A 288,358-nucleotide genomic window follows, 5' to 3' on the forward strand; every position below is an offset into this window, starting at 1 on the left:
TTTTTTAAAAATGGGAGAAATGTGTGCCCAGGGTACTGACTGACCTCTCAGCAATGCCCAGAGCCTAGTGCTGTGAAGGACCTGGCAGCACTGATACATGCAACTTCTTATGTTAATGAGCTACTGGCATTGGTCAGAGAGGCCAGCAATGCCTTACCTCTTTCTCTCTTTCTTGTGTCATTTTAGGAGAAAAGGGAGAGGCCTTGCAATGGTGGGGAAGTGCCCCAGCTCACTATCATGTCTACCATAGAGGATGTAGTGATGGAAATCAGCAGGATTGTCCAACAGGTCCAAATGGGGGGATGGAGAGATGGGCATACCTGGATGAGAGGGTGAAGAAATTATGCTATCTTTAAATGAAGGTGGTGGAGTGTTCTCCTCCTTGTCTGGCAGCATGCCAAAAATCCAGCTGCACTGGAAAGCCTCAGCATTGCAGCGGCTTCTGCTGTCAAAGGATAGTTAATGTGATCTCTTTCTTGTGTCTCCCACAGGGTCAGTTGTGGAGGGCGAGCTCCAAAGCACTGTTGCTTCGCTGGGAGCATCTCAGGCATCCGAGACAGCAAAGCCAGCATGGTCACATCATACAAGCACACCTTCCACCAGCAAAGATGCACTCATATCGTTGGATCCTCAGATGTGCTTAGAAAGGCTCACACTGGGTGAAGTGCATGGCACTAGTGTGCAGGAGGAGGTGAGAGAGCTAGCCGTGGGTAGTCCCCCTTGCAGGATGGAAGACAGACACAGTCATGCTCAGCTGGGCACAGATGCAGAGCTCAGGAGTCACAAGAAAGGCGGCTGTACCTTGACAAGTAGCAACAGGTGTGCACGCACATGTCAGAGTTCTCTGAGGCAGTGTGGGATCATAGGCTGAGAATGCAGGACTCAATGTGGTGGATTATAATTCGAGCCCCTTTGGGACTATCCCAGATCAGGAATGCTTCTCAGATGTTCACTCTCAAATGAAGATTAAGGTAGCCAATTCCTAACGACACTTGAATGGGCCTAAAGGTCTGGTGTAACTCTCCCCAAAGGAAAGGAACAAACCAAGAATATTACTCCAGATAAGTGTTTTTTATCAAGTTCCAATCAGATTATAATGTCCTGGATATTGTAAGGGTCTGGGGGTCTCTCCTCAGTAATGTACCTCTTCACCAAAGAGCCCTTTCCTATCCTGAGTAGCGTGAAACAGGGCTGTGTTCTCGCACCCAGACTTTTTGGGATTTTCTTCTCCCTGCTGCTTTCACATGCGTTCAAGTCCTCTGAAGAAGGAATTTTCCTCCACACAAGATCAGGGGGCAGGTTGTTCAACCTTGCCCGTCTAAGAGCGAAGTCCAAAGTATGGAAAGTCCTCATCAGGGAACTCCTCTTTGCTGACGATGCTGCTTTAACATCTCACACTGAAGAGTGCCTGCAGAGTCTCATCGACAGGTTTGCAGCTGCCTGCAATGAATTTGGCCTAACCATCAGCCTCAAGAAAACGAACATCATGGGGCAGGACGTCAGAAATGCTCCATCCATCAATATTGGTGACCACGCTCTGGAAGTGGTTCAAGAGTTCACCTACCTAGGCTCAACTATCATCAGTAACCTGTCTCTAGATGCAGAAATCAACAAGCGCATGGGAAAGGCTTCCACTGCTATGTCCAGACTGGCCAAGAGAGTGTGGGAAAATGGCGCACTGACACGGAACACAAAGGTCTGAGTGTATCATGCCTGTGTCCTCAGTACCTTGCTCTATGGCAGCGAGGCCTGGACAACGTATGTCAGCCAAGAGCGACGTCTCAATTCATTCCATCTTCACTGCCTCCAGAGAATACTTGGCATCAGGTGGCAGGACCGTATCTCCAACGCAGAAGTCCTCGAGGCAGCCAACATCCCCAGCTTATACACGCTACTGAGTCAGTGGCGCTTGAGATGGCTTGGCCATGTGAGCCGCATGGAAGATGGCAGGATCCCCAAAGACACATTGTACAGCGAGCTCGCCACTGGTATCAGACCCACCGGCCGTCCATGTCTCCACTATAAAGACGTCTGCAAACGCGACATGAAATCGTGTGACATTGATCACAAGTCGTGGGAGTCTGTTGCCAGCGTTCGCCAGAGCTGGCGGGCAGCCATAAAGACAGGGTTAAACTGTGGCGAGTCGAAGAGACTTCGTAGTTGGCAGGAAAAAAGACAGAGGCGCAAGGGGAGAGCCAACTGTGTAACAGCCCCGACAAACAAATTTCTCTGCAGCACCTGTGGAAGAGCCTGTCACTCTAGAATTGGCCTTTATAGCCACTCCAGGCGCTGCTTCACAAACCACTGACCACCTCCAGGCACTTCCCCATTATCTCTCGAGATAAGGAGGCCAAAGAAGAAGTATGGAGATGTGGTTCACTAGTTAGTGATAGAGAAGACTATGTGAGACAATGTAAGTTTGAAACTATGTACAGATTTATTAATGAAATTATGTGAAACTTACAGCTGGTGAAACAATTAATCGGAACATTAACAGTTCTTAGGAAAAGGTAATAAACATAATTTTATTTCTAACAGAGAATCCAACTTTTAAATCTAAATATTGTTATAGTTGAATATTCTTAGAACTAGTTAAGCAGGTTATCCATCAATTATTAAAGTAACATTTACCTTAAATCCTTGAGTAGTAGGAGACTATGCAGCTGGAGAGTATCATGCTCTGATAGCCAACGAGATTTGCTCCAGTGAACCTACGCAAATCTGAAAACCTAATCTAAGCTTCCAGTTTTATATCATTTTTTTCAGGTTGCTCTACTGGCTGCTTCACCTTGACTGTCAGCAAGCACTCTTGTTGATCAATTGGTCATGACTCAGCTGACTGTGGTTTCAACATGTATCTAGAATAGATCAGATATTATTGGACATTCAGCAAATAAAAACACCTTATCATTTGGTTATCATGTGATGGGCACCCTTTTTTAGGAGGTATGGTTATCATGCTGTTGGTACCCTTCAGCATGTGTCCAGAATGGATTAGATATTGTTGGGCTTTCAGCAAAAACTCGTCTCATCAGACTGTTATCATGCACTCAGCACCCTTTGTTTAGGAGGTATAGTTAGCATGTGGTTGGTACCCTTTACGTAGGAAGATGAGCTCTTTAACCCTTTGAGTCCTCAGGACTAAATTCCTTCACATCCATTCAGCTCCTGCACACCACTATGGCTCAGGGCTTTGAATGCATCATTGAGAAAGTGGCTAAACTCGTGGAGAGCCATATGTGGCAGCACTTTGCATGGATGCAAGTGCAGCACACTGACATGCTCCGAATGCATGTTATTGGCTGTAGCATTGACCAGTCAGTGGGGCTGGTGGTGCATAGATGCATGGAGTGGATGCAAATTGTGCCAAAGCTGGTCGTTCCCTTTAGCACCATCCAAGGGCTGAGGCAGTCACTGATAGAGGGACCATCTGTGCAGCAGGGTCCTGTGATGGAGGCGGCCCCTGCATTGACACTAACTGGCACCTCCACAACGAGGACAATGGGCTTCTCAGCCTCAAGCAAGCTGCCTCCACCTCATTTTTTTTTAAATTCAGTCATGAGATGTAGGCGTCACTGGCCAGGCCAGCATTTATTACCCATCGCTAATTGCCCTTGAGAAGGTGGTGGTGAGCTGCCTTCTTGAACTGCTGCAGTCCATTTGGGGTAGATAAACTCACAGTGTCGTTAGGAAGGGAGTTCCAGGATTTTGACTCAGCGACAGTGAAGGAATGGCGATATAGTTCCAAGTCAGGATGGTGTGTAACTTGGAGGGGAACATGCAGGTGGTGGTATTCCCATGTATTTGCTGCCCTTGCCCTTCTAGTTGGTAGAGGTCGCGGGTTTGGAAGGTGCTGTCTAAGGAGCCTTGGTGCATTGCTGCGGTGCATTGCTGCATTGCATCTTGTAGATGGTACACACTGCTGCCACTGTGCGTCGGTGATGGAGGGAGTGAATGTTTGTGGATGGGGTGCAAATCAAGCGGGCTGCCTTGTCCTGGATGGTGTCAAGCTTCTTGAGTGTTGTTGGAACTGCACCCATCCAGGCAAGTGGAGAGTATTCCATCACACTCCTGACTTGTGCCTTGTAGATGGTGGACAGGCTTTGGGGAGTCAGGAGGTGAGTTATTCGCCACAGGATTCCTAGCCTCTGACCTGCTCTTGTAGCCACGGTATTTATATGGCTACTCCAGTTCAGTTTCTGGTCAATGCTAGCCCCTAAGATGTTGTTAGTGGGGGATTCAGCGATGGTAATGCCGTTGAATGTCAAGGGGAGATGGTTAGATTCTCTCTTGTTGGAGATGGTCATTGCCTGGCACTTGTGCAGCGCGAATGTTATTTGCCACTTATCAGCCCAAGCCTGGATATTGTCCAGGTCTTGCTGTATTTCTACACGGATTGCTTCAGTATCTGAGTCACGAATGGTGCTGAACATTGTGCAATCATCAGTGAACATCCCCACTTCTAACCTTATCATTGAAGGAAGGTCATTGATGAAGCAGCTGAAGATGGTTGGGCCGAGGACACTATCCTGAGGAACTCCTGCAGTGATGTCCTGGAGCTCAGATGATTGACCTCCAACAACCACAACCATCTTCCTTTGCGCTAGGTATGACTCCAGCCAGTGGAGGGTTTTCCCCCTGATTCCCATTGACCTCAGTTTTTCTAGGGCTCCTTGATGCCATAATCGGTCAAATGCTGCCTTGATGTCAAGGGCCGTCACTCTCACTTCACCTCTTGAGTTCAGCTCTTTCGTCCATGTTTGAACCAAGGCTGTAATGAGGTCAAGAGCAAGTGGCCCTGGCGGAACCCAAACTGAGCATCACTGAGCAGGTTATTGCTAAGCAAGTGCCGCTTGATGGCACTGTTGATGACACCTTCCATCACTTTACTGATGATTGAGAGTAGACTGATGGGGCGGTAATTGGCTGGGTTGGACTTGTCCTGCTTTTTGTGTACAGGACATACCTGGGCAATTTTGCACGTTGCAGGGTAGATGCCAGTGTTGTAGCTGTACTGGAACAGCTTGGCGAGGGGCGCGGCAAGTTCTGGAGCACAGTTCTTCAGTACTATTGCCGGAATATTGTCAGGGCCCATAGCTTTTGCAGTATCCAATGTCTTCTGTCATTTCTTGATATCATGCAGCGTGAATCGAATTGGCTGAAGTCTGGTATCTGTGATGCTGGGGACTTCAGGAGGAGGCCGAGATGAATCATCAACTCGGCACTTCTGGCTGAAGATTGTTGCAAATGCTTCAGCCTTATCCTTCGCACTGATGTGCTGGGCTCCCCCATCATTGAGGATGGGGATATTTGTGGAGCCACCTCCTCCAATTAGTTGTTTAATTGTCCACCACCATTCGCGGCTGGATGTGGCAGGTCTGCAGAGCTATGGTCACAAGGGGAGCACTGCTTAGAAGTGACTGAAAGTGGAGGCCACTGCAACATTCAGAACACTGAGGGACCCATTATTAATGTGACTTGTTAATGTTACTTATGGCTAACACATATGGACACATGATTCCAGATGTGTGAGCCTCCATTCTTTAATGACAAAACTGAAAAAGAGGGATGAAGTGGTGAAAAGAAGCAAAGATCTTTGAAGGGGGACAGTGGGACCGCTGCACAGATGTGCCTCATGCATTGGTGGTAAGAGTGGATCTAATGAAGGCTGCATCTTCAGTGGAAGTGTTCTCACAGGCAGCTCAAAGTGAGTACCAGAGCATGCAGTCGTGTGTTAGAAGTGCTCGAGTGAAATGTGCTTGGGTCTGACCTTCCCTGGTGTTGATGCCCTCCTGATGAGACCTTCGAGTCCTGCGTCAGCCCCAGCTGCCTCTCGGTTCAGCATCTTCCTCTTCATCCTTTTCCTTTTCCTCCTCCTCTTTATCCGATGGGCTGTGTCATTTCAAGGCCTCGCCTTCTTCAAGATCTACACCTTCCTTGATGGCCATGTTATGGAGAGCACAGCAGATCACCACACTGTGCAGGACCTTTGCGGGTGTGTACTCCAGGGCACCACCCAACCAGCCAGTTACAAGATCCGCATCTTCAGAAGCCTGATGGCCTGCTCGATGGTGGTCCTTTTGAACAGATAGCTTTGGTTGTAGCGCCTCTGTGGCTCTGGTGATGCAAAGGAGTGAGCAGCCTTGTCAAGGATATCCCTTGTACCCCTAGTAAACATCCACAAACTTTGTGTCGTGGCATGAGGAGCTGCAGCACCCTGGACCGCTGGAGGATTAAGGCATCATGGCAGCTGCCAGGATAGTGAGTGTACACATGCATAAAGGTCTTGATGTAGTCACACACAAGCTTGAAAGTTGAGGAAGTGGAAGCCCTTCCTGTTGATGAATCTCACTGGCCGCACACTCGGCACCCTGATGGCCACATGGGTGCAATCAATGATGCCCTGCAGCTGTGCAAATACAGCAATGGAGGCAAATCCTACTGCCCTTTGTGCCTGTCAGGACACATCTGTTTGAAACTGGATATACTGCCCAGCTTTCGCAAATAGTGTGCTGCTGTTTGAGAGACACCAGCAAGAACAGCAGCTGATCCTTGGAATGAACCAGAAGGGAAGAATTTTAAGATCACCGTGACTTTGATGGCTACTGGCAGAGCATGGTGAGCAGTGCTGTGAGGTGTGATGTCTTCCGCTACCAGGGCACTGATCTCAGTGACCATCTGTTTAGATAGGTGCAGTCTTCTGTAGCACTGGTTCTTTGACATTTACAGATAGTTTCTTCTTTAGCAGTACACACGATGCTGTGGATATGGCCTCTGTTGCCTTCCTTCTCATCATTTCTCTCCTCTGTCCTCCTCATGCTCAGGGCTCTGCCTCTGCTGGTGAGGATGTTGATCCTTATTGCTATGCAATCCAACATCTGAAAACCTTAATCTCATGTCCAGCTGTTGCCTTGCTTGCACTCAGCTTCCTCAAAATGATCTCTGGAGTCTTCCCCTCTTTATGGCCTCATGATTCCTGGAAGGTCATGACCCCCTCCACTGCCCAAGCATGCACAGACCACTTGCTCCGCTACCTCTGATCACCCAATGAGACCTGTGCGTCAATCACTGAGTGCCCCTCTCAGCTGTGCTCCCTTTTATAGGCCCACCTAATTTCATGATGCAGCTATGACTGGCTTCATGCTGTGTTGCCACCACCTTGCACCTGAACTGTGCCCGATCCATCGTGTAACCCATGTACCCCCACAAAAAATTCCAAACTGGGCCCTTGACAGCAAACTCATTAACAAGATCAATTAACCATTTATCTGAATCCAGCAGGCTGCCATGTTTCACCTTCCTCCATCCTGAGCATAATCGTCAGCAGCAGGAAAGGCAGGCTAATATTCACGTCCGCCCGCTCACCTCTGCACTTGCCTCTGTCAGGGCCTAAAAATCCTGCCCTGTGTTGTTGGCACTTGTGTGGCAGAATGTTTCAAGCCTGGATGCTGTCCAGGTCTTGCTATCTGCAGGCATGGCCTGCTTCAAAGTCTGAGAAATTGCAAGGACATTTTGGCGTCACTAAGAAAAAACTGAAAGAGCCAAACATTAATCAAACCAATGATATCCATTGTAGCCAGCCAGACGAGTGTACAGCAATAGTCAAATTTTTCTGTTTACAAACACCCACCTGGCTGGAGTTGAAAACTATGAAACAATCAGTGAGAGCCCCACTTCTGATCTTATAGTGGAGGGAAGGTTGTTGATGAAGGAGCTGAAGTTAGTTATGTCTAAGACACTGTCTTGAAGGAACTCCAGCAGTGATATCCTGGAGCTGAGCTGATTGCCCTCCAACGATCAGAACCATTTTCTTTTGTGCTAAGTATGACTCCAGCCACTGGAGTTTTATCATTGAGCCCACTAACTTCAGTTTTGCTCAGATTTCTTGCCGCTGTACTCAGATGAATCTTGCTTTAATGTGAAGGGCAGTCACTCTCATCACACCCCTGGAATTCAGCTCTTTTGTCCATGTTTGGATCAAGGCTATAATGAGGTCTGGAGGCGAGAGGTCCTGGCAGAATCCAAACTGAGCATTGATGAGCATGTTAGTGATGAGTAAATGCTGCTAAATAGCACTTGTTGATGTCTTCTTCCAAACCTTTGCTGATGATCGAGAATAGCCTGAAAGGACAGTAATTTTCTAGGCTGGATTTGACCTACCTTTTGTGGACAATACACATCTGGGCAATTTTTCATCTTGTTGGGCAGATGCCAGTGTTGTAGCTTGGCCAGAATAAGTACACTTACTATGGGTTAGGCTGTGACCAGCAGGTCTGGATGAGTAGTGATTACATTTAGGGTGGAGCTTAGTGAGCATACAGTATACATCAGAATGATGCCAGGGATAAGTAACTATAGGAGAGACTTGAGATTTTGAAGCTATATCCTCTGGGGCAAAAAATGCTAAATGCAGATTTGATGGGTGCTTTTAAATTTATGAAAGATTTTGATAGAGCAAGTAGGGAAGGATTATTTCCTATGGTTAAGGAGTCTGTGATGATGGCTCATCAATTTACTTGCTAAGAGTTTGAGGAAAGAGGTTAGGAGATATTTCTTCACATGGGTGACTTTGGAGCACGGATTCCTTCACCAAATGGAAAGGTCGAGACAGAGATCATTGCATTTAGAAAAAAATTGATAAATATTCAAAGCAGACAAAGATGCAAAGCTATGAGAGAGGATAGAGTAGTGGGATTAGTTTTGGATTCTTTGAGTAAAGATCAAGCTAAATACAATGGGCGAAATAATCTCCTTTTATATTTAGTACTTCTATGGTTCCATCGTACTTGGGAGGCCAGCTCAGAGCATGCTGGAAAAGTGAAGCTGAAGTGTATCAAAACCTGAAAACTGTAGACATCCTGCCAAGGGATCTTTTTAGAGATGTTGTGTTCTACATTCCCCTGATTAACAAATGTATTACTGTCTATCAATTCCTGGGGGAGATATGAAACAGTAAAATAGGAGAGTCTGCTTTTGCAATTCAGCAAAATGAACTGAACTGTATAATACTTCTGAGAATTCCATCCAAGATGTATTAAATGACTAGAAAAATATTGAATATTTCAGAGATTTCTTTCACTTAGCTTAATTTATTATTAATTGAAAAAAAATTACTGGATCAGTAACTTTATAGGCATATGTGAAATTGCTTTTGCAGCAGTCAAAAAGATGTTTTAAAAAAGAGAAAAGCTGTAGTGAAACATTTTGAGATTTTGTTTTTAGAAATGTAGGTTATAAGAGGTGAGCCACAGAGTGATAGGGTATGGATGTGGTGCGAGGAAGCTCTTCAATGTTACGGTCATGTGGTGAGGGGTCTGAGTGGTCTCCACTGTTCAACTCCTACCTGACCGAAGGAAGTGTTTAATGTTATTAGGTTTTAATCCCTTTGTGTTTTATTTGTCAGATAAATAGACAGTGACAGGTTTTCTTGCAGCTTTAAAACAGAAGATTAATTATTTATTGAGCAATATGCCTTATCCTGAAATTATCACAACCGCACCCTTTCACGCATTCACCCACGCGCGCGTGCACACACGCACGCACACACATACACACACACACGAGAAGAGACAGATCGAAGGGGAAAAGGATAAGTGGTTTGAAGTGAGCTAGGCTTTTGGGATTCACAGTAAACCTGTTGAATCTTCTTGGAGGTCAATTTCTCTTTAGTTGGAGGCTTGGAGTGTTTGTCGATTTCTCTGTTGGATGAAATATCAGTTTGAAGATAGGGGATCATTTCCAGTTCTCTGCTGCACAAGTTGAAATGTAGAATTCACAGCAGGGCACCTTCCTTTTGGCTTGCTGGACTTTCTCCCAGCTCTCAACTGGACAGACTTTGGTGATGCTTTGTCCCGGGTCTCTCTCTCTCCACCTTTTAAGTTAAAAGTCTCTCACATCTCACCTTTGTTGGGAGATACAGATCTTCTTCCCTGTTGAGACTGACAATGGCCCAGGATGTGGCTACTTCACACCTTCTTTGTTTTGGAAGAACCCATTCAATTCAAAAATGTATCTTGATGGGTGTAATTGACACCTCTTAGTTTTGAAATGTCTCACTCTGTCCTTGCCAGACAGTAGACAGCTTGAATATGCAAGGCCAGTTCTTTTGACCTTCGGTGGCTATTTTGAAGCACATTGTCAACTTCTTAAAAAGAAAAGTCCATTTTAAAACTCTTCAGGCTGAGTTCTTGTATTTTCAATTGCTGCACTTTACGTGAGCGTAACATCACAATAAATTATCAGACTTAACTTTATTGGCCAATGCACAGTTTAGGTTCCCCCAGGGTTACTTGGTTCCTGATCTCATTATAGCTTTGGTCCAATCATGGGGAAAAAGGCTGAATTCCAGAGGTGAAGTGAGAGTGACTACCCATGTGACATCAAGGTAACATTTGACTGAGTGTGGATCAAGGAGTCCTAGAAAAATTGAAGTTAATGGGAATCGGGGGAAAACTCTCCAATGGTTGATATCATACCTACCATAAAAGAAGATGGTTCTGGGCATATAGCCATAGAACCATAGAAAAATTATGGCACAGAAGGAGGCCATTCATCCCATTGTGTCAGTGCTGGCCGAAAAAACTAGCCACCTAATCTAATCCCACCTTCCAGCACTAGGTCCATAGCCTTGCAGGTTACATCACTTTAGAGTCATAGAGTTATACAGCACAGAAACAGGCCCTTCGTCCCATCATTGTGGTGCATGTCCAGGTACCTGTTAAAAGAATTGAGGGTTTCTGCCTCCACTGCCATTCCTGGCAGTGAACTCCAAACATCCACCACCTCTGGGTGAAAAAGTTTTTCCTCATGTCCCTTCTAATCCTTCTACCAATCACCTTAAATCTGTGCCCCCTGGTAATAGACCTCTCCGCTAGCGGAAACAGTTCCTTCCTGTCTACCCCATTTTAGCCTCTCATAATTTTGTACACCTCAAGTAAGTCACCCCTCAGCCACCTCTGTCCTAAGGAAAGCAACCCTAGCCTATCCAATCTTTCCTCATGACTGCAACTTTCAAGCCCTGGCAACATTCTTGTAAATCTCCACTGTACTCTCTCCAGAGCAATTATGTCCTTCCTGTAATGTAGTGACCAGAACTGTATGCAATACTCCAGCTGTGGCCTAACCAGCGTTTTATACAGTTTCAGCATTACATCCCTGCTTTTGCATTCTATACCTCGGCAAATAAAGGAAAGCATTCCATATGCCTTCTTCACCACTCTATCTACCTGTCCTGCTACCTTCAGGGACCTGTGGACATGCACTCCAAGGTCTCTCACTTCTTCTATCTCTCTCAATATCCTCCTGTTTATGGTGTAGTCCTTTGCTTTGTTTGCCCTCCCCAAATGCATTACTTCACACTTCTCTGGATTGAATTCCAATTGCCACTTTTCTGCCCACTCAATCAAACCATTGATATCATCCTGGGGTCTACAGCTATCCTCTTCACTATCAACTACACGGCCAATTTATGTGTCATCAGCAAACTTCCCAATCATGCCTCCCACATTTACGTCCAAATCATTAATATATACCACAAACAGCAAGGGACCCAACACTGAGACCTGTGGAACGCCACTGGAAACCGCTTTCCATTCGCAAAAACATCTGTCGACTACTACACTTTGTTTCCTGTCACTGAACCAATTTTGGATCCAACCTGCCATATTCCCCTGCATCCCATGGGCTTTCATTTTACTGACCAATCTGCCATGTGGGACCTTGTCAGGTGCCTTACAGTGGACCACATCCACTGCACTACCCTCATCAATCCTCCTTGTTACTTACTCAAAAAACTCAATCAAGCTAGTAAGACATGACCTTCTCTTAACAAATCCATGCAGACTATCTCTGATTAACCCATGCCTTTCTAAGTGGCAGTTTATCCTGTCCCTCAGAATTGATTTTAATAATTTACCCACCAAGGAGGTCAGACCGACCACCCTATAATTATTTGGCCTATCCCTCACACCCTTTTTAAACAATGGTACAATGTTCACAGACCTCCAATCCTCTGGTACCTCTCCTGTATCTAGTGAGGATTTGAAGATGATCCTTAGAGCATCCGTTATTTCCTCCCTTGCTTCCTTTAACAACCTGGGATGCAATCCATCCGGCCCTGGTGATTTCTCCACTTTCAAGGATGTCAGACCCTCTGGTACTTCCTCTCTCATTATGCTTATCGTATCCAATATTTCACACTCCTCCTGTTCAACTACAATGTCTGCATCAACCCTCTCCTTTGTGAAGACAGAGACTAAAATACCATTAGGAACCCTGCCCACATCTTCTGCATCCACGCGTAAGTTCCCTTGTATATCTCTGATAGGTCCTACCCTTTCCTTAGTTATTCTCTTGCTCTTAATGTACTGATAAAACATCTACGGATTTTCCTTGATTTTACTTGCCAATAATTTTTCATGTTCTCTTTCGCTTTTCTATTTTTCTTTTTTACTTCACCCCTGCACTTTCTATACTCCTCTAGGCTTTCTAAAGTAGTAAGTTTTTTGTGATTGTCATAAGCTTTCTTTTTCTGCTTTAACTTACCCTGTAAGCTTCTAGATAACCATGGAGCTCTAGATTTGGCAGTGCCACCCTTTATCTTTGTGGCGACATGCCCACAATGTACCTGTAGTATCTCGCTTTTGAATGTCTCCCACTGGTTTGCCATTGATTTTCCTGCAAGTAGCTGTATCCAACTTTCGCCAGGTCGCCTCTGGTTTCGTAAAATTTGCCTTTCCCCAATTTAGAACTTTTACTCCTTTTTATCCTTGTCCTTTTCCATGATTATGATATAGCTGTCTAAGGCCAATTATCTCAGCCTCAGGACATTGATTTTTTGATTTGATTTAGAGATACAGCACTGAAACAGACCCTTCGGCCCACCGAGTCTGTGCTGACCATTTAACCACCCATTTATACTAATCCTATACTAATCCCATATTTCTTCCACATCCTCACCTGTCCCTATATTCCCCTACCACCTACCTATACTAGGGGCAATTTATTATGGCCAATTTACCTATCAACCTGCAATTCTTTTGGCTGTGGGAGGAAACTGGAGCACCCGAAGGAAACCCACGCAGACACAGGGAGAACTTGCAAACTCCACACAAGGCAGTACCCAGAATTGAACCCGGGTCGCTGGAACTGTGAGGCTGTGGTGCTAACCACTGCGCCACTGTGCCGCCCCATAAGTCTTCCTCAGGGTAGTGTTCTAGGCCCAACCATTTTCAGTTGCTCCATCATGAGGCTAGAATTGGGGATGTTCACTGATTATTGCACCACAACTATCTTCCTTTGTGCTAGGTATCACTCCAGTCAATGGACAGTTTTTGCTCTGATTCTCAACTAATATTTTTTATATTCATTCTTGGGATGCGAGTGTCGCTGGCTAGGCCAGCATTTATTGCCCATTCCTAGTTGCCCTTGAGAAGGTGGTGGTGAGCTGCCTTCTTGAACCACTGCAATCCATGTGCTGTGAGGGAGGGAGTTTCAGGATTTTGACCCAGTGACAGTGATGGAATAGCGATGTAGTTTCAAGTCAGGATGGTATGGAGGGGTACTTGCCGGTGGTGGTGTTCCCATGTGCCTGCTTCCCTTGTCCTTCTAAGTGGTAGAGGTCACGGGATTGGAAAGTGCTGTTGAAGGAGGCTTGTCGAGTTGCTGCAATACATCTTGTAGATGGTACATACTGCTGCCACTGCGTGCCACTGGTGGAGGGAGTGAATGTTTAAGGTGGTGGGTGGGTGCTGATCAATCAGACTGCTATGTTCTGTATAATGTTGAGCTGCATTCATCAGGCAAGTGGAGAGAATTTGATCACACTCCTGACTGTGCCTGGAGATGGTGGACAGGCTTTGGGGAGTCAGGAGGTGGGTTACTTGCTGCAGAATTCCCAGCCTATGACCTTTTTTTGTAGCCACAGTATTTATATAGCTGGTCCAGTTAGGTTTCTGGTCAATGGTAACCCCTGGTATGTTGATGATGGGAGATTCAGTGATGGTAATTCTGTTGAATGTCAAGGGGAGAGATGACACTTGTGAGGAGCGAATGTTGCTGGGGTGTGTTGATGCCACACTCAGTCAAATGCTGCCTTGATGCTTAGGGAAGTCACTATTACCCCTGAATTCAGCTCCTCTGCCCATCTTTAGACTAAGGCTGTAATGAGTCAAAAACAGAAAGTGCTGGAAATGCTCAGCCCATCTGGCAGTATCTGTGGAGAGAGAAACTGAGTTAATGTTTCAGGTCTGTGACCTTTCATCAGAACTGCGGAAACTTAGAAATATAACAGGTTTTAAACAAGTGAAAGGGGGTGGGTGGCAAAAAGTATAAAAAGGGATGGTCTCTGATAGGGTGGAGATCAGGAGAGATTAAATGACAAAAGAGTTCATAATGCAAGGCCAAAGAGAGTTGTAATGGGACAAGTAAAGAAACAAAAGATGTCTCGAGAGGAGGTGTGAATGGCAGGATCATTCGTCGCTGCCATCTCAAAGCAAAAAAAGGGAAAAGGAGAGAAACAAGAGAGGAAAAAAAACAAAGAGAAAGGTGCCAAAATGGGATGATGTTCTGAAATTGTTGAAACCAATGTTGAGACTGGAAGGGACAAGGGAAACCCTATACTGGTTCTGGGAGGGTGGGAAAGGTATAGGAGCAGAAGTGCATTAAATGGAATAGACATGTTGGGAGGGCCCTGTTAACCACGGTGGGATGGAATCCTTGGTTGAGGAGAAAAAAGACAACATATCTGAAGTGCTGGTATGGAAGGTTGGATCATCAGAACAGATGTGGCGGAGACAGAGAAACTTGGAGAATGGAATTGAGACTTAGAGGAAGTCAGGTGTGAGTAAGTGTAGTCAAGGTACCTGTGGAAGTCTGAAATAAAAACAAGAAATGCTGGAAATACTCAGCAGGTCTGGCAGCATCTGTGGAGAGCGAAGCAGAGTTAACGATTTAGGTCAGTGACCTTTCATCAGAACTGGCAGAGACAGTGGGAGTGGAGAGAGAGAGAGGAGCACAGCGGGAGCAGAGAGAGAGAGAGGAGCACAGCGGGAGTGGAGCAGGGGAAAAAAAAATCGAAAAGTGACATTAGAGTGCCGTCACAATAAACAGAGAGAGCAAGGAAACAGAGAGTCACTGGGGTGAGTATACAGGAAAGCTTTTAATTTAATTTAATTTAAATCAAACATAGCATAACACTTGATAGATTTATTTGTATATAAACTAAAAATTAAAGCTGATTTTATAATTTATAATACAGAGTGAGAGAGAGACCAGAAGTGAGTGTATTAGTTCAAATTAGGACAACTTAATACATAAGCTGTATTAAGTATTATTAGGGTTTATCAGTATTTGTAAGATTTACTAATAGTAGGGCGGCACAGTGGCGCAGTGGTTAGCACCGCAGCCTCACAGCTCCAGGGACCCGGGTTCGATTCTGGGTACTGCCTGTGTGGAGTTTGCAAGTTCTCCCTGTGTCTGCGTGGGTTTTCTCCGGGTGCTCTGGTTTCCTCCCACAAGCCAAAAGACTCGCAGGTTGATAGGTAAATTGTCCATTATAAATTGTCACTAGTACAGGTAGGTGGTAGGGAAATATAGGGACAGGTGGGGATGTTTGGTAGGAATATGGGATTAGTGTAGGATTAGTATAAAGGGGTGGTTGATGTTCGGCACAGACTCGGTGGGCCGAAGGGCCTGTTTCAGTGCTGTATATCTAATCTAGTAAGGTTTATTAGTATTGGCAAACCTTTATTATCATTGGTAACATCTATTAGACTCACAGAGAGCAGATTAAAAGCTGAGTGTGGAGATTTGAGTTTGGTGAGTGGCGAGTTCAGTGAAGGGGGCGGAGGTGCTCCATTTTTACAGTTTCCTTTTTTTTGTACTCTTTTAACCCTCCAGTATTTGCTCTTACTTCGGTGCAGTGGAAGGAGCTGTTTGGTGAGTACCTGGTAAGCTGTGACACCCCAGGCAAGCAGGTATTTGATTGGTTTGATTGGGAAGAAGCTACCTGTTTGGTGAGTATCTGGTACGTGATTAAGGTCCATTCTAATCCTAATGTTTAAAATAGTAAAGGAACTAGTGGTAAGCCGAATAAAATATATTAAAAAAAAGGAAAATAAAATAAATAATTGAATAAAATAATTAAGTAGTTAATTAAAACACATTAAGGATGGCAGGACAGATGATGTGTTATGGCTGCAGAATGTGGGAGCTCATGGATGTCAGTGTGATCCAGGATAAATACGTCTGCAGTAAGTGTCTGCAGCTCGAAGCGCTTCAGCTCAGAGTCATTGAATTGGAGTCCGAGCTGCAGATATTGCCTTGACACATCAGGAAGGGGGAAAGTTACCTAGGAATTTTGCACCAGGAGGTGGTCACACTCCTTAGGATAGGGTCTTCTGATTTGGTCAGTGGTCAGGGACAGGAGGGTGTGGTTGCAGCTAAGGCAGGTAAGGGGATTCAGAGGGCAGAAGTGTAGGAGCCTCAGCCTTTGCAATTGTTCATCAGGTTCTTTCAGCTTATGTGGATGAGAGTGGGGGCTGCAGGATGGATGAGCAATCTGACCATGGTACCATGGTACAGGAAGCCATTCAAGTGGAGGGAGATAAAAGGAATGTAGTGGTAGTAGGGGACAGAAGAGTTAGGGGGACTGACACTGTTCTCTGCAGCAAAGAGCAAGAGTCCAGATGGCTGTGTTGCTTGCCCGGTGCAAGGGTTTGGGACATCTGCTCAGGGCTGGAGAGGAACTTACAGTGGGAGGGGGATGATCCAGTCATCATGGTCCATGTAGGTATCAACGACATAGGCAGGACTAGGAAAGAGGTTCTGCATAGACAGTATGAGGAACTAGGCACCAAATTAATAAGCAGAACTTCAAAGGTAATAATCTCTGGATTATTACCTGAGCCACGTGCAAATTGGCATAGGGAAAATAAAATTACAGAAATTAATGTGTGGCTCAAAGACTGGTGTGGTAGAAGTGGGTTCTGGTTCGTGGGGTACTAGCACCAATACTGGGGAAAGTGGTAGCTGTACTGTTGGGACGGTCTATACCTGAACTGTGCTGAGGCTGGTGTTCTAGCGAGCTGCATAACGAGGGAAGTGGAGAAGGTTTTAAACTGAATAGTGGGGGCAAGGAATCAAATTTGGGAAGATATGGTAAATCAAGGAGTAGAGACAAGGCAAGAGAGAAAGGTATTAATATGGGAAATGATAAACAGACTGTGACAGGAAGGGACAGAGCATACAAATCTTAGAGTTCTTCTTTGGCCTCCTTATCTCGAGAAACAATGGATAAGCGCCTGGAGGTGGTCAGTGGTTTGTGAAGCAGCACCTGGAGTGGCTATAAAGGCCAATTCCAGAGTGACAGGCTCTTCCACAGGTGCTGCAGGGAAATTTGTTTGTCGGGGCTGTTACACAGTTGGCTCTCCCCTTGCGCCTCTGTCTTTTTCCTGCCAACTACGAAGTCTCTTCAACTCGCCACACTTTAACCCCGTCTTTATGGCTGCCCGCCAGCTCTGGCGAACGCTGGCAACAGACTCCCACGACTTGTGATCAATGTCGCAGGATTTCATGTCGCATTTGCAGCCGTCTTTAAAGCGGAGACATGGACGGCCGGTGGGTCTGATACCAGTGGCGAGCTCGCTGTACAATGTGTCTTTGGGGATCCTGCCATCTTCCATGCGGCTCACCTGGCCAAGCCATCTCAAGCGCCGCTGACGCAGTAGTGTGTATAAGCTGGGGATGTTGGCCGCCTCGAGGACTTCTGCGTTGGAGATACGGTCCTGCCACCTGATGCCAAGTATTCTCCGGAGGTAGCGAAGATGGAATTAATTGAGACGTCGCTCTTGGCTGACATACGTTGTCCAGGCCTCGCAGCCATAGAGCAAGGTACTGAGGACACAGGCCTGATACACTCGGACTTTTGTGTTCCGTGTCAGTGCGCCATTTTCCCACACTCTTTTGGCCAGTCTGGACCTAGCAGTGGAAGCCTTTCCCATGCGCTTGTTGATTTCTGCATCTAGAGACAGGTTACTGATGATAGTTGAGCCTAGGTAGGTGAACTCTTGAACCACTTCCAGAGCGTGGTCACCAATATTGATGGATGGAGCATTTCTGACATCCTGCCCCATGATGTTCGTTTTCTTGAGGCTGATGGTTAGGCCAAATTCATTGCAGGCAGCCGCAAACCTGTCGATGAGACTCTGCAGGCACTCTTCAGTGTGAGATGTTAAAGCAGCATCGTCAGCAAAGAGGAGTTCCCTGATGAGGACTTTCCATACTTTGGACTTCACTCTTAGATGGGCAAGGTTGAACAACCTGCCCCCTGATCTTGTGTGGAGGAAAATTCCTTCTTCAGAGGACTTGAACGCATGTGAAAGCAGCAGGGAGAAGAAAATCCCAAAAAGTGTGGGTGTGAGAACACAGCCCTGTTTCACGCCACTCAGGATAGGAAAGGGGTCTGGTGAGGAGCCACCATGTTGAATTGTGCCTTTCATATTGTCATGGAATGAGGTGATGATACTTAGTAGCTTTGGTGGGCATCCAATCTTTTCTAGCAGTCTGAAGAGACCACATCTGCTGACGAGGTCAAAGGCTTTGGTGAGATCAATGAAAGCAGTGTAGTGGGGCATCTGTTGTTCACGGCATTTCTCCTGCATCTGATGAAGGGAGTACAGCATGTCAACGGTCGATCTCTCTGCACGAAAGCCACACTGTGCCTCAGGGTAGATGCGCTCGGCCAGCTTCTGGAGCCTGTTTAGAGTGACTCGAGCAAAGACTTTCCCCACTATGCTGAGCAGGGAGATTCCACGGTAGTTGTTGCAGTCACCGCGGTCACCTTTGTTTTTATAGAAGGTGATGATATTGGCATCGCGCATGTCCTAGGGTACTGCTCCCTCGTCCCAGCACAGGCAAAGCAGTTCATGTAGTGCTGAGAGTATAGCAGGCTTGGCACTCTTGATTATTTCAGGGGTAATGCTGTTCTTCCCAGGGGCTTTTCCGCTGGCTAGAGAATCAATGGCATCACTGGGTTCCGATTTTGTTGGCTGTACGTCCAGCTCATCCATGACTGGTAGAGGCTGGGCTGCATTGAGGGCAGTCTCAGTGACAACATTCTCCCTGGAGTACAGTTCTGGGTAGTGCTCAACCCAGCGGTCCATTTGTTTGCGTTGGTCAGCGATTAGGTCCCCTGATTTAGATTTGAGGGTGGGCGATCTTCTTGATGGTTGGCCCAAGAGCTCTCTTCATGCTCTGATGTTTCCGCTGTCTGAGGCCAGCTGAATATGACTGCATAGGTGTTGCCAGTAGTCGTTTGCGCAGTGCCTGGCTGTTCTTTGTGCAGTGCTTCTGGCTGCTTTAAGTGCTGCGGATGTTAAATTGCTGGGGACTTTCTTGAAGTTCAACAGTGCAATGCGCTTAGCGGCTATGACAGGTTCCAGCTCTTCATTATGAGATTGAAACCAGTCTGCATTTCTCTTCGCACTTTTGCCGTAGGTGGTCAAAGCTGACTCATAGATGGCGTCTCTGATGTGGGCCCACTTGGTCTCAGCATCCCCTGTGGGAGTGTTTTGAAGGGCTGTTACAAGTGAATTTAGAAATTTTTGTAACAGCTGTGGGTGAGAAATTCTGCTCATGTTGATGCGCGGGTGGCCCTTCTGCTTGGAATGATGCAACTTCTTTGGTCTGAGTCGAACCTTGCTGCACACTCGGGAGTGGTCGGTGTCGCAGTCCGCACTGTGGAAGCTGCGTGTGATTTGAACACTGTTTAAGGCGGCTCGCCTTGTGACAATGAGGTCTAGCTGGTGCCAACGAAGCGATCTTGGGTGCCTCCATGAAACCTGATGACAGGGTTTAGTGTGAAAGAACGAGTTGGTGATGCAGAGGTTATGATAGGTACACAACTCAAGCAGTCTCTGCCCGTTTTCATTCATCCTTCCAACGCCATAGCGCCCAAGGCAGGTTGGCCATGAGTCATGGTCGGCCCCAACCCTGGCATTAAAGTCCCCCAGCAGGAATAGGTGTTCAGTGTTGGGGATGCTGCTAATGATGTTATGGAGTTCCTCGTAGAACTGATCTTTAGCTTCATGTGGGGAGCAGAGTTTGGGCAGATATGGTAAATCAAGGAGTAGAGACAAGGCAAGAGAGAAAGGTACTAATATGGGAAATGATAAACAGACTGTGACAGGAAGGGACAGAGCATACAAATTTAAGAGTAAATCAACAGATAAGGCTGGAGGTTACAAAAATAACAAAAGGACCAAACTAAAGGCTCTGTATCTGAATGCACAAAGCACCCAAAACAAAACAGATGAATTGAGAGTGCCAGGGTTCGTGATGTCTCGGATCGTGTTTTTGGGATCCTTAAGGGGGAGGGGGAGCAGCCCCAAGTCATGGTCCACATAGGCACCAACGACATAGGTAGGAAGAGAGATTGGGATTTAAGGCAGAAATTCAGGGAGCTAGGGTGGAAGCTTAGAGCTTAGAGCGAGAACAAACAGAGTTGTTATCTCTGGGTTGTTGCCCGTGCCACGTGCTGGCGAAGCGAGGAATAGGGAGAGAGAAGAGTTGAACACGTGGCTGCAGGGATGGTGTCGGAGGGAGGGTTTTGGTTTCCTGGATAATTGGGGCTCTTTCTGGGGTAGGTAGGACCTCTACAAACAGGATGGTCTTCACCTGAACCAGAGGGGTACCAATATCCTGGGGGGGAGATTTGCGAATGCTCTTCGGGGGGGGTTAAACTAATTCAGCAGGGGGATGGGAACCTAAATTGTAGTTCCAGTGTCCAGGATGTTGAGAGTAGTGAGGTCAGGGATAAGGTTACAAGGACGCAAGAGGGCACTGGCAAGCAAGAACTTGGTTTAAAGTGTGTCTACTTCAACACCAGGAGCATCCAGAATAAGGTGGGTGAGCTTGCAGCATGGGTTGGTACCTGGGATCTCGATGCTGTGGCCATTTCGGAGACATGGGTAGAGCAGGGACAGGAATGGATGTTGCAGGTTCCGGGATTTAGATGTTTCAGTAAGAACAGAGAAGATTGTAAAAGAGGGGGGGGGTGTGGCATTGTTAATCAAGGAGAGTATTACAGCGGCAGAAAGGACGTTTGAGGACTCATCTACTGAGGTAGTATGGGCCGAGGTTAGAAACAGGAGAGGAGAGGTCACCCTGTTGGGAGTTTTCTATAGACCTCCGAATAGTTCCAGAGATGTAGAGGAAAGGATAGCGAAGATGATTCTCGACAGGAGCGAGAGTAACAGGGTAGTTGTTATGGGGGACTTTAACTTTCCAAATATTGACTGGAAATACTATAGTTTGAGTACTTTAGATGGGTCAGTTTTTGTCCAGTGTGTGCAGGAGGGTTTTCTGACACAGTATGTAGACAGGCCAACCAGGGGCAATGCCACATTGGATTTGGTACTGGGTAATGAACCCGGCCAGGTGTTAGATTTAGATGTAGGTGAGCACTTTGGTGATAGTGATCACAATTCGGTTAGGTTTACCTTAGTGATGGGCAGGGACAGGTATATACTGCAGGGCAAGAATTATAGCTGGGGGAAAGGAAATTATGATGCGATTAGGCAAGATTTAGGATACGTAGAATGGGGAAGGAAACTGCAGGGGATGGGCACAATCGAAATGTGGAGCTTATTCAAGGAGCAGCTACTGCGTGTCCTTGATAAGTATGTACCTGTGAGGCAGGGAGGAAGTTGTCGAGCGAGGGAGTCGTGGTTTACTAAAGAAGTTGAAGCGCTTGTCAAGAGGAAGAAGAAGGCTTATGTTAGGATGAGACGTGAAGGCTCAGTTAGGGCGCTTGAGAGTTACAATTTAGCCAGGAAGGATCTAAAGGGAGAGATAAGAAGAGTGAGGAGAGGACACGAGAAGTCATTGGCGGATAGGATCAAGGAAAACCCTAAGGCTTTCTATAGGTATATCAGGAATAAAAGAATGACTAGAGTTAGATTAGGGCCAATCAAGGATAGTAGTGGGAAGTTGCGTGTGGAATCAGAGGAGATAGGGGAAGCGTTAAATGAATATTTTTCGTCAGTGTTTACAGTAGAGAAAGAAAATGTTGTCGAGGAGAATACTGAGATACAGAATACTAGGCTAGATGGGATTGAGGTTCACAAGGAGGAGGTGTTATCAATTTTGGAAAGTGTGAAAATAGATAAGTCCCCTGGGCCAGATGGGATTTATCCTAGGATTCTCTGGGAAGCCAGGGAGGAGATTGCAGAGCCTTTGTCCTTGATTTTTATGTCGTCATTGTCGACAGGAATAGTGCCGGAAGACTGGAGGATAGCAAATGTTGTCCCCTTGTTCAAGAAGGGGAGTAGAGACAGCCCTGGTAATTATAGACCTGTGAGCCTTACTTCGGTTGTGGGTAAAATGTTGGAAAAGGTTATAAGAGATAGGATTTATAATCATCTTGAAAAGAATAAGTTCATTAGCGATAGTCAGCACGGTTTTGTGAGGGGTAGGTCGTGCCTCACAAACCTTATTGAGTTTTTTGAGAATGTGACCAAACAGGTGGATGAGGGTAAAGCCGTGGATGTGGTGTATATGGATTTCAGTAAGGCGTTTGATAAGGTTCCCCACGGTAGGCTATTGCAGAAAATACGGAAGTATGGGATTGGAGGTGATTTAGTGCTTTGGATCAGAAATTGGCTAGCTGAAAGAAGACAGAGGGTGGTGGTTGATGGCAAATGTTCATCCTGGAGTTTAGTTACTAGTGGTGTACCGCAAGGATCTGTTTTGGGGCCACTGCTGTTTGTCATTTTTATAAATGTCCTGGATGAGGGTGTAGAAGGGTGGGTTAGTAAATTTGCGGATGACACGAAGGTCGGTGGAGTTGTGGATAGTGCCGAAGGATGTTGTAGGTTACAGAGGGACATAGATAGGCTGCAGAGCTGAGCTGAGAGATGGCAAATGGAGTTTAATGCGGAAAAGTGCGAGGTGATTCACTTTGGAAGGAGTAACAGGAATGCAGAGTATTGGGCTAATGGGAAGATTCTTGGTAGTGTAGATGAGCAGAGAGATCTTGGTGTCCAGGTACATAAATCCCTGAAAGTTGCCACCCAGGTTAATAGGGCTGTTAAGAAGGCATATGGTGTGTTAGCTTTTATTAGTAGGGGGATCGAGTTTCGGAGCCACGAGGTCATGCTGCAGCTGTACAAAACTCTGGTGCGGCCGCACCTGGAGTATTGAGTGCAGTTCTGGTCACCGCATTATAGGAAGGATGTGGATGCTTTGGAAAGGGCGCAGAGGAGATTTACTAGGATGTTGCCTGGTATGGAGGGAAGGCCTTACGAGGAAAGGCTGAGGGACTTGAGGTTGTTTTCGTTAGAGAGAAGGAGGAGGAGAGGTGACTTAATAGAGACATATCAGATAATCAGAGGGTTAGATAGGGTGGATAGTGAGAGTCTTTTTCCTCGGATGGTGATGGCAAGCACGAGGGGACATAGCTTTAAGTTGAGGGGTGATAGATATAGGACAGATGTCAGAGGTAGTTTCTTTACTTAGAGAGTAGTTGGGGTGTGGAACGCCCTGCCTGCAACAGTAGTAGACTCGCCAACTTTAAGGGCATTTAAGTGGTCATTGGATAGACATATGGATGAAAATGGAATAGTGTAGGTCAGATGGTTTCACAGGTTGGCGCAACATCGAGGGCCGAAGGGCCTGTACTGCGCTGTAATGTTCTATGTTCTATGTTCTATAGAAATAAATAAGTACAATCTGATACCCATTACAGATCCATGGCTGTCGGATGACATCGATTGGGACCTGAATATTGAAGGGTACATGGCATTTAGGAAGAACAGGAAGCTAGGAAAAGGTAGAGGGGTAGCTCTATTAATTAATGATGGTATTCGCGCAATAGAGAGGGATGACCTAAGTTCAGGAATCCAGAATGTAGAAGCAGTTTGAGTAGAGATGAGAAATCATAAAGGCAAGAAGTCATTTGTGGGCATGGTGTACAGGCCATCTAACATTAACCACACTGTAGGATGGGGTATAAAGGAATAAATAATGGAAGCTTGTCAGAAAGGTACAGCGATAATTATGGGGGATTTTAACCTACATATAGACTGGAAAAATCAGATGGGCACAGGTAGCCTAGATGAGAAGTACATAGAATGTTTTTGGGATAATATCTTGGAGCAGTATGTTCTGAAGTCAACCAGAGAGCAGGCTATACTAGACCTGGCATTGTGCAACAAGATAGTTTTAGTTAATGACCTCATAGTTAAGGCATCCCTAGGTAGCAACGATCATAATATGATTGAATTTTACATTCAGATTGAGGGAGAGAAGAGGGGGTCCAAGATTAGTATTTTAAACTTAAATAAGGGCAATTATGAGGGCATGAAAACAGAGCTAGCTAAAGTGAACTGGCAAATTAGCTTAACGGATAGATCAATAGAGATGCAGTGGCAGACATTTAAGGGGACATTTCAGAATACACAGAATAGATACATTTCAACGGGAAAGAAAAATTCCAAGGCTGGGTTCCACCATCCATGGTTTACTAAAAGAGTTAGAGATAGTATCAAACTTAAAGAAAATGCCTATAATTATGCAAAGATGGGAGGCAGGCCAGACAATTGGACAGAATATTTTAAAAAAGCAAAGAATGACTAAAAAATTGATAAGGAAGGTAAAATTAGAGTGAGAGAAAGATGGATCGAAATATAGAGACAGTAAGAGTTTCTATTTATATTTAAAAAAGAAAAAAGCTAATAAAATGAGCATTGGTCTTATAGAAAGTGAGTCTGGGGAATCAATAATGGATAATAAGCAGATGGAAGATGAATTGAACAGGTATTTTACATCGGTTTTCACTGGTGAGGATGCAAGTATTAGCTGTAAGTCAGGAAATGGAAGGGAGGGAGGAACTCAAGAAAATTACAATCACCAGGGAAATGGTGCTGAACAAATTGGTATAGCTGCGGACTGACAAGTCCCCGGGTCCTGGGGTGTAAAAAGGAGTGCTGGTGAGGCAGTTTAAATTTTCCAAACTTCCCTTGGTTTGGGGATGGTTCTGTTAGATTGGAAAATAGTGAATGTAACTCCTTTATTGAAAAAGGGAGGGAGACAGAAAGCAGTAAACTACAGGCCAGTTCGCTTAACATCTGTCTTAGGGAAAATGTTAGAGGCTATTATTAAAGAGGTTATAGTAGGGCATTTAGAAAAATTCAAGGTAATCAGGCAGAGTTAACATGGTTTTTGTGAAAGGGAAATCTTGTTTAACTGATTTCTTGGAGTTCTTTGAGGGAGTTACATGTGCTGTGGATAAAAGGGAACTGGTGGATGTATTGTACTTAGATTTTCAGAAGACATTTGTTAAGGTGCCACATCAAATGTTAAAGGGTAACATATTGGCATGGATAGAAGATTGGTTAGCAAACAGGAAACAGAGAGTAGGCATAAATGGGTCATTTTCCGGTTGGCAAGGTGTAACGAGTGGTGTGCCACAGGGATCTGTGCTGGGGCCTCAACTTTTTACAATTTATATAAATGGCTTAGATGAAGGCACCGAAGGTATGGTTGCTAAATTTGCTGATGACACAAAGATAGGTAGGAAAGTAACGTGTGAAGAGGATGTAAGGAGGCTACAAAGGGATGTAGATAGGTTAAGTGAGTGAGCAAAGGCCTGGCATTGAGAGATTGCAGAGCTCTGAGGTGCAGAGGGATCTGGGTGTCCTAGTGCATGAATCGCAAAAGCGTAGTATGCCGGTACAGCACGTAATTCGGAAAGCTAGTAGAATGTTATTATTTATCACGAGGGGAATTGAATACAAAAGTAGGGAGGTTTTGTTTCAGCTATACAGGGCATTGGTTAGACCACATCTGGAGTACTGTTTACAGTACTGGTCTCCTTATTTAAGGAAGGATGTAAATACGTTGGAGGCAATACAGAGAAGGTTTACTAGACTAATACCTGGAACGGGCAGGCTGTCTTACAAGGAAAGATTGGACAGGCTAGGCTTGTAGCCACTGGAATTTAGAAGAGTAAGAGGCGACTTGATTGAAACATATAAGATCCTGAGGGGTCTTGACAGGGTGGATGTGGACAGGATGTTTCCCCTTTTGGGAAAATCTAGAACTCGGGGTCACTGTTTAAAAATAAAGAGTCGCCCATTTAAGACACAGAGGAGGAGAAGTTTTTTCTCTCAGAGGGGCGTGAGTCTTTGGAATTCTCTTCCTCAAAAGGCGGTGGAAGCAGAGTCTTTGAATATTTTTAAGGTAGAGGTAGATAGATTCTTGATAAGCAAGGGGGTGGAAGGTTAGAAACATAGACAGAGAAACATAGAAAATCAGAGCAGGAGTAGACCACTAAGCCTTTCGAGCCTGATCCGCCATTCATTAAGATCATGGCTAATCATCCAACTCAGTAACCTGTTCCATCTTTCGCCCCATACCCTTTGATCCCTGTAGATCCAAGAGCTATATCTAACTCCTTCTTGAAAACATACAATGTTTTGGCCTCAACTACTTTCTGTGGTAGTGAATTCCACAGGCTCACCACTCTCTGGGTGAAGAAATTTCTCATCATCTCAGTCCTGAATGGTTTACCCCGTATCCTTAGACTATGACTCCTGGTTCTGGATTCCCCCACCATCGGGAACATCTTTCCTGCATCTACCCCTGTCAAGTTCTGTTAGAATTTTATAGGTTTCTATGATATCCCACCTCACTCTTCTGAACTCCAGCAAATATAATCCTAACTGACTCAATCTCTCCTCATACGCCAGTCCCACCATCCCAGGAACCAGTCTGGTAAACCTTCACTGCACTCCCTCAATAGCAAGAACATCCTTCCTCAGATAAGGAGACCAAAACTGCACACAATATTCCAGGTGTGGCCTCACCAGGGCCCTGTATAATTGCAGCAAGACATCCCTGCTCCTGTACTCGAATCCTCTCGCTATGAAAGCCAACATACCATTTGCCTTTTTTACCACCCGTTGCACTTGCATGCTTACCTTCAGCGACTGGTGTACGAGAACATACAGGTCTCGCTGCATATTCCCCTCTCTCAGTTTATAGCCATTCAGATAATAATCTGCCTTGCTGTTTTTGCTACCAAAGTGGATAACCTCACATTTATCCATATTATACTACATCTGCCATGCATTAGCCCACTCACTCAACTTGTCCAAATCACCCTGAAGCCTCTCTGCATCCTCCTCACAACTCATCCTCTCACCCAGTTTTGTGTCATCTGCAAATTTGGAGATATTACATTTAGTTCCCTCATCTAAATCATTAATGTATATTGTGAATAGCTGGGGTCCTAGCACAGATCCCTGCAGTACCCCACTAGTCACTGCCTGCCATTCAGAAAAAGACCCATTTATCCCTATTCTTTGTTTCCTGTCCGCCAACCAATTTTTTTTCCATCGCAATACACTACCCCCAATCCCATGCTCTTTAATTTTACACGTTATTCTCTTATGTGGGACTTTGTCGAAAGCCTTCTGAAAGTCCGAATAAACCACATTCACTGGCTCCCCCTCATCAACTCTACTAGTTACATGCTCGAAGAATTCTAGTAGATTTGTAAATCCATGCTGACTCTGCCCAATTCTACCACTGTTCTCTTAAGTGCTTTGCTCTAAAATCTTTGATAATGGACTCTCGAATTTTCCCCACTACTGACGTCAGGCTGACTGGTCTATAATTCCCTGCTTTCTCTCTACCTCCCTTTTTAAATAGTGGGGTTACATTAGCTATCCTCCAATCTGTAGGAACTGTTCCAGAGTCTATAGAATCTTGGAAGATGAACATCCACTATTTCTGGGGCCAATTTCTTAAGTACTCTGGGATGCATACCATCAGGCCCTGTGGATTAATCGGCCTTCAATCCCATCAATTTCCCCAACACCATTTCTCTACTATTACTGATTTCTTTCAGTTCCTCTCTCTCACTAAGCCCTGTGTTCCCCAACATTTCTGGTATGATATTTGTGTCCTCCTTTGTGAAGACAGAACCAAAGTATGTATTTAGTTGGTCAGCCATTTCTTTATTCCCCAAAATAAATTCCCCTGTTGCTTGCTGTGAGGGACCTACATTTCACAGGTTATCAGGTGTAGGTGGAAATGTGGAGTAATCAGTTCAGCCATGAACTTATTGAATGGCGGAGCAGTCTCGAAGGGACGAGTAGCCTACTCCTGCTCCTAATTTGTGTGTTCGTATGAATATTGTTTGATAGACTATTCCTGGAAATGGAGACAGAGAAGTCAAACAAAGGAAATGAGTTTGGAGATAGACCATGGAAAGGTAAGAGAAGGGTGGAAATTGGAATCAAGGTTGATGAAATTTTCCACTTCAGGGTGAGAGCAGGAATCAGCATTGATACAGTCATCAATGTATTCGAAAAAAAGGTGAGGGTGTGAGAGGGAGGATCCAGACTCAGTGACATGCACTGCCACATGAGACACAAAGCTATCCTGGTCCACAGCTTTATTTCATCCTTTGTCTCATTTGGCACTTTAATAAAAAAACTATTCTTCTTTCTTTCACGTGTGAAGGTTTGCAAGTTTCAAAAACCCATGGGTATCAACATCCCTCCTGATCCTTCTTCTCCCTTAGTTCCCTCTGACCCTATCCCTTCTTCCAATCTCACCCATTTTCAGAATTTTCAGATTTCCAGCATCTACAGTATTTTGCTTTTGTAAGGCTGTGATGAGCTATCTGGTGCTGATGGAAGCCAGACTGAACATTGCTGAACAGAGTATTAAGTGAGTAAGTGTTACTTGAGAGCACTGTTGATGATATCTTCCATCACATTGCTGATGTTTTGAGAGTAGACTGATGCGACGGTAATTAGCTGGATTGGATTTGTCCTACTTCTGTGGACAGGACATACTTGGGCAATTTTCCACTTTATTGGTGTTATAGCTGTATTGGAACAGCTTGGTTAAAGGCAGGATTAGTTCTGAAACATTTCTTCAGCACTATAGCCAAGCTGTTGTCGGGACCCATAGCCTTTTCTGTATTCCGTCAGCTGTTTCTTGATTATATGTGGTGTGAATTGAATTGGCTGAAGAGTGGCTTCTATAATGCTCAGGCCGTCAGGAAGAGGCCAAGATGGATCATGCACTTGGATCTTCTCGCTGAATAAACAAATGCTTCAACCTTGGCTTTGCACACAAGTGCTGGGCTCCGCCATCATTCAAGACGGGGATGTTAGCTTCCTCCTGCCATTAGTTGTTTTAATTGTTCACCACCATTCACGTCTGGATGTGGCAGGCTTGTAGAGTTTTCATCTCATCAGTTGTTTGTCCAATTGCTTAGCTCTGTCTATAGGATCTGCTGTTTAGCATGCATATAGTCCTTTGTGTAGCTTCCCCAGGTTGGCACCTCATTTTTAGGTTCGCTTGATGCTGTTGCTAGCATGGTCTTCTGAACTCCTCATTGAGCCAGGGTTGGTACCCTGGCTTGGCAGTAGTGGTAGAGTGAGGGATATGACAGGCCATGAGATTATAGATTATGATCAAATACAATTTTCCTGCTTTTGATGGCCCACAGTGCCTCAAAGATGCCCAGTTTTGATCTGTTATGAATCTATTTCCTCTGGTGGGGAATCAAGAATGAGAAGACATGATCTTAAAATTAGAGATAGACCATTCAGGAGTGAAATCAGGAAGCACATTTTCACACAAAAGGTATTTGAAATTTGGAGCCGTCCCCCAAAATGCTGAGGATACTGAGGCAATTGAAGCTTTCATGATTGTGATAAATGGATGTTTAATAGTTAATATTGAGGGTTCTGGAGCAAAGGCAGCAAAATGGAGTTGGGATGCAGATCAGCCATGATCTAATTGAATGGTGGAGCAGGCTTAAGAGTTTGAATGGCCTATACCTTTTCCTAATGTTCCCATGTTCCAGATTGTCTCACAGGCTGGCTGAACCCTTCAACCCACAATACAATAAAGAGAGTCACTCTGAAATTCAGGCAGCTTCTCCTCATTAGTGACATGACAGGAGAGGAAAAGGGACAACATGACAAGTCTCTGTTTTAAAAAGTAAAATAATATCAATCTATCTATCTATCTATCTATCTATCTATCTATCTATCTATCGATCTATCTATGTTGAGATTTCCTGTCATTCTGATGACCTTCAGCTCTATCCCACCATCACCTCCTTGGACTCCTCCACTATCTCTGATTTGTCCCATTGCTTGTCCCATTGTTTGACCACCATCCACCATTGGAGAGCTGAATTTTCCTTCAACTAGATATTAGGAAGAGCCATTGTCTTTGTCCCCCTCCACCACAAACTCCATTCCCTGTCCACCATTTCCATTGCTGGTAATTTTTTTAAGCTGAGCAAGACCATTTGCAACCTTGGTGTTGTGTTTGACCCCGAGATGAGTTTCCGACCACATATCTGCACCATCGCCAATATTACCTACTTCCACCTTGATTACATCATTTGTCTCTAACCCTGCCTCAGCTTATCTGTTGCTGAAATCCGTGACCATGGCTTTGTTACCTCTAGACTTGGCTATTTTCCTGGTCGTCCTCCCTTCTTCCACACTACATAAATATGCTCACCCAAAACTCTGCTGCTTGTTTCTGAACTCACTCCAAATCTCATTCTCTTATCACCCCTGTGCTTGCTGACCTTTACTGGCTCCCTGTCCAACAAAACCGCAATTTGAAAATCTCATCCTTGTTTTCAAGTCCATCCATGGCCTTGTACCTCCTTATCTCTGCAGCTTTTTCCAGCTCTACAAGCCTTTGGGCTTTCTGCACTCCTCCAATTCTGGCCTCTCGTGCATCCCTGATTTTAATTGCTCCACCATTGGCATCTGTACTTTCAGCTGTCCTGGCCCTAAGCTTTGGAATTTTCTCCTTAAACCTCTCTGCCTCTCTACACTCTCTCCTCTTTTAAGATACTCCTTAAAACCTATCTCTTTGATCAAGATTTTGGTCATCTGTCCTGATTGTAGTCTGTGGCTCTGTGTCAAAAATCTCAAAAATGTTTTTATTGATATCGCTCTAGTTGAGTCCCCTTGGAAGTTTTACTATGTTAATTGCGCTATGTAAAGCTAAGTTGTTGTTGTCGCCATTGTCATGTTTCAGAATTTATGGTTGATGGAGACAGCAAATTTATAAGCACTTTCAAAACTGTTAAATTTCCCTCAGCAAATAACAATTAAGCTTTGATTCACCTCAGGCTACTTTTATTTACAGGAATCAGACCTTGTTGCCTCAAAATGACAAGCCACTTTAAAAGCATTTCTGTCTTTGAAGCAGAACAATATCATAGAATCCTAGCTATCTCTTTCATAGAACTGGCATAAGTACGATGGGCCAAATGGCCTCCTTCTATGCTGTATGATTCTGAAAACACTTCATACAGGATTACAGTTCAGTCAGTTCCAGATGTCCATTTGACAGCTCTTGAAGTTGGCATTCTTCCTGAGTTATATTTTCCAAACAGTGGAATAACTCCCAAACCTCCTGTACAGATTGGTCAAGCCCGAGTCAGAAAAATGATTGAAGATCCATTTCCCTGTGTCCCCACTCAAATTGTATTGTGCAGGATCTCCCAGTCAACCTTGTAGACTGGTTTAAACTGCTCTTCTACACTTCTGTACAAATCCAGCACTAAAGAAAGTACTTCCATTGATAACAGCACTTTTCACAATTTCAGGATGTCCCAAAATTTCACAGCCAATAAAGTACTTGTGAAGAGTCGTTGTTGTAATGTAAGGAAGTTACTTTGTGTACAGCATGGTCCCACAAAGAACAATGTGGTTTTTAGCACTGTTGAATGAGGGATAAATATTGACCTAGACACTGAGAAACTGCCCTGTTCTTCTTTGAAAAGTGCCATGGGATCATTTGCATCCATTTAATTTAGTTTAACATAAAAATTGCCAAACTGACCCCAAGGGGCCTCCAACCGGCCTACTTCTGGTTTTAATGGAGGCAGGTGGCCATCCCACACTCAGTAAGTGGATCAATCCTTCGAATATTTTGCTTCCATTTTAATGTAACTTTTAATTTTAGCACCTGTAAACCAGGTTTCCTTGGCCTCAGGAAGCTGAAGGGAGGATATGAAGAGCTGGATCCATCATCTAAGTGCTTTTACAGCACTGCTTGTGGGCGAGGAGGAGCAAGAGTGTTCTACCTGAACACTCCATGATCTGACAAACCATCCCCCTTCAGACTGACCCACTCAACCTTCTGAGATGAACTACCCACAGATGACCAGCACCCCTGCCCCACAATGACAGAACCCCTCCTGCTGATCAACCTGCTCTCGATCACATATCGCCTCCTGATGACAGATCCCTGGCTGTGGCCTGGAGCTGCGGGCCTACCCACCTGATAGCCAGCCAGCCTTTAATCTCCTTTCCCAAAACAGGTCCTGTTGCTAAATTTCTAGCCACTAAACCTGCCCCCGCACTCTCCCTGCCTCCCTGTTATAATTGGGGTCAAAGTATCAGTCTAGATTATATACTCAAATGCATAGCATCCTCTCAGAGATGAGATTTTGGTGCATTTGTTGATATATTTGGGTGTGTGCCTTTGACGTGGTCGGCCACACCATCTTCCTCAAATGTCTTTCCTTTGTTGTCTCACTGAGTGGGACTGCATGGGACAGACAGAAAACCTCCAGTGGCTTCTCCTCCTGCTCCCACACCTGTACATTTAGAGCCCCCAAGGGTCTATCCTTGGCTCCCTCCTCTTCCTTATTTGCTTGTTACCCCCATGGTGACATCATCCAAAGACTGAGGGCTGGATTTTACCCAATGAATCGACATCCTGACGCCATGGGCAGTGGCCACACAGGTGAGTATTGGGGCTTCCTCTGTGATTTTCTGCTATGGAACCAATTAGATTTTCACCGGTGGGGGACTCTGCCAATAATGGATGACGGGCAGGTGATAGTGCCGGCAGGTGGTTCGATGGCCCCATGTTTAAAGGCCTGTCTGCAGCTTTTATACAGGCTACACACATAGCGGGCAGAGAAAAGGGTGCCTCAGAAGTGACCTTGTGGAGGAATGGATGCTGTTAGAGGCAGGGTGTCTCCACATTGTAGTGACACCTCCATGAAAGTGGTCCTACGGAGAGAGATTCTGTCCCCAGTGAACGGAAGGATGCCAGAAAGCCTGACGAAGAAGGGATAGCTGGAGGTGGCCGAGGAAGTCAGTAGGGTGATTGCACGAACATGGGCGCAGTACCAGCAGAGATTTAATGACCTTGTGAGGTTTGGCAAGGTGAATGGTATGCATGATGCCAAGGTGGCAGCCCTGCACGTCTTATATGGAACCCATGAAATGTGAGGCGACGTGGCTGACCCATGCATAGGGAATTACCAAGGATTGCTGCGTATAGCGAGCTGCAGAGTTGCCTCACATGAGAGGACCATGGTCAGTCAGAGATGCTTGCTGAAGTGAATAGCCGCTTGCAGTTGGCCACCGAGTGGTGCAATGATGGGCATTTAAAGTGAGAAATCTGACAATCACAGCTGGGGCGTGAGGGAGGTGTGACACTGTGTATTTTTGTCATTGCGGGAGAAGAGAGCTCATAATGCTAAGGAGCGGAGATGCACGGGAGGTGGTCTGCACCATTGCTGTAGTCATGCAGATGGAAGAAGAAGCAATGGTGATTGGATGGATTGCAGCAGGCCAGCTTGTCGCAGAGGGCGAGGCGGATGTGCAGCCCAAACAGAATGAGTAAAGCTATGGTCACAGGCACAAAACCTTCTGATGAGTATTGGCACTAGTGGCTCTGTGGCCCTTGATGACCACAGATGAAGTACAGGCAGGAGGATGTGGATGGATGCGGAAGTTGTTAACAGCACACTTTCTCGCTGACAGGGCTTGTAGCGGATGAGACGTTACTGATGTCATCTGAACCAGATGAGACATCAGAGCAAGAGCTGCCATCTGAGAAGACAGCGTCACATCAATCCAGCGCACCCTCCACCAGCACAGATACTCTCACGTCGGTGGGCGTATTTAGGATGGGTGGCACCAGCTGGTGAGAATGGCACAGATGCGCAGGAGCAGATACTGTAGGCAGTAACAGCTCCGGCCACTCCCCATTGGAGGATTGAGGACAGGCCCAGCAATGCTCAGCTTCTTGCAGATGTTGATCCTCAGGAGTCATCATTGATGTGGTAGATACTGGAGCAGTAGTGTGAGATGCGTGGATATCTGTCAGAGTTTACGGAGGGTGTTCACTCCCATGTACCTATGATGGAGAAATCCATCAATGCCATGAGAGGTACCATATCACTGGTGGGTGAGCACACGTTCTCCTCTATTGACAGATTAGTGACCCTCATGGAGAGTCACATGTGGTAGACCATCGAGTGGATGCAGGAGTTGGAAACAGGCCTCATCCTTGAGCAATGTTGAGCATTAGGTTGAGGCGAGATGGCTGAGACATGCATGGACTCATTGCCAGATGTTGTTCCACTCCTGGTTAACAGCAGAGTGAGGTAGACCTTGAAAGGGTCAAGGAACGGATGCCTGAAAGCTCCTTGCATTGACGGTGGAGCCTTGGCCCCTTTGAGGGTGGCACAAATGCTGCATGCAGCCCTGAGGACAGAGGATGCCTCTGCACAGATGCTGGTGGCACAATGTCATGCAGGTCCCCACCTGCCAAGAATGAAACACCACATGAACGTTGATTTTTAAACAGTTACTGGAGTAAAGAAAGAACTTGTTTAAAAAAAAAACCATACCCTTGACTGGAAAGACATTTGTATCCGAACAGACAATACTTGGAAAGGACAAAGGGGCCACTCCCTGCTCCAATTTAATCCACAATGGACTTTTGATTACAAGACATTGAAGATAGAGAGGCTAACATTCCAGGCTAACTGTTAAGATGACCAAATACCCAAACAGCCGTGGTCAGACCAGTTTAGTCAAATGACTAACTGGCTGTTGGAGTTTTTTTAATTTGATCTTGCCACAGAGTTTTAAAACTCAGAAAGCTGTTTGCTCCTGGACTGGAAAAGACCTCTCTCCTGTCTGCTCATTTCTTTCTCACCAGCTTTGAAATCCACTGAAGACACAGGAAACCCAAGAGAGAATAGTCTCCTACAGTGAACAAGGTTTAAGAAGAATACTGGGCCCCAACGAAAAGCAAGAATTACCTACAAGCAAGAACTACCTACAAAAGGACTACAGTGAGCTCGAAGCACAGTATCAAGAAACTCTTCTGATATTGCCTCAAACCTCTCCACTTTATTTTTCTTCTGCTCTTTTGTCTCTATTTGCATGCTAGCGTGGGGCGCAGTGTGTATCTGTAGGCGTTAATCAAATTAGAGTTTAAGTTTTAATAAATTTCACTTTTCTTCTTTAAACCTAAGAAAGGTTGTGCTCATTTATTTGCCTTATATACCTAAATAAAATAATAAAATAATTGGAAAGCAGCGAACAAGAATTCACCAAGGGGGAGCTCAAAACACAGTGCATTTTAAAAATTAAATCCTTTTCCTGGGGCATCAAGGCCAGCTGTTAGCCTCCACATCAGCTACCGCTGCTGGGAGAGCACAATGTAGGAGTACCCGGAAGCTTTCCTGTAAAGGCACCCAGTAGCACTTGGATTGTCACTGGGTGATATGCATTTGTTTAATGCCACAATGTTATTGATTTGTGTATCTTAAAATTTGGTGAAATGCATACTTAAATGGCTTGTCTATTTATTTCTACCTCAGTGGGCTGTGTCCAAATGTTGAGGTATTGAGATGGAGGGCATAAAATGGTGGCTAAATGTAGGCTGATGGTGAGAGTAGGACTTGCAATGGTCTCATGATGGGGCCATTGTCTTAGTTAGAGCATTTCATGACAAGGCACCATGGCTACCACAGGGAGACTTCTGTCTCGTGTCCACTGGCATTACAAGGAATTTCTGAGACTCGCATACAGATGAGGGATTTGCATGTCTTCCTTGCAAGCGTGTCAATGTCAATGTGGTTGTTCATCACCAATGCAACTCCGCACTGGATGCCAGACTGTGCAGCGCACAGCAGACCACCAAGATATGGGAGACACTTGATGGGGCATATTGCAGGTCTCCCTCAGAGATGTCTAAGCATTGGAACATCATCTTCAGAAGCCCAATTGCCTCATTGATGGTTGCCCTCGTAGTTATATGGCAGCATTTTTAGATTTCCTCTGCCTCTGTGTTGGAGTTCCGCAAAGGTATAAGAATCCTTGTCTTTAGTGAATGCCCATTGTCACCCAGGATCCATCCACAAAGGCGTACGGATGGATTGAAGAATTGAGGCACCAGGGGTCGTCTCACGATGTATGAGTCATGACAGCTTCCTGGGCATCTTACACACACATGGAAGATCCTTTTATGGTGGTCACAGATAATTTGAACAATGAGTGTGTAGAACCCTTTCCTGATAATGCATGTGCCTGGCTGCTCTGAGTGAGCCTTGATGGGCACATGCATGCAGTTTATAACACCCTGGACCTAAGGGAATCCTGCCATGACCCCGAATCTGATCACTCTTGGCTTGACTGGGCTGATCAGTGCAAAACTTAATGCATTCTCCTGCCCTCTGGAACAAAGTATCCATCACCTTCTTGATGCAGTGATGGACAGCTGACAGAGAGCTCCCACAAATATCTCCAGACGATCCCTGAAATGAGCCTGATGCAAAACCGTTGAGTCCCACAATCACCATCACCTTCACAGGCAATGGGTGGCCATCACATCTCAGTAGACTCAAATCCTCCTCCAGCACTCCGCACAGGTCAGCGACCATCTGTATTGAAAGACGCAGGGTGGAATTTTATGTTGGCGGTGGGGGGGTGGTGGGGGGGCGGGGGCGTCATGGGAAACCAGCGCCGAGATCCCTGTGTTGGCTCTTGCACAGGTACAGTGAGCTTGAAGCACAGTAACAATAAACTCTTCTGATATTGCCTCAACCCTCACTACTTATTTTTCTCCTGCTCTTTTCTGTCTCTATTTGCAGGTGTGTATCACGTATAGAGTCATAGAGTTATACAGCCCTTATACAGAAACAGGCCCTTTGGCCTACCGTGTCTGTGCCAGCCATCAAGCACCTATCTATTCTAATCCCATTTTCCAGCACTTGGCCCGTAGCCTTGTATGCAATGGTGTTTCAAGTGCACATCTAATACTTCTTAAATGTTGTGAGGGTTCCTGCTCTACCACCTCTTCAGACAGTGTGTTCCAGATTCCAACCACCCTCTGGGTGAAAATTTTTTCCTCAAATCCTCTCTAAACCTCCTGCCCCTAACCTTAAATCTATGCCCCTGGTTATTGATCCCTCTGCTAAGGGAAAAAGTTTCATCCTATCTATCCTTTCAATGCCCTTCATAGATTTGTATACCTCAATCATGTCCCCCCTCAGCCTTCTCTGCTTTAAGGAAAACAACCTAAGCCTATCCAGAATCTCTTCATAGCTGAAATGCTCCAGCCCAGGCAACATCCTGGTGAATCTCCTCTGCATCATCTCCAGTGCAATCACATCCTTCCTATATTGTGGTGCCCAGTACTCCAGCTGTGGCCTAACTAGCGTTTTATACAGCTCCATCATAACCTCCCTGCTCTTACATTCTATGCCTTGGTTAATAAAGGAAAGAATCCCATATGCCAAGCTAACCACCTTATCTACCTGTGCTGCTGCCTTCAGTGATCTATGGACAAGTACACCAAGGTCCCTCTGACCCCCTGTACTTCCTAGGGTCCTACCATCCATTGTATGTTCCCTTGCCTTGTTAGTCCTTCCAAAAGGCATCACCTCACACTTCTGAGGATTAAATTCCATTTGCCACTGCTCCGCCAATCTTACCAGCCCATCTATATTGTCCTGTAATCTAAGGCTTTCCTCCTTGCTATTTACGACAGCATCAATTTTCGTGTCATTTGCAAACTTACTGATCATAGCTCCTATATTCACGTCTAAATCATCAATGTACACTACAAACAGCACGGGTCCCAGCACCGATCCCTGCGGTACACGACTGGTCACAGGCTTCCACTCGCAGATCAACCCTCGACCATCACCCTCTGCTTCCTGCCACTAAGCCAATTTTGGACCCAATTTGCCAAATTACCCTGGATCCCATGGGTTCTTACCTTCTTAACCAATCTCCCATGCGGGACCCTATCAAAAACCTTACTGAAGTCCATGTAGAGTACATCAACTGCTTTACCCTCATCTACACACCTAGTCACCTCCTCGAAAAATTCAATCAAGTTAGTTAGACACGATCACCCCTGACAAAGCCATGCTGACTATCACTGATTAATTCCTGCCTCTCCAAGTGAAGATTAATCCTGTCGCTCAGAATTGTTTCCAATAGTTTCCCTATTACTTTTAAGCTTGCTAAAACAGCTAATATGTCCTCCCATTCAATGCTAATGTGTTCGAGTATATCACAATCCCCCTCCCTGATCTCTACACCTACATCGTCCTTCTCCATAGTGAACACAGATGAAAAATAATCATTTAAAACCTCACCTATGTCCTCCGGCTCCACACACAGATTGCCATTCTGCTCCCTAATGGGCCCTAATCTTTCCCTGGTTATCCTCTTGCCCTTATTAGACTTATAAAACACCTTGGGATTTTCCTTTGTCTTGCCTGCCAGTAATTTTTCATGTCCCCTCTTTGATCTCCTAATTACTTGTTTAAGTACCTCCCCTACACTTTCTATACTCCTCCAGGGCCTCCGCTGTTTTCAGCGCTTTGAATCTGCGATAAGCCTCCTTTTTTTTCCTGAACCAATCCTCTATATCCCTTGACATCCAGGGTTCCCTGGACTTGATGGTCCTACCCCTCACCTTTACAGTAACATGTTGGCTCTGAACTCTCATTATTTCCTTTCCCACTGGTCTGATGTAGACTTTCCTACAAGTAGCTGTTCCCAGTCCACTCTGGCCAGATCCTGTTTTATCATATTGAAATCAGCCTTCCCCCAATTCAGTACTTTTATTTTCGGTCCCTCTTTGTCCTTTTCCATAACTACCTTAAATCTTATAGATTTATGGTCACTATCCCCGAAATGCTCCCCCACTGACACTTCTACCACTTGTCCGGCTTCATTCCCCAGGATTAGGTCCAGTACTTCCCCTTCTCTTGTAGTTCTTTCTACGTACTGGCTCAAAAAGCTCTCCTGTTTGCATTTTAAGAATTCCGCCCCCTTTAAGCCTTTTACACTAAGACTAACCCAGTTGATATTAGGTAAGTTGAAAACCCCTACTATTATTACCCATTTATTTTTACACCTCTCTGAGATTTGCCTACATATCTGCTCCTCTATCTCTCCCTGACTGTTTGGAGGCCTGTAGTACACACCCAGCCAAGTGATTGCCCCTTTTTGTTTTTAGGTTCTATCCATATGGCCTCATTTGAGGGACCTCCTAAGATGTCATCCCTCCTTACTGCAGTAATTGACTCCTTGATCAACAGTGCAATGCCACCTCCTCTTTTACACCCTCCCCTGTAATGCCTGAAGATTCTATACCCTGGAATATTGAGCTGCCAGTCCTGCCCTTCACTCAGCCATGTCTGTGTGTTCGCAATAATATCATATTCCCATGTGTTAATCAAAGCTCTCAATTCATCTGCCTCACTAGTAAGACTCCTTGCATTAAAATAGATGCAATCCAGCCTTGCATTATTTGCTTGTGCCTTAACAGGTCTATATTTTCTCTGCCTTCCATAATGACTCAATTTCTCTTCTATATTTGACTGTGCATCACCCCCTACTGTAACTCCACTCTGTGTCCCATCCCCCTGCCGAATTCGTTTAAACCACCCACCAACAGCACTAGCAAACCTCCCAGCAAGGATGTTGGTCCCATTCCAGTGCAGGTGCAACCCGTTCGACTTGTACAGGTCCCGCCTTCGCTAGAATTGGACCCAGTGATCCAGGAGACTAAAGCACTCCCTCCTGCACCATCCCTTCAGCTATGCATTCATCTGCTCGATCCTCTTATTCCTTTACTCACTAGCACGTGGCACCGGGAGTAATCCAGAGATTACAACCTTTGAAGTCCTGCTTTTTAATCTGCTACCTAGCTCTAAAATTCTTGTTGCAGGCCCTCATCCCTCTTTCTACCTATGTCGTTGGTGCCTCTGACCTCTGACTGTTCACCCTCCCCCTTCAGAATGTCCTGCAGCCACTCCGTGTGCATGCTAGCGTGGGGCACAGCGTGTATCCATAGGCGTTAACCAAATTAGAGTTAAGTTTAAGTTTTAATAAATTTCACTTTCATTCTTTAAACCTAAGGAAGCCTTTTTGTGCTCATTTCTTTGCCTTATAATTGGAAAGTAGTGAACAAGGATTCACCAAGGGGGAGCTCAAAACACAGTGGGCTGAATTTTACCTTAAGCGGACGGTAATTCGCCACCGACGTAAAAGTCGCTGGTGAACCCGTTTCTGCCTAGCCTAGGAATCCGTCCCTTGTTTTACAGGTCCCCGGGCTTTAATTGTCCCGAGACAGGACTTCCACCCACTTGAGGGGGGAGGTCCCGCTTCAGTGAGCTGCTGGCTAATCAGCGGGCCAGCAGCTCTTAGTCCCAACACTGCCACCAGGAGCGGTGGCCACTGCTAGGACTGCAGCCCAGCCGATGACAGGGATCCAGGAACGAAGGTAAGTTGGGCTTGCCTTACCAGGGAGATCGATCCTTCCTTGGTGAGGCTGGAGTTGTCGTTTGGGGGGAGGGAGGGTGTCTTGGGTCCCAGGGTGGGTTGGGAGGTGGGTGTAGCCCTCAATCAGGCACTCTGTGCCAGACTGCCATGGCGCCCCCTGCCGGGGTGCGGAAAGGCTGTCAGCTTTTGCTGGGCGGCCTTTCACTTCCCCAGCAAGCCTGCTTGCCATGGGTAAAATACCCGTGGAGGTGGGTGCGGGCCCTTAAGTGGCCGTTAAGCGGCCACTTAAGGGCCTTGATTGGCCTCGGGCGGGTAGGCCATTCCCACCACCACCCCCCCCTCCCCCCCGCCTGACTGCCGTAAAGTTGACTGGAGGCAGAAGCGGGGGGGGGGTGGTAGACCTCCCGGAGCCCCCGCTCAATTTTACGCCGTCGCCATGCCACCATCCGACCCGCTGGCGTAGCGTAAAATTCAGCCCAGTGTCTTTAAAAATTAAACCCTGTTAAAATAAGACCAGCTGAAGACAGTAAAAGACCCCGAGACAGCTTTCTCACTCGGTGGTAACAAACTACATTTGCTTGGTGTCAAGCTTTGGCTAATTATGCTTCTATGAGGTGCCTTGGGATCTTCTCCTAAGGTAAAGGTGCTATATAAAAGAAAGTTGTTGTTATTGGTGCATTTGGTTGGTTGATTGATGGGCTTATTCAGATATTTGGGCAATATTTATTGTGTTTATTCTTTTATTTAGTTTTTTTGTGTATTTATTAGGGTTTTAATGCATTTCAATGTTTCTTTGAGTTTATTTGGGTATGTTTATTACTATATTCAGATTTTCTTATTGCTCTTTTGTATCTGTTTGACATATTTAGAAGGTTTGTTAATGGATCGTTGGTGAACTCTATGGTATATTTTGTCAAGTTTGCTGGAGAACCTGCAATGTCCCTGGTAATAGAATTCTGCAAAACATCATTCTTGGATTAGTATTCAGTGCTGAGATATTCCAACAGTTTTGTCTTGTCCTGAGTAGGTTGTCAGATATACTGTAACTTACATGCAGTACTTTGGGGGCTAGTCAATGACAAATGGGATAATGAATGAATGAGGTGCACAGCAGATGTTTTACCAAGTATAGCATTTGTTTCAATATCATGTTCTTTCTGGATTCAGAAGACACATTTCTGAATATTATTAATGTTTTTTTGTCAGGTTGTGTTCTATGCTTCTCAAACAATAATGCTATTTATCTTCAGTCCTATAATGTCCAATATTTCCATTGTAATGATTTTTTTTTCTCAGTTTAGATACCATTCCCCTTAACATCAATGCAAGATAAAAAGAAAAAATAGCACGTCAAATGGTTTATTCCCAGGGCAATATTTCAAAGATTTGGCCTGAGTAAAATCTATTCTCCTTCTCAGCTCGATAAAGAGTAGCCACTCTTCGACAGCAATCGAGATGCTAATCTTTGCATGAAGCTGACAGCATAAAAGGCCGATCATTCCATAACCAGTGCTGAAAGGTGATAGTGGAACTGAAGCTGCATGCTGGCCTGTACCGCACTTGAAAGCACCAGAGACTGAGTGCCTTTTTCATCTGAACTTTTCATCATCTGATATAAATGCATGCTGTCAGTTGGATTAAGGCTGCCTGACTCTGACAGAATGGTTTTTTCAGATGGCCATTATCAAGATAAATAATGGAACAGAATGAGTGGGGTGGGGGCAGGGGAAAGACCTGGTATTCAATATAAAGTAAATATTGGAGCATCTTGCATTTAATTTTGATTCCAGTTTTGAACAATCTTATAGGACAAATATACCTGGAGGACTGAAAGAAGTACTATTCTGATTCGTCATAGACAAGGATATATACCTAGAGAGATGGAATATTTTGCAAAGCACTGTTACAAAGGTTTCAGCTGTTGTGTGAAGGCTAGAGAAAGAACCTTTGAATGTCATTTGAACCCAGAGTATGATCAGAAATAGATTCCTGTATATCTAGCAATGAGAAGACATTCACAAATGTGGGAAAACTGAAACAAAAGTGTAGAAATACACAGCAGCTCAGTTGCTAACTGAAAAAGAAAGGCCGGAGACAAGAACTAAAGTATTTATCTATTTGCCTTTTTTATTTTTAGGTGATATTTTGTGGTTAAAATGAAGGACATCAGGAATTCTAATTTTTATCATCAAACATTCACAGGTCAGATTCAGCACAGCTTGGATGGAGAGTAAAGTTCCCATTATTCTGCTTCAAGAATGTATTTTAAATAGAGTTTATCAGTAAGGTTTCTCTGTGATTAAAAATTCCATGTCAGCTACTGAATCTCAGTGTTATTGTTTCTTCTAGGACGGTTTAGACAGATTAGAAAAGTTAATAATGTAAAATATGTCAGGCTGAATTTTGTGAACTCAATTTAATGTTTGGCTGCTATGAAACAAAATATGTTCCTCATCTGTTAAAAATGGGTCAAATGTCCACTTTTTATTGTGGTTCTGATTCTTTAACAAGTTTTAGAGCATGTGCAATTCTGAGACACGTTTCCTCAGAATGTGATTAGTCAAATATTATGCACTGGGGTGGAAATTGATATGCCTATAATGGGCATAACACTGACAAATTTAGCGATGGTACAGTCCGCGCCCAATCTATTCATGCAAATCTTTCATTGCCAAGTTCATCAGGTCCATTCTTTAGGAGTTGAGGCGGCTGCATTAAACAGGTGTTAGGTCCTTGCCTAATTAGGGGCATAAAGCCTGTCGTAGGATCCCTCTGTAAAATTATTTTATGACAAGTGGAGCAGGTGTCAGGCTTGCCTGACTTCAGTGGCCTATAAGGCCTATCATGATTAAAAAATAAATAAATAAATGAGAAAAAAACTATCGGTGGGGCCAGCAGGAGCAGCTTGTTCTCCCAATTCCACAGTCATTGTGATCTTCTCCCCACCCCGTAATCCAGCCTTACCTCTGCAGCTGCCAACGGGCCAACCTACTTGACATTTGGCATTTTGCAATGTGCGAGAACCCATGATAGAGCAACAGCTGCTGGTGGCTTGGGTATAAAATCTTCATGAAATTCAATTTCAGGCTGGCTTGTTAGTCTCTCAGTTGAGGCCCTCAGCACCACGTTTGGCCTTGAAAATGGATCCAGATGAATTTCTACCTCATGATGTTTTATTTCTTCCCAAGCAACTAGAAAGGCCTTTAACTGGTATAAATGGTATAATGACTCCTGGTTGTCTTCTCGTTACCATTTGTTAGAAATAATCACACATTAGACTTGGAAAGGCTGGAGTTCTTTGTTTATTCATTCAGCTTCCATGTTGCCTGGTATACGACTGCCCCAGGCCAGTGTCCTGTTACACGTCACATGACTCTCGAGTGTAGCTGTGAGTGTGGCCCCCTGGAACACTTACACATAACAATTATTTCCCAGTACTTTACAGATAATATAACAATATATAACAAAACACAAGCTTTATTAATGTGGTTGTGGAATATGCATTTTATTTTTGACAATGGCTCATTGATCCGAGGGAAAAGCTAGATGTAGTGAGCAGAGCCTTGACGATATGTTGCATATGATGTGAACTCCAAGACAGCATCTCTGAGGATCTGGCAGGAGATCTAGATGAAGAAAAAGTAAGAAACAAAGCAAACATATTGTACAGGAGTAGCATTATATATGGAGCAAACCTGTCTTCAAAGATATACATACAAAATGGTGCATTGACAGTTAAATGTTAGAAAAACAGAACAGCGAAAATGAGTTTATGCAGATTATATGTGGCGTGATAACAAAAAGGATGTACTGCTGCAAAAAATTTACTTGCATCAAATCACACTGTCCCATGCCACATTGCTCTTATGTTTAAAGGCAAAACTAATATCTAATAGCAGGGACACAGTGCAGAAAGAATGGGAGATCTCATGTGCTCAAGAAACTATGCACATTAGGACAGAAGAAGATTTCTTTTTCTAGAGGGAGACTTTGGAAATTATTGGGACTGCAAATGTTACAAGGGTCCACACCGAGGCCTGAATTTTATTAGCGTGCCACACTCTGAACAAAGGAGCTCCCGCAATATACGCACAGGGGCTCATTTAAATGGAACGGTGGAGTGGCCGCCCCTGATAACATCATCGGGGGCGGCCGCCCATCCCCGGCAACGGCATCTGGCGGCACCACATAGGCACCGGTGCCATTTTTAAAGGGCTTTAAGCCCTTAGAGGTCATTTAACATTTTAAAGGTACAGTATTAAGGATTTTTTTATTAACGCATAATAAAGATGTGAAGGCTCTTCCCCAACACCCTCCCCCCTCCCCGCCTCCCATGGTCATTTAATTGGTCTTTATTGACAAAACTGACTTTATTCCCTATTGGAACTTTCCCCCCTTCCAGTCTGCTCTGCTATTCATTATGATCATGGCTGATCATCCAACACAATAGCCTGTTCCCGCTCTCACCCAATACCCTTTGATCCCTTTGGACCCAAGAGCTATATCCAACTCCTTCTTGAAAACATACAATGTTTTGGCCTCAACTGCTTTTTGTGGTAGCGAATTCCATAGGCTCACCACTCCCTGGGTGAAGAAATTTCTCATCATCTCAGTCCTGAAAGGATTACCCCGTGTCCTTAGACAATGACCCCAGGTTCTTGACTCCCCCACCATCGGAAACATCCTTCCTGCATCTACCCCTGTCAAGCCCTGTTAGAATTTTATAGGTTACTATGAGATTCCCCCGTCACTCTTCTGAACTCCAGTGAATATAATCCTAACCGACTCAACCTCTCTTCATAAGTCAGTCCCATCATTCCAGGAATCAGTCTGGTAAACCTTCGCTGGACTCTCTCTATAGCAAGAACATCTTTCCTCAGATAAGGAGACCAAAACTGCACACAATATTCCAGGTGTGGCCTCACCAAGGCTCTGTATAATTGCAGCAAGACATCCCTGCTCCTGTACTCGAATCCTCTCGCTATGCAGGCCAACATACCATTTGCCTTTTTTAGCGCCTGTTGCACCCACATGCTTACCTTCAGCAACTGGTGTAAGAGAATACCCAGGTCTCGCTGCATATTCCCCTCTCTCAGTTTATAGCAGTTCAGATAATAATCTTCCTTCCTGTTTTTGCTCCCAAAGTGGATAACCTCACATTTATCCACATTATATTGCATCTGCCATGCATTAGCCCACTCACTCAACTTGTCCAAATCACCCTGAAGCCTCTCTGCATCCTCCTCACAACTCACCTTCCCACCCAGTTTTGTGTCATCTGCAAATTTGGAGATATTACATTTAGTTCCCTCATCTAAGTCATTAATATATGTTGTGACTAGCTGGGGTCCTAGCACCGATCCCTGCGGTGCCCCACTAGTCACTGCCTGCCATTTGGAAAAAGACCCATTTATCCCTACTCTTTGTTTCCTGTCTGCCAACCAATTTTCTATCCATCGCAATACACTACCCCTAATCCCATGAGCTTTAATTTTACATGCTAATCTCTTATGTGGGACTTTGTCAAAAGCCTTCTGAAAGTCCAAATAAACCACATCCACTGGCTCCCCCTCATCAACTCTACTAGTTACATTCTCGAAGAATTCTAGTAGATTTGTCAAGCATGATTTCCCTTTCATAAATCCATGCTGAACTACCACTGTTCTGTAAGTGCTCTGCTATAAAATCTTTGATAATGGACTCTAGAATTTTCCCCACTACTGACGTCAGGCTGGCTGGTCTATAATTCCCTGTTTTCTGTCTACCTCCCTTTTTAAATAGTGGGGTTACATTAGCTACCCTCCAATCTGTAGGAACTGTTCCAGAGTCTATAGAATCTTGGAAGATGACCACCAATGCATCCGCTATTTCTAGCGCAACTTCCTTAAGTACTCTGGGATGCATACCATCAGGCCCTGGGGATTTATCGGCCTTCAGTCCCATCAATTTCCCCAACACCATTTCTCTACTACTACTGATTTCTTTCAGTTCCTCTCGCTCACTAAGCCCTGTGTTCCCCAACATTTCTAGTATGATATTTGTGTCCTCCTTTGTGAAGACAGAACCAAAGTATGCATTTATTTGGTCAGCCATTTCTTTATTCCCCATAATAAATTCCCCTGTTTCTGACTGTAAGGGACCTACATTTGTCTTCACCTATCTTTTTCTCTTCACGTACCTATAGAAACTTTTAGTCAGTTTTTTTGTTCCCCGCAAGCTTGCTCTCGTAATATATTTTCCCATCCTTAATCAATCCCTTGGTCCTCCTTTGCTGAATTCTAAACTGCTCCCAATCCTTAGGTCTGTTGTTTTTCCTGGCAAATTTATATGCCTCTTCCTTGGATCTAATGCTATCTCTGATTTCCCTTGTAAGCCATGGTTTGGCTACCTTCCTCATTTTACTTTTGCGCCGGACAGGGATAAACAATTGTTGCAGTTCATCCATGCACTCTTTAAATGTTTGCTATTGCCTATCCACTGTCATCCCTTTAAGTAACGTTTCCCAATTTGTCATGGCCAACTCGCGCCTCTTACCTTCGTTGTTTCCTTTACTAAGATTCAGGACCCTAGTCTCAGAATCAAGTACGTCACCCTCCATCTTGATGAAGAATTCTATCAATTCTAACATTTGGCCTCTACCTCCTTCCCACCATCCCCACAGCCAATTAAAATTGTCATCCATGCTCTCCCACTCCTCCTGCCCTGAAAATTTTATTCCTCCCCCCTCCCCACCAGGTTCTCACCTCAGAACTCCGTACTGAGTTCCGAAGGCGCGCTTAGTACGAACGGCGGCCATAAAATTGGCGTGGGACGGCCGCCACCTACAGGTAAGTACATTTATATTTTATTGTTTTGAATTTAAATATTTAGATGAAGGGCCCACCGCCATGTGGCAGGGGGGGCTGCACTGAGATCCCCCCATTGCCAGTAATATGCGACGGGCCCTTGTCAACGATGGGGTTCAAGGAGGGCCTCTCCCTGCAGAATTTTACCGGCCCCCCAGCTGTAACCTGCAGCGCGAGGGACTGGTAAAATTCAGCCCCTAATATGTGCCATATTGATGATATATTGTATGATTTTCAAATGCATACTCATTAATAGTGCATAACCACCGAATAGTAAAGGGGTGAGGGACTTCAGTTCTGTGGAGAGGAAAGAAAAGCAGGGATTTCTATTGCTTCTTAAAATCAAGTTACTCTAAAATACTATAAGTGCAATCCCACGATAAAGTTTTCTCCCTATTAGATTAGAGTAGCTGGGATTGTTCTCCTTAGAGCAGAGAAGATTAAGGTGTGATTTGAAAGAGGTGCTCAAAATTATGAAGTGCTTTGATCGAGTAGATTGAGAAGGAACTGTTTCCACTGGTAGGAGGGTCAGTAACCAGAATATTTAAGTTCATTGGAAAAAAATCAATTGGGGAAATGAAGATTTATTTTTACATGAGTTATAACGATTTGAAATGCATTGTCTGAAAGAAGTTGTGGAAGCCAATTCAACAATAATTTTCAAAACAGAATTAGATATATTCTTTAAAAGGAGAGATTTACAGATCTGTGAGGGAAGAGCACAGGAGTACGACTAATTGGATCGCTCTTTCAAAGAGCCAGCACAGACACAATGGGTCAAATAGCCTTCTTCTGTGCTGTTTGATTCTATAGTCTGGATATACACAGAGGGGGAGAAGATGAGTGTACTCAGTGCTCAAAAATAGGTTATCTGCTCTCTTCACAGAGGAAGGGAAACCCGGTTGCCTGTAAGGTGCAACCCAAAGAGAGCAAATTGAGATGTAGGAGGAAGCTTATGGTGAGGTGCTGAGCACTGGTAATGAAGGGATGGCTGTGGTAGGTTTGATGAAATGTTAGCACATGTTCAACAAGCTGAATGTCCTACCTGAATTCTCTTCAGGTAGATCTAATTGGATCTCCTATCCAGGAGTGACTTTTAGAATAAGGTCTCGAAATTTGATGATGCTGCATACATTTTAGAGGTGTAAAATAAGCAGAAAAGCATTTAATATTATAGGCGATGTTTCTGAGCCAGAAGTATCCATCCCTATATGTATAGGCATCAAAAGAAGGGTCCAGGGCCCAGGACTGAAACATATGTTGGCCCTTTTACATTTGCAAATATCAAGGTCTAACACGTGTTTGATGCCAGATTTGTAAAACCAGTTGATCTACATGCAACCAAACCAGTGGTCCTTAAAGGGACTGCTTCAAACCCCCAACAGAATGGAATAAAAACAAGAAATGCTGGAATCACTCAGCAGATCTGGCAGCATCTGTGGAAAGAGAAGCAGAGTTAACGTTTCGGGTCAGTGACCCGAAACGTTAACTCTGGTTCTCTTTCCACAGATGCTGCCAGACCTGCTGAGTGATTCCAGCATTTCTTGTTTTTATTTCAGATTTCCAGCATCCGCAGTATTTTGCTTTTACCCCAACAGAATGGGATGTTTTGCCAAAAATGCTCACCTGAATGCATCAGATAGCTCTTAAATACCAGATCTCATCTCTGTGCAGTAAGTCTCACATTCTGAATGGAAGACAACCATAAAACCTACCTTCTGGTAGGTGATTCTTCTCTTACCTCTAATGTCTATCTGCATCTCCAATGCAAGCTTCTTCATTTTTCTATAATAAAAGCAAAATACTGCAGATGTTGGAAATCCGAAATAAAAACAGAGAGTGCTGGAAATGATGAAAGGTCACTGACCTGAAACGTTAACTCTGTTTCTGTCTCCACAGATGCTGCCAGACCTGCGGTGTATTTCCAGCACATTTTGTTTTCATCTTCATTTTTCAGTATTTTAGCAATTTTGTTGTGGTCTTTTCTCCTCAGAACTTCCTCCATTGTTATTCTTAAGTTCCAAATATACAGTCCCATCATCCCTTCATCTCCACTACATTGATTATACGAACATACAAACATATGAATTTGGAGCAGGAGTAGGCCACTCGGCCCTCAAGCCTGCCTTTTTTATCATATTCGTTCATGGGATGTTGGCTTTGCTGGCTAGGCCAGCATTTATTGCCCATCCCTAATTGCCCTTGAGAAGGTGGTGGTGAGCTGCCTTCTTGAACCTCTGCAGTCCTTGGGGTGTTGATACACCAACAGTGCTGATAGGAAGAGAGTTCCAGCATTTTAACCAAGTGAAAGAACTGTGATATAGTTCCAAGGCAGGATGGTGTGTAACTTGGAGGGGAGCTTGCAGGTGGTGGTGATTCCATGCATCTGCTACCCTTGTCCTTTTAGGTGGTAGAAGTCGTGGGTTTGGAAGGTGCTGTCTAAGGAGCCTTTGTGCATTACTCCAGTGCATCTTGTAGATGGTACACACTACTGCCACTGTGCGCTGGTGGTGGAGGGAGTGAATGTTTGTGGGTGGGGTGCCAATCATGTGGGCTGCTTTGTCCTGGATGGTGTCGAGCTTCTTGAGTGCTGTTGGAGCTGCACCCATCCAGGCGAATGGAGAGTATTCCATCACACTCCTGACTTGTGCCTTGTAGATGTTGGACAGGCTTTGGGGAGTCAGGAGGTGAGTTACTCGCCTCAGGATTCCTAGCCTCTGACCTGCTCTTGTAGCCACAGCATTTATGTGGCTGCTCGAGTTCAGTTTCTGGTCAATTGTAACCACCAGGATGTTGATAGTGGGAGATTCAGTGATGGTAATTCCATTGAACATCAAGGGGAGATGGTTAGATTCTCTCTTGTTTGAGATGGTTATTTCTTGGCACCTGTGTTTTGCGACTGTTACTTGCCTATTATCATCCCAGGCTCAGATGATGTCCAGGCCTTTCTGCATCTGGATATGGGCTGCTTCATTATCTGAGGAGTCATGAATGGTGCTGAACATTGTACAATCATCAGTGAAAACCCCATTTCTGACCTTATGACGGAGGGTAGGTCATTGATGAAGCAGCTGAAGGTGGTTGGGCCCAGGACACTGCCCTGAGGAACTCCTGCAGTGATGTCCTGGAGCTGAGATGATTGGTTTCCAACAACCACAATCATCTTCCTTTGCGCTAGGTATGACTCCAACCAGCAGAGAGTTTTCCCCCTGAATCCCATTGATTCCAGTTTTGCTAGGGCTCTTTGATGCCATAGTCAGTCAATTGCTGCCTTGATGTCAAGGGCAGTCACTCTCACCTCACCTCTTGAGTTCAGCTCTTTTGTCCATGTTTGGGAGGTCAGGAGCTGAGTGGCCCTAGCGGAAGCCAAACTGAGCATCAGTGAGCAAGTTATTGCTGAACAAGTGCCACTTGATCGCACTGTCAACAACCCCTTCCATCACTTTGCTGATGTTTGAGAGTAAACTGATGGGTGGATAATTGGCTTGGTTGGATTTGTCCTGCCTTTTCTGTACAGGACATACTTGGGCAATTTTCCACATTGTCGACTAGATGCCAGAGTTGTAGTTGTAATGGAACAGCTTGGCTAGGGGCATGGTTAGTTCTGGAGCACAAGTCTTCAGTACCACTGCCGGAATGTTGTCAGGGCCCATAGCCTTTGCAGCATCCAGTGCCTTCAGCGTTTCTTGATATCATGTTGAGCGAATCGGATTGCTGAAGACTGGCATCTGTGATGCTGGGGACCTCAGGAGGAAACAGAGATGGATGATCCACTCAGCACTTCTGGCTGAAGATGGATGAAAATCCTTCAGCCTTCTCTTTTGCATCCATGTGCTGGGCTGCTCCATCATTGAGGATAGGGATCTTTGTGGAGCCTCGTCCTCCTGTTAGTTGTTTAATTATCCACCAATATTCACGACTGGATGTGGCAGGACTGCAGAGCTTCGATCTGATTCAAATATAAAATAAAAACAGTAGGTGCTGGAAATACTCATCAGGTCAGGCAGCATCTGTGGAAAGAGAAGCAGAGTTAACAGTTCAGGTCTGTGACCTTTCAGCAGAATTGTATTCAACCACAATCTGTAATCTCATGGCCCAGCATAACCCTACTCTACCATTACCATCAAGCTGGGGGACCAACCCAAGGTCACCGACCTTAAACGTTAACTCTGCTTCCCTCTTCACAGATGCTGCCTGACCTGCTGAGTATTTCCAGCATTTTCTGTTTTTATTGCAGATTTCTAGCATCTGCAATATTTTGCTTTTATTTTAGTTCGATTTCTTGGTTGTGAGATCACTTAGAACTGTCTATCGCATGCTGCTTCCGCTGTTTAGCTTGCAAGTAGTCCTGTGTTGTAGCTTCACCAGGTTGGCACCTCAATTTTAGGTATGCCTGGTGCTGCTCCTGGCATGCCCTCTTGCACTCTTCATTGAACCAGGGTTGGTCCCCCAGCTTGATGGTAATGGTAGAGTGGGGGATATGCTGGGCCATGAGGTTACAGATTGTGATTGAATACAATTCTGCTGCTGATGATGGCCCACAGTGCCTCATGGATGCCCCGTTTTGAGTTGCTAGATCTGTTTGAAATCTATCCCATTTATCACACTGGTAGTGCCACACAATGCGATGGTGGGTGCCGTCAGTGTGAAGACGGGACTTCATCTCCACAAGGATTGTACGATAGCCACTCCTGCCAATACTGTCATGAGCAGATGCATTTGCGACAGGTAGATTGGTGAGGACAAGCCTTCTCCGTCATTCAGTAAGATCATGGCTGATCTGATTGGAATCTCGACTCCACATTCTCATTTCTAAATGATTCTTCCCTAGGACCTCAAAGATGAGGAGCTCCTTCTTTCCCTTGGTCATCCTTTCCTTCTATAAACTGCAGTCTTTTAAAATCGTGTGACCAAGCCACTACAAATTGATTTATCTAATTTCTTCTTCAATCTTGGAAATATCCAGACTTTTGCCTATATCTCTCAATAAGAATATTAAAAATATCCTTAGTTTTGTAATTGTTACTAAGTGAGCAGAACTCTCAAGAGGTTATTTTAGATTTTGTCTTCATTACACTAATGAAAAGGAAACATCTATTGGAGTTTTATCCATCTCAGGAATGAAAGCAATGTGATGGAAATTATTCATGCTGGGTGTTATTCAAGGGCTGAGCAATGCAGCCCGTGGTAAAAGGTCTTGTGATTCACTAGCCATCTGTATCCTATATCTCCATTTTATGTAAATATTCAATGAGTAAGACATCTGTAGCCATAGCTGCGAGTTCCTTAACCATTCCATTATTATCCTGCTAAGATATGATAGCAATAAATGCTTGAAAAATCAAAACGGCTTACCTGTTACATCAGAAATGCCAAATGTACCTCCCTCAGTGGCTCAGTTGTTAAGTAGACAGTCCCTTGTCGAACTAATTGGTCCAGACCAGGAATGTCCGAGGATCAATTTCTGGTCTGTGTTGAATTAGTTGCCATAGTAAGTAACACGACACAGACTTGAGAAAGGAGGGGAGAAAAATCAGCAGGGTTCCTGCTTCTTGACATCATCTAGTGTTGGCTATGGCTCAGTGGTAGTATTCTCACCTCAGTATCAGAATGCTTGCATGTTCAAGACCCATTCTAGTGATCTGAGAGTAAAACTTGCACTGATATTCCAGTAGAGTACTGAAGGAATGCAGCACCATTGGAGGTGCTGTCTTGCGGATAGGATGTTAAACTAAGATCCCCTCTTCCCACTCAAGTGGATCTAATTGATTCCATAGTACTCATTTGGAGGGAGGGCAGGGGAATTCTCTGGCTAATATTTATCTCTACTCCAAAAACATCAAAAATAAAGATTATTCAGCTTTGGCCAGAATTTTACAGTGGATGGGCGGGAGCCAGACTCCGATGTGAAAGTTGGTGACTAACCCACTTCCGCCTAGCCCGGGGACCCGTCCCGTATTTTACAGGTCCCCGGGCTTTAATTGTCCCGAGGCGGAACTTCCACCCACTTGAGGGAGGAGGTCCCGCCTCAGTGAGCTGCTGGCCAATCAGTGAGCCGGCAGCTCTTAGTCCCAGCAGCGCAACCCGGAGTGGTGGCCACTGCTGGGATTGCAGCCCAGCCAACACCATGGATCGAGGAGGAAAGGTCAGTAGGGGCATGCCTCACCAGGGGGATCAGTCCTTCCCTGGTGAGGCTGGAGTGGTCGTTTGGGGGGAGGGGGGTGTCTTGGGTCCGGGGGGTGGGTTGGGAGAAGGGGGCAGCCCTCAATCGGGCATCCTGTGCCCGACTACCATGCCCTCCCGCCGGGGTGCGGAAAGGCCGGCAGCTATTGCTGGGCAGCCTTTCATGTCCCCAGCACACCCACTTGCCATGGGTAAAATGCCCGTGGAGGCAGGCGAGGGCCCTTAAGTGGCAGTTAAGGGCCTTGATTGGCCTCAGGCGGGCGGGCCGTGTCCCACCCCCCGACCGCCCCCGCCTGACCACTGTAAACTTGTCTGGAGGCAGAAGCGGGGCGGGTACGCTGCCCCCATGCCACCATCCGACCCGCTGGGGCGGCGTAAAATTCCGGTCAATATCTCAGTGCTGTATATGGGACCTTGCTGTGTGCAAATTGGCTGCTATGTTTCCTCTTTTACAACAGTACTTCATTGGCTGGGAAGCACTTTGGCACATCCAGTGGTCATTGAAGGCACTATATAAATGCAAGTTTCTTTTTTTTCCTTTTCAGTGATTCCTGTTGGAAGGAGTACTTGCATGTCCGTAAAGTGAGGGACAGTCTCAGGTGATGGTTCCCTGGAGCTGATGCCTATGCAGTTATCTCCCAGCAAAATTACATGCTTTTAGGGTAGCAAGGAAGAAAACTGAGGGGGAGGAAAGAATATTCAAAAATTAACAGGTTTTTTATTTCATGAGTGCAATATTATTAATGTACTGTCATGTATTTTTGGGTGAAAGAGAGACTAATTTTACATTAAATATGGATTATATAGGAAGGAACAAGTGCATTAATCACTGAGTTCATTAAAGAAGAAAGTAAGCCTAATATTCATCATTTAAATGTGTTTGTATTGTCTATTATTTAAAATAAATGTATTTAGGAACTTAATGAGCCACTGCACAGTATGGTAGAACACACACAGTGGGAATGGAAAAAAGCAATACAATGGATTCATCGAGAAAGGGGACCTGAAGGGGGTATCCTCTTGTTTTCCATGAGCTGAATTAGATTTCAGTGTCAACAATGTTCTAACCAACAAGTTATAGAAATACATGCATAAAAATCAACGTACCACCAGTGTTGCAATAAGAAGTGCATCTGACTTTAACTGGTCTTGAGTGCAGTATCTATAGTTCACTTCACTTACTAATTCCTTCATTTCTTTACCTACTCGCTCCCTACATTTTCACACATCTTGTCCAATTTTAACCTTTGGCGCAAAATAGATGGTCAGCAAATGGTGCGTCCACTGGTTGTTTTTTGCCTCAAGGTTCGTTTGGCCTCATTTGAGTGAATCTCGCAAGCTGTATATCCCAGGCTAATGGTCTGATGGAGCTCACTGACTGGGGAGGGTGAAAAATTGGCCAATATCTATACAGAGTCAGCTAACTGTCCTGGCTGGGTGAGGGACAGGATTGGAAGAGGAAGGGTGTTGCAGGAAAAGGTGTTTCCAGTGGGGGTGGTGGAAATGTGATTGGAAAATGTGCAGGGGTTGACAGCGGACCAGAGTATTTTTGTGGGGCCATGAGTAGCAATATGAAAATGGTATTGGGCTGAGCATAATCACATCCTGTGTCCTTTAGTCACTATACATGCCTTCTCACTCTGTCCAAATTCTCCCTATATAGGCAAGATGTGGAGACTCAAGATGTAGAGGGAGAGGCTGATAAAGGAGCTGAAACACAGGAGTATATTGTTTAAACTAATAAGTGGAAAATGGTGTCAGTATGCTCCACAGATGATTCTGACTGGTGAGGTACAGAGCTATACAGATGAGAAGGATCTCAAGGTCAATCATTGACTTTTTGAAGTTATTAGTTTTCAGCGGGGACAGCAGTTGACCTCACCGAGAGAAAGAAACTGACTAGGAATGAACTCTCGAGCAAAAAGCAATATACTGCAGATGATGAAAATCTGAAACAAAAATAGAAAATGCTGAAACGCTTAACAGGCCACATAGCATTTGTGGAGAGAGATCAGAGAAGCTACCACTTTAGATGTGCCAGTTTCAATGAAGGGTCTACACATTCAAAATGTTAACTTTCCTGCTATTTTTATAGATACTTTCTGACCTGCTGAGTGTTTTCGGAAATGAACTCTTGATAGGAACATAGGAACATAGGAGCAGGAGTAAGCAATTCAGCAGAATCTATAGTTCACTTCACTTACTAATTCCATCATTTCTTTACCTACTCGCTCCCTACATTTTCACATTTCCACCATTCAATACAATCATGGGTGATCAGCCACTTCAATGCCTTTTCCACGCACTAACCTCATATTCCCTTATGTCATCTGTATTAGTATGTCATTGATCATCATCTAATGATCCCTGCTGGAAGGTATGTGCGTGCATGAATCTGTGTTATCACTACAGCCCCCTCAATACACTCTGTCAATCGCTGTTGAAACTCACACTGTAGACTGACCACTTTAGTAATGTACCAGCACTCATGAAGCAATATGGCAAAGATTCTGCTTCAGCATTCCCAACATACACTGAGGGTTCATGTTGTGAGATTGTAAACTCACAGGCTATGATTTTCCACCATTTCATTTACTGCAAGAGGCAGTATGCACTGCAGGATTGTAGACGTGGGAAATCACTCCTTATCTTGAGTAAGCATTCAGGAAAGTAGGGAAGAAACAGAAAATGTAAAAATAACAATTGTGCCGCACAAGTGCCAGGCAATGACCATCTCCAACAAGAGAGGATCTAACCATCTCCCCATGACATTCAATGGCATTATGATCCCTGAATCCCCCATTATCATTATCCTGGGGGGTTATTATTGACCAGAAACTGAACTGGAGTAGCCATATAAATACCGGTCATATAAAGAGCAGGTCAGAGGCTAGGAATCCTGCGACAAGTAACTCATCTCCTGACTCCCCAAAGCCTGTCCACCACCGACAAGGCACAAGTCAGGAGTGTGATGGAATACTCACCATTTGCCTGGTTGGGTGCAGCACCAACTACACGCAAGAAGCCCGACACCATCCAGGACAAAGCAGCCCACTTGATTGGCACCCCATCCACAAACATTCACTCCCTCCACCACTGACGCACAGTGGCAGCAGTGTGTACCATCTACAAGATGCACTGCAGCAATGCTGCTTAGACAGCATCTTCCAAACCCAAGACCTCTACCACCTAGAAGGACAAGGGCAGTAAATGCATGGGAGCACAATCACCTGCAAGTTCCCCTCCAAGCCACACACCATCCTGACTTGGAACTATATCGCCGTTCCTTCACTGTCGCTGGGTCAAAATCCTGGAACTTCCTTCCTCACAGCACTGTGGGTGTACCTACCTCACTTGGACTCCAGTGGTTCAAGAAGTCAGCTCACCAACACCTTCTCAAGGGCAATTAGGGATGGGCAATAAATGCTGGCCGAGCCAGCGATGGCCACATCCCATGAACCAATAAAAAAAAGTGGGCAAAACGTTACTGTCTAGTCCTCCTGCCATTCTTGAGAAAGCCACATGAAGCATCATACTGTGGTGAGATACTTTAATTGTAGAGAAAATGAATAAGGTCATCATTGCTCTCCCAGACCATCTGCCCTCTTGATGTCCCTGACTCCTTCACGTGCAGGAAGTGTGTCCAGCTGCAACTCTTGTTAGACCGCATGATGGCTCTGGAGCTGCGGATGGACTCACTTTGGAGCATCCGCGATGCTGAGGAGGTAGTGGATAGCACGTTTAGCGAATTGGTCACACCGCAGATTAGGATTGCTGAGGGAGAAAGGGAATGGGTGACCAAAAGGCAGAGAAAGAGCAGGAAGGCAGCGCAGGTGTCCCCTGCGGTCATCTCCCTCCACAACAGATATACCGTTTTGGATACTGTTGAGGGAGATGGCTCACCAGGGGAAGGCAGCAGCAGCCAGGTTCATGGCACCGTGGCTGGCTCTGCTATTCAGAAGGGCGGGAAAAAGAGTGGAAGGGCTATAGTCATCGGGGATTCGATTGTAAGGGGAGTAGATAGGCAGTTCTGTGGTCGAAAACGAGATTCCCGAATGGTATGTTGCCTCCCAGGTGCACGGGTCAGGGGTGTCTCAGATCAGCTGCAGAACATTCTGAAGGGGGAGGGTGAACAGCCAGTTGTCGTTGTGCACATAGGCACCAATGATATAGGTAAAAAACAGGATGAGGCCCCACAAGCAGAATTTAGGGAGTTAGGAGCCAAGTTAAAAAGTAGGATTGCTACCAGTGCCACGTGCTAGTCAGAGTAGAAATGAAAGAATAGTCAGGATGAATGCGTGGCTTGAGAGATGGTGCAGGAGGGAGGGGTACAGATTTTTGGGACATTGGGACCAGTTCTGGGGGAGGTGGGACTATTACAAATTGGACGGTCTACACCTGGGCCGGACTGGAACCAATGTCCTTGGGGGTGCTTTTGCTAATGCTGTTGGGGAAGGTTTAAACTAATGTGGCAGGGGGATGGGAACCAAATGAGGTCAGTGGACAGTAAGGAGGTAGTAACTAGAGCCTGTAAGGAACTAGATAATGAAGTCAGCGTGACTAAGGGAAAGAGTAGGCAGGGAGCAGATGATGAAAACAAAGGGACTAGTGATCTGAGGTGCATTTGTTTTAATGCAAGAAGTGTAGTAGGTAAGGCAGATGAACTTAGGGCTTGGATTAGTACCTGGGAGTATGATGTTATTGCTATTACTGAGACTTGGTTGAGGGATGGGCATGACTGGCAACTAAATATCCCAGGATACCGATGCTTCAGGCGGGATAGAGAGGGAGGTAAAAGGGGTGGAGGAGTTGCATTACTGGTCAAAGAGGATATCACAGCTGTGCTGAAGGAGGGCACTATGGAGGACTCGAGCAGTGAGGCGATATGGACAGAACTCAGAAATAGGAAGGGTGCGGTAACAATGTTGGGGCTGTACTACAGGCCTCCCTACAGCGAGCGTGAGATAGAGGTACAAATATGTAAACAGATTATGGAAAGATGTAGGAGCAACAGGGTGGTGGTGATAGGTGATTTTAATTTTCCCAACATTGACTGGGATTCACTTAGTGTTAGAGGTCTAGATGGAGCAGAATTTGTAAGGAGCATCCAGGAGGGTTTTCTAGAGCAGTATGTAAATAGTCCAACTCGGGAAGGGGCCATACTGGACCTGGTGTTGGGGAATGAGCCTGGCCAGGTGGTTGAAGTTTCAGTAGGGGACAACTTTGGGAATAGTGATCACAATTCCGTAAGTTTTAGAATACTCATGGACAAAGACGAGAGTGGTCCTAAAGGAAGAGTGCTAAATTGGGGGAAGGCCAACGATGCCAAAATTTGGTAGGAGCTGGGGAATGTAGATTGGGAGCAGCTGTTTGAAGGTAAATTCACATTTGATATGTGGGAGGCTTTTAAAGAGAGGTTGATTAGCGTGCAGGAGAGACATGTTCCTGTGAAATTGAGGGATAGAAATGGCAAGATTAGGGAACCATGGATGACAGGTGAAATTGTGAGACTAGCTAAGAGGAAAAAGGAAGCATACGTAAGGCCTAGGCGTCTGAAGAAAGATGAAGCTTTGAAAGAATATCGGGATTGTAGGCGCAATCTGCAACAAGGAATTAAGAGCGCTAAAAGGGGTCATGAAATATCTTTAGCAAAAAGGGTTAAGGAAAATCCCAAAGCCTTTTATTCATATATAAGGAGCAACTAGAGAGAGGATTGGCCCACTCAAGGACAAAGGAGGAAAGTTATGCATGGAGTCAGAGAAAATGGGTGAGATTTTAAACGAGTACTTTGCATCGGTATTCACCAAGGAGAGGAACATGACGGACGTTGAGGTTAGGGACAGATGTTTGATTACTCTAGGTCAAGTCGGCATAAGGAGGGAGGAAGTGTTGGGTATTCTAAAAGGCATTAAGGTGGACAAGTCCCCAGGTCCGGATGGGATCTATCCCAGGTCACTGAGGGAAGCGAGAGAGGAAATAGCTGGGGCCTTAACAGATATCTTTGCAACATCCTTAAACATGGGTGAGGTCCCGGAGGACTGGAGCATTGCTAATGTTGTCCCCTTGTTTAAGAAGGGTAGCAGGGATAATCCAGGTAATTATAGACCGGTGAGCCTGACGTCAGTGGTAGGGAAGCTGCTGGAGAAGATACTGAGGGATAGGATCTATTCCCATTTGGAAGAAAATGGGCTTATCAGTGATAGGCAACATGGTTTTGTGCAGGGAAGGTCATGTCTTACCAGCTTAATAGAATTCTTTGAGGAAGTGACAAAGTTGATTGATGAGGGAAGGGCTGTAGATGTCATATACATGGACTTCAGTAAGGCGTTTGATAAGGTTCCCCATGGTAGGCTGATGGAGAAAGTGAAGGCGCATGGGGTCCAAGGTGTACTAGCTAGATGGATAAAGAACTGGCTGGGCAACAGGAGACAGAGAGTAGCAGTGGAAGGGAGTCTCTCAAAATGGAGACGTGTAACCAGTGATGTTCCACAGGGATCCGTGCTGGGACCACTGTTGTTTGTGATATACATAAATGATTTGGAGGAAAGTATAGGTGGTCTGATTAGCAAGTTTGCAGACGACACTAAGATTGGTGGAGTAGCAGATAGTGAAGGGGACTGTCAGAGAATATAGCAGAATATAGATAGATTGGAGAGTTGGGCAGAGAAATGGCAGATGGAGTTCAATCAGGGCAAATGCGAGGTGATGCATTTTGGAAGATCCAATTCAAGAGTGATCTACACAGTAAATGGAAAAGTCCTGGGGAAAATTGATGTACAGAGAGATTTGGGTGTTCAGGTCCATTGTTCCCTGAAGGTGGCAACGCAGGTAAATAGAGTGGTCAAGAAGGCATACGGCATGCTTTCCTTCATCGGACGGGGTATTGAGTACAAGAGTTGGCAGGTCATGTTACAGTTGTACAGGACTTTGGTTCGGCCACATTTGGAATACTGCGTGCAGTTCTGGTCGCCACATTACCAAAAGGATGTGGATGCTTTGGAGAGGGTGCAGAGGAGGTTCACCAGGATGTTGCCTGGTATGGAGGGCACTAGCTATGAAGAGAGGTTGAGTAGATTAGGATTATTTTCATTAGAAAGACGGAGGTTGAGGGGGGACCTGATTGAGGTGTACAAAATCATGAGAGGTATAGACAGGTTGGATAGCAAGAAGCTTTTTCCCAGAGTGGGGGATTCAATTACCGGGGGACACGAGTTCAAAGTGAAAGGGGAAAAGTTTAGGGGGGATATGCGTGGAAAGTTCTTTACGCAGAGGGTGGTGGGTGCCTGGAACGCGTTGCCAGCAGAGGTGGTAGACGCGGGCACGATAGCGTCTTTTAAGATGTATCTAGACAGATACATGAATGGGCAGGAAGTAAAGAGATACAGACCCTTAGAAAATAGGCGACAGTTTTAGATAGAGGATCTGGATCGGCGTAGGCTTGGAGGGCCGAAGGGCCTGTTCCTGTGCTGTAATTTTCTTTGTTCTTTGTTCTACATAGAAGAAAACATAAGATATAAAAAGAATGGAGCATTAAAGATTAAGATAAGCTTATTTTTAAAAGTTACCAGACTTTATCTTTTCTGTCCTTGTAGAAATTCAACAGTGACACTGTGTCGTTTGTGCTTGGTAAACATTATTGGCCTGTTTTTGCTCATTATCAAACTGAATATCCCAAGAGAAGGAACAGCTGTGAGATGACTACCAGCTTCAAGAAAAATTTTGACATTGGTACTTTATTAAGGATATCAGCAGCCTTACAGACATTTGCTGTGTAAAGTAATAAAAACAAAAAGTGCTGGAAATACTCAGCAAGTCTGGTACCATCTGTGAAGAGAGAAGCAAAGTCTACGTTTCAGGTCAGTGACTTTTCATCACTGACTTGAAATGTTAACTTTGCTTCTCCCTCCACAGATTCTGCCGGACCTGCTGAGTATTTCCAGCACTTCTTGTTTTTATTTCAGATTTCCAGCATCTGCAGTATTTTGCTTTTGCTCTGCGAAGTGCCTGTTATACTACAAACAGAAAAAAATGTCACTTATCAAAACGTATGGAGTAAAAGAAAAGCTTTCTAAGGCTTGTGAAAGATGCACATTGCTGTAAAAACCGAGCTGCTGATCCTTCCACCTATTGGTTTGATTAATGAAGGATTGGTGAGGGGCTGTAACTTCATTTTTGGGATGGACTTTTGAAAATATTTGGTGAACCTTCAATTCCTCTGTGATCCATGAGCAATTATCCTCAAAATTTCTTTTGCAGAGGGCCAGAAACCCAACAAGTATCTTGCTGAAGGGCTACTCTTAAGGGCATTGCAACATGTTGCACTATAATGTGTGAACGAGGTCTGCAAAGAAAAAACAAATTGCACCTTTTGCATCCTCAGGATGTCCCAAATTGAGTTGCTGTCAGTGAATTAATTTTGAGCTGTAGTCATTTTGCAGCAAACTTAACTGTTAATTTGCCCACAAACAGCAAGTGAGTTTGATGACCAGTTAATCTGTTTTCAGTGGTGTTGATTGAAGCATTAATGTTGCCAGGACACTGGGAGAATGCCTCTGCTCTTAGTGCAATGTGTCCTTTATGTTTATCAGCACAGGCAGACAGGGTTTCAGTTTAGTATTTCATCTGGAAGATGCCAGCTCTGATGATGAAATTTTGCCTCACGACTGCTAAAAATTATGGACAGGAATTTGTTCTGTCCTTGGAGGCATGCATGGAGGTGGGGAGGCAAATAAAATGGCAGGGGGCGCCGTTCCCAATGTGCCCTGGCCTTCCCACCCCAGGCCAATTGACGGCCTTAAGTCGCTAATTAATGGTCCACTTAAGGGCCTCTTTCTGCCTCCAGCTCAATTTTGTTGACGGTGGACGGAGCCAGCCGCTGCAAGGTGATGCCGCCAGGCAAAGCCGGACGGCTTCCTGGCAGGATCGGCAATCCCTCCTTTGGGGGCAATCAAGGGTCCCCAGACAGCCTCGCCGGCAGCGATCGCTGCCACCCAGGAAGACACCCCCCCCCCCCCAGCCTCATCAACCACCATCTGCACCCCATCACCGGGGCTTGCCTGACAGGCTCTGGCGACCCCAATCCCAATCACTTGCCCTGAGGTCTTCTACAGTCTTCGGTACAGCAGGGCCTCCTGTAATACCAGCAGTTGCCACTGCTCCCTGTGGCACTGCCGGTAATGCAGAGCTGCTGGCCCTCCGATAGCTGGCAGCTCATCTCTTAAAGGGGTGGCATCCCTGATGGCGGGCAATTAATTGATTGTCCACTGTCAAATGGCTTTGGGAGTTCAACGGAGGGCCGAGACAGGGTCTCCTCCTGCCTTTCAGCCTGCCACCAGGACCCCCATCACCAGAATGGTGGTGGAATCAGATTCCACAGGGAACTTTCAAAAGGAAATTAGACGTGTAATGGAAGAGGACTCATTTTCAGGGTTATAGGGAAAAAGTTGGAATGTGGGACTAAATTGGACAGCTCTTTCAAAGAGCTAGTGCAGGTGTTGTGGACTGAATGGCCTCCTTCTGTGCTGTACTATTCTATGATGCTATAATTTCATGACGAAGGCCATTCAGGACATTTTAGTTTGTCCATTCAGAAGCAGCCTACACTCCCAGCATTGCCACATATAATTGTTTCTTAAATGATTTCATGGTTTTCACTTACACCATTCTTCCCAGATGTTCTTTATGGGAGTTGTTAACTCTCTGTGAAGAGGAATTTCCTCACATACTAATGTTGACTTTTACCAGTTTGACCTTCATCCGCATGTCCTACTCACACATTTTAACAACATAATATCCTGGATTTACTTTTCCATACTATTAATTATCTTTATCACATTGCTCCTTCCCAGGCTGAATGGTCTGATTCTCTCCAGTTTTTCCTCATAACTTAGATCCCTTACACAGGGGATAAAACACATGGCTCTTCTCTGCATTGCCTTCTATGCTTGAATGTCTCTCTTATGCCTTGTCTATCAGAACATGATATTCAAGGTATGGTTTAACTCGAGTGCTGTACAGTTCAATCATGAGTTTCTCTGAGTTATATTCAACAGTTGTGGCTTCAATTCATTGATGCACTGCATTGTTATGACTTGCTTAGCTTCAAGTCTATTAACACTCCGAGGTCTCTTTTCACTTAATCCTTAGCTATTTCAACACAGTTTATTGACTAAGTTTGCTTTTAATTTTACAAAAGCAATATATTGTGGATGCTAGAAATCTATATGCAATATTGCACATGTCTGCATTAAATATTGTCTAGTATTGATCTGTGCACAAGCTTATTTTGTCCAATTTACACTCTAACATAAGGATTATTTTTCCCTTTCATATCAGTTTTAATTTTTTTTTTGTTAATCCATTTTGTTTAGTCTGAGTTTATCGGTTTTCAGTGTTCATTTATTCGGCATTTTCAGCATTATACTTTTAAAGGTATTTCTTTTGTTCAAAACTGGTGTTGTTGAATAAACATTGCCAATCTAAATTCCAGATCATGTTAAACTCTATAATTTTGGTTGATTGATACTATTTTTTCCGCAGATGCTGCCTATCTCAACATTAAACTTTTTGTTCTCCTTCTTATGCTGACGTAAGGGTGGGGAGGGTGTTCTGTAGCATATCCATACGAACAGACAAACATACGAAATAGGAGCAGGAGTAGACCACTCGGACCCTCGAGCCTGCTCCATCATTCAGCAAGATCATGGCTGATCTGTTTGTAACCTCAACTCCAGATTTCCGCCTACCCCCGATAACCTTTCACCTCCTTGCTTATCAAGAATCTATCTACCTATAACTTAAAAATATTCAAAGACTCCGTTTCCACTGCCTTTTGAGGAAGAGAATTCCAAAGACGCATGACCCTCTGAGAGAAAAAATTTCTCCTCAGCACTGTCTTAAATGGGTGACCCCTCATTTTTAAACAATGACCCTAGTTCTAGATTCTCTCACAAGAGGAAACATCCTTTCCATATCCACCCTGTCAAAACCTCTCAGGATCTTATATGTTTCAATCCAGTAGTCTCTTTCTCTTCTAAACTCCAGTGGATACAAGCCTAGCCCGTCCAACCCTTTCCTCATAAGACAACCCACCCATTCCAGGTATTAGTCTAGTAAACCTTCTCCGAACTGCTTCCGACGCATTTACATCCTTCCTTAAATAAGGTGACCATTACTGTACACAGTACTCCAGATGTGGTCTCACCAATGCCCTGTATAGCTGAAGAATAACCTCCCTACATTTGTATTCAATTCCCTTCACGATTAACAATAACATTCTATCAGCTTTCCTAATTACGTGCTGTATCTGCATACTAACCTTTTTCACTAGGACACCCAAATCCCTCTGCATTTCAGAGCTCTACAGTCTCTCACCATTTGGATAATATGCTTATTTTTTCATTCTTCCTGCCAAAATGGACAATTTCACATTTTCCAGCATTATACTCCTTTTGCCAGATTTTTTCCCACTCACTTAACCTATCTATATCCCTTTGTAGCCTTCTTATGTCCTCTTCATAAGTTACTTTCCTACCTATCTTTGTGTCATCAGTAAATTTAGCAATCATACCTTTGGACCCTTCATCCAAGTCATTTTTATAGATTGTAAAAAGTTGAGGCAGCAGGACTGATCCCTGTGGCACACCACACGTTACACCTTGCCAACCAGAAAATGACAGATTTATGCCTACTCTCTGTTTCCTGTTAGCTAGCCAAACTTCTTTCCATGCCAATATGTTAGCTCCTATTCCAGGAACATTTATTTTCCGCAATAACCTTTGATGTGGCACCTTATCAAATGCCTTCTGGAAATCTAAGTATAATACATCCACTGGTTCCCCTTTATCGCATCACATGTAACTCGCTCAAAGAACTCCAAGAAATTGGTTAAACATCATTTCCGTTTCACAAAACCATGTTGACTCTACCTGATTACCTTGAATTTTTCTAAGTGACCTGCTATAACATCTTTAATAATAGATTCTAACATTTTCCCTATGACAAACGTTAAGCTAACTGGCCTGTAGTTTCCTGCTTTCTGTCTCACTCCCTTTTTAAATAAAGGAGTTACATTCGCTATTTTCCAATCTACTGGAACCTTCCCCAAATCTAGGGAATTTTGGAAAATTAAAACCAATGGATCAACTATCTCACTAGCCACTTCTTTTAAGATCCTAGGATGAAGTCCATCAGGACTCGGGGACTTGTCAGCCCACAGCTCCAACAATTTGCTCAGTATCACTTCCCTGGTGATTGGAACTTTCTTGAGTTCCTCCCTCCATTCCATTTCCTGATTTACAGCTAGTTCTGGGATGTTACTTACATCCTCTGGAGAGAAGACTGATGCAAAATACCTGTTCAATTCATCTGCTATCTCATTATCCATAATTAATTCCCCAGACTCAATTTCTATAGGGCCAACACTTACTTTGTTAACTTTTTTCTTTTTTAAGTATCTACAGAAACTCTTAGTAGCTGTTTTTATATTTCTAGCTAGTTTCATCTCGCACTTTATTTTTTCCCTCCTTATTAACCTTTTAGTCATCCCTCATGTTAACTTAGTTTTTTTCACATTTGCATACCCAGAGTAATGGATTTAGTAGCTTCTCTTCCACAGAACGAATGCTGTTTACCTCCCAGGTGTTCCTGAGACACAACATCCCTTTTGTGTCCACTCTGTCTTTTTGATTCGACACAAACTTTGGTGGCAACAGTTCTGATCACCGCATTTTAGGAAGGATATGAAAGTCCTTGAGAGGATGCAGAGGAGATTTACTAAAGTGGTTACAGGGATGAAGGACTTCAGCTGCAGGGTTATGCTGGAGAAGCTGGGGTTGTTCTTCTCAGAGCAAAGAAGATCAAGGGGAGATTTGATAGAGGTGTACAAGATTATAAAATGTTTGTTACGACTGAGGCTGGAAGAGTGCACCGTCATTCTTAGTTCCACTTCTCCAAGGGTCACAACATATATTTAAATGTTTTACCCAGTTACCAATATGGCCAATTATATATTTTATCTATTTTAGTTTCAGAATAAAATCCACCAACTAGGTTTCTTTAATTAACAACAAAATTATTAATTTATTATAAAACAAGACTTCTTCAATAAAGTGCAAACTTATTAACACACAGATTGAGATATGAAAGTTCCCTACTAAATTAACCCAATGCACATGCACACACACACACCAGTTAAAGAAAAAAATTAAGAAATTTTCTCTGCAGAGACTTCTTTACAAAAAAGACTAACAAATACTTTGGCCAAATACTTGTTAATTCTTGAAGGAAAAAGGATAAGATATGCAATGTTCTCCACTGGAACTGATTGGATTGCTCTACAGAGAGTCGGCATGGACTTGATGGGCTGAAAGCCCTCCTCTGTGCCATTATAGCTCCATGACTCTATAACAGGAAGTGCAGATGTTACTTCAAGAAATTGCACTTGCCCAATTTTGCTCATGCCCAGGAAATTCAGTGATCTGACTGCCAATGTGTGAGTCATAAATCATATTGGGAGTGTGTTAGCTCCATTTAATGAAGGGGCAGAGGAAAGCCCAGGGAGATCCCCCTTGTGGACTGGCAGCAGGAAATGTGTCGCCAAAACATTCTAGCAGTGCTCATATGCCAAGAGCAGAATATCAACTTCTTTGATACTAGGTGGCACATGACTGGAGAACCAGAAGCACACAAGTTGAAACATTTGTCCGGAGCTATGTTTCAAAAGGAGGTAAATAACAACTGCAAACCACTGCTTATCCTGGACCTGAATAATAGGTACTACTGGAAGCACAGATCTCCAGAACAGCTTCCACCTTCACTCATCTCTAATTTATTTCTATTTTTCTAGATTTTGCTTTTGTTTCTCCAAACCCGTGATCCATAGAAGGATGGGCTAATAATGTTAAATGAAGTAGCATGGGAAAAGGCTTGTTTAGACCATAAACACTGGCATCGACAAGTTGGATCAAATTGACTATTATTATATTGTATATTTTATGTAACTAATAGCACTGTAGGAGTACCTTCACCACACAGACTGCAATGGTACAAGAAGACAGCTCACCACCACCTTCTCAAGGACAATTAGGGATGGGAAATAACTGCTGACCCTGCCAGCAATGCCCTTCATCCATGAATGAAGAAAACAAAGCCAGTACCGAATAGACCATATATATTGTTGAGCCATAGGAATGTTTCTATGTAACTAATGTAAGAAAGGTCTACAGTTTATTTTCAAATATAGAAAGTAGTGTTTTTTAGGGAGTTCTGTAGTAATGAGGACCAGAGAAAAAGGGCCCCACAGCAATTGATATTATTTGATATTAAGCATCTTCCAAAAGGTTTAATTTAAAGGGGTAAGTCATGGCAGGAGAGCTCAAAGCTGTGGTGTGCTCCTTGTGCTCTATGTGGGAAAACTGGGACAAGCATGTGTGCAGGAAGTGAGTGCAGCTGCAGCTGCTGGAAGCCCAGGTTTCAGAGCTGGAGCGGCGGCTGGGGACACTGTGGAGCATCTGCGAGGCGGAGAGTATCATGGATAACAAGTATAGAGAGGTGATCACACCGCAGGCTGAGACTCCACGGGCAGGAAGGGAATGGGTGACCACCAGGCAGAGCAAGAAGACTAGGCAGGCAGTGCTGGAATCTCCTGTGGCTATTCCCCTGCAAAACAGATATATTGCTTTGGATACTGTTGGGGGGGAATGGCCTATCAGGGGAAAGCAGCAACAGCCCAATTTGTTGCACCATGGTTGGCTCTGCTGCACAGGGTAGGAGTAAAAAGTGTGGGAATGCAATAGTTATTGGGGATTTAATTGTAAGGGGAATAGATAGGTGTTTCAGTGGCTGCAAACAAGACTCCAGGATGGTATGTTGCCACCCTGATGCTAGGGTTAAGGATGTCTCAGAGTGGTTACAGGACATTCTGAAAGGGAGGGTGAACAACAAGTGGTCATGGTACATATTGGTACAAACGACATTGGTAAAAAAAAAGGACGAGGTCCTAAAAGCAGAATTTAGGGAGTTAGGAAGTAAGTTGAAAAGTAGGACCTCTCAGGATTACTACCAGTGCCTCGTGCTAGTCAGAGTAGAAATAGCAGGATATATCAGATGAATATGTGGCTGAAGAGATGGTGTGAGGGGGAGGGTTCTAGATTCCTGGGACATTGGGGGAGGTGGGACCAGTACAAACTGGACGGGTTACACCTGGGCAGGACTGGGACTGATGTCCTAGGAAAAGTATTTGCTAGAGAGGTTGGGGAGGGTTTAAACTAAAATGGCAGGGGAATGGGAACCTTTGTAAGGAGTCAGAGGAGGGGGGGGTGGTGGTCAAAGACAAGAACAAAAGACAGTAAGGGGAATAAGAAAAGTGATAGGCAGAGAAATCAAGGGCCAGAATCAAACAGGGCCACAATGAAAAATAGTGGGAGGGGGACAAGTAATGTTAAAAAGTCAAGCCTTAAGGCTTTGTTCCTTAACGCGTGGAGCATTCGCAATAAAGTGGATGAATTAATCGCGCAAATAGATGTAAACGGGCATGACATAGTCAGGATTATGGAGACATGGTTGCAGGGTGACCAGGGATGGGAAATGAACATCCAATGGTATTCAGTATTTAGGAAGGACAAACAAAAAGTAAAAGGCGGTGGAGTTACATTGCTGGTTAAAGAGGAAATTAACGCAATAGTGAGGAAAGATATTAGCTCTGACGATGTGGAATCTGTATGGGTAGAGTTGAGAAACACTAAGGGGCAAAAAACATTAGTGGGGGTTGTATATAGACCCCCAAACTGTAGTGGTGATGTTGATAATGGCATTAAACAGGAAATTAGAGACGCATGTGATAAAGGAACTTCTGTAATTATGGGTGATCTGCATATGGATTGGGTAAATCAAATTAGTCACAATACCATAGAGGAGGAATTCATGGAGTGTATACGGGATGGTTTTCTGGACCAATACATTGAGGAACCAACTAGAGAACAGGCCATCCCATCTGGGTATTGTGTAATGAAAAAGGAATAATTGACAATCTAGTTGTGCACGACCCCTTGGGGTTGAGCGAACATAATACGTTAGAATTCTTCATCAAGATGGAGAGTGACGTAGTTGATTCTGAGACGAGGTCCTGAATCTTAATAAAGGAAACTACGAAGGTATGAGGCGCGAGTTGGCTATGATGGATTGGGAAATGTTACTTAAAGGGATGATGGTGGATAGGCAATGGCAAACATTCAAAGAGCGCATGGATGAATTGGATGAATTGTAACAATTGCTTATCCCTGTCTGGTGCAAAAGTAAAATGAGAAAGGTAGCCAAACCATGGCTTACAACAGAAATTAGAGATAGCATTAGATCCAAGGAAGAGGCATACAAATTCGCCAGAAAAAACAACAAGGATTGGGAGCAGTTTTCAATTCAGCAAAAGAGGACCAAGGGATTGATTAAGAAAGGAAAAACAGAGTACGAGAGTAAGCTTGCGGGGAACATAAAAACTGACTGTAAAAGGTTCTATAGGTATGTGAAGAGAAAAAGATTGGTGAAGACAAATGTAGGTCCCTTATAGTCAGAAACAGGGGAATTTATTATGGGGAACAAAGAAATGGCTGACCAACTAAATGCATACTTTGGTCCTGTCTTCACAAAGGGGAACATAAATATCATACCAGAAATGTTGGGGAAAACAGGGTTTAGTGAGAGGGAGGAACTGATGGAAATCAGTATTAGTAGAGAAACGGTGTTGGGGAAATTGAGGGGATTGAAGGCCGATAAATCCCCAGGGCCTGATAATCTACATCGCAGAGTACTTAAGGAAGTGGCCCGAGAAATAGTGGATGCATTGGTGGTCATCTTCCACGATTCTATAGACTCTGGAACAGTTCCTACAGATTGGAGGGTAGCTAATGTAACCCAACTATTTAAAAAGGGAGGTAGAGAGAAAACAGGGTATAATAGACCAGCCAGCCTGATGTTGGTAGTGCGGAAAATTCAGAAGTCCATTATCAAACATTTTATAGCAGAGCACTTGGAGAACAGTGGTAGAATCAGACAGAGTCAGCATGGATTTACGAAAGGGAAATCATGCTTGACAAATCTACTAGAATTCTTTGAGGATATAACTAGTAGAGTTGATGAGGGGGAGCCAGTGGATATGGTTTGTTTGGACTTTCAGAAGGCTTTCGACAAAGTCCCATATAAGAGATTAACGTGTAAAATTAAAACGCATGGGATTGGAGGAAGTATATTGCGATGGATAGAAAATTGGTTGGCAGACGGGAAACAAAGAGTAGGAATAAACAGGTCTTTTTCTGAATAGCAGGCAATGACTAGTGGGGTACCGCAGCGATTGGTGCTAGGACCCCAGCTATTCACAACATATATTAATGATTTACATGAGGGAACTACATGTAATATCTCCAAATTTGCAGATGACACAAAACTGGGTGGGAGGGTGAGTTATGAGGAGGATGCAGAGAGGCTTCAGGGTGACTTGGACAAGTTAAGTGAGTGGGCAAATGCAAGGCAGATGCAGTATAATGTGGATAAATGTGAGGTTATCCACTTTGGTAGCAAAAAAAGGAAGGCAGATTATTATCTGAACGGCTATAAACTGAGAGAGGGAATATGCAATGAGACCTCGGTGTTCTCGTACACCAGTCGCTGAAGGTAAGCATGTAGGCGCAACAGACGGTAAAAAAGGCAAATGGTATGTTGGCCTTCATAGCGAGAGGATTCGAGAACAGGAGCAGGGATGTCTTGCTGCAATTATGCAGGGCCTTGGTGAGGCTACACCTGGAATATTGTGTGCAGTTTTGGTCTCCTTATCTGAGGAAGGATGTTCTTGCTATAGAGAGAGTGCAGCGAAGGTTTACCAGACTGATTCCTGGGATGGTGGGACAGACGTAACAGGAGAGATTGAGTCAGTTAGGATTATATTTGCTGGAGCTCAAAAGAGTGAGGGGGGAATCTCATAGAAACCTTTAAATTCTAACAGGACTTGACAGGGTAGATGCAGGAAGGATGTTCCCAATGGTGGGGGAGTCCAGAACCAGGGGTCATAGTCTAAGCATACGGAGTAAACCTTTCAGGACTGAGATGAGGAGGCATTTCTTCACACAGAGAGTGGTGAGCCTGTGGAATTCACTTCCACAGAAAGCAGTTGAGGCCAAAACATTGCATGTTTTCAAGAAGGAGGTAGACATAGCTCTTGGGGCGAAAAGGATCAAAGGATATGGGTCGAAAGTAGGAACAGGTTACTGTTGGATGACTAGTCATGATTATAATGAATGGCGGAGCAGTTTTGAAGGACCGAATGGCCTACTCCTGCTCCTAGTTTCTATGTTTCTATGTAATGCATGGATTCCATGCAATGCCTTTATTAATATGGCTGCAATTATTTGTTTAGGATGCTCCATCTATCTCATTAATGAAGCATTGCATCAAAAATTTGAGTTTTGAGCAAGTTTTCCATGATGTCTGCCAAAGAAAACTGAATCTGCAACACCAAATGTATTTGAACTTTTGCAGATTATTTACCTCTCTTGGCTAAGCTAATTTCTGAGGAAATGAGACCTTTGCCATGTCTTTTAGATTGACTGTGGGTTTTTGTCCCATATATATATATATAACTAAGGCCTTGTCTCTAGATTAGAGATACAGCACTGAAACAGGCCCTTCGGCCCACTGAGTCTGTGCCGAACATCAACCACCCATTTATACTAATCCTACACTAATCCCATATTCCTACCAAACATCCCCACCTGTCCCTATATTTCCCTACCACCTACCTATACTAGTGACAATTTATAATGGCCAATTTACCTATCAACCTGCAAGTCTTTTGGCTTGTGGGAGGAAACCGGAGCACCCGGAGAAAACCCACGCAGACACAGGGAGAACTTGCAAACTCCACACAGGCAGTACCTGGAATCGAACCCGGGTCCCTGGAGCTGTGAGGCTGCGGTGCTAACCACTGCGCCACTGTGCCGCCCTCTGAGTGTGTAATCTTAACTTGACACTCCAGTACTGACAGCTATACTGAAAGGGTTTTGCACAGAGATTCTACCATTCAAATGAAACAATGGATCAGAATTAGTTGTCAAAATAACAGTAAGGCTAATTTATGTGTAAATGGTACAGAAACTTTAGGCTAGCAGAAGATGCGCAATTAAATATGAACAACAACAACTTATATAGTGCCTTTACTATAATACACCCCATGGCACTTCACAGGAGCATTATAAAACAGACTACGACACTGAACCACATAAGGCGATATTAGGTCAGATGACCAAAAGCTTAGTAAAAGAGATAGGTTTAAAGGAGTGTCCTGAAGAAGGAAAGTGAGGTAAGGAGGAGGAGAGGTGTAGGGAAGATATTCCAGAGCTTAGGGTCTAGGCAACTGAAGACACAGCCACCAATCATGGAGCAATTAAAATTGGGGATGCTTAAGAGGCCAGAATTAAGGGAGTGCATATATCTCGGAGGGTTGTGGGGCTGGAGGAGATTACAGAGATATTGATGGGTGAGGCCATAGCGAGATAAGAATTTTAAAATCAAGACATTGCTTGACTTGGAGCAAATGTAGGTCAGTGAGCAGCCAGGGATGATAGGGTAACAGGACTTGGTGTGAGTTAAGACACGGGCAGCAGAGTTGTTAGGATCATAGGAACATAGAAAATAGGAACAGGAATAGGTCATTAGGCCCGTCGAGCCTGCTCTGCCATTCAAACAGGTCATGGCTGATCATCTACCTCTACGCCATTTTTTCCCCACTATCCCCATATCCCTTGATGTCATTAGTATCCAGAAGTCTATCAACTTCTATCTTGAACATGCTTAATGATTGAGCTTCCACAGCTCTCTGGGGTAGAGAATTGCACAGATTTACCACCCTCTGAGTAAAGAAATTCCTCCTCATCTCAGTCTTAAATGGCCTGCCCCTTATTGTGAGACTGTGACCGCTGGTTCTAGAGTCACCAGCCAGAGGAAAAATCCTATCCACATCCACCCTGTCACGCCCTGTAAGAATTTTGTAAGTGTCAATGCCATCACCCTCATTCCTCAAAGCTCTAGAGAATATAGGCCCAGTTTCTGCAATCTCTCCTCATTAGACAATCCTGCCATCCCAGGGATTAGTCTGGTGAATCGCCATTGCATTCCCTTTATGGCAAGTAAGTAAGTAGACTGTTACGGCCAGGTGAGGAGGGGGTCTCAGGCTCCGCTCTTGCCCTCCCTCTTTGACCGCAACAGGGTTTATTCCTTTTAAATAGTGGTTGTGCTTACCACCTCTGTGAGTGTTTTAACTTTTTACCTTTACTGTGATTGTGAAAGAACCAATCAGCAGGTTTTCTTGAGTTTAAACAAGAAAGAAGTAAACTGATTATACTTAACGCTTTAACCCAGATTTAAAGATACTAAAAAATACGCTGTCCATTCATGCACACATTCACATGAGAATCACACACACACAAATAGATTATAGAGGGAAAAATAGATCTGGTGGTTGGATTAAAGTCCAGAATAAATGGAACTCGAATACACAGTCTGTGAAGTGGATGATCCAGTAATTCTTGGCTAGCTGTATTCTTGAAGTCCTTGCTGGTCAAATTGCACTTTGGTTGGCTTGGTTTGCTTAGGGTTTCCTTGAAGGCAGAATTGTAGTTGGCTCTCTTCCCCTGGTTGCAGTTTGTAGGCTTGGAGGGTCCACAGTCGCAGACGGTTTTCAAACTTGATGTTTTCTGGGAGAGAGAAAGAGAAAGGAAGGCCTGTAACCTTCTCTGCTGCTGCCCACTGAGTAATTGCTTGTGTCTTTTTCTTGTAACAACTCTTCTGTTTGTTCAGAGATGGACAGATGGTCACATGGTTCTCTCAATCCCTCTTGTTTTAATGAGGTCCAAAGTCTAAACCCAAAACCTTTCTCAGGTGGGGTTGTCAGGGTTTAACCCCTGGAGGGACATCTCCATTTATGAATGCCTTGAGATGGTTTGAAATGTCCCGCTAACGAGGTTGATCTGGCTAATCTACTCAGTTAGCCAAAGCATTGTTCTGGCTGCGCTTCTTGTTAGACTTTTTGTCTTCAATTTAAACTCCTGGTATTTCAGATGCAAATCTTTGCTGCTAGTTTTTTAAAAAAAGTTAACTTGTAGGATTTTTCCTCTAAAAGTCCAATGTAAGTTTCCAACCAAAGAAATCGATATTTCTCATTTGGCATATAGGGTTTTCTTGACAAGACCAAAACTGTAGACAATACTCCAGGTGTGGTGTCAACAAGGCTTTATACAATTGAAGCAAGACATTTTTACTCTTGTACTCAAATCCCCTGGCAATGACGGCCAATATACCATTTGCCTTCTTAATTGATTGCTGCAACTGCATACTAGCTTTTAGTGACTCATGAACAAGGACACCCAAGTCTCTTTGGACATCAACACTTCCCAACCTCTCACCATTTAAGAAATACTCTGCCTTTCTGTTTTTTCTACCAAACTGGATCACTTCATACTTATTCATATTGTATTCCCATTAGTCATGTTCTTGGTCATTCACTTAGCCTGTCCAAAACCCCTTGAAGCCTCCTTGCAACCTCCTCACAACTTACATTCCCACCTAGTTTTGTGTCCTCAGCAAATTTAGAAATATTAGAATTGGTCCCCATATCCAAATCATTTATATAGATTGTGAACAGCTGTGGCCCAAGCACTGATCCTAGTTGCAGCCTGTCATCCTGAAAATCACCTGTTTATTCCTATTCTCTGCTTTTAGTCTGTTAACCAATTCTTAATCCCTTGCAGTATATTACCCATAATCCCATGTGCTGTAATTTTGTTTACTAACCTCCTGTGTGGAACGTTATCAAAAGCCTTCTGAAAATCCAAATACATCACATCCACTGATGCTCCTTTATCTATGCTACAAGTACCATCCTTAAAAAACTTCAATAGGTTTGTCAAACATGGTTTTCCTTTCACAAATCTATGTTGACTCCGCCCAATCGCATCATTATTTTCCAAGTGTCCAGTTATCTCATCCTTTATAATAGATTCTAACATTTTCCCTTCTAGTGACATCAAACTTGTTGTGTGATTGCCTTTAAGAATGATGTCCCTTTAAGATCTTAGAATACTAATGACCCAAATACCAGGTCATAGTCATGTGACTGCCAGCCAGACTCACTCTGCTTTTGTAACACCTGGAAGTAAGTCATGTAAATAGCTAACTCTACACTATGTATATTCGTTAGCTGTTAATAAACCTGTTTGAGATCTTCAGTCAACTGAGTTCCACGTATCTCATTTATGTTGCATCAGACAACATAAATAGCTTCTTATTACAAAACCAGCAGGTCTGTAGTTCTCTGATTTCTCTCTCGCTTCCTTCTTAAATAGTGGGGTTAACATTTGCTACTTTCTAGTCTACAGGAACCCTTCCAGAATCTATATAATTTTGAAAGATAACCACCAATGCATCTACTATCTCTACAGCCACCACCTTCAATACTCTGGGATGTAGCTCATCTGGTCGAGGGGATTTATCAACTTTCACTCCAATTAATTTTTCGAGTACTACCTCTTTAGTGATACTAATTACATTCAGTTCCTTATTTGTACAAGTCCCTTCATTCCCTAATATTTCTGGAAGACAGACAGGAAGTAATTGTTTAGTGTCTCTGCCATTTCCTCATGCTCCACCACAAACTCTCCTGTCTTCTGCTGCAATGGACGCACATTCATCCTTGCTAATCGTTTACTTTTTACATATCTAAAGAAGGCTTTACAGTCTGCCTTTATGTTCCTAGCTCACTTACATTCATGATCTCTTTTCCCTTTCTTTATCAGTTTCCTGGTCCTCCTTTGTTGGACTCTAAATTGCTCCCAATCCTCGTGTCTTACCACTTTTTCTTCTGACCTTATAAGCCACTTCCTTTGACCTAATGCAATTTTTAACTTTTTTTGTTAGCCACAGTTGATTCACCTTTCCTGTTGGGTTTTTGTGTCTTAGAGGAATGTATATTTGTGGTAAACCTTGCAACATGCCTTTAAATACTAGCCATTGCCTGTCTACTGTCAAATCTTTTAATGTATTTTCCCAATCCACCAGATTCAACTTGCCCCTCATACCTTCATAGTTTCCTTTGTTCAGATTTAAGACCAATTTTTGATGATCTCAAATTTACAGAGCTTAGAATGTGGGAGATCAGATTGGAGTGCGTTGGAATAATCAAGTCTAGAGGTAACAAAAGCATGAATGAGTCATGAATATTCAAAAGTTATTGTCTCAGTTTTGCCACCTCACTGTTAGCATTCCGTAAACGACATCTTGCTGTTGCCTCATCATTGACATGCATTGAATACTGTGAAGTTGCTGTTTTTGCACAGTAGATACAAGCTATGCCTACTGAAGATATTTAGGGCTAGTAATTAGTAGTGTAAGGATCCATTTTGTCATATTACAGATAATAATTGCTGCCAATTAACCAGTCTAGCTCCAAAATTCATTATTACAAATGTGGTGTCTCATTCCTTCAGGTTGTATACAGTTTTGGTCTCCTTACCTAAGGAAAGATATACTTGCCATGGAGGGAGCACAATGAAGGTTCACCAGACTGGTCTCTGGGATGATGGGATTGTGCTCTGAGGAGAGATTGAGGCCTGTATTCTCTACAGTTTAGAAGAATGAGAAGCGATCTCATTGAAGCATACAAAAGTATTACATGGCTCGACAGGGTAGATGCAGGAAGGATGTATCCCCTGCTTTGGAGGGCTAGAACTGGGGACACAGTCTCAGAATAAGAGGTAGACCATTAGGACCAAGATGAGGAGGAATTTCTTCACACAGAGGCTGGTGAATTTTTGGAATTCGCCATGCCAGAGAGCTGTGGAGGTTCAGTCATTGAGTATATTCAAGACAGAGATCAATAGATTTCTAGATATTAAATATATCAAGGAATACGTGAATAGTGTAGGAAAATAGCGTTGAGGTAGAAGATCAGCCACAATCGCGTTCAATGGCGGAGCAGGCTCGAGAGGCTGAATGGCCTACTCCTGCTCCTATTTCCTATGTTCTTATGCTTTGAATTTTTCAGGGAGATTTAAAAAATGTCAAATTATCAATATTTTGTTTCTTATTTTTCCTTTTGTTACGGCTGGGTGAGGAAGGGGTCTTTGGCTCCCCTCTTGCCCTTTTCCTGGTTTGGCCATAACAGGGTTTAACTTTTAAAACACAGTGTTTTTAGCTTAACACCTCAGTGAGTCCTCGTGCACTGCTCTCTAATTGTAATTGTAAGTGAACCAACCAGACAGGTCTTTTCAGATTTAAACAAAAAAATGTACGTTTATTAACCTTATCACTCTAACTTGGTTAAAATTACTAAACTACGCAATGCAACCACAATAGCATGCATATGAAAGAAATAGATACAGAGGGGTGGAAATAATTGGGGGGTGGTGTTGAAGTAGTAAATGGAATTCAGTTACTGTTGGCAGTTTTGCTGTAAAGTCCTTGGTTGGAATTGCGGTCTTGTCGTTCTCACTGGGGCCCAATACACACTTTCAAACTTGCTTTTCTGGTACCAGAAGGCTGAAGAGGTCCTCTGTCTTGAGGCTTAAGCTGCTTCCATTGGTCCCTGGGACTTTGCTTGAGAGAAAGAGACCTTCCTTCTCTTTTGTCTTCAAATTGCAGTCTGCCCAAACCTTTCCGTGAGGCACAATTCAAACAGTTCCCAGTCTGGTCAGCAGGTAAGTCATGTGACCAGTTCTTGGTTTGAAACAGCATCTTCTGCGAAGGTTGTTGATTCTCAAAATTCTCCAGTCACACTTGGTGGGGTGCGGAGCTCTGGCTCTTACACAGACAAAGAAGATTGATTATTATGATTGTCCTGACCAATCTTGTTAATTGAATCAGTGAGCACTCCCATTGTCTCTCTATTCAACTGTCTCTCAGAATGCAAATATGCAGCCATGTTTTAGCTGTCCAACTCTGTGGTCTTTTTAAAACAAGTTCTGTGCAATGCCCAGTAAAAGGGTTCAAGTAGTGCTCCTTCTGACAAAATTAATATGTTTACATTTTTCAGGTGTGGTTTCTGCCACATTTTCTATCTCCTTTTTCTCTCTTTTTAATCTAATCATCTTCCTCCTTTATTTTTCTCTCTGTACCAGATTTGCCATTGATTCAGCTGCTTTGATTCACCCTCATTCTCAATCCTTCTGTTGTTTATTTTCCAGTCCTTATTGGTTGAGGAGATACCCTATTAGTTGCCCTGGGACTCAGTTCCCAGTTGCCGTTTCCCTCATTGTGCTGTTATCAGCTTGCACTTTCAGCAACTTTGTGACCAAAGTTTGTTTGAGTTGAAGGGTGAACAGACAAGGCTAACTACTTAATTTCAGCAAAATCTGGCCCATTGAATCCAAGCCTGCCTGTGCTTTCAGGTGGATGTAAGAGATTGCATGATGCTGTTTCAAAATCAGCAAGGGTGTTCCCCTAGTGGGCTGGCCAACATTTATCCCTCAGTTGACATTATTAAAATACATTATCTGTTCATTTATTTCATTGCTGTTTGTGGAACCTTGTGTGTAAATCGGTGTCCACATTTCACTACATTGGTTACACCTCAAAAATATTTAATTGACTGTGAAGTGGTTTGGGACATTCTGAAAGGCGTCATATAAATGCCTCTAGATAAGGCAAACCATGCTCCTTTGACTGCTGGCATTGGTCATGTCATTTTCCAATGCATTCTTTGCTCAATTAGTCTTTTAGCAGAACAGAAGGATTGGATACATCTATAATAAAAGCAAAATACTGTGGATGCTGGAAATCTGAAATAAAAACAAGAAATGCTGGAAAAACTCAGCAAGTCTGGCAGCATCTGTGGAGAGAGAAGCAGAGTTAACATTTCAGGTCAGAACTGGCAGATATAAGAAATGTAAAAGATTTTAAGCAAGTAAGGCAGGGGTGGGGCAAGAGATAACAAAAGAGGTGTTGATACGACAAGGTCACAGAATAGCTCACCAGAAGGTCATGGAACATAAGCAAACAATATGTTAATGGTGTGCTGAAAGACAAAGCATTAGTACAGATAGGGTGTTTATGGACTGAAAACTGAACAGCTACAAGAACAAACATGAAAAAAAAACAGTGGATAGACACAGTAGAAACAAACGGAACAAACTAAAATAAAATAAACACAAAAAAAAATAAAAAAAGCAAAAATAACGAAAGATAAAGGTAAAATGGGGGGCCCGTCATGCTCTGAAATTATTGAACTCAATGTTCAGTCCGGCAGGCTGTAGCACACCTAATTGGTAAATGTGATGCTATTCCTCGAGCTTGCGTTGATGTTCACTGGAACACTGCAGCAATCCCAGGACAGAGATGTGGGCATGAGAGCAGGGGGTGTGTAGAAATGGCCAACAACCGGAGGCTTGAGGTCATGCTTTCGGACTGAGCGGAAGTGTTCCGCAAAGCGGTCACCCAGTCTGCGTTTGGTCTCCCCAGTGTAGAGGAGACCACATTGTGAGCAGCGAATACAGTATACTACATTGAAAGAAGTACAAGTAAATCGTTGCTTCACCTGAAATGAGTGTTTGGGGACTTGGATAGTAAGGAGAGAGGAGGTAAATGGGCAGGTATTACACCTCCTGCGATTGCAGGGGATGGTGCCCTGGGAAGGGGACGCAGTGGTGGGGGTAATGGAGTAGTGGACCAGGGTGTCTTGGAGGGAATGATTCCTTCGGAATGCTGACAGGGAAAGGGAGGGGAAGATGCGTTTGGTAGTGGCATCACGCTGTCGGTGGCGGAAATGGCGGAGGATGATCCTTTGGATATGAAGGCTGAAGGGGTGGAAATGAAGGACAAGGGGAACCCTGCCGCGGTTCTGGGAGGGAGGGGAAGGGGTGAGGGGAGAGGTGCAGGAAATGGGCCAGACAGGGTTGAGGGCCCTGTCAATCACAATGGGTGGGAAATCCTCGGTTGAGGAAAAAGAAAGACATATCAGAAGTGCTGTCACGGAAGGTAGCATCATCAGAGCAGATGCATCAGTGACGGAGAAACTGGGAGAATGGAATGGAGTCCTTACAGGAGGCAGGGTGTGAAGAAGTGTAGCTGAGGTAGCTGTGGGAGTTGGCGGGCTTATAATGAATATTAGTAGACAGCCTATCCCCGGAGATGGAGACAGAGAAGTCGAGGAAGGGAAGGGAATGGACCATGTAAAGGTGACAGAAGAGTGGAAATTAGAAGCAAAGTTAATAAAGTTTTCCAGTTCAGGGCAGGAGCAGGATACGGCACTGGTACAGTCATCAATGTACCAGAAAAAGAGTTGGGGGAGGGAGCCTGAGTAGGACTGGAACAAGGAATGTTCGACATATCCCACAAAAAGATGGGCATAACTAAGGCCCATGTGGGTACCCATAGTAACACCTTTTACTTGAAGGAAGTGAGTGGAGTTGAAGGAGAAGTTGTTCAATGTGAGAACAAATTCAGCCAGGCAGAGGAGGGTGGTGGTGGATGGGGACTGGTTGGGCCTCTGTTCAAGGAAGAAGCGGAGAGTCCTCAAACCATCCTGGTGGGGGATGGAGGTGTAGAGAGACCGGACGTCCATAGTGAAGAGGAGGCGGTTGGGGCCAGGAAACTGGAAATTGTCAAAATGACGTAGGGCCTCAGAAGAGTCACGGATGTAGGTGGGAAGAGACTGGTCCAGCGGAGAAAAAATAGAGCCAAGATAGGAAGAAATAAGTTCAGTGGGGCAGGAACAGGCTGAAACAATGGGTCTGCCGGGACAGTGTTGTTTGTGGATTTTGGGAAGGAGGTAGAAGCGGGCTGTCCAGGATTGCGAGATTATGAGGTTGGAAGCTGTAGAGGGAAGATCTCCAGAGGAGATGAGGTCAGTGACAGTCCTGTGGACAGTCACTTGATGTTCGGTGATGGGGTCATGGTCCAGGGGGAAGTAGAAAGATGTGTCTGAGAGTTGGCGCTGAGCCTCTACCAGGTAGAGGTCGGTACGCCATACAACAACAGCACCACCCTTGTCCGCAGGTTTGATGACAATGTCGGGGTTAGACCTGAGAGTACAGAGTGCGGCAAGTTCAGAGGGGGACAGGTTAGAGTGAGTGAGGGGGGCAGAGAAATTGAGAGGACCAATGTCTCGCCGACAGTTTTCAATGTAAAGATCAAGAGTGGGTAAGAGGCCAGAGGGAGGGGTCCAGGTAGAGGGAGAATGCTGGAGGCAGTGAATGGGTCTGCTGATCAGGGGGAGAGCCCCTGGTCAAAGAAGTGAGCCTGGAGGCGGAGGCGACGGAAGAAGAGCTCAAAGTCATGTCGAGCGCGAAATTCATTGAGGTGGGGGTGTAAGGGGATAAAACTGAGTCCTTTGAGTACAGAACGTTCAGCGTCAGAGAGAGGGAGGTCAGAGGGTATAGTGAATACACGGCAATGGGTCAGATCAGAAGAGGTGGGATAAGAAGGAATTGAAGGGGAAGAAGGATCTGGAGGGGCATTAGTCCCCATCAGCTGCTGGAGCTTGTGTTCCTAAACACCTGAAAGGAAGAAAAGAAGTTTTTTGTTAATGTGTCAGATATGACGAAGGATGAAATGAAACTGTGGAGTAGAAAAGCTTTGAGATAAGGTGAGGTGGTGCTTCCGGAGAGAGAGGTCCAGTGTGTACATGTGGCAGCACATAGCACTGAGTGTGGATCTCAGGATGCGGCGAGAACAGCAGTCCGAGGAACGTTGTATTTCTCGGAGATACCTGTAATCCTGGGTGGATTCAAAACATGATGGGTGAAACTGCAGTTGGAATCCATGTGGAATTAGTATGAGCTGGAGACAGTCACTGAGGAAGGAGATGTGGCTGTCAAAACGAGTTTTGGTAGACACTTTATCAAACACCACGAGGGAAATAGAAAGCAAGGAAGGTAAACAAGGTAAAAGAGACAAACAAAAATCCCGTCAAAGAGAAGTGCACAACTTCTTCAAGGTAGGCATTCCTGGAACAGAAGTGGCAGTGAATTAAACACTAAAATAAAAGCAAAATACCGCGGATGCTGAAAATCTGAAATATAAACACAAAGTGCTGGAAAAACTCAGCAAGTCTGGCATCATCTGTGGAGAGAGAAGCAGAGTTAACGTTTCAGGTCAGTGACCCTTCTCCAGAACTGGCAGATATAAGAAATGTAAAAGATTTTAAGCAAGCAAAGCGGGGATGGGGCAAGAGATAACGAAAGAAAAGGTGTTGATAGGACAAGGTCACAGAATAGCTGACCAGAAGGTCATGGAGCAAAGACAAACAATATGTTAATGGTGTGCTGAAAGACAAAGCATTAGTACAGATAGGGTATTAATGGACTAAAAACTGAACAGCCACAAGTACATACATGAAAAAAACAGTGGGTGGGCACAGTAGAAACAAACCAAACGAACTAAAATAAAATACAAAAAAAAATTGGATACATCTGTTGTCTAACCAAGATACAGGTCCCCAGGACTGCAAGGTAGCTTAGCCACTCGTTCTTTCTCAGCTTTACCATTATCGCCTGAAGGGAGTCCAATTTGAGTTCAGACATAAATATTCCACTGTTCTTGTCAGTTCAGATCTGTGCTGTATCCAATGTAATGCAAGTAAGGCTCATACATTTATTCACCATTAGATCATCAGAGATTCTTTATCCTGTTGTAGTTTGTTTTCCTTTCACTGGTGCAATATTGGTTAATTTATTTTGTTGTTAATCTCTTTGCTTTTCTGCAAAACGGGAGATATTTCAACCAAAACCATACCATGCTTTTTCACAAAGTCCAGATACCGCTAAACTTCCAACAAGTCTTGACTACTGTATCATAGATGTAAAATTTCAAATGACAAGGTTCTGAGAAAAGTAAATAAGGTGGTTAAGAAGGCGTACGGGATACTTTCCTTTATTGGTTGAGGCATAGATTATAAGAGCAGGGTGGTTATGTTAGAACTGTAATAAAACACTGTTCAGGTTACAACTGCATGCCATTCAGGTCACTGCATTACACGGAGGATGTGATCACACTAAACAAGGTACAGGGAAAATTTACGAGGATCTTGCCAGGAATGGAGAATTTTAGTTATGAGGAAAGATTGGATAACACTGGGGTTGTTTTCTTTGCAACAGAGGATGTGGAGGGGTGATTTAATTGAGGTGTATAAAATTATGAGGGACCTAGATAGAGTGAATAAGAAGAACCTATTTCCCTTAGAGAGGTCAGTAATCTGGGGGCATATATTTGACGTAATTGGCAGAAGGATTAGAGGGGAGTTGAGGATAAACTTTTCACCCAGAGTATGGTGGATGTCTGGAACTCTGCCTGAAAGGGTAGTAGAGGCAAAATCCCCCATTTTATTTAAAAAAAACACTCGGATATGCATTTTGGACTGAATTTTATGGGCCACCAAAGGAAAGGAATGGAGGTTGGAGAGGCCATAAATTTGCGTGGGAAGGCATGGGGGGAAGAGTGCCCATTGCCTTCCCAATGCCCTCAAATTTTGTCAGGGGCAGGGAAGACTGAGGATGGCCTTCCTGCCCAGAGGCCAGTTGAAGTCCTTACGTGTCCAATTAATGACCACTTAAGGATCTCTTCCCGCTGAGGCTGGTATTTTACCAGCAGCCGGTGGGAGCCCCGTATAATTTGGCTGGAAGTCCAAAACAGGGCAGAGGCAGGGTTGCCCATCGCTTGGACTCAGAACTGCTATAACCTACACGGCTATGAACCAACAGATGGAAAGTGGTATTAGGCTGGATTGTTTTTTTTTGGCCAGCACAGACATGATGGGCCAAATGGCCTCCTTCTGCACCATAATTTTTCTGTTTTTCTATGTTCTAAGACCTTTAGATACTGTCCTAACAATCACTCAACATAAAGCTCGGAATTGTAGTGATTATGATACTGGACTAGCAACTCGGAGATGGTGAGATCAAGTCCTGGAGGACAGTTTATGAACCTAAATGTAATAAAATAATTTATGGGCTAGCATTAGGAAATGAATGACCATGCAATTTGTTGGATTTTTGTAAAAACCCACCATTCACTGTGGCTCTATGATAGAACTCTTGCCTCTGAGTCAGAAGGTTGTGGGTTTAAGTCCCACTCTAGAGTCTTGAATGCAAAATTTGGGCTGATCTTTCATTTGTCATGCTGAGGGAGTGATACACTTTTGGAAGTGCTATATTTAAGATGAGCTATTAAAGTGAGACCCTGTCTGACCTCTCAAGTGGATGTAAAATATCACATAGCTGTATTTGAAGATGAGTAGGGGAGTTCTCCTGGTGTCTTGGACAATATTTATCCCTCAGCCAACATCACTCAAATATTTCACCTGGGCATTATGATATTTCTGCTCGTGGGTCCTAACTGCTGCATTTCCTACATTACAACAGTAACTACATTTCAAAGCTCCTGCATTGGCTGTTTAGTGCTTTCGGATATCCTGAGGCTGTGAGAGGGAGCTACATAAATGCAGAATCATTAGAATTCTAACGTTAAATCGTTGGAATTGCTGAAAATAGAGACGTGTTGTCAAAGCTTTTCATCTTGCACTCATCAGGACAATCCACAAGAATACAATGTAAGGGAAAACAATAACTTTGTACTGTATGAGAAGAGAGTGCTGATTGGTTGGCAAGTTAACTCTGGTAGAGGCGTTGCCATGGAAAATGTACCAGTTTATGGTGACTGACAGTTAACTGCCAAGCTTTGTTTGAAATTTAAACCAGGCAGCTTGACTCTGACCAACCTTGACCAATCACGGTCAAGCTGCCTTGTTTAAATTTCAAACAAAGCTTGGCAGTTAACTGTCAGTCACCATAAACTGGTGCATTCTCCAAGGCAACATCTTGGAGTTCTTCTTAAATCTTGTTCACATAGGAGACTTTTCTCTCTTTGAGCTCACGTGTCTTCAATGGGTTCCGAAGCTGGTGGGAGTGAGATGAGAGCAGGCAGGAAAGAGGTGTTCTCAGTCCTGGAGCTAACAACCTTCTGATTTCAAATTCCTTGTTGGAAGTTCAAATTCAAAAATTGGCCCGACCACGCCTGTTTGTGTATTTAGCCATCTTCATAGTTAACCTGGAATGCTTCAACTTCTGGTAATCAAAAGTCCATTGTGAATTAAATTGGAGCAGGAATAGTTCCTAGGTCCTTTGAAGTACTTGGGGCGGCACAGTGGCGCAGTGGTTAGCACTGCAGCCTCACAGCTCCAGGGACCCGGGTTCGATTCTGGGTACTGCCTGTGTGGAGTTTGCAAGTTCTCCCTGTGTCTGCGTGGGTTTTCTCTGGGTGCTCCGGTTTCCTCCCACAAGCCAAAAGACTTGCAGGTTGGTAGGTAAATTGGCCATTATAAATTGCCACTAGTATAGGTAGGTGGTAGGGAAATATAGGGACAGGTGGGGATGTGGTAGGAATATGGGATTAGTGTAGGATTAGTATAAATGGGTGGTTGATGGTCGGCACAGACTCGGTGGGCTGAAGGGCCTGTTTCAGTGCTGTATCTCTAAACTAAACTAAACTAAACAGGTCTCTATTTTCAGCAATACTCAAGCTCTGTACTACCAAATGACTGTTTCTTCTATCTTTCATTGGTTCACTAATGTTCTTCAGGGAAGAGAACATCCCACTTTTAAGTGCTTATCTCTTAATACTCTCTGAAATGACCCAGCAAGGAATCAGTTGTGAAAGAAGCACTGTGAATATCAGGGAAACCAAATGTGGCCTTGTCTACATCTCATGTACGTTGCCGACATCTCAAAAACAAAGAGTAAAAAAAAATACAGAAATCAATCACTAAATTTACTAATGCATATAAACTAAATGCCTGATGAGATAATTCAAATATATTGGCCCCTTACAATACAAGCTGGTGACTGCATATGGAAATACAGCAGAGATTGGTGATGGGAACATGTAAGCTTAAATCCAAACAAGACGGAGGCAGCTGCTTTTCTTTTCCAGTCTGAGTTATTTATTGTCAAGCATTTTATCTAAAAAAAAGAGCATTTCCTAAAACGGTCATAGCACCACAATACCAGGAAGTAAACAAGGGAGATAGACAAGGGGAAAGCTTTGAATCCTTTTTTATGTTCTAATACCTAAGGGAATTACATATGCATGGACAGTATTAACCAAGAAGGTGCACAATATTCATTGAACTGCACAAGGTTATCAGAAAAAACTCAATTGACTTAAAAGTCTCAAACAACTAATAAGTTTACACTGCAGTTTCTCCTTCCATGGAACCTGACCAAGCAGTTAAATTAGATGGGATAACACTGTACTTATATGTTATGTATTCAGAAAGCCAAAAGTAGTCCAATAGACAAACAAAACAACATCTGTGGAAGGGCTCATAATTGTATTTCAGCAGGTTTTACAACTCTCTGAGAAAATAGATCTACAGCTGTTTCCATTTCTACTGTACTTGTACAAATAAATAAATAACAGATTTCACAGATGAGTTGTCTTCCTCCAGCTTCATCCCATCTATTGACTATTATTGGGCTATTTTCAGGACATAAGAGCCTTCCTCTCTCATTTAGCAATTCATTACCAGCTTTCTCTGCTGTCCCTCCAAATCAGTGTAGAATCATTTTGCCTGCAAAATACATAGATAAAAAAACTTTGTAACACAAATAATAAATACAAACACGTTGACAACTGTCACTGATCGTGTACTGAATGTATCAGAACTAAAAATATCCTGTAAATGACTCCACCACTCTTCTTTACCAAATAACAACACCACTGCCAATGAATTTCTCCTAGCCTAAATAATCCTCGCTTTTGCATGCATTAGAAGCGCTGCACAATCAGTGAATGATAAAGAGCATAAGCTGATTTACCCCTCCCATCAAAGCAATAATAAAACCTGAATAGATTGTGTCTTATTTGCAGGACAGAAGGTTGATTTGCATAGACTGAGTCATACACAATGAGGAGAAAGGAGAGAATTTGAAATAAGTAAGCTTGTCATCCACGCACAACCTTACCATGGAGTCAGTCTTGATGTGATTATATCTAAGTGACAGTCTCGGTCTTATTTACTTTTTCTTCCCTTTCGGTTTTGAAAAGGCATGTATTCTCCCCATCATACAAAATCACGCTTCCTCATTATTCACATGGGATTGGAGTCTGTTTGCAGTCTCTGTTTAAATTAATAGATTATTTGGCATGAGTTACATCTTGTCTGGCAGTCATATGCTTTTGATTAACCACGCATAATGCAATGACAGCATGTGGGTTAAAGCAATTTCATACCAATCACTATCCATTATCCAAATCGTTATGACACATTGCAAGGTCTGACACATCTGCGGGTCCCACAAAGAGCACTCAGCCCTTCACTCATGGGCCTGGTCACAAATCAGTGACAGCCTAGTGAAAGCTGGTCCAAAATTATTAGCATAGTAATGGGGAACTGAACATACTGCAGTTAAAAGTGATGTTGGGAAGCCATTTTATCAGTAAACACAAAAGTAAATAAATGGTTTACAATGTTTAGGATGGAAAGCAGAAATATTCACACTGTATTATGAAACAACTGAAAGTTAATTGGAAATTATTTGCATATTTGCCTAGTTTACATATAGATCTTTAAAGCAAACATTAACGTTCAGCCACATAGCAAGGCTTCCCTTCCTCCTGTTTTAAATTAATAAGTTTAGCCGAAGTTGGGTGATAGCTTTTGGAGACTATGATCATCATTAATTGACAATCGTCGACAGTAATATCAAACAGCACTTACACAGTAATAACCTGCTCACTAATGCTCAGTTTGGATTCTGCCAGGGTCACTCAGCTTCTGTCCTCCTTATAGCCTAAGTCCAAACATGGACAAAAGAGTTGAACTCAAGAAGGGAGGTGAGAGTTGACAATATTGAAAATGTTGGTCCCTTTAATTAAACAGGGCTAATTTCAGTGTTAATAGAGAGCAGGTGATGCTCATTATAGTTTTGCATTTAAGGGCTGGGTTTTACTTAGGTGGGGAGTTGTCTCTAGACAGAGAGTTAGTCTAGAAGGACAGAGTGGGAACTGATGTTTGGACTGAACTATGATTTGCAAATAGAACAGTTGTGGATCAGAGACTGTCATTGGCTTCCTCATGTTGGTGACTGGATATCTGCTTGTTTAACAAGAGTGACTGCCCTTGATATCAAGGCAGCATTTGACCGAGTATGGCATCAAGGAGCACTGGCAAAAATGAAGTCAATGGGAATTGGGGGGAAAACTCTCCACTGGTTAGAATCATACCTAGCACAAAGGAGATGGTTGTGGTTGTTGGAGGTCAATCATCTCAGTCTCAAGAAATCACTGCAGGAGTTCCTTGGGGCGGTGTCCTAGGCCCAAACATCTTCAGCTGCTTCATCAATGACCTTCCCTCCATCATGAGGTCAGAAATGGCGATATGCAATCATCAGCGAACAATGTTCAGCATCATTTGCAACTCCTCAGATACTGAAGTAGTCCATGTAGAAATGCAGCAAGACCTGGACAATATCCAGGCTTGGGCTGATACGTGGCAAGTAATGTTTGCAGCAAAAAAAGTGCCAGGCAATGACCATCTCCAAAAAGAGAGATTCTGGCTATCTTCCTTTGGTGTTCAATGGCATTACCATAGCAACCATACTGCAGCCACTACAATTCTCAGTTGTATAACCTTCTTGACATTACCTGGCACACTCTGCAACAAATTCACTGAAGCAGAATGTCTGTACTTTGATAAACGTGTAAAATTTAATACAAAGAAATGCGAGCATTTTACTATTGTGTAGGAGGAGCACGAGGCCACTCGTAAGACAGGCACTAAGGGGATGCATATAGATGAGTAGTTCAGTTTTATATGCATTATTGGATGTGCTGTTAGATAAAGTTGTTATGGAAAGGGCTTTGTCGGTGGCTTTTAGTGCAGTGATGGGATATCACAGAGGTATGGGAACGTGGAGAATTGTAGAGCAATGTGGTGAAGGGATGACATCCTAAGGGAACTGAAGTCTCAGTAGGCAGTCATGAACAGTTCAGAGTGAAGGGGCCCAAGATGCCTTCTCCCTGCCTCCTTCTGTTCCTCCCATTGTGGCCTCCATATGCCTGGTGCAATGATAGCATCCTCATAATAATGAGGTCATGTAAGATGCAGCAGACCACCATGAACTTGGAGCCAAGCTCTGGCGAGTGTTGTAGCACTCTCCCTGAGCAATCCAGGCAGTGAAGCCATTGCTTGAGAATGGCGATGGTCTGCTCCACCATGTTCCTGGTGGCAGCCTGTTGTCCTTGCATGGTTGGGTGGTGGAGAAGAGTCATTAGCTAGCAATATAGGGAGTATCCTTTGTATCCAAGCAGCCAATTTCTGGTTCTTCATGATGACCAAGAAAGGTGGCAAGAATGGAAGACTGCCTCAGGATGAAGGCATTGTGGCTGCATTCAGGATAGCAGTGTTTACCGACATGATGAAAGGTCACAGACCTGAAATGTTAACTCTGTTTCTCTCTCTACTGATGCTGCCATCCCTATTTCCAGCACTTTGTTTTTATTTCAGATTTCCAGCATCCACAGTATTTTGTTTTTATTTTACTGACATGATTATTTGGGTACGGTCATACACCACTGCAAGCTAATAGAGTGGATCCTTATGTGTTGCTGCACCCCTCCCCTTTATATGTGGGGCCTGCAGAGCCAATATGTGTGCAGTTAATGGTTCCCTGCACTATTGGAAATTCCACTACCTGGCGTACAGGGCCTCTGTCACCTCACAGTTGCATCTACAGAAGGAAAACTGGGATATGTTTGCATTGTTGCCTGTCCCTGCCTGGAAGGATCTGGTTGTGGGGAAGTTGAGAGCCACAGTGACCTTGACAGCCACTGGCAGTGCTGCTCTTGCCCTGCTGTGTGGCTGTATAGAATCATAGAATGGCCTCCTGCTGTGCTGTAACCATTCAGCCTGTCGTGTCCGTGCCAGTTGTCTGCAAGAATAACTCGCCTCGTCTCGCTCCCCCACCTTTTCTCCGTAGCTATGCAAATTTTCTCTCCTGATAATTGTCCAGTTCTCTTTTGAAGGCCATGATTGAATCTGCCTCCATCACACTCTCAGGCAGTGCATTCCCGATCGTGGCCACTCGTGTGTAAAGTTTTTTTTTTCTCGTGTCGCCATTGCTTCTGTTGCCAATCACCTTCAATCTGTGCCCTCTGGTTCTTGATCCTTACACCAATGGGAACAGTTTCTTTCTATCTACTCTGTCCAGACACCTCATTATTTTGAACACCTCTACCAAATCTCCTCTTAATCTTCTCTTCTCCAAGGAGAACAGCCCCTGCTTCTCCAATCTATCCACATAACTGAAAATCTTATCTCTGGAACCATTCTCATGAATCTTTTCTGCACCCTCTCTAATGGCTTCATATCCTTTCTAAAGTGTGGTGTCCAGAACTGGAAACAGTACTCAGTAGAGGCTGTGATATTACTTGTCCCTTTGCTTTGTGAACTATTGTGAAATTCACAGGACTACAAGTAATATCTGAAGATGTGTTTTTTTTATTATTACTTAACTAGAACATATATACAAACAGTTACTGCACAAGCCACATCTAAACACATCTCACTCTATAAGCTACACCCACAACTCCCTGGTCATGTATGACATGACATCATCTCCTCTGGTGACCTTCTCTTACAGCTCTTAAGGTGGTTCTCTCTTAAGTTGGACCGTTCAGGTTGTCCCACAACAGAGGCTGAACAAGCATTTTATACAAGTTTATTATAACGTCCTTGCTTTATATGCCCCAACATTTAAAGCCCAGGGTCCCATTTGCTTATTAACTCTTTCTCAACCTGTCCTGCCACCTTCAATGATTTGTACACATATACCCCAAGGTCTCTGCTCCTGCACCCACATTAGAATTGTACCCTTTAATTTATATTGCCTCTCCTCGTCCTTCCTACTAAAATGAATCACTGGAATCTAGGTCCTGTTGAAGAAGGTGACAATTTTGTGACCACCTTCTTGGTGAATTGCAGGCAGTTAGGCATTGTTCCCGGTTGAGGTGGAGGTAGAAGTGCTCCACGAAAACCCTTGATGAGTAGGGCCTTAGAATAGAATCATAGAAAGTTTATGGCAGAGAAAGAGGCCACTTGGTCCATCGTGTCTGTGCTGGCCGAAAAATGATCTGCTTATTCTAATCCCACCTTCCAACATTTGGTCTGTAGCCCTGCAAATTATGACATTTGAGGTGAATATCTGGACTCCTTTTGACTGAGTTGAGGGTTTTTGCCTCAACTACCCTTTCAAGCAGTGAGTTCCAGACCTCCACCACCCTCTGGGTGTAAAAGGTTTTCCTCATCTCCTGTTTAATTTTTTTACCAATCACTTTAAATTTATGCCCCCTGGTCACTGACCTCTCTGCTAAGGTAAATAGGCTCTTCACCTCCACTCTATCCAGACACCTCAAAATTTTTTACATTTCAATCAGATCTCCCCTCAGCCTTCTCTGTTCCAAGGATCCAATATTTCCTCATAGCTGCATTTTTCCAGTCCTGGCCACATCCTCATAAATCTCCTCTGTACCGTCTCCAGTGCAATTACATCTTTTCTGTAATGAGATGACCAAAACTGCACACAGTAGTCAAGTTGTGGCCTCACCAATGATTTACACAGTTCTAGCATAACCTCCCTGCTCTTATATTCTATACCTCGAGTAATAAAGGAAAGGATTCCATAGGCCTTCTTCGCCACCTTATCGACCTGTCCTGCTACCTTCAGAGATATGTTGACATTCACTACAAGGTTCCTCACCTCCTCTAAACGTTTAAGTATTTTCCCATTAATCGTGCATTCCTTTGCCTTGTTTGACCTCCCTAAATGCATCACCTCACACTTCTTCGGGCTGAATTCCATTTGCCACTTCTCTGTCCATCTGACCAGACCATCATACCTTCCTGCAGCCTATGGCTATTCCTCCTCGCTATCGACCACACGGCCAATCTTTGTGTCGGCTGCAAACTTCTTGATCGTGCCCCCTATATTTCTGTCCAAATTGTTAATATATACCACAAAAAGCAGGGGACCCAGTCCTGAGCCCTCCGGAACGCCACTGGAAACAGCTCTCCAGTCGCAAAAACATCCATCAACAATTACCCTTTGTTTCCTGCCACTGAACCAATTTTGTGTCCACTTTGTTGCATTTCCCTGGATCCCATGGGATTTTATTTTTTTAACCAATCTGCCATGTGGGACCTTGTCAAAAGCCATGCTAAAATCCATGTAGACCACATCAACTGTGTTACCCTCATCTGTCTTCCTTGTTACTACTTCAAAAAATTTGATCAAGTTGGTCCGTCGAGATCTTCCCTTAACATATCCATGCTGACTATCCTCGATTAACTTGTGCCTTTCTAAGTAACAGTTTATCCTGTCTCTCAGAATAGATTCCAATAACTTGTTCACTACTGAGGTTAGGCTGACTGGCCTGTAATAATTCAGTCCATCCCTTGCTCCCTTTTTAAACAGAGGTACAACATTAGCAATTCTCCAATCCTCCGGCACCACACCTGTATCCAGTGAGGACTGGAAAATGATGGTCAGACCTTCCGCTATTTCCTCTCTTGCTGCTTTTAACAACCTGGGTGCATTTCATCCAGCCTTGGTGATTTATCAACTTTCATGGACGCTAATCCCATTAATACTTCCTCTCCCTATGTTTATTACATCCAATACTTCACACTCTTTAACTACAATATCTGCATCGTCCCCCTCTTTTATGAAGACAGGCGCAAAGTATGCATTAAGAACAATACCAACATCTTCTGCCCATAGGTTATCTTTTTGGTCTTTTATGGGCCCTATTCTCTCCTTAGTTATCCTCTTACTCTTAACGTATTGATGAAACATCTTTGGGTTCACTCTTGATTTTGCTTGCCAATATTTGTTCATGCCCTCTCTTTGCTTTCCTAATTTCCTTTTTGATTTCACTCTTTCATTTTCTATACTCAACTCGGCTTTCTGTCATATTGAGTTCTCGGTGTCGGGCATAAGCTTTCCTTTTCTGTCTTGTCTTACCATGTAAGCTCCTTGACATCCATAGGGCTCTAGATTTGGCTGTCTTACCCTTTTTCTTTGTGGGAATATGTTTACTCTGAATCCCTTGAATTTCCCCTTTGAATGCCTCACACTCTCTGACACCGATTTACCTTCAAGTAGCTGTTTCCAGTCCACTTTCACTAAATCCTCGGTTTAGTAAAATTGGCCTTGCCCCAATTGAGAACTCTAACTCCTGTTCTATCTCTGTCCTTTCCCATATCTATGTTAAAACTGACTGAATTATGATCACTACCACCAAAATGTTCTCCCACTGCCACTCCTTCCACCTGCCCATCTTCATTTCCTAAAACCATGTCTAAAACTATGCCCTCTCTTGTTGGATTTGCTACATAATGGCCAAAAAAGTTGTCCTGAACGCACCTCAAGAATTCTGCTCCCTCAATTCCTTTCACACTAAAACTATCCCAGTTAATAGTGGGGTAGTTATAATCCCCTACTATTACTGCCCTCCTCCTCCTCCCTCTGCACAGCCTCAGCTCCATTTCCCAGAGGCACTGCAACTACAGCTGCCATAACTGTAGGATAGGTCACAAAATTGCTCTGACCTCTGAACTCCTCCAAAAACACACCACAGCTCTTCCACAAACTTTCCTACAGCAACGGTAAGTCAAAACGCACTGGACCTGCAAGTTTGATAGCTGATTCTTTACATAGCGCCAATGCAGGGGGAGGGAATGGGGTTGGGGAATCCCTTGTGCAACTGAACGCATAATCAGCTGCGAGTGGTTAATGCAGGGCGTTCACTAGATCTGCACGGTCCAACTTTGCAGAACAAGTGTCAAATCAACCTGAGAGGTTATTTGACGTCACGGCCTGCCCACTTAGACGCAACCACACGAGTGGCCTTCCCGGCATGGTGTTCCACGCAGGCCATGTCGGCTCCAGTGGCACTATGGAGAAAAGTTTTGTGGGCAAACACACTTAAATGAAAAGTGGTTAATATACCAAAGGAGGTTGATTGGTTCATAAACAGTAAATAATAAGCTATTCATTAACTTGCTTCAGTAATCGACAAACATCTTACACCATTCCTTTGGTTGGTCTTAAATCTCTCTGGTATTTTACAGTGAGATATATAACATGGAAACACAGACACAGGCAGGCAGTTAGGTTTTCAAAATGGAAGCCTATTAGGCATCCAGAATAGATTAAAATTAAGGGATTAAAAATGCTGGAAGGCAGTTAGAAATCATCTGCTAAAGTCAGGTAAGACAACCTAATAATGTAAGGCAGCATGGCACATTCTTTATTTTGTATTATTGCACAAAGATAAATGGTACTGATTGAATCAGGTGAATCTGATTAGAACTGCTGGTCTGTCCGTTCACTTCACTGTTAAACAAATTGGAACATTGATTTGAATCAGGCTCCATCTCACTAAGCCTTTGCTTGGACTGCCTCCAGAGGGTGCATGTGTGCAAAAGGTCAGAAAGCTCACTGTTGATTGCAATGTTTATTTCTATTTGCGAATTCTCAAATAATGAAGCAGTTCGTGCCCACAACCATTAAGATCTGAACAACAATCAGTCAATGGGAAGTCATTGGGAATCAAGGAAAAACCCTCCACTGGTTGGAGTCATACCTAGCACAAAGGAAGATGGTTGTGGTTGTTGGAGGCCAAGCATCTCAGCTGCAGGATATTGTGCAGGAGATCCTCGGATGTGTCCTAGGCTGTATCTTCAGCTGTTTCATTAATGACCTTTCTTTCAACATAAGGTCAGAAGTTCGCTGATGATTGCATAGTGTTCAATTTCATTAACAAGTCCTCAGTTAATAAAGCAGCTTGTGTTTGCATGCCATAGAACTATAGAACCATAGAAAAGTTATGGCAAAGAAAGAAGCCATTCAGCCCATCGTGTCTGCGCTGGTTGAATAAACTAGCCGCCCATTCTAATCTCATCTTCCAGCATCTGGTCCGTAGCCTTGCAGGTTCCAGAGCTTCAGGTGCAGGCCCAGGTACCTTTGAAATAAGTTGAGGGTTTCTGCCTCCACCAACGATCCGGGCAGTGTATTCCAGACACCCACCACCTTCTGGGTGAAAGGGATTTTCTTCATGCCCCCTCCTAATCCTCTACCAATCACCTTAAATCTGTGCCTCCTGGTAATTGACCTTTCCACTAGCATAAACAGGTCCTTCCTGTCTACTCTATCTAAGCCCCTCATAATTTTGTACACTTCAATTAAGTCACCCCTCAGCCTCCTCTGTTCTAAGGAAAACAACCCTAGCCTATCCAATCTTTCCTCATAGCTGCAATTTTCAAGCCCTAGAAACATTCTTGTGAATGTCCTCTGTACTCTCTCCAGAGCAATTATGTCGTTCATGTAATGTGGTGACCAGAACTGTACGCAATACTCCAGCTTGGCCTAACCAGCGTTGTATACAGTTCTAGTATTACATCCCTGCTTTTGTATTCTATACCTTGGCCAATAAAGTAAAGCATTCCATATGCCTTCTTCACCACTCTACCTACTTGTCCTGCCACCTTCAGGGACCTGTGGACAGGCACTCCAAGGTCTCTCACTTCTTCTACCCCTCTCAATATCCTCCCATTTATTGTGCATTCCTTTGCTTTGTTTGCCCTCCCCAAATGCATTACCTCATACTTCTCTGGACTGAATTCCATTTACCATTTTTATGCCCACTCAACCAAACCATTGATATCATTCTGGAGTCTACAGCTATCCTCGTCACTATCAATTACTTGGCCAATTTTTGTGTCATCTACAAATTTCCCAATCATACCTTGCACTAATATATATCAAAAGAGCAACAATGAGCCCTGTGGAACGCCACTGGAGACCGCCTTCCATTTGCAAAAACATCTGTCGACTGCTCCCCTTTGTTTCCTGTCCTTGAGCCAATTTTTGATCCAACTCGCCATATTCCCCTGTATCCCGTGGGCTTTCATTTATCTGACCAGTCTGCCATGTGGGATCTTGTCAAATGCCTTACTAAAATCCATGTAGACAACATCCACTGCACTACCCACATCAATCCTCCTTGTTACTTCCTCAAAAAACTCAATTAAGTTAGTAAGGCACGATCTTCCCTTACCAATTCCATGCTGACTATCCCTGATTAATCCGTGCCTTTGTAAGTGACAGCTTATCCTATCTGTAATATCTGATTCTAATAATTTGCCCACCACCGAGGTCAGACTGGCTGGCTTATAATGATTTGGCCTATCCCTCGCACCCTTTTTAAACATTGGTACAATGTTCGCAGACCTCCAATCCTCTGGTGCCTTGCCTATATTAGTGAGGATTTGAAAATGATCCTCAGAGCATCCGTTATTTCCTCCCTGGCTTCCTTTAACAGCCTGCGATATAATCCATCTGGCCCTGGTAATTTATCCACTCTCAAGGATGTCAGATCCTCTAGTACTTCCTCTCTCATGCTTATAATATCTAATATTTCACACACCTCTTTAACTACAATGTCTGCTTCATCCCTCTCCATTGTAAGGCCAGCAACAAAGTACTCATGTAGAACCCTGCCCACATCTTGTGCATCCACGCATAAGTTACCTTGTACATCTCTGATAGGCGCTACCATTTTCTTAGTTATCATCTTGCTGTTAATTTATTGGTAAAACATCTTTGGGTTTTCCTTGATTTTACCTGCCAATATTTTTTTCATGTTCTCTTTTTGCTTTCCTAATTTCCGTTTTTACTTCACCCTTGCTCTTTCTATACTCCTCTAGGCTTTCTAAAGTATTAAGTTTTTTGTGACTGTCATAAGCTTTCTTTTTCTGCTTTATATTACCCTGTATGCTTCTAGATAACCAGGGGGCTCTAGATTTGGCAGTACCACCCTTTTTCTTTGTGGGGACATGTCTACACTCTACCTGTAGAATCCCGCTTTTGAATGCCTCCCAATGGTTTGCCACTGATTTTCCTCCAAGTAGCTGGATCCAGTACATTTTTGCCACATCACTTCTCAATTTCGTATAATCTATTTTCCCAAATTTAGAACTTTGTCCTTTTGCATAATAACGCTAAATCTAACTATTATGGTCACTAACTCCAAAATGGTCACCCATTGCTACTTCATCCACTTGCATAGCTTCATTTCCTAAGGCTAAATCTAGAATTGCAACTCCTCTTGTTGGGCTTGTTACGTGCTGGCTAAAAAGGTTCTCTTGAATGCAGTTCAAGAATTTTGTGCCCTCTGGGCCCTTCACATTGTTTGTAGCCCATTTGATATTAGGGTAGTTGAAATCCCCAACTATTATTGCCCTATTGTTTTTGCACTCAGGAATTCGTCTACATCTTTGTTCTTCTATCTCCCTCTCACTATTTGGGGGTCTATAGTACACTCCTAGTAGTGTGGCTGCCCCTTTTATTATTTCTGTGCTCAACCCATATGTCCTCATTTGATACATTTAGCATATCATCCCTCCCCACAGCTGTTATTGATTCTTTAACCAATAATGCTACACCCCCTCATTTTTTATCCCTCTCTCTATCCTGCTTGAAAACTCTATATCCAGGGATGTTGAGCTACCATTTTTGCCCCTCTTTAAGCCAAGTTTCCATGACAGCAATATATCATGCTGCCCTCAGTTCATCGGCTTTATTTACTATACTCCTTACATTTAAATAAATATCTTCTAACACTGCCAAATTTCCTTGCTGTACACTTTTTAACCTTTGCTTCTTCTGTCTTTCAGAGTCACTTGCTAATTTTCTGCCTTCCATTCCCTGCTCTGAATTTGTCCTATCTGAAACTGCCCTTAGGTTCCCATTCCCCTGCCAATCTAGTTTAAACCATCCCCAACAGCACTAGAAAACCTTCCTGCAAGGATATTCTTCCCAGTCACGTTCAGGTGTAGATCGTCCAACTTGTATAGGTCCCACCTTCCCCAGAAACGGTCCCAATGCCCCAGAAATCTGAAACCCTCCCTCCTGCACCATCTCTCCAGCCACGCATTCATCTGGTGTATTATCATATTTCTGTACTCACTAATACATGACCTTGGGTGTAATCCGGAGATTACTGCCTTTGAGGTCTTGCTTGCCTCTTTCCTAACTCCCTAAACTCAGCCTGTTGGACCTCATTCCTTTTTCTACCTATATTATTGGTACCAATAGTTATAAGTAGAATGAACAAACGAGTAACGTCCTACCGACTATTGGTATTTTAGCTTCTACTCAGTACATGGACTTAAATGTTAGAGAAAAAATAAAAATCAGCAGAAAAAAGAAAATAATCAGATATTCACCGACAAGTTCCTTGTGCCTTGCTGCGCTCTCTCCCCTCTCGTCCTGTTTGTAGCTTCGATGTCTCACCCAGCCAATCACCTACCTGCTTCCCTGTGATTTCACACCTTGATTTTTCTTTCTGAACACCAGCAGACTGGCGGCAGTATCAAATAGCCCCGCTCCTCTCTCACTGTTTCCCGGTGAACTCTTGCTCTCCTTTTCTCTCCCTGGCTCTTTATGCCCTGCTCCTCTCTCGCTGTCTCCCATGAACTCTCGGTCTCTCTCTCTCCCAGGCTCTTGCAACAAGACCTGGACAACATTCAGCTTGGGCTAATAAGTGGCAAGTAACCTTCATGCCACACAAGTGCCAGGCAATCACTATCTCCAACAAGAGAGAGTATAACCACTTCCCTTGATAGTCAACAGCATTAACATCGCTGAATCCCCCACCATCAACATTATGGGGGTCACTATTGACCAGAAACTTAACTAGACAAGCCACATAAATATTGTGGAAATGAAAGCAAGTAAGAGGTTGGGTATTTTGTGGTGAGTGACTCACCTCCCATCTCCCCAAAGCCTGTCCACTATTTACAAGGCACAAGTCAGGAGTGTGATGAATTAGTCTCTAAGAACAGCCCCAAAAACACTCAAGAAGCTCAACACCAACTGGGTCAAAGCAATAACTTGATTGGCACCCCATCCAAAACCTTAATCATGCACAATTTCTACTACCAGTGTACCATGGCTGCAGTGTGTACCATCTGCAAGATGCACTGCAGCAACTTGCCCAGGCTTCTTCAACAGCACCTCCCAACCCTGTGATCTTTAACACCTAGAAGGACAAGGGTAGCAGCTGCATAGGAACCCCACCTGAAAGCTTCCCTTCCACGCACACACCATCGTAACATGGAAATATATCTCTGCTCCTTCACCATCGCTGGGTCAAAATCCCTGGAACTCCCTACCTAACTATACTGTGGGAGTATCTTCACCACACAGACAGCAGCAGTACAAGAAAATGGCTCACCACTACCCTCTCAGGGCAATTAGGGATGGGCAATAAATGCTCGCCTGGCCAGCAACGTTCACATCCTATGAATGAATAACAAAGAAAACATGGCTATCCAATTTAGGGATTTTACTGATACCCACCTTCCCGAATTGCATTATTGTACAAGTAGATATTGAAGAATGCGAGTCAACTCACATAAAGGTAAAATTCTCAGCCTGCTTACAAAAGAAATTGATGCCATTAAACCCATATAGGTTTCTACATCAGACCCAAATTACTAACAGCTTTGTATGACATTTTTTTGTCAACTATTTTAAGTGAGGTGCTGGCCTATTTGAAATAAACAGCTGTTAAAATAGAATTACTTAGAATTTACAGCGCAGAAACAGACCATTTGGCCCATCTGGTCAGTGTCACTGTTTATGCTCCACATGAGCCACCTCCCACTCTATTTCATCCACCCCTATCAGCATATCTCTTTATTCTTTTCTTCCTTGTGCACTTATCTTACTTTTCCTTAAGTACTTCTATGCTATTCGCCTCACCTATTCCATGTAGTATTAAGATCCACATTCTGAGAACTCTCTCCTGATGTTTCTCTTGAATTCCTCATCAAATTTATTAGTGACTATATTATGTTTATGACCCATAGTTTTCAACTCCCCCAAAAGTGGAAACATCTTCTATCCCACATGTAACCTCTCAAAGCCCATTGTAATCTTAAAGACCTCTATGATGTCTTTTTTCTAGGCAAAGGAGCCCTAACTGGTTCAACTTTTTTCAGATAGTTATAACTTCTTAGTTCTGGTATCACCCAAAGAATTTTATGTGATTATGTTAATTGCCTGTTCACTAATTTACCAACAATAGTTCTCTCGGCTGTGATGTTTTCTTCCTTCTCTCTAAACTAATGGTAAATCAAATGCCGAAGGAGAGCCAGCACATCTTTCAGATCGAAAGAGATCTTGGAGGTGTCTAACCCACTATATCTACAGGAAGCTCAGGTAAAGGCATCTGACCAATCTGACTGCCAGAAAATGTACCATAATAAGTGGACTGCCAGGGAATTCAGAAATATGGAAATGTTATAATTACATTTAGGATAAGGAAGGACTCAGAGAAAGAAGCAACTTTTAACATAATTAATGTGGGTAGATTAACCTGCCAAAAGTCCATGATGGAAAGCTCCAAGATTACAAGACCTCCACTTGATAACTTGGCCCAAGAACTGGCATCTAGCAACTGAGGCAGATGGATCAGGCAGCCTTGGTCCTGAAACTGAGCCCATGGCATCTGGCCGAGAATCTAGTGTTAAAACTACCAAGCTAATGAACTGCTAGAGTCAAAAGTATTGGAAATAGTTGCCAATTTGATTGGTCTCAGTCCTCTGAAGCTGCAAAATATCCCTGTTTACTTTTGCAGCTAATTAAGGAGGAGCTATCGAATAATTCACATCATGATATAATTTTGTGCCAACAAACATCAATGCCTCGCATGTCTACATAAATGTACAAAAATGTTTTTAGCAATGTTATTTTCCTTTAAGTTGTACTTGGTGGTAATTTTGATTTTGGATGATAGTGTAAAATGGATGTTATCAATTCAGCCACCTGTTATATATATCTCCCAATTTTCATTTCCACAATTGGAAGTGAAAATCGGGAGCAGTATATAATGAGCTGCTGAATCAATATCATCTACTATCACTCAAAGTCAAAATTGCACCCCTTGCATTTTAGTTTCTTTCTTATTGATCAGATCAAACCATATCACTGCTAATACTTTCATGAGCTGGCTGGATCTTAGCTGGCATGATACTTCAGTGTCTGTAGCCAAGCAATTGTGACATCCGCACATGTCACCATTGTCTGAAATGCACAACTTAATTCACACCAAAATCAAAAGGAAAAATGGCTATAAGGCAGGCAAATAAACTTGGAGCAACCAATTTAGATTTAAAAGTGGAAAAAAGTTTAAACCCAGGCTACCAAAGCTGTTAAGCATATATACGTGTGAGCAGGGTAAAATTGCTTTTTTTTTACACAGTTCCTATACTGATATTCTTATTCTAACAGCTTTTATAGATATATTCCCATTTTAAAAAAGCAATGACAAAATACTGATATATACATTGCAGACAATCAAATACACATTAAAAATTATTGGACTACATCCAAATCATTCAAGATTTTGTTGCTTACCAGAGATTATAAAATGATTCTTTAATGTGTCCCATTACTCATTGACATCATACTAGCAGCTTTTTAATAAGCGTATATTCTTTGTCAACGAGCTCATAAAATATTTTAACGTTTTAGTTAACCCTATTCCTTTCAGAATCTTCGGTGTCATGTTTCAGTCATTCAGCATATCCCAAGTTTGCACAGACAGAAGCACATTACTGCTTCAATTTAATTCAGGTTTTTTTTTTTAACAAATTAGATGGAAAAAATAATGCGATGGGAGAAATTGGGTAAATGAAGTTTAGTGTTCATCAAGGCAAAGAATGGCAGTGCTGGGAGATACTTTCAGCATCTATTGTTAAGTAGAATATGGTACAGATCAGATACAGTAAAAATAAATCACTCTACTTTGCATGTTTTAAGTTTAACCTTACTGTACCCACATGGCATTTCCGTTTCCCACCAGTCATCTTTCTGGTTTCTGGGAGTGAGATAAAGCACTTAATGCTACATTAGAAACAATTTACTGCTGTGAACTCAGACCTCAGGAAGGTGGATGGGACAGCACAAAATAATGTTTTGTAGGATCCAGACAGCTGCAAGGGAAAGGAGACAATGACGCATAATACAACTGATACAAAGTGAGTTCTGAGCATATTTAATTTAAATAAATTTGTGCACCGGTGTGGGGAGGACCAATTACTTCCCCTGTGATTCATACTCCTGCACTATGTAGTAGGGTGATCTAAACTGTGATGAATGGGCCGTATGCGACTTGTAAGCCCTAGCAATCCAGTCTATGAAGTCCCGGCAACTCAGTGTCTATTTGCACTTGTGTTCTTTACTTGCGCATTTATTAATGAGTCTAAAGATTTATTCTCTGTTACCACATTGATGGATACATTTTTAATCAGAGCATCAAGATTTGTCAGTATCAGCAACTTGAATGACAAGTAATTCCAGGGGAACATGCATCTGAATTTTATAGAGCTGATTTTCTTGAGCCATCTGCACCAATTCCCTCGCATAAGGGACAGGAAGTAGACCAGTGTTACGTTCCAATGGGTTTCTGCCCCATTCACCGTTGCTAGGTCAAATTGCTGGAACTCCCTATTTAACAACATAATGGGAGCGCCATTATCACACGAACTGCAGTGGTTCAAGAAGAAGGCTTACTAATGCCTTCTCAAAGGCAATTAGGGATGGGTAAGAAATGTCAGCCTTGCCAGAGACACCCATGAATATGCATTTCCCAACTGGGAGTCTCCTGCCTGAAGTAGGTTAGGGCATTTAAATCCCATGCAAATACCACATAACATTGGCTTCTACATTATTTTTCTTGGTAAACTGGGGATTGAAAATCATAGGGCTGCGACTTCAGATAGCAGGAGCTGGAAGGAGGCAGCCGGCAATTTACTGTCACATCTTCAGGGCCTTTTTTGCTATTCTTTAGTGCAGCAAGTCTCCAATGCAGGATGGAGGTCATTTGGCTACTATTTCAGACTTCAGCTATCAAGCCACAATTGCATTGTGAACTTACACTGCTACAGACCTTGAAGCCTAATCTAGAGCAAGCACTGCATCTGATATCTTTGTTGTGCCCAGGTATTTGCCCAAGACATGCCAATGATCTGAATCTGTAAAAACAGATAGGTTCACTAGAATTAAAGTCAGGTTCCTGCAAAGAGTATTCTTTTTTTCTTTTTTCTTTTGGGCCTCCTTATCTCGAGAGACAATGGATACGCGCCTGGAGGTGGTCAGTGGTTTGTGAAGCAGCGCCTGGAGTGGCTATAAAGGCCAATTCTGGAGTGACAGGCTCTTCCACAGGTGCTGCAGAGAAATTTGTTTGTTGGGGCTGTTGCACAGTTGGCTCTCCCCTTGCGCCTCTGTCTTTTTTCCTGCCAACTACTAAGTCTCTTCGACTCGCCACAATTTAGCCCTGAGTATAATGCTCATATAATGCACGGTGCTGAGGGAGGAAAATCATCTTTTGGCTTGCTGACTGATTCATCTGGAAATAGTTGGTAGGCAAAGTAGAATTAAGTGGAACCAGTTGACATATAGTTGCTTCAACTGTAACCAACTGGCAGGCAGAATCTTTGAACTGGAAAATATTACTGATGTCAAGCCAGTTGAATCTAACTGGATTGACTTAATCAACCAGTAAGACTGCGTGTAACTTTTAAAAAAAATGTCCCCATATCTCTTTCTCTGCCTGTGTGCTTTTGGTTCTTAGGACCCTGATTTTGCATCTTTTTTTCAGAGCTACCTGCATGATATCCATTGAATTGGATTGTATTCTGCATTGCTGCACTTTGTTCTCTAATACAGCTCTGTGAAAAGGTGTGAAATATGTTTCGTTCATGCTCTGATTAAAAATAAGGTATAAATGTGTTCTTGTTTTGATTGGAAAAACAAAAATATTTTTAAAGACATTTATGAAAAGGTTTTTATGGAAAGGATTGTTGTATTAGTGATATTTAAAGATGTTGTTTAATGAAAGCTCTGTTGCAACAAGTAGTGCCATTAAGTCTGGGATGAGACAGGAGAAGCCAATCAGGTTAGGAAAAATGCATGAATTGTGATAAGGTCAGGAAGGGCAAGCTCCACCGAATTTGCACTTTGGCATTTAGGCAGCTCTGAAAAGAAAAAGATACAACAGCAGGGTCCTAAGAACTACAGAACAGGCAGAGACAGAGACACAGCAAGAACCACATAAGAAGACTCACACTGAAGAAGCCAAAGTAGAAGAAGACAGCAGAGAAGGACTGAAGACAACATCACCTGTGTCCAGGCAGCTTTAAAAGTGGCTTGTCTACTATCACCTATAGTTATGCATTTTGTTTAAGCATTTATTCCATTGGCTTGTTGCATCAAAACCATTGTCTGTTGCCCTTTTTGTCTTGTCCAAGAACTCGGCTAACAGCTCTGTCTGATCGGAAACAAATGATGGGGTAAATTGGAGTTGCGCAAATGGTCTCCCAACTTTGATATATAAATGATGCCAATTATTTTTCCTCATATTGCAGCAAGAGAATCTGATATGCCTAGGCATGGTGGTACAACCTCAGCACCATGTTAGCAGTGTTGGACATGCCTGTACCCCCCCCCATCCCCCGGAACAACCAGGCAGAGTTAGCAAGTCCCAATTCTTGTGGAGCATGAAGAGGCCATGCAGTGAGCAGCTGTATACTGTAATTAATGGCAAAACATTAGATAATCATTGTTGGTTTCAACAGAAGGTGATGGATCATTATGACATTTGGTGCAGTGCTAAACTTACCCCATAATGACTTAAGTCATTCAGTGAGACTGACTATTGCATATGACGCTCATGTAGAGTCTGTAGGTAATGAATTAGTTAATTAGAGTTCAGAACATCACATCTCCCTCAACAGAAATTCTGCAGGGAGGCCTCTGTCACCTGTTTCGAAAGTCTGCGTCATCATCTTTTTCTCTTATTTACAGCCTGATTCACACATCACCTCTAAACCCAGGGGCTGAGTGAGGAATCTGTGAAGAATATGATGAACAATTGCGTCTCTGAGAAAATACAAGACTTCAATAGAAGACCAAAATCTGATGAACCATCAAACATCTAAATGTAATTAATGTTTAAGTTTTGTATTTTGATTACAGCTGTAATTTAACATTTTTGCATTTTAACTGCTGTGTTCACTTATTTCTTGATTTCTGCACTGTGTTCAATTTGTTTTTTCCTATTTAACTGTGTTTTGTGTTTTCCTGCATCACAATAAAATTTGAAATGGACATTACAGTCAAGAGTATTTTTAGCTTCACTGCATGACCACAGCACACACCACATAGGTAATTTTCACTTATCAGTGGTACTTATATGAACACTTTTCGTAAGTTAATACTCTGGTCTCAAATGGAACGAGTTGAGCCAGAAACTAGTCTAACTGGTCACAACTATAAGCAATATAATTTTCAACTGCAACCAGGTCCACTGGTCGCAATTGGAGCCAATATAATTTTCAACTGGAACCAGTACAAACTGGTGCAATTGTCCCATTTTCCATGGTCAAGTGGTTCAAGTGGACCAGTTACAACTAACTTGGATTTGTGGGATGGCATATTGTCAGCGATGGGAACCTCAGTGGTACAGCCTCCCAATGGGCAACCAATTGAGGTAATTAATTTCCCAATTCCCTTCTGCCCCCACCAGCATTTTGCCTGCATCGGGAGGGGCCCGCTGCCAAGTTCAGAGACCATCAGGTAAATCCTGGTGGCCTCCCAGCAGGTTTCTGGTAGGGGGGGGGGCCTCCTTGTTGGGTGCTTCATGATCCATGGAGGGGCCGCAGGTGGCAATGGGTGCCCCACATACAAGATGTGGTGGCCAGAATACTGCATTCGCCCCAGCCTGATTGCCAGGACTTGCCATCCTGGCCACAGCCTCCTCAAAAAAACTCACCCAGCTTCGAGGGCACCTTGGCACTGAGATGCCTTCTCCTTCATGATGCACCTTTAGTAGTGGCCATTGCTAGCAGTGGAGCTGCTGGAGTAAGTAGCACAGAGTCCAATTTGATGGCGTATGTATCTACAGAGTACTTAACTTTCGAATTTGGTGAGTGAGTGAGGGAATTCTAAATGTTTTAAGGGTTAATCTCTTTCTAAAATCTAATCAAGTTTGGCATGTAGCATTTAAATTAACTTTAACTCGTAGTTTCTTTCTCAGTACTCGTCAGGGGGAAACAAGCTGCCTGAGAGTGGCAGCTGCACAGTTAGTTAATTAGCTGGCTAGTTAGAACTGATTACCTGGCCAGCAGGGGCTAGCTCAGGTCTCTGGAATTTCTGCTAGTATAAATACAGGAGACTTTTGCCAATGGATGGAGTAAGTAACGTGGTGTCCAATTTGATAGAATATAGGTGGTATTTTATGGGGACTGTAAGAGCAGGAAATATGACAGGTGGGTGACGTAATAAGGCAGGAGTCGAAATTTTGTTTTACCAATGGTGCGTTGAGAAAGAGATTAGGTCAGTGGCATATTTGTGTTGAGGGGAGGTTGGACCTCACGTTTTCCCATGACGGGTCCAACGTTTCATATATTTTCATGCCATGAATACTCATTAGCTTATAATTATTAGTAATTAAGTACTACCTTCCAGATTAACTGAGTGGCATACTGGAATCTTGTGGCACCCGCTTCATGGTCGTTTAAAGATGGCGTGCAACAGGCGGCTTTATGTAGTTGTATCAGAGGTAAGCGGTTTACTTTGTTGAACTCAGCAGCAGCAAGGATGGGCAACAGGAGAATGGTAGCTTGGCTGGAGGTTCGGGAATGGCAAGGGGTGGGCAGTTTTGGGGTTGGGTGCATGGAGGAGTGGCAGAGGGATTCAAGGGAGGACAGAGGGTGGGGTTTGGTGAATGGAGGAGTGAAGTGCGTCTGGCCTGGCATCCTCGGTGTGGGGGGGGATCAGTCAGTCAAGGTAAGGAAAATGAGGGGCCTAAATGAAGGGTCAGTAGTGACCACATTGGTGTCGTTTGGGACAAACTCAGGGTGCAGGCTGGCAGAGGGAATGATCACAGTCACAGGCGGGAGTTCCATTCTGTAGGGGGGCAGGTCCACTTTGATGTTGGGGGAAGCAAATTTCTCATAAGGTGGGTCAAGGGATCTTTCAAGAACTCAAAGGTTAATATGATCTATGATCAGAGGGGTCATGTCAACGGGGACAGGTGTAGGCTCAGGAGAGAGAGAGGGCACATCCAATTGGATGGTGACAGGATTCAGGGTAATGGGGTGCGATTGAAGGGTTAAAGAGGGTTGATGCAAGGCGATGTTGGGAGGGTCAAGCATGATGAGGACAAGTGTGAGGGTGACAGGAGGAGGGTGGAGGGTCACGGCTTCAAGCTGAAACCTCACACGCATCATTTTCTCTGAATTTCTTAAGATGCATGTGAGGCTGCAAGGATTACAGATCGAATTGGGAGGAGGCCAGAGATGGGTGGGTGGAATTGTGTGTTTGGACAATGGGAGCAGTTTAGCAACTCACTGCTCATCAATACTATGGATGGAAATAATGGACAAGAATGTGTTCATTTCACTGCCTTTTGCACACAGTTATATTGTTGTAATAACATAGGTCTGATCCACCCAATAATTTTAGAACCTTGGGAGCAGAAGGAGAGGATACTATTAAGAAGGGCTCTGGCCACTCAGCAACTGAGGCTGCAATACCAGCAGCAGGCAGCACCAGAGGGAAAGGATGGTTAGTATGAAGCCAGCTAGGGCAGGCATTGTGGAAGACAGGCACTGGCACATCACCACGTATTCAGGACAAGAACTCACTATCTGCAGATGTCGGAGAGGTAATGCCAGAGACGACTGAGGCTAACCCTGGAAGTGGTCACTGCGATATGTCAAATTGTACAATAACACCTGCAGCCACATGGATCTTGTGGCAACCACCAATGTGACTGCAGAGCTTAATTTATTTGCCAGCTTTGCTTTCTAGGGCTCCATGGGTGGTATATGCCACACACAGGTGCTTACAAGAGATGACTAGTGCCCTCTTCTGCCATCTGTATGATTTAATAAAGTATTCCACAGATGATGACAACCAGAAGACCAGGAAATTGGGCTTCGGGGCTATTGCTCCTTTCGCTAGACTGCAAGGGGTGATCGACTGCATTCATGTGGCCATTAGATCTCCCTGAGACCAATCAATGGCATTTGTGATTTGCAAGGGATTTCACTCTTTGAATGTGCATCTGGTCCGCGACCACAGACAATGAATCATATAGGTCTGTGCACATTTCCCAGGGAGCTTGCATGTTGCTTTCATTCTGTCAAATTCAATTCACGCAGAGCTCTTTGAGGCCCCTGAGCAGGTTGACGACAGAATCCTGGGTGACAATGGCTAGGCCCTGCGGACATGATTCATTACACCAGTGAGGCATCCCCAGAATGCAACAGAATAGCAGTGCAATACAGCTGATGCTTCCAACACCACTGGCGTGTTGAAAATGCACTTCTGCTGCATTGACTGCTCTGGAGGGGCTCTGCATTACACACTACAGAGGGTATGATAATTAGTCGTGGTCTTATGTGACTGCACAATGTGGCTATGCAATGCAAAGAACTGTAGCAACACGATGAGCAGGAGGAGCAGCACTCATCCTCAGATGAAGATGATTAGGATCTACGTGAGAAGGGGACTAAGAATGTGCATCATGCTTTACTGGATGTCAGGGCCATGGAGTGACGTTCACAGGATACCAGGGCCAACTTCATATACAACTGAATTGCCCAAGAGTATGGCATTGTCCCCTCACCGGAACTCCACTGACTGCTTGGGAGGTAGACCAATCCTTGCAAGTCTCCCTGGTGGAGCTACCTCCAAACTTGCGTCCTATGCTACATTGAATAGTTTAGTTTAGTTTAGTTTAGAGATACTGCACTGAAACAGGCCCTTCGGCCCACCGAGTCTGTGCCGACCATCAACCACCCATTTATACTAATCCTACACTAATCCCATATTCCTACCACATCCCCACCTGTCCCTATATTACCCTACCACCTACCTATACTAGGGACAATTTATAATGGCCAATTTACCTACCCATAGCGCGGGGAGGGGAGCTTTGTCAGACACATTTGCCAGTAAATACGAGTACTGAGGATATTTGTGTCACACGAAAATAAAAGCAAAATACTGCGAATTCTGGAAATCTGAAATAAAAACAGTAAGTGCTATAAATACATAGCTGGTCTGGCAGCATCTGTGGAGAGAGTAACAGAAATAATGTTTCGGATCTGTGACCTTTTATCCGAACACGGGTCAGCACACTGAGCAGATGGCCTCCATCTCAGCTGCCGATGACAGTCTTGCACCAAGATGTAGTGGCCGTAAGCGCAAACATAAGACTTATTGAGAGCATGAAGGTGGCAACTTTATATGTCACATGTAAATATTTCACGTTACCGACTTGTATTATTTTTTCTCCTTGGATTAAAAAACCTTTAAGACTGTTAGAAACAGTGCACCTTTAAGGGAGAGAAGATTCTAGAAATCTGGAGACACAGTGTACCACAGCTGAATTTTTGGTTACCCTGAGCAACAGTAGGTCACATGGTATGATGTGTCAATTTTGATTGTGTGTGGAGCTGACAGCGACTGGTCTGAACCAGTTAGTTCTGACAGAATTTTCCAGCAAGGCAATCTGAAGAAGGGAGCTGTTTTATACTCTCTCAAGAAAAATTCTACAAAGATATAAGCCAAGTTAATTCCCTGAATAAGGAAGAAAAAGCTTTTCTTTTCCAACAAATTCTTTGTATTGCTGTGTTCATCATTCAAAAACTGCTTAATGCTACTGCAGCCGAACTGTTTGAATGTCGAATCAAGAACAAAGTATTTTCATCAAATCCGGAGAAAGACTTCGAGTGAACTTTGCTTACCTTCACATCAGAAGACTTCATTCATCAGGAACGTAAAACTCAAAGACTTTCTTATTTTTATTATTTCTTAACATACAGCTAATCTTAAAAACTACACTTTGAAAAACCAATTAATTTCTATTTTGAATATATGTATGTGAATGCATGAGTTAATTAAGAACGTATAAGGTCTTTAGACATAGATTTATCTTAATAGTGTTTAAGATATAGTTTTTTTTAATAAATAGTTTATTTTTTCTTTGTCTAAAGATACCTGGTTTGGTCTGCTTCATTCAGAAGATACTAGAGTATCTAATTTAGCTGTTTTTTCTGATTTGGTGAAAGTTTAATAATATGCTCTGAACTGTGGAGTGACGGGACTAGATTAGAACCATAGAAAAATTATGGCACAAAAGGAGGCATTCAGCCCATTGTCTCCATGCCGGATGAGAAATCTAGCTGCCCAATCTAATCTCACCTTCCAGCACCTGGTCCATAGACTTGCAGGTTACAGCATTTCAGGTGCATGTCCAGGTACCTTTCAAAATAATTGAGGGTTTCTGCCTCCACCGCTGTTCCTGGCAGTGAATTCCAGACACCTCCCACCCTCTGGGTGAAAAAAGTTTTTCTTCATGTCCCCTCTAATCCTTCTACCAAATCTGTGCCCCTTTGTAATTGACCTCTCCGCGAGGAGAAACAGGTCCTTCCTGTCTACTCTATCTAGGCCCCTCATAATTTTGTACACCTCAATTAAGTCACCCCTCAGCCTTCTCTGTTCTAAGGAAAATAACCCTAGCCTATCTAATCTTTCCTCATAGCTGCAACTTTCAAGCCCTGGCAACATTCTTGTCAATCTCCCCAGTACTCTCTCCAGAGCAATTAGTGTTTCCTGTAATGTGGTGACCAGAACTGTATGCAATACTCCAGCTGTGGCCTAACCAGCGTTTTATACAGTTCCAGTTTTACATCCCTGCTTTTGTATTCTATGCCTCGGCCAAGAAAGGAAAGCATTCCATATGCCTCTTCACTACTCTATCTACCTGCCCTGTCACCTTCAGAGACCTGTGGACATGCACTCCAAGGTCTCTCACTTCTTCTACCCCTCTCAATATCCTCCCATTTATAGTGTATTCCCGTGCTTTGTTTACCCTCCCCAAATGCATTACTTCACACTTCTCTGGATTGAATTCCATTTGCCACTTTTCCGCCCACTCAACCAAACCATTGATATCATTCTGAAGTCTACAGCTATCCTCTTCACTATCAACTACCACTATCAGTCAGTTCTTGTGTCATCAGCAAATTTCCCAATCATGCCTTGCACATTTAAGTCCAAATCATCTATACCACAACAGCATGGGACCCAACACTGAGCCCTGTGTAACGCCACAGGAAACAGCTTTCCATTCACAAAAACATCTGTTGACTACTACCCTTTGTTTCCTGTTACTGAGCCAATGTTGGATCCAAACCGCCACATTCCCCTGTATCCCATGGGCTTTCATTTTACTGACCAGTCTGCCATGTGGGACCTTGTCAAATGCTTTAGTAAAATCCCGAGACCACATCCATTGCACTACTCTCATAAATCCTCCTTGTTACTTCCTCAAAAAATTCAATCAATTAGTAAGACATGACCTTCCCTTAACAAATCCATGCTGACTATCCCTGATTAATCCATGCCTTTCTAAGTGGCAGATTATCCTGCCCCTCAGAATAGTTTCGAATAATTTTCCCACCACTGAGGTCAGACTGACTGGTCTATAATTATTTGGCCTATCCCTCGCACCCTTTTTAAACAATGGCACAACGTTCACAGACCTCCAATCCTCTGGTACCTCCCCTGTATCTAGTGAGGATTTGAAGATGATCCTCAGCGCATCCGCTATTTCCTCCCTAGCTTCCTTTAACAACCTGGGATGCAACCCATCCGACACTGGCGAATTTCCACTTTCAAGGATGTCAGACCCTCTAGTACTTCCTCTCTCATTATGCTTATCGTATCTAATATTTCACACTCCACCTCTTTAACTACAATGTATGCATCAACCCTCTCCTTTGTGAAGACAGAGACAAAAAAACTCATTAAGAACCCAGCCCACAACTTCTGCATCCACGCATAAGTTCCCTTGTACATGTCTGATAGGTCCTACCCTTTCCTTAGTTATCCCCTTTTTCTTAATGTACTGATAAAACATATTTGGGTTTTCCTTAATTTTACCTGCCAATAATTTTTCATGTCCTCTCTTTGCTTTTTTAATTTTAATTTTTATTTCACCGCTGCACTTTCTATACTCCTCTAGGCTTTCTACAGTATTAAGCTTTTTGGTGATCATCATTATGCTTTTTTTTTCTGCTTTAACCTACCCTGTAAGCTTCTTGATGACCGGGGGCTCTAGATTTGGTAGTATCACACTTTATCTTTGTGGGGATGCCTGTAGTATCTCTCTTTTGAAAGTCTCCCACTGGTTTGCCACTTATTTTCCTTCAAGTAGCTGTATCCAGTCCACCTTCGCCAGGTCACCTCTCAGTTTCGTAAATTTGCCTTCTGTTAATTGAGAGCTTTTACTCCTGTCTTATCCTTGACCTTTTCCATGATTATGCTAAAACTAACAGTATTATGGTCACTATATCCAAAATGGTCACCCACTGTTACTTCATCCACTTGCCCAACTTCATTACCCAAGACTAACTCTAGAATTGCATCCCCTCTTGTTGGGCTTGTTATGTGCTGGCTATACATAGAACATAAGAACATAAGAACTAAGAGCAGGAGTAGGTAATTCAGCCCCTCAAGCCTGCTCTGGCATTCAATACGATCATGGCTGATCTCATCTCGGCCTCAACTCCACTTACCTGACCATTCTCCACAACCCTTTAACCCATTACTAATTAAAAATCTGTCTATCTCCTCCTTAAATTTACTCAATTCCACAGACTCACGACTCTTTGAGAGAAGTAATTTCTCCTCATCTCTGTTTTAAATCTGCTACCCCTTTTTCTAAAACTGTGACCTCTTCTTCTAGATTATCCCACCAGAGGAAACATCCTCTCTACGTCTATTTTGTCAATCCCCTTAATCATCTTATACTCTAGAGAATAAAGGCCTAAACTGCTCAATCTCTCTTCATAAGACAAACCCCTCATCTCTGGAATCAATCTAGTGAACCTCCTCTGAACTGCCTCCAATGCAACTACATCCCTCCTCAAGTAAGGGGACCAAAACTGTACACAATACTCCAGGTGTGGTCTCACTAATGCCTTGTACAGTAGCTGCAACCCTTCCCTACTTTTATGTTCTATTTCTTAAGCAATAAATGCCAAAATTCCATCTGCCTTCCTTATTACCTGCTGCACTTGCATACTAGTTTTCTGTGATTCATGCACGAGGACACCCAGATCCCTCTGCACCGAAGCACTCTGAAGTTTCTCTCCATTTAGATAATAATTTGATTTTCTATTCTTCCAACCAAAATGGATAACCTCACACTTATCTACGTTAAACTCCATCTGCTAAATTTTGGCCCATTCACCTAACCTATACATATCCATTTGTACATTTCTTATTTCTTTATTGCAACTTACTATTCCACCTATTTTAGTGCCATCTGCAAATCTACAAGTGCCTTCTATACCTGCATCCAAGTCATTAATATCGATTGTAAATAGTAAGGGCCCGAGGACCGAACTCTGTGACACCCCGCTAATTATATCTTGTCAACCAGAAAAGGACCCATTTATCCTGACACTCTGTTTTCTGTTGGTTAGCCAATCCTCTATCCAAGCTAATAAATTGCCCCTAACCCCATATGATCTCACCTTGTGTATTAAACTTTTGTGCGGCACCTTATCAAATGCATTCTGGAAGTCCAGATATATTACATCGACAGGATCCCCATGATACACTTTATTTGTTACATCTTCGAAGAACTCTAGCAAATTAGTCAAACATGATTTATCCTTCATAAAACCATGCTGACTCTGATTCTCTTGAATGCAGTTCAAAAATGTTGTGCCCTCTGTTCCCTTCACATTGTTTGTATCCCAGTTGATATCGGGGTAGTTGAAATCCCCAACTATTATTGCCCTATAGTTTTTGCACACAGAAATTTGCCTGCATATTTGTTCTTCTATCTCCTTCTCACTATTTGGGGGTCTATAGTACACTCCTTGTAGTGTGGTTGTCCCTTATTTATTTCTGAGCTCCACCCATATGGCCTTATTTGATGATTCATTTAGCATATCATCCCTCCTCAAAGCTGTCATTGATTTCTTAACTAATAATGCTACACCCCCTCCTTTTTTATCCCCCTCTCTATCTCGCCTGAAAACTCTATATCCAGGGATGTTGAGCTGGCATTCTTGCCCCTTTTTAAGCCAAGTTTCCGTTATAGCAATGATATCATGTTTCGATGTGTCCTCAGTTCAACGGCTTTATTTATTGGAGTCCTTGCATTTAAATAAATATCTTTTAACACTGCCAACTTCCTGTGCTGTACACTTTTTAACCTTTGCTTCTTCTGTCTTTCAGAGTCACTTGCAAACCTTCCTGCAATGACATTTGTCCCAGAATGCTTTGTAGCCGCTCGGTGATATCCATGACCCTTGCACCAGGGAGGCAACATACCATCCTGGAATCACATCGGCGACCACAGAAACACCTATCTGTTCCCCTAAATATAGAATCCCCTAACACTATTACTCTCTTGTCTTTTCTCCTCCCTCCCTGCACAGCTGAGCCACCCATGGTGCACTGGTCATGACTATCGCTGCACTCTCCAGAGAGACCCTCTCTCCCATCGGTCCTCAGAACTGAATACCGGTTAGAAAGTGGGATGCCCTCCGGAGCTCAAGCTTCTGCAGCCAGTGACACTTCTTGCAGATGTGTTTGTCAAGGGCACATGGTGCATCCATGACTTCCCACATGCCACAGGAGGCACATTCCACTCGGCCAAGCTGCCCTGCCATAACTTAGCTTTACAAAAAAATTATTGCTAATGTAATAAGTAGAATAACTTACCAGTTATTTGTCAATCAGCTTCTTCCCCTGTACCGTGGAGGCTGAAAAGGCCCAAAAGAAAGACGGCAAAGAGCACCTCCTTCCCCTAGTCAGTAAAATCCCTCACACACCAACTTACAGCCTTACTCTCTGTCCCACTTTCCAATTAGTAATTACTAATAAATTGTATTAACTAAAACTTTAGTCGTATCAACCTTACCACTTACAAGATCGCTATTGGAGGGTTTTAAAAAAAAGAACTTTCTTTTCTCTGATAGTTAAAGCTATTTACAGGCAATAATATCTGTTACTTACCAACTGATCAGCTTACAGATTTTCCGTGATGTCACAGTTAGTTTTTTTTTCACTTTTCAAACCCAGTACGCAGAGACACTGCGTTGCTTCCGCCGCATTCAATACTCATTATATCGGTTTCAAAGCATACCAACCATGAGGCATGCCAGTACATTTAGCTCTCTGACTAAGCTGGTCCAAACAAATGAAAATGATGCACCCATGAATAATTTGAAACATAAACTCTGCGCATGACCTCTGGCATTTCGGAGAAATGTTCCCCTACGTTTTGCTGGATGTCCAGCAGGCTTCTTGTGGCCGCTACCTAAGGTCCATCATCAGCGTGGGTCTCAGCAGTAGCCTGGTCCCCTGACACTTGGAGGATTGCTGGGCTGTCACAGTCCTCGTCTGCTGTAATGTGTTCCTGTTGTGCTCATCAGATGGTGACCCCGATTCCAATCGAGACCCCTCCGCAACCCATGTGAATTTAACTGCACTGGCAGAGGTTGATGAGGAGGCAGGTGACGGTGCATCCTCTGGGACAGTGGTGTCAACGTTCCCAGAGGTGGCGTCTTCAGGCTCCTCCTGTGGCTGCGGCCTGGTCCTGGAATTGTGATGAACTGCTGTAGAGAACAAACAGAACCACATTAAGGCTCGTCACAGTATGGGAGCTGCACATTTCCTCTCGTTCCACCTGTGCGCCCATATGCCATCACCAGTTTGAATGCATTTCTATGCCTACGCCTGGCCTTTCCAGCCTTGTTGTCTGCTACTGCTTGTCCTCCCTCCTCTCCTGTGAGCTGCAGAACCTCTTCCTCAGCAGGGTGAGCAGCCTCAGGTCTGGACCACCACCTCCTGCCTTTGACCTCTCTCTCGCATTCTGGGCTGATCTTTATACAGCCCTCGACTTCACGAACAGTGGCAGGGAGGGATGAAGATCCTGAGGGGTCTTGACAGGGTGGATGTGGAAAGGATGTTTCCATTTGTGGGAGAATCTAGAACTAGGGGGTTACTGTTTAAAAATAAGAGGTCACCCATTTAAGACAGAGATGAGGACAAGTTTTTTCTCTCAGAGGGTCGTGAGACTTTGGAATTCTCTTCCTCAAAAGGCAGTGGAAGCAGAGTCTTTGAATATTTTTAAGGTGGAGGTAGACAGATTCTTGATAAGCAAGGGGGTGGAAGGTTTTCAGGGGTAGGTGGAAATGTGGAGTAATCAATTCAGCCATGAACTTATTGAGTGGTGGAGCAGGCTCAAAGGGCCGAGTGGACTACTCCTGCTTCTAATTCGTATGTTCATATGCTCCAGAAATGGCCTGCCACAGACCTCGACGCCGGCAGGGCCTGTCCTGATCTTGGCGGCGATGGCGAGGCCTCGTGTCGGCCCCCCCCACCCCCCTGCTGCTCAGCGATGGGATCCACATTGCAATATGCAGATGTGAACTTAGCATTCATTAACATGCCGGCCACTGCGATTCAGACAACAGGTTGAGGTCAATGCCGCACCTTCGAATTCCCGTTTGGGGAAATGAGGTGTGACACCTGTGGGGAGGGGGAGGAGGTGATTTTCTCAGTGCGGGAGGAGGGCAGCAGGGCCAAAAGCTTTGGATTGGTTGGGGGGGATGATGGGTAGGGTTGAAGGTTAGAGTTCATGAACTTTGTGGGGAAGGTCACATAGTCAAGGTAAGTATTTTGGGGAGTGAGTGGGCAAGGCATTAAATGTAAGGCTTTGGGGGGTGTGGTGGGAGAGGGGATGGAAAGAGCTTTTTAATTATTTTCAATATTTATAAAGGGACTGTCACTTTAAAAATACAACCTGTCATTCAGGGCTCTAAGCCCTTTAAAAATGGCGCTCGTGCAGTTGCGCCGGATGCCGTTGCCGGAGACAACTTGTGCGCTGCTTCCACATCATCAGGAGGAGGACGGCTACCTCGGCCATGTTAATGAGCCGCCGCATATAAGATAGCGGCGTCTCCGCGGAGTAAACTCCGCACATGGGGGCCACCATCTTTTATGGCTGCTGCCACTCCTGCATCTGATGAGGATGCAAGGAGGCTTCAAGAAGACTTGGACAGGCTAAGTGAATAGGCAAGAAGATGGCAAATGGAATATAATGTGAATAAGTGTGAAGTGATCCACTTTGGTAGAAAATCTGAAAGACAAGAGTATTTCTTAAATGGTGAGAGGTTGGGAAGTGTTGATGTCTAAAGGGGCGTTGGTGTTCTTGTTCATAAGTCACTAAAAGCTCACATCCTCCTAGCATCCTTCTCACAACTGACAATCCCTCTTAGTTTTGTGTTTTCAGCAAATTTGGAAATATTATATTTAGTCCCCACATCCATATCATTGATATAGATTGCGAATATTTGTGGCCCCAGCATGATGCTTGTGGTACCCCATAGTAACAGCCTGCCATCCTGAGAATGACCCATTTATTCCTACTCTCTGTTTTCTCCATGAACCAATTCTCAATCCAATTACCCCCAATCTCATGTGCTGTAATTTTGTTTACTAACCTCCTGTGCGGGACCTAATCAAAAACTTTCTGAAAATTCAAATACACCACATCCACTGGTTCTCCTTTATCTATGCTACAAGTAACATCCTCAAAATACTCCAAAAGGTTTGTCAAACATGATTTCCCTTTCATAAATCCATGTTGACTCTGCCCAATCATATCATTATTTTCTAAGTATCTAGTTATCACATCCTTTATAATAGATTCAACCATTTTCCCTACTACTGACATCAAGCTAACAGGTCTGTAATTCCCTGTTTTTTCTCTCCCTTATTTATTAAATAGTGGGGTTACATTTGCTACTTTCCAGTCTGCAGGAATATTTCCAGAATCTATAGAATTTTGAAAGATAACCACCAATGCATCCACTATCTCTCGCCACCTCCTTCAACACTCTGGGATGTAGCTCATCTGGTCCAGGGGATTTATCAACCTTCAATCCAGTTTTAATTTTCGAGTACTATCTCTTTATTAATACTAATTTATTTCAGATCGTTCTGGCAGAGGCCCACCACGGAGCCCGATGCTGGGAGTGCTAGGCCTGATCCTCCCAGCGGTGGCGAGGCTCCATGGTGGCTTCCCTGTCGCTGGGTAATGGGACCTGCATCTTAATATGTAAATGAATAAAATAAATGCATTAACATGCCTGGAATCTTTGGAGCAGTGCCTTCACTTCCCTGTCTGGGGAAAGCAGACATGACATTAGTGGGGAGGGGGATGGAGTTAAAAATTTTAGAGCGGGTGGCGGGGGGGAGGAGGGGGGGTGACAGGGTCACCATCACCAGGGTCAATCATCGTGAGTGTAGGGGATGGTGGGAAGGGGTGAACTTTAAACTTTGTACTGTATGGAGGGGTGGGGGGGGGGGGGAGGGTCATATTGAAAAGGTAAGTTTTCTTTTGGGGGGTGAGGGCAAATCCTTAATGTTATTGGTATTGGGGGCTGGGAAAGGGGCAATAGAATTTTTATTACAACAGTGGGGGGTATGACTTTAAAAATTTAAATTCTCTGACAGAGCTGGCTGCCCTTTAAAAATGCTGCCAGCGTCGAACAGCCCGCCCCCTCCACATGATTGGGGGGGGCAGGCCTACACGGGTATTTAACTGAGCCGCTCGGTCTGCCATTTTCTTCGCCTGCCGTCACGGGCTCTTAAAATCCAGCCCAAAGTCATTGGTTAGATTCTTCGACATTTCCCTATTCTCCATTATAAATTCTCCTGTCTCTGCCTGTAATAGACCCACATTTGTCCTTGCTAATCTTTTCCTTTTCACATTCCTAAAGAAGCTTTAACATTCCGCCTTTATGTTTCTCGCCAGCTTGCATTCATATTTTCTGTTCCCATTCTTTATGACTTTCTTGATCCTCCTTTGCTGGATTCTAAATTGTTCCCAATCATCAGGCTTACCACTTTTTCTGGCAAGCTTATCAGCCACTTCCTTTGATCTAATGCAATCTTTAGCTTCTTTTGTTAGCCATGATTGATTCAACTTTCCTGTTGGGTTTTTCTGTCTTGGAGGAATCTATATTTGTTGCAAACCATGTAATACTTCTTTAAATACTAGACATTGCGGGCTAGATTTTACAGCAGCCCCTGATGTCGGTGGTCATGGCGGGGAGGCCTGGAAAATGCACCCGGGAGAGGCCCGCCAAGGGCCTCGATGCCGGGAAGGCTGGCCCCATATTACCGGCGGCAGAGAAGCCTTGTGGCGGCCCCCTGCCGCTTGGCGACAGAAGCCAAATTTACATATTTAAAAAAATGCAAGTTAATGAATTAAATACTTACCCACTCCCACCGTCCATTCCGTTGCCATATTGGAGCCGGTGGTCGGCATTCCTGCACCGTCGGATCTCTGTTCGTTGATGTAAGGTGGAACACTGGTGGGGAGCGGGGAGCAGGTAAGTTTCTCAGAATGGAAGGGGGATAACGGGGTAAAACTAATTTCATTGATCAAGGGGGTTGTGGGAAGGGTTTAAGATTAAAGTTTGTGATCTTTGGGGGGGAAGGTCAGGTGCACAAAGTAAGTATTTTGGGGGGGCATAGGAATGAATTGTTTGGTCATTGTGGGGGGTGGGGCTGAGGGAGGGGCTTGATACATTTATTTAATTTGGATAAATTCTAAGTGACGATTTCTTTAAAAATTCAAATTAAATGGAAGGGCTTGAAGCCCTTTAAAAATGACGGCACCTATGCAGTGGCGCTGTTACCGGGGACTAAATGCCTGCCCCCTCCATGTCATCGGGGGGTGGGGATGTGGCCCACCCTGGCCATGTAAATGAGCTTCCGCATTTAATATTACGGTGGCTCCGCAGAGTAAAGCCTGCACATGCGGGCTGCCATTTTTTACGGCCGCCGCCAATTACAGCGGCAGCAACATAAAATTCAGCCCTGCCTATCTACTGTCAAATCTATTAGTGTATTTTCCCAATCCACCATAGTCAACTTGTCCTGCCATACCTTCATAGTTTCCTTTGTTCAGATTTAAGACCCTAGTTTCAGAATGAACTATATCACTTTCAAACTTAATGTAAAATTCTATCATATTATGGTCACTATTTACCAAAGGCTCCTTAACAGTAAGGTTATTAATTATCCCTTTCTCATTACATGTTGCTACATCTAAAATAGCTCAATCCCTAGTCGGTTCTTCAACATACTGCTTCAGAAACCCATCTCGTGCACTCTCCAGGAATTCATCCTCCACAGCATTGGTGCAGATTAGGTTTACCCAGTCTATATGCAAATTGAAGTCGGCCATTATTATTATATTACATGCACCTCTAATTTCCTGATTGATATTGTGCCCAACATTACAACTACAGTTTGGTGACCGATAAATAACTCCCACCAATATTTGCTGCCCCTTGCTGTTTCTTAGCTCCACCCAAACTGATTCTACATCTTGACCTTCAATCTGAGATCCTCTCTCACTAATGTAGTGATCTCTTCCCTTAACAGCGCTACCCCACCTCCTTTTCCTTTTTGCCTATCCTTCCTAAATGATGAATATCCTGTTACCCTGTAACCACTTCTCTGTTTATTTATTTATTTTATTTAGAGATACAGCACTGAAACAGGCCCTTCAGCCCACCGAGTCTGTGCCGACCAACAACCACTCATTTATACTAACCCTACAGTAATCCCATATTCCCTATCACCTCCCTACACTAGGGGGAATTTACAACGGCCAATTTACCTATCACCTGCAAGTCTTTGGATGTGGGAGGAAACCGGAGCACCCGATGAAAACCCACGCAGACACAGGGAGAACTTGCAAACTCCGCACAGGCAGTACCCAGAATCAAACCCGGGTCCCTGGAGCTGTGAGGCTGTGGTGCTAACCACTGCGCCACTGTGCCACCCTGTAATGGCAATTAAATCATACCTATTTTTCTATATTTTTGCCTTTAAATCATCTACCACGTTGTGAATGCTGCATACATTCAAATTGAGTGCCCTTAATTTTGTCTTTTTCACATTATTCCACAATCTAATCCTATTTGATGCTGGTCTTCGCTTCATCTACTGATTTCGCTTACTAATTTTCTACTTCCTGTTACCAGTTTTGCTTCCCTCCAATCTGAGCTCTGTCTCAGGTTCCCATCCTCCTGCCAATCTAGTTTAAACGCTCCCACTGGGGGGTTGAGTACTAGCAAATTGCCCTGTGAGGATGTTAGTTCCAGTCCTGCTAAAGTGCAACTCATCAATCTTGCACAGATCCCCCTTGCCCCAGTATTAGTCCCAATGTCTCAGAAATCTGATGCTCTCCCTCCTGCACCAATTCTCCAGCCACGTCTTCATCACTCAGTCCTCCTATTCCTATGCTCACTGGTACGTGGCACTGTGAGTAATCCTAAGATTACTGCTTTGGAGGTCCTGCTTTTTAATCACTTTCTTAGATCCCTAAAATCTGCTTTCAGGACCTCATCCCTCGTTCTACCGATGTCATTGGTACCAATATGGCCACTATCTCTGCCTGTTCACCCTCTCCCAGAAGTATGTCCTGCAGACAGTCTGTGACATCCTTGACCCTTGCACCAGGGCGGGAACATTCCATCCTGCAGTCATGTCTATGGCCGCAGAAATGGCTGTCTGTTCCCCTAACTAACGAATCCCCTATCACTATTGCTCTAACATTCTTCCTCCACCCCTCCTGTGCAGCTGAGCCACCTTTGGTGACACAGACCTGGCTCTGGCTGAATTCCTCTGAGGCAGTATCCAAAATGCTAATTTTGCTGATGACACAAAGATAGGTATGAAACTAAGTTGTGAAGATGATTCAATGAGGCTACAAAGGGATATAAATAGGTTAAGTGAGTGGACAAAGATCTGGTAAGTGGAGTATAATGTGGGAAAATGTGAAATTGTCCATTTTGACAGGAAGAATAAAAAAGACGTGTATTATCTAAATGGTAGGAGACTGCAGGGCTCTGAGATGCAGAGGGTTCTGGCTGTCCTGGTGTATGAATCGCAAAGGGTTGGTATGCAGGTATAGCAAGTAATTAGGAAAGCTAATTGTGAAGAAAACCACACCTGCCAGAATGAGACATATTAATTTCGTCATATAGAAAATTATTTTTGAACTTTCATTGGACTTGAAATAATCTGTTTAAAAAGACCACAACAGTGGCTGAAAACATGGCTCCACATTTGCATTGTAAAAGACAGTTGCCTGAAGAAGACAATGTGAATGCCTTCCTGATTCAATTAGCCAGATGGATTTTGATCCAATAGATAGCGAAAGTGTAAAAGTCAGCATTCCACCCACACCACCACACCACCCCCGCCACCCCACTGAGAGTGTCTGCTAAGCTTGAGGAAAATCCACAAACCATGAGAGAGGTTCTTCCAAATAAGGAGTTAGTCACATGACTAACTTGCTGGCCAACTGGAGTAAATTGAATTGTGCTCACAGAACAGTTTTTGGTAGAAACTGCAATTTGAAGACCAAACAGAAGGAAGGTCTCTCCCTCTCTCTTTCATGCAGAGTTCCAGGGACCCACAGAAGTAACTCAAGCCTCAAGACAGAAGGCCTTCGAAACAAGTCTGAAAGTGTGCACTGGGCCCCAGCGAGAACTGCAAGACTTAACTACAATCAAAGACTTTACATCAAACCCAAAGCCAGTAACTAAACTCCAGCTATTGCTTCAAACCTTTTCTCCTTTGATGCTTTCTCCTTTTCCATCTCTATTTGCGTGTGTGTTTATTGTGTATGCATGTTAGTGTGGTTGTGTCATGTATTTCTAGTAGTTTTAATTGAATTAGAGTTTTAAGGTTAATAAACTTACACCTTTCTTGTTTAAATCTGCGAAAACCTGTCTGGTTAATTTCTTTGCCATTACAATTAGAGAGCAGTGAGCAAGGACTCACTGAGAGGGATGCTAAAACACGGTGTTTTAAAAATTAAACCCTGTTATGGCCAAACCAGGAAAAGGCTGAGAGAGAACCCCTAGACCCCTATCTCACCTGGTCATAACAGAAATTTGGGGGCTTGTCCAGGATTGGACCCACAGCCAATTGGGAAGTAGGAAGTCAAATTGATCCAATCAAAAAGAGAAAATATTTCAACACAGATTTTCTTTTGGTTGTGTGTGCTACAATACTAACCTGTCTGTGACTGAAGCCAGTAACTCCCCAAGCCAGGGTGAGGTAACTTGGGATAAGTTAAAGGCACTGTCAATGGAAGAGTTGAGGAATATGGCTGAGCAATGTGGGATCACTTTCCATGCCAAGGCTAGGAAGTCTGAACTGCTGCGACCAGTGGCCAACCATTTTTCCCTTGAATCTGAAGAAGCAGAGACAGGGTTAGAAATAGACTCCGACAGGATTTACAATTGGAAAAGAGGAAACTTGAATTTGAAGACAGGGAAAAAGAGAGAGAGGAGGGAGAAAGAGAAAGAACTCTCCAGAAGGAATGTGAGCAAAGAGAGCTGAGGCAGCTTGAATTAACTAGGGGGCGACAGAGTAATCCCAGTGAAAGCATGGCCAATATGGAGAATAGTAATTTCCGGCTGTGTACAGAATTGTTAAAAATTTCCCAACTGATTCCAAAATTCAATGAGGGAGACGTGGAAGCATTTTTTTGGATCTTTTGTAAACGCTGCAAGGCAGTTAAAGTGACCGGCTGAGACTTGGACTCTGCTGCAAAGTAAGCTAACAGGAAAAGCCCATGAGGTTTATTCCACGTTGCCAGATGAGAGTTCATCAAATTATGAACTGACAAAAATGCTATCCTCGGTGCATATGAGCTAGTACCAGAAGCCTATCACCAGAAGTTTTGAACCCTCAGAAAGTAAGCTGATAAAACCTACTTGGAGTTTGAGAGAAGTAAGCAGCTGGCTTTTGACCAGTGGTTGAGGGCTCTTAAAGTGCAGCCCAGCTATGAAAATCTCAGAGAGGTAATTTTGCTAGAGGAATTTATAATCTCTCTCCCGCTATCCATAAAGAAACATGTAGAGGAACAAAAGATTCATAGAGCAGGGCAAGCCACAATTCTGGCTGATGAGTTTGCTCTAATATACATGTCGGTTCCCCAAGGAAAAACCTTTCCTAGTCACTCCCACAAATCCGAAAAGGACAAAGGGTGGGAAGGTGATAAGAACCCAAGCAGTCCTGGGAGAGAAAGAAAAGCAGGACATACAGGGAGCCCTCCTCCAGCCAAAAAGGATCGTGCTGTAAGTAGGAGTGAGACCCGGAGACCTGTGTGCTTCCATTGTAATAAAGCAGGACATTTAAAAGCTGACTACTGGAAACTAAAGGAAAAACCAGTAAGGTTAATCAGGGCACATCTGTTCAGTGAAGATGGAACCCTGATGAAAAGCACAGTTGATCAAGCTGTGGCTTTAACGGCAGCAGTAGTGAGGCCCAGAAAACATACTGCCGTGCGTGAAGGAAAATTTAATAGGGTTCCTAAAGGTTGTCAGGATTTTGTGTCTGAAGGGAGAGTAACCCCATACTCCTCGAGTGGGGGAAGCAAACCCATAATAATCCTCAGGGATACAGGGGCCACCAGATCCCTTTTACTGGGAAAAGGCCTGACCTTTCCCCCGGAGAGTACGGTGAACACCAGAGTGGTGGTGAATGGTATTGGAGGGCCGTGTACGCCTGTACCTTTGCATCGGGTATACTTGGACTGCGACCTAGTTTCAAGACCAGTGACCATAGGGATTATCCCTAGTTTGCCCATGGACGGGGTTGACCTGCTCCTAGGTAATGATCTGGCGGGGACAAAGGTGGTAGCTTCCTCACTAGTGAAAGAGAGTTGGCAGGAGGTCAGAGAGACAGGGAAGTGGCAGGAAATGGTTACCTGCAGTTCCCCTGAATGTGTAGTGAGTCGGCCCATGACCAAACTGGCTCCCCCAGAAGAGAATGAATTGGCACTGTAGGCAGATGACCATGAGGTCTGTCTGTCTGAGACTTTCTTTGGAAAGTTAGAGGACCCAGGGAATGAATTCAATGAATCTTACCTAGTTGAGGCTCAGTGAGCCGACCCAGTACTGAGAGAGATAGCACAGGCTGCCCAGTCTGAAATTGAAGCAGAGAGTCGCTGATTGCTATGATTTAAAGAATGAGGTACTGATGAGGAAGTGGAGTTCTCCTCACAGATCTGAGAGCAAGGAGAGGACAGTGGTTCATCATTTAGTGGTACCACAGAGGTACCGGACAGAAATATTACGAATGGCCCATGAGATTACAATGGCTGTACATGTCAGTATATGAAAAACCAAAGCACACATAAGACAGCAGTTTGACTGACCAAAACTCCACAAAGATATGGTGGACTAATGTAGGAGTTGCCACATGTGCCAGGTTGAGGGGAAACCACAACCTACAGTGAAATCTGCACCCCTAGGTCCTGCATCAGCTTTTGGGAAATCCTCCAGGAAAGGGCTGGTGAATTGTAAGGGATCCCTGCTGAGAACAAAAGGAAACAGACAGGCACAAGTTTGGAAAAATGTTAGAAAGGAAAGGGGAAAAAGAGACAAAGAGGACAGGTTACAGGTGGTCCGAGAGAACTCCCAGTGAAAACCCCTACTGTTTGGTCAGCCAACTACAAAATGTTTCAAACATTGGACCCCACATCATCCTATGTAAATGCAGATACTGGAAGCAGCCCACCAGATTTGCTAATGGCATTTACAGAAACCTGTAGGACAAAGAGAGTCCTCAAGAGGGCAGAGAAACTGTGAGGGTGATGCCTCACCTAGTCTAAGTGCCGCAGGGGAGTGCAGTAGAATCTGGACAAATACCTGCAAACAGGAATGTCCCAGAGAACAGAGGGAAGATTAACAAAGAATCCTCCATACAGTCAGGAGCAAATGGAACCAACCACACCCTAAAGTGAAAAGCCCTTGCAAGACTCATCAAAGGACTGAAAGAGAGATCAGAGTGGATCCACCCACTGCCGACTCTCATGAGCAGAACTCCAAACCGGGGCTAATTAAATCTAACCCTCCACCTGCACGCCTCAACAGGACCAAAGGCACCCTAGGCAATCATGGAAATATGCAAACTGCAAACCTCCCCAAAAATTGCATGTTTATTGGGATGCCCATTCCCAACATATTGCAGGCTGATAGTGAAGAAACTTTAAACCCCTTTGGGCAACACAAAACTATCTCAGACCCACCTCAAGGGAAAGGGGCAGTTTAAAGCAGCACTGTTACAAAGGAAAGACAGGCTGTAACAATTTTTAGGATTTCTGAATGAATGAGAATGAATGAGAGAAATGCATATGTGTTTTCTTGTACTTTCTCTTCTTTCTATTTTTATAATGAAATGCTCTCCTAATATTGCATTTCATTCTGCTGGATGTGGAGGTGTGACGAAAACCACACTGACAAAATTAGACATATTAATTTCATCATATAGAACATTAATTTTGAACTTGCACTGGACTTGAAATAACCTGTTTAAAAAGACCACAACAGTGGCTGAACACATGGCTGCACATTTGCATTCTAAAAGACAGTTGCCTGAAGAAGACAATGGGATTGCCTCCCTGATTCAATTAGCCAGATGGATTTTGATCAAGAGACATTGAATGTGTAAAAGCCAGAATTCCACCACCAACCACTGAGAGAGTCTGCTAAGCTTGGGGGAAATCCACAAACTGCAGGAAAGGTTTTTCCAAAAAAGGAGTTAGTCACATGACTAACTTGCTGGCCAACTTGCAGTTAATTGAATTGTGCTCACAGAACAGTTTTTGGTAGCGACTGCAATTTGAAGACCAAAAAGGAAGGTCTCTCCCTGTCTCTCTCTCTCCCTCTCTCTCTCACGCAGAGTTCCAGGGACCCAGAGAAGTAACTCAAGCTTCAAGCCAGAAGACCATCAAAACAAGTTTCAAAGTGTGTACTGGACCCCAGCAAGAACTATAAGACTTAACTGCAATCAAAGACTTTACATCAAACCTAAAGCAAGTAATTGAACTCCAGCTATTGCTTCAAACCTTTTCTCTTTTGATTCTTTATTCTTTTCTGTGTCGATTTGCATGTGTGTTTACTGTGTATGGATGCTAGCGTGGTCGCGTTGCGTATTTCTAGTAGTTTTAATTGACAGAGTTTTAAGATTAAAAAACTTACACATTTCCTGTTTAAATCTGAGAAAATCAGTCTGGTTAATTTCTTTGCCATTACAATTAGACAGCAGTGAGCAAGCACTCACTGAGAGGGCCAAACCAGGAAAAGGTTGAGAGGGAACTCCTAGAAGCCTTTCTCAGCTGGTCGTAACATAATAGAATGTTATAATTTATTGCGAGGGGAATTGAATACAAGAGTGGAGAGGTTATGCTTCAGTTATACAGGGCATTGGTGTGACCCCATCTGGACTACTGTGTACAGTATCGGTTTCCTTATTTAAGGAAGGATGTAAATGCATTGGAAGTAGTTTAGAGAAGGTTTACTAGATTAACACCTGGCATGGGTGGGTTGTCTTATGAAGAAAGGTTGGACAGGCTCGGCTTGTATCCACTGTAATTTAGAAGAGTGTCAGGCGACTTGATTGAAACATATAAGGTCCTGAAGGGTCTTGACAGTGTGGATGTAAAGGATGGTTCCTCTTGTAGGAAAATCTAAAACCAGGGGTTACTATTTAAAAATAAGGGATTGCCCATTTAAGAAAGAGATGAAGAGAATTTTTTTTCTCTTAGAAGGTTGTGAGTCTTTGGAGCTCTCTTCCTCAAAAAGTGGTGGAAGCAGAGTTTTTGAATAATTTTAACGAAGAGGCAGCAAGGGGGTGAAAGGTTATTGGGGGTGAGTAGGAATGTGGAGTTGAAGTTACAATCTGATCAGCCATGATCTAGATGAATGTTGGAGCAGGCTCGAGGGCCGAATGGCCTACTCCTGCTCCTAATTCACATGTTCGTATGTATATTCGTATGTAAAGTGGAAAACTGGTTAGCGAGCGAGATCTTCTCAGGGGACTTCTGCACTACCTACCTGGTTCTCTTAGACTGCCTGGTGGTCACCCATTCCCTCTTTGCCTTCATGCTCCTAACCTGCGATGTGACTACCTCCCTAAACGTGCTATCCACGTAGTTCTTCGCCTCGTGGATGCACCACGCTGGAACCAACCATTGGTGGATGCATTGTTTAACCAACCAGAGAATAGGCTATTTTAGACTTGGTAATGTAGTTATGGGACAGGATTAATTAATGACCTCATAGTAAGGGTTCTTCTCAAGAACAGTGATCATAACATGATAGAATTTCACATTCAGATTGAAAGTGACAAACTTGGGAATAGAACTAATACCTTAAACTTAAATAAAGGCCGTCACAAAGGTATGAAGATAAAGTTGGCTAAAGTGGACTAGCAAATAGTTAAAAGGTAAGACAGTAGATAAGCAGTGGCAGAATTTAAGGAGATGTTTCTTAACTCTCAACATAGATATATTCCATTGAGAAAGAAAGACTATGAGTAAGATACACCACGTGTGGCTAACTGAGGAAGTTAAGGGCACTATCAAATTGAAAGAAAAGGTGTATAATTCTTCAAAAATTAGTGGTTAGCTAGAAGATTAGGAACATTTTAGAAGCCAGCAAAAAATGACAAAAAAGGGAGAAATTAGGATATAAGAGCAAACTAGCAAGACATATAAAAACAGACAGTAAGAGCTTCTCAAGAATATAAAAAGGAAGAGAGTAGCTGAAGTAAATTATAGTTCCTTCGAGGATGAGACAGGGGAATTAATAATGGGAAACTGGAAATGGCAGAAGCGTTGAACAAATATGCTGTATCTGTCTTCATGGCAGAGACATTAGAAGCATCCCAATAATAGCAGAAAATCAAGGGGTAAAAGGGAGGAAGGAACTTAAAACAATCACTATCACTAGAGAAAAAGTACTAGGAACACAAATGGGACTAAAGGCTGACAAGTTCCCTTGGTCTAATGGCCTGCATCCTAGGGTCTTGAAAGAAGTGACTGCAGAGATAGTGGACACACTGGTTGTATTTTTCCAAAATTCCTTAGATTCTGGAAAGATCCCATTGGATTGGAAAACACAAATGTAGCACGTCTATTCAAGAAAGGAGGGAGACAGAAACTACAGGTCAGTTAGCCTAACATCTGTCATTGGGAAAATGCTGAAATCTATTATTAAGGAAGTAGTAGCAGGACATTTAGAAAATCATAGTACAATCAGGCAGAGTCAATATGGTTTGATGAAAGGGAAATTGTGTTTGACAATTTTATTAGAGTATCTTTGAGGATGTAACAAGTAGGGTGGATAAAGGGAAACCAGTAGATGTAGTCTATTTGGATTTCCAAAAGGCATTCAATAATGTGCCACATGAAAAGGTTATTACACAAAATAAGAGCTCATGGTGTTGGGGGCAATAGTTAGCATAGATAGAGGACTGGCTAACTAACAGGAAACAGAGTCGGGATAAATAAGTCATTTTCAGGTTGGCAAACTGTAACAACTGGAGTGCCACAGAGATCAGTGCTGGACCCTCAACTATTTACAATCTACATTAATGAATTGGATGAAGGGACTATGTATTGTAGCCAAATTTGCTAATGATACAAAGATAGGCAGGAAAGAAAGTTGTGAGGAGGACATAGAGGCTGGAATTTTACTTTGGGGCAGAGGTCCCACCCACTGGCTTAAAAGTCAGGGGCAAGCCCACCTCCGCTGGGCCTAGAAGCCATGCAGAGATTTTTCATGGCCCAGGCCCTTAATTGGCCTCGTGTGGGACTTCCTCCCCTCTGAGGCAGGAAGTCCCACCGCCAGGAGCTGCAGGCCAAACAACGCGCCGGCACCTCCTCAGTCCCAGCAGCGTCACCAGGTGTGGTGGCCACAGCTGGGACTGCATCCAGCTTCAGAAGGATTATGGACATCAGCGCTGAAGTGGGATTTTGGGCCTCAACGGGGTCAATTAGCTGGACTCTGGTGAGGTGTGTGGTAGTTGATCAGGAGGGCGTGGGGAGGTGCACCAGTAGGGGCAGCAGGATCTGCAGGGAGGCGTCCTCCGTGGGGCACAGGGTGCCCCATTAGCAGGGCACCACATCCCCCCACCTCAAGCCTGCAAGAAGGCCACCAGGTATTACTGCGTGGCCTCCACAGCTGTTGAAGTGTCCGGCCGCCATTGGTAACATACAAGCATTGGCAGGATGAAGTCCTTAAGTGTCTTAAGTGGCAAGTAATTGGCTACTTAAGGGCCTCAATCGGCCTGAGACAAGTGGGCCGTTTGTCACTTCCCCCGCCGCTGGTAAAATGGCAGAAGGAGGTGGTAGGATGACGGGAACGGCATTGCTCACCTCCCACTTGATTTTATGCCCCGCCTCCTCCTCCAGCCCGCTCCTGGGGGACGTAAAATTCCAACCAGAGAGTCTGCAAAGGGATATAGATAGGTTAAGTGAGTGGGCAAAAATTTGACAGATGGAGTATAACATCAGAAAATGTGAGGTTATCCATCTTGATAGGAAGAACAGAAAGCAAAATGTTATTTAAATGGAGAGAGACTGCAGAATGCTGCAGTACAGAGGGACCTGAGTGTCCTCATAAATCACAAAATGTTAGTATGCAGGTGCAGCAAGTAATTAGAAGGACAAATGGAATTTTGGCCTTTATTGCAAGGAGATAGAGTATAAAAGTAGGGAAGTCTTGCTACAACTGTACAGGGAGTTGGTGAGACCACATCTAGCGCCCTATATACAGTTTTTGTCTCCTTATTTAAGGAGGGATATTAGAGGTAGTTCAGAGAAGGTTCACTAGGTTGATTCTTGGAATGATGGGTTTGTCTTATGAGGAAAGGTTAAGAAGGTTGGGCCTATACTCATTGGAGTTTAGAAGAATGAGAAGTGATCTTATTGAAACATATCAGATTCTAAGGGGGTTTGAAAGGGTAGATGATGAGAGGCTGTTTCACCTCGTGGGGGGAATCTAGAACTCGGGGACACAGTTTCAGAATAAGGAATCTCCTATTTAAGATGGAGATGAGGAGGAATTTCTTTTCTCAGAGGGTCATTAATCTTTGGAATTCTGTACCTAAAAGCAGTGGAGGCTGGGTCATTGAATATATTCAAGGCTGAGTTAGACAGATTTTTGATCTACAAGGGAGTCAAGGGTTATAGGCACCATGCAGGAAAGTGGAATTAAGGCCGTGGTCAAATCAGCTATGATCTTATTGAATGGCGGAGAAAGTGAGGGGCCGAATGGCCTACTCCTGCTCCTATTTCTTATGTTCTGATGTTTCCCTGCTTGGGCCAGCAGCTCTGGAGGGTAGGCCACTGTCCTCAATTGGACAGTGGCCCGGAGGCAGCCTGTTAATTGACTGCCGCCCACTGGAGTGGGGTTAGCTCCTGCTTTCAGCCCCGGTGGTAGAATCTGATCTTTTGGGGAAATCCAGCTCACAGTTTCAATTTGCAATAATCTGAAAATATGGCTATTTCTTTAAGCCTTAAACTCTCGGTCCTACCTTTTTTCAATGTCATAGAGCAACGAAACAGGCCCTTCAGCCCACCGAGTCCATGCCAACCATCAACCTCCCATTTATACTAATCCTATTCTTCCCTCTTATAACCCCACCTTCCCTCAATTCTCCTGCCACCTACCTACACTAAGTGCAATTTTTTTTTTTTACAGTGGCCAATTTATCTATCAACCCAGAAATCTTTGGCATGTGGGAGGAAACCAGAGCACCTGGAGGAAACCCACGTGGTCACAGGGAGAACTTGCAAACTCCACACAGACCGTACCCAGAACCGAATCCAGGTCGCTGGAGCTGTGAGGCTGCAATGCTAGCCACTGTGCCATCTGAAGAAGGGTCACTGACCTGAAATGTTAACTCTGCTTCTCTCTCCACAGATGCTGCCAGACCTGCTGAGTATTTCCAGCATTTCTTGTTATTATATTAGATTTAATAGCATTTTTAAACAGAAAAATGTCGACAAGGCACTTCACAGAAGGATAATCAGACAGAAACTGAACCTGAGATAACAAAGGAAATATTAGGACCGGACTAAAACCTTGATCAACAAGATACATTTTAAAGGAGTTCTTAAGGGAGAAAAGAGGTGGAGAGGTTTAGGGAGGGAATTTCAGAGCTTTAGGCTGAGATATTTGAAGGAACAGCCAACAATTATGGAGGAAAAGGAAGTGAGAGAGTCACAAGCGGCTGTAGTTGGCAGAAAGCAGGGTTGTAGGTCTGGACGATCTTACATAGTTAGGAATGAGAAAGGCCATGAAGGGATTTGAACACGAAGATGAGAATTTTAAATGAAGGCTTTGGCAGACTAGGAACCAAAGTAGATCAGCAAACAGAGAGGTGATACGTAAACAGGATTTGATGTGGATTAGGACATGCGTAGCAAATATTTGGATGACCTGAAGGCTGGGAAGCCAGTCAAGAGAGCATTGGAATAGTCCAGTCTGAAAGTGAAAAAAGCATGAGAGGGTAAATAGTGAACACAAAACAGAAAGACATCATTTTAAGTCTCTGGCAGGGGGTAACATTGGAAGAATTTTGACTTGCTGAGTAACAGGAAGCAGGAAGCTAGATGATCTCATAGTGATCTTCATAGTGATGAAGATGTCCATGAGTGTGTACTTGTTTTTGCAGGTGAGGGCGAAGGGGCAACAAGGTAAAAGTTAAGAGATGGTTGGTTGTGATTGTTAGCATTATAGTTGTTAAGAGAAAAATGCAATAATTCAAGGAGAAGGTCCACTGTCTTCTTCTCAGGTTGTCAGTATTGCCAATGTCCTTAGAACAAATTTAATAGAAACACAAAGTTATCATCTAAAATGGAAGAATAAGTAAAAAAGTTGAGATGACCCCTTCACGCTGCCATAAAATCTTCACATAGTTTGTTTAAATCCACTTTGGTCTCCAGCAACCCCGGCTAGCCATTGTATATGGGAGAGCAGATAATCAATGATGTCCCTGTATTAATGTCGGGAATTGACATGAAGGATGCTAATGTATCATTCTGCTGTTTGTGGCATTAACTGGTGGAGAACCTCTTATTCTCAGTGGTTACTTACAGTTATCAGGGGCTGAATTTCAGCAGCCTTTTGTGGGTGGGCTGCGAGACAAGAAGGCTAGCAAAATGTCGCAGGAAGGCGTCGGGTGGTGTAAGAAATGGCTGTCTAATAACCTGATAAAATCTTAAGAAAATTAATTGAATATTATAGAAATAGCTCTCCCTCTGAAGGTCGTATAGCAAGCAGATAGGACAGCATAGGCCTGTTATCTCTGCCAAGGACTCTATCACAGGCTCTGAAACAAGACATTCCTAAAGCTGATAAGATAGAGCCTTGTACCCTTTCTAGGCAAGTGTCTGGCAGAAGTTTACAAATGGTACCTGGCACAAGATAAGGTGAAAGATGACTTCGGGGTGGGGGATGGGGGCACAGTGATGTGAAGGGGTCACTTTGAGTACCTGTCTGTGGATAATTGGGCAATTGGAATTGAAAAAGTGATTGACATGTAACATTCAGCAGCCCTGATAAATAAAGTATCTAAACAGGTACTCAGGAGGGAAATCTTAAGTCTTCTTTGAACAGAATGAGAGAGGGAGAGCTTCCTGAAGTCGAGTCTATGCTGACTTCTGCCAAACACTTTGGTTAGCTCAAGATGGCTGAGGATCCTCAGGACCAAAAAGACCACCAATACCTCGCCTGCCTCATCCGTCGGGAAGACTGCCACTACCATTTCTGTCCCACCATAAACCGTTCAATCTGTTACTGGTCATATGCATCATTATATTTAAATTGTGGCGAGTCGAAGAGACTTAGTAGTTGGCAGGAAAAAAGACAGAGGCGCAAGGGGAGAGCCAACTGTGTAACAGCCCCGACAAACAAATTTCTCTGCAGCACCTGTGGAAAAGCTTGTCACTCTGGAATTGGCCTTTATAGCCACTCCAGGCGCTGCTTCACAAACCACTGACCACCTCCAGGCGCGTATCCATTGTCTCTCGAGATAAGGAGGCCCAAAAGAAAGAATACACTACTTTTAAATTACATTATGAGGTCATCCCGCTTCTTTGAATAACTCCCAAACCTAAATCTCACACCAGGTCCATGCAATTTGTCAACAGTGGGAAAGTTGGCAGACGGCCTCTCGGCCCAGAGCCCAATTGAGCTACTTAATTGGACAATTAATGACCTCATCCTGCCTCCGCTGGCATTTTACCAGTGGCTGTTTTTATTTCCAAGGCACTTAAAAGCCTATCATTTTGCTGTCGCCTTTTAAATTTGGTTGGGTGGGCATTTATGATAGGCTGGAAATTACTGTTGTCAGAAGGAAAAGAAAATGAAAGGCATTAAGTCTTGCCTTTTCTTAAGAATGATTAAGGAGATTCAAAATCATATACTAATGCAGAATCAAAAGCAACTAATTTTGTTTAGCTCAATGCTTGCTCTCTCTGATGCAAAACTGTTTTAGACGGGTCAGGGTAGTTAAATGTAGATTCTGATTTTTTGTTTGGCAAATGTTATCTTTCAACCCAATTTTTAATGTTTCTGATCTCAAAAATATTTAATGTGTTTTCTTTATTCCCGATTCTATTATCATATAATTGGTGTACAGCTTAAACCTGGGGTCTAATTGTGAACTGACATGTTTTATTTGACCAGAAGTTGGTTTTGTTGGATAGCTCAAATTTTTCTATCTGTGTGGCCTAGTTGAAAATTAACCTCAGTTAAGTTGGTTTATCTCTCACTGTTCATTCACAAAACAATGACATTCTTTAAAGTTTTACAGACTGAAACAATTATGGTAGATTTTCCCTTCTTGCCTTTTATGAAGCTGCAGCAGTTCTTGTGCTCACACATCCAAAGCCAGGCCTCCTCTGCTATAATAATAATAATAAAAGCAAAATACTGCAGATTCTGGAAATCTGAAATAAAAACAAGAAATGCTGGAAATACTCAGCAGATCTGGCAGCATCTGTGGAGAGAGAAGTAGAGTTAACATTTCAGATCAGTGACCCTCCATCAGAACTCCTCTGCTATGGCTTCAATGGCCATATGGCCCTTATTTAACATTTGTGTGAGCCGTCAGCTTCAATTGGTGTGCTAAGTGGATGGTGGAAGTACTTCATTTCTCAAGCTGCTGCTGCTCTGAACAGGACTGCAGCAACGATTTAAATGGGAGCTTTATCCATGTAAGTAAGAATGCTCCAAAGTCTGAATTACCTTTTAAGAATAACAGCCAAGAAACCCATGACCCACACTGTAGAGCAGCTGCTTCAGCAAGTGATCGAAAGGAGAATTGCCCTGTTTGATAATCCAAGGCTCTCTAGCAGAAGAAAGCGGGTTAAACTGCATGGGAACAAGTGGCCCAGAAAGCAGATGATTTTGCCTAATAGTCAGAGAGCTGAGGTAAAGATGAGAAAGAATCTTCCAGGCTAATACTACCCACATTTACCTCTGTCATTTAAATGGCCAAAGTATGCATGTCTCAAAGTGTTTCCTCTCAAGTGATTATATTTCAAATGAGGACACATGCAAAGCAGTCAGGTATCCATACAACTCTTTCCTAGCATCAGATAGCGTAGCAGGGTAAAAACCCAAAATGTTGTTGCACTTAAATCTGTAAAGTTGTCTATAGAAAGCAAGTTTCTAAGAAGACCTGGACACATTATACATTTTAATGATGGAAGATCACTTACAGAATTAGCTGTAAGTCAGGAAATGGAAGGGAGGGAGGAACTCAAAAAAATTACAATCACCAGGGAAGTGGTACTGAAGAAAGTGTTGGAGCTGTGGGCTGACAAGTCCCAAGATCTTAAAAGAAGTGACTAGTGAGCTGGTTGATATGTTAGTTTTAATTTTCTAAAATTCCCTAGATTCAGGGAAGGTTCCCCGAATGTAACTCCTTTATTCAAAAAGGAAGACAGAAAGCAGGAAACTACAAGCCAGTTAGCTTAAATCGTCTTAGGGAAAATGTTAGAAGCCATTATTAAATACGTTATAGCAGGGCACTTAGAAAAGTTGAAGGTAATCAGACAGAGTCAGCATAGTTTTGTTGAAGGGAAATCATGTTTAAACTATTTATTGGAGTTCTTTGAGGGAGTTACATGTGCTGTGGATGAAGGGGATCTGGTGGATGCATTGTACTTAGATTTCCAGAAGGTATTTTATAAGGTGCCATATCAAAGGTCATTGCAAAAAATAAAAGCTTATGGTGTAGGGAATAACATATTGGCATGGATAGAAGATTGGCTAGCTAACAGGAAACAGAGAGTAGGCATAAATGGGTTATTTTCCAGTTGGCAAGATGTAATGAGTGGTGTGACACAGTGATCTGTGCTGGGGCCTCAACCTTTTACAATTTATATAAATCACTTATATCAGGCAAGCGCCCCCCCACATCCCACCTGCCAAGAATGAGGCAAATTAATTTTTACACATGAACATTAGAACTTAAATTTGCAAGCCCGACTGGAAAGACATCTCATAGTAACAGACAGTGCTGGAACAAAGGACCCAGTCATTGATTCCCCAATACACAGAAAAAGTGGGCAGACCAGTGTAGTCACATGACTAGCTTGCTGTTGGTTTTTTGAACTTGGCACAGATTTGAAATCAGAAAGCTGTTTTCTCCGGGACTGAGAACACCTCTCTCTTGTCTGCTCTCATCTGACTCTCACCAGCTTCGGAAACCATTGAACCCCAAGAGAGAAAAGTCTCCAACAGTGAACAAGGTTTAAGAAGAATACTGGGCCCCAACAAAAAGCAAGACTACTTACAAAAGGACTACAGTGAGCTCGAAGCAAAGTAAATAAGAAACTCTTCTGATATCGCCTCAAACCTCTCCATTTTACTTTTCTTATCTTTTCTGTCCCTATTTGCAGGTGTGTATCGCATATCATGCTAGCGTGGGCACAGCGTGTATCCGTAGCCGTTAACCGAATTAGAGCTTAAGTTTAAGTTTTAATAAATTTCACTTTTCTTCTTTAAACCTAAGATAGCCTGTTTATGCTGATTTCTTTGCCTTATATTTGGAAAGTGGTGAACATGGATTCACCAAAGGAGGAGCTCAAAACACAGTGTATTTAAAATTAAAACCCTGTTACAATAAGACAGTAAAAGACCCCTAGACACCTTTCTCACCTGGTCATAACAGATATTTGGGGGCTCGTCCGGGATTTTACCCACAGACGAACAAATGAAATTGGAAGTGGGAAGCCAAGTTGTTCCCAATCAAAACAGCAAATTTCAATACAGGTTTTCTTGTGGTTGTGGTGATTGAAAAGTAACATATTTGCAACTGAAGCTAATAGTTTTCCAAGCCAGAATGTAGTAACTTGGGTTAACTTAAAAGCACTGTCTATGGAGGAGTTGAGAAAATGGCTGAGCAATGTGAGATCACTGTACGTGGCAAGGCTAGGACGTCTGAACTCCTAAGACTAGTGGCCCACCACTTTTCCCTTGAATCTGAAGTAGAAAGAGGCTTAGAAGCAGAATCCAACAGGATATTGTTCACAAAGATACAGTTGGAACACAGGAAACTTGGATTAGAAGAGAAGAGAGAGAGGCAGGAGACGGAGAAACAGAGAGCCTTCCAAAGGGAATGCAATGAAAATGAAAGGCAGCAGAAGGAAAGAGAGAGTAAGAATATTCTGGAAAGAATGCGAAAAAAGAGAGTTGAAGCAGCTTGAGTTAACTAGGGAGCGACAGAGTAACGCCAGTGCAAGCGTGGTGAATATGGAGGAGCATAATTCAGGGGTGGGTAGAAAATGGCTTAAACCCGTGCAATTAACCCCAAAATTCAATGAGGAAGATGTGGAAGCACTTTTTGTGTCTTTTGAGAAACTGGCAAGGCAGCTAAAATCGCCAGCTGAGATCTGGGCCGGAATTTTGCCATTTTCTGTGGCTCCGGAGCGGGTGCGGCTGAAGCGGATGAGGGCTCTGATCCCGCTCCATGCCTCCTGGCCACCGGCATCCCGGCTGGGGAGCCAATTAGCAACCCCATGGCGTATTTGTGAAATGAAAGGGCGTGCGGGCGGGATGATAATCAGCATTGGGGGCGGGGCCACATCGGTGAAAGACTACTGTAAGCCTTTGAAAAAGATTTACACCAATTTACCTGGCTTTAGATGAAGACATCAGTAGCATTAGTACTGGAGGATTAAAAGGCTCTACACCTGCAAGGAGAGAAGGAGGACTGATAGGCGAAGTAAGAAAGAAAAGTATAAAATCTGAAGAACAATCAGCAGTGATGGAGGCGAGAAGCATTCGCTCAGCCCCCTAATTTTCAGAAGAATCACTGCAGATCCTCCTCCAGGCGGTTGCAGAGAGGCGGGAGGTCCTCTTCAATCCAGATGGCAGAAGGCGACACTCCCAAGTGACCAAGAGGGCCTGGCTGGAGTTTGCGGAGGAGGTCAGCAGCCGTGGCGTCGTAAGGCGAACATGGCTCCAGTGCCGCAAGCGCCTCAATGACCTGCTTCGCTCTGCCCGGGTAAGGGGTATTCCTCATTCATCTAATCATTAATGTGTCAAGGGAGGGTCTATGTGTCCTCATACTGCAATGTGGAAGCCCTGTATGATCATTGCTTGGCTGCTGCCTTGCATTGGGACACAAGATGGGCAAATCTGAGATGCACAGTGATGTAGAAGTATTCAAGTCGCGCTCTGCACTGGCACAGCAGTGAAATGCAACATCAACCCCTTTGGGGGAGTGCGTGAGATGGCAACTAATATGTCTAACCTAAGTATTTTTGTTTAAATAGGAAAAGAGGGCACACGATGCCCGAGAGAGGTCCTGGACTGGTGGTGGCGTGGCCAGTCAAGCATACCTGAGTAGAATGGAGGAGGAAGCTTTGACGATAGCAGGGGAGGAAGGAGGACACGCCATTGCAGATGCAAAGGCTGGTATACCTGGCCATGAGAGTGAGTGATCCAGAATGTGGTGGTAGAGTGTATGGGGGGGGAGGGAAGCGGTGATGGACCAAGGGTGTGATGATTGTCTAATGCACTGAAGTATGCTTTCAAAAGTCGAATCACACAGATGTGACCTAAAACACAGCAGGGGCCAGGAAGCATCTCCGTTGCTCAACCATCCACCTCTGAGGTGGAGGAGGGCGCCTCAGAGGGTGCCCCGTCACATCCTCTCAGTGCACCAAGTACCAGCGCAGATACTTACACCACCGTTGGGATTAGCGTGTTCACGGAGTTGAATTCACAGACAGGTGTGAGCACAACACAGTTGCCGAGCCAGTCAACAGAGGCAGAACCGGCCGATGCCTCACGCACTCAGAGGAGTGCGGGATGCCAGGACAGTGCAGAGCCACAAGCTGATGACGAGCCTCTGATAACATCCATTCATCAGGAGATGTTGCAGGTGCAGCATGCAGTGCCTGGAAATCTGGCAGATTTGCCAGAGATGCTGCGAGTTCTGATTCATACTCTGGAAACATCCATCCAGTGTATGAGTTCTGCAAACTCTCAGGCATTTGTACATGTGGATTCCTCCATTGAAAGACTGGCGGTTGCAGTGGAGGGGCCAGTACTGGACGCAATTCATGACCTCAGAGCGAGTGTGGCCTCCCTGGACCAGAGCACCAGAGAGCAGAATCGGATGCGCTGGTGACAGGTTGAGGCTGCTCATCCCTCTGATGTCACCATTGAGGACCGGCCGAGCCTCAGGAGGGCACAGGGGCAGCAGATCGCATATGGGAGCTCCTCTCAGGGCGCCCCTCATGCATCGCGCAGCTCCTTGCTCCCTCTGCCAGGGACATGTGAACCGCTAACTCCCAGGGTGTTAGAGGGTGCTCATGATATTTATCATGAGAACCCTGAAATGCCACGGCCCTCACGGCCACGAGCGGGCACAGGACGTCCACCAAAGTCATCACAAGCAAGGCCGCAACCAGATCAGCCACCTGCCTCTGGTGAGTCTGGTGGCGAGGGATCGTCCACGCGCATGAGCACTCGCAAACGAATTAAGAAATCACATTAACATCACTCCTGGTTAACTGGGTTACTTGTAAGTTCTTTATTTAATTTGTATGAGAAAAAAGTGTAATAAGTTTTGTGTCATGACTATTTTACATGTCATTCCTGAAGTCACATCCAACATCATTGCTCAACACAAGTAGTTTTAAATGTGAGGTCATACACCTGGGTTGGGTTCCTCATGATGTGAAGGAGAGCATCATCACTTTATCTCTCCCCCTGAAGGTGAGTGAATTTGCTCTCTCAGATCCTCACAATGAGTCATCTCAAATGGCAATATCAAATGTGTGAAAATGTATATCCTCTCAATAGAAACACCTGCCTATTGGAGACTCCCTGGTCTCTCTCGCACTTAGTGCCAAATTACATTCAGCTTCCTCTCCCTGATCATCATGTGACTGATGCCCAGCTTCCTCATCAGAAACTCCATCATCATCTGATGACGCATCGCGCTGACCTTGATCATCCTCCAGGGCCTCTCCATTTTCAATCGCCAGGTTATGCAAGGCACAGCAGACGACAGTAATTCTTGAGACCCGTGATGGTGCGTACTGCAGTGCTCCACCAGAGTGGTCAAGACACCTAACTCTCATCTTTAGTAGGCCTATAGTTTGTTCAATTGTCACTCTGGTGGCCGCATGCCTCTCATTGTATCGTTCCTCCGCGTGACCCCTTGCGTTCCTCACTGGTGTCATTAGCTATGTCTTCAGAGGATAACCCCTACCGCCAAGTATCCATCCCCCCAGTCTGTCAAGAGGACTGAAAGGTGCAGGCACCTGGGAGTTTCGGAGAATTAAAGCATCATGACAACTCCCAGGGTAATGTGCACACACCTGCATGATTCTCTTCCGATGATCACAGACAAGCTGAACGTTCATTGAATGGAATCCCTTGCGGTTCATGAACGCCCCCAACTGACCTGCTGGTGCTCTAAGACATGAGTACAGTCCATCATGCCCTGTACCAGTGGGAACCCAGATATAGTGCTGAAGCCTCTGGCTCTCTCAGCCTGACTACTATTGTCCGTCTTGAACGTGATGAAATGGTTAGCATGTTAGAACAATGCATCAGTCACAACCTTTATGCAGTGGTGCACTGCTGCTTATGAGACTCCACACAAGTCTACCGCTGGGGCTTGAAACAAACCACACGCATAGAAGTTAAGAGCTATTGTAACCTTAAGAGCGACCGGCATTGGATGGCTACCGATACAGTTTGAGGCAACATCCACTGCCAGCATCTCACAAAGAAATGTGACAGTCTCCCGTGACAGCCATAGTCTTCTTCTGCGCTGGTGTTCTGACAGCTGCAGGTAGCTCAGATGCGGTCAGTATGCCCTTCCTGCTGGGTAGGCACATCTCCCGACGTGTGTTTGCTCCCGGGCTACTCTGCCACCTGTTCTCCCTCCCACAGTACGAGGATGCACTGGGCCAGCTGGTTGCACGTTCCCCTGCCCTTTTGTCCTTCTGTCCCTCCTTGGGGCGTAGTCCTCCTCATCTGATGATCCACCTCCAGAGTGAACAATTCCCATTGTTTTACAGCAGACCAGATGCAATGACCACAGGTATTAGCTTCCAGCTATTAGGACTGGCTCACGAAACCCCCTTCCTTTCACCCAATAACTTAGAGCAGCTGGGGACCGAGCAGCAGTGAATAACAGTCAGATGAACCCTTCTGCACAAGCTGCAAACACCACCCCTTGTTATGACACACAAATGGCATCAGAATTAATAAAGAGCAAAAAGAAAAATTGTACCTCCAACTCCCTCATGAATCAATGCCTGCCGCCCTTTTAAACCTGCCAGATTCCCGAGACGCCCCACGACCCGATTTACGGCTGTTAAATCAGGCGGTACACGTGAAATTGCTGTCAATTGCTTTATCAAGTACCTTAATGAGCTTTCAATTGCTTGTAGTTGGGCAGCGAGTGCAGACTCGAGCTCGCCTGACTTCCTACGTTCGTTAAATGGCGTCTGCACGTCATGACGCCTGGGACCTGGCCCGATGTCATTGCACTCCATTTTACCTTCCAGGCGCCGCCGATATGACCCGATTCCCGAAGGTAAAATTGCAGCCCTAGTCTAGTTTAATACAAAGCAAACTAACTGGAAAAGCCCAGGAAGTTTAGTCCTTGTTACCACATGAGAGTTCATCAAATTATGAACTGTCCAAGAATGCTATCCTCGGGTCATATGAATTTGTACCCGAAGCCTATCGCCGAATGTTTAGAACCCTCAAAAAGCAAGCCAATCAAACTTATCCGGAGTTTGAATGAGGTAATCAGCTGGCTTTTGACCAGTGGCTGAGGGCTTTAAAAATACAGCTCAGCGATGAGACTCTCAGAGAAGTAATTCTGTTAGAGGAATTTAAAAACTCTCTCCCATTCTGAATAAAGACCCATGTAGAGTAGCAGCAGGTTCAGGAAGCCCAGCAAGTAGCTGTTCTGGCCAATGAGTTTGCTTTAATTTATAAGTCAGTTTTCCAGGGGAAAACCTTTCCTAATCACCCCAACAAATTCGAAACGCACAAAGGGTAGGAAGGTAATATCTGCCCAGGCAGTCCTGGGAAAGAAAGGAAAGCAGGAGACACAGGGGGCCCTCCTCTAGCCAAAAAGGAAGGTGCTGTGATCAAAAGTGAGACCCGGAGACCTGGGTGCTTCCATTGTAATAAAGCAGGGCATTTAAAAGCTGACTGCTGGAAACTAAAGGGAAAATCGGTAGGGTTAATCAGGGCACACCCGCTCAGTGAAGACGGAATGATGATGGAAAGCACAGAACAAGCTATGGCTTTAACTGCAGTAAGAGTGCTTCCCAGGAAGCTTACTGTGGCCAGTGCAGGAAAAGTTAATAGGATTCCTGAAGGTTAGCAGGGTTTTGTATTTGAAGGGAAACTAACCCCATACCCCTCGAGTGGGGCAAGCAAGCCCATAGTGATTCTCAGGGACACAAGGGAGACTGGATCCCTTTTACTGGGAAAAGGCCTAGCCTTACTCCAGAGAGTGCAGTGAACACCAAAATGCTGGTGAATGGTATTGGAGGGAAGTGTATGCCTGTACCTGTACACTGGGTGCATCTGGAGTGCGACCTAGTTTCGGGATCGGTGACCGTAGGGATTGTCCCTAGTTTGTCTGTGGACAGGGTTGACCTTCTCCAAGGTAATGATCTGGCAGGGGTGAAGGTGGTAGCCCTCCCAGTAGTGAAAGAAAGACCATAGGAGGTCAGAGAAACAGGGCAGTGGCAGGAGACGGTTCCCTGCAGAGCCCCTGAATCTGTAGTGGGTCAGGTTATGATCAAACTAGCTCCCCCAGAGGAGACTGCATTGGCACTGCAGGCAGATGACCATGAGGTCTGCCTGTCCGAGACTTTCTTTGGAAAGTTAGAGGACCCAGGGAATGCATAAAATGGATTTTCCCTAGCTGAGGCTCAGCGAGCCGACCCAGTATTGTGAGAGTCAGCACAGGCTGCCCAGTCGGAAAGTGAAGCAGAGGAAGTCCCTGATTGCTACCATTTAAAGAATGAGGTACTGATGAGGAAATGGAGTTCTCCTCACAGACCTGAGGCAAGGAGTGGACAGTAATTCATCAGTTAGTGGTGCCACAGAGGTACCGGGGAGAAATATTAGAAAGGGCCCGCAAGACTATAGTGGCTGTACATTGGTATACAAAAGAGCAAAGCCTGCATAAGACAGCATTGACTGGCCAAAACTCCACAAAGATGTGGTGGAGTACTGCAGGAGTTGTCACATGTGCCAGGTTGAGGGGAAACCCCAACCTACAGTGAAACCTGCTCCCCTAGTCCTGTACCAGTGTTAGGAGGGCCCTCCAGCAGAGGGCTGCTGAACTGTAAGGGACCCCCGCTTAGAACAAAAGGGAACAGGCAGGCACAAGGCTGAAAAATGTTTCAAAAGAGAAGGGGAAAAGTGACCAAGATGGCAGGTTAAAGGAAGTCTGGGAGGAATCCCAGATGAAAACCCCTATTTTCCAGTCAACCAACCCTGAAAAATGTGAAACATTAGACCCCACATCCTCCTATGTAAATGCAGACTCTAGAAGCACTCCACCAGAGTTGCTAACAGCATTTACAGGAACCTGCAGAGATAAAGAGAGACCTCTAGGTGGCACAGAAACCATGAGGGTGATGCCTCACCTAGCTGAAGTGTCACAGGAGAGTGCAGCCAAGTCTGTACAAATACCTACAGGCAGGAGTGTCCCAGAGAACAAAGGGGAGAGTAAAAAAGAATCCTCCCCCACAGTCAGAGGAAAAGGGAACCACCCATCCCCTGAATTCAAGGGTCTTTGCATGACTCAGAGAGTTCAGGATAGACCTGCCCACTGCTAACTCTCCTGACAAAAAAAGAGAAAATTTAAGTAGCACTGGCACCCCAGAAAAGGGCATTTTAATAAAGTTTAAGACTGGTGAATGAATGGAAACGAATGAGAGAAATGCATGTTTTTTCTTTCTGTATCTTATATTTTTCTCAAACGCTGTAATGAAATGCACCATTATTTTTTTCAAATTGCATTTTATTCCCCCGGGTGTGGAGGTGTTAGGCAAGCCCCCCACCTGCCAAGAAAGAGGGAAATTAATTTTGCCACTTGAACATTAAAACTTAAAATTGCAAGCCCCTGACTGGAAAGATATTTGCATAGTAACAAACAGTGTTGGAAGAAGGGACCCAGTCCTTGCTTCCCCAATACACAGAAGAAGTGGGCAGACCAGCTAAGTCACATGACTAGCTTGCTGTTGGTTTTTTGAACTTGCCACAGATTTGAAATCAGAAAGCTGTTTTCTCCTGGACTGAGAACACCTCTCTCCTGTCTGCTCTCATCTCGCTCTCACCAGCTTCAGAAACTATTGAAGACACATGAACCCCAAGACAGAAAAGTCTCCTACAATGAGCAAGCAAGACTACTTACAAAAGGACTACAGTGAGCTCGAAGCACAGTAAACAAGAAACTCTTCTGATATTGTCTCAAACCTCTCCATTTTACTTTTCCTATCTTTTCTGTCCCTATTCGCATGTGTGTATCGCGTATGCATGCTAGCGTGGGCGCGGCATGTATCCGTAGGTGTTAACCGAATTAGAGCTTAAGTTTAAGTTTTAATAAATTTCACTTTTCTTCTTTAAATCTAAGAATGCCAGTTTATGCCGATTTCTTTGCCTTATAATTGGAAAGTGGTATCAAGGATTCACCAAAGGGGGAGCTCAAAACACAGTGTGTTTAAAATTAAAACCCTGTTACAATAAGACCAGGCGAAGACAGTAAAAGACCCCTAGACACCTTTCTCACCTGGTCGTAACACTTAGATGAAGGGACCGAAGATATGGTTGCTAAGTTTGCTGATGACATAGAGATAGGTAGGAATGTAGGTTTGGAAGAGGACATAAGGAGGATACAAAGGGATACAGATAGGTTAAGTGAGTGGGAAAATGTGAAGTTGTCTATTTTGGCAGGAAGAAGAACAAAGAAGCATATTATCTAAATGGTGAGAGATTGCAGAACTCTGGGATGCAGCGGGATCTGGGTGTCCTAGTGCATGAAATGCAAAAGGTTGGTCCGCAGGTACAGCACGTAATTAGGAAAGCTAATAGAATGTTATCGTTTATCGCGAGAGGAATTGAATACAAAAGTAGGGAGGTTATGCTTCAGCTATACAGGGCATCGGTGAGACCACATCTGGAGTACATCTGGGTGGCACAGTGGCGCAGTGGTTAGCACCGCAGCCTCACAGCTCCAGGGACCTGGGTTCGATTCTGGGTACTGCCTATCTGGAGTTTGCAAGTTCTCCCTGTGACTGTGTGGGTTTTCGCCGGGTGCTCCGGTTTCCTCCCACAGCCAAAGACTTGCAGGTTGATAGGTAAATTGGCCATTGTAAATTGCCCCTAGTGCAGGTAGGTGGTAGGGAATATGGGATTACTGCAGGGTTAGTATAAATGGGTGGTTGTTGGTCGGCACAGACTCGGTGGGCCGAAGGGCCTGTTTCAGTGCTGTATCTCTAAATAAATAATAAAATACTGTGTACAGTATTGGTCTCCTTATTTAAGGAAGGATGTAAATGCGTTGGAAGCAATTCAACGAAGGTTTACTAGACTGATACCTGGAATGGGCAGGCTATCTTATGATGAAAGACTGGACAGGTTAGGCTTGTATCTGCTGGAATTTAGAAGAGTAAGAGGCAACTTGATTGAAACATATAAGATCCTGAGGAGTCTTGACAAGGTGGATGTGGAAAGGATGTTTCCCCTTGTGGGAGAATCTAGAACCAGGGGTCACTGTTTAAAAATAAGGGGTCACCCATTTAAGACAGAGATGAGGAGAAATGTTTCTCTGAGGGTCATTAGTCTTTGGAACTCGCTTCCTCAAAAGGCAGTGGAAGCAGAGTTTTTGTATATGTTTAAGGCAGAGGTAGATAGATTCTCGATAAGCAAGGGGGTGAAAGCTTATTGGGGGGTAGCTGGTAATGTGGAGAAATCAGTTCAGCCATGAACTTATTGGGAGAGCAGGCTCGAGGGGCAGAGTGGCTTACTCCTGCCTCTAATTCGTACGTACGTATGTTTGTATGACTCTGAATTTGGTCCATGGAATATTGCTCCTGAATCCTTTTACATGGAACTCCAAGACAGCAGTGCTAAATCATAAAATACCCTTAGATAGCTACTGCAAACTAGTCTGTGATCACAAATCTGAGTAACTGCTGAAATTCCAGTAATACACAGGCAATAACAAGGGGGTTACATACCTTTGCAAAACTATTTAGGAAATTTTAAAACCCATCTTACAAACATATAGCATGAACATTATTGTTCAAATGTGACTTATATTCCCTTGAATATAGACGATAAAGGGGGGATCTGATTGAAATGTTGAAAATGTTAAAAATCGTTTTTTAAAAAATTCATTCATGGGATGTGGGCGTCGCTGGCCAGGCCAGCATTTATTGCCCATCTCTAATTGCCCTTGAGAAGGTGGTGGTGAGCTGCCTTCTTGAACCACTGCAGTCCATTTGGGGTAGGTATACCCACAGTGCTGTTAGGAAGAGAGTTCCAGGATTTTGACCCAGCGACAGTGAAGGAATGGTGATAGCGTTCCAAGTCAGGATGGTGTGACTTGGAGGGGAATGGCAGGTGGTGGTGTTCCCATGCATTTGCTGCCCTTGTCCTTCTAGTTGGTAGAGGTTGCGGGTTTGGAAGGTGCTGTCTAAGGAGCCTTGGTGCATTGCTGCAGTGCATCTTATTGATGGTACACACTGCTGCCACTGTGCGTCGGTGGTGGAGGGAGTGAATGTTTATAGGTGGGGTGCCAATCAAGTGGGCTGCTTTGTCCTGGATGGTGTCGAGCTTCTTGAGTGTTTTTGGAGCTGCACCCATCCAAGATGAGCACTTGGCACGTCATAACATTCAAGGCTATGGGCCAAGTGCTGGCAAATGGGATTAGGTAGACTGGTCAGGTGTTTTAATGCATCAGTGCAGACTCGATGGGCCGAAGGGCCTCTTCTGCACTGTATTATTCTGTGATTCAGGCAAGTGGAGAGTATTCCATCACACTCCTGACTTGTGCCTTGTAGATGGCTTTGGGTGTCAGGAAGTGAGTTACTCGCCTCAGGATTCCTACCCTCTGACCTGCTCTTGTAGCTACGGTATTTATATGGCTACTCAAGTTCAGTTTCTGGTCAATGGTAGCCCCCAGGATGTTGATAGTGGGGGATTCAGCGATGGTAATGCTGTTGAATGTCAAGGGGAGATGGTTAGATTCTCTCTTGTTGGAGATGGTCATTGCCTGGCACAAATGTTACTTGCCACTTATCAGCCAAGCCTGGATATTGTCCAGGTCTTGCTGCATTTCTACACGGACTGCTTCAGTATCTGAGGAGTCACGAATGGTGCTGAACATTGTGCAATCATCAGCGAACATCCCCACTTCTGACCTTATGATTGAAGGACGGTCATTGATGAAGCAGCTGAAGATGGTTGGGCCTAGGAAATTACCCTGAGGAACTCCTGCAGTGATGGCCTGGAGCTCAGATGATTGACCTCCAACAACCACAACCATCTTTCTTTGTGCTAGGTATGACTCCAGCCAGCGGAGGGTTTTCCTCCTGATTCCCATTGACTTCAGTTTTGCTAGGGCTTCTTGATTCCATACTCGGTCAAATGCTGCTTTGATGTCAAGGGCCATCACTCTCACCTCACCTCTTGAGTTCTGCTCTTTTGTCCATGTTTGAAACAAGGCTGTAATAAGGGCAGGAGCTGAGTGGCCCTGGCGGAACCCAAACTGAGCGTCACTGAGCAGGTTATTGCTAAGTAAGTGCTGCTTGATGGAGCTGTTGATGACACCTTCCATCACTTTACTGATGATTGAGAGTAGGCTGATGGGGCAGTAATTGGCTGGGTTGGACTTGTCCTGCTTTTTGTGTACAGGACATACCTCGGCAATTTTCCACATTGCAGGATAGATGCCAGTGTTGTAGCTGTACTGGAACAGCTTGGCTAGGGGCGCAGCAAGTTCTGGAGCACAGGTCTTCAATACTATTGCTGGAATATTGTCAGGGCCCATAGCCTTTGCAGTATCCATTGCCTTCAGTCGTTTCTTGATATCACGTGGAGTGAATCGAATTGACTGAAGTCTGGCATCTGTGATGCTGGGGACTTCAGGAGGAGGCCGAGATGGATCATCAACTCGGCTCTTCTGGCTGAAGATTGTTGCAAATGCTTCAGCCTTATCTTTCGAGTTAGGCAATTCAAGAGATAAATCAGGAAGCATTTGTTCACATAAAGGATGTGGATGCTAAGACAATTGGAGCTTTCAAGATTGGGATCTATAGATTTTTATTAGGTAAAGGTATCAAGGGACATGGAGCTAAGCTGAATTGTGCCAGTTAGATCCAATGTCACTGGAGGAAATAGAGCTCTCTCAGGCTTTTTCTTCACCCATAATGGTGCTGATCCTCTTTCAAATTTTACATATTTTGTGACTTTTTTTGCTTGTCAATCATTCAAGGTGATGGATGTCCATGCTGGAGAATGGAGTATGTTTTCACTTTTGACATCCAATGTTAACCTCAAACACTAAATACATTGAAATATGATCAAATTCCAGGCTTTCTGACCCAGCAGTAATATGCCTTATCAAATTGTACCCACATTACCACAGCGACCACAATCAAAAATACTTTGTTGTTTGTGAGGTGATTAGGCAGCTGTTGAGGTGATGAAAGATGCTATGTAGAAGTTTGTTCTTTCTTCTGTTATTCTCAACCTCATAAGAGAAGTTCCATGCTAGTGTGTGATTTATTTGCAGTTCTAGTTAGTATTGGATTTTCACTTCTCATTTCAGTCAGTTCACTGAGTCAATTTTCTTTCTTCCTCTCCCTGAAGCTATTGAGTCTTTTTGGAGTAGAGCCAATAGGTGCCAGGTTTCCTTCAGCATCTTACCCAAGTGACCTGCGCGCCTGGACTATGTATATTGGCAAACTATTCCAACAGCTGGCTAAGGCTGCTTGTCAGCTAGGATGGATTCAATCACAGATCACAGAAGAGGTTACAGGACTGTGTATTAACTTGCTGGCTCACCCAAGTTCTACTCCAGTCTTTCATTATTCATGGCATGTATAACCCTATTATCAGAAATAACATGAACATTTTCTTACATTTACAGAGTGCCCTTATGATGCTCAGATTATCCTTACAAAGAAACATCATGGCCTCAGCAGAAATATTCATTTTGTTACTTCGGTTAATGGGTCTGTCCACATCTTGAATTTTCACAGCAATTCAACACTGAGTGTAATGTCCATTGTTACCTACCATAACATAAGGCTATAGAATGCAATGCATTCACCTTTTATTGTGTGTGCCTTTGTACAATAGATAATACAAATCAATAAACGTTCTTTGCTTCTCTACACTTCTCAAATGTTATTTTATGAGATTCAGCATTCGGGATAGAGAGAATGTCAGTTTGATAGATGATGCATGAAATAGAAAAGGTGGTAGTAGCTTGAAAACTGAAAACACCTTTCAGAACTCCAAGGCTTTTGAGTATTTAAACTGTCACCTTGAGTGCTTCTTAACAGCAGTGAAAAATGACCCTGAACAATCGATCTGTTCTTCATGGTTGTCACAGAGTTCTACAAGAAAAAAGATCTGAAAAAGGTATGAATGGCCAAGATTACGTGTGACTTCAGGGATTGCGAACATGCAGAATTGTCTTCTGATTTGGGCTTGAATGAAGTGGGAATATTTCTAGTATCTAACATGTGTTGTGATATCATAACATTTATGGAATCAGGTGATACTTCAATATTTAGCAAGATTTAGTATTCTTTCCATCACAAAGAATGATTTTTGACCTGCAGGGATGATTTTAATTGCTCTTGATAAGTACTTCCTGTTTATAACATGATTTTCATGTCAAGGAGTGACTTAGTGACACTTATACGATCACATTAGTCTATGGGGAGGCGGTGGCGTAGTGGTATTGTCACTGGACTAGTAACCCAGAGACCCAGGGTATTTCTCTGGGAACATGGGTTCAAATCCCACCACAGCAGAAGGTGGAATTTGAATTCAATTAATAAATCTGGAATTAAAAAGCTATTCTAATGATGGCCATGAAACCATTGTCGATTGTTGTAAAAACCCATCTGGTTCACTAATGTCCTTTAGGGAAGGAAATCTGCTGTCCTTACCTGGTCTGGCCTACATGTGACTCCAGACGCACAGCAATGTGGTTGACTCTTACATGCCCTCTGAAAAGGCCGAGCAAGCCACTCAGTTAGGGCAATTAGGGATGGGCAATAAATGCTGGCCTGGCCAGCGACGCCCACATCCCATGAATGAATAAATAAATATAGAAATGGGACATACATTGGCTGTAAATCCGGCTATTAGTTAAAAAATATATTTTCTTCCTCCTCCAAGATGGACTTTGGGAATAGTCAGCAAACAGCAAGAGCTAATTCAAACAATCTGAAGACAAGCAGTGTCCTGGAAAATATTTATCCAACAACTAACATTGTTAAAGAAACACGCATTAACTAGTTGTTTATCTCATTACTGTTTCTGGGACCCAAGAAAATAAGAGAATCAAAAACAGTTGTCCTAGGTCAAGAGTTCAAATATAGGTATCAAACTAACCCTTGATTTTAACTCATTGCATCTGACAGAAAAAAAGTAGAGGTTGGGGCAGTTAGAATGGAGTGGGGTACTTACAGACTCCTTTCTTCTTCCAAAAACTCGCTCCAATTTTAAATTACAGATGACAAGGTCACCTACCTCAATCTGATGAGGTCCTCCTTGAACATGCACGTCAGTCTCTGACCATGTCATCAGGGCCCAATCTGCCATTTGCCTCAGCGAAAAGCAATGGTGGCTTCCTCACTAGTCCAAAGCTGCTGGGAACAAATGCCAGGGCCACAAGGCTCCCAACGAGTTTTTAATTTTTCTTTTAGTTTCCTTGTGGGGCTGGAGAAGCAGTAGTGATTCCATCCCTGACATGGGCTTCCCCCTACTCGCTGACAGGGATTCCCCTCTTGGAGAATTTCAACAGGCTTACCTTGAAATGGTGACCATTCTTGTTGCTCCCCAGCAGTGGCCTCCTGCCACCCAAATTCATGCTCCTGCTAAATGGCCAGGCAGTGATTCTGACTGGGTTTGGGCGGGAATAAATGTTGCAAATTTAAATGACATTCTGGAGCTAAAATCTCTTTAATCCTTAGCATACAATTTTGTCACTCACCCTAGTACCACCCCCACAACCTTCAAATTGGACTGACCCTGCGCTGCATTAAGATCAGGGCCTTTATCTTATGTGAGTTTTGCAGTGTTGGAGTTGTTGGGCTATAGTGCCGGTTTTTGGGCGCAATGAGCAACTACTCATACCCAGTCGAGGTAATGTAGGCATCACGCATGTTAAAGTCCAGAAAGCCTATCCTTACTCCGTTTCACATTTATTATGCAGAGGAAAAGGATTACAAACATGTAGCTCCTCACTCAAACCCTTCATCAGTCTGAGTAACTGTCTGCTTATAAGTGCTCGAGTAAGACCCCAATTAACACCCTCCACCTGCATCTAATCAAATGCAAAATTAATAGATTAACAACGCAAACTTTCTGCTGCCTACGTATCAGTGTGATAATGGCACACAGGCCAGTTCTAAACACACTGCTGACTGTCTCAGCAGGGAGCTCAGGTGCGTGCGTGGCTAGCATAAATTACATTTAGCCTGCACTTCTTAAAGGCAGACTGCACCCCTTAAAGGGAAAATGCATTCAGGTTGCAGCAGCTGATGGAACTACAACACAAAGTGTTCTAGAGAAGGAATAAGCATACCGATGGAGCAGCAGGCCAGAGAGAGAGCTCCCAGGTTCGCTGATGTGGAGCTGGAGGCCATAGTCCAAGCGGTGGAAAGGAGAAGAATGGTCATCTTTCCACAGGGGGCCAGAAAGACCTCCAGACACACAAGTCATAGGGTATGGAAGCAGGTAACCACAGAAGTCAATTCAAGGAGGGTGGCCCCGAGGACCTGGCTGCATTGCCACAAAAAAAATCAATGATTTTATATGAGTTGTCAAGGTCAGTGAATGCATCTTATAATTCCATCTCCTACCCACCACACCACCAACCTCACACACTGCTTAATACACTACATCCCATCACTATCTTATCAGAATCCTCTAGCAATCAGGCTTAACATTCAGATACTCCAGCTCATCCTCACACACTTACCAGTGCTGCAAGCCTTACACCTACATCTTGCAGCTTCCACATTCTGCTACCTATTCAGTTATGACAGATACATCATCCAAACACATTGCAGCACACTCACTGACACTCTTCCCTCTCTCTTGCAGGGCAAAGTTGCATATAACAGGAGGCAGCAAGAGAGAACTGGCCAGGGGCAGGCACGCTGGCATCTCCTGATCCCCTTGGAGAAGACAGTGCTGCGAATTATTGGATCAGCAGTGACTGAAGCCGATGGTATGTTTCTGCTTTATGCACATTCTCAAATCTCATTTCATCCTCATTCCACTCTGGCATGAAGTGCAAGCTACAGATGGTGTGATCATGGACCACTTGATTTCCACCCAAGCTCCCTTCCCTCACCCCAGCCCTCCTCTTCTGAATTTATGCTTTCAGATACCCAAGAACTGTCATCTGGACAGCCAGTGCAGCCTCACGGTGAAGGGAATGAGCAATAGCACATGTCTGATGAAGAAACGCTGTCACTTGTTCTGACACCAGCTCAGTTACTGGTACTGTGCAAACTTTAGAGGCTAGTATAGAGTCAGAATCAGCATGTGGTGAGTTACTGGGCATGAGTGACCTTCAGCCAGGCCAGAGGAAAGGATAGCTTGTATGCTAGCTCTGCAGTAGGTGTGGTCACAGATAAATTTAGCTAAAGCGGGCTCAGATGAGGACTTTGATGGGACAGCATACAGGAGAAGGCTGATGCACATGAACAGAGTGCTGCTTGATGCATTGGCAGGCCTGCCACAGAGCCCATTGTCACTGTCAAGGAGTAGGGAGGAGTCTGGAGGCACAGAACTTTGTGCAGAGCTTGGAGTCCACTCTTACCAGCATGAAAGTGGTGGCCAACTCCATTACGGCACTCGCTGACCGGGCCATGATACATCATTTAGTGGCTGACGTTTCGGTTTCCATTGAAGCACATCCAAGTGTCGTAGTGGAAGCTCAGACCTGAGGTCATGAGATCCATGTTTGTTGCCATGCAAGCCCAGTTTGCCATCATGCTGGCTTAGATTGCAACCACCATGGCTGCAGATACCAGAGCCCTAAGGGACTCATAGGCTTTCACAGCAGTCTAGCAGTAGAGCAAGTAGTCCTTATCATCAAGCAGCCACCCTCTGATTCATGGTGGTGACTCGAATATGGCAGGGACAGTTGACCAGTGCAGGATAGAAGCATCAAGGCTGCTGCCAGGATAGCAGGCACACCAGTGGATCCACGGAGCCCAATTTTGCAACTATTGTATTTTTGGATGTAATGTTAAACCAGTCTGTTTAAGTTGATGTAAAGGCTCCCATAACACCTTTGTAAGAAAAACATAAAAGTTGCAAGATACAACAGGAAATAGGTCATTCAGTCTGTGTCAGTATTTACCCTACACATCGACAAATAGGCAGAATCACATTTACTCACGCTGTTCCCATCTCCCTGTATCTCCTTCTCTTTCAACCACCTGTCCAATCTAATCTTGAATATTGACACAGGGCTGAAATTATTACATGGCAGCAGGTTCCAACAGTGGCACCAGAAGCAGGTGCTGCTTCCACTCAGGCACCCAGTGACTGGCTGAATGCGATCCCGCGATGGCCAGCCAATTAACGTAGGGGAGGTGCAGGGCCGATCCAATTAAAGAACAGAGGCAGGAAACAAAGCGCCGACAGCAGTGTCAGCTGACTCCACGGTGCTGGCGCCATATTTGAATGGCTGCCAGGCTGCAGTCATTGCTGCCAGGTTTGAAAAAGTGCCTGCCTGACTGGCTTCAAGACCCCTCTTGCTGCCTGACTGCTGCTGAAATCCAAGGAGCTGAATGCGAGCCTGCAATGACCATGCCAGAAGGAAGACCCCTGGTCTCCACAGTTTAGCAATGCCTCCCGGCTGCAAGGGTCCTCTTCTCAAGGGACAGGAAAAAGGGACCAACCCGCATGACCAAGTAAGCTTAGACAGAAATTACAGATGTGGTCAGCAGCTGTGGGGTCACCCCTGAATATGCGGGGGGGTGGCAATGCCAGAAACACGTCAATGATTACCTTCGCTCTGTCGAGGTGAGTTCTTCATACCACTTTCCTCTTTGGGGCTTACATGTGGCAATTTGAGACAGTGTGTGCGGTGTGGATGGAGTGACCACCCCGTCGGTGGCAATGGGGTCAGGAAGCGGCATATCCTGTCAGAGGCATGGCTGCATCTCGGTGAGAGCCCCCGCATCTGTCATTGGTGACCCCCACAAGATCCCTCGAGAACAGCTGCATGGAGGAGGCAATTGTGTGTCACCATCCTGGACCAATGGGCTGCCACCAGTATAGGTGTAATGCTAGTCTTCATGGGGAAACAGTAGTTCCTCCTTGTGATTGCAGAAGAAACTGGCACACAAATTTGCCGGGAAAGAGCCAAGACCAGGGGAAGAGTTCCAGATCTGCATATTCTGAGCCCAATGGAGGAGGAGGAGACCCTGGAACCGGCTGAGTTTCAGGGTGTCCTCTGCATTGCTGATTTTATCACAGGAGAGAGAGTGAACATGTGCAGGGGCACATCTGGCACACTCATGAGGTACAGTGCTCATGTGTTCACCACTGGACACATGGAGCTCTACATCAGGCATAGTTGGGATGAGGAATGCGATGCCCTTAATCCCTAAATGTTTGGATTCGTCATACAGTTCAAAGCCATCCCGAAGGTTGCAGAGCTGGAGAGAGCAGGGGTCAGCTGGCCACCTCTGAGGAGGAGGAGGGATCTTCAGGGGGTGCGGCATCACATCATTCCCCTGCATCCTTCACCAGTGCAGATACACTCACGTCGGTGGGTATACGTTCATGATTAGATCCAGGATCACATGCTGGTGAGCTCATCACATTCATGTCCGTGTAGCTGATGGAGGCTGTGACAGCCAAGGCTATTGACAGTCGGAGGACTGCAGGAGGTCAGGCCCATGCTGAGCCCCAGGCTGATTATACGCCCCTGGAGTTGGTGGCAACATGGCACTTGCTGCAGCTGCAGTGAGAGGTGAGGGAACATCTGGCAGAGCTGCCAGAGGCTATCACACCCGTGCACAAACGAAAGCTGGTGACCCTCACGATGCTGGAGATGCGTGCAGACCTTGTCCATGAGCTCTATGCTGCAGTGGCAAGGCAAGAGGGGGATGAGGCACCTGGTTCTGCACCAGGTCCTTTTCCTTCTCAGGTCAGCAGGGTGGTATAAGTGTGCCTTGTAAAGGAGGAGCAGCTGCTGCCTTCCACTTCTGGGGCCTCCTCCCAGGGCACTCCAAGTGTGATCAGCAGCTCCGCAGCCCCTTTCCCAGCTCTAGTAGCCACAGCGACAGAGAACAGTCCTGCACCTGTGAAGGAGCCCCTCAGCATGCTGGGGCCCTCCAGGATTCAGGAAGCCAGAGGACAGCTGCCAAGGTCATCCCAAGTCATGAGGCAGCCCGATCAGCAGACTGCCTCCACGTAGGCTGCAAGTGCAGGGGGAGCACCACTGGGGAGCAACACATAAGAGCACAAGAAAGCGAGTTAAGAAGAACAACTAGCTGTACTTGGGGTTCACGGGTATATAGATTTTGTGCATGTGTAGGCTTGGCTTCCGTGGTGCCACTCAATAAATGTTTGACTCACTGCTGTTGGTCATCCTTTCAATTCTTGCTGCCTTGTTGGATCTCATTAATGGGCTGTTAATGTTGGAGAAGGCCACATCTGGTCAGCTCCTCAGCTTTGCTAGTGTGCACTGTAAATCTGGGCACTGGGTGATGGAGTGCGAGATGGAGGAGGCGACAGCAGGTCCGCATAAAGGTAAGGCTTTATTGCACTGATTGTGAAAGGGAATCAGGGTCACAAGAAACGTGAATGTATGTGATCATCCCGAGCATCCCTTATTTGCCCTTGCCTCTTCTAGGGGATTCTTCATCTTGTGCCACCTGCTCAGCAGCGTCCTCTATATCCTCCTTGTCGGATGAAGAATGGTGATTGGTTATGTCCTCATTATTGAAGGCCCCTTTGCAGTGGACGACCACCATGATACGCAAGACTTTTGCCGGGGCATAGTGAAGAGCTCCACTGGCACGATCTAGGCACCTGAATCTCATTTTTAGTGGTGCAATGGCCTTCTCGCTAGTTGCTTGGGTGAACCTGTGGCAAGTACTGTGACTCTCCACTGCTGCTGAGCGTGGATTCTTCATAGGCGTGAGCAGCCATACCTTCAATGTGTAGCTCTTGTTCCCGAGAATCCATTCTTGAAGGCGCATGGGGGCCCAGACAGCTCTGACACCTGGGAATGCTGAAGAATGTATGCGTCATGGCTGCTTCCCGGGAACTTTGCTTTTGATGGACCTAGACTAGTTGGACTAGATGGAATGGAAGCCCCTTCTGTCGATTGAGGCAGCTGCCTGGTCCCTGGCCAAATGAGTGCAGTTAGAACATAGAACATAGAACAGTACAGCACAGTACAGGCCCTTCGGCCCACGATGTTGTGCCGAACCTTTAACCTACTCGAAGATCAAACTAACTACCTACCCTTCATTCTACTATCATCCATATACCTATCCAAGAGTCGCTTAAATGCCCCTAATGTATCTGCTTCTACTACCACCGCTGGCAGCGCATTCCACGCACCCACCACTCTCTGTGTAAAGAACCTACCTCTGACATCTCCCCGAAACCTTCCTCCAATCACCTTAAAATTATGCCCCTTGGTGATAGCCCTTTCCACCCTGGGAAAAAGTCTCTGGCTATCCACTCTATCTATGCCTCTCATCATCTTGTACCCCTCTATCAAGTCACCTCTCATCCTTCTTCGCTCCAATGAGAAAAGCCCCAGCTCCCTCAATCTTTCTTCGTAGGACATGCCCTCCAGTCCAGGCAGCATCCTGGTAAATCTCCTCTGCACCCTCTCTAAAGCTTCCACATCCTTCCTATAATGAGGTGACCAGAACTGAACACAATATTCCAAGTGTGGTCTAACCAGGGCCTTATAGAGCTGCATCATAACCTCGCGGCTCTTAAACTCAATCCCCCCTGTTAATGAAAGCCAACACACCATACGCCTTCTTAACAACCCTATCAACTTGGGTGGCAACTTTGAGCGATCTATGGACATGGACCCCAAGATCCCTCTGCTCCTCCACACTACCAAGAATCCTGTCTTTAAGCCTGTATTCTGCATTCAAATTCGACCTTCCAAAATGAATTACTTCACACTTTTCCAGGTTGAACTCCATCTGCCACTTCTCAGCCCAGCTCTGCATCCTGTCAATGTCCCGTTGCAACCTACAACAGCCTTCCACACTATCCACAACTCCAGCAACCTTCGTGTCATCGGCAAACTTGCTAACCCAGCCTTCCACTTCCTCATCCAAGTCATTTATAAAAATCACAAAGAGCAGAGGGCCCAGAACAGATCCCTGCAGAACACCACTGGTCACCGAGCTCCAGGCTGAATACTTTCCATCTACTACCACCCTCTGTCTTCTAAGGGTCAGCCAATTCTGTATCCAGACAGCCAACTTTCCCTGTATCCCATGCCTCCGTACTTTCTGAATGAGCCTACCATGGGGAACCTTATCAAATGCCTTGCTAAAATCCATATACACCATATCCACTGCTCTTCCTTCATCAACGTGTTTTGTGACATCTTCAAAAAATTCAATAAGGCTTGTGAGGCATGACCTGCCCCTCACAAAGCCATGCTGACTGTCTCTAATCAAACTATGCTTTTCCAAATAATCATAAATCCTGTCTCTCAGAATCTTCTCCAATAATTTGCCCAATACCGACGCAAGACTGACTGGTCTATAATTCCCAGGGTTATCCCTATTCCTTTTCTTGAACAAGGGAACAACATTTGCCACCCTCCAATCATCCGGCACTACTCCAGTGGACAGTGAAGACGCAAAGATCATCGCCAAAGACACAGCAATCTCTTCCCTCGCTTCCCGTAATATCCTTGGGTATATCCCGTCTGGCCCCGGGGACTTATCTGTCCTCATATCATTCAAAATTTCCAGCACATCCTCCCTCTTAACCTCAACCTGTTCGAGCATATCAGCCTGTTCCACGCTGTCCTCACAAACGACCAGGTCCCTCTCACTAGTGAATACTGAAGCAAAGTATTCATTTAGGACCTCCCTTACCTCCTCCGACTCCAGGCACAAGTTCCCTCCACTATCCCTGATCGGCCCTACCCTCACTCTGGCCATCCTCTTGTTCCTCACATAAGTGTAGAACGCCTTGGGATCTTCCTTAATCCTACCCGCCAAGACTTTTTCATGTCCCCTTCTAGCTCTCCTAAGTCCATTCTTCAGTTCCTTCCTGGCTACCTTGTAACCCTCTAGAGCCCTGTCTGATCCTTGCTTCCTCAACCTTAAGTAAGCTTCCTTCTTCCTCTTGACTAGCTGTTCCACATCTCTTGTCATCCAAGGTTCCTTCACCCTACCATCCCTTCCCTGCCTCATCGGGACAAACCTATCCATGAGTTGCAGCAAGTGCTCCCTAAACAACCTCCACATTTCTGTCGTGCATTTCCCTGAGAACGTCTGTTCCCAATTTATGCTCCCCAGTTTCTGCCTAATAGCATTGTAATTCCCCCTCCCCCAATTAAATATTTTCCCATCCCGTCTGCTCCTCTCCCTCTCCATGACTATAGTAAGGGTCAGGGAGTTGTGATCACTATCACCGAAATGCTCTCCCACCGATAGATCTGCCACCTGGCCTGGTTCGTTGCCAAGCACCAAGTCCAACATAGTATCCTCTCTAGTCGGCCTATCTACATATTGAGTCAGGAAACCTTCCTGGACACACCTGACAAAAACTGCTCCATCCAAACTATTTGCACTAAGGAGGTTCCAATCAATATTAGGGAAGTTGAAGTCACACATGACAACAACCCTGTTACTTTTGCACCTTTCCAAAATCTGCCTCCCAATCTGTTCCTCCATGTCTCTGTTGCTATTGGGGGGTCTATAAAAAACTCCCAACTATGTGACTGCTCCTTTCCTGTTTCTGACTTCCACCCATAATGACTCAGTAGACAAACCCTCCTCGACGACCTCCCTTTCTGCAGCTGTGATACTATCCCTGATTAGCAATGCCACTCCCCCACCTCTTTTACCTCCCTCCCTATTCCTTTTGAAACATCTAAACCCCAGAACATCCAACATCCATTCCTGCCCCTGTGATATCCACGTCTCCGTAATGGCCACAACATCGTAGCTCCAAGTACTGATCCATGCTCTAAGTTCATCACCCTTATTCCTGACACTTCTTGCGTTAAAATAGACACACTTCAACCCATCATACTGGCTGCAACTTTGCCCTGTCAACTGTCTAACCTTCCTCACAGACTCTCTGCACTCGGTATCTGCCTGTTCAACAGCTACCCCATCCACTGATCCGTAGCTCCGGTTCCCATCCCCCTGCCAGACTAGTTTAAACCTTGATGACAACTTGAACCCGATGAAATGCAGCGATGGCTCTGAAGCCAATGGTCCTCTCTGCCTGACTGTCTAAGTCGGTTCGGTAATACACACAGTCGCCGACCCTCTTGAACAGGATTTGATGCAGCAATGGGCTGCAGCCTGGGAGATCCCACACATGCCCCCAGTGGATACCTGGAAGGATCTGTCGGCATAGAGGTTGAGAGCCACGGGATCTTCAGAGCCACGTATTGGATGTCCACCAATGTCCGCGGCTCTCACCTCATCCTGAAATATGGTGCAGAGATAGGTAACCGCTTCCCTGGTGAACCTCAGTCTGCGCTGACACTGTCGTTCAGACATCTGGAGATAGTTGAGCCATGTACAGATGACTCTACCCTGGGGATAGGCCCTTCTTCGTATGCGAGCTGATTGCCACAACCTTCTGTGCCCTTCACTGGCGTGCCCACCCGGAGGCTGGCCCCTTTGCTGCTCCTGGTGTTCCACATGTGCCCCCACCAGTGCCTGGACCTCCTTCCCTCTGAACAATTTGAGGGATGGGTAGTAAATGCTGGCCTAGTCAGTGACGCCCATATCCTGTGAACGAATAAAAAAAAGTGCTGCTCCTCCTCCTGGTGGCCACCACAATGACTGGGTCCTAGGCTTGTGCATTCTGTCCAACCTCCCCCGACACCTTTTCCTGGCTAGACCCTTCACAGCAAGTGCCATTGCCTCTCTGTGACACTTGCAACATGCAGCCTCAGCGCTGACACCTTTACTGACCTCCCCTCACTTCTGTCGTCATCTGGTGATGCCCTCCGTTCACTACCCTCCCTTCCACTGTACGTTGGTTCTTCGAATAGCGGCTTGGCAGAGGCAGCACTGAACTTTCGCCTTCTTGCCTCCTCCTTTAGCCAGGCGGGGCTCTGAATTCCCGCGGTTCCCATTGATAAAATTGGAAATATGGTGTAAAATCTGAGTTAATTGCCGCTTTAAATACTACAATTGGTATCCTACCATCTTGGAGTCAGAAGTCTGTCCTCCATGGTTCCCCCCACTGGTAAAATCTGGAAGCAACATCACAATGTTGGACTTCTGGTTGAACACATCCTGACCACATTTTATGCACCACCCCCCCCCACCCCCACCCCCCAACCTCCACACTTGCAATTCGTGGCCGGTAAAATTCCTCAACCTCGACCGTTCTACTTCAACCGTTAAATAAGTGAACACTGTGCCACTGTAAACATTACATTGGATCAATTTTTTAACTTTCTTCATAATCTTGAAAACTTTATTGATGTTGACTTTAAAATGCCTCAATGGTACAGAGTGGTAGCTTCAAAATCCAGCCCGTCATGGTTCCAGAAAGCTCCCTTGCTAATACACATCTTCAGCGAGTTGAATTCCTTGGCAGCCTCTCACTCCTCTTTCATACAAACTGGCAGAATTTTTTTCCTCAAAAAATGGATGGAATGAGCTGTTAGTTTTTTTTTGCAGCTGTTTTCTTTAAACACCAAAGACACCTTATTACCATCCCTTTGTAGCAGCAAAGCAGCTGAGATTAGATATTGACTAGCTGAAGACAGCAACACACAAGCAGGTTAGCAATTGAGGGAACAAGAACTCTTCTTGAAACAAAAGAAAATGCCACAAAGCTAAAACAGTACAATGGCAAGTGCTGACTCCTACACCAGCCAGTGACCTTGACAGATAGATCCTTTCATCATCTTATATCAATTGTGTTTTAATTCTTTCCTTTCAATAAGTCTTCGCTGTTGTGTTTCTTTTCTCATTACCTGCATTTAATTTCTTTTTCCGAATAGTGAGGCTTCAGACTCTTACTTTAAGAGTCCCGGGGTGAGCAGCAGCACTAAATGTGCTGTTGAGCGTCTGCACACCTCAGAAGGGAGCTGAAATCCGTGTAAAGCTATCAACACTTAAAGCTAGCCTGCACAACTTAAAGTCAGCCTGTACCTCTTAAAGGGGAGGTGCATTTTGGCTGGAGCAGGTGCTGGAAGTAGCTGGGGAACAGAGTCTGAACAGGAAAAACAGTGATTAGTGACACAACAGGGGAAAGAGTGTGTTCCAAGGTTTTCAGATGCTAATCGGAGATCTTGGTGCAGGAAGAGGTGGTCTCTATCCACAGAGAGACAGGAGGCCCTCAAACAAAATCTGAGAAGGCATTGGGAGAAGCAGGTCAGTGCCAACAATGCAGCCCTGAGGACCTGGATGCAGTGCTGAAAGAAATTCAATAACCTTGCATGAGTGGTCAAGGTTAGTGAATGTATCTCCAAATGCCACATTCCACCAGCTGCATCACTAGCCTCACACATTGCTCAATTCACCACACCCCGTCCCTCACCTACCGACAATCAATTACAACTCACACCCAACATTCATAGATTCACCTCAGCCTCACATATTTAAGACTGCTGCAAGCCTCACACCCACATCTCACAGCTCACACACACTGCCAGCTCCTCAACATTGTTAGCCACATCACCTAAACACAGTGCACCCCAATTACTGACACACTTCTCTCTCTCGTGCAGGACAAGGTGACACATAACCGGATGCAACAGCAGCTGGGGGACAGACACACCATCATGGAACAGATGGTATCTCTATCTTGCAGCAGCCATGACTGAGGTCATGGCCAGCAGCAGGGCTGAAACAATTGAAGATGATGATGTGTTCATACCTAATCCTCCTTCTCACATCCCACTTCCCCCTCATTCCACAATCCCACAAAAGACAGTGGGAGGATTGATACGAAGATGGCTGAACATACGAACAGTCGAATTAGGAGCAGGAGTAGGCCACTCAGCCCCTTGAGACTGCACCACCATTCAACAAGATCATGGCTGATCTGATTGTAACCTCAATTCCATATTACTGCCTACCTCCAATAAGCTTTCACCCCCTTGCTTATCAAGAATCTATCTACCTCTGCCTTAAAAATATTCAAAGACTCTGGTTCCACTGCCTTTTGATGAAGAGAGCTCCAAAGACTCACATCTTCTAAGAGAAAAAAATTCTCCTCATCTGTCTTAAATGAGCAACCCCTTGTTTTTAAATGGTGACCACCAGTTCTAGATTCTCCCACATTCACCCTGCAAAGACCCCTCAGAATCTTATATGTTTCAATCAAGTCGCCTCTTACTCTTCTAAATTCCAGCGGATGCAAGCCTAGCCTGTCCAACCTTTCATCATAAGACAACCCACCCATTCCAGGTATTTGCATCCTTCCTTAAATAAGGAGACCATTACTGTACAGAGTACTCCAGATGTGGTCTCACCAATGTCCTGTATAACTGAAGCATAACCTCCCTACTTTTGTATTCAATTCCCCTCGCAATAAATGATAACATTCTACTAGCTTTCCTAATTACTTGCTGTTCCTGCATGCTAACCTTTTGCAATTCATGCACTAGTCCACCCAGATCCCTCTGCATCACACAGCTCTACAATGTCTCACCATTTAGATAATATGCTTCTTTTTTTAGTGACAGGAAACAGAGTAGTGGTGAAGAGCTGTTTTTCAGACTGGAGGAAGTTGTCTAGGGGTTGGTACTTGCACCACTGCTTTTCTTGATCTATTCCAATGACTTAGACTTGGGTATACAGGGCACAATTTCAAAATTTGCAGATGACGCTAACCTTGGAAGTACTGTGAAGTGTGGGGAGGATAGTGATGGTGGAGGCAGGTTCAATTGAGGCATTCAAAAGGGAATTGGATAAGCACCTGAAAAGAAAAAATTGCAAGGCTACAGGAAAGGGCAGGGGAGTGGAACTAGCTGGGTTGCTCTTGCAGAGAACTAGCCTGGACATGACGGGCCAAATGGCCTCCTTCTGTGCTGTAATCATTCTATGATTCTATGATTCTGATTTACAAACTGCAGATTGTGTAAGCTTGCATCACTTGTATTCCACACTTCTCACCACAACATTACCCTTGTGCCTTTGTCCTTTCAGATACCCAGGAACTACAACCTGGCCAGGGAATGGCGGAAGAGAAGAGGTGGGAGATTAAGAAGTAACACGATCACTTATTCTCACACTCACAACCACCAGCTCAGATACTGAGACTGCACACACTTTAGAGGATTGCTTAATGGCGGGATCTACACATGGTGAGACATCGGGCATGATGTCTTACTTAAAGTGGAATATGCTTGCATTGGAAGCAGTTCGGAGAAGGTTCACTCGGCTGATTCTTGGAATGAAGGGGTTGTCTTATGAGGAAAGGTTGAACAGGTTGGGCCTATACTCATTGGAGTTTAGAAGAATGAGAAGTGATCTTATTGAAACATAACAGATTCTGACAGGTCTTAACAGGGTATATACTGAGAGGATGTTTCCCCTCGTGGGGGAATGTAGAACTAGGGAACACAGTTTCAAAACAGGGGTCTCCCATTTAAGATCGAGATGAGGAATTTCTTCTCTCAGGCGGTCATTAATCTTTGGAATTCTCTTTCCCAGAGTGGAGGCTGGGTCATTGAATATATTCAAGGCTGATTTAGACAGATTTTTGATCTACAAGGGAGTCAAGGGGTATTGGGGCGGTGGGGGGGGGCGGTCAGGCAGGAAAGTGGAGTTAAGGCCACAATCAGATCAAACATGATCTTACTGAATGGCAGAGCAGGCTCAAGGAGCCAATGAGGATATAGATGAGGCAATCTACAGATGAAGGTTTCTAGGTATGCATGCTGAAAAGCTTAGTACTCTGGCAGGACTACCAGGAAGCCTGTGATCAATCTCCAGGAGCAGGGAGCATCCTGGCACCAAGTTAGCATGGGCTTTGCACACAGCATGGACCCCATCCATTCCAGGATGGAAGTGGTAGCCAACTCCATGGGAAGCTTGCAGACCCAACCATGCTGCAAGTGTATGATAGCCATAGCTTCCATTGCAGTAGAAGCAGAAGCCAAGAAACATCTGAGTGCAGCAGTGGAAGCTCGGACTGAGGTGATAGAACCTCAGCTTGCTGCTATGCAGGCTCACACTGCTGCCATTATAGCTGCAGATAACAGTGTACAAAGGGGCTTCCAGGATGTCACCACAGCCCAGCAACCTGTGCTCCAACAGATTACTAGGATTGCTGTAATGCTGCCCCAAGGAATTGGCAGTTGTTGCGTGGAGTATGAACCTACTATCCTCTCTCAGAATGACAGCACTCATCCTCCCACCAATGCCTATCAGCGAGCCAGCCCAGACTGCCGCCACCCATGCCAAGATGCTGTAGTCCAAAGCTGGACCTTCTAGGGTCAGAGCTGGTCAAGGTCATCTTGCAAGGCCATCTGCAGTCTCCCCCACTGGAGCCTTTCACCAGCCATGCTACAGCCAATGAAGTTGCACTGGATAGGAGCGCTAATACAGGCAAGGGCACACTCAAAACTAAGGGGATGCACAATGGCAATTAGTTGACTTTTGTATTCATTTAGATTAGATTAGAGATACAGCACTGAAACAGGCCCTTCGGCCCACCGAGTCTGTGCCGAACATCAACCACCCATCTATACTAATCCTACACTAATCCCATATTCCTACCAAACATCCCCACCTGTCCCTATATTTCCCTACCACCTACCTATACTAGTGACAATTTATAATGGCCAATTTACCTATCAACCTGCAAGTCTTTTGGCTTGTGGGAGGAAACCGGAGCACCCGGAGAAAAACCCACGCATTATTAGGTGGTTTGATTTATAAAGCTGGTTTGAAATGCTTGTTTTGTGGTGACCTTTATTTTAGAATCACGTCAAGAGAATGCTATGATGGTCAGTGACAGAAAGAAGGTATGTGTGGGACTGTTGGTGAATGGGGAATTGGGGTCGTATTCACTGGTACAGCAGTCAACTGAGTAAATGACAGATAGCCCAGCAAGAAAGGGGATGTATTAGTTGTCTCCTTCCTTCCTGCACCTCTTCCTCCTCCTCCGCCTCCACCTCTTTCTCCTGCTCTTCCTGAGCTACTCACCCCATAGCTGGTGGCAAGGGCTGTGCCCTCATGATGACGAGATAGACCATGATGGACATTGACACATGCTCTGCAAGCACTGCATGGCTCCTCCAGTGTGGTCCCGGCCGCGGAAGCATTGTCTAAGCACTCCAATGGTCTGCTTGAGCACATTTAATGTGGCAGCATGGCTTTTGTTTCTCTGCATGCTGCCCATGTGTGCGTGGGTTGCGCACCAGAGCCATGAGCCGCAGCAGACAGCCCTTATCGCCTAGTTGCCACCCTTTTGTTTGTTGCGATGGCTCAAATGCAGATGGTACAACGTTCTGTCACAAAATGAAGGCATCATGACTGCTGCGAGGATATCGGGCATTGACCTGCATATGGTCTCACACCAGTTTGATGCAGAGGGAGTGGAATCCCTTTGGGTTGCATTATACCTCAGAGTTGACATTAGGTACCCACAAAGCAATGTGCATGCATGTAACGTAACCCCGCACCATGAACATGGCTGCAATCCATGCACAGCTCCATACTTGCTCTGCTTGCTCGAGAACAAAATTTGTTCAGCTCTTTTGGAATACAGAGCCTCATTGACTTCTCTTATGCAAGAGTGGACATTGAACTGGTAGATGTTCCCTACAATGCCAGATGAATAAAAGGCCATCCTCACAAGTCACCTTTACAGACACTAACAAAGTGCCCTCGCCCTGCTTTGAGGTGGCCATTCATTGTGACACAATCAATGAAGACTTCTCTACAATGCAGAGCATTGAGTGGCAGCTCAGAAATTCAGCACATGCTCTGCAGAATATTGAGGCCTTGTGACACATAATTCTATTAATATATAAAAGAATGAGCTCTTAGGTCATTACACCCTGTTGGCCGGGTGTCTGTTGGTGGATTTTCTTTTCCTGTGGTGCTTTCTTAAAAGCTCAGCTTCCCAATTTGCTCGCTGTTCCTTCGCCTCGCCCTCCTTCAACAACTAAATCATAAAGAGGGGCATCTACACTGGGAAAAACTTTTTGCAGCTTTTGTCTTCATTTTAAGGAAATTCTCTGGACAAAAAAACAATCTTGAGAGTCTCTAAATGAAGCTAGGTGCTTCAAAACTAAATTGCAAAAAAAAAATCCTTGACAAAAGACCAAGCTAAAGCAAAGTTACGTGCCTCCCTCTAACAGCACAACAATACACCTTTAAGATCCCAACATCAGTCTTCCTTAACTGCTGGCATAAGTTTGATATCAGAAATGATGGAACGGAGGATTTATAATGTCACCGTAATCTAAATCTGTAATTCGCCTAATAGTATTTTAGGTAGGACAGACATACCTTACACCCTTCTTCATTTCCAGTAGAATTTCAGATAGGACTGAAGCGGCTTGTCCTTTCAAAGTGCAAACTTCGGAGCCCTCTCCAGGCATACTCTTCAGTTTATACCCTACAAAACCATTAGAATTTCAGAGCCTATATCGGATACAAAACACATGGGCGGGAGTTGAGTTGTGTGCATATGTGCTGCGTGTGCTTGTGTATGTGTGTGTGTGCGCACATGGGAGGGAAATTAGATGTCCCTTTTGGACCTTGAATAATTCTTCTTAATCCTCGATGCTTTGCAATTTATGTGCAGCTCTGCCGCTGTTATACCTTTAGATGGAACATTCAAATTGTAAGTAATAAATAAAATCTGGACAAGGTACAATAAATCTCGGCTGCCTCATGAACATGTTCCGAAGCTTTGTCAATAATTTTATTTCAGTTGTTTGACTCTGTTTTTATTTCATTTGGCTGCTCAACCCATTAGTAAAATGATATATACCACAGGGGCCTGCAGAGAATATAATCATATTGCAGCAAGTATAATGAGAAGGACTTGAAATAGCTATCAACCACTGTGAAGGCAGGTAGGATTATTCCAACTAAATTCTCTAGACCCCATTATTAAATGCTGTTGTACCTCATTTATTTAATTCTTTAAATTCAACATTTCAAAGCAGAGCAGTGCATGCTTCTTCACATTTAAAAAAAATAAAAGAATTTACTATTCATTATATATATATATATAGATATATACTTTAGTTAATTAATTAAATCTTATTACTGTTCATATATTATTAATTGCTCCTAAATATATTCATATTATACCATCAATTCACTGCTGCATGCTGCTTCATTGGTTATCCCATTATCATCATCGTATTTTTTAACATGAATAACAGTTTATTCATGAACGAGGCCCTCATCCAGCACCACCATAATTACCTGTCCTGGATCATTGCTTCAGCTTCGTTGGATTCAAATCCATTTTCCAGCCAGCCTTTTACTGGCAGAGTGAAGTACAGTTTCTTTTGAGTTTTCTTCCTTTTTATTCTGGTGAACAGGATACAATGGTGTTGCTCTGGATTAGACTTCATTGTGGTTGCAAGATACGCAGTAATAACTATTGTCGGTAGCGTAAGTCATCGAATTACATTGAGTAACATTGTGAAGGTGCACAGAAAGGATATGCTTATAGTTTTCCTATGCAGAAGCCTTGTTTAACCCAGCCTGTCTGATAGAGCCACAGCACCTCCCACCCGCCCGTCGTGATTTTAACTGCCAGGAATCCATTAGCGTGCAAGACCACTACTACAAAGCGACGGGACATAATTAAACGTGAAATCCATGGCCTGAAGACGTCAGCAACAGAGTTATGCAATTGTAACTTAAAGTCATGGGAGGCCTGCACAGCACAAAATCTGCCAGTGAAACCTTTAATTTATGGATGGATTTTTTGGGGGGTCAGGAGGAGAAGAGGGCTCACGTGGACCCTGAAAGGAATCCTTGGTCTCCGCAGCTGCAGTCCTGCATCTTCATCCCCTGATTTGCATCAGCTGAGGTGAGAGTAACTGCCTTGACATCTGGGCAGCGAGTGTGGCACCAAGGATCCCTAGTAAAATTGAAGTCAGTGGGAATCAGCGGAAAACTCTCCACTGAGTGGAGTCATAACTTGCATAAAGAAAGATGGCTGTGGTTGTTGGAGGCCAATCGTCTCAGCCCCAGGACATTGCTGCAGAGGACTTTCTGAGGGCAATGTCCTAGGTGCAACCACCTTCAGCTGCTTCTTCAATGAACAGATCAGAAGTGGGGATGTTCGCTGATGATTACACAGTTTTTAGTTTCCTTCACAACTCCTGCGATAGCAAAACAATCTGTGCCCACATGCAGCAAGACCTGGACAACATTCAGGCTTGGGGTGATAAGTGGCAAGCAACATTCACACGACACAAGTACCAGACAATGTCCATCTCCAACAAGAGAGAATCTAAGCACCTCCCCTTGACATTGATCAGCATTATCATTGCTGAATCCCACACCAACAACATCCTGGGGAGAGTGGGATGCGGGGGGGCCAGAAACTTAGCTGGGCCAGACACATAAATATTGTGGCTACAAGAGCAGATCAAGGTCTGGGTATTCTATGGCAAGTGACTCACCTCCTGACTCCCCAAACCTGGTCCACCATCCAGAAAACACAAGCAGGAGTGTGATGGAATACTCTCTACTTGTCTGGGATAGTTGCAGATCCAACAACACTCAAGACGTTCAACACCATCCAAGACATAACAGCCCACTTGATTCGCACCCCTTTCACCATGTTAAATATATGCTCTCTCCACCACTCGAGCACCGTGGCTGCAGTGTGTAGCATCTACGAGAGGCACTGTAGCAACTTGCCAAGGCTCTTTTGATGGCACCTTTAGAACCCGCGACCTCTACCATTAAGAAGGGCAACGGCAGCAAGCTGGTGTGAATACCACCATCTCCAAGTTCCTCTCCAAGTCACACAACATCCTAGCTTGGTAATATATCTCCATTCCTTCATCGTTACTGATCAAAATCTTGGAACTCCCTCCCTAACAGCACTGTGGGTGTACCTACATCACATGGACTGCAATGGTTCAAGGAGGTGGCTCGCAACCACTTTTTAAGGGCAGTTAGGGATGGGCAATAAATGTTGGCCTTTCCAGCAATGCCCACACTCCATGAATGAATTAAAAAAAGACTTTGCAAATCATCCCCTCCACCATCACCACCCTCAAGCACTCATCTTATTCCAGGGACCATTCTCTTGGATCCCTGACAGCATTTGGCTCCTGTCCCAATTCCTGCTCCTGCCTATCAGTCTTAATATCTTTCCCATGGGCTTCAGGTATAGAAAGTGCAGACTCACTTCAGTGAGGTTCAGTGTTAAAAAGGGTTGGATCTCACATCAAAGATTAGGGGGTATTCTCACCCTCCATGTACCCCACCTGCTCCAGGTTAAAATTGGATCATAACAATCAACACAAATTACCCCCCATTGCTTCAATATTGAAAATAATCCATCTTACTTATTTTTCTAAATATAAATTTGCTGAATAAAAATGCTATTAACTAGACAAAATCCTAAAGTTAAGCTTTCCACCTATTCTTAAAGTAAATATTGCATATAGAGAGCTATTGTCAGCAAATTGAGGAGTTTGAAAGTCTTCTCAATTCCTGAAATGACCATAGAAACCTCCAAATAACTGATCAGAGTTTGTAATGTAGCAAAGAGTCTCTCTACTCTGAAAACATTTTCTCAGTGTTTTTCACTAAACTGATCACATTTTTCTTCACTTATGTCATGTAATTGCCACATGAGGTGATGTGGTAACTTTATCTCACACTTGATGATATCATTGCATCCACTGTGTGAATAAATGTTTTTTCACATGACCGTTCTGTATCATGGATCTTTTTTTGTTATGAGTGAGGATAAGCTGCAATTGTAAAGGACACCATGGTACTGGGCTTGGGTGATGTGCCTGCCATAGTTGAATCATTGGAGGTGTGTGGAGGCACCAAGAGGTAGGTGTGATGCTAGCAGCATTGGTAGATGTGTGTGGGTGAGGTGAAGTGTAATTCTGTAAGGTGTGAGCCCTGAGTGCTAGGGCTGGTTGAGTGATGGGTGTGCAGTGCATTGGTCAGAGTGAGAGGCTGTTTGTGTGATGGACATGAGATGCACTGCGAGGATGCATTCACTCACCTTGACCACCTGTGTGGTGCCAGTCTCCGGGCATTCACCTCCTGGGAAATATGCTCCCATTCCTTCCTCAGGATGAGCCTGGAGAGCTTCTCTCCCACCCAGGGAAACATTGCCTCCCTCCTGCAGTCCACCTCAGTGACCAGAGCCTCCAGTGCGGTGCCAGTAAAGCGAGGAGCCCACTTCCTTGTCTACTGAGACATCCTTCCAATGCTAAAAATGGATTTCTGTCAGGCATCATAGCAGTTGTGAAGCCTCGCTTTAATAGACAGCGAGCCTTTAAGAGGAAAAGGCTGCCTTGATCACATGAATGGCAAACAGTATGCGCAGAGGCTGCAGGCAGCTTTAAGGATCTAGAAGCAGGGTGGGAGTCACTCGGGCTAACACAAAAATTATGTAGATGAATTGGGTAACTGAACATTGCACTGTCCGCACCTCGATCGGCATGGGTGCAGGCAGGTCGTAAATCATATCTCCCACACCCCTTAAACCTTTCAATTAAACAATTTCTGGCTTGCAAATTCTTGTCAGCATAAGAGCTTCCAATTCCCTGGTGATTTAATAATACTTTTTCACACTTAGATACCAAAATATTAAACTGAAAATTTGTACCAGGATGAGAAATTGAATTCAAATTTTTGACTTTCCATCCGTAAGTTCGAAAGCCCAATTCATTCCAATACTCATCTGTATTTTCCTCCCAATTTCTGCTTCTATTTGTCATTCATAAGATCCCAGGCATGCCACACAAAGCCAGTTCTTCATCACTCTGCTGTGAATTTGTTACTGTGTATTGGGTTAAAACATTTTCCTGGTCTTTGTTTCATATAGCAAAAAAGGTATTTAATCTTCACACAACTTCATCGCCCTTATCTTATCTTATGGCAGCATGCTTCTAAGACTAACAAATACAGATGCTGATCCTACTGTCTCGTATTTACTGATGAGATTGGTTGCTAGTTCAGCACAAATTTGCATTGTCTTGATTGTCTCTAGTTTTGAATTCATTTTGCAGTGAAAAATGTGTGGTCATCACTGTTCATTCAGGATAGCTATTAGGGGCCAAAGTGGCTCATGTGAGAGATATAATCTATTGTGCAAGGTTACGAGACAATAGAGGCTAACTAAGCTGAATGAATGTAGAGGCCGCAAGCAGGCATTTTTATACTTACACAGTCTGTACTCAAACAGAGAGGCCTTTATCACCATCATACTTCTTTCCGGAAGAAAAAAATCATTGAATGCTTCCCAATAAAAGAAAATATGGGGAGGCTTTTCTGACACCTCAGTCATGATTCTGCACAGGACAGAAGAAAAAGCTTGTCATCTGATAGGTAATCATTCTTTTACATCAATCATTTAACCTACCTCTTCTCAAGATTTTCATGAAACTGTACAAATCAATGATCTGCCACCACCTTGAGTCTTATTTACCACGGGGGAAAGAAACGTCCTGGCTTTGGAACAAATATAAGGAAGAGCAGCTAAGCTGATACATTGGAAGGGACATCTTAGTTATAGGTAAACAATAAGCCTACTAGGCATGTTTACATTGTAAAAAAAATAGCACTTAGAGGTGATCTTTTGAGGGAGTTAAGATCGTCAGGTGAATAAGTAAACTTGATCCCAGGTTGGTGGTCAATTGTAATGTAAGTTCTAAGACAAAGGAACATGATTCAAACCATTGACCGGAAACTGAACAGGACTAGCCACATAAATGCCATGGCTACTTTGAGCAGATCAGAGGCTGGGTATTCTATAGCAAGTGGCTCACTTCTTGACTTCCCAATTACACAGCACAGGTCAGAATACTCCCCACTTGCCTGGATGGGTGCAGCTACATTCAAGGAGCTTAACAATATCCAGGATCAAGCTTCACTACCTTAAACATTCATTCCCTCCACCATCAGCATACTATGGCTGCAATGTGTACTACCTACAGATACACTACAGCAATTTACCAAGTCTTCTTTGACAGCACCTCCCCAAACTTGCAACGTTCACCACCGAGAAGAACAAGGGCAGCAGGTGAGTGGGAACATCATCACCTTCAAGTTTGTCTTTACATTACACACTGTCCTGACTTGGACATTTATCACTGTTCTTTCAGTGTTGCTGAATCAATGCTGGAACTCCCTACCTCATTGCTTTGCGGAAGTACCTTCACCACATGGACTGCAGCGGTGCAAGAAGAAAGCCCACCAACACCATCTGAAGGCAACTAAGTTTGGGCAATAAATGCCAGCCTTGCTAGAGACATGCACATTAAAAAGAACTTCTGCAATATGGGGCTGAACTTTGGCTCACAATCACCTTGTTTACATCTGAAATGGGCAGTCGTGGGATCAAAATCAGGAAAAACTGTCCCTTTGACTTATCACTGGAAGTCCACTCATTCCAATTTTTAGATGGACCAATATTTAAATGGCGGTCAGCTCATTAACCTATGGAAGTAAGAGTCAAAAGATGCTATTTTCATCTCTTCCTACATTGCTACGATCAGTCCCTCAACCTGCCCACAAACAATGGACAGTACAAGCAGGGAGCTGTGCATTTCCAGTGACATATATTGTCTCTATTGTAAATTCTTCTATGGTTTGGGAATCATTTTGCTTGTACTTAACCAATTTTAAGATACCTGCAGTGTATTTTTTAAAATTCTGAACTCTTAAGCATCTTCTGACAATATACTTTTTTCTTTATAGGGTTTCTCCAGGCAATTACATTTCGACTAGAAGATGAGAGAGAGGAAGAGGAACAGTAGGAGGAAGAAGATAACAAAGCTCACAGGGATGCATACCCTGCTAGCACAATGTGTAGGCTCAGGACAACATACTTGCAGTTCTCTGAGGAACTTCATCCACCGACAACCTGAAGAAGTTCTGCAAGAACAAAAATCAGCCTCAGAGTAGTAGGATGTTGGTTCCTGCTAGTTATTTTCAGACCTCAGCCCAGTCCTTAGTATAGGAGTTGAGGTACATCATATGTGGGCTGTAGCCTAATGGACCTCCAGGCCTTTACTTGTTCCCTATTTTCATATGTTCTTAGGTAAGTATTTAAAAATATTGGGATACTAATACAGCTAATATCCTTCATACAGTGAGGTACAGTCTGGACTTTTGCCAATATTGAGGTTTTTTTGGTACAGTAGGTGACATCCCAGCAGTGTACAGCTCATTCCTTTGTTGTTCCAGTACCTTTAACAAGTCATGACTAAGGCAAACATTGTACAGTGATTGACTAACATTTCCAACATTTTTAGATCTATTACCTAAAATATAAAATCCAGAATGAGAACAGGCCATTTAACTCATCAAGCGCTGTCAATCCAGAGTTCACGTTTGATTTTCTATCATGGATTTCCTTCCCAAACAACTTGATAATCCTTTACTTTAGGAGAACCAATCCCCTTTTTTGTAGGCATAAAAAGATCAAGCACTTTTGCCTGTAAACCTCAAGTCTGCTTTTCAACTGATAATGATCCTGTTCCTTCTTAAAGGTAAGAGTTGATCAGAAATGAACTACCTTCTCTAAGAAGCATTAATACAAGTCCAGCCTCTTGTGGGGGAAAAAAAAAATCAAATCTAACCTTTCTCAAGGATTATTAATAGGGCATCAGCTCCATATTTTTGTAATTAGTTGGCGTAATTGAACTTTTTCTGTGTTCCTCTTCCTTTTTTATTTTGGCTAGTCCTATAAGGGGGTATCTCCAGGCTGTCTATGCCATTTCTGATGAAGGATCAACTTTAACCTACCTTTCGCCTTCAGCATTATCTATTTTTCAAATGTTTCACTTTTATTCTCAAATTGAATTGTTTGATGATAATGATTTTTAAAATTCTACTCATAGAATATAATGCTGCAGTGAGAGAACACAGCAATTAGAGGGCAGCAGTAAACTCCATTTCATCCAATGCTCAGCTGCAATCTCCAGCTGAAAAATTGTGGGTGGAAGAGAGACATGTGAACCTTCCCAGAATGTCATGAATAAGGGTGTCCTGGGCACATAGTTCCAAAAGCAGCATATAAATCACCTGGATTGTATCTATCACCAGTCGGTCATTGTGGATATTTCTAGCTAGGACTTGTAAGAAATAGATTAACCATGATCAGTCTAGTTCAAGCATTCAGGACTGTCGAGCAGAAAATAAGTTAGAGTATATTAATGTAACATAATCAAAAAAATCAAGGCAATGCAGAATGCAAGAAATGGAAATGCCACTTAGATGAAATGGAAATGTACTGCAGAGCCTGGGGTTACACACATTATAAGGGCAATGCAAGGGGAGGAAGACATTGGCATCTATATTAACTCCTTCACATAGGGTGGGCATGGGTCAGGTTAATGACATTAAATAGCGAATACATCCCTAATGTGCTATGTACGTGCCTGCTGCCATTTTCACAGCCGATAGTTATGTGACATGCTCGTGTCCTGCCTTTGAGAGGTGAAACACATTTTTAACATATTTAATCGGCTGCCACAGTGCAATTGGGTGCCTGATTTAAACTTAACGGTTACCACAAAGGTGTCGGGAAACCCAGCAGTAAAAGGAAGTCCGGAGGTGCCATCTCAAGAAGTTAAGACCCTTTAACAGCACTCTTTGGGCATTAGGAGGAGAAGCAGTTCTCCCCCAGCCCCACAATTAAGCCTTTAGAGTCATAGAGAGTCATAGAGTCATACAGCACAGAAACAGGCCCTTCGGCCCATCGTGTCTGAGCAGGCCATTAAGCATCTATCTATTCTAATCCCATTTTCCAGCACTTGGCCCGTAGCCTTGTATGCTATGGCATTTCAAGTGCTCATCTAAATACTTCTTAAATGTTGTGAGGGTTCCTGCCACTACCACCCCTTCAGGCAGTGTGTTCCAGATTCCAACCACCCTCCGGGTGAATTTTTGTTTCCTCAAATCCCCTCTAAACTTCCTGCCCCTTACCTTAAATCTATGCCCCCTGGTTATTGGCCCCTCTGCCAAGGGAAAAAGTTTCTTCCTATCTATCTTATCAATGCTCCTCATAATTTTGTATACCTCAATCAGGTTCCCCCTCAGCCTTCTCTGCTCTAAGGAAAGCAACCCGAGTCTTTTCAGTCTCTCTTCATAGCTGAAATGCTCCAGCCCAGGCAACATCTTGGTGAATCTCCTCTGCACCCTCTCCAGTGCAATCACATCCTTCCAAAAGAGTGGTGACCAGAACTGTACACAGTATTCCAGCTGTGGCCTAACTAGCATTTTATACAGCTCCATCATAACCTCCCTGCTCTTATATTCTATACCTCAGCTAATAAAGGCAAGTATCCCAAATGCCTTCCTAACCACCTTATCTACCTGTGCTGCTGCCTTCAGTGATCTTTGGACAAGTACACCAAGGTCCCTCTGACCCTCTGTACCTCCTAGGGTCCTACCATCCATTGTATATTCCCTTGCCTTGTTAATCCTCCCAAAATACATCACCTCAAGCTTCTCAGGATTAAATTCCATTTGCCACTGCTCAGCCCATCTTACCAGCCCATCTATATCATCCTGTAATCTAAGGCTTTCCTCCTCACTATTTACGATATCACCAATTTTAGTGTCATCTGCAAACTTACTGATCATACCTCCTATATTCACATCTAAATCATTAATGTACACTACAAACAGCAAGGGACCCAGCACCGATCCCTGCGGTACACCACTGGTCACAGGCTTCCACTCGCAAAAACAACCCTCGACCATCACCCTCTGCCCCCTGCCACTAAGCCAATTTTGGATCCAATTTGCTAAATTGCCTTGGAACCCATGGGCTCTTACCTTCTTAACCAATCTCACATGCGGGCCCTTATCAAAAGCCTTACTGAAGTCCATGTAGACTGCATCAACTGCTTTACCCACATCTACACATCTAGTCAACTCCTCTAAAAATTCAATCAAGTTCATTAGACAGGATCTCCCCCTGACAAAGCCATGTTGATTATCCCTGATTAATCCCTGCCTCTCCAAGTGGAGATTAATCCTTTGCCTCAGAATTTTTTCTAATTGTTTCCCTACCACTAGGCTCGCTGGCCTGTAATTACCTGGTTTATCCCTGCTACCCTTCTTGAATAATTGTACCAAATTCACTGTCCTCCAGTCCTCTGGTACTTCTCCTGTGGCCAGAGAGGATTTGAAAATTTGTGTCAGAAACATTAGACTCCCCTCTGCCAATCACAGTTACTTTCTATCCTGCTACTACGACCAGTCCTCTCCACCACAATCCTTGATCTCCAGCCTTTTCCCCCGACTCTCCATAATGACCCCTTACCCCCTCACCTCACTCCCCAAAGCATCAATCTCCAGCCTTCCCCCATCCTGTGATCACGTCTCTCTTCATTGCCATCCCAAGTCCTGATCTCTGGCCATCCTCCTCTCCTGAGGATCAGGGACTGTCCCTAAAGATTACCAGGCATGACCACCCACCACTGATTTTCCCACCTGGCAGTTGGCCAGCCTGCTAATTTGGCTGTCTGCCAAATAGAAAATGGGAAAAAAGAATCATAATGAAGACCTGTTGTCAAATTCGCCAGGACCTCCTATGGTCGCGCTTCAGCGAACACCAGTAGTGGTGCTATAATCAGCCACAGCATCCTTGGTCTAGGAAATAGAAAATCAGCAAGGAGTGCCATCTGATTGCCAACCAAAGACCTTGCTGTAAGTATGTATGGACATTGGGTAAAATCGGAATTAGCTTGAATATGATGCCCACTGTGATGAATACTGCTGAATACTGCTGTTGAGGCTAACTAATTAATAAGGATCACTTGTGTTCAACACTATAAGAGAATTAACATCCTTGGAACCCAGCAAAGACTGAAAGCCTGCAGGGGAGGCGGTGTGGGGAGGGTAGGGAAATGCTTAAAAAAAGGCTGCACATAGTGACACCACAAGTCTTGGCAGAAGGGAGATGATTGTGTAATTTCTTCAATGTGACTGGGATGGATTTTACGCACATAATTTTTATTATGTAATTATAATCTACTCAGTGCATTTTGCTGGAGGAATAATGCTAATTTTAGAGCGAGATATAGGGTTGGATTTTTAATGTGGAGGCAGGAAACAGGAGCCTGTTTTAGTTTTTGGTCAGAAACCAGCCTGCTCTGGGAAGCTAATTCAGATTTCAATTTTCAAATGGGAAAGCCTTAATTGGTGTGGAAATGGGATAACTGTCCTGTTAGAGCCAATGGGATTGAAAATAGCAGTGGGACAGATCAAGGGTGGGGCTCATGTAGACTTCCATGGCAGCCATCACTGAGGCTGCTGGCTGTCCTGAGGAAGTGATCTGCCTTCCACCACACCAGATGGAAGCATGATGTCACAGCGGAGCTGGAGGCCAGGCACTAGGGGCAGAGTAGACCCACGCTTCATTGATGCCCAACTGAATCTAAAGTCGGAGGTCATGAGGGAGAGAAAAGAGGTCCTCATCCCACAGGGTGGCAGGAAGAGGCTACTTTATCGTACAGCAAGGACACCTCTCTGTTCAGTGTTATCCCCCTTCATCCCGTCTTCCTCCTCCTCTTTCACCTTCTGCTCCTCCCCCGATGAGTTGTCTCTTTCCAGAACCGCACTGTCCTTAAGGTCCACACCTCTCTGGAGGGCCATGTTTGGAGAGTGCAACAGACCACCACAATGGCCAAGACCCTTGCAGGAGGGTATTGGAGGGTGCCACCTGACCAATCCAGGCAGCAGTACCACAGCCTCAGAAACCTGATGGCCTGCTCAATGGTTGGCCTGCTGAGCAGGTGGCATTGATTGTTTCACTTCTGTGCCTCTGTCTCGAGCTGTCGTAGAGGTCAGTAGCCGTCTCTTCAAGGAATTTCCCTTGTTCCCTTGAAGCCAGCCATGCATTTTGGGGGACAGAGTGAAGGACCGAGACAGCCTGGACTGGTGGAGGATGAAGACGTCATGGCAGCTGCCAGGAAAGTGAACACAAACATGGAGGAAGCTCTTGTTGAGGTTGCAGACCATTTGAATGTTGAGGGAGTGGAAGCCCTTCTTGTTGATGGATCTCACTGGCCAGTCGTTGGGTATCTTGATGGCCACATGGATACAATCAATAATGTCCTGCACTTGAAAGAATCCATCGTTGGCATCAAACCTCAATGCCCTCTGTAGCAGCACAGGCCCATCTGTGTCAAAGTGGGGGTAGTCCCCTGCCTTCCTGAAAAGTGCACCTGTCACCTGCTTGATGGCCTCATGCGATGTTGACTACGAGATGTCATCTAGGTCCACAGCTGATCCCTGGAAGGTCCAGTTAGATAGAAGTTCAGGGCGACAGAGACCTTGACTACTGCAGGTAGGGGACTGCCATGGGGGCTTTGAGGCCTTAGGTCATTGTGGATCAGAGCACGCAGGACCGAGACCATCTGCCTGGATAGGCACATGTCTCCTATGGTACTGGTGCTCTGTCATTTGCAGGTAGCTTACTCTTGGGCTGTGCACCCAATGTCTTGGGTAGCGCCTTCCTCCCCTTGCAGCCCCCCCCCCCCCCACCCTGGCTCTCAGGCCTCCTGCTGTCCAGGAGGTTGCATCTGCTGCAGCTCAGGCAATGACCATCTCAAACAAGAGAGAATCTAACCATCTCCCCTTGATAATCAATGGCATTACCATCACTGAATCCCCCACTAACAACATCCTGGGGGTCACCATTGAGCAGAAACTAAACTGGACCACCAACATAAACATTGTGGCTACAAGAGCAGATCTGAGGCTGGGACTTCTGTGGTAACTCACCTCCTGACTCCCCGATGCTTGTCCACAAGGCACAAGTCAGGCGTGTGTCAAGGCACAGTGGCGCAGTGGTTAGCACCGCAGCCTCACAGCTCCAGCGACCCGGGTTCAATTCTGGGTACTGCCTGTATGGAGTTTGCAAGTTCTCCCTGTATCTGCGTGGGTTTCCTCCGGGTGCTCCGGTTTCCTCCCACAAGCCAAAAGACTTGCAGGTTGATAGGTAAATTGGCCATTATAAATTGCCCCTAGTGTAGGTAGGTGGTAGGGAAATATAGGGACAGGTGGGGATGTGGTAGGAATATGGGATTAGTGTAGGATTAGTATAAATGGGTGGTTGATGGTCGGCACAGACTCGGAGGGTCGAAGGGCCTGTTTCAGTGCTGTATCTCTAAACTAAACTAAACTAAACTTTCCACTTTCCTGGATGAGTGCAGCTCCAACAACACTTAAGAAGCTCAGCACCATCCAGGACAAAGCATCCAGCTTGATTGGCACCCCATCCACCATCTTCAACATTCACTCTGTTCACCTCTGACACACAGTGGCAGCAGTGTGTACCATATATAAGATGCATTGCAGCAACTCACTAAGGCGTCTTTGACAGCACCTTCCAAACCATCAACCTCTACCACCTAGAAGGACAAGGGCAGTAGATGCATGGGAACACCACCACTAGTAAGTTCCCCTCCAAGCCACACACCATCCTGACTTGGAACTATATTGCCGTTCCTTCATTGTCACTGGATCAAAATCCTGGAACTCCCTTCCTAACAGCACTGTGGGTTACTACACCCTAAGGATTGCAGCGGTTCAAGAAGGCAGCTCACCACCACCTTCTCAAGGGTAATTAGGGATGGGAAATAAATGCTGGCCTAGCCAGAGACACTCACGTCCCATGAATGAATTAGAAAAAAGCTCATCCTGGCTTCTCTGTCCAATGTCAGAGTAGCCTGTTCCCATCTGACCTCCGCCAGCTGGGCCTTGAATGTTTCCCAAGCATTCCCATGCCAACCCTAGCTGCCACTGTGATTCCAATGGACTAACTTCCTTATCATGGCACTCTCCAATGTAACATTTAACTTTTCCAGCTTCAACAATATCCACGGTGAGACACATCTGAGGCAGTTAAGCTTTATTTGCTGCCTTTGCTATAATTTAATCAGCCTTTCCCTTAGCCCTCATCTCCCTCCACAATACTCACATCTTCACAACCCTGTCATCTTCCCCCCCCCCCCCCACCAATGGCATTTTTCCCTTTTCCAGACCATAAAAATAGCTCCCTGCTCCTGGCAATCCTGTTAATGAGCTCTTTAATAAGCTCAACAGGCAATTAATTGGTGCAGATGCCCGACCCCTTCTCTCCCTGCTCACTGCAGTTTAAAAATAGCATCGCCTTCTGGAGGCGGCAGGACCCAGTGCTGACCTTTGTGAATGCAATCTTCAAATCACACTCGTATCTGTTCCATGCTCAGCGTGGTTTGAAAATCTGGACCACAGTTGCTGTAGTTTTGGATATGAGTTTTGTTTGCTGTAGTTTGTAGAGACTGTAAATAGATGCTGTAAGCCCTACCCCCAACTCAATGACTGACATGGTGATGTCAATAACTACTCATTAAAGGAAATTAAGTCAATATTTCTGTACTTGATTGCCATCCAGAGGTCGTAGCTGGTAAATAAGATACTGCTTGAGAATAGGATGAAGCACAGCTGGGATTCGCCACTTGGGGTATTGGAACTGTAACCCAGCGGGGAGAAAACTGCAAGGGGACGAGAGTAGAAAAACATAACTCACTGTGATGATACAGCTGTAATCGAACATAGGAACATAGAAGCAGGAGTAGGCCATTCAGCTCATCGAGCCTGCTCCACCATTCAATTAGATCATGGCAGATCAGCTCCCTCAACGCCACTTTCCTGTGCTATGCCCATGTCCCTTCACGCCATTAGTATCCAGATATCCAATGATTGAACTTTCACAGCCCTTTGGGGTAGAAAATTCCAAAGATTCACCACCCTCAGAGTGAAGAAATTCCTGCTCATCTCAGTCTAAATGGCCTGCCTCTTATTCTGAGACTATGTCCACTGGCTCTAGGCTCATCAGCCAGGGGAAACATCCTATCTACATCCACCCTGTCACACCCTGTAAGAATTTTGTAAGTTTCAATGAGATCACCTCTCATTCTTCAAACTCTAGAGAATACAGGCCCAGTTTCCACAATCTCTCCTCATAAAATAATCCCACCATTAGTCTGGTGAACTTTGTTGCACTCCCTCTTTATCCTTCCTTAGATGAGGAGACCAAAACTGTACACAATACTGTTACCATTTAAGAAATACTCTTGTGTTTCTGTTTTTTCTACCAAAGCGAATAACTTCACACTTATACACATTATATTCTATTTGCCATGTTCTTGCCCAATTCATTTAACCTGTCCAGGTACCTTCGAAGCTTTCTTGCAACCTCCTCACAATTTACATTCCCACCTAGTTTTGTGTCATCAGCAAATTTGGAAATATTACATTTGGTCCCCACATCGAAATCGTTGATATTGATTGTAAACAGCTATGGCCCAAGCACTGATGCTTGTGGTAGTAACAGCCTGCCATCCTGAGAATGACCCGTTTATTCCTACTCTCTTTACCAATTAACCAATTTTCAACCCATATCAGTATATTACCTCCAATCCCATGAGCTCTGATTTTGTTCACCAACCTCCTCTGTGGAATCTTATCAAAAGCTTTCTGAAAATCCAGATACGCCACATCCACTGGTTCTCCTTTATCTATGCTACAAGTACCATCCTCATAAAACTCCAACAGGTTTGTCAATCATCCAATTATATCATTATTTACGAAGTGTCCAGTTACCACATCCTCCATAATAGATTCTAACATTTTCCCTACCAGTGACGTCAAACTAACAGCTCTGTAGTTCCCTGTTTCTCTCTCCCTCCTTTCTTAAATAGTGCTACTTTCCAATCTGCAGGAACTTTTCCACAGTTGATAGAATTTTGAAAGATAACCACCAATGCATCCATTATCTCTATAGCCAGCTCCTTCAATAGGTGGAGAGGTGGTGGTGTCATGGGACTAATCATTCAGAGCTCTGCGGATATAGGTTCAAATCCCACCATGGCAGATGAAGAAGTTTAAATTCAACTAATAAGTCTGGAATTGAAAAGCTAGTATGATGATCATAAAACAATTGTCTTTTTTTGTAAAAGCCCAACTGGTTCACTAATGTCCTCAAGGGAAGGAAATCCGCTGTCCTTCTTACAGCAATGTGGTTGACTATTAAAATGGCTAACAAGCCACTCAGTTCAATGACAAATTAGGGATGGGCAATAAAATACCAACATCCCACAAAAACAAATAAAAATAAACTCTGGGAGGTAGCTCATCTGGTGCAGGGGATTTATCAACCTTCAATCCAGTTAATTTTCGAATACCTCTTCATTAATACTAATTTCTTTCAGTTCCTTATTTTCCCAAGTCCCTTCATTGGCTAGTGTTTCTGGGAGATTTCCTGTATCTTCCTCTGTGAAGACAGACACTAAGTAATTGTTCAGCTTCTCTGCTATTTCCCTATTCTCCATTATAAATTCTCCTGTCTCTGCCTGTAATGGACCCGCATTTGTCCTTGCTAATCTTTTCCTTTTCACATACCTAAAGAAGCTTTTACAGTCTACCTTTATGTTTCTCATGAGCTTGCATTCATATTCTCTTTTCCCTTTCTTTATCGGTTTCTTCATCATCCTTTGCTGGATTCTAAATTGCTGCCAATCCTCAGGCTTCCCACTTTTTCTAGCAACCTTATAAGTCACTTCCTTTGATCTAATGCAATCTTTAACTTCTTTTGTTAGCCACGATTGATTTATCTTTCCTGTTGGGTTTTTGTGTCTTAGAGGAATGTATATTTTTTGTAGACCTTGTAATACTTTTTTAATGGGTTGACTGTCATGCAATTTCTTTACTGTGCTGCTATTTTTTTATTTTATATTTTTGCTGAAAATAATTTCAGAATTTGTGCTCCATTGAGCTAAATTTGATTTATGAGAATTTCATGTGCAGGGCATCATGAGGTGTGAACGTTATTGCTTACTTTTGTTTTAAAATCAGTGATGTGGACAAAAGCAAGGTCAGTGCTGTCTGAGGCAGAGTTTACCCAGTTTGTTTTGTCCAAGGGATGCTCTCTCCCTTGATGGTTCATTGCTTATGTGGTATTGAGAAGTCCTAGAGGCAATTCCCAGTCTGTACCAATTAGCAGTTGTCATTCAGGGTTAATATGGATGTTGGTGGGGTGGTGGGGAGGGAGGTGGGGGTGTAGTGAGTAGAGGAAGAACTCAGTCAGTGTCCCCACTCCTTTGATTCTAGTGACTCCTGTTGGAGAGTGAATGTTTAGACATGTCAGGTAGTGCAACATTAGACATAGAATTACATAGAATGTAGAGCAGAGAAACAAGCCATTCAGTCCAACTAGTCCATGTTGGTGTCTAAGCTCCACACGAGCCTCCTCCCACCCCTCTTCATCTAACCCTATCAGCATACCTTCTATTTCTTTCTTGCTCATATGTTTATCTACTTTCTCCTTAAATGCATCAACACTATTGTTATGGGCAGGTGGGAAATGGGGTGGCTAATTTCCACTTGTCACATCCCAACTGATCGCAGATAGTGTTTTTGTTACACTAGTGTTTCAGCCCCTGTGCTTTATTTTCCAAATAAACAGACAGTGACAGGTTTTCTCGTAGGGTTGAAAAAGAAGATTAAATATTCATTGAACAATAATCACCTGAAATGATTGCAACAGAACCCATGCGCACATTCACTCTCACATGCACACTCAAGAAAAGATAGATAGAAGTAAAGGGTAAGAGGCGTCAAGTGTTCAAGGTGTAAACCTGGAAGGTAAGTTTTGAAAGTTGCAAGCCCCTTTGCTCGTTGTCTTGTATTTTCTGGGTTGCTGAAGTCTTCTGGCAGTCAACACTTCAGCTTGAAGAAAGTGCTGGTATTTTTTAGTTCAATTTTCACAGGCAGAGGAGCTCTTTAATAAAGTCACTGTCTTACTTCTCTGCTGCAGTTGGTTGCAAACTCATCTCAGCAAGGTTCAACTGTCTTATCTGGTATTGATCTCTTTCTTTGTCAGCCCTGCGCTGGAGTCGAAGATGGCTTTCGATGTTTTCACAGTGGCTGGAGATCTCTGGCTGATGTCTTGATGTTCCCTTTGTTCTCCAAAAAAGGTTACCTTAAAAGATAAACTCATTAAGTGTTTGTCTTGCCCATATGACTTTAGGTTTCAGTTCCTGAATGTCATGTGACTTTGTCTTCCATCTTATTGAAGGCAAGTGTACCACTCTTTTAAATTGTTTTATTTTTTATAATTGTACAGTTTACTTTTGTATATCCATTGCTGCACTTCCCATGAGTGTGACACTATTTACCTCAACTACCCTCTCTGGTAGCAAGTCCCACATTTTAACTACTCTTTGGGTAAAGAACTCAACGCCATTTCCCCCACACTTGAATAACTTGATGCATTTGCTGTTTAAACTTGTTTCGGAAGAATGGCTATCTGGCTGAGGTGGCCGAGGGCTACCAGTACTTATAAATCGTAACCCAGCAACAGACAGTCAGAGGAGTGAAAACTGAATGGACAAAAAAAGGAAAACCACATTGACGAGACAAGGTTACTGAGGTTTACTAATGAAAGCCAGGCATTATACTGATGCTTTCCTAAATAGAATTCAAATGCACAAAAGGAAAGAAATAACACAGTTTGCCTAAGCATAACAGTGACTCACAAAGGAAACATTATGGGTTTGTCCTCAGTCTGACATACACCGTAAATTTCTCCCTGTTTTCCACCTAGGTAAATTCAGTGGATACAGGATTAATTTGAGAAGCGTGACAACTAGGCAACCTTACAGTTCACATCCCTGGACAGTGAAGTATTAGAATAGATTCTTTACATGCTAGATTAACCTGCAGAACAGAACCCTGCAGGAGCACAGACGTCTCTGTTCCTGGATAAATACACAAATGACGCAGTGATATTCATAATAACATGGCTGACTATACCGATGGCTAAGTGGACACCTGCTGCTGTCCCAGGCAAACAGTCAGGAAGAAAGCAGCAGGAAAATGGAGGCTATTAAAGAAGCATTATTGGAAAATGAGAATGGCAGTCAGCGAAATATCAGTATCCTTTTTTTTATAATCAATGCCACTGCAGTCGTTGCACTTAATCTTTAGAGAAATGTAACATTTTACTGGTTTGCATCATTAGAAGCAAGGATTTACTTGCAGCTTAACAACTACTCTTGAGATATAGTAATCCTGTGAAAAGGCATCTCTGAGAGCTATATGAAAAGCTCATTGGAGAAAGGGATGCATTAAAAAAGAGACATTGAGGTGACTGTTGTGTATTGTTGTAGCGAAGATCAAATGTTGTCTACAGAAGTCTTGGAATCTTTATAGGGCTAAAAAATAACATGTTTATTATATGCCTACAATAATTACACTCTCTACAAGCCTATCTAGCCAGCACACCTCGTGCTGCTTCTAACTTCTTCCAAGCCTAATACCCAAGTGAATATTACCTCGTCATCACCACAGTGGGAGTAGTTTACTCTCACTGTCTTAAACATTAACCCTTTCAGGCCCATATACAACATCTCCCCCCAAGTTTTTGTCCCTATCTATTTTTGATTTATATGCATTCATTAGGTTTGACTTTACATACTATCTCATCTGCCCCCAAGTCTCTGTCCATTACAGACTCAGCCTATCAGGCTTCATAAATCTCCCTGACTGTGTTCTTATCAGGTTTGGAAGATCAGTAGCCTTGCTTAAAAGTCTTTTTGGGTGACATGGATGGCCTTGACCAATGTTTGTAGTATCCTGCTGTCTCTGGGTTTCTTGATCATCATCTGATATGTCCAGATAAATGATTGATTGTTGCTTCTGTGGAATAGGGATAAAGTTTCTCCTATTTCTTCATATAGTATTCTTTGCCATGCATACTAGATGCAATCTCTGATAATTTTCATCTTTTTAGATGACAGCACCTTCGCGTTCTAAGTCTCGTATCCATACCTTCTCACCTTCCTTTAGCTGAGGTAGGTTTCTGGCACAAAATCATTTGTTAGGGTTGTGAGCTTCTTGGTTCCTGTGGTACTTCTCTTTATTTTGGACTTCTTGGTAGTCTTTGACATCTAGCCTCGGAATTAGTTTTCTAGGCAAAATAGGAAGTTGGGTTTTTATCTTCCTCCCCATCAAAAGCTCAGAAGGCGATAATCCACACAACTATGGAGTAGATCGATAGTTAATTAATGTGTTTGGAAGATCTTCATTCTTCTTCAACAACGCCTTTATGGTTCTTACCTCTCTCTCAGCTTCGCCGTTTAACTGAAGATATCGTTATGAACTTGTGAAATGTTAAAATCCCCATGTTCTTGCAAATTGTGTGAAGTGTTCATTTGCAAACTGTGGTTCATTTTCTGACACGACTTCATCAGGGATACCATACATCACAAAGATCGTCTGCAAAGCTTGGAGTTGTTGTTGAATATAACCTTTTCACTTCAATCCATCATGAAAAATAATTGATCACAATTATGTAGGATTTTCCGTTGTACATAAAGAAATCCACCCCTAGCCATTCCTACGGTCTGGTTGGGAATTTTGTTTTTTTATTTATTTAGAGATGCAGCACTGAAACAGGCCCTTCGGCCCACCGAGTCTGTGCTGACCAACAACCACCCATTTATACTAGTCCTACCTTAATCCCATATTCCCTACCACATCCCCACCATTCTCCTACCACCTACACTACGGGCAATTTACAATGGCCAATTTACCTATAAACCTGCAAGTCTTTGGCTGTGGGAGGAAACCAGAGCACCCGGCAGAAACCCAGACAGTCACATGGAGAACTTACAAGCTCCACACAGGCAGGACCCAGAACTGAACCTGGGTTGCTGGAGCTGTGAGACTGTGGTGCTAACCACTGTTGTAATCAAAGGTTCTCTTTCTTCCGGTCTATGTATTGGACATACTTGGAAGTTCACCTATGTTTTCTATGTCTTTGGATATTCCTGGCCACCACAAAGATAACTGAGCCCGTGCTCTGCACTTCATTATTCCCATGTGGCCCTGATGTAGACATTCCAAGATATCTGATCTGAGTGAACTCGGAATGACTAGTCTGTCATTATACACCAGAAAATCATCGATGATTGTGAAGTGTTTTCTGAACTCGTAGAAAGTTTTCATGATCTTATCACTAGCATGTTCTTAGGGCCATCCCTAAGTGCAGTATTGACTTATACGAGGACATCCTTCATCCTGCTTTTGCGCATGACAAATTTCTTTCAGCTTCTGTATACTTGCTGGCCACTGTTGTGCAGTATTTTGTGAATACAACTCTATCTCGTCCACAAAGTTCACATCCTGTTGAGTCAGATGGTCTACTATTGCTCTTAATAGTGCATCAGTGGAAGTTTTGATGAGCCACTGTCTTTTTACTAAATGTCCAAATTAACCCTTTTCTGCCCAGCCTGTGCTACTGGCTGCAGTTTGGCTTTTTTGTATTGTAATCCAAACATGAGGTCAAATCATGTCTGTGGGTCCGAATTTTATAGTCCATAAATTTTCCCAGTTGGAGGGGATTCTGATCCGAAACTTTCAATCCCATAATGTAATCAGAGAACTCGCAAGCCCACATGACTGTGAGCACTTCTTTTTCAATTGCCCGATATCTGTTCTCTGTTTTGGACAAATCTCTTGATGCATATTAGATTGGTCTTTGACTACCATCAGGCTGTTCTTGGAAAAGGACTGCCCCTAACGCTGAGGCATCTGCAGCGAATATTGTTGGTAGCATAAGGTTATAGTGTGCTTAGATGTCCAGTGATATGTGCATTTCTTGGAGCTTTTGGAATGCCTGCTCTTGATGTGAACTCCAACACCACACTTGAGCTTTTTCAAGAGTTGTCTTAATGGCTCAGTTACCTGCGCTAGATGAGGTAAAAATTTGGCTAACTAATTCACCATTCCAAGAAATCTTTGGAGCTGTTGGACAGAAGTTGGAGTTGGAAACTCAGTAATGGCTCTTATCTTTTGCAGGTCAGCCATTATACCACTGTTAATTACGATATATCCCAAGAAAAGGATGGACGTCTTGGGGAATTTACATTTGTTGCTAAGCGTGAACCTTTCATCCTGAAGATGACTTAACACAACTTTTACTCTCTGGTCATGATCTTCTTTGGATGCCCCATGCAAGAGGATGTCATCCATGGGACATATCACCCCTTTGAAGCCTTGCAGAATGTTGATAATGGTCCTTTGGAAGATTTCAGGTTCGGACGTTCTCCCAAATGGTAGACGATTGAAGCAAAATCATCCAAATGGAGTGATAAATGTTGTGAGTAATCTTGACTGCTCATCCAAAGGAACCTGCCAAAAGCCACTGTTTGCAGTGAGCTTAGTGAACATTTTGCTTTTGGAGAGCTTTGTCAGGCTATTGTCTACCGACGACAAAGCATGAATTTCCCTTTTCACTCTTTTGTGAAGCTGCATTAAATCCACACAGACATGGAGAGTACCATTTGGTTTTGGAACTGGAACCATGGACGAACACCACTCCATTGGTTTCGTGACAAATGACTCCCATTCTAGCCATCTCTTCTAGCTAATGTTGTACTTGGTTCATCAGCAGGTGTGGTATCTTTCTTGGCGTCTTTTTTTAGCGTAATTCTAGACTCTGCCTTCAGCCTTCCTAGACCTGAAAACAGTTTGGGATATTCTGCTTGAAGGTGCCTGTTTGACTCTGGCTGTTTGACCTCATCCACCTTTTTGAGTAGATGTAGGTCTAAGCACACTTTTTTGCTTAACAGGGAAAATTTTTGGTTGTCAAAACATATACAGTTTCCATAATTTGTCTTCCTTTATATTGGAGAATTGCTTGAAGCTTACCCTTCACCTTCAGTTGGATCCCTCCTGGACCACGCAACTGTGTGTCTGCTGCATGTAAGCAATGTTTCAACAACCATGGCTCTTGGTCTGACAGAACTGTGACACTTGCACCAGTGTCCAATTTGAAATTAGTAATATGTCCGTTGACATAGATGTCTGCCTTCCAAATCCTTGATTGGGGTCGTTAATTTCCCCTCGGAAGTGTCCTGGTTTATCTTCCACTGGAATTGTTCCACCTCATTCACCGCTCTATGCTTTTTGTTTTGTAAATTTGAGAGAAGAGTTCTTACTCTGGTACATCTTTCTAAAGTGGTCTGTCTTTTTGCAATTAAAGCATTCTTCTTTATTTAGCAGGATACTGATCAAGTCAATGTGTCTCTCCGGCTCCACAGCGCTGGCACGGCTTCCCATTGTCTTGCTCCATCTCATCTGTGTGTACCTTCTTATCCGGCAATTCCTTTTCCATCCAGGGCTTCAGGAACTGGGCCATCATCAGATTTTTTCTGATCCTAGGCCTCTCTTTGGGCTGCAGAATGGCTCCGCTTTGTCTTCAAACTTCTGCCCGTCGCACCATCTGAATCGCTTTCTCGAGTCTGAGTTCAACTTTGGATTGCAAGAGGTCTGATAAGGATTCATCAGCTATTCCAACTACTATACAGTCTCTGATCAACTCAGACATCAGTTCTCTGTACTCGCAGCCCTCAGCCAATCTGTACAAATCATTAATGAAAGCATGCATGGATTCGCCTATCTTCTCTTATTAAATTTTGTTCTTTCCAGGATCTTATCACTTCTCAAATTAAATTATTTCTGAAACTAGAGACATGTTGTTGAAGCTTAACATCTTGCAATCATCAGGACAATCCGCAAGAAGACCAATGGAAGGAAAAGTAACAATTTTATACTGTATGAGAAGAGAGTGGTGATTGGTTGGTAAGTGAACTCTGATTGATAGAGGAGTTGCCATGGAGAATGCACCAGTTAATAGTGACTGACAGTTAACTGCCAAGCTTTGTTTGAAATTTAAACCAGGCAGCTTGACGCTGTTTGGTCAGGCATTGCCATGAGGAATGAACCAGCAAATGGCTGTCACTTACTTTGTTTAGCTGAAACAGGCACATGTGTGGAGCGCTTCACGGCCTCTTATGTAGGTAAGCAGTTTTCTTCAGTCTCCAGGCTGTACTGCACCAGCAAGTATTTTTCATTAGATTCTTTGGTTGTTTACCACTGCCACCATATTGTGTATTGCTGTACCATAGATCGAGTGTTGGCTACAGAAGTTTTGGAGTCTTTATAGGGCTAAAGAATAACGTGTTTATTATGTACGTATAACTATTTACACTCTCCACAAGCCTATCTAGCCAGCACACCTTGTGCTGCTTCTAGCTTCTTCCAAGCCGAATACTCAAGTGACTATCACCTTGTCATCACTACAGTGGGAGGAGTTTACTCTCGCTGTCATAAACATTAACGCTTTCAGGCCCGTATACTGTAGTGACCAAATTGAAATTTTCAAGATTATGAAGGAGACTGGCAAAATCAATGCAGGCAAATTGTGCACAATGAAGAAACACTCCAATATCAGGGAAACAAGTTATAAATGAGGACGTTCGGAATAAGAAGAAATGTCAATGGGTTAATAAAGTTGTGGAAAGGCATTGGAGCAGTCAGGTCAAACATGGGCAAGGAAACCTCTTGCTGATTACCACCTACCGCCACCCCATCCCCCGCCCCCCAGCTGACGAATCAGTACTCCTCCACATTGAATACCACTTGGAGGAAGCACTGAGGGTGGCAAGGGTGCAAAATGTACTCTGCGGGGGAGACGGCAATGTTCATCATCAAGAGTGGCTCAGTAGCATCACTACCGATCAAGCTGGCCCAGTCTGAAAGGACATAGCTGCTAGACCGGGTCTGCGGCAGGCGGTGAGGGTACCAACAAGAGGGAAAAACCTACTTGACCTCATCCTCACCAATCTACCTGTCGCAGATGCATCTGTCCATGACAGTATTGATAAATGTGACCATCGCACAGTCCTTGTGGAGACAAAATCCCGTCTACACATTGAGAGTACACACCATTGTGTTGTGCGGCACTACCACTGTACTAGATGGGATAGATTTCGAACAGATCTAGCAATGCAAAACTGGGCATCCCCCATGAACTGGAGGAGGTGGCTCCACAAATATTCCCATCCTCATTGATGGAGGAGCCCAGCAGATCAGTGCAAAAGATAAAGCTGAAGCATTTGCAACAATCTTCAGCCAGAAGTGCCGAATTGATGATCCATCTCGGCCTCCTCCTGAAGTTCCAAGCATCACAGATGCCAATCTTCAGCTAATTCGATTCACTCTGCATGATATCATGAGATGACTGAAGGCACTGGATACTGAAAAGACTATGGGCCCTGACAACATTCCGGCAATAGTACTGAAGACCTGCGCTCCTGAACTTGCCATGCCCCTAGCCAAGCTTTTCCAGTACAACTACAACACTGGAATCTATCCAGCAATGTGGAAAATTGCCCAGGTATGTCCTGTACACAAAAAGCAGGACAAATCCAATCCAGGCAATTACCGCCCCATCAGTCTACTCTCAATCATCAGCAAAGTGATGTCAGGTGTCGTCAACAGTGCTATTGCTTGCTTAGCAATAACCTGCTCAGTGATGCTCAGTTTGGGTTCTGCCAGGGCCACTCAGTTCCTAACCTCATCACAGCCTTGTTTCAAACGTGGACAAAAGAGCTGAACTCAAGAAGTGAGGTAACATCAAGGAGTCATTTGACTGAATATGGCACCAAGGAGCCTCAGCAGAACTGGAGTCAATGGAAATCACAGGGAAAACTCTACACTGGTTGGAGTCATACCTCGTACAAAGGAAGATGGTTGTGGTTGTTGGAGGCCAGTCATCTCAGTGCCAGGATATCACTGCAGAAGTTCCTTAGGGTAGTGTCCTAGGCCCAACCATCTTCAGCTGCTTCATCAATGACCTTCCTTCAATGATAAGGTCAGAAGTGGGGATGTTCGCTGATGATTGCACAATGTTCAGCACCCTTCGTGACTCCTCAGATACTGAAGCTGTCTGTGTTGGAATGCAGCAAGACCTGGAGACTATCGAGGCTTGGGCTGATAAGTGGCGAGTAACATTTGCACTACACAAGTGCCAGGCAATGACCATCTCCAACAAGAGAGAATCTAACCATTTTCCCTTGACATTCAATGGCATTACGATCACTGAATTCCCCCACTATCCATATCCTGGGGATTACCATTGATCGGAAACTGAACTGGAGTAGCCATGTAAATAATGTGGCTTAAAGAGCAGGTCAGAGGCTAGGAATCCTATGGCAAGTAACTCACCTCCTGATTCTCCAAAACCTGTCCACTATCTACAAGACACAAGTCAGGAGTGTGATGGAATACTCTCCACTTGTCTGGATGGGTGCAGCTCCAACAACACTCAAGAAGCTCAACACCATCCAGGACAAAGCAGTCCGCTTGATTGGTACCCCATCCACAAATGTTAACTCCCTCCACCGCCGGTGCACAATGGCAGCAGTGTGTACCATCTACAAGATGCACTGCAACAAGGCTCCTTAGACAGCACCGTCCAAACTTGCGACCTCACCACCTAGAAGGACAAGGGCAGCAAATGCTTGGGAACACCACCATGTGTTGCAAGTTTCCCTCCAAGCCATACACATCCTGACTTGGAACTATATCATTGTGCCTTCACTGTCGCTGAGTCAAAATCCTGGAACTCCTTTCCTAACATCACTGTCGGTGCACCTACCCCACATGGACTGCAGCGGTTCAAGAAGGCAGCTCACCACCACCTTCTCAAGCGCAATTAGGGATGGGCAATAAATGCTAGACTAGCCAGCGACACTCACATCCCATGAATGAGTAAAAAAAGTATGTGAGATACATTTCCAGATAGAGAAGTAAGACAGCATGTAGATAAGATTGAGATCTATTAAAATGGGGCAGATGCTTGACCTAATGGCCTTTCCTTGTTTCAAAAAATCCTGATCTTTCTTTGATAATTGAGCTGAAATCACAAGAAGCTATATTGATTAAAAAAAGCACATTAACAGTTCTGTATGAATTCTGTCTGCTCCGTTAGAAAAAGTGTTCACTGGTTGTATATAGAAGGAAATAATTCATGGAATGAGTAAAGGACCCTTGACCAGTGAAGGATGTTATATCTATTTGCTGCTGTGGTAACCTCAAGGTAAATAATCAAGAGTGCCAAGCCTGCTATACTCTCAACACTCCATGAACTGCTTTGCCTGTGCTGGGATGAGGGAGCATTACCACAGGACATGCGCGATGCCAATATCATCACCGTCTATAAGAACAAGGGTGACCGCGGTGACTGCAACAACTATCGTGGAATCTCCCTGCTCAGCACAGTGGGGAAAGTCTTTGCTCCAGTCATTTTAAACAGACTCCAGAAGCTGGCTGAGCATGTCTACCCTGAGGCACAGTGCGGCTTTCGAGCAGAGAGATCCACTATTGACATGCTGTTCTCCCTTCACCAGCTACAGGAGAAATGCCACGAACAACAGATGCCCCTCTACATTGCTTTCATAGATCTCACCAAAGCCTTTGACCTCGTCAGCAAATGTGGTCTCTTCAGACTATGAGCAAAGATCGGATGTCCACTAAAGTTACTAAGTATGATCACCTCATTCCATGACAATATGAAAGGCACAATTCAGCATAGCGGTGCCTCATCAGACCACTTTCCTATCCTGAGTGGCGTGAAACAGGGCTGTGTTCTCGCACCTACATTGTTTGGGATCTTCTCCCTGCTGCTCTCACGTGCATTCAAGTCTTCAGAAGAAGGCATTTTCCTCCACACGAGATCAGGTGGCAGGTTGCTCAACCTTGCAGTCTTAGAGCGAAGACCAAAGTACGGAAAGTCCTCATCAGGGAACTCCTCTTTGCTGACGATGCTGCATTAACATCCCACACAGAAGAGTGTCTGCAGAGACTCATCGACAGGATTGTGGCTGCCTGCAACGAATTTGGCCTAACCATCAGCCTCAAGAAAACGAACATCATGGGACAGGACGTCAGAAATGCTCCATCCATCAACATCGGCGACCATGCTCTGGAAGTGGTTCAAGAGTTCACCTACCTGGGCTCAACTATCACCAGTAACCTGTCTCTCGATGCAGAAATCAACAAGCGCATGGGAAAGGCATCAGCTGTTATGTCCAGACTGGCCAACAGGGTGTGGGAAAATGGCGCACTGACACGGAACACAAAAGTCCAAGTGTTTCAAGCCTGTGTCCTCAGTACCTTGCTCCATGTCAGCGAGGCCTGGACAACGTATGTCAGCCAAGAGCGTCATCTCAACTCATTCCATCTTCGCTGCCTCCGGAGAATCCTCGGCATCAGGTGGCAGGACCGTATCTCCAACACAGAAGTCTTCGAGGCAGCCAACATTCCCAGCATGTACACCCTACTGAGCCAGAGGTGCTTGAGATGGCTTGGCCATGTGAGCCGCATGGAAGATGGCAGGATCCCGAAGGACACATTGTACAGTGAGCTCGTCACTGGTATCAGACCCACCGGCCGTCCATGTCTCCGCTTTAAAGACATCTGCAAACACAACATGAAGTCCTGTGACATTGACCACAAGTCGTGGGAGTCAGTTGCCAGTGATTGCCAGAGCTGGCAGACAGCCATAAAGGCTTGGCTAAAGAGTGGCGAGTCGAAGAGACTTAGCAGTTGGCAGGAAAAAAGACAGATGTGCAAGGAGACAGCCAACTGTGTAACAGTCCCGACAGCCAATTTTATCTGCAGTGCCTGTGGAAGAGTCTGTCACTCTAGAATTGGCTTTTATAGCCAACCCAGGCGCTGCTCCACAAACCACTGACCACCTCCAGGCGCTTACCCATTGTCTCTCGAGACATGGGGGCCAAAGAATAAAAGAGGTAACCTCACTTGTGATAATCCCAGGCACAATCCCTCCCCACATGAGCTCTCTATCTTCTTTTGTATTGAAGCTTATCTCATTCTGTAGCTTCCTGAAGAAACACTTGGCACAAGACTTATTTTATTGGGCAATTGGCTGTTCCTTACGTCCACTGCTATATTTGCTTCATATTCCTTTCTGGCAGCAATGTCAATGAATTTTATGTCACCAGACTGGTCAGTATTTCCTTACAGATTTCAGTTTAAAAACTGTGAAATTCAAGTATTATGGTTGTAATCTTGTAATAAAGCTTGAATCACTGGAGGGTCGTTCCTATGACACCAAAGACTGGGTTTCTAGGGTTTCTTGGTGCCTTTGTCAAATTCTGTATTGTTGATGAGGACAACTACTCCCACTTCTCATTTTGGTTTGTCTTTTTTTCATTGACATTTGTTGCTGAATGATTGCTGGTTTTCATTTCTGTTTACTTCTTTGCTATCGCCAGTTTGCCTTTCAGTGAAAAAGTGAAAAGCTGAGCTTCCAACTGCATATCCTTTCGATCACCAAGACTGGCTACTTTCGCTCGGCTTCAAATCTGCCTCAGTCCAACTGCTGCTGAATCCCTCATCCATGCTTTTGTTACCTTGAGACTTGACTATTCCAATAAAAACAGAAAGTGCTGGAAATACACAGCAGGTCTGACAACATCTGTGGAGAGAGAAGCAGAGTTCACGTTTCAGGTCAATGACTATTCCAAAGCTTTGCTGGCTAACCTCCAATCTTCCATCCTCTCTAAACTTGAGCTCATCCAAAGCTCTTCTGCCTGCTATTTCTTCATATCCCATTCTAGTAGGACTTGAGCACATCATCTAAGGTGACACTTCAGTGCTGCATTATCTTTCTCAATGAGACATTTGACCAAGGCCCTAACAGCTTTGTTCAAGTGTATTTAAAAGATCCTGTGACACTATTTAAAGATCAGGAAGTTGCCTTGGTGTTCTAATCAACGTTTATCTTTCAACCAGTATCACCAAACAAATGAACTGGTCACTTATTTTAATATTGCTTAGGAGGCCTTGGTATGCACAAAATTGGGTGTTGCCTTTGTCTAAGTAACAACAGTGATTACACTTCAAATGTAGATAATTGGCTGAGAAGTGCCTTACTATGCCTGAAGATGCCTTGTCTGACATGCAGTACTGATTGAGCTAAAATTTCCTCCAGTTAAATATCAGGAGGATCAATAGCATTGGGCTGAATTTGACAGATGCCCCGTTGTTGGGGGTTGTGGCTGGGTGGGGGGACAGTGCTGGAAAATACCTCCAGGAGAGGGTCGCCATGCACCCCAATGCTGGGAGGGCCCGGCCCAATATCGCGAGTGGCGGCGATGCATCGTGACGGCTCCCCCACTGCTCGGTGACGGGACTGCCATTTAAATATTTAAATAAATGGAAATCAATTAATTATATTTGCGTTCCTACCATCTGTCCCGGTGTGATCTTCCTGCCGCTGGCCAACACTCCTGCTCAATGCTGTCTGGGGATCCGAGGCAGAACACTGGTCAGGAAGGGTGAGGAGGTAAGTTTCTCAGTGCAGGGGTGGGGTGGGGGGGGGTGGTGGTCAAAGTAATATCATTGGTGTAGGGGATGTCGGGGAGGGTTATAGTTTACAATTTATGCACTTTGGGTGGGGTGGGGGGTGGGGGAGAAGGTCAGGTGGACAAGGTAAGTGTCTTGGGGGCATGAGTATATATTTCAGCCCATTGTCTTTGGACACTGCCACAATCTCTGGTTCCAAGTCACCAATTCCACCCCTTTCCGAGGCCACTGTCTGAGGCTCAGCCAGACTGCAACCTCAGCATTTATTTGACTCTGTTTGACCCTGGGCTGAGCTTCTGATCCCAAATCCTCTCCACAACTGATACTGCACACCTCTGCTCATCTTCACCCTTGTCTCAGTCCATTTGCTGTCAAATCCTTCATCTTGACTATTCCAAAGCTCTCTTGGCTAACCTCCCATCTTCGACCCTCCATAAACTTGAGCTCATCCAAAGCTCTGCTGCCTGTGTCCTAAATGGTGCCTGAGTCCTGTTTACCCATTACCCGGGGTTACTGACCTACATTTGCTGGTAGTCTAGCAACACTATGATTTTAAAGTTCAGAGCCTTGTTGTCAAATCCCTGCATGACCTTGCCCTTTCCTATTTTGATCACCTCCTCCAGCCATATAACCCTCCAAGAGTTCTGCATTCCTCTAATTCTGGCCTCTTGTGCACCCCTGATTTACTTTGCCTTGTCATTGACAGCCATGCCTTCAGTTTTCTGGACCCTAACCTCTGGGACTCCCTCCCTAAACCTCTCTGTCTCTCCAACTCTCTCTCACTCTCTCCTCCTTTAAAATGCTTCTTAAAACCGAGCTCTTGAACTAAGATTTTGGTCACTTGTTCTAATATCACGTTGTGTGGCACATTTTGTCTGATAACGCTCCTGTGACGTGCCTTGTGATGTTTTACTGCATCAAAGGTGCTATATAAATGCAAGTCATTATTGTTGCTGTTTAACACTTGAAAAGTGCTATGCAAATACAAGTTGATTTCTTTCCATCTGTTCAGTTGTGATTTATTTCAGTTTTATGAATTGGGAATTTGAGCCAATCAGGTGCAAATGTGACTTGTACTTTTCATATCAAATATGATGCTTGAAATATGGCCAACAAAATATGTGCTTGCAAAATCATTCTATGTGTACCTTTCTATCTAGAATTTAAAGTAATAAAATCTGTACTCAAAAAATTCCTCCATTTTGATGTTGGGGCCAACAAGTTTTAAATGCATCTCTATATGAAAACACTTATAAAAACTTTTTTCAGTCAATTGGGAGAGAGAGAAATGCAGTTTGATCCCAGTACATCTTTAAATGGGCAGGCCAAATTTCTGATGTTTTCTCAATGCCAAAAACTCACAAACTTCCCAATCTTAGCAGCTTCGATACAGAGATATGCCACAATGAGTCATGTCATCAGGGTGCACTCGAAGACTGTTTCTTAACATTTTTGTCAATATTTTCTAAATTAGCTGATGTTATCTTCTGAAATGCTTTGTTCTTCATCAACACAATCCTGACACTAGCTCATCTCTGGCTGCTCATGAATTCTCAACACCTGGTTCTTTTTGACATGCCAAGGGGGCTGTTAGCAGAGTGGTAATGTTAACTGGACTGGTAATCCAGTGACCTGGACTAATGCTCTGGAGGCATGAGTTCAACTCCTACCACAGCGGCTAGGGAAATTAAATTCAATTAATTTATAAATCTGAAATAAAATACTCGTCTCATTAATGATGATCATGAAACTACTGAAGCTGTTAAAAACCCATCTGGTTCACTATTCCTCTTCAGGGGAGGGAATCTGCCATCCTTACCTGGTCTGGCCTACAGATGACTCCAGATCCACAGCAATGTGGTTAACTCTTAACTGCCATCTGAAATAGGCTAGCAAGCCACTTAGTTGTATCAAACTGCGACAGAAAGCACTGTAGGTGTACTTACACCACATGGACTGCAGCAGCTCACCACTACCACCTTCTCAAGAGCAATTAGAGTCATAGAGAGATACAGCACTGAAACAAGCCCTTCAGCCCACCGAGTCTGTGCCGACCAACAACCACCCATTTATACTAAACCTACATTAATCCCATATTCCCTACCACATCCCCACCTTCCCTCAATTCTCTTACCACCTACCTACATTAGGAGCAATTTACCATGGCCAATTTACCTATCAACCTGCAAGTCTTTGGCTGTGGGAAGAAACTGGACCACCCAGCGGAAACCCATGTAATCACAGGGAAAACGTGCAAACTCCACACAGGCAGTACAGTACCCAGAATGGAACGTGGGTCGCTGGAGCTGTGAGGCTGCAGTGCTAACCACTGTGCCACTGTGCTGCATGGGCAATAAATGCTGGCCTTGCCAGTGATGCACACATCTGAAGAACAAATTAAAAAAAGCTAGTGATGAGGTCCTATGTGATAACAAATAGCTTAAACTATGATTCAAGTGCTTACAGTTTGAATGAGGCCCTGATGTTAGAAAGGAAGTACATAGGACAATGTAGTACAGTGATTAGAACAGTGTGCTTTAATACCTTTGGGATCTGCAGTCAAGGCCAGTCCAGAACAATAGGATTGAAGTTTCCTTTCCTTAATGGCTGTGTCTGTAAGTGATACATTGAATTTATGACTTGGCCTGTGCTGCTGATAAAGGGTGCTTAGATATTAAGTACATTCTTGGTCCCTGGTCCTTGGTTGTCCTAGTTTGGGATTGCTCGCCTTGTCTGGTGTTGGTCGTACGCCCTGATCATAATTTAATTTCTAGTCAATCAGCAGAACAAAAACTGTTAATGCTACTGCATTATATAGAAAGAATTTGTACTCAGCTGACATAAGAACAGACATACATACTGTTACGGCCAGGTGAGGAGGGGGTCTCAGGCTCCCCCTTCACCCCTTCTCTGGTTTGGCCACAACAGGGTTCATCGTTTTTTAACAGTGATTGAACTTACCACCTCAGTGAGCACTTGCACCTGTTCCTGTTAGGTAATTGCAAAAGAACCAATCAGACAAGCTTTCTTGAGTTTAAACAGAAAGATGTAAATTTATTACTCTTAACACTCTAACCCGATTGAAATTATTAAAAACACACTACACATTCATGCATACATTCACATGAGAGCTACACACACACACACGCAAACGGATTACAGAGGGAAAACAGATTTGGTGGTGGGATTAAAGTCCGGAATAAGTGGTATTTAAATATGGTATATTAGCTCGATAGTCCTCAGTTGAAATTGTAGTCCTGAAATCCTCGCTGGGCCACGTACACGGTTGTGGGCTTGCTTTTTTCAGGGCTCCTGAAGACAGAAGAGGAGTTTGATTCTTGTCCCCTGGTTGCTGGCTGTGGTGGTCTGCAGGCTTGAGGGAGTTCCCAGTTGCAGACAGATATTCTCTTGAAAGTTACTGGCTAGAGAGAGAAAGAGAGACCTGCTTCATTGTTGGCTTTTCAGTTACTCTGTCTCTGTGACAAAGCTTACAGTTCCTCCAGAGCAGGCACTCACATGACACTGTCAAACCCTTTTGTTCTTTTAATGAGGTTTTTCCAGAATCTTCTCTGAGATTCAAGGTGCTACACCTGAAGATGTCCAGTCACACTTGGAGGGGGTTGGCTCTTTCAAAGTCAATGGGTATAGATGACCCTGATGACCATGTTGATAAGGCAATTTAATCACTGAAATCACTTTATTGTTCAGGCTAGGTTGAATGAGACTTGTCTTCTCCAGTTTGATCTTTTGGTTTTTCAAATGTAAATTGCAATGGCCATCTTGGCTGCCACTTTTTTTTTAGACCAAGTTACTTGTAAGATTTTCCAGTAAGAGTCTAATATAAGGTTCCAACCGATGAAATTAATATTTCCCATTTGGCATATAGGGTTTTCATGACAATACGAACACACAAATTAGGAGCAGGAGTAGGCCACTCGGCCCTTCGAGCCTGCTCTGCCATTCAACAAGATCATGGATGATCTGATAGTAATCTCAACTCCAGATTCCAGCCTACCCCCGATAACATTTCACCCCCTTGCTTATCAAGAATCTATCTACCTCTGCCGTAAAAGTATTCAGACTGTGCTTCCACTGCCTTTAGAGGAAGAGAGTTCCAAAGACGTATGACCCTCTGACAGAAAAGATTTCTCCTCATCTCTGTCTTAAATAGGTGACCCCTTATTTTTTAAACAGTGACCCCTAGTTCTAGATTCTCCCAGAAGAGGAAACATCCTTTCTGCATCCCAACCCAGTCAAGACCACTCTTATATGTTTCAATCCAGTAGCCTATTACTCTCTAAACTCCAGGGGATAAAAAGCTAGCCTGACCAACCTTTACTCATAAGACAACCTGCCCATTTCAGGTATTAGTCTAGTAAGCCTTCTCTGAACTGCTTCTAAAGCATTTACATCCTTCCTTAAAATAGGTAAACTAATACTTGAGTATTGCTGAAAATAGAGACATTTTGTCGAAGTTTTTTGTCTTGCACTCATCAGGACAATCTGCAAGAATACCAATGTAAGGGAAAACAACAACTTTATACAATATGAGAAGAGAGTGCTGATGGGTTGGCAAGTGAACTGATTGGTAGAGGCGTTGTCATGGAGAATGCACCAGTTTACGGTGACTGATAGTTAACTGCCAAGCTTTGTTTAAAATTTAAACCAGGCAGCTTGACTCTGACTGGTCAAGGCATTGCCTTGAAGAATGAACCAGCGAATGGTTATCACTTATTTCGTTTAACTGAAACAGGCGCAATGTTAGTACATGTTCTTTCTGTCTGCAAAAAACAGGGCCCTGAGTATTAATATATGTAGCTTCCAGTACATGCGCTCCCTCGCACCCCCTTCCCTCCACCCCTCCCCCTCGCACCCCCTCCTCCCACTGGCATCCTCCTACACCTGTGTAGGGGGCCTAACAACCCCACTGCCTTGTGGGCGTCTCGGGAGAGACCAAGGCTAAGGAGTAAACCCTAACAGAAAATCCGGAGCGGAACCCCGTAGGCGGTCATGTGTCACCTTTGGCATGTTTCCGGCAGTTCCTGCAGCCATACCGGTGCCAAATGTCGTGCTCTGCACTCCTTTGGACCCCACCAGAAAGGCCGAGAGGGGGGTTTTGACGCTTGGGCAACTCACAAGCTCCATACATTCGCCCAGGCATGCGCCATGGAGAGGTCACTCCATAGTCGCCTCACAGCGACTGAAACAACATGGAAGGCAGCAGTTACGGGTTATAAGTCCAGCTAAATTGGCGTAGAGATTGGGCGCCACGGGTTGCCTTTGTCGGTGGGAGAGGTCATCGCACCTCACTGGACAGCTACCGCCTGCCCGCCTCAAACCGGGCAGCCCCCGGCCAATAAGTTTCTGTCCCGCCACAGTCCACCTGCTTCAATGGGTGCTTGGAGCTCAGGGTCATTGCCCAAAAAGTGGACTGCAACACCGCACCAAACAACATGAAAAAAGGAAAGAAGGTACCAGCCCTTCGCTTTGCAAGCTGGAATGTCAGAACTATGTGTCCTGGCCTGTCGGAAGACCTTACACAAATCAACTATTCTCGGAAGACCGTCATCATTAACAACGAGCTCAGTAGACTCAATGTAGACATTGCAGCACTTCAGGAGACACGAGTGGATCTCTAGCAGAGCAAGACTACACCTTCTTCTGGCAGGGCAGGGATCCTGAAGAACCAAGACAGCATGGAGTGGGCTTCGCCATCAGAAACTCCTTGCTCAGCATGATAGAGCCTCCCTCAAATGGCTCGGAACGCATACTGTCCATCTGACTGCTCACCACCTCTGGTCCAGTACACCTACTCAGCATCTATGCTCCAACACTCTGCTCCTCACATGAAGCTAAAGACCAGTTCTACGAGGAACTCCATAATATCATTTGTAGCATCCCCAACACCGAAGACCTGTTCCTGCTGGGGGACTTTAATGCCAGGGTTGGGGTCGACCATGACTCATGGCCCTCCTGCCTCGGTCGCTATGGTGTTGGAAGGATGAATGAGAATGGGCAGAGACTGCTTGAGTTGTGTACCTATCATAACCTCTGCATCACCAACTCGTTCTTTCACACTAAACCCTGTCACCAGGTTTCATGGAGGCACCCAAGATCGCGTCGTTGGCACCAGCTAGACCTCATCGTCACAAGGCGAGCCTCCTAAAACAGTGCTCAAATCACACGCAGCTTCCACAGTGCAGACTGCGACACCGACCACTCCCTGGTGTGCAGCAAGGTTAGACTCAGACCAAAGAAGTCGCATCGTTCCAAGCAGAAGGGCCACCCGCGCATCAACACGAGCAGAATTTCTCATCCACAGCTGTTACAAAAATTTCTAAATTCACTTGTGACAGCCCTTCAAAACACTCCCACAGGGGATGCAGAGACCAAGTGGGCCCACATCAGAGATGCCATCTATGAGTCAGCTTTGACCACCTACGGCAAACGTGCTAAGAGGAATGCAGACTGGTTTCAATCTCATAATGAAAAGCTGGAACCTGTCATAGCCGCGAAGCGCATTGCACTGTTGAACTACAAGAAAGCTCCCAGCAAGTTAACATCCGTAGCACTTAAAGCAGCCAGAAGCACTGCACAAAGAACAGCCAGGCGCTGTGCAAATGACTACTGGCAACACCTATGCAGTCATATTCAGCTGGCCTCAGGCACCGGGAAACATCAGAAGAATGTATGATGGCATTAAGAGAGCTTTTGGGCCAACCACCAAGAAGATCGCCCCCCTCAAATCTAAATCGGGGACATAATCACTGACCAACGCAAGCAAATGGACCGCTGGCTTGAGCACTACCTAGAACTGTACTCCAGGGAGAATGTTGTCACTGAGACTGCCCTCAATGCAGCCCAGCCTCTACCAGTCATGGATGAGCTGGACGTACAGCCAACAAAATCAGAACTCAGTGATGCCATTGATTCCCTAGCCAACGGAAAAGCCCCTGGGAAGGACAGCATTACCCCTGAAATAATCAAGAGTGCCAAGCCTGCTATACTCTCAGCACTACATGAACTGCTATGCCTGTGCTGGGACGAGGGAGCAGTACCCCAGGACATGCGCGATGCCAACATCATCACCCTCTATAAAAACAAAGGTGACCGCGGTGACTGCAACAACGACCGTGGAATCTCCCTGCTCAGCATAGTGGGGAAAGTCTTTGCTCGAGTCGCTTTAAACAGGCTCCAGAAGCTGGCCGAGCGCGTCTACCCTGAGGCACAGTGTGGCTTTCGTGCAGAGAGAACGACCATTGACATGCTGTTCTCCCTTCGTCAGATACAGGAGTAATGCCGCGAACAACAGATGCTTTCACTGATCTCACCAAAGCCTTTGACCTCGTCAGCTGACGTGGTCTCTTCAGACTACTAGAAAAGATTGGATGTCCACCAAAGCTACTAAGTATCATCATCTCATTCCACGACAATATGAAAGGCACAATTCAACATGGAGGCACCTCATCAGACCCCTTTCCTATCCTGAGTGGCGTGAAACAGGGCTGTGTTCTCACACCCACACGTTTTGGAATTTTTTTCTCCCTGCTGCTCTCACATGCGTTCAAGTCTTCAGAAGAAGGAATTTTCCTCCACACAAGATCAGGGGGCAGGTTGTTCAACCTTGCCCATCTAAGAGCGAAGTCCAAAGTACGGAAAGTCCTCATCAGGGAACTCCTCTTTGCTGACAATGCTGCTTTAACATCTCGCACTGAAGAGTGTCTGCAGAGTTTCATCGCCAGGTTTGTGGCTGCCTGCAACGAATTTGGCCTCTGTACTTGAGGCACTCCATTCTCTCAGGTCTAACCCCGTCATCAAACCTGCAGACAAGTGTGGTGCTGTTGCTGTCTGGCGTACGGACCTCTACCTTGTAGAGGCTCAGCGCCAACTCTCAGACACTTTTTCCTACTTTCCCACGACCATGACTCCACCACCGAATATCAAGCAACTGTCCACAGGACTGTCACTGACCTAATCTCCTCTAGAGATCTTCCCACTACAGCTTCCAACCTCATAGACCCGCAACCCTAGACAGCCCGCTTCTACCTCCTTCCCAAAATCCACAAACAGGACTGTCCCGGCAGACCCCTTGTGTCAGCCTGCTCCTGCCCCACTGAACTTATTTCTTCCTATCTTGACTATCTTTTCTCCGCTGGTCCAGTCTCTTCCCACCTATGTCCGTGACTCTTCTGATGCCCTATGTCATTTTGACAATTTCTAGTTTCCTGGCCCCAACCGCCTCCTCTTCACTATGGACGCCCAATCTCTGTTCACCTCCATCCCCCACCAGGATGGTTTGAGGGCTCTCTGCTTCTTCCTTGAACATAGGCCCAACCAGTCCCCATCTACCGCCACCCTCCTCCGCCTGGCTGAACTTGTTCTCACATTGAACAACTTGTCCTTCAACTCCATTCACTTCCTTCAAGTAAAAGGTGTTGCTATGGGTACCCGCATGGGTCCCAGTTATGGCTGTCTTTTTGTGGGATATATCGACCATTCCTTGTTCCAGTCCTACTCAGGCCCCCTCCCCCAACTCTTTTTCCAGTACATTGATGACTGTATCGGTGCCGTTTCCTGCTCTCGCCCCGAACTGGAAAACTTTATCAGCTTTGTTTCTAATTTCCACCCTTCTGTCACCTTTACATGGTCCATCTCTGACACTTCCCTTCCCTTTTATGACTTCTCTGTCTCCATCTCTGGAGATAGGATGTCTACTAATATCCATTATAAGCCCACCGACTCCCACAGCTGCCTCGATTACACTGCTTCACACCCTGGCTCCTGTAAGGACTCCATTCCATTCTCCCAGTTTCTCTGTCTCCGATGCATCTGCTCTGATGATGCCACCTTCAATGACAGCGCTTCTGATATGTCTTCCTTTTTCCTCAACTGAGGATTTCCCCCCCCCCTGTGGTTGACAGGGCCCTCAACCGTGTCCGGCCCATTTCCCGCACCTCTACCCTCGCCCCTTCCCCTCCTTCCTCGAACCGCATCAGGGTTCCCCTTGTCCTCACTTTCCACCCCATCAGCCTCCATATCCAAAGGATTATCCTCCGTCATTTCCGCCATCTCCAGCATGATGCCACTACCAAATGCATCTTCCCCTCCCTTCCCCTGTCAGCATTCTGAAGAGATCATTCCCTCTGTGATACCCTGTTCCACTCCTCCATTACCCCCACCACCTCGTCCCCTTCCCACAGCACCTTCCCCTACAATCGCAGGAGGTGTAATACCTGCCTATTTACCTCCTCTCTCCTCACTATCCCAGGCCCCAAACACTCCTTTCAGGTGAAGCGGCGATTTACTTGTACTTCTTTCAATGTAGTATACTGTATTCGCAGCTCACAATGTAGTGTCCTCTACATTGGGGAGACCAAACGCAGACTGGGTGACCGCTTTGCGGAACACCTCCGCTCAGTCTGAAAGCATGAGCCCGAGCTTTCGGTTGCTTGCCATTTCTACAGTCCCCCCTGCTCTCATGCTCACATCTCTGCTCTGGGATTGCTGCAGTGTTCCAGTGAACATCAACGCAAGCTCGAGGAACAGCATCTCATTTACCGATTAGGCACACTAAAGCCTGCCGGACTGAACACTGAGTTCAATAATTTCAGAGCATGACAGCCCCCCATTTTCCTTTAATTTTTGTTATTTTTTCTTTTTTATATTTTTTTTATGTTTATTCTATTTTATGTTATCTTAGTTTGTTCAGTTTCCCTACCCACTTTTTTTTTCATGTTTGTGCTTGTGGCTGTTCAGTTTTCAGTCCATTAACACCCTATCTGTACTAATGCTTTGTCTGTCAACACACAATTAACATATTGTTTGCCTTTGCTCCATGACCTTCTGGTCAGTTATTCTCTGTGACCTTGTCCTATCAACACCTTCTCCTTTTTTATCTCTTGCCCCACCCCCACTTTATTTGTTTTAAACCTTTAACATTTCTCATAGCTGCTAGTTCTGAAGAAAGGTCACTGACCTGAAACGTTAATTCTGCTTCTCTCTCCACAGATGCTGCCAGACCTGCTGAATATTTCCAGCATTTCTTGTTTTTATTCTAGTATAGCCTGCTCTCTGGTTGGCTCCAGAACGTATTGTTCCAGAAAATAATCTCGAAAATATTCTATGTACTCCTCATTTAGGCTACCTCTGCCCATCTGATTCTTTTCCAGTCTTCATTGAACTCTTCATTGGTTCTTGTTATGATCATAGAGAGTAAGTAATCAAACACCTACTGAATTGCCAGTACATCCATTTTAAAAAAAAATGAATTAAACCTGTTCTGGTCAAACAAGCAGAGGGAAAAGTGGGAAGCCCTTCGAACCCTCCTCACTTGACCGTAACAGCAGTAAGACAGAAAGATGGAACAAGTTTCTAGATCGACTTCAAGAGTATGGCATCAAAGCAAAAAAAAAAGTGTAGCTTCAAGGTGGCAAGAGTAACATATCTGGGTTACCAGATATTTGGTGAATGTATTCTCCCAACACAGGAGAAAGTTGAGGGATTTTAAAAGCAAAGAGACCAGAGAACAAAGAAGAACTTAGAAGATTCAGAGGAATTATTGTGTATTATTGTAAGTTTATCCTCAGTTTAGCTAACACATTCGCCCCATTGTCTGAACTGCTTCAAACCAAAATTGCTTGGGAGTGGTCTGTAGATTGCCAGAAAGCTTTTGAAGAAGTGAGGAAAGTACTGACTAGTGATGGTGTTTTGGCCCACTATGATTCCAAGAAACAATTGGTTTCAGCATGTGATACCTTACCTTAAGGGTTAGCTGTGGTGTTATCGTCCATAATGGAAGATAGTGTGTGTTTTGTTGTATTTTGTAGTGTCGCTGGGGCATTCTGGAGAAAGTCTCAGACTCAGGATAAGGTCAAGTAAGAACTCTTTATGATTTACATAATACAATATACACTCTCATCAAGCCTCCTAAGCTAGCATCCTTTGTGCTGCTACCTCTTCTTCTCCCAAGCCTAACCTTATGTGTACATCATCACACTTACAGTGGGAGGAGTTGCTCTCACTTCTTCAGCATTAACCCTTTACATCCTTATACTACAGTGTGGAGAGGCCTGTAGCATATGCTTCACGTTAGTTAACAAAGTCAGAGTAAAATTACTCCCAAGTTGAGAAAGAGGCGTTAGCTATCATATATGGTGTTGCAAAGTTCCACAAGTACCTGTACAGTAGGAAATTCACTTTGTTACTTGATCACCAAGCCCCTATAATCATATTTGGTGGCACGGCTTCAGAGGTGGGCGTTGATTTTGATGGCCCATCAGTATGATATTAAATATCGCAAGTCAGCAGATTGTGATTTCCTGTGGAAACTGATTTATTCTTTGCCACTGAGTTACTTATTAATTACGTTATGTACACAAATGACATACCAGTGTGTGGTCAGAAGGTCATGGTGAAAAAAAACACTGAAGTGGTAAGGAAAAATATGTATTTGGAGTTGTTGTAGAAAAGCTAGATGTATTCAGGTATCTAGTGAAGATTGGAGAGAGACTCTGTCGGTGTCATGTAGATCATATAGAACAAGGGAATCCAACAAAATGAGAGCATAATAACCCTCCAATTGTCCAAATTCCTCTTGCAGTACAAAGTGGAAGTCAGGAAGAAAGGGAAAGTCACAAAGAAACTGAAAATTTGCCAGTATCGCAGAATCTATCGTTAGAGAAAAGTGAGCCAGAGGCTTTGATTAAGACTAATCGGTCAATGTCACTGTCCCAACTATTCAGTGGAGTTGGTAGTCGAAGTTCAGGTTTCACACAATCAGAGATGTCAAGAGCGGAGAGTCAGAATCCTGTATCTGTCATCTCAAGACAGAACGAGAAAGAAGCCAGATAGGTTAATTGAGAATATTGGGAGTATACGCCTACTTCCCATTCCAAGAGAAGTCAAGTTTTTTTTTATTATTTTGTTTTGTCAAATAAAAGGCCATTAGACTAAATGGTATGTTGAAGTACTTGAAGTAATGCAGTTAGATAGGGCATATATGCAAATAGTATATAAAACAAAAGATACATATACATATTGCAGTGTTATTTCATGAAAGAAGTTGTTCTTTTCATTATTTCCTGTCAAATGATGATTTTCATTCTACACACATTGGTGTTGAGGCAAAGGAATTTTTTTAACGTGTAAATTACTCTGTTTGTGCTGGTCATATATGTATTGGTTGTGATTACACGATAAACCAAAATGCAACACAACCTGTTAAATTTCAGTTAATGTTGAAATTGGTTTACCCATATTTTATTGGGAGGTAATCATTTTATTAAAATGGGGAGGGAGTGTAGTACATGATCATATTGCAATACTTCCCTCTCTTTTAGGATGAGATATGAATAAAGGAGCGAGACAACATAGCTGATTAAGTAGTCTCTGTGTGAGTTATTTCCAGTCCAAACACCACAGTCTCTCTCAGGAAGTCTCAAAGCATCTCATGGACAATAAATTGCAGTCACTTTTGTTGTGTGGGTTAGTATGGCAGTCATTTTGCAAATATCAATGTCCCACAGACAGCACTGACATGATCAACATGCTATCATGTTTTTGGTGGCTTGACTGACAAGAAAATGGTGGCCAGGACGCCAGGAAAACAACCTGCTCTTTTTTTGAGTCATGTCATGGAATCTTTAATGTCAGCCCAATCCAATAAACAGGTGGACAGGACCTCTGTTTAATGTCTCACCCACAACCTGGTTCTGCACTAAAGTGTCATCCTAGTCCTCAAATGTGATCAAGTCCTGAAGCATGACTTTAATTGCATCAGTAATACTACAACTGACCTGGAAAGACCTGATAGTGGATACAAAATGCTTGTTCTGCAGCACTGACATCCCTCACCTCAACAAGCAGCAAAATTCATTCTAAAGACTGGAAACTGGCCAGGGCTTTTCAGCTTACATATGAGTCAAACAAAATGGGAATGTTCATATCTCTTGCTGATAGTTTAATTTCAATTTATGTTTCTTGTAGTGAAACATTCTCACTCATTTAGACCACCAGGGTTTACATAAAAAAAATACTGTCCCGCTGACACCAGTGCCGTTTTTCGTTCCATAAGTAAAAGGGCATAACTCAAGCATGACAGCTAATGGCGGTAACACAATGTCATCAGTGTTATATGCTGTTTAATCAATAGATATTATTGACATTTTCAAAGTCATTCTGAATCTAGTGTGATCATTCACTGCAGTGAATTCTTGCATTGACAGTAATGAAATTACTGTACCGACAAAACCCACAGAATAACTGTGAAATATTGCACCAGTGACAGGGCATTATGAAAGTTCTTTTCGCTCTTGTAAAAGGCCCATTAATCATGAGCCCTGCAGGCAGGAGTGAGTTATCATAGTCCTTCCTATAAGTGAGAGATCAGATGTAATGCACAATCAATGGCATTATATTTTACGTATTTCATGGATGGCTCATGTTGGGTTTTGAATGTAGTCTTCAAATGCACCTTGTGCGCCAGTTACTCTGATAGATTTTTCTTTTTTTTTCTATTATTACTGCTATCCTATTCTAATCTTCCTCTCCTCCAGTACCTCTCTCACGTGCTTAAATGCTGGCCGTATCCTAACTCACACCACATCCCATTCACCCATCACCCCCCTGTGCTTGATTTACCAATGCCTGAATTTTAAAATTCTCATCCTTGTCTTCAAATATCTCCATGGCCTTGTCTCTCCTTATCTCTGTATTTTCCTCCAGCCCGACAACCCTCCAAGATCTCTGTGATCTGCCAATTCTGCCTGGGACAGTTTACTATGTTAAAGGCGCTATACAAATGCAAATTGCTGTTATTGTTAATTGCCATGCACTGCAGATAAAGATTATGGACTTGTAAGCTTACTTTGCCATGACTTTAACTATATTGGACTGTTACTTGAGATGTCATTTCAGATCATCTGTGTAGAACCTGATGTAACCATATAAATCCATTGCATTAATCACAATTACTCTGCTAGGGAAGCTAATAATATTTAAACAACATTTACTGTTTAGAAGGGCTTTGTTATCATAGAATCATAGAACGTTTAAGGCACAGAAAGAGGCCCATTGCGCCTATTCTAATCCCACCTTCCAGCATTTGGTCCGTAGCCCTGCAGCTTACAGCACTTGAGATGCATATCCAGACACCTTTTGAATGAGTTGAGGGTCTCTGCCTCAACTACCCTTTCAGGCAGTGAGTTCCAGACCATCACCAACTCCTGGTTAAAAAGCTTTTCCTCATTTCCCCTCTAATTTTTCTATCAATCACTTTAAATCTATGCCCCCTCATCGCTGACCTCTCTGCTGAGGTGAATAGATCTTTCACCTTCACTCTATCCAGGTCCCTCAAAATTTTGTACATTTCAATCAGATCTCCCCTCAGCGTTCTCTGTTCTAAGGAGAACAACCCCAGCCTATCCAATCTTTCCTCATAGCTGGATTTTTCCAGTCCTGGTAACATCCTTGTAAATCTCCTCTGTACCCTCTCTAGTGCAATTACATCCTTTCTGTAATGAGGTGACCAGAACTGCACACTGTACTCATGTTGTGGCCTAACCAATGAGTTATACAGTTCCAGCATAACCTCCCTGCTCTTGTATTCTATACCTCGGTTAATAAAGGAAAGGATTCCATATGCCTTCTTAACCACCCTATCAACCTGTCCTCCTACCTTCAGGGATCTGTGGACATTCAATCCAAGGTCCCTTACTTCCACTACACTTCTCAGTATTTTCCCATTAATCATGTATTCCTTTGCCTTGTTTGACCTCCCCAAATGCATCACCTCACACTTCTCCAAGTTGAATTCCATCTGCCACTTTTCTGCCCATCTGACCAGATCATCAATATCTTCCTGCAGCCTAAAGCTATCCACCTCGCTATCTACCACACAGCCAGTCTTTGTGTCATCCGCAAACTTCTTGATCATGCCCCCTACATTTACGTCCAACTCGTTAATACATACCATAAAAAGCAGGGGACAAAGTACTGAGCCCTGAAGAACGCCACTGGAAACAGTCCTCCAGTCGCACATTCAGCCGTCAACAATTACCTTTAGTTTCCTGCCACTGAGCTGGAGTCCAAGCTGCAGACACTGTGACACATCAGGGAGGGGAGAGTTACCTGGACACTGTATTTCAGGAGACAGTCACACCCTTTACATTAATTACATCAAATTTGGACCTTGGTCAGGGACAGGAGGGTGTGATTGCAAGTGAGGCAGGTATGGGGATCCAGAATTTAGCTTTGGAGGAGCCTCAGCCAGTGCCCTTATCCAATAGGTACGAGGTTCTTGCTTCCGGTGTGGATGAGGGCACAGGCTGCAGGGAGGATGAGCGAACTGACCACAGCACCATGGTTCAGAGTGCCATTCAAGTGGGGGGAGAAAAGAGAAATGTAGTAGTAATAGGGGATAGCATAGTTACGGGAATAGATACTGTTCTCTGCAGCAAAGACAGGGAGTCCCGAAGGCTTTGTTACCTACCTGGTGCCAAGGTTAAGGACATCTCTTCTGGGCTGGAGAGGAACTTGGAGTGGAAGGAGAAGGATCCAGTTGTCGTGGTCCACGTAGGTACCAATGACACAGGTAGGACTAGGAAAGAGGTTCTGCTGAGGAACTATGAGCAGATCGGGGCCAAATTTAAAAAGCTGAACCACAAAGGTAATATTCTCCAGATTACTACCTGAGCCCCATGCAAATTGGCATAGGGTAAATATGATTAGAGAGGTAAATGTGTGGCTCAAAGATAGGTGTGGGAGAAATGGGTTCCGAGTCATGGGACATTGGCACCAGTACTGGGGAAGGAGAGAGCTATTCTGTTGGGACGGGCTTCATTTGAAACATGCTGGGACCAGTGTCCTGGCGGATCGTATAACTAGGGTTGTAGATAGGATTTTAAACTAATTATTGAGGGGGGGAGGGTTCAATTGAAGGGAAGTTTAAAAAATTAGAAAGAAACGAGAAAGCAGAGGTGCAGGGTAGTGAAGAGGTGAATGGTCATCAAAGTGTGACAGGAAGGGGCAGAAAATATAAGCAGAAGAGTGCAGCAGAAATTAGAAGCAGAATGAGTAATAATGGCAAATATTTGTGACGGCACAAATAGAAATAAATGAATATGACTTGATAGCTATTACAGAGACGTGGTTGCAGGGTGACCAAGACTGGGGACTCAATATTCAAAGGTATTCGACCTTCCGGAAAAATAGACAAAAAAGAAAAGGAGGTGGGGTAGCTTTGTTAATAAAGGAAGTTATCAGTGCGGTGGTGAGTAGTGATATAAGTGTAATAGATTGTGATGTGGAATCAGTTTGGGTGGAAATAAGGAATAGCAAGGGGAAGAAGTCACGGGTGGGAGTCATCTATAGGACCCCGAAGAGTTGCCTCACTGTAGGACAAAGTATAAATCTGGAAATAATGGAGGCGTGTAAGAAGGGCGCTACAATTGTCATGGGTGATTTTAATCTGCATATTGATTGGACAAATCAGATTGGCAGAGATAACACGGAAGACGAATTTGTGGAGTTCATCAGGGATTGTTACTTAGAGCAATGTATTGCAGAACCTACCAGGGATCTTTTAGATCTAATAATGTGTAATGAAGTAGGATTAATAAGAGATATTGTAGTTATGGATCCTCTTGGAGTTAGCAATCACAACATGGAGAATTTCAAATTCAGTTTGAGGGTGAGTAACTCGGGTCTCAAACCATTGTCCTCAATTTAAACAAGGGTAATTACAGAGGTTTGAAGAAAGAGTTGTCTAAAGCAGGCTGGGAAAATAGACTAAGGGGAAGGTCAGTGGATGAGCAGTAGCAGACATTTAAGCAGATATTTAATAACGCTCAGCAAAAATTTATCCCGGTCAAAAAGAAGGACTCGATGAGAAGGATGAACCACCCGTGGTTAACAAAGGCAGTCAAGAAGCGTTTCCTATAAAAAACTAAGGCATACAAAGCAGCGAAAACTAGCGGTAGGCCAGAGGATTGGGAATGTTTTAGGAACCAGCAGCGGATGATAAAAAGCTAATAAACAGGGAGAAAATTGATGATGAAAGTAAATTGGCAAGAAATATATAAACAAACAGCAAGAGCTTCTACGGGTATATAAAAAGAAAGAGAATAGCTAAAGTGAGCGTGGAACCCTTGGAGGATGCGACTGGAGAATTGATAACGGGGAATAGGGAAATGGCAGATAATTTAAACCAATATTTTGCATCGGTCTTCACGGTAGAGGACACTATAAACACCCCACAGATATCAGATAAGCAAGGAGCTAATGTGAGGAAAGATCTTGTAACAGTCTCTATCACAAGGGACAAAGTATTTGACAAACTAATGGGATTAAAGGCAGACAACCAGGACCTGATGGCCTGCATCCAAGGGTTTTAAAGAAAGCGGCTGCAGAGATAGTGGAGGCATTGGTCGGGATATTCCAGAACTCACTGGATTCCAGTAGGATCCCAGCGGATTGGAAAACCGCTAATGTGATGCTCCTGTTCAAGAAGGGAGGGAGACAAAAAGCAGGAAACTATAAGCCAGTCAGCCTAACATCCGTCGTTGGGAAAATGCTAGAGTCCATTATGAAGAAAGAAATAGCAGGACATTTAGAAAAGCTTAACACAATCAAACAGAGTCAACATGGTTTTGTGAAAGGGAAATCATGTTTGACAAATTTGCTAGAGTTCATTGAAAATATAACAAGCAGAGTTGATAAAGAGGAACTGGTAGATGCAGTGCATTTGGATTTTCAGAAGGCATTCGATAAGGTGCCACATAAAAGATTATTGTGTAAGATAGGAGCTCACGGTATTGTGGGTAATGTATTAGCATGGATTGAGGATTGGTTAACTCACAGAAGACAGAAAGTCGGGCTTAATGGGTCTTTTTTCAGGATGGAAAGACATAACTAGTGGAGTGCCACAAGGATCAGTCCTCGGGCCTCAATTATTTACTATCTATATTAATGACTTGGAGGAGGGGGCAGAGTGTACTACATCCAAATTTGCTGATGATACAAAAACAGGTGGGAGGGCATGTTGTGATGAGGACATAAGGAATCTGCAAGGGGATTATAGCTAGTGACTGAGTGGGCAAAAACTTGGCAGATGGGGTTTAATGTAGGAAAGTGTGAGGTCATGTGCTTTGGTAGGAAGAATCAAAAGGCAGACTGTTATTTAAATGGAGAGAGACTTCCAAAAGGTGCAGCACAGAGGGATCTGGGTGTTCTTGTGCATGAAACACAAAAAGTTAGCATGCAGGTGCAGCAGGTAATGAAGAAGGCAAATGGAATTTTGGCCTTTATTGCTAGGGGGTTGGAGTTTAAAAATAGGGAAGTTATGTTACAACTGTACAGGGTGTTGGTGAGGCTGTACCTTGGAGTACTGTGTACAGTTTTGCACACCATATTTAAGAAAGGATATACTGGCATTGGCGGCAGTTCAGAAGAGATTCACTAGGCGGATTCCTGGGATGAAGGGGTTGACTTATCAAGAATGGCTAAACAGGTTCAGCCTCATTTCATTAGAGTTTAGAAGAATGAGGGGTGATCTTATTGAAACGTACAAGATTTTAAAAAAACTCTTTCATGGGATGTGGGCGTCACAGGCCAGGCCAGCATTTATTGCCCATCCCTAATTGCCCTGAATTCAGAGGGCATGTAAGAGTCAACCACATTGCTGTGGATCTGGAGTCACATGTAGGCCAGATCAGGTAAGGACAGCAGATTTCCTTTCCTAATGGACATTAGTGAACCAGATGGGTATTTACAACAATCGACAATGGTTTCATGGCCATTATTAAACTAGCTTCAAATTCCAGATTTATTAATTGAATTCAAATTCCACCTTCTGCTGTGGTGGGATTCGAACCCAGGTCCCCAGAGCAATACCTGGGTCTCTGGGTTACTAGTCCAGTAACAATACCAGTACGCCACTGCCTCCCGCTTCTGAGGGGGCTTGACAGGGTAGATGTTGAGAAGATGTTTCCACTAATAGAGGAATCTCGAACTGGGGTACATAGTTACAGAATAAGGGGACACTCATTCAAAACTGAGATACGAAGGAATTTTTTCTCTCATAGGGTAGTGAATGTCTGGAATTCTCTATCCCAGAGAGTTGCGGAGGCTAGATCACTGAAAGTATTTAAAGAAGAAGTATATAGATTTTTGAAATATTGGGGAGTTGAGGGCTGTGAGGAGGTGGCATGAAAGAGGAGTTGAGGTCTGGAGTAGATCAGTCATGATTTTATTGAGTGGCGGGGCAGAATTGAGGGGCTGAATGGTCTACTCCTGCTCCTATTTCTTATGTTCTTATGTACCCTCATCTATCTTCCTTGTTAATTCTTCAAAAAATTCGATCAAGTTGGTCAAACAAAATCTTCCCTTAACAAATCCATGCTGACTATCCTTGATTAACCTGTGCCCTTCCAAGTGACAGTTTATCCTATCTCTTAGAATAGATTCCAATAATTTGCCCCCTACTGAGGTTAGACTGAGTGGCCTGTAATTATTCGGTCTATCCTTCACTCCCTTTTTAAACAGAGGTACAGCGTTAACAATTCTCCAGTCCTCCGGCATCACACCTGTATCCAGTGAGGACTGGAAAATGATGGTCAGACTCCCTGCTATTTCCTCTCTTGCTTCTTTTAACAGCCTAGGATACACTTCATCTTACCCTGGTGGTTTATCAACTTTCAACGATGCTAATCCCATTATTATTTCCTCTCTCCCTATGTTTATCTCATCCAATACTTCACACTGTTCCTCCTTAACTACAATATCTGCATCATCCTTCTCTTTTATGAAGACAGACTCAACGTATTCATTATGAACCATACCAATATCTTCCGCTCCTATACATAAGTTACCTTTTTGGTCTTTTATGGGCCCTTATTCTCTTACACTTAATGTATTGATAAAACATCTTTGTGTTCACCTTGATTTTGCTTGCCAATATTCTTTCATGCCCTCTCTTTGCTTTCCTAATTTCCTTTTGGTTTCACCCCTCTACTTTCTATACTCCTCTCGGCTTTCTGTAGTACTGAGTTCTTGATGTCGGACATAAGTTTTCCTTTTCTGCGGCACAGTGGCGCAGTGGTTAGCACCGCAGCCTCACAGCTCCAGGGACCCGGGTTCGATTCCGGGTACTGCCTGTGTGGAGTTTGCAAGTTCTCCCTGTGTCTGCGTGGGTTTCCTCCGGGTGCTCCGGTTTCCTCCCACAAGCCAAAAGCAGGTTGATAGGTAAATTGGCCATTATAAATTGTCACTAGTATAGGTAGGTGGTAGGGAAATATAGGGACAGGTGGGGATGTTTGGTAGGAATATGGGATTAGTGTAGGATTAGTATAAATGGGTGGTTGATGTTCGGCACAGACTTGGTGGGTCGAAGGGCCTGTTTCAGTGCTGTATCTCTAATCTAATCTAATCTAATCTTTACTTACCCTGCAGGCTCCTTGACATCTATGGGACTCTAGATTTGGCTGTCTCACCCTTTTTCTTTGTGGGAACATGTTTACCGTAAACCCCTTGAATCTCCCCTTTGACTGTTTCCCGCTGTTCTGACACTGATTTACCTACAAGTAGCTGTTTCCAGTCCACTTTCGCTAAATCAGTCCTCAGTTTAATAAAATTGGCCTTGCCCCAATTGAGAACTCTTACTCCTGTTCTATCTCTGTCTTTTTCCATAATTATGTTAAAACTGACTGAATTATTATCACTCCCACCAAAATGCTCTCCCACTGTCACTCCTTCCACTTGCCCATCTTCATTTCCCAAAAGTAAGTCTAAAACTGCGCCCTCTCTTCTTGGACTTGCTACATACTGGACAAAAAAGTTCTCCTGAATGCACCTTGAGAATTCTGCTCCTTCAATTCCTTTCACACTAAAACTATCCCAGTTAATATCGGGGTAATTAAAATCCCCTACTATTACTGCCCTATTGTTCTTGCACTTCTCAGAGATTTGCCTACATATCTGCTCTTCTATCTCCCTCTGACTGTTTGAGGATCTATAGTACACTCCCAGCAGTGTGATTGTCCCTTTTTTGTTCCTTAGCTCAATCCCTACAGCCTCATTTGATGAACCTTCTAACATATCATCTAATTACACTTTAAATAAATATGCATGTCTTTCTTTTAACAATTTTTGTGAATTTTGTGCTGATGAAGCTAAGAGAAGCTAACGCTAGGGAATAGAACACTTCCCATTTGAGTACCTAACTGTCAGTATTAAGTACTCCTACACCAGGTATAGTATAGTAACATAAAAGCAAAATACTGCAGATGCTGGAAATCTGAAATAAAACCAAAAAAGTGTTCGAAATACTCAGCAGGTCTGGCAGCATCTGTGGAGAGAGAAGCAAAGTTAACATTTCAGGTCAGTGACCTTACATTAGAACTGGAAAAGGTTAGAAATGTAATAGGTGTTAAGCAAATAAAGTGGGGGTGGGGCAAAAGAGAACAAATGGGAAGGTATTGATAGGACAGAGAGTCACAGAGAATAACTGACAAGGAGGTCATGGGGCAAAGGCAAAAACAGAGTGTGTTAATGGTGTGGTGAAATATAAAGCGTTAGTGCAGAGAGGGTGTTAAATGACAGAATAATGAAATTCCCTAGCCACAAGCAGAAACATGAAAAAAAAACAAAAAAAGAACAGTGGGCAGGCACATGGTAAAAAAAAGTGTAATGATGAAACAAACTAAAATAAAATGAAATACAAATACATAATACAAAGTAAAACTAAATAAAAAGGGAGCCAGTCATGCTCTGAAATTATTGAACTCAATGTTCATTCAGGTAGGCTGCACTGTGCCTAATCGGTAAATGAGGTGCTATTCCTTGAGCTTGCGTTGATTTCACTGGAACACTGCAGCAATCCCAGGACAAATATGTGGGCATGAGAGCAGGGGGGGGTGTGTTGAAATGGCAAGCGACAGGAAGCTCGGGGTCATGTTTACGGGCTGAGTGGAGGTGTTCTGCAAAGCTGACACCCAATCTGCATTTGGTCTCCCCAATGTAGAGGAGGTCGCATTGTGAGCAGCGAATACAGTATACTATGTTGAAAGAAGTGCAAGTAAATCGCTGCTTCACTTGAAAGGAGTGTTTGGGGCCTTGGATAGTGAGGAGAGAGGAGGTAAAAGGGCAGGTATTACAACTCCTGTGATTGCAAGGAATGGTGCCGTGGGAAGGGGATGAGGTGTCAGGAGTAATGTAGGAGTGGACCAGGGTATCGCAGAGGGAATGATCCCTTTGGAATGCTGACAGGGGAGGGGAGGGGAAGATGCGCTTGGTAGTGGCAACACGCTAGAAGTGGCGGAGGATGATCCTTTGGATGTGGAGGCTGGTTAGTTTTACTTTGTATTTTTTATTTGTATTGCATTTTATTTTAGTTTGTTTCATCATTACACCTTTTTTTACCTTGTGTCTGCCCACTGTTTTTTTTCTCATGTTTTTGCTTGTCGCTAGGGATTTCATTATTCTGTCATTTAACACCCTGTCTGCACTAATGCTTTGCATTTCACCACACCATTAACACAGTCTTTGTCTTTGTCGTTTCCCCATAACCTCCTTTTCAGTTATTCTCTGTGACCCTCTATCCTATCGACACCTTCTCATTTGTTCTCTTTTGCCCCACCCCCGCTTTATTTGCTTAAAACCTATTACATTTCTAACCTTTGCCAGTTCTGATGAAAGGCCACTGACCTGAAACGTTAACATAGTATAGTTAAGCTCATTTCCTCTGTCCCAATAATATGCTTCAGTCTTAACCAAGGAAAAGCACCCCCATTATCCCAATGATTTATTTTCTGGGTGTCAACTTTGGCTCAGTTGGTAGTGCTCTTGCCTTTGGACCAGAAGGTTATGGGTTTAAATCTTTCTCCAGAGAGTTAAGCACACACATCTAAGCTGATACTCCAGTGTATTACTGTTGGCAGTGCTGTCTTTTGGATGAGACATTAAACCGAGGCCCATCTGCTCCCTGAAGTGGAAGTAAAAGATGGCATGGCACGATTTCAAAGAGGAGCAGCAGTGTTATCCCCAGTGTCCTGGCGAGTATTTATCTCTCAATCAACATCACAAGAACAGATGATTTGATCATGGTCACATTGCTGTTTATGGGAGCTAGCTTTGTGCAAATTGGCTGTCATATTTCCTATATTACAACAGTGATTACACTTCAAAATTTCATTGGCTGTAAAGTGCTTTGGGATCTCCCGAGGTCATGAAAAGCACTATAGAAATGCAAGGCATTCTTTCTTGCCACAGTTATTGGGCAAGTGAAACTTAGTGAAGAACTGGATGCAGTCTGCAGAATTTTGGACAATTGGAATTTGTGAATTGTGATGCTTAGAGGACCAGAAAGAATGACAATGGAGAAGTTGAGACTACAAAAGTAACATGTGTGAAGATAAAGGTATCATTAACGGTAGCAATGAGGTCAGGGTGAAGCTGGGTAATGTTGTAGAGGGAGAATCTATTATAGGATATGGGGCTTGGAGCTCAGTTCTGGGTCATGCATCATAACAAGACTGTGAACTATAATGTGTAGGAACTGCTCCTCCACCTAAACTGTATGGGGAACTCAGGAGTGCAGGAGCTTTTGAAGGACTGCTGCACTTCTCAAAAGGACTAGTGGGCTTTCGCTGGAGGCTGACTAAATAAGACTTAAAGAGATCCCAGAACTGTCCCCTTCACAGAGGAGAGCTAAGAGGTTTTGTTGAAGGAGGTGGTCCTGGGGAACATGTCTAGTTTGGGAGTGAGGAAAATCCAAGTAGAACCAATGAACAGAAGCATGGCAAAAGATGACCAATTGTGCAATTGTTGTCACCTTTGTGCATTGCTCAGGAAGATTTAATGGATGCCCACGCAAAGCATCAAGCACTCAGCCTACAATATGCTATGACATTTGCAATGCGGATTAAAATGTATTATCCACATGTTTTATTTATACCTTAAAAAATGCTTTCACTGAGCTGTACCTCCAACTCGATGGCCACCAAAGGAATAAACCCTCTTTTCACTCAGTTCTGGACTGGTTTCTCATTTAGACACAATGGGCTGGATTTTAAGCGGGAGCAGGGGAGAGCTAAAAAAATGATGGCCCGCATACGCGAGCCACACGTTGCCATGCCTCCATGATCTCCCGTGGACGACTCATTTAAATATTCCGGTCAACCCACTACCCCCCAATCAGGAGGCAGGCTCTCTGATGCTGGCAATGGTGTCAGCTGCCTGTGCACAGGCGCTGGCACCATTTTTAAAGGGCAGCCAGCCCTGCCGGCTAATTTAATTTATTTAAGGGAACCAGCCCCGCAGCCCCCTGCTGTTCAATTCAAAATTGCAGCCTCCTGCTGTTCAATTCAAAATTCTATCGCCTCCTATCCCAGCCCCCCAATAACAATAATATTAAGTATTTGCTTTCCCCCTGCAAAACACTTACCTTTCAAATATGACCTTCCCCCCGCCCCCCCACTAAACTGAACAAAGTTCACAGTTTATTCCTTCCCACAATCCCCCATACTAATAACAAAAGTTTGACCCCGTGCCCCCTCCCCGGCACTAAAAATCTCACGTTTCCCCCTTTCCCACCTCTGTGGCCCCTTCTTTCCCCAGACAGGAAAATGAAGGCACGGGAGTGTCAGCTGCCGCTCTGAAGATCAGGGCCCGACCATTAGATCGCAGGTAAGTGTATTTAAATGTATGCATTTAATTAATTACCATATGTTAATCCAGGTCCCATTGTCCAGTGGTGGGGTGGGGGGGGCCGCCAGGGAGCTTCGCCGCCACCAGGAAGATGGGGCCCGGCCCTCCTAACGTCGGGCTCCATGGTGGGCTGCTGCTGGAACAATCTTCTGGCCACCCGCATCCCCCCCCACTCCCAGCCACGGAGTCAGACGTCGGGTGCCCTGTAAAATCCAGCCCAATGGTTCTGATACCCTAGTTGCTCTCTGCTCATGAATCCCGCAGGCCAGATTTTAGTGGGTGACGAGATACTCACCCCCTGCTTCAATGATCAGGCCTTGTATATTTTAATTCCTGGATCTCATTTAAATCCCACCAGCTGACTTGACACCTGTTCCGTGTGGGTAGCCTTGAAAAATTGCATGACTGAGCGGCCTCCCACTGACAGCAGGCAAGTGGCAAGATCAGCTACTGATCCATCCCACAGACATCCCTGCAATTGCGGTGGGAAGGGGGTGGGGTGCTGTTGGGGTGAGGGAGGTGGGTGGAAGTTCAGGTAAGGAGAGGCCTAAGATTTCCATGTGGGGCTCAAAAGAGCAGTCTTGTCCTTCAAAATGATGGAGGTGATGGGTTTGGGAGGTGCTACCAAAAAAGCCTTGGTGACTTGCTGCAGTGCTTCATGTACATAGCACACACTGAGGTCACGGTATACTAATGGTGGAAGGATGGATGTTTAAACCAGTAGATGGGGTACTGATCAAGTGGACTGCTCAGCCCTCAATACTGTTGAGCTTTCTGAGTGCTGTGTTGTAACTGTACTTATCCAAGTAACTGGAGAGTACTCCTTCATACTCCTGACTTGTGCCTTGTATGTGAGAGAGAGGCTTTAGGGAGCCAGAAGATGAGTCAGTCTATGAGCGCTGCGCATTGCTGGGAAGGGACTGCTCTGCAAGGACTAGATCTTGAAATTTTGGAGGTAGTGTGCTGCAGGTGAAAATAATAATAAAGACACTACAGTGACAAAGGAACTAGACATGTTAGATAATATCATATACCTTCCAATCATCGCATGGAATTCAGTGTTACCATAAAAAATCAGTGGGAATTTTCTGCCTATGCAATAAATATGGCAATAGCCTTTGGATTACAAAATCACTCTGTGGTCCTTTTCCCTACATATTACAAAACAATTCTGCTTTGAGTATTGCTCTTCTGCTTGTGATTCTTGTTAATATTAACCATCATGATGAATGGATATTAAAAAATGTGTAGATTATTAACATATGTAATGTCCATGCTGAAAGAAGTGCTACTGATAAAGCCAATTAATTCTTTCAATTAATCAGTCAACTTACTATCCTGAGGCTAGGCGAGAGTCAGCACCCTGCTACGTAGCACAAGAATATCTTTATCAAACACTACAGCCATCAATGTCTTTTGATTAATCACATGCAGACCTCCTAAGAAAGCTTCCACTGTATTCAATGGTATTTTGTTGTCGTGTGGTTAGACAGGTCTAAAATAAAGCTACTAAATAATCATAGTTAAACTTCAACTGTGATGCCTTCAGTGCTTCATTAACTGTCGACTCATGCTATCCTATGCCATGTAATAAGAAAAGCAATTTTATATATAAAGTGAAAAACAGGACATGCTGGACAGCTAAAATAATAACAGAAAATTGTGGAAACTGAAATGAAAATGCCACACACAAATGTTTCATACACAATTGTTTGGAAGTGTTGTTACGTGGTAAGCAAAGAGGTGCAACTCTCATCAGAATGGATACAGTGTTATAATTGAAATAATTTCTCTTTCAGATACTGACTGACCTGCTGTATATATCCAGCAATTTCTGTATTGCTATTTCCAACTGGTCATTCTTCATTTAAGAGTGTATGTAGTGATTGCAAGTGTGCTATTTCCCATGGGAATAGCAAAACTCAGCCAATCCGCGAATGACACTGTAATGCAGTCATTAGAGAGAGTTCAGGAGTTGGAGCACTGAGTATATTTTTCCTTCCCTAGCTCCCTTTTAAAATTTGTTCTTGGAATGTGAGCAATGTTGACAAGGCAATAATTAACACTCATCTCTAGTTCCTCTGAAAACATTGAGCCAACCACCTAATATGAAACTGGAGTCAGGCGTAGGCCAGACTGGGGAGGGGCATCATTTTCTTTTTCCTGAAGAGCATTAATGAACCAGTTGTGATTTTACAATAAGTTTTCATGTTTATTTTTCTGGCGCCTGCCAACAAATTACCAGAATTCATCTGCATCGCTGAGGGATTTAAATTCATGGCATCTGAGTTGATAAACTGGTAATGGGGAGGTGGTGGCATAGTGGTTATGTGACTGGATCAGCAATCCAGAGGGTTAGGTGAATACTCTGAGAGCACAGGTTCAAATCCCACCATGGCTGGTGGAATTAATTAAATGCAATTAATAAACCTGGAATTTAAAAAAAAAACTACTCTCAGTAATGGTAACCATGAAACTGTTGTCAGTTGTTGTAAAAACCCATCTGGTTCACTCATGCCCTTTAGGGAAGAAAATTGCCTGGCCTATCAGTGACTCCACACCCACAACAATGTGGTTGACTCTTAAATGGCCTAACAAGACATTCAGTTGTACCAAGCTGCCAGCACAAAACCTAAAAGGAATAGAAGTGGATGGGCCACCTGTCATCAACCTAGGCACTGGAAACAACAATAGCCCACCCAGCCTGCTTGACCCTGTAAAATCCTTTTATTAACATCTGGGGTCTTGTGCCAAAATTGGGAGAGCTAGCCCACAGACTGGTCAAGCAACAGCCCGACATACTTACAGACAATGTCCCTCACACTCCCATTACCACCCCAGAGGTGGCAGCACAATGGTATACAGTCAGGAGAGAGTTGGCCTGGGAGTCCTCAATGTTGATTCCAGACCCCATGAAGTCTCATGACACCAGATCAATACTGGGCATGGAAACCTCCTGATAATTTTCACCTTCTGCCACCTCTCTTAGCTGATGTGCAGGGCGTCTGTGTGTCAAACACTACTTGGAAGAAGCACTGAGAGTAGCAATGTCAGAGAATAGTGGGGGACTTCAATGTCCATCACCAAGCGTGACTTGGTAGCATGGCCACGGACCAAACGCAGGAGTAGGCCATTCAATTAGAATATGGCTGCTCTTCTACCTCAATGCCAATTTACTGTGCTATTACCATAATCCCTTGATGTCATTAATGTCCAGGTTTCTACCTTGAGCGTACTCAATGATTGAGCTTCCACAGCCCTCTGGGGTTGAGAATTCCAAAGATTCATCACCCTCTGAGTGAAGAAATTCCTCCTCAGCTCAGTCTTAAATGGTCTGCCCCTTATTCTGAGATTGTGTCCCCTGGTTCTAGACTCACCAGACAGGGGAAACATCCTATCTACATCCATACCGTAAGAATTTGCAAGTTTCAATGAGATCACACCTCATTCTTCAAAACTCTAGAGAATACAGGTCCAGTTTCCTCAATCTCTCCTCATAATACAACCTCGCCATCCCAGGGATTAGTCTGGTGAACCTCTGTTGCACTCCCTCGATGACAAGTATATTCTTCCTTAGATGAGGAGACCATCATTGTACAAACTACTCCAGGTGCAGTCTCGCCAAGGCTCTATACAATTGCAGCAAGATTTCTTTACTCTTGTCCTCAAAACCCATTGTGGTGATGGGCAACATAGCATTTGCCTTCCTAATTGCTTGCTGCACTTGCGTATTAGCTTTAAGGTACTCATGAACAAGGATGCTCAAGTCCCTTGGGACATCACTTCCCAACCTCTCACCATTTAAGAAATACTTTGTCTTTCTGGGTTTTTTTTCTATCAAAGTAGATAACCTTACACTTATTCACATTATTTTCCCTCTGGAATGTTCTTGCATTCGGTCGCCACATCCAAATCATTTACATAGATTGTGAACAGCTGGGCCCCAGCACTGTTCCTTGTGGTGCCCCACTAGTAACAGCCTGCCATGCTGAGAATGACCTGTTTATTCCTACTCTCTGCTTTCTGTCAGTTAACAATCCTCAATCTATACCAGTATATTACTCCCAATCCCATGTGCTCTAATTTTGTTTACTAACCTTTGTATGGGACCTTACCAAAAGCCTTCTGAAAATCCAAATACACCACATCTGCTGGTTCTCCTTTATCTATGCTACAAGTAAGATCCTCAAAAAACTCCAAAACATTAGTCAAACATGATTTCCCTTTCATAAATCCATGTTGACTCTGCCCAATTATATCATTATTTTCTAAGTGCCGAGTTATCACTTCCTTTATAATAGATTCTAGCATTTTTCCGACTACTGACATCAATCTACAGGTCTGTAGTTCTCCATCGTCTCCCTCTCTCTTTTCTTAAATAGTGAGTTACATTTGCTACTTTCCAGTCTGCAGGAACCTTTCCAAAACCTGTAGAATTTTGAAAGATAACCAGCAATGCATCCGTTATCTCTATAGCCATTATGTCAATGTGCTTAGTTGAATAATAATTTTCTTTAATCCACTGACTGCAGATAGGTATTTTTTTTTAAAGAAATTTTTTTAAAAAGACATTTAATAAAAGATGACTTTGCTTGCAACTTTGGATGGTCACCTAATTTGCATCATTGTATCCTACATGCAAAGGGCTGTGAGGGAGATGAAATGGCTGCAAGCCCCAGCAAAATCCAAGAGCCAGGAAGTATAAATGAACTGCTTGTTCTTTTTTGCAAGAGAGAAATACTGCTAACTGCTATGTTTTGAATCACTGAGTGGCTGTAACGTGACAAGCCACTCCCCATCTGTGGTTTTAGCTGGTGTTTTCTCTGCAGCAGAGGAGAAGCAACTGAACTCTGATATGTACAGACCCAAATGGGGTTCTTTCTCTCTCTCCCCGCCATCCCCCGTGTCCCCCCCCACCCCCCCATTCCAGCTTGAAAGCTTTCAAATCCTGCCATTTGACTGAATACCTTTGCGTACTCAGCCTACAATCAGAAACTCCATTGGAGGAAATCTTCCACATCAGGTGTCTCCAAGAGCCCACCAAACCAGTTATCTACCTCCTTAAACTAAAAGGCTCAGGACCACCAAATTCAGTTAGAAGCCAGCCCAATCACCAAATGCCACAGACTGTATACCTTTATTCCGATGGACTCTGACTCAACCAATCTATCTTTCTCCATTCTGTAACCCATTTTTGTGTGTGTAAACTTCCAGCGTGTGTGTGTGAGTGAAAGTTGTTTATTATTTTTATCAGTTCAGTTTAGCTTCAATGAAGTTAACCACTATTGTTGTTAACTCAAGAAATCCTGTCTGATTGGTTCTTCTTATGATCATAGCAAGTAAGTAATCAAACACCTACTGAATTGGCCAGTACATCCATATTAAGAAAGAATTAAACCTGTTAGGTTAAACAAGGAGAGGGAAAACCCCTCCTCACTTGACTGCTACAAAAATTTGGGGGCTCACATCTGGGATCAAACCCAAAGACAAATGGGAAATTGGAAGTGGGAAACCAAATTGATCCCTAACAATAATTTAAAAACTTCATTTCAGGTTTTCTTGTGGTTTTCAGTGCTAGAGTAATAAAATATCCACATTCAAGGCCAGTACCTACCTAGAACAGAGTGAAGTAACTTGGGCCAGGTTATAACCCAATTCCTTATTGAAGAGTTGATGAATGTAGCTTGGCAGTTTGAGATTACTATCCATAGGAAACCTGAAATCCTAAAACTTGTGGTCAACCATTTTAAAATTGACACAGAAGAACCGGAGACAGGCATAAAATCTGAAACAGACAAAGTAACATTAGCTAAGATACAACTAGAACAGAGTAGACTAGAATTAGAATTTCAGGAAAGAGAGAAAGAAAGAGAATTCCAAGAAAGGGAAAAAGAAAAGGCTTTCCAGAAGGAGAAGGAGGAAAGGGAGTTAAGGCGGCTCAAACTAACTAGGGGAAGACCCAATACAACCAGTGAAGGCATCGCTAGTGAGGGAGTTACCCCTAGTTCAGAACCCAGGTGCTGAGCTCTTAATGTTCTCCCAGTTGATACCAAAGTTCAATGAGGGGGATGCGGAAGCATTTTTCATCTTTTTGAAAAGCTTGCAAAATAACTGAAGTGTTCAGCTGAGAGCTGGACACTGTCATTGCAACGCAAACTAAAAAGAAAAGCCCATGAGGTTCATTCACTGTTGCCTGATGAGAGTTCATCAGACTATGAGATGACTGAAAATGCTATCCTGAGTGCATACGAGCTGGTACCAGAGGTGTACCACCAAAAATTCCGAACCCTCTGAAAACAGCTTGAACGAACTTACCTCGAGTTTGAAAGAGTGAAGCAGCTTGCTTTTGACCGATGGATACGGGCACTTAAGATAGAGTCCACCGATGAAATCTTCATGTCGTTCAAAAACTCGCTTCCCCTTTCCATATAAAACCATGTGGAGGAACAAAAGGTTCCAAGAACCAGGTAGCAATCCTGAATGATGATTATACACTTATTCACAAGCCCTTGCCCCAAGGGAAACCCTTCCTTAGTCACCTCTAAAAATCTGAAAAGGTTAGAAGGTGGGATAGGGTGATAGGAGGATGAGTGAGAAGGGAGAGCTGGAAACACAGGGGGCCCTCCTCAGGCAAAAAAGGATGGTGCTAAGAACAGGAGTGATGCCCAAAAGCCTATATGTTTCCATTCTATCAAGGCAGGTCACCTTTGAGCTGACTAAAGGAAGTTACAGGGAAAACCCATAGGTTTAGTCAGGGTACACCAGACCAGTGCAGGAAAAGGGGCCCTGATGGAAAGCACAGCAGACCAGGCTGTGGCTTTAACTGTGACAGTAAAATTCAGTAAACCTACTACTGAAAGTGCAGGAAAACAACAAAAAACTGAGAGTTACCAGGATTTTGTGTCCAGAGGAAAAGTAACCGCATACCCCTTGAGTGATGCCATACTTAGGGAAACAGGGGCCACCCAATTCCTTCTGCTGGGAAAAGGCATGACCTTTCCCCAGAGAGTGCATTGAATGCTAGACTGCTAGTATCGGAGGAAAGTATAGACCCATACCCTTATACTGGGTGCAGCTGGTGTGTGACCCTGTTTTAGGAGCGGTAACCATGGGGACTGTCCCGAGATTACCTGTGGACAGTGTCGACCTTCTCCCGGGTAATGATCTGGCGGAGGCGAAGGTGATTGCTTCCCCAGTGGTTTTAGAGAGACCGAAAGATTTCAGGGAGACAGAGCAGTTACACGAAAAGGTCCCTGGCATTTTTTCTGACTGTGTGGTGACCTGGTCTATGGCCAAACAAACTCCGTCACAGGAGGCTGAACTGGCACTGCAGACAGATGACCCTACTGTCTGCTTATCTGAAACCTTCTTTGGGATGTTAGAGGACCCAAAGGATGGGTTGAACAGAACTTCCTTGGTCGAGGCTCAGCAAGCGACCCAGAATTAATAAAGTTAGCACAGACTGCTCGAACTGAAGCTGAAGCAGAGGGAGTTCCAGAGTGCTACTATTTAAAGGATGAGGTGCTGATGAGGAAGTGGAAACTTCCTTACAGACCTGCAGACGAAGAGTGGACAGTAGTTCACCAGGTAGTGGTGCCGCCAAGGTACTATAAGGAAGAAAAGTTTAAAAGTTTAAAGTTTATTTCAAATATAGTAAGTAGTGTTTTTTTTGGGGGGAGTTCTGTAGTAACGAGGACCAGGGAAGAAGGGCCCTAGAGTAAATGATATTATTGGAAATTAAGATCTTCCAGAAGGTTTAATTTAATTTAAAGGATTAAGCCATGGCAGGAGAGCTCAAAGCTGTGGTGTGCTCCTTGCGCTCCATGTCAGATACCGGGAACAATTCCAGTGTCCAGGACCAGCATGTGTGCAGGAAGTGTCTCCAGCTGCAGCTCCTGGAAGCCCAGGTTTCGGAGCTGGAGCAGCAGCTGGGGACACTGTGGAGCATCCATGAGGTGGAGAGTATCATGGATAGCGCATATAAAGAGGTGGTCGCACCGCAGGCTCAGACTCCACAGGCAGGAAGGGAATGGGTGACCACCAGGCAGAGCAAGAGGTCTAGGCAGGCAGTGCAGGAATCTCCTTTGGCTATTCCCCTGAAACAGAAATACTGCTTTGGATACTGTTGGGGGGGAATGGCCTCTCAGGGGAAAGCAGCAACAGCCCAATTTGTTGCACCACAGTTGGCTCTGCTGCACAGGGGAGGAGTAAAAAGTGTGGGAATGCAAAAGTTATGGGGGTTCTATTGTAAGGGGAATAGCTAGGTGTTTCTGTGGCCGCAAAAAAGACTCCAGGATGGTATGTTACCTCCCTGGTGCTAGGGTCAAGGATGTCTCAGAGCGGTTACAAGACATTCTGAAGAGGGAGGTTGAACAGCCAGTGGTCGTGCTACACATTGGTACAAACGACATAGGTAATAAAAAGGATGAGGTCCTAAAAGCAGAATATAGGGAGCTAGGAAGTAAGTTGAAAAGTAGGACCTCAAAGATAGTGCTCTCAGGATTACTACCAGTGCCATGTGCTAGTCAGAGTAGAACTAGCAGAGTATATCGGATGAATACGTGGCTGAAGAGATGGTGTGAGGGGGAGAGTTTTAGATTCTTGGGGCATTGGGACCGGTACTGGGGGAGGTGGGACCAGTACAAACTGGACGGGTTACACCTGGGCAGGACTGGGACTGATGTCCTAGGGGGAGTATTTGCTAGAGTGGTTGGGGAGGGTTTAAACTAAAATGGCAGGGGGATGGGAACCTTTGCAAGGAGTCAGAGGAGGGGAGATCAAAAGGACAAAAAACAGTAAGGGGAATAAGAAAAGTGATAGGCAGAGAAATCAAGGGCCAGAATCAAACAGGGCCACAGTGAAAAATAGTGGAAAGGGGACAAGTAATGTTAAAAAGTCAAGCCTTAAGGCTTTGTGCCTTAATACGCAGATCATTCGCAATAAAGTGGATGAAATAATCGAGCAAATAGGTGTAAACCGGTATATAGTCAGGATTATGGAGACAGGGCTGCAAGGTGACCAGGGATGGGAAATAAACATCCAGGGATATTCAGTATTTAGGAAGGACAGACAAAAAGCAAAAGGCAGTGGAGTTGCATTGCTAGTTAAAGAGGAAATTAACGCAATAGTGAGGAAAGATATTAGCTCTGACGATTTCACAATCTGTATGGGTAGACTGAGAAACACTAAGGGGCAAAAAACATTAGTGGGGGTTGTATATGGACCCCCAAAGTGTAGTAGTGATGTTGGGAATGGCATTAAACAGGAAATTAGAGATGCATGCGATAAAAGAACATCTGTAATTATGGGTGATTTTAATCTGCATATAGATTGGACAAATCAAATTAGTCACAATACCGTAGAGGATGAATTCTTGGAGTGTATAAGGGATGGTTTTCTGGACCAATACATTGAGGAACCAATGACAGAACAGTCCATCCTAGACTGGGTATTGTGTAATGAGAGAGGAATAATTGACAATCTAGTGGTACGAGACCCCTTGGAGACAAACGACCATAATATGATAGAATTCTTCATCAAGATGGAGAGTGACGTAGTTGATTCTGAGACAAGGGTCCTGAATCTTAGTTAAGGAAACTACAAAGGTATGAGGTGCAAGTTGGCCATGACAGATTGGGAAACATTACTTAAAGGGATGACAGTGGATAGGCAATGGCAAACATTTAAAGAGTGCATGGATGAACTGCAACAATTGTTTATCCCTGTCTGGCGCAAAAGTAAAACAGGAAAGGTAGCTAAACCATAGCTTACAAGGGAAATTAGAGATAGCATTAGATCCAAGGAAGAGGCATATAAATTTGCCAGGAAAAACAACAGAGCTGAGGATTGGGAGCAATTTAGAATTCAGCAAAGTAGGACCAAGGGATTGATTAAGAGGAAAATAGAGTACGAGAGCAAGCTTGTGGGGAACATAAAAACTGACTGTAAAAGTTTCTATAGGTATGTAAAGAGAAAAAGATTGGTGAAGACAAATGTAGGTCCCTCACAGTCAGAAACAAGGGAATTTATGATGGGGAATAAAGAAATGGCTGACCAACTAAATGCATACATTGGTTCTGTCTTCACAAAGGAGGACACAAATATCATACCAGAAATGTTGGGGAACACAGGGTTTAGTGAGAGAGAGGAACTGAAAGAAATCAGTATTAGTAGAGAAATGGTGTTGGTGAAATTGATGGGATTGAATACCGATAAATCCCCAGGGCCTGATGGTATGCATCCCAGAGTACTTAAGGAAATGGCCCTAGAAATAGTGGATGCATTGGTGGTCATCTTCCAAGATTCTATAGACTCTGGAACAGTTCCTACAGATTGGAGGGTAGCTAATGTAACCCCTCGATTTAAAAAGGGAGGTAGAGAGAAAGCAGGGAATTATAGACCAATCAGCCTGACGTCAGTAGTGGGGAAAATTCTAGAGTCCAATATCAAAGATTTTATAGCAGAGCACCTAACAGAACAGTGGTAGAATCGGGCAGAGTCAGCATGGATTTATGAAAGGGAAATCATGCTTGATAAATCTACAAGAATTCTTCGAGGATGTAACTAGCAGAGTTGATGAGGGGGAGCCAGTGGATGTGGTTTATTTGGACTTTCAGAAGGCTTTCGACAAAGTCCCACCTAAGAGATCAGCATGTAAAATTAAAGCGCATGGATTGGGGGTAGTGTATTGTGATGGATAGAAAATTGGTTGGCGGACAGGAAACAAAGAGTCGGGATAAATGGGTCTTTTTCCGAATGGCAGGCAGTGACTAGTGGGGCACCACAGGGATTGGTGCTAGGACCCCAGCTATTCACAATGTACATTAATGATTTAGATGTGGGAACTAAATGTAATATCTCCAAATTTGCAGATGAAGGGAAGCATGCAGGTGCAACAGGTGGTAAAAAAGGCAAATGGTATGTTGGCCTTCATAGCGAGAGGATTCGAGTACAGGAGCAGGGATGTCTTGCTGCAATTATACAGGGCCTTAGTGAGGCCACACCTGCAATATTGTGTGAAGTTTTGGTCTCCTTATCTGAGGAAGGATGTTCTTGCTATTGAGGGAGTGCAGCGAAGGCTTACCAGACTGATTCCTGGGATGGTGGGACTGACGTATGAGGAGAAATTGAGTCGGTTAGGATTATATTCGCTGTAGTTCAGAAGAGTGAGGGGGGATCTCATAGAAACCTATAAAATTCTAATAGGACTTGACAGGGTAGATGCAGAAAGGATGTTCCCGATGGTGGGGGAGTCCAGAACCAGGGGTCATAGTCTAAGGATACGGGGTAAACCTTTCAGGACTGAGATGAGGAGAAATTTCTTCACCCAGAGAGTGGTGAGCCTGTGGAATTTGCTATCACAGATAGCAGTTGAGGCCAAAACATTGTATGTTTTCAAGAAGGAATTAGATATAGCTTTTTGGTCTAAAGGGATCAAAGAGTATGGGGGGAAAGCGGGAACAGGCTACTGAGTTGAATGATCAGCCATGATCATAATGAATGGCGGAGCAGGCTCGAAGGGCCGAATGGCCTACTCCTGGTCCTATTTTCTATGTTTCAGTGTTTCGATGAAATATTGAGAATAGCATATGAGATTCCAATGGTTGCACATGTCAGTATCAGAAAAACGCAAGCCCACATCAGACAGCATTTTCTCTGGCCACAACTCCACAAGGATGTGATGGAGTTCTCTAAGACTTACCACACATGTCAGGTTGTGGGCAAGCCTCAACCTGCAATAAAACCTACACCCCTCATTCCCATACCTGCTTTTGGGGAGCCATTTAGCAGAGTGCTGGTGGATTGTGTAGGACCCCTGCTGAAAACAAAAAGGGACTACCAGTATCTTCTCACAATTATGGATGTGGCTACTCGATTTCCAGAGGCTTTCCCTCTAAGAACTATCTCTGCCAAGGTAGTGCTTGAGGGGCTAACCCAATTCGACATCAATATGGGCTGCTTGCTGAGATCCAGTCGAATCAGGAGACAAATTTTATGTCCAGTATTTTTCAAAAGGTCATGGGTAATCTGGCCATAACCCAACTAAAGCCCTCTGCCTACCACCCACAGTCACAAGGGGCTTTGGAGCAGTACCACCAGACCCTAAAGACAATGATCGGGGCATACTGCTATAAGTACCCCCATGACTGAGACAAAGGGCTGGGATGTCCTCTGTTTGCTACCAGGGACTCACCCAATGAGTCCACTGGCATTCGGCACTTTGAATTAATTTCTAGACACGAGATGAGAGGTCCTCTAAAATGAATCAAGGAGAGTTTTTGGGGATTCAAGCATGAAACCTCCCTGTTAGACTACATCTCCATGGTTTGAGAATGGCTCATGAGAATCTGTGCGGTAGCTCAGGAACAGCTAAAAACATCACAGACAACTATGAAAATGCAGGCGGATAAACATGCCAAGGCCAGAACATCTCAGCCTGGAGACCATGAGCTGAATTTTACTAGCGCATTGCCGATCTTGGCGGCATGCTTTAAAGATGGCGGTCTGCTCACGCACACCACCCAACGCAGAGCCACAGCGATATTCAGGGCGCCGGCTCATTAACATTGACGCGATGCGTTACTCCCCGCCCCAAATAATGTGGCAGGGCGGAACATCTGGCACCGATTTCAGCGTCGGTTCTGCTGAGAAGCAGATGCTGGGGCCCCATTAAAAGCACCCCAGCACCTGCTTCCTGACAAGTGCCAAATATTTACATAAAACAGAATACTGCAGAGGCTGGAACTCTGGCATAAAAACTGAATGTGCTAGAAATACTCAGAAATACTAGAAATCTTCTGACACAGACCTGAAACGTTAACTCTGCTTCTCTCTCCACAGATGTTGCCAGACCTGCTGAGTATTTCCAGCACTTTCTGTTTTTATGTCAAATATTTAATCTGCTTTGTCCCAGTGTCCTGCACATTTGAGATCCTTTTCTTCCATTCAAGTGCAACATTTATTCTTGTAGGCTTGCTGCACCTGGGTGAATAATCTTAATTTTGCAGATATGTGAAAGTGAGTTTGAATTTTATCATAAAAGGGAAATACGCTCACAGACATGAAAGCATCATTTAATAATATCTAAAAACTATGGCTTTTCATTTCCTGAATGTGAAAAGCCGCAGACTAATATTTGTATTTATTTTTCATCTAACTGTTATGTGATAAGACAGGTAACTGGAATTCAAATTATTTCTCAAAGAATCAGGAAAATATGCATCGCTTGTAGCTGCATTGCAAATCTGAAATATTACACCAATAATTATGATCAACTGGTGCAGAAGCAAAGTGTACATTAACATCTATATCTGTTTCTATCTGTCATATATAAAAAACTAGTACAACAGCACAGATTTCATCACGAGTCCTGCAAGAGTTCTAAAACATGAGAAAAAGAAAAGTTGCAGCTAGGCGTTAGAGCAGTTGCACTATGGAATAACCTTTGCATTTAAAGGACCAGACAAAAATCCGAAGATGGCAGAGTGGCGCTCTAGGATGCCCCTATGGTTCAGCGTTGCCTCCCTGCTCACTCTCCTCCAGGCTGTGCGGGCAAGGCGGGGCGTCCTTTTCTCCAGCGATGGTAAGAAGAGGCCCTCCCGCCTGACCAAGGCAGCCTGGCTGGAGGTGGCAAAGGAGGTTCGTAGCCATGGGGCCATCCAGCGTGATTGAGTCCAATGCCGGAAGAAGATGGATGATCTTCTTCGCACCGCAAAAGTAAGTGACACTTTGTATCATGGCCCCACTGAATTTGGGTGTCCTACACAGAGTGGCACATGTGTGCCACTGCCATGCCAAAGACAGTGAGATTGGCAAGGAGGAATGACATGACATGAATGGATGAAAGCATGAAAGAACTCACCCTTATATAAAAGCAAAATACTGCGGATGCTGGAAATCTGAAATAAAAATAAGAAATGCTGGAAATACTCAGCAGGTCTGGCAGCATCTGTGAAGAGAGAAGCAGAGTTAACATTTCAGGTCCGTGACCTTCTTCAGAACTGGCACATATTAGAAGTGTGAAAGGTTTTAGCAAGTAAAGCGAGGGTGGGGCAAGAGATAACAAAGGAGAAGGTGTAGATAGGACAAGGTCACAGAGAATAACTGACCAGAAGGTCATGGAGCAAAGGCAAACAATATGTTAATTGTGTGTTGAAAGACAAAGCATTAGTACAGATAAGGTGTTAATGGACTGAAAACTGAACAGCTGCAAGTACAAACATGAAAAAAAAACAGTGGGTAGGCAAACTGAAGAAACTAAGATAAAATAAAATAAAATAAACACAAAAAAATATATAAAAAGGAAAAAAAAACTAAAAATCAAAGTAAAATGGGGGGCCTGTCATGCTCTGAAATTATTGAACTCAATGTTCAGTCCGGCAGGCTTTAGTGTGCTTAATCGGTAAATGAGATGCTGTTCCTCAAGCTTCCGTTGATGTTCACTGGAACACTGCAGCAATCCCAGGACAGAGATGTGAGCATTCAAGCAGGGGGGAGGGTTGAAATGTCAAGCAACCAAAGCTTGGGGTCATGCTTTCGGACTGAACGGAGGTATTCCACAAAGCGGTCACCAAGTCTGCGTTTGGTCTCCCCAGTGTAGAGGAGACCACATTGCGAGCAGCGAATACAGTATACTACATCAAAAGAAGCACAAGTAAATCGCTGCTTCACCTGAAAAGAACTCACCTTTGTCTGCTGCCCAGAGCATGGCACCTACATCAATGGCTCACTCAGTAGTGCACACCGAGCCATTCCGATCTTTGCGCCCAGCATCCCTCTTGTGACATGTGTTGGGTTGCTGCCTTGCCATGCTTAATCTCTGCCTCCTTGCTCCTCCATGCTCCTCAAATCCCCTCTAAATCTCTGCCCCTTACCTTAAATCTATGTCCCCTGGTATTGACCCCTCTGCGAAGGGAAAAAGTTTTTTCCTATCTAACCTATCAATGCCCCTCATAATCTTGTACACCTCAATCATGTCCCCCCTCAGCCTTCTCTGCTCTAAGGAAAACAAACCTAGCCTTTTCAGTCTCTCTTCATAGCTGAAATGCTCCAGCCCAGGCAACATCTTGATGAATCTCCTCTCCACCCTCTCCAGTGCAATCACATCCTTCCTATAGTGTGGTGCCCAGAACTGTACACAGTACTCCAGCTGTGGTTTATACAGCTCCATCATAACCTCCCTGCTCTTATATTCTATGCCTTGGCTAATAAAGGCAAGTATCCCATATGCCTTCCTAACCACCTTACCTACCTGTGCTGCTGCCTTCAGTGATCTATGGTTAAGTATACCAAGGTCCCTCTGACCTTCTGTACTTCCTAGGGTCCTACCATCCATTGTATATTTCCTTGCATTGTTAGTCCTCCCAAAATGCATCACCTCACACTTCTCAGGATTAAATTCCATTTGCCACAGCTCCGCCCATCTTACCAGCCCATCTATATCATCCTGTATCTAAGGCTTTCCTCCTCACTATCTACGACACCACCACTTTTCGTGTCATTTGCAAAAGTACTTATCATACCTCCTATATTCACGTGTAAATCATTGATGTACACCACAAACAGCAGGGGTTCCAGCACCAATCCCTGCGGTACACCACTGGTTACAGGCTTCCACTCACAAAAACAACCCTCCACCATTACCCTCTGCCTCCTGCCATTAAGCCAATTTCGGATCCAATTTGCCAAATTGCCCTGGATCCCATGGGCTCTTACCTTCTTAACCAATCTCTCATGCAGGAATTTATCAAATACCTTACTGAAGTCCATGTCGACTGCATCAACTGCTTTATCCGCATCTACACATCTAGTCACCGCTTCGAAAAATTCAATCAAGTTAGTTAGACATGATCTCCCCCTGACAAAGCCATGCTGACTATCCCAGATTAATCCCTGCCTCTCCAAGTGGAGATTAATCCTGTCCCTTGGAATTTTTTCCAATAGTTTCCCAACCACTGATGTTAGACTCACTGGCCTGTAATTACCTCGTCTATTCCTGCTACCCTTCTTGAATAATGGCACAACATTCGCTGTCCTCCAGTCTGCTGGTAGCTCGCCTATGGCCAGAATGAATTTGAAAATTTGTGTCAGAGCCCCAGCTATCTCCTCCCTTGCCTCACATAACTGCTTGGGATACATCTCATCTGGGCCTAGGGATTTATCCACTTTTAAGCCCACTAAAACAGCTAATCTTCCTCCCTTTCAATACTAATATGTTCAAGTGCATCACAATCCTCCACCCTGATCTCTACACCTACATTGTCCTTCTCCAAAGTGAACACCGTTGAAAAGTAATCATTTAAAACCTTTGGCTCCACACACAAATTGCCACTTTGGTCCCTAATGGGGCCCACTCTTTCCCTGGTTATCCTCTTGCCATTAATATAATTATAAAATGCCTTAGGATTTTCCATTGTCTTGCCTGCCAGTGTTTTTTCATGTCCCCTCTTTGCTCTCCGAATTACTTTTTTAAGTACACCCCCCCTAGACTTTCTATACTCCTCTAGTACCTCCGCTGTTTTCAGCGCTCCGAATCTGCCATAAATCCTCCTTTTTTTTTCCTGATCCAATCCTCTATATTCCTTGACATCCAGGGTTCCCTGGACTTGTTGGTCCTACCCTTCACCTTAACAGGTACATGTGGCTCTGAACCCTCACTATTTCCTCTTTGAATGACTCCCACTGGTCAGATGTAGACTTTCTTACAAGTAGCTGCTCCCAGTTCACTTTGGCCAGATCCTGTTTTATCATATTAAAATTGGCCTTCCCCCTATTCAGTACCTTTATTTCCAGTGCATCGTTGTCCTTTTCCATAACTACCTTAAACCTTACAGAGTTATGGTTACTATCCCCGAAATGCCCCCCCACTAACACCTCTACTACTTGTCAAAGAACAAAGAAAATTACAGCACAGGAACAGGCCCTTCGGCCCTCCAAGCCTGCACCGATCCAGATCCTCTATCTAAACATGTCGCCTATTTTCTAAGGGTCTGTATCTCTTTGCTTCCTGCCCATTCATGTATCTATCTCGATACATCTTAAAAGACGCTATCGTGCCCGCGTCTACCACCTCCGCTGGCAACGCGTTCCAGGCACCCACCACCCTCTGCGTAAAGAACTTTCCACGCGTATCCCCCGTAAACTTTTCCCCTCTCACTTTTTGAACTCGTGACCCCCAGTAATTGAAACCCCCACTCTGGGAAAAAGCTTCTTGCTATCCACCCTGTCTATACCTCTCATGATTTTGTACACCTCAATCAGGTCCCCCCTCAACCTCCGTCTTTCTAATGAAAATAATCCTAATCTACTCAACCTCTCTTCATAGCTAGCGCCCTCCATACCAGGCAACATCCTGGTGAACCTCCTCTGCACCGTCTCCAAAGCATCTACATCCTTTTGGTAATGTGGCGACCAGAACTGCACGCAGTATTCCAAATGTGGCCGACCCAAAGTCTTGTACAACTGTAACATGACCTGCCAACTCTTATACTCAATACCCCGTCCGATGAAGGAAAGCATGCCGTATGCCTTCTTGACCACTCTATTGACCTGCGCTGCCACCTTTAGGGAACAATGGACCTGAACACCCAAATCTCTCTGTACATCAATTTTCCCCAGGACTTTTCCATTTATTGTATAGTTCACTCTTGAATTGGATCTTCCAAAATGCATCACCTTGCATTTGCCCGATTGAACTCCATCTGCCATTTCTGTGCCCAACTCTCCAATCTATCTATATTCTGCTGTATTCTCTGACAGTCCCCTTCACTATCTGCTACTCCACCAATCTTAGTGTCGTCTTGCTAATCAGACCACCTATACTTTCCTCCAAATCATTTATGTATATCACAAACAACAGTGGTCCCAGCACGGATCCCTGTGGAACACCACTGGTCACACGTCTCCATTTTGAGAAACTCCCTTCCAATGCTGCTCTCTGTCTCCTGCTGCCCAGCCAGTTCTTTATCCATCTAGCTAGTACACCCTGGACCCCATGCGACTTCACTTTCTCCATCAACCTACCATGGGGAACCTTATCAAACGCCTTACTGAAGTCCATGTATATGACATCTACAGCCCTTCCCTCATCAATCAACTTTGTCACTTCCTCAAAGAATTCTGTTAAGTTGGTAAGACATGACCTTCCCTGCACAAAACCATGTTGCCTATCACTGATAAGCCCATTTTCTTCCAAATGGGAATAGATCCTATCCCTCAGTATCTTCTCCAGCAGCTTCCCTACCACTGACGTCAGGCTCACCAGTCTATAATTACCTGGATTTTCCCTGCTACCCTTCTTAAACAAGGGGACAACATTAGCAATTCTCCAGTCCTCCGGGACCTCACCCGTGTTTAAGGATGCTGCAAAGATATCTGTTAAGGCCCCAGCTATTTCCTCTCTCGCTTCCCTCAGTGACCTGGGATAGATCCCATCCGGACCTGGGGACTTGTCCACCTTAATGCCTTTTAGAATACCCAACACTTCCTCCCTCCTTATGCCGACTTGACCTAGAGTAATCAAACATCTATCCCTAACCTCAACATCCGTCATGTCCCTCTCCTCGGTGAATACCGATGCAAAGGACTCGTTTCGAATCTCACCCATTTTGTCTGACTCCACGCATAATTTTCCTCCTTTGTCCTTGAGTGGGCCAATCCTTTCTCTAGTTACCCTCTTGCTCCTGAAATATGAATAAAAGGCTTTGGGATTTTCCTTAACCCTGTTTGCTAAAGATATTTCATGACTCCTTTCAGCCCTCTTAATTCCTCGTTTCAGATTGGTCCTACATTCCCGATATTCTTCCAAAGCTTCGTCTTTCTTCAGCCGCCTAGACCTTATGTATGCTTCCTTTTTCCTCTTAGCTAGTTTCACAATTTCACCAGTCATCCATGCTTCCCTAATCTTGCCATTTCTATCCCTCATTTTCACAGGAACATGTCTCTCCTGCACGCTAATCAACCTCTCTTTAAAAGCCTCCCACATATCAAATGTGGATTTATCTTCAAACAGCTGCTCCCAATCTACATTCCCCAGCTCCTGCCGAATTTTGGTACAGTTGGCCTTCCTCCAATTTAGCACTCTTCCTTTCGGACCACTCTTGTCTTTGTCCATGAGTATTCTAAAACTTACGGAATTGTGATCACTATTCCCAAGGTAGTCCCCTACTGAAACTTCAACCACCTGGCCGGGCTCATTCCCCAACACTAGGTCCAGTATGGCTTCTTCCCGAGTTGGACTATTTACATACTGCTCTAGAAAACCCTCCTGGATGCTCCTTACAAATTCTGCTCCATCTGGACCTCTAACACTAAGTGAATCCCAGTCAATGTTGGGAAAATTAAAATCTCCTATCACCACCACCCTGTTGCTCCTACATCTTTCCATAATCTGTTTACATATTTGTACCTCTATCTCACGCTCACTGTTGGGAGGCCTGTAGTACAGCCCCAACATTGTTACCGCACCCTTCCTATTTCTGAGTTCTGCCCATATTGCCTCACTGCTCGAGCCCTCCATAGTGCCCTCCTTCAGCACAGCTGTGAAAGCCTCTTTGACCAGTAATGCAACTCCTCCACCCCTTTTACCTCCCTCTCTATCCCGCCTGAAGCATCGATATCCTGGGATATTTAGTTGCCAATCGTGCCCTTCCCTCAACCAAGTCTCAGTAATAGCAATAACATCATACTCCCAGGTACTAATCCAAGCCCTAAGTTCATCTGCCTTACCTACTACACCTCTTGCATTAAAACAAATGCACCTCAGACCACCAGTCCCTTTGCGTTCATCATCTGCTCCCTGCCTACTCTTTCCCTTAGTCACACTGTCTTCATTATCTAGTTCCTTACAGGCTTTAGTTACGACCTCCTTACTCTCCACTGACCTCATTTGGTTCCCATCCCCCTGCCACATTAGTTTAAACCCTCCCCAACAGCGTTAGCAAAAGCACCCCCAAGGACATTGGTTCCAGTCCGGTCCAGGTGTAGACCGTCCAATTTGGAATAGTCCCACCTTCCCCAGAACCGGTCCCAATGTCCCAAAAATCTAAACCCGTCCCTCCTGCACCATCTCTCAAGCCACGCATTCATCCTGACTATTCTTTCATTTCTATTCTGACTAGCACATGGCACTGGTAGCAATCCTGAGATTACTTCCTCTGAGGTCCTACTTTTTAACTTGGCTCCTAACTCCCTAAATTCTGCTTGTAGGACCTCATCCTGTTTTTTACCTGTATCATTGGTGCCTATGTGCACAACGACAACTGGCTGTTCACCCTCCCCCTTTAGAATGTTTTGCAGCCGATCTGAGACATCCCTGACCCGTGCACCTGGGAGGCAACATACCATTTGGGAGTCTCGTTTTCGACCACAGAACCTCCTATCTACTCCCCTTACAATCGAATCCCCGATGACTATAGCCCTTCCACTCTTTTTCCCGCCCTTCTGAACAGCAGAGCCAGCCATAGTGCCATGAACCTGGCTACTGCTGCCTTCCCCTGGTGAGCCATCTCCCTCAACAGTATCCAAAACGGTATACCTGTTTTGGAGGGAGATGACCGCAGGGGACACCTGCGCTGCCTTCCTGCTCTTTCTCTGCCTTTTGGTCACCCATTTCCTTTCTCCCTCAGCAATCCTAATCTGCGGTGTGACCAATTCGCTAAACGTGCTATGTACCTGCTCCTGTATCTCTCCCTGATTGTTTGGAGGCCTATCGTACTGATCATGTCTCCTCTCATTACAACATTAGCCTTTCAGAATTGCCAATGTATGGAATAACATCATTGCCATGCCAGTATCACTCCTGTGCATCTCCATGGATGCTGTAACATGGACAATGGCTCAGTATGCTGCTGCCAGTAATGGTAAACACAAAGGTGCGGACTGCTGCACAACAGTTGAATGAGCATGCTGTGTGGCTTGCAGAGCCCATGCTGGTTCCTATGGTGTGGAGAACCTTTGATCAATGAGGCGTTGCCGTGCTTCTCTTGCTCGCTGCTCACCCTGCATGCGGCGCCAGGATGCCCTCTGTCAACCTATCATCCTTTCCTCCTGCATGCCCTCTGCATCCTTAGTGTCCGAGGAGAAATCCTGCTCAGGTATCTCCTCAACCTGCAAGGCCTTCCCCTTACTGAATGCGTATTTGTACAGAGCACAGCAAACAGAAATGATACAAGCTACCCTTTCAAGCTCGTATGAGGCCACCACCTGATCTATCCAAGCAACAGAAGTGCATTTTCAGCATGCTGATCACCTATGCACTGCTGGCTCTTGTAGCTCTGTGGCTGGCATTGTATCCCTCCTCTGCAGCAGTAGTGGGGTGTCTCACTAGTGTCAGAAAGGGTGGCCCTTGTCTCCAAGAAGCCACCCCTCCATCTGAGCCAATTCAGTGAACAGCAAGGTTACTTGGGACTGGCGCAGGATGAAGGCATCATGGCAGATGCCTGAAAACCGGCACAAATTTGCATGAAGCATTTCTGGTGATCACATACCAGCTGTACGTTGATTGAGTGGGATCCCTTCTGGTTTACGTATGCAGCTTGTCGCCTGGCAGGAGCTGTGATGGCCACATGGGTGCAGTCTATGAGTCCTTGCACCTATGGGAATCTCACATTGGAGCCAAACATAATGGCCCTTTGGGCCTGGCTCTCGAGGTCCATCCTGAAGCGGATATAGTCACCTGCCCTCCAGTACAGGGCATTGGTGACCTCCCTGATGTAGTGGTGCTCTGCTAACTATGTCCCTCCGGTAGGGCCCTGAAATGATGCAGAGACGTAAAAGTTAAGATTCGCTGTCGTTTTGAGGGCTACAAGCATAGGATGCCCACTGAAACCTATTGGCTGCAGGTCATCGTTGAGCAGGGCACAGAGATATGTCACTGCCTCTCTCGACATCCGCAGTCGCCTCTGACACTGGCACTCACCCATCTGCAGATATGTCATGCGGGACCTGTAAATGCATGGCAATCTTTAGTGGAAAGCTCTCCTTGGGGGGCTGCTACTGCACCTGCCATTTGATTTTGCCTGTGGCACATGTGGATCCTCACAACAAACGGAACAATGTGTATAGGGTGAAAAATCTCCAAATCCAAGTTGCAATTAAACTCGGTTCCTTCACTTCTTCAAAGGTACCTAACAGGCAGAGATTGGTGTTGACAGGTACATCAGGCGCTTTCATGCCTCAACTATGTGGCGTGGCATGGCATTATCCATCTTAGCTCCCACTAAGAATGGCACAGCATGACCACATTCAGATTGTAACAGCTGCATCGATGGCGCCTACCAGACAGATAACCTTTGCATGCCTACCATTTCTGGCACCCTCCCCACACACAGGGTGACAGGAGTATCATTGCTCCTTCACCTACACAAACAAATAATGGCGCAGAGCGGCCACCTTTTACGGAAGGAGGATACGCAGTACCTCCCTTCATGCCTGCAGAGTTGTGCCCCCAGTAATACCACCCCCCTCCCACCTCCCTTGATGCCTGCAGGGTTTCACCCCCGGTATTGCCATCCTCCCACCCACTTCCGTACACATACGTGCAGAGTTGTGCCCCGTATCGCAAGACTTACCTGCACTGTTTCCGAAAACTATTACTTCTGCTGTCCCATGGCTTTTCTTAGTTGTGAATGGGACGACATGTGAGAGATGCCCGTTCATAGAAAAATGCGGAACTGTGGGCTGAGAGGCAGCGGGATGCATAGTGAGGCAAGATAAGTAGCGCTTTGCTTATTTAAAGTGGGGTGCCACTGCCGAGCAGCGGGGGAGCCGCTCCGAAGTCCTGCCACCGCCGATAAAATTGGACGGGGCCTTCCCAGTGTCAGATAATGTGGCGGGTCTCTCCCGGAAGTATTTTCCGGTTCCTCTCGTCACGTCTCCCAACGTCAGGGGGCTGGTAAAATTCAGCCCCATATGGTCGTGCTATTAACAATACAGGGAGAATCATTGAAAGCTCTGTTCAGTGGCCCATAGAGAGTTTTAGTTCAGTTTAGTTTAGAGATACAGCACTGAAACAGGCCCTTCGGCCCACCGAGTCTGTGCCGACCATCATCCACCCATTTATACCAATCCTTCACTAATTCCATATTCCTACCACATCCCCACCTGTCCCTATATTTCCCTACCACCTACCTATACTAGGGGCAACTTATAATGGGCAATTAACCTATCAACCTGCAAGTCTTTGGCATGTGGGAGGAAACCGGAGCACCCAGAGAAAACCCACGCAGACACAGGGAGAACTTGCAAACTCCACACAGGCAGTACCCAGAATTGAACCCGGGTCTCTGGAGCTGTGCGGCTGCGGTGCTAACCACTGCGCCACTGTGTCGCCCTAACCACTGCGCCACTGTGCCGTTTAAAGAGTGATAAAGAGAATTAGCCAGGTGAATTATATAATTGATACCACTGATCATAGGAAAAAGCAAAGGCTGTGCCACATCAATATGTTAAAATGGTATCACAGTCGGGAAGGGGACGAACAAACACAGGTCTGTCAGGCAGTCAGGAAAGAGGTCGGTGAAAGGGAGAGTGAGGATGAGTTAGAGGAAGGCCTGGAGGATTACCAAATCAAACCCCCAACGGTCCGGTCAGGTAAGTTTCTCAGTGCGAGGAGGCAGGGGGAATGGCATCAGAGTAATTTCATTTGTCTGAGGAGCTGGGAAGAGGTAAAGTTTAAACTTGGTGAACTTTGGTGGGGGGGGAGGTCGGGAGCACAAGTTAAGTATTTTTGAGGGTGGGCGCAGAAGGGCAGGTAACTACTTCTATGCTTATTGGGGAGGGGGGTAGTGGGAGAGGGGCAGGATCACTTTATGTAATTTTTTAAAAGCAGTATTCCTTTAAAAATTTAAATAGCAATGTCGGGCTCAAAGCTCTTTAAATATGGCATCAGTGCCTGCGCAAAGGATGCAGACACCATTTCAGGGGACAGACCGCCTGCCCCTTCCACGTCATTGAGGGGGTTGGGGGGGGGGGGGGTGCTGTCCGCCCGGCCATTTAAATGAGCCGCCGGGTTCAAAATCGCGGTGGTTTCGCGACATGCAGTCCATGTGGGCAGACCATCATTGTTCACGTCCGCTGCACATGCAAATTGCAGTCCAGTGTCTTAAGATGTTATGGTGCCAATTGGCCCACCTGCATTTATTCCAGGACAGCTAATCCACACAATTTAAGTCACCATTTTACCATGTGACAATTGCTTTGCAAAGTGCTCTGCAAAGCGAGCTGTTGGCCTGGTGGAGTACAGAAAAAAACAAGTACACAAAGCACTGGATGATCTTCACAAAGTTATGAACAACTTTCAATCTAGGGTTGAGTTCACTGATATAGAGAAAATGAAAAAGGAAGGCATTGTAGAAATACACAAGGAAATTCAGTGCTGGAGCACAAGCTGATTGAGTCCAGTCAAAGCAGTTGGAGTTCCCCAGTTGTGCTTGTGCACAATCCCAGATTTAAAAAAAATCAGTGCATGGCTATGACAGTGAGACTCTTAATTGTGTATGTATGATTTCTTTTTAATTTGTGACCTCATAACAAAATGTTCCCGTTGTCACATTTCATTTTGCATGGTGGGGAGGTGTTACGCCAATGTGCTTTGTTGAATGATAATTTTCTTTAATCCACTGACTGGAGATCTGAATTTGTATTTTTTTTAATACATTTTTTAAAATAAAGATATTAAAAAATATGACTTTGCTAGCATCTTAGGATGGTCACCTAATTTCCAACACTGTATCCAACAGGCAAAGGACTGTGAGGAGGGAGACAAAATGGCTGCATGCCCCAGCAAGAACCAAGACCAAGAAAGTTTAAAGGAACTGCTTGTTTCGAAGAAGGGTCACTGACCCGAAACGTTAACTCTGCTTCTCTTTCCACAGATGCTGCCAGACCTGCTGAGTGATTCCAGCATTTCTTGTTTTTGTTTCAGATTTCCAGCATCCGCAGTATTTTGCTTTTATTATTATGCTTGTTTTTTTTGCTTTTTTGCAAGATAGATAAACTGCTAACTGCTAGGTTTTGAATCACTGAGTGACTGTCATGTAACAAGCCCCTCCCCATTTGTGGTTTTAGCTAGTGTTTTCTCTGCAGCAGAGGAGAAGCAACTGGACTCTGAGATATACAGACCCAAGTCGGGCTCTCTTGCTCTCTCTTTCTCCATTCCAGCTTAAAAGCTTTCAAATCCTGCCTGTTGATTGACCACCATTGCATACTCCGGCTACTATCAGAAACCCTGTTGCAGGAAATCATCCTCATCATGTCTACAACAGCCCACTGAATCAGCCACCTACCTCTTCAAACTAAAAACCTCAGGACCACCAAATTCAGCTAGAAGCCAGCCGAATAACCAAACTTGACAGACTGTATATCTTTTTCTCTATGGATCCTAACTCAACCAATCTATCTTTCCCCACTCTGTAACCTATTTGTGTGTGTAAACCTCCAGAGAGTGTGTGTGAGTGAAAGTTGGTGCATTGTTTATTATTTTTATTAGTTCAGTTTAGGTACAATAAAGTTAACCACTTTCTTTGTTAACGCAAGAAAACCTGTCCATTGGTTCTTGTTATGACCATAGCAAGTAAGTAATCAAACACCTATTGAATTGGGCAGTGCATCCACTATAAGAAAAAATTAAACCTGTTGTAGTCAAACAAGGAGAGGGAAAAGAGGGAAAGCCTTCGATCCTTCCTCATTTGACTGTAACAATAACCACAACCTTCAACGCTCTGGAATGTAGCTTATCTAGTAGAGGGGATTTATCAACCTTCCATCCAGGTATTTTTTTGAGTGACTACCTCTTTATTAATACTAATTTCTTTCAGTTCCTATTTTCACTAGTCCCTTGGATCCTAGTATTTCTGAGAGATTTTCTGTATCTTCCTCCGTGAAGACAGACACAAAGTAATTGTTTAGTTTCTCTGCCACTTCCTTATTCTCCATTATAAATTCTCCTGTCTCCACCTGTAAGGGACCCACATTTGTCCTTGCTAATTGTTTCCTTTTTGCAAACCTAAAGAAGCTTTTACAGTCAACCTTTATATTTCTCACTAGCTTTCATTCATAATTTCTTTTCCCTTTCTTTATGAGTTTCTTGGTCATTGTTTCTGGATTCTAAATTGCTGCCAATCCTCAAGCTTACCACTTTTTTTGGCAACCTTAAAAGCCACTATCTTTGATTTAATGCAATCTTTAACTTCTTTTCTTAACCATGGTTGATCCATATTTCCTGTTGGGCCCTTGTGTCTTAGAGAACACAAGAACACATAAAATAGGAGTTGAAGTAAACCATATGGCCCATCGAGCCTGCTCCACCATTCAATACGATCATGGCTGATCTTGGGCTTCATTTCCACTTTCCTGCCTGCTCCCCATATCCCTTGATTCCCTGCGAGACCAAAAATCTATCTATCCCAGCCTTAAATGTATTCAGTGATGGAGCATCCACTGGGTTAGAGAATTCCAAAGATTCACAACAGTGTAGTAATTTCTCCTCTTCTCTGTCCTGAATGATTGGCCCTTTATCCTGAGACTGTGCACCCATGTTCTAGATTCCCTGACCAGTGGGAACAATCTCTCAGCTTCTACCCTATCAAGCCCTTTCAGAATCTCGTATGTCTTAATTAGATTGTCTCTCATTCTTCTAAACTCCATGAATATAAGCCCAATTTACTCAGCCTCTCATCATAGGACAAACCCCTGATCCCAGGAACAAGTTAGTAAATCTTTCCTGCACTGCCTCCAGTGCAAGTATCTCCAAAGCCCTGTACAATTTTAGAAATACTTCTTTATTCCTGTGAACACAATCCCCTTGCAATAAAGGTCAACACACCATTTGCTTTCCTAATGTACCTGCATGTTAACTTTGTACGTTCCTGGACGAGTATCTGCAAGTCACTCTGAACATCAACACTTATCAGTTTCACACCTTTTTAAAAATATTCTGCTTTTCTATTTTTACGACGAAAGTGAGAAATGTATATTTGTTGTAGATGATGTAATACTTCTTTAAATACTAACCAATGTCTGTCAACTGTCAAATCTTTTAATGTATTTTCCCAATCCACCATAGCCAACTTGCCCCTCATACCTTCATAGTTTCTGCTGTTCAGATTTAAGACCCTATTTTCAGAATGAACTTTATCACTTTCAAACATAATGCAAAATTCTAACATATTATGGTCACTATTTCCCAAAGGCTCCTTTACAGCAAGGTTATTAATTAACACTTTCTCATTGCATAATACTAAAACTAAAATAGCCCAATCCCTAGTTGGTTCTTCAACATACTGCTCCAGAAATCCATCTTGTACACGCTCCAGCAATTCAGCCTCCACAGCATTAGTGCTGATTAGGTTTACACAGTCTATATGTTGCTGTGAAAATACTTCCATATTTTAAAATTATTTAAAAAAAAATTAAAATATTTTTTGACAACTCGTGTTTTAAAATTGTGAAAATGGATTCCGTTGGAGGATTGAAGTGATTCCATAGATGCTGGACTTTATTTTTTTTATAAAGGACTTTGGAACTTGAGCTTTCGGTTTGAAAATAATGCTTCCTGGAAGTCACATGTCTTCAGTTAAGTAAACAGCAAAAGCTTTGGTGACTAGGGGAATCGTATATAGCAAAGTGACATGTCAAGATTTATGGTGGTCGACAGTTGGTTTCATTTTGAATATTGTTTTGAGTCAGTTCGGGGTCAGCTTGCGAAGAGAGAAGACATCAGTTCATCTTTTCTCCACCTCTCTGAGAAACCCTGTGAATCCATTGTGTGATAACTGAAACCCATGATGCCGCATTTCTCCTGTAAAGCCTGCCAGACTAATTCGCGATGCTGCCTGAAAAGAATTGCCCCAGAAAAATCCCTGTGACAGCTGTCTATGTGTATTTGGGATGCCAGAATAAAGGGACAACTGATATCATTCTAAATCTAATATAAAAGCAAAAGCCTGCAGATGCTAGAAATCTGACATAAAAACACAAAGTGCTGGAAGTACTCAACAGGTCAGGCAGCATTTGTGGAGAGAGGAGCAGAGTTAACAATACAGGTCTGTGACTTTTCATCAGAACTCAATTCCAAATCTTCTCCTTTACCATCAAGAATTAACAAGTATTTGGCCAAAGTATTTATTTCTATCTTTTTGTAAAAAAAAAATCTCTGCAGAGAAAACATCTTTTTTTTGTTAACAGGTTTGTGTGTGTGTGTGTGTGTGTGTGTGTGTTGGGCTAAGGTAGAAGGGAACTTTCATATTTCAATCTGTGTGTTAATGCTTTGCCTCTTTACTGAATTTATCTTGTTTTATAATAAATTGATAATTCTGTTGCTTATGAAAGAAACTTGGTTGATGGATTTTATTCTGCAATACAGTATATAATTGACTGTATTGGTGACTGGATATACATTTAAATATATGTTGTGACCTGTGGAGAAGTAGAATTAGAAAAAGACAGTACACTCCTCCTGCCTCAGTCGTAACATAAAACTGGGCGCTCTGTGATGCATAAGACAAAGCCAATGATGTGCAGTTGCAAGTGGGGTCTCATGAAGACCCCCACCTGCCAAGAATGAGGCATATTAATTTCATCATATGAACATTAATTTTAAACTGTTGCTGGAGTGAAGAAATGACTTGTGTTACAAGGGATCACCAGACCCTTGGCTGAAGGACATTTGCATACTAAAAGACAGTGCTTGGAGAGACAAAAACATTGCTCACTGATTCAATTAACAGAGATTGGACTGGGCAATGGTGATCCACATCTTGTTGGGGTGGGAGACAGCACAACACCGCTCCCCCACCCCCCGCACCGAGAGCTTTGGAATGCACAAACGCAGAAGTGGTTAAACCAGCTGGTCATATGACAAACATGCTGGCCAACTTGGTGTTTTGAATTGTGCTCACAGGACAGTTTGGTCAGACTGCAGATTGTAACTGAAGCTGGAACAAGAAAGCCTCTCTCCTGGATGGCACTCTTGCTTTCTCACAAGCCTCCAGACCCACTGAAGACATGTAAACCTCAAGAGAGAATAGACTCCTACATTGAAACAAGTTAAAACGTGCACTGAGCCCCAATGAACAGCCAGACTTACTGACAATCAAAGACTCCAAATTGAACTCAAAGGACCATAAATAACTACCAGATATTGCCTCTTTTCCCCTTTATTCTTTCTACTTTTTCTGTCTGTATGTGTGTTTACTGTGTATGCAAGCTACCATGGTCATGTTGCGTATTCATAGTCGTTAACTGGATTAGAGTTTAAGATTAATAAACTTCCACCTTTCTTGTTTAAATCTAAGAAAACCTGTCTAATTGATTTCTTTGCCTTACAATTGGAAAGTGGTGAACAAGGATTCACTGAGGGGGAGCTAAAACACGGTGATTTAAAATTAAACCCTGTTCCAGTTAAACCAGGCAAAGGCTGAGAGGGAACTCCTAGACCCCTATCTCACCTGTTCGTAACAGGGGTAATAATAACTGAAAAGGGGAAAAGGAAAACACCAGGGGCTGAATTTTATGAACGTACCGCAAATCGCGGTGGCGCACTCTGAATTCGGCGGTCTGTCCACGTGGATCTGCCATCGCTGATCCTCTGCGATATTTTGCACAGGGGTTCATTTAAATGGAGGGGGTGGAGTGGCCATCCTGTCTACATTATCAGGGGTGGCCGATACAACTGCATGTAATTTAAGTAAAACATTGAAGTAGAGATCAAAGCCCCTGTCCCACCTCCCCCCCCCCACCAATCATCAACCAATAAATTTATTTCCATCTGCCCCCGAAAAACCATTTTTGCCAGTTCCCACCATTCAACCTCAAATTTTGCATGGTTTGCCCTTCAACCCTTCAACTGTGGGCGGCACAGTGGCACATTGGTTAGCCTCACAGCTCCAGCGACCCGGGTTCAGTTCTGAGTACTGCCTGTGCGGAGTTTGCAAGTTCTCCCTGTGACTGTGTGGGCTTCCGCTGGGTGCTCCGGTTTCCTCCAACAGCCGAAGACTTGCAGGTTGATAGGTAAATTGGCCATTGTAAATTGCCCCTAGTGTAGGTAGGTGGTAGGAGAATTAAGGGAAGGTGGGGATGTGGTAGGGAATATGGGATTAATGTAGGATTAGTATAAATGGGTGGTTGTTGGTTGGCACAGACTCAGTGGGCCGAAGGGCCTGTTTCAGTGCTGTATATCTTTCTCGCTCTCTCTCTAACCCCTTCCCACCATCCTTTCTGTCAATTGAATCAATTTTCTCCACTTCCCCCCCTACCTGAAAATTAAACTCCTCCCGCCTCCCCACCAGTGTCTCACCTTGAATCCCCAAACGGGGATCAGAAGTCACAGGACATCTGGCCACTGGCCAGAATATCAGTGTGGGGTAGCTGCCTGGTCCAGCTAAGTTAATTACCATGTATTACCATAAATTTTATGAGGCGAATGAAGGCCCCTGCAGCTCACCGAGGCCTTACTGCCTCCGATAAAATGCAGTGGAGTCTTCTCGGCCGCGGGGGTCATCTGGGGCCTCTCCCATAAGAATTTTCTGGGCACTCCCCCACCATGACCCCCAATGCCAGTGGGCTAGTAAATGTCAGCTCCATGTTTCTTGTGCATTCGAGTAAAGTTTACACTACTGGAATGTCTTTGACACTTGCTATGATCTTTCTGGGGAGGGAGGATTTATCCCTGAGTGATTTGAAAAACTTAATCAAGGCTAGGCTAAAGGAATTGACAGAAAAGTTAGAGTTAGAGTTAAAACCAGGGGCTAAGAAAGCAGACATAATTGAGGTAATATCACAACATTTGAAATTGGAAGAAAGAAAAGGCAATCCAGCTGGTAGTTGCTTGAATTAGTTAGAATTCAGTTGCTGGTGAAGCAGATTGAACTGCAAAGGGAAAAGGAAGAAAGACAGAAAAAGGAAAGTGAATTGAAAATGAAAAAAAAACTTGAGCTTGAACAACAAAAAGAAATGAAAAAACCTTAACTACAATTGCAAAAGGATAGAGAAGAGAGGCAGGAGAGAAAAAGAAAGAGAAAGAAAGAGAAAAAGAAGATGGGGAGCAAGAAAGAGTATTCGAATTTAAAAATCTAGACTAAAGAAAAGGAGGCCTTGACTCCAGTGAAAATTCTAGTGAGGAAAGAGCTGACTCCAGCCCAGGATCCAGTGGAGAGCTGTTTAAATTTGTGCAAGCCCTCCCGAAGTTCCAGGAAAGGGATGTAGTGGCATTTTTCATTTCTTTTCAAAAGATAGTGTTACGATCAGGTGAGAAAGGTGTTTAGGGGTCCCTTTTAGCCTTCACCTGGTCTTATTCTAACAGGTTTACGTTTTTTAACACATTGTGTTTTGAGCTCCCTCTTGGCGAATCCTTGTTCACTGTTTTCCAATTATAAGGCAAAGAAATGAGCACAAACAGGTCTTCTTAAGTTTAAAGAAGAAAAGTGAAATGTATTAAAACTTAAAACTTAAACCCTAATTTGGTTCACACCTAATATACACGCCATGCCCCATGCTAGCATGCATATGTGATACACACATGTAAATAGAGGCAGAAAAGAGCAGAAGGAAAATAAAATGGAGAGGTTTGAGGCAATATCAGAAGAGTTGCTTCTTACTGTGCTTTGAGCTCACTGTAGTCTTTTTGTAACAAAAACAAGAAATGCTGGAATCACTCAGCAGGTCTGGCAGCATCTGTGGAAAGAGAAGCAGAGTTAACGTTTCGGGTCAGTGACCCTTCTTCGGAACTCACGTGGAATAAGTCGGAGCCGGAGACAGTCACTGAGGAAGGAGATGTGGCTGTGAAAACGAGTTTTGGTAGATACCTTATCAAACACCAGGAGGGAAATAGAAAGCAATGAAGGTGAACAAGGTAAAAGAGACAAATGAAAATCCCGTCAGAGGGAAGAGCAGAACTTCTTCAAGGTAGGCATTCCTGGAAGAGAAGTGGCAGTGAATTAAACACTAAAATAAAAGCAAAATACTGCGGACAAGACTACCGCAGTAGTCTTTTTGTAGATGGTCTTGCTTTTTGTTGGGCCCAGTATTCTTCTTAAATCTTGTTCACTGTGGGAGACTTTTCTCTCTTGGGGTTCCTGTGTCTTCAATGGGTCTTCAGTTCCGTGAGAAAGAGATGGGAGCAGACAGCAGAAAGATCTTTTCAGTCCAGAAGCAAACAGCTTTCTGAGTTTTCAAGCTCTGTGGCAAGTTCAAATTCAAAAAACTCCAACTGCCAGTTAGTCATGTGATTAAACTGGTCTGACCAGGTCTTCTGTGTATTGGGGAAGCGGGGACTGGGTCTTTTGTTCCAACACTGTCCGCTAGTATGCAAAAAAGGTGAGGGGCCTGGCAATTCCTTGTGATAGGCCTTCTTTTCTTCCCAGAAGCAATTTTAAGTTTTAATGTTCATGTGGTGAAATAATGTGTGCCTCATTCTTGGCAGATGAGAGTCTGCATGACAATAGCTAGACAGATGAAGTGGCCGAAGGACAGCTTGACACTGCTTATGCAAAGCAAGTTGATGGGCAGAGCTCATGAAGTGTATACCATGCTTTCTGAGAAGGCTTTTGCAGATTATGAGATGACAAAAAAGGCGATTCTTGCTGCTTAAGAGTTAGTCCCTGAAGCTTACAGGCAGAAATTTCAGTACCTCCGGAAACAGCTTGGGCAGACTTATATAGAATTTGAGAGGGCAAAGCAAATTAACTTTGATTGCTGGATGTGGGCACTAAAGGTAGAGGCCACATATAAGACCCTTAGAGAAATAATTTTCCTCGAAGATTTTAAAAATTCACTCCCTCCGTTAGTGAGATCCCATGTAGAGAACCAGAAGGTTTTAACGGCCAGACAGGCAGCTGAGATCGCTGATGATTATAACCCCAAATCTTTTGTCCACCAACCCACAAACCTGAGAAGGATAGAAGGTGGGAGGGTGAAAGGAAGGCAAGTAACCTGGTATGAGAAGGGATAGCTGGAATGCCTCAGGATCGCCTCCTCAGGCCAGAAAGGAAGCTGCTGAGGTGCAAGTGAGATCTGAAAGCCTAAGTGTTTCCATTGCCACAAGGTGGGACACCTTTGTGAAGAATGCTGGAAGTTGCGGGGTAAACCCATGGCACTTATTGGGCAACACAGGCCAATGCACAGAATGGGACCCTGACTGAGAGTACAACAGATCAAGATATATCTCTGACTGCAGCTGTCAGGCCAAGTACAAAAAGCACTGTAAGTTCGGGGGACGTGAACAAGATACCTGAGAATTATAGGGAATTCATGTCAAAAGGAAAAGTAACTCCTTATTCCTCAAGTGAGGCAGATAAACCTACAGTTACACTTAGGGCTACAGGAGGCACCCAAACTCTTTGCTGGGGAAAGGCATAACCTTTCCACCAGAGAACGCACTGAATGCCAAGGTTTTAGTGAATGGTATTGGCGGGAGTATATACCCCGTATCTTTGCATTGGGTGTAACGGAGTGTAACCTAATGTCTGGAATGGTAATCATAGGAGTTGTCCATGGTTTGCCAGTATACAAAGTTGACCAAGTCCTGGGGAATGATTTGGCCGGAGCGAAGGTAGTAGCTTCTCTGGTAGCCACAGAAAAAACAAGTGAAGTCAAAGAGACAAAGCAGTTGCGGGAAAAGCTTCCAGGAATTTTTCCTTCAGGTGTAGTGACCCGAGCAATGGATAAACAAGTTCCATTGTCAGAGGTCAAATTGGCAGCACAGACAGATAGCCAAATATCTGAAACTTTCTTTGGGGATTTGGATAATCTGAAGGAAATGTTCAGCAAGTCTTCTCTGATCAATGCTCAGCAAACCAATCCAGAGTTAAATAAAGTGACATAATCGGCTCTAACTCTTTAACTGGAGCTGAATCAAAGGGAGTTTGGGAGGCTACTATATTAAAAATGGAATTCTGAGGAGGAAGTGGTACCACCCAAGTATCACTGGAAAATATAAAGAATAGCCCATGAAATTCCTATGGAGAGACATATGGGTATTTGGAAGACCCAATCACATATCGGTTAACATTTGTACTGGCCAGGTCTTTACCAGGACGTGGTGCAGTTTTGTTAAACTTGCCATACGTGTCAGATTATGGGAGAGCCGCAACCTGCCATAAAACTGGCACCTCTAATTCCCATACCAGTTTTTGGGGAAACCATTTAGTAGGTTGTTGATAGACTGTGTGGGAACTTCACCAAAAACAAAAGTGGGACATCAATATATACTCACTATAATGGATACGGTTACTCGGTTCCCAGAGGCTATTCCCTTGAGAACAATTTCTGCAAAGGTAGTGGGAGAAAATTTAACCCAGCTTTTCACTTGATATCGTTTACTGATTGAGAATCAGTCAGATCAATGTTCCAATTTTATATCTAACATTTTCCAGGAAGTTATGAGTAATATGGGTATAACACAGTTAAAGTCTTTAGCATACCACCCACAGGGGGATTTAGAACTGTACCATCAGACCCTCAAAATGCTGATCAGGGCATATTGTCATGAATATCCCCATGATTGGGACAAAGGGCTGGAATTTCCTTTGTTTGCCACTCGGGATTCATATAATGAGTCTACTGGTTTTAGTCCTTTTGAATTAATTTATAGACATAAGGTAAAAGGTCCTCCAAAACTAATCAAAGAAAGGGTTTTATAACAGAGGGACGAATGTTCCATGTTAGCTTACGCATCCGTGTTCTGGCAGTGGTTCACAAGAGCCTGCAAAGTGGCTCAGGAACACTTGAAATCTTGCCAAACAACCATGAAGAAATGGGCAGACAAGCATGCCAAGACCTGAACATTTTAACCAGGGAATGAGGTGTTAGTATTACTGCCTTTACAGGGTGAAAGCTAAAAGCACAGGTCAGTGGACCATATAGAGTAGTCAAAATGATTGGTAAAGTAAATTATTTGATTGAGACCCCAGATCGCCGGAAAAGAATCGGCTACATCACATCAATATGTTGAAATAATATCACTGCAGGGAGGAGGATAAGCGAGTGCAGGTGCGTCAGTTAGTAAGGACAGTGAAGGATGAAAGGGATAGTGATGATGAGGCAGAAGGAGGCCCAGACAATTTTCAAATTGAACCTCCTACCAATCGATTAACAAATACTGAATTGTTAGGGAGATTAGAGATTATGCTTTCATATTTAGATGCAGACAATGTGAAGACCTAACAAGGCTACTCACAGCATTTAAAGGAGTCTGTAGGGATAAACCAGGATGTACAACCTTAGCCATACATGATGTGGATGCAGGAGATTCCTTATTGCTTAAGTCCAGAGAAACAGGCCCAGGTGAAAGCAGAAATCCATGTTGGACCACTACCTAATTGAACCCAGTCAAAGCAGCTGGAATTCCCTAGTCATGCTAGTACCTAAGCCTGATGGATCCATTAGGTTTTGCATAGACTACAGAAAGGTTAATGCAGTACAAAGGTATACTCCAACCCAATTCCTTGTTTGGAAGACTGTATTGACAGAGTTGGCAGTGCCACGTTTCTTACCAAAATACATTTGTTAATGTGAGACTGGCAAGTTTCTTTAACACCCCGAGCTAAAGAAATATCAGCCTTTGTCACACCAGACAGTCCTTTCCAATGCCGGGTGATGCCATACGGGCTAAAAAATGACCCAGCCACTTTTCAGAGACTAATGAACCAAGTGGTAGCCAGTTTTCAGAACTGTGTGGTTTACCTTGATGATGTGCTCGTATACAGGTGACACTAGGAAGGACCACTTGGAGCAACCAGAGGCTCTATTTAGAAAATTTGCAAAAACACAGGTGACCTACCTTGGGCATATAGTAGGGGAAGGACAAGTGTTGCCAAGAACAGCAAAAATACAAGCCTTGATGGAGTTCCCTGCCCCTAAGATAAAATTAGAAATCATTAGGTTTTTGGAGATGTGTGGTTTCTACCATAAGTTTGTTCCAAATTTTAGCACTATAGCTGCACCTCTGATAGATTTGCTATGAAAAAAGAAAACCAACATGGTGTGGTCAGGAGAGCATCAAGCATCTTTTGAGAGGCTGAAAGCCATTTTGCTTAATGACCCAGTGTTGGCTGCCCCAGATTTCACTAAGCCCTTCAAGGTAGCAATTGATGCTGGTGACCTGGGTTGGTGCAGTCATGTTCCAAGATAATGAATTGGGGATAGAAAGTAACATTCGCCCAACATAAGTGCCAGGCAATGACAATATCCAACAAAAGAGAATCTAACCATCTTCTCTTGACATTCAATGGCATTACAATCACTGAATCCCCTATTATCAACATCCTGGGGTCACCATTGTCCAGAAACTGAACCACCGTAGTCACATAAATACTGTGGCTACAAGAGAAGGTCAGAGGCTAGGAATCCTGAGGCGAGTAACTCACCTCCTGACACCCCCCAAAGCCTGTCCACCATCTACAAGGTGCTAGTCAGGAGTGTGATGGAATACTCTCCACTTTCTTGAATGGGCGCAGCTCCAACAACACTCAAGAAGCTGGACACCATCCAGGACAGAACAGCCCATTTGATTGGCACCCCATCCACAAACATTCACTCCCTCCACCAATGGCACACAGTGGTAGCAGTGTGTACCATCTACAAGATGCACTGCACCAAAGCTCCTTAGATAGCACCTTCCAAACCCGCAACTTCTAACACCTAGAAGGACAAGGGTAGCAGATGCATGGGAACACCACCACCGGCAAGCTCCCCTCCAAGTCACACACATTCCTGACTTGGAACTATATTGCCATTCCTTCACTGTTGCTGGGTCAAAATCCTGAAACTCCCTTCCTAACAGCACTGTGGGTGTACCTACCCCACATGGACTTGCAGCGGTTCAAGAAGATAGCTCACCACCACCTTCTCAAGGGCAATTAGGGATGGGCAATAAATGCTGGCCTAGCCAGCAATATCTACATCCCATGAATGAATAATAAAAAAAAGGCCAGTGGGATACTTTTCCAAAAAAGCTAAATTGACAGCAAAAGGGATACTTAATAGTGAGAAAAGAAACCCTGGGCTTACTGCTAGCTCTTAAACATTTTGAAGTATATGTTTGCAATGACTGCAGAGAGACACTGGTATATACTGATCATAACCCACTAGACTTTGTGGAAAAATTCAAAAACCAGAATGCGAGACAATTTCGATGGAGTTTACTATTGCAGCCCTATCACTTAAAGATTATCCATATTGCGGGGAAAAATAATGTAATTGCTGATGCTTTGTCTAGAATTTAACCTTGCTTTGAATTATCTGAGTACAAAGACGGGACAAGGCATAACTGTATAAGGTACAGGTAAAGAGTGAAAGAGAATAAGTGGTGTTTTTTTTTTCATCTGTTTTCTTTCCACACTTTGTAATGAAACACATTTCAATTAGGCATCTCATTCCACCAAGGATGGAGATGTTACGAAAGTGCCTCCATTATTTAAAATATTTTTTGAGGACTCATGTATAAAATTGTGGAAAGTTATTCCATAGATGCTGAACCTGTTTTTCAAAGGTCAACGGAAGGACTTTGGAACTTGAGCTTTTTGTTTAAAAACAACACTTACTGGAAGTCACATGTCTTCAGCTAAGTAAACAGCAAATGCCTTGGTGACTAGAGGAGATGTCTACAGAGATGTGACATGTCAAGATTTATAGTGGTCAAGAGTTGGTATCATTTTGAATACTGTTTTGAGTCAGTTGGGGGTCAGCCTTCTAAGAGAGAAGATACCAGTTCATCTTTTCTCCACCTCTTTGAGAAACCCTGTGAATCCAGTGTGTGATAGCTGAAATTCCTGATGCCACATTTCTCCTGAAAAGCCTGCCAGACTAATTCTCGACACCGCCTGAAAAGAACTGCTCCAGAAAGCTCCCAGTCTACAGCTGTTTAAGTATATTTGGGAGACCAGAATAAAGGGACAACTGATATCATTCCAAATCTTCTCCTTTTCCTTCAAGAATTAGCAAGGATTTGGCCAAAGTATTCTTTTTTGTCTTTTTGACTTACAGAGAAAACTTCTGTATTTTTTTCTTTAATCGGTGTGTGTATATGTGTGTTGGGCTAAAGTAGAAGGGAACTTCCATATTTCAATCTGTGTGCTAATTCTTTGCATCTTTACAGAGTATGTCTTTTTTATAATAAATTGATAATTTTGTTGTTTATTAAAGAAACCTGGTTGGTGGATTTTATTCTGAAATAAAAATTGTGTATATAATTATCTATATTGGTAACTACATTGGGTACATATTTAAATATATGTTATGACCTAAAGAGAAGTAGAACTATAGAAAGACAGTACACTCCACCTGCCTCAGTCATAACAATGTAAATTGAAGTCGCCCATTATTACTGTATTATCCATGTCACATGCACATTTAATTTCCTAATTCATACCGTGCCCAACATTACCTTTACTGATTGGTGGCCTATAAACAATTCCCACCAATGTTTGCTGCCCCTTGCTCTTTCTTAGCTGCACCCAAATTGATTCTACATCTTGGTCCTACAATATAAGTAACTGTGTCACTAATGTATTAATCTTGCCCTTATTAAGAGAGCTGCCCCATCTCCTTTTCCTTTTTGCCTATTCTTCCTAAATGATGACTATCCTTGAATATTCACTTCCCAGTGTTGGTCACCTTGTAACCACATCTGTAATGGCAATTAAATCATAGACATGTACCTCCATTTGTGCCTTCAAATCATCTACCTTGTTATAAATGCTGCATGCATTCAGATAGAGTGCCCTTAACTTCATCTTTTTAACATTATTTAATATTCTGATCCGATTTGATTCTTGCTTTCACTTCGTCTGTCTTCTAATTTCGCTTACTACTTTTCTACTTCTTGTTACCAGTTTTGCTTTCCTCCAATTTTTCCTTTCTGTTACACTCAGATTATCAATACCCTTATTGTTACCTTGATCTCTTGCCTTCTCCTTTCTGTCTAAAGTATCACTCTGAAAGACAGAAGAAGCAAAGGTTAAAAAGTGTGCAGCACAAGAATTTGGCTGTGTTAAAGGGTATTTATTTAAATGCAAGGAGTATAATAAATAAAGCCGATGAGCTGAGGGCACAGATAGACAAATGGCAACACAATATCATTGCTATAACAGAAACTTGGCTTAAAGAGGGCAAGAATGGCAACTCAACATCCCTGGATTTAGAGTTTTCAGGCAAGATAGAAAGGGAGATAAAAAAGAGGGGGTGTAGCATTATCAGTTAAGGAATCAATAGCTTGAGGAGGAATGATATGCTAAATGAATCATCAAATGAGGCCATATGGGTGGAGCTCAGAAATAAAAAAGAGGCAGCCACACTACTATGAGTGTACTATAGAACCTCAAATAGTGAAAGGGAAATCGAAGAACAAATATGTAGGCAAATTTCTGACTGCAAAAACTATAGGGCAATAATAGTTGGGGATTTCAATTACCCTAATATCAACTGGGATACAAACAGTGTGAAGGGCACAAAGGGCACAAAATTCTTGAACTGCATTCAAGATAACTTTTATAGCCCGCACATAACAAGCCCAACGAGAGGGGGCGCAATTCTAGTCTTTGGTAATGAAGATGGACAAATTCATGAAGTAACAATGGGTGAGCATTTTGGAGATGGTGACAGTTAGTTTTAGCATAATCATGGAAAAGGACAAGGATAAAACAGGGGAAAAAGTTCTAAATTGGGGGAAGGCAAATTTTTCAAAGCTGAGAGGTGACCTAGTGAAAGTGGACTGGATACAGCTCCTTGAAGGAAAATCAGTGGCAAACCAACGGGCAGCATTCAAAAGTGAGATACCACAGGCACAGTGCAGGCATGTCCCCACAAAGATAAAGGGTGGTACGGCCAAATCTAGAGTCCCTGGTTATCTAGAGGCTTACGGAGTAAGTTAAAGCAGAAAAGGAAAGCTTATAACGATCACAAAAACTGAATACTTTGGAAAGCCTAGAGGAATATAGAAAGTGCAGGGGTGAAGTAAAAAAGGAAATCAGAAAAGCAAAGAGAGGGCATGAAAAATTATTGGCAGGTAAAATCAAGGAAAACCCAAGGATGTTTTATCAGTACATTAAGAGCACGAGGATAACCAAGGAAAGGATAGGGACTATCGGAGATGTACAAGGGAACTTATGCGTGGATGCAGAAGATGTGGGCAGGGTTCTTAATGAGTTTTTTGTCTCTGTCTTCACAAAGGAGAGGGTTGATGCAGATATTGCAGTTAAAGAGGAGTGTGAAATATTAGATACGATAAGGATAATGAGAGAGGAAGTACGAGAGGGTCTGACATCTTTGAAAGTGGATAAATCACCAGGGCTGGATGGATTGCATCCCAGGTTGTTAAAGGAAGCTAGGGAGGATGCGCTGAGGAACATCTTCAAATCCTCACTGGATACAGGCGAAGTGCCAGAGGATTGGAGGTCTGCGAAAGTTATGCCATTGTTTAAAAAGGGTGCAAGGGATAGGCCAAATAATTATAGGCCAGCTAGTCTGACCTCGGTGGTGGGTAAATTATTAGCATCAATTCTGAGGGACAGGATAAACTGCCACTTAGAAAAGCACGGATTAATCAGGGATAGTCAGCATGGATTTGTTAAGGGAAGGTCATGTCTTACTAACTTAATTGAATTTTTTGAGGAAGTAACAAGGAGGATTGATGAGGGAAGTGCAGTGGATGTGGTCTACATGGATTTTAGTAAGGCATTTGACAAGGTCTCACATGGCAGATTGGTCAGTAAAACGATAGTCCATGGGAGACGAGGGAATGTGGCAGGAAACAAAGGGTATTAGTAGACGGATGTTTTTGTGAATGGAAAGCTGTTTCCAGTGGCGCTCCACAGGGCTCAGTGTTTGATCCCTTGTTGTTTGTGGTATACATTAATGATTTGGACTTAAAAGTGGGAGGCATGATTGGGAAATTTGCTGATGATACAAAAATTGGCCATGTAGTTGATAGTGAAGAGGATAGCTGTATACTCCAGAATTACATCAATGGTTCAGTTGAGTGGGCAGAAAAGTGGCAAATGGAATTCACTCCAGAAAAGTGTGAGGTAATGCATTTGGGGAGAGCAAACAAAGCGAGGGACTACACAATAAACAGGAGGATATTGAAGTGAGAAGAAGTGAGAGACCTTGGAGTGCATATCCACAGATCCCTGAAGGTGGCAGGACAGGTAGATAGAGTGGTGAAGAAGGCATATGGAATGCTTTCCTTTATTAGCTGAGATATAGAATACAAAAGCAGGGGTGTATTGCTGGAACTGTATAAAACGCTGGTTAGGCTGCAACTGGAGTATTGCATACAGTTCTGGTCACCACATTACAGGAAGGATGTAATTGCTCTGGAGAGAGTGCAGAGGAGATTTACAAGAATGTTGCCAGGGCTTGAAAGTTGCAACTATGAGAAAAGATTGGATCAGCTAGGGTTGTTTTCCTTAGAACAGAGGAGGCTGAGGGGTAACTTAATTGAGGTGTACAAAATTATGAAGGGCATAGATAGAGTAGACAAGAAGAACCCGTTTTCCTTAGCGGAGTGGTCAGATATCAGGAGGCACAGATTTAAGCTGGTTGGTAGAAGGATTAGAGGGGACATGAGGAAATCTTTTTCACCCAGAGGGTGGTGGGTGTCTGGAATTCACTGACAGGAATGGTGGTGGGTGCAGAAACCCTCAACTCATTTAAAAGGTGCCTGGACATGCACCTGAAGTGTTGTAACGTGCAAGGCTATGGATCAGGTGTTGGAAGGTGGGATCAGATGGGCGGCTAATTTTTTCAGCCAGCACGGACACGATGGGCTGAGTGGCCTTCTCTGTGTCATAATTTTTCTATGGTTCTATGTTCCCTCACTTGATCCCTCACCTCCATTACCGAGCTGGCCAAATCCTAAAGGACATAGCTGCTCGACTGGGTCTGCGGCAGGTGGTGAGGGAGCCAACAAGAGGGTAAAACCGACTGACCTCGTCCTCACCAATCTACCTGTTGCATATGCTTCTGTCTATGAAAGTATTGGTCGGAGAAACCACCACAAAGTCCTTGTGGGAACGAAGTCCCGCCTTCACATTGAGGCTACCCTCCATCGTGTTGTGTGGTGCTAAATGGGATAGATTTTGAACAGATCTAGCAACGCAAAACTGGGCATCCATGAGGTGCTGTGGGCCATCAGCAGCAGCAGAATTGTACTCAACCACAATCTGTAACCTCATGGCCTGGTATATTCCCCACTCTACCATTACCATCTAGCCTGGGGATCAGTCCTGGTTCAATGAAGAGTGCAGGAGGGTGTGCCAGGAGCAGCACCAGGCATACCTAAAAATGAGGTGTCAACCTGGTGAAGATACAACATAGGACTACATGCAAGACAAATAGCAGAAGTGGCATGCAATAGAGCTAAGCAATCTACAGCCAACTGATCAGATCAAAGCTCTACAGTCCTGTCACATCAAATCGTGAATGGTGGTGGACAATTAAACAATTAACAGGAGGAGTAGACTTCACAAATTACCCATTCTTAATGATGGGTGAGCTCAGCACGTCAGTGCAAAAGACAAGGCTGAAGCATTTGCAACAATTTTCAGCCAGAAGTGACGAGTGAATGATCCATCTTGGCCTCCTCCTGAGGTGCCCAGCATCACAGATGCAGTCCTCAGTCAATTCCATTCACTCCAAGTGAAATCAAGAAACGACTGAATGCACTGGATACAGCAAAGGCTATGGGCCTGACAGCATCCTGGCAGTAGTACTGAAGACTTGTGCTCTGGCTTCTACTCAAAACTGTAGAAATTTGCTCAGGTATGTCCTGTACAGGAAAAGCAGGACAAACCACAGAATCATTACAGAGCAGAAGGAGGCCATTCGGCCCATCGTGTATGCACTGGTTCTCTGAAAGAGCAATTCCTTTAGTTCCATTCCCCTGCCTTCTCCCCGTAACCCTGCACATTCTTCCTTTTCATATAACTGTCTGATTCCCTTTTGAATGCTTCACTTGAACCTGCCTCCACCACGTTCTCAGGCAGCGCATTCCAGACCTTAACCACTCGCTGAGTGAAAAGATTTTTCCATATGTCACTTTTGCTTCCAAATACTTTAAATCTCTGCCCTCTTGTTCTTGATCCTTTCATGAGTGCGAACAGTTTCTCTCTATCTACTCTGTCCAAACCGGCCAATTACTGCCCCATCAGTCTACTTTTGACCATCAGCAAAGTGATGGAAGGTGGCATCAACAGTGCCATCAGGCAGCATTTACTCAGCAATAATCTGCTCAATGATGCTCAGTTTGGGTTCTACCAGGGCCACTCAGCTCCTGACCTCATTACAGCCTGTGTCCAAACATGGACAAAAGAGGTGAACTCCAGAGTTGAGGTGTGATTGATTACCCTTGAAATCAAGGCAACATTTGACCCAATTTGGTATCAAGGAGCCCTGGCAAAACTGGAGTCAATGGGAACCAGGGGGGAAAACTCTTCGCTGGTTGGAGTCATATCTAGTACAAAGGAAGATGGTAGTGGTTGTTGGAGGACAATCATCTCAGCCCCTGGACATCACTGCAGGAGTTCCACAGGGAAGTGTCCTAGGCCCAAGCAACTTTAGTTTCTTTATCAATGACCATCCCTCCAACATAAGGTTGGAAGGGGAGATGTTCACTGATGATTGCACAATGTTCAGTACCATTTGCAACTCCTCAGAAACCGAAGCATTCCTGTTCATATGCAGCAAGACCTGCACAACATTCAGGCTTGGGTTGATAAGTGGAAAATTACATTCGCACCACACAAGTACCAGGCAACAAGAGAGAACCCAACCATCACCGCTTGATATTGAATGGCATTATCACTGCTGAATCCCCCACTATCAACATCCTGAGGGTTACTATTGACCAGGAACTGAACTGGACCAGCTATATATGTACTGTGGCTACAAGAGCAGGTCAGAGGCTGGGAATTCTGCAGCAAGTAACTCACCTCCTGTCTTCCTAAAGCCTGTCCACCATTTACAAGGCACAAGTCAGAAGAGTGATGGAATAATCTCCACTTGCCTGGATGGGTGCAGCTCCAACAACACTCAAGAAGCTCAACACCATCCAGGACAAAGCAGCCCACTTGATTGGTGCCCCATCCACCGCCTTCAATGTTCACTCCCTCCCACTGATGCACAGTGGCAGCAGTGTGTACTATCTACAAGATGCAATGCAGCAACTCACCAAGGCTCCTTCGGCAGCACCTTCCAAACCCCGACCTCTACTACCTAGAAGGATAAGGGCAGCAGATGCTGTTCCTTCATTGTTGCTGGGTCAAAATCCTAGAACTCCCTTCCTAACAGCACTGTGGGTGTACCTACATCCCATGGACTGCAGCGGTTTAAGAAACCAGCTCACCACCACCTTCTCAAAGAAATTAGGGATGGGCAATATTTGCTGGTCTAGCCAGCTAGGCCCACATCCCATGGAAGAATTAAAAAAAATCTGCTAATACCTTCATAGTGTATAATTTGATCAAACCTTCGAGATATTTGCACCACATGCTAATCATAAAATCCTTGAAAGCAGAGTTTCAACATTTTCTTAAAATAACAGATGGTCAGAAGATGAAGCACAAAGGTATCTGGAGTGCCCTGCTGATCCCTGTGTTCATGCTGAGATGTGTAAACTGGTCCCAAACGAGCTTGATTTTAGTATCAAGTACACCTCAGGCTGTTTGTCATTCTATCTGAAAATTTTAAAACAAAACTAGATTCGGAAATGAAAATGATTCAATTGCGTTTTTAATCAATATGAAAAATATGTGACTTATTGTGGAGAATAATGTTGAAGATTATATAATAGCATAGTTTTGAAAATATACTGCATTTTATGTGTGCTTGAGATAGCCAAGATCAGCTTTGTCAGAATGAAGGACTTGTTAATATCAAAGAAACTGATCCTGAATCTTAGGAAAAGAATGCTGAAGTGCTACTTTTTTATCATCTATGTTATATGCCTCAGAGAAATGGACAACAAACAAAGAGACTATTGATAAGCTGAATGCATTCTGGATGTGGGCATATCGGAGGATGTTCTGCATATCCTACTCATACAGAAAGACTAATGAAGAGGTGCTGGGAATGGCTGGAGAAAAGAGGAAATTAGTGCATAACATCAAAGAAAGATACAATACTTCGGTCATATTAGAGCAGAAGGTAGACAGAGAAAATTATTGGAAGGAGAGATCAACAAAAATGTAGCAGAGGGAAATGGAGAAGAAAATGGATGACAGATATAATGGACTAGATGCAGTTGACCTATGCAGAATGTGTAAGGACAGCACAGGAGAGACAAAAGTGGAGATCCATGGCAGTCAACCTTCTGGGAAGAGGATGACACCAACTAACAAATGAATGTATGTTTACTTTTTCAAGGAGACAACCAAAGGTTTTCTTGCAAGTTGGAGCACTGAACCTGAATGACCAAGGAACTGTACCAACATCAGCAAGCAACATATGTATGAAACAACCAGCCCAGGAAAGTTGCATATGTTTCAAAAGGCAGCCCGAATTGTTGTCAGGTTTATTCAGTACAGCATAATCCAACAGGCTCTAAAATTGACTCCACCATTCTACACACATTAATGGCAATAGTATTTGATTTCCATGCATTTAAATTGACTATTTTAAAGGTTTAAGAGTCATGATTCAATTTTTAATTTGCATTTTAAATAGGATTTATTGGAGTTAAACTGTGCTTTGCCTCTAGCGTATGTGCACTACACTGAGAGACCTTGATATCTTACTTTTCTAATCCTGATTTTACAATGCATGTGCAATTATCAGGATGTCACAGTTGTGCCAATTGAACTTATCTTTGCTTGTTAAAAAATATCAAAGACTCTAGTTCTGGAACAACACAGCTGCATGTTCACGTTGAGCAGAACGTACCTGCAGGGGAAAAGTGGCCTGTCTCTCCCTCGTTAATATCAAAGAACTCCAGCTTGCAAGTTAGATAAAGTGAGCACAAATAAATTGCCATTGTCACAAAACTATTCCTTTTCTCATCGTTGATTTGCACTGTAGATTCCTAATGCAGGCACACTGTCACTGATGGTTTTAGTGGAGGGGATCACTATTCCAGCTCAAAAATTACAAGAAAGAACTTGCATTTCTAAGTTCTTTATAAGGCCTTTCTAAATCCCAGGAGATGAAAGAGCTTCACAGAAAATGAAGTACATATAAAATGCAGTCATTCTTACAATGGAGGGAAATGCAGCAGCCAATTTGAGCAGGGCACGCTTCCACAAACAGCAATAAGATAAATGACCAAATAGTTCCAGTGGCATCGGTTGAGTGAGAAATATTGCCAGGGCACTGGGAGAACTGATCCTGTTAAAGCAGTGCCATGGAATCTTTCACAACCACAGAGAGAGCCATACACATAATTGTGAACCCACTTAAATTTGGGTGCTTCATTTGAGAGCTGTTGATGGTTAATTATGTTGTTAAAGGTAAATGGTTAATGTTAAAAGTAAGCAGCTTGAAGGGCAATGTTCAATTAGGATGTGAGGTGAATATAAAGAGAGCTTTCTGAGCGCAAGGGGTTGGGTGAATAGAAGGTAGAGATGTGCAATGCTGCACTCTGTGAATAAAATGACCAACAAGTAAAGGATCTGTGTCTATTTTCATTCTTCACTGTTTGGCTTGGATCCATATAACAAGAATAAGCTATGACTGAGCTTTGGTAGCAAGCCCCAGCAATTATATTGGCAAAATGTTGTCAGCGCCATGGAGATGGTTGGCAGGCAGGAGGACTGCAGGGTGGTGGCTGCACTTGAAGGTGGTAGGAAGGTAATTAACAGTGATTTTACCAGCATCTTGTGATTTTCTGAGGGGTGAATGAGAACAATGGAGCTGTAGAACCACACCAGCTATAAGGAGGCAGATGCTCAGTCTTGGTTGCAGTCAGCAGCCATTGTAAGAGGTAGTGTGGCATTGCATGGAGGGGGTTAGTGAGTAAACAGTGGCAGTAGCTATCTGGAGGCTAGCCAAATTTGATGAGTGCAGTGGAGGCATTCTGGTTGAATGTCCTCTCTGACTTGCTGCTTGTGTGTACAGAGTAAGGTGGGGTCAGGTGGGAGGCCTTGAGACGTGAGTGTAGTGATTTGAAATGGGACTAATTCATTCAGGCTTTGAGACTGCGAGTGAGGAGCAGCATCAGAGAGGAAGAAAGCTGCAGCTACCTGGAGTGAGGCTCAGCACCCAGAGGGGCACCAGTATCATGAGGCTGGAAGAGGGCATGGATGAGGAGGACACAGGCATGCAACCAGCCTTTTATGTGCAGAAAGGTTTTCCTGTCAGAGGCTCTGCTTCCTGCAAATGTGGGAGTAGCAGTGTCACCAAAGACTATGTTTCTCTATAGAGGTGGTCACTGAGCTGTGTGCTATAATGAAGGAGGACCTGAGCACAATTGGAAGTGGCAGGCACCCATTTCCTCTGGCATTGAAGGTCACTGTGTTGATGAATTTCTATACCTCAGGAACATTCCAGGGAGATATCTGTTGGACCTCCCAGTCTGTAATTCATCATTGCATCAAGATGGTCACAAATGCCGTGTTCATGATGGCCAGCCAAATATGGGAAGTTTTGCACTGATCTGGACAGTCAGGTTGAGAGGGCTATAGGATTTAGGGCCATCGCTGGATTCCCTGGGGTGCAGGATGTCATTGATTGCATGCATGAGGCCGCCAAATCTCTCTCAGACCAGGCAGCAGCCTTCATCAACAGGAAGGGCTACTACTCGCTCAATGTACAACTGGTCTATGACCACTGCAAATGTGAGCGGCCGCAACTGTTACTGCCTCTGTCAGCTGCTCAGCTGGTCTGTGCTGTGCTCACCAGATTGTGACCCTGTGGCTACTTGTGTACGACTACCCATGGACGTGAGAGTATCTGCCGGGTGGAAGATGCAGGGAAATGATGTGACACTGAGGTCTCCTCCTTCTCCTCAGAGGTGGAAGGCTGTCCTACAGGCTCTGCAACTGCCTGTTCTTGTACATGACCCTCAAGAGAGAGGAGTGATGAGAGGGTAATATGTGTTCCAACATGTCTTTCTGACTAATCAACATCTGGAGCTCTATGTGACCGGTGTTGGACACACGAGCACTATACATTGTGCTCACCAGAAGGTCTCCTCCTTCCATTAGGTCACTTCTCCATCAGGACTCCACACCCATCTCATGATCAGCGAAATCCTGCCCTGCCTCCATGCCTCCCAGCTCCAATGTCTTGTCTTCCACTGGCGTGAGGATTGCCATATATGGGACGCTGCCTCCAGTCCTTGCTCTCTTCTCCTGCAAGCATATACATTTACATACTCAACATAGATATGCACCACGCCTATGTCGGTTGCAGCCTAACTGTCCATCAGTTTGGCACAAGGATGCCTCACTGGCAGTGCAGTGGTCTACTCTGATTGACCAGTGTCCTCCACAGAGAGGCTCCCATGCATGTAGCGGCCAATGGTGCTGCCTGGACATTTCTGCTGACTGGATGGGCACCCATTTCTCCAAATTCATACCCATCTTAGGTCACATTTAAGGCTGCGAGGTTATTATTATGCACAGCATCCACCTTACCAGAATGCACCAGGTCATTGAGCCCCTTACTACACTGCAGCCATGTGTAGGACCACCCCACGGCTGCTCACTTCCTCCACTGGCTCCATTCATGCCCTTTTTGTCTGCTGGGCTGGTCTCCTTTTCCTGTCCTGAGGGGAAAGAACTTCCCTCGGAGTCCCTGCTGCCTGGAAAAGCCTCTCCAAGGAGGCATCAGAGAACCTGGATATCAATCTTGCTCTGCCTTCTGCCATCTCCCCATCTCGCCAGTTACCAGGGATCCCACTTAGTTTCCTCTGGGATGCTGCCTTTAAGACTATTGCTGGCTGCCTTTTAAAGATGGCGCCAGCCATGACTGATCTGGTACTTCCTCCCGCCTGTGCCTCCAAACTGTCCTGATCCCATGCCTGCTAGCCATTAATTGGATAGCCTCGACAATATCGGTCTTTGACTTTCACTCCCTGCCCATGTGTCCTGCTGTCGGTAAAATCCCAGCCAATGTTTCTGGAACTGGAGCAGAATTGGTTGTCTGTGAAAATAAATTCAAGTTCTTTACACAAGTTGCTTTTGAGATATTGAAGCAGCTTTTTCTATTCCTGTGCCTGTGCATACTGGGACACCTGGGCACAGTGTAAAGAGGAAATTTAGGCGGGAAACTATCATACCTCTAATGGAACCAAACCAAAATTTTTGTCCATATTTAACTGATCAGAAAACTGAGCAGGGTTCTTTATGGGTAGCTGACTTTCCAATCTGGTTTTCCATACAAGGGACTCTTTTTGGGCCTCATGCTGAGCATATTGGGCAGGCAGAATGATCACACAACCTGCCTGATGTCTGCCTGAGGTTAAAATGGTCTGCAATGAAATAAATCAAGAACTGCTGGTTTCTCAGCAAAATATAAAAATGTGTGGAAATGAACTGTTCACTGCTCACTCCTTCACTGATCACATCATAATCATTAATTCCTTAGTGTGTACCTTTATCAAATATCAAGGGCATAAACACACCAACAGTTAACATCAGCACTGAGCACAAAAGCAGAATGAAAATTGGAACAGTGAACGGCACACATCTCTTAACAGAAAGCAAGGAATGATTTCAGTGTTATAATGTAATGTTAGATTTCAGACAATGATTATAAAACCTCTTTACTCTCCAGTTTATGATACCATTGAGCCTCTTAATTAGATCGCTATCTTGTAATCAATTATCTTGTAATCTTTCTCTATGCAGCCTAAATAGAATCAGTGATTTTCAGACATCCAATGTTGCTCTTTAAGCTTTTTTCTAGAACTTTTTTGTGGTCATGGCTAGACATAAACTTTCCAAGATTTTTTTTATCAGCTAAAACCTGCATCTGTGTTCTCTGTCGGGTATGTGTTCAGTGTGGTTCAGATTTAACAATCAACACTGAATCGCTGTGAACGGTTTACTGGACAATCATGGAGATACTCACCATGTTGTCCTATCGCTTCCTGCCACACCAACAGACCAGCATTCAGGCTGATTTAATTACAGATACGTTTATGCAAAGGAATAGAAAGATCAGCACAAGAATCAAACTAATACAAACAGAAATTGAATGGACTTTCGAAACAAAGATAGTGGCCTAGAAATGTGTTGATGCTGTGCCCATTTTACAGGCATAAAATGGATGCTTAAGGGTCCAATATGCCAGGCAGTGTACTTCAAAAGTGTGCTGCCTACCATATTGGTAAAGACACTGCATTGACATCCAGGATCCATGCCAGAAACAGGCAAATGTGTATATGATGACCATTTGCAATGACATAGCAGCTTTAACATAGTAAATGTCTGAAAGCACTTCACAGCAGCATAATCAGATACAAATTGACACTGAGCTGAAGAAGGGGATATCAGAATGGGTGACAATAGGCATAGTCAAATAGGTGGGTTTTAACAAGCATCTTAAAAGGGGAGAGCATGGAGGGAAGGTACAGAGAAGGAATTTAAGAGGTTAGGGCCTAGATGGCTGAAGGCAAGGCTGCCAATGGTAGAGCGTAGGGCGCGAGAGTTGCACAGCAGGTCAGAGTTGTAGGAACGCAGAGTTTGCAGAGGGTTGTACAGATAGGAAGGCATTCAGTAAGCCATTCAGCCCCTCAATCTATTCCATCATTCAATTAGATCATGGCTGCCCTGCACCTCAGCTTCATTTGTCTGCCTTTTCTCCATAGCCCTTGATGCTGTTACCTAACAAAAATTATTCAGTCTCAGTCTTGATAATTTCAATTGACCCAGTATCCTCAGCAATTTGTGTAAGAAAATTCCAGATTTTTATGACCCTTGGCATGAAAAGGCTTCCTAACTTCACTCCTAACTAACCTGGCTTTAATTTTAAAATTATGCTCTGCCTTGTGCATTAGCATTTAGTGGTTTATGTAGATGAAAACTTAAACCCTTTTGCTCTTCCAGAGCCCAAGGCCCTCACAATTAAGAAAAGGCTCCACTTTGTTTATTTTGGATCCAAAATCGATGGATCCAAAATTAAACTCTATGGCCGGGATTTTACCCTTGGCGGACGGGAGCCGGACTGAAAAGTCGGTGGCAAACCCACTTCCGGCTGGCCTGGGGATCCGACCCACAGTTTGCGGGGCCCTGGCCTTTAATTCTTCTGAGGCGGAACTTCCACCCGTTTGAGAAAGGAAGTCCCGCCTAATAGAGCTGCTGGCCAATCAGCGGGCGGGCAGCTCTCTGTCACAGCAGTGCCACTGGGAGCGGTGGCCACTACTGGGACTGCAGCCCAGTTTCATAAGGAAGATGTCGGGGAACCCTGGAACAGAGGTAAGTTTCTGTTGCCTCACCGACGGTGTTTGGTCAGGCCCCAGTGAGGCAAGGGTGGTCGATTAGGGGGACGGGGGTGCATGTTGGGGGTAGTAGGGTTGGCGGAGGCAGCCCGATCATGAGGGCACCACCCCCCCCCCCCCACCCCCCACCAGGCTGTCAGAGAACTGCCTGCTTTTAACAGGTGGCTTTTCTCGGGCCTGACTGCCCGACCAGCCATGGGTAAAATCCCTGTGGCGGTGGGCGGAGGCCCTTAAGTGGCCGTTAAGTGGGCGGTCTGTTTTTAGCCCTGCCAGAGTGACACCCCCATGGGCTGCATCGAGCCTGGACCTGTCATGCTTCATTGGCTGTGAAGCACTTTGGGATGATCTGAGATCATGAAAGCCTTTAATTTTAGGATAACAGCTTTGCCTCACTGCTGTCAGTCCCAAGAAACAATCTCTCCTTGAAACAGCTGAAAAGTCAAGAGAGGGGAGAAAAAAAAATGGAAGTTTTATGTCTAATTTCAGATCTTCAATCATGTTGTAACAAAACACCAAGGATTTTCCTACTGTTGCTGTCTGTTTCTTGTCCTGATGTATCATCACTGCACAGCACAGCATAATGCCTGAGACTGCAACAGGAGTTTTAAAATGCCTTGTAACAGTCTATCAGTAAACTTTTACATTACGTATTTCTCTGTTTTCATCAAGTGAACAGCATCTGTATGAGTTGTGCCATGGGATCTTTTCTGTTCACCTATGGGGCCTTAGTTTAAGACAGGGTCTGCAACCTGCAGCTCCGGAGCTGCCTGCAGCTCTTTAACATCACATTTGTGGCTCCCAATCTTTTCCTATTGGATCACATTAACATGAAAAAAGCCTAAAAATAATTAAGTCAAGAAAAGTAAGAGGCATGTTTTTATTGTGGGGATAAAAATCTGCACTTTATGGTTTCAAATGATTATTTTAATGAAAAACATTGTCGTTATCTAAATAAGCCTGTTCGATGGTATAGCTACACCATGGTTATAGATAATGCTTTTGATTCAATGAGCAAGTTTTATGGCAGCGACCATTCTAATATAGCTGAGATAAATTATTCTGAATATGCTTTAGAAACTTCTTTTTATCACGAGAATCAACAGCCGAAAACATTGTCTTAATTCCACGCATCTCAAGTTAAAGTTTGTCTTAAAGATGACTTTACTGACAAAATTATAGCTAAAAAAAAGATAAAGACCATGATAATTCAGAGTTAGGTCTATTTTAATTTTGATTTTTTTTTTTCTACATTCAAAGCATGTATTCTTTTTATTACAGATGCAAGTTATGCTATCAGAGAACTTGGCAATTTGTCTTCGGCACTGAGTTTCACAGGGCCATCCCCTTAATTAGCATAGGGATGGGTTTGGCGGCCAATTAGCAGCTGCGGGGACGGGAACGGAAGCAGGACTGCTCAAGTGAAGGCCCAATTCAAACAGACCACAGCAGCCATTACCGTGGCTGCCATTTCACTGCTGTAACTTCAGATTGGAAAAGCTTAGATGTTTTAAATTCAAAAATATATCAGGAGAGCCAGAGGCCTTGAACCCGGGCAGGGCAGCCCTTTGATTCTCTGATACTGACCTGGAGGTCCTCTTGGAGGCTCTCAGGGAGAGGAGGGAGGTCCTCTTCCTGGATAGTGGTAGGAGGAAGCCATCCATCCAGACTAAGTAGGCCTGGAGTGACATAGCTGACACAGTCATAATGTCTGGGAGAGGGTCCAGATTGGTGGAAGGGTCCCCTAACTTCATGTAATCACAACCATGGAGAAGGGAGCCATGGAAATAGCCAGGATTGTGGACCATGAAGAAGTCAGCCCTGGCAAGATGGGCACTCATTGTGGAGATGGTTATTAGAGAGGGCAATACGCTCATTAAGGGGGAGCCTTGCACTCCATCCTGTCCAAAAGCATGCTGAACACTGAGTTGCATTGGGAAGCCTTAGCACTGCAGAGACTTCTGCTCTCCAAAGCTACTCTCATGATCTCTTCTTGTGTCTCCCACAGGTGCAGACGTAGAGACAAGGAGACGATCCCCTTTATCATCTCTCCGCCAAGAGCAGCTGCAGAAAAGCTCCAATAAGGCACCGTCACATCTTAAAAGCACATTATCCACCAGTGCAGATACATATGGTGGCACTGGGTGATGAGTATGACACTAGTGTGCAGGAGGAGGTGCCAGAGGTGGAGACAGCTATGGGCTGTCCCCCTTGGAGGATGGAGGACAGACACAGCCCTGCTCAGCTGGGCACAGATGCAGGGCCTCAGGAGTCACTGGAAAGGAATCTCTACCTAGAGCAACAAATGTGCTCCCACATGTCGGAGTTCCCTGTCGCAGAGTGAGTCATGGGCAGAGAATGGAGGAGTCCATCCAGCTCATGTGTGCCATCATGGCTCAGGGCTTTGAGCGCATGAGCTCCTCCTTTGAGAGATTGTCCAACCTCATGGAGAGCCAGATGTGGCAGCACTTTGAGTGGATGCAGCAGCTGTGCACTGACGTACACAGGATGCATGCCACACTATCTAGCATGGACTGGTCAGTAACGCTGATGATGCAAGGATGTCTGTAGGAGATGCCAGTTGTGCTCCCCTCCAGCCATCTGGAGTGCCAACCAAGGGCTGAGGATGTCACCGTGGAGGATGAGGGTAACACTATCATCTTCAGCCTCCTTGGCTCCTCTGTAAGAGATGGTAATATTATTTTCATTAAAATTTGTTGTTGAGACTTGCGACGCTATCCTATCTAGGAGCATCGATAGTTTAAATGAAATGCAGGAAGCTATGCTAGATACAATGCTATGCTGTATCTGATCAGCAGGCTTTGCGAAGGCCAAAATGGCTTTTTCGAGCTAAAGTAACCTGTTAACAGTCGCAAGCTGTTGCCATTACAAATAAACAGAGTCACTGGTGATAAAACACTTTAAGGCTATGGAATATTTAGCAAAAAGCAGAAAAGTCATAAAAATAAAACTGAAACCAATAAACAGACATACTTCAAAGCTATGATGCTGAGTTAGAAACTTGGAGAAGTTTCATGTACACAAAATCAGGCAGTCACAGTGTCTGAAAACACAAATATAAGAGACTGAACATGCTTAAAAATGCTAATTTAGCTGGCCTAAGTGGTCCAAAATGTTTTAAAAAGCTGCAAGAGAGTCGCACAAACTGTCATTGATTGATGATGTCAGAGTTTGTCTTCTTCTGAAATGCAGAGAAACTGGTAATTCCACAAGAAGCTATGCTTTTTATATGCTTTATCAGACAACCTCTGTCTTTAATTCTCCAGGCAACAACTTGTAAGAAGTTAGTAATTTGAGGGACTTTGATTGTTTAGTTGTCCTGTGGTTCTAAAATGTGTACCAGGAAAGAAAGCTGCTATTGTGTTTACTAATAAAGATCTTAAAGACATCTGCAACATCCATGAGAGGTGATGAAATTACTGAAGGAAATGTAAATATATGCTTGTCGTCAAGGCAATCACGAATGTCGTCGTTTGAACAAAGAATTAAGTACTTCATTGGACAATTGTAGCTTAAGGTGGATTTTGATAGGAGAGTATTCTCTTGTCAATGAAACATCCTGCCCACCTTGGAAAAAAATTTATAAAATCATTGCAAATCGTGATTCAGTGCTTAGGCCAAGCAACTTGGTTAGTCGCTGAAGAATACGATCGACGAGAAGTGACTGCTCGCTGCGTGATCATGTGTGTTGGATCCCATTAGTTGCACGAAGAGAGACGAAGTCCAACTGTAGCTTTAAGAAACTTTATTGCAGTACTTAACTGTTACATCTTCAGAAAACTTAACAATGAACTGAACTAAACTGCACTAACCTAAAACTAAAAGCAACACACACACTGAACTAACACTGAACTAACCCACCTTTCGCACCAAATCAAGCCTTATTATAGTTATTCATACAAATCAGTAACACCTATTCTTTGTTCCCAATTGGTCTACAAACTTCTGCAGTTTCTTGGTGTTGGGGTCTGATTGGGGTACTGCCTTGTCAATTTGTTTTAACTTCTTACTCCAGTTTCCCATCCCCTTATCTCCTTGTGAACCGTTAGGCTGATTGTTGTACAATAGGCTACTATTAAGCAGCCTGCAGCTGCCCCGTTAGTTTCTACTTGTTAGTCTACTTCTACTGATAAGCTGCCTCTGCAGCCCTGAAGTTATGAAGTCATTTCTGATAAGCTGTCTCTGCATCTCCGAGGTTAGTTTGTTAGTAGTACATAATTGATTAATTATTTCACCTTAAATGTCCCCATATTATTCTGTCCCCACAGTCCCCCCTTTGATTCTTCAAACACTTTTAAGAATCATTCCCTTGATCCCACCTAGGTGCCTTTAATGGTCTCTACTTGTCTAGAAACAGCCTTCAACACCCGGAGGGGTCACACTCAATACATTGCCTGCTTGTGCCACAAGAGGGGCTCACGGGAGCTCTGTAAAGGCATAAGTTTTGCAGGGGCTTCAATTACTTGTTTACAACAGCACTTAATAAGCAAAAACATAAAAGGTATTACAATTACAATTTCATTTAAGCATCACTATTACATAATCGATTGTACAAACATAATACAATTTCATTCTTAAAGAACATTGATCATTCATTAATTCATTTTAAGTATATGTGAAAAGGTTATACAATTACCCTTTTATGGCATAACTAATTGTCTCTCCTTTTATAGAGCAAGTTCGAACACTAATTGCTTTTCGGGTAGCTGTCCAACCTGTATTCATACATCCTCTTACATCGCATAATTAATTTCTAAAGTTGCCAAATTAAGTAGGTCACATGTAACACCATGATACCCAAAACCACTATCAGGACATGGGAGATAATTCTAAACCAGGGGTGTATCTGCACGTTTGACCCCCAGTTCCATAAATCCTCCCACCAGGTAGAATCATTTATCTCGTCAATCTCATCTTGTAGCATCTTCGACTGTTGTTCCAGATTGTAGTACACTACAGCAATGATTTCTAGCTGCTGTCTCTCTTTACCCAAGCGTGTGGGCAATGGCTGAATAGTATATTCATATTCCCAGAGGTAATTTGTCAAATCCTCCTTAATACTTTCTGTCACAGTTATCATTTCTGTCTTTTATTTATGTATCTCTACCAACTCCATCTTCCCTACTCGGGTTGGTATTTGTGGGTTGAACCAAAATGTACTGTTGCTCACCGGACAAGTCCGTTTATGTCCATACTGGTACTCCTTCGCTGTGGTGGTTAAGCAATATCTCCCCTTTCCCATATAGGCCACATGGGTTAGCCCTGACAATGCTTTCCTGGTCTCCATGGTGCAATTTACAGTTGCATTAAATCCACATTTTGATTCTGCCGTTTTATATATGAGGACATATGACCACCTGGTTTTCCAGACTACACTCAGACAATGTTGTTCCAATTACCTCTTTTTTCCAATTTCCATAACATAGGGTAATATATCATAGTATTTTATGTAATCTTTTCCCCTTATCACCCCTATATTTTCTACTTCATGTAATTGCATCCCTAACTTATCTCTCAGAATTGCAGGTATTCCCAACACTACTCCAATACTCATAGATCCTGTATTTACACATTCCTGACCTTTCCATACCTTAAGTCTTCTGAGTTGGCACCTGGTAATTTTATCATTTGTGTGACAAGCTAAGTATTCCAACTGTGTCATTGATTCAAACTGGTACATGTCCCGCATCAATTTGCCTCCAATCTGAGATATTCAATATTACTGGTACCAATGGGCAGCACAGTGGCGCAGTGGTTAGCACCGCAGCCTCACAGCTCCAGGGACCCGGGTTCAATTCTGGGTACTGCCTGTGCAGAGTTTGCAAGTTCTCCCTGTGACCGCGTGGGTTTTCGCCGGGTGCTCCGGTTTCCTCCCAAAGACTTGCAGGTGATAGGTAAATTGGCCATTGTAAATTGCCCCTAGTGTAGGTAGGTGGTAGGGAATATGGGATTACTGTAGGGTTAGTATAAATGGGTGGTTGTTGGTCGGCACAGACTTGGTGGGCCGAAGGGCCTGTTTCAGTGCTGTATCTCTAAATAAAATAAAAAACTCAAGCTTTATATTGTCATATACAATTTTATTAGTTTTTATTATCGCAAGTCCATTTTCTGGTCCTGCAGTTAAGGCAGGGCAAAGGAGACCAGTCACTTGTGGCTGCTGGGTCGTAACCTTACTCGTCGGTAATTCGGATGTGGGGGTAACCGTGGGGGTTGGTGCTTCTTGTCCATTTAATATCACAACCTAGAATAGGAACTGTCCTTTTTTTATCTTAGTGCTTTAATATCTTGTGCCGGGGGAGTTCGAGGATTGTCTGCACTCACTTTTGCTCTGTCTCATGCTTTCCCTGTGTTATTACTATTCCCAAATAAGAAACCTTTTCCTTCATTATCTGTGCCTTTTTCAGCTTAACTTTCACTCTGACCTTCTGGAGGAAGGTGGAATATCGATGGATTATTATAAAATCCCTGGGAGAGACACGTCCAGGTGAACTGTTGTCCCTGGAACGTAAACGTAAAGAACCCATTGCTAATATCCAACACAGTAAACCACTTAGACTGTTTTGTTTTTCTTTTTTCTAAAACTTTGATTGTCCTCTTAAATATCAGATAAATTTCCCTTTGAGTGCTTTAAATAACCACTCATATCAATTAAATTTTGTTTCTTGATTCCAATTTCTTATGCCCAGACTTGGTGGGTTTTTTTTACATTAAAGACAGAAGTGCTTGCAACTATCTCTCCTTCTCAAGCACTTTGCTCATTGATAAAGATGCTGTGACATTTGATGTCTGCAATTAAGTTCTTAAATTCTCAAAGCTGCTGGATCTCTTGCTGTGGCATCAGTTCTCACGTGGCCTTGGAACCTGCCATCACCTGCTTAAAAAAAAACAAAGAATCCATTGTGGCTCTGCCCCTGAGCCCAGTGGGTTAATTTGTTGTGTGGTGGATGAAATGGAAAAACAATAGCTGCAGCGGGGTTAGTTTTCCCAGCTGCGTCACTTTACGTAATCTTTTTTTCTGATCGAAAAGAACTACTCCATTTTAAACTTTTTTCAATCCTTTTGGTATCCTTAGGGTTTGAAAACAACAAAATCATTAGTAACATTATCAACTTCAAAGGAAAGCATCTCCATCAGGAAAGACAGCATTTTAGATCAAACTGCAATTGTTTTCAAATTTTTAGCATCTTTTGTAAGAGGATCCTAATGCCAGGATTTTTTTATAACAAAGATGCTTCCAAATTCCAATTCACTGCAATAAATATTTAAAAATCAAAACTGCCAATGTTATATGAACGAGTCTTGTGTCCGGAACTGAAGACTCCTCCAAAACTTGACATAATAAACTGGAAAGTTCATAGTGGCCACAAATGAAATTTCCAGTTTTTCAACTTAACAGGTCAATTAACCTTAATCGTATAAACCTAACTCAGACTTATTCACTAATAATACTTATTAACTACACACAGAACAGAATAGCACGTGCTTTTTAAAAAAAGATATGTAAATTACATCATTTTTCTTGTTCTTTCTTCAGGCGCCTTTTCAAATGCCTGTAATAAAACCAAAAACTAAAGGAAAAGTTATTTAACATTCTTAACACAAAATATTTAACACCAATTCCTTACACAAACTTTAAACAGGATTTCTTTCCTATATCTCTTTTCTTTATCATTCTCTCCCTTAAACCAATATCCAATTCCTGACATTTGTTACTTAAACACAGTCAGTAAAACATGTCTTCAAGTTTAGACTGCAAAATAAAGCAATAGCAGAGTTTCCAATTAAAGCAGTGTTTTAAACTTCAAATTGGATTTTTGCCAGACATCTTCAGACCTTCAAAGCTAAGGCTTATCTCTTAGAATATTGCTCCTTGCCTTTTCACAGTTACAAAACCAACTTTTAAAATAAAAATAAAACTTTAACTTAAAATATAATTCAATTTTATATCCTATTACAGGGTGCACAATCTTAAATTGAAATTAATACACTCAACAATCACTTTTCTCACCCATTCAATTCCAAACAACTTAATAGACCTATGCTTTCAACATTAAAGCCAGACAACAAAGAGTTAACGACACTCAGTTCTACAGAACACAAGTTGTACATCCCAGGGACATTCAATTCATTCATGGAAGCTTCCGACATTCACACATTCAAATCAAAGACACAGTAACTTGTTTTTACTCTAAAACATAGTCCTTTATGTCACTCTGCCATAAACTTTGTCATGGAGCCCTCTGGCCTTTATCGGCCACGGACCATTGGGTCCATTCTTTATCCTAACCCAAACCCTCTTTATATCTTCCAGGGACCACTGTCCTGTGGAGGTGCCATATTTTTGCTCAATTTTGGTGTTACTTTTAGCCAGTTTAAACTGTTGCTCCACATATTCTTTCAACTGCCGAAGTATTTCATCTTCGGGAATGTCAGGTGGGGCCCACCCCCCTTTGACAGTAGAAGGTAACTGTCAGTTGCCTTCTTCTGTCATTTTATCAATTTGAGTAGGGAGATAGGTCTCGAGCCGTCAGGCTTTTCCGGTAAGTAGGTATTTCGTCAAATACCGCCAAGTTAGACGTCTAGAAAGGGGGTCTCAAGCCGCACAAGAAAGGGTATTTCTGTCAAATACCGGCAAGTTCGGGATCGCGTGGCAGGGAACTGAAATTTAGACAACGACCAAGGACTTTTAACATAAAGAGGAGTCCTTACCTCCGGGGCACCGATATAGGTCCGACGTCTGTGGCTTCGGTCTTTATCCTCCAGTGATCCTGCCGACGACGCCAAGTTGTTGGATCCCATTAGTTGCATGAAGAGAGACGAAGTCCGACTGTAGCTTTAAGAAACTTTATTGCAGTACTTAATTGTTACATCTTCAGAAAACTTAACAATGAACTGAACTAAACTGCACTAACCTAAAACTAAAAGCAACACACACACTGAACTAACCTAAAACTAAAAGCAACACACACACTGAACTAACCCACCTTTCGCACCAAATCAAGCCTTATTATAGTTATTCATACAAATCAGTAACACCTATTCTTTGTTCCCAATTGGTCTACAAACTTCTGCAGTTTCTTGGTGTTGGGGTCTGATTGGGGTACTGCCTTGTCAATTTGTTTTAACTTCTTACTCCAGTTTCCCATCCCCTTATCTCCTTGTGAACCGTTAGGCTGATTGTTGTACAATAGGCTACTATTAAGCAGCCTGCAGCTGCCCCGTTAGTTTCTGCTTGTTAGTCTACTTCTACTGATAAGCTGCCTCTGCAGTCCTGAAGTTATGAAGTCATTTCTGATAAGCTGTCTCTGCATCTCCGAGGTTAGTTTGTTAGTAGTACATAATTGATTAATTATTTCACCTCAAATGTCCCCATATTATTCTGTCCCCACAATGTGTATAATGTATTTGCCACTAATGGGTGTATTGTATTGTTAACTGGTATTCCTACCAAACCTAGCACAGCCATTAGTGTTTAATTTGGACTTTGCGTGTTGTCTTCTTATTTTGTATAATTCTCATATTCGAACAGTAGAGTAACCTGTCAAGGGGTAGAAGGTTATGTCTTACACCTCTGATATAGGGAACATCTGTGTAGCAGGGCCCAGTGACAGAGGCTGGCCCCGCAATGATTGAGAAGCAGCAGCCTCTGGAGGTATCCCCACAGGCATTTCCAAGATGAGGACCACTGCCACATACATCTCAGCCGCAGGCAGAGACAAGTGAGCAGGCTCCTCCGAGGCCATAAGAGTAGAAGTGACTGAAAGCAGAGACCACTGCATTGCACAGTGCAATGAATGGGGCATTGGGTTCTCTTCTTCCTGTAACAGTGTACTGTTTTCCTTTATGAGCATAATGTAAATAATGACACTTGAAGCCAGCTATCTGAGCCTCCTTTTATTAACGGTAGGAGAAACAACGAGGTACGAAGTGGCGAAGGAGAGTAAGGGAGCATCAACGGTGATGGTGAAACCTCTGAGCACATGTACATCCTTCATTGGCAGTAACAGTTTACATATTCCAGGATGCATCTTCAATGGAAGTGTTAGCACAGGCAGCTCAGAGTGAATTGCAGGCAAAGCCATTCCTCCTGGATCAGAGAGGTTCAGTTGAAATGTGCCTGAATCAGCTGGTCCCTAATTTTGATGGTATCCTGATGAGACCATCGAGCCCCAGGCTGGGCCTGGCCACTTCCTTGTGCATCTGGAGCACCTCGGTATTCTGCATCTTCCCCCTCCACTGTCTCTTCCTGCCCCTCTTCCATGTCCTGCTCCAGCTCTTCCTCTGATGTGCTACCATCCTCAAGGTCCACACCTTCCTGGAGGGCCATTTTATGGAGCGCACAGCAGACCATCACAATGAGCACAACCTTTGCAGGAGTGTAGTGCAGGGTGCAACCCAACCGGTCCAGGCACCAGAGCCGTATCTTCAGAAGCCCATTGGCCTGATCAATGTTGGTCCTAGTGAGCAGATGGCTCTGTTTGTATTGCCTCTGTGCCTCTGTCTGGTGCTCCTGTAGAGCAGTAAGTAGCCATCGCTTTAAGGGGTATCCCTTGTTCCCTAGAATCCATCCATGGAATTTGGGGGTGGAATGAAGATCTGCAGCAGCCTGGACTGCTGGAGGATGAAGGATTTATGGCAGCTGCCAGGAAAGCGAGTGCACACATGGAGGAAGCTCTTGTTGTGGTCGCAGACCAGCTGAATGTTGAGGCAGTGGAAGCCCTTCCGATGGATGAACATAATTGGTTGCTCACTGGGTGCCTTGATGGCCACATGTCCTGCACCTGCAGGTATACAACAATGGCGGCAACACACACTGCCCTCTGCGCCTGTGAGGCCACGTCTGTCGGAAATTGAAAGGACTGTCCAGCTCTGGCACATAGGGCATCAGTGACCAGTGTGATGCAGTAGTGTGCAGCTGTTTGCAAGATGCCACCAAGGTCCACAGCTGATCCTTGGAAGAGCCAGAAGTGATGCAGTTCAAGAGCACAGTGATTTTGATGGCTCCAGGCAGGCCATTGAGACCTGTGCTATGAGATGTGAGGTCTTCTGCAATGAGAGCACTGATGTCTGTGGCCATCTACCTGGAGAGTCACAGTCTCTTGCCAGTGAGGCTCTCGGTCATCTTCAGGTAGCTCTGTTTTTGTCGGTAGATCCTATGCTGAGGGTATGGCCTCTGTGTACTTTTTTAAATTCTTGCACGAGTTGTGGGCATTGCTGACCAGGACAGCATTTATTGCCTATCCCTAATTGTCCTTGAGAAGGTGCTGGTGAGCTGCCTTTCTGCCCCTCATCCCTCTCCTCTGCCCTCCTAATACCCTTCCTGTGGAGGGTGTTGATCCACTTTGCCCTTGGGCCCAGAATCTGAGAGTCATGTCCCCATTGTCAGCTACTGCCTTCCTTGTGCTCATGCGGCTGCCAAATTGTGGTTGGCAGCCTTGCCCCCTCCTCTTAGGCCCCCATGATGCCAGGAGGGTGATTACTTGCTGCACTGCCTGAGTGCTTATTGCCCTCTCTCTCCACCACATGCGCTGAGCCAATGGCACCAATCTCCCAATGGTCGAGTTCCCTTCTACGCCATCCACTTTCATGGACCCCCAGCTAATTTGTTGGGGCAGCATGACTGCCTCTCCACTGTGTGTCTGCCTCAATTCAGCTTGTCTTCCTCAGACAGGGCATGCAGCCCATGCACCCCCGTGACAATCAGAACATGCCCCTTAAAGAACTTTCAATGAGCTCTTTAACTATCTTAATTCACCTTCGTAATGGATCAAGCAGGAACTCGTGGCCTCCCTGTCCTTGCCCTGGTGAAGCTGATATTTTTGATTCGCACACGCATCCGTTCCCATTCCTGGTGGGACCTGAAAATCCATCCCTATGTAGTTCCTTATTTACTCATACAAATCAGTAGCTAGCATCAGTACTGCACTGCAACAGTTGATGAGTACCTGACCAATTTCAAGTCTTTTTGAATAAAACTGAATGAGTCAATTTAAGCTCTGAATACGTTTATTGATTGCCTTCTACTTGCAAGTAATGTAATTACTGTTGTGGGGTCAGAGGGAGTGGGGTGTGGCATCACTGAGTATGCAGGGCAGGCTCCAAGTGAAATTCCTGCCACCAAAAAGTAACCCACCTGCTGTGAGACTAGCAAAGCTTGGTGCTGATGCAATAACGACCACTAGAATCATAGAATCATAGAAAGTTTATGACATTGGAGTGCAGAAGCAGAAAGGAACCTTAAAGGGTCAGAAGAAACCAAACATCAAGGAAGCTCCTGGCTTGTACACCTTGGCAGAGATGGCGATATATAAAGGTAAGTGCTAGGGACTGAAATAGAAAGACAGAAGGTCAATTAGAGGCCTCCTGTGTTATTTATAATTTACATTAATGATTTGGACTTAAGTTCAAGTAATGCAATATCAAAATTTGCAGATGATATCAAGCTGGGGTATATCGCTAACACTGAGGAAGAATGCAGCATAATGTAAGAAGACATTATAATATGTGCAGACTGGGCAGTTAAGTCACAAATGAAGTTTAACATAGATAAATATGAGGGATGCACTTTGGTAGGAAAAATATAAACATCGCCTACACCTTAGAAATGCAGAAACTTAATGGGGTAGCAGAGCAAAGGTATCTAGTGATACAGGTCAACAAATCATTAAATACAGCATCACAGATCAGCAAAGGAATTAAAAATGCTAACAAAGCACTGGGATTTATTTCAAGGAGTTTAATATTCAGAAATAGTGGAGTTATATTAAACTCGTAAAGGACCCTGATCAGGCAGCACTTGCACAATTGTGGTCCCCATAATAAAAAAGGACATAGAAGCATTGCAGAAAGTGCAACAAAAGATTTACAAGAATGGCATCAGAACTGAGAGATTGCAGCTATCAAAAAAGATCAAATAGGTTGAGTTCTTTCTTTCTTTATACTGAGAGGGGACCTGATGGAGGATCTTAAAATTATGAATGCATTAGACAGGGTAGATGTGGAGAGAATGTTTCCACTTGTGGGAGAATCCAAAATGAGGGGGCATTAAAAACAAGATAGTTTCTAATAAATCTAGCAGGGAAATAAGAAGAAATTTCTTTACTAGAATGTGGAACCTCCTCCCCTAAATAGCTTAGATGCTTTTGAAAGGAAACTAGTTGCGTACATGAGATAAAAGGGAATAAAAGGATATGTTGAAAGGCTGAAATGAGGTAAATAGAATGGGAGGAAGCTCAGGTGAAGTATAAACAGAAGCATAGATTATTTGGGTGGAATAACCTTTCTCAGTGCTGTTTATTCTATATAATTCCAGGCATACATAGATGGGGGAAACATTAGTCCAAGAAGGAGCTGGGGTGGTGATGGCTGGGGCGGAGGCAGGAGAGGGGAACAAACAAAGATCAGGTTGGGAAGAAATGGTGTCCTCACTACCCCATTTTCCAGCCATTTCTGCCACTGTCCTGGCTGAATTCAGTTCTTGCTGTCGAGGCTCGCAAATGAAGAATGCCAAATTGTGTAAGTTACTAAGGTGCTAGCCAGTCAGTGCCTGTGGAACCATACCCCAACATGAGTCATTGCATTCAGGGGAGAATAAGAAAACATCTGGAAAGGGCATTTGTTTTGTACCGCACCTTATTATACAGCTTAAAATAGTAATTAGTGTTTATATATTATAAATATGGATTGCTCTGAGCAAGTAGAAAGGCTGTAAATTAAGAGTCCAAATGATGAAATAAACCAGAACAGCAAAAATCAATTGATTTATTGGCATCATGTGAACTATAAGATTAAATTTCAGCCTTGTTCTCACTTCCTTAATTTTAAAGGAATCACTCATTCAGTATTTCTCAGGTTCACTTTGTACAATGGCTATTGCATTTTCCACAGGTTTCCAGTCATTCACCTGAATAATTGTCCCAATTACCGGAGGGAATCATTGTTTGAATTAAGCACTCTGATTCACATCCCATAATGAAAACCTCTAGCCCTCACTATCCAAACACATTAAGGGGACAGCTCTGCTGGATTGCTCAGCACAAGAACAAAGATGATGTCACCAAAAAACATCTGACTACTCTACAGGCCAGCTTATAGAAAGCATTGCACAGTGTGTATTGAGCCTTCTTTACCGT

Source organism: Heterodontus francisci, chromosome 5 (assembly GCF_036365525.1).
Source record: "Heterodontus francisci isolate sHetFra1 chromosome 5, sHetFra1.hap1, whole genome shotgun sequence".
In the NCBI taxonomy this organism is placed as follows: Eukaryota; Metazoa; Chordata; class Chondrichthyes; order Heterodontiformes; family Heterodontidae; genus Heterodontus; species Heterodontus francisci.